Source organism: Trachinotus anak, unplaced genomic scaffold (assembly GCF_046630095.1).
Source record: "Trachinotus anak isolate AG129_WGS33_773 ecotype Australia unplaced genomic scaffold, CSIRO_AGI_Tana_v1 ptg000010l, whole genome shotgun sequence".
NCBI classification, from domain to species: domain Eukaryota; kingdom Metazoa; phylum Chordata; class Actinopteri; order Carangiformes; family Carangidae; genus Trachinotus; species Trachinotus anak.
Genome location: NW_027273861.1, coordinates 12,721,752 through 12,950,103, shown reverse-complemented (window position 1 = coordinate 12,950,103; position 228,352 = coordinate 12,721,752). Strand labels below are relative to the sequence as shown.

General features: G+C 40.3%; 21 protein-coding genes and 2 long non-coding RNA genes across 40 annotated transcripts; 11 read left to right on the top strand and 12 right to left on the bottom strand.

The window, feature by feature from the left end:
• Positions 1-1,620: 1,620 nt before the first annotated feature.
• lpxn (leupaxin) lies at positions 1,621-7,877 on the bottom strand. The gene is made up of 9 exons (XM_071487680.1): positions 7,736-7,877; positions 6,662-6,747; positions 6,361-6,428; positions 5,725-5,827; positions 5,130-5,390; positions 4,735-4,908; positions 4,146-4,227; positions 3,884-4,032; positions 1,621-2,094 (listed from the first exon to the last, which is right to left on the bottom strand). Exons 1-9 carry the CDS (start codon positions 7,860-7,862, stop codon positions 1,828-1,830), a joined length of 1,317 nt encoding a protein of 438 aa, XP_071343781.1. The 5' UTR covers positions 7,863-7,877; the 3' UTR covers positions 1,621-1,827.
• A 1,636-nt stretch (positions 7,878-9,513) lies between these two features.
• Positions 9,514-15,969, top strand: scyl3 (SCY1-like, kinase-like 3). The gene is made up of 14 exons (XM_071487679.1): positions 9,514-9,814; positions 9,940-10,124; positions 10,537-10,722; positions 10,861-10,974; positions 11,115-11,171; positions 11,254-11,356; positions 11,674-11,785; positions 11,869-11,946; positions 12,258-12,397; positions 12,523-12,713; positions 13,133-13,304; positions 13,626-13,799; positions 13,894-14,699; positions 15,338-15,969. The coding sequence occupies exons 2-14, from the start codon at positions 9,960-9,962 to the stop codon at positions 15,398-15,400; spliced, it is 2,361 nt and encodes a 786-aa protein (XP_071343780.1). The 5' UTR covers positions 9,514-9,814; positions 9,940-9,959; the 3' UTR covers positions 15,401-15,969.
• A 229-nt stretch (positions 15,970-16,198) lies between these two features.
• Positions 16,199-30,207, bottom strand: firrm (fignl1 interacting regulator of recombination and mitosis). Of its 5 annotated transcripts, none has more exons than XM_071487674.1 (25): positions 30,034-30,207; positions 29,694-29,834; positions 29,217-29,256; positions 29,032-29,120; positions 28,553-28,657; positions 28,250-28,390; positions 27,555-27,717; positions 27,323-27,407; positions 27,057-27,195; positions 26,518-26,607; positions 26,309-26,373; positions 26,056-26,204; positions 25,027-25,156; positions 24,445-24,631; positions 23,500-23,582; positions 23,141-23,192; positions 22,457-22,546; positions 20,053-20,238; positions 18,317-18,436; positions 18,134-18,229; positions 17,935-18,048; positions 17,432-17,536; positions 17,265-17,345; positions 17,038-17,184; positions 16,199-16,586 (listed from the first exon to the last, which is right to left on the bottom strand). In XM_071487674.1, the coding sequence occupies exons 2-25, from the start codon at positions 29,787-29,789 to the stop codon at positions 16,380-16,382; spliced, it is 2,760 nt and encodes a 919-aa protein (XP_071343775.1). In that variant the 5' UTR covers positions 29,790-29,834; positions 30,034-30,207; the 3' UTR covers positions 16,199-16,379. The 5 variants fall into 5 exon arrangements, with proteins under 5 accessions (XP_071343775.1, XP_071343778.1, XP_071343776.1 ...); XM_071487677.1 differs by having other exon boundaries at positions 24,574-24,631; positions 30,034-30,175; XM_071487675.1 differs by having other exon boundaries at positions 29,217-29,263; positions 29,716-29,834; positions 30,034-30,175.
• Positions 30,208-33,563: 3,356 nt separating this feature from the next.
• LOC139627044 (14 kDa phosphohistidine phosphatase) lies at positions 33,564-34,660 on the bottom strand. The gene is made up of 3 exons (XM_071487673.1): positions 34,432-34,660; positions 33,939-34,063; positions 33,564-33,850 (listed from the first exon to the last, which is right to left on the bottom strand). Exons 1-3 carry the CDS (start codon positions 34,643-34,645, stop codon positions 33,758-33,760), a joined length of 432 nt encoding a protein of 143 aa, XP_071343774.1. The 5' UTR covers positions 34,646-34,660; the 3' UTR covers positions 33,564-33,757.
• A 2,187-nt stretch (positions 34,661-36,847) lies between these two features.
• LOC139627043 (E-selectin-like) lies at positions 36,848-40,779 on the top strand. Its single transcript, XM_071487672.1, has 12 exons — positions 36,848-36,932; positions 37,051-37,129; positions 37,257-37,661; positions 37,818-37,922; positions 38,008-38,199; positions 38,332-38,523; positions 38,675-38,860; positions 38,989-39,174; positions 39,296-39,502; positions 39,661-39,840; positions 39,951-40,080; positions 40,181-40,779. Exons 1-12 carry the CDS (start codon positions 36,930-36,932, stop codon positions 40,239-40,241), a joined length of 1,926 nt encoding a protein of 641 aa, XP_071343773.1. The 5' UTR covers positions 36,848-36,929; the 3' UTR covers positions 40,242-40,779.
• A 921-nt stretch (positions 40,780-41,700) lies between these two features.
• LOC139627041 (L-selectin-like) lies at positions 41,701-44,372 on the top strand. Its single transcript, XM_071487670.1, has 8 exons — positions 41,701-41,782; positions 41,862-41,920; positions 42,044-42,439; positions 42,516-42,620; positions 43,251-43,430; positions 43,648-43,737; positions 43,837-43,858; positions 43,988-44,372. Exons 2-8 carry the CDS (start codon positions 41,869-41,871, stop codon positions 44,031-44,033), a joined length of 891 nt encoding a protein of 296 aa, XP_071343771.1. The 5' UTR covers positions 41,701-41,782; positions 41,862-41,868; the 3' UTR covers positions 44,034-44,372.
• Positions 44,373-44,502: 130 nt separating this feature from the next.
• On the top strand, positions 44,503-49,753 carry selp (selectin P). Of its 2 annotated transcripts, XM_071487665.1 has the most exons (16): positions 44,503-44,588; positions 44,702-44,765; positions 44,849-45,235; positions 45,321-45,428; positions 45,519-45,704; positions 45,794-45,985; positions 46,485-46,670; positions 46,805-46,990; positions 47,161-47,346; positions 47,444-47,629; positions 47,758-47,943; positions 48,111-48,296; positions 48,698-48,886; positions 48,984-49,172; positions 49,416-49,544; positions 49,642-49,753. In XM_071487665.1, the coding sequence occupies exons 1-16, from the start codon at positions 44,586-44,588 to the stop codon at positions 49,704-49,706; spliced, it is 2,628 nt and encodes an 875-aa protein (XP_071343766.1). In that variant the 5' UTR covers positions 44,503-44,585; the 3' UTR covers positions 49,707-49,753. The 2 variants fall into 2 exon arrangements, with proteins under 2 accessions (XP_071343766.1, XP_071343767.1); XM_071487666.1 differs by lacking the exon at positions 48,111-48,296.
• Positions 49,754-51,742: 1,989 nt separating this feature from the next.
• lmx1a (LIM homeobox transcription factor 1, alpha) lies at positions 51,743-62,742 on the bottom strand. Its single transcript, XM_071487669.1, has 8 exons — positions 62,434-62,742; positions 61,691-61,871; positions 56,156-56,376; positions 55,237-55,415; positions 54,520-54,597; positions 54,058-54,142; positions 53,484-53,666; positions 51,743-52,400 (listed from the first exon to the last, which is right to left on the bottom strand). Exons 2-8 carry the CDS (start codon positions 61,867-61,869, stop codon positions 52,258-52,260), a joined length of 1,068 nt encoding a protein of 355 aa, XP_071343770.1. The 5' UTR covers positions 61,870-61,871; positions 62,434-62,742; the 3' UTR covers positions 51,743-52,257.
• A 577-nt stretch (positions 62,743-63,319) lies between these two features.
• LOC139627042 (uncharacterized) lies at positions 63,320-67,979 on the top strand. The gene is made up of 2 exons (XR_011692487.1): positions 63,320-65,230; positions 66,202-67,979. It is a non-coding gene; the product is annotated as an uncharacterized lncRNA (long non-coding RNA).
• On the bottom strand, positions 67,839-90,722 carry rxrgb (retinoid X receptor, gamma b). 2 transcript variants are annotated; one of them, XM_071487667.1, is made up of 10 exons: positions 90,491-90,722; positions 75,820-76,055; positions 72,082-72,226; positions 71,563-71,742; positions 71,278-71,438; positions 70,375-70,504; positions 69,751-69,883; positions 69,182-69,273; positions 68,792-68,897; positions 67,839-68,370 (listed from the first exon to the last, which is right to left on the bottom strand). In XM_071487667.1, the coding sequence occupies exons 1-10, from the start codon at positions 90,705-90,707 to the stop codon at positions 68,223-68,225; spliced, it is 1,548 nt and encodes a 515-aa protein (XP_071343768.1). In that variant the 5' UTR covers positions 90,708-90,722; the 3' UTR covers positions 67,839-68,222. The 2 variants fall into 2 exon arrangements, with proteins under 2 accessions (XP_071343768.1, XP_071343769.1); XM_071487668.1 differs by lacking the exon at positions 90,491-90,722 and adding an exon at positions 84,443-84,841.
• Positions 90,723-97,445: 6,723 nt separating this feature from the next.
• Positions 97,446-128,790, top strand: atf6 (activating transcription factor 6). Its single transcript, XM_071487656.1, has 16 exons — positions 97,446-97,687; positions 99,251-99,327; positions 100,458-100,536; positions 101,024-101,121; positions 101,843-101,966; positions 102,296-102,499; positions 104,241-104,410; positions 110,757-110,942; positions 111,148-111,239; positions 112,777-112,926; positions 114,650-114,745; positions 114,872-114,974; positions 115,830-115,894; positions 116,849-116,960; positions 120,906-120,990; positions 127,139-128,790. Exons 1-16 carry the CDS (start codon positions 97,588-97,590, stop codon positions 127,333-127,335), a joined length of 1,938 nt encoding a protein of 645 aa, XP_071343757.1. The 5' UTR covers positions 97,446-97,587; the 3' UTR covers positions 127,336-128,790.
• Positions 128,791-128,958: 168 nt separating this feature from the next.
• On the bottom strand, positions 128,959-137,358 carry olfml2ba (olfactomedin-like 2Ba). Of its 2 annotated transcripts, none has more exons than XM_071487654.1 (8): positions 136,772-137,358; positions 136,373-136,636; positions 136,068-136,175; positions 134,727-134,888; positions 133,279-133,507; positions 131,806-132,864; positions 130,726-130,902; positions 128,959-130,632 (listed from the first exon to the last, which is right to left on the bottom strand). In XM_071487654.1, the coding sequence occupies exons 1-8, from the start codon at positions 136,937-136,939 to the stop codon at positions 130,016-130,018; spliced, it is 2,784 nt and encodes a 927-aa protein (XP_071343755.1). In that variant the 5' UTR covers positions 136,940-137,358; the 3' UTR covers positions 128,959-130,015. The 2 variants fall into 2 exon arrangements, with proteins under 2 accessions (XP_071343755.1, XP_071343756.1); XM_071487655.1 differs by having other exon boundaries at positions 136,373-136,565; positions 136,772-136,936.
• A 139-nt stretch (positions 137,359-137,497) lies between these two features.
• LOC139627035 (torsin-1A-interacting protein 2-like) lies at positions 137,498-144,155 on the bottom strand. Of its 4 annotated transcripts, none has more exons than XM_071487659.1 (9): positions 144,135-144,155; positions 143,205-143,300; positions 142,814-142,873; positions 142,513-142,674; positions 141,732-141,896; positions 140,969-141,136; positions 140,199-140,366; positions 139,008-139,193; positions 137,498-138,805 (listed from the first exon to the last, which is right to left on the bottom strand). In XM_071487659.1, the coding sequence occupies exons 2-9, from the start codon at positions 143,248-143,250 to the stop codon at positions 138,036-138,038; spliced, it is 1,725 nt and encodes a 574-aa protein (XP_071343760.1). In that variant the 5' UTR covers positions 143,251-143,300; positions 144,135-144,155; the 3' UTR covers positions 137,498-138,035. The 4 variants fall into 4 exon arrangements, with proteins under 4 accessions (XP_071343760.1, XP_071343761.1, XP_071343758.1 ...); XM_071487660.1 differs by lacking the exon at positions 144,135-144,155 and adding an exon at positions 143,859-143,997 and having other exon boundaries at positions 139,008-139,190; XM_071487657.1 differs by lacking the exon at positions 144,135-144,155 and adding an exon at positions 143,859-143,996.
• On the top strand, positions 143,881-149,752 carry LOC139627036 (torsin-1A-interacting protein 2-like). Of its 3 annotated transcripts, none has more exons than XM_071487662.1 (8): positions 143,881-144,169; positions 146,287-146,415; positions 146,534-146,710; positions 146,989-147,102; positions 147,194-147,331; positions 147,449-147,571; positions 147,666-147,722; positions 147,817-149,752. In XM_071487662.1, exons 1-8 carry the CDS (start codon positions 143,962-143,964, stop codon positions 148,590-148,592), a joined length of 1,722 nt encoding a protein of 573 aa, XP_071343763.1. In that variant the 5' UTR covers positions 143,881-143,961; the 3' UTR covers positions 148,593-149,752. The 3 variants fall into 3 exon arrangements, with proteins under 3 accessions (XP_071343763.1, XP_071343764.1, XP_071343765.1); XM_071487663.1 differs by lacking the exon at positions 143,881-144,169 and adding an exon at positions 144,248-144,792; XM_071487664.1 differs by lacking the exon at positions 143,881-144,169 and adding an exon at positions 145,648-146,113.
• Positions 149,753-150,896: 1,144 nt separating this feature from the next.
• LOC139627032 (uncharacterized) lies at positions 150,897-156,875 on the bottom strand. The gene is made up of 13 exons (XM_071487653.1): positions 156,746-156,875; positions 155,895-156,090; positions 155,591-155,739; positions 155,316-155,407; positions 154,579-155,170; positions 154,429-154,479; positions 154,238-154,288; positions 153,707-153,790; positions 153,507-153,598; positions 153,349-153,407; positions 152,468-152,611; positions 152,316-152,359; positions 150,897-152,202 (listed from the first exon to the last, which is right to left on the bottom strand). Exons 2-13 carry the CDS (start codon positions 156,088-156,090, stop codon positions 152,086-152,088), a joined length of 1,671 nt encoding a protein of 556 aa, XP_071343754.1. The 5' UTR covers positions 156,746-156,875; the 3' UTR covers positions 150,897-152,085.
• A 4,869-nt stretch (positions 156,876-161,744) lies between these two features.
• On the bottom strand, positions 161,745-163,510 carry xcr1a.1 (chemokine (C motif) receptor 1a, duplicate 1). The gene is made up of 2 exons (XM_071486689.1): positions 163,465-163,510; positions 161,745-163,274 (listed from the first exon to the last, which is right to left on the bottom strand). Exon 2 carries the CDS (start codon positions 163,255-163,257, stop codon positions 162,256-162,258), a length of 1,002 nt encoding a protein of 333 aa, XP_071342790.1. The 5' UTR covers positions 163,258-163,274; positions 163,465-163,510; the 3' UTR covers positions 161,745-162,255.
• Positions 163,511-164,481: 971 nt separating this feature from the next.
• Positions 164,482-181,102, top strand: fyco1a (FYVE and coiled-coil domain autophagy adaptor 1a). 2 transcript variants are annotated; one of them, XM_071487651.1, is made up of 18 exons: positions 164,482-164,610; positions 166,068-166,182; positions 166,804-166,910; positions 167,186-167,311; positions 167,967-168,073; positions 168,565-168,708; positions 168,917-169,010; positions 169,118-171,622; positions 171,912-172,004; positions 172,809-172,927; positions 173,024-173,191; positions 174,739-174,891; positions 175,074-175,303; positions 176,019-176,172; positions 177,728-177,820; positions 177,923-178,133; positions 178,862-178,971; positions 179,223-181,102. In XM_071487651.1, exons 2-18 carry the CDS (start codon positions 166,122-166,124, stop codon positions 179,296-179,298), a joined length of 4,551 nt encoding a protein of 1,516 aa, XP_071343752.1. In that variant the 5' UTR covers positions 164,482-164,610; positions 166,068-166,121; the 3' UTR covers positions 179,299-181,102. The 2 variants fall into 2 exon arrangements, with proteins under 2 accessions (XP_071343752.1, XP_071343753.1); XM_071487652.1 differs by having other exon boundaries at positions 164,549-164,610; positions 166,071-166,182.
• A 1,399-nt stretch (positions 181,103-182,501) lies between these two features.
• ghrhrl (growth hormone releasing hormone receptor, like) lies at positions 182,502-201,138 on the top strand. Its single transcript, XM_071487648.1, has 13 exons — positions 182,502-182,668; positions 190,469-190,574; positions 191,039-191,146; positions 191,625-191,716; positions 192,510-192,613; positions 193,564-193,696; positions 193,873-194,026; positions 195,458-195,518; positions 195,862-195,931; positions 196,272-196,363; positions 197,229-197,358; positions 198,599-198,640; positions 199,174-201,138. The coding sequence occupies exons 1-13, from the start codon at positions 182,615-182,617 to the stop codon at positions 199,273-199,275; spliced, it is 1,248 nt and encodes a 415-aa protein (XP_071343749.1). The 5' UTR covers positions 182,502-182,614; the 3' UTR covers positions 199,276-201,138.
• Positions 191,001-195,844, bottom strand: LOC139627030 (uncharacterized). Its single transcript, XR_011692486.1, has 3 exons — positions 195,737-195,844; positions 191,620-191,688; positions 191,001-191,129 (listed from the first exon to the last, which is right to left on the bottom strand). It is a non-coding gene; the product is annotated as an uncharacterized lncRNA (long non-coding RNA).
• Positions 201,139-202,269: 1,131 nt separating the features above from the next.
• LOC139627022 (latent-transforming growth factor beta-binding protein 4) lies at positions 202,270-213,146 on the top strand. 2 transcript variants are annotated; one of them, XM_071487634.1, is made up of 22 exons: positions 202,270-202,419; positions 202,910-203,047; positions 203,180-203,240; positions 203,328-203,501; positions 203,971-204,096; positions 204,256-204,396; positions 204,783-204,908; positions 205,769-205,891; positions 206,120-206,242; positions 206,427-206,549; positions 207,103-207,225; positions 207,519-207,641; positions 208,043-208,168; positions 208,726-208,854; positions 208,978-209,070; positions 209,572-209,667; positions 210,148-210,243; positions 210,492-210,587; positions 211,294-211,395; positions 211,549-211,654; positions 212,183-212,299; positions 212,631-213,146. In XM_071487634.1, the coding sequence occupies exons 1-22, from the start codon at positions 202,399-202,401 to the stop codon at positions 212,707-212,709; spliced, it is 2,442 nt and encodes an 813-aa protein (XP_071343735.1). In that variant the 5' UTR covers positions 202,270-202,398; the 3' UTR covers positions 212,710-213,146. The 2 variants fall into 2 exon arrangements, with proteins under 2 accessions (XP_071343735.1, XP_071343734.1); XM_071487633.1 differs by having other exon boundaries at positions 203,325-203,501.
• Positions 212,869-218,981, bottom strand: LOC139627024 (cytochrome P450 2J4-like). Of its 2 annotated transcripts, none has more exons than XM_071487641.1 (9): positions 218,511-218,981; positions 217,068-217,230; positions 216,641-216,790; positions 216,360-216,520; positions 216,060-216,236; positions 215,544-215,691; positions 215,253-215,440; positions 215,024-215,165; positions 212,869-214,238 (listed from the first exon to the last, which is right to left on the bottom strand). In XM_071487641.1, exons 1-9 carry the CDS (start codon positions 218,718-218,720, stop codon positions 214,057-214,059), a joined length of 1,521 nt encoding a protein of 506 aa, XP_071343742.1. In that variant the 5' UTR covers positions 218,721-218,981; the 3' UTR covers positions 212,869-214,056. The 2 variants fall into 2 exon arrangements, with proteins under 2 accessions (XP_071343742.1, XP_071343743.1); XM_071487642.1 differs by having other exon boundaries at positions 213,952-214,238; positions 215,544-215,682; positions 218,511-218,833.
• A 1,128-nt stretch (positions 218,982-220,109) lies between these two features.
• LOC139627025 (cytochrome P450 2J6-like) lies at positions 220,110-224,048 on the bottom strand. Of its 2 annotated transcripts, XM_071487643.1 has the most exons (9): positions 223,675-224,048; positions 223,397-223,559; positions 223,078-223,227; positions 222,838-222,998; positions 222,375-222,551; positions 221,815-221,956; positions 221,309-221,496; positions 221,082-221,223; positions 220,110-220,585 (listed from the first exon to the last, which is right to left on the bottom strand). In XM_071487643.1, the coding sequence occupies exons 1-9, from the start codon at positions 223,876-223,878 to the stop codon at positions 220,410-220,412; spliced, it is 1,503 nt and encodes a 500-aa protein (XP_071343744.1). In that variant the 5' UTR covers positions 223,879-224,048; the 3' UTR covers positions 220,110-220,409. The 2 variants fall into 2 exon arrangements, with proteins under 2 accessions (XP_071343744.1, XP_071343745.1); XM_071487644.1 differs by lacking the exon at positions 221,082-221,223 and having other exon boundaries at positions 220,355-220,585.
• On the top strand, positions 223,579-227,494 carry uqcrh (ubiquinol-cytochrome c reductase hinge protein). 2 transcript variants are annotated; one of them, XM_071487647.1, is made up of 4 exons: positions 223,579-223,620; positions 225,683-225,715; positions 226,385-226,546; positions 227,247-227,494. In XM_071487647.1, the coding sequence occupies exons 1-4, from the start codon at positions 223,591-223,593 to the stop codon at positions 227,277-227,279; spliced, it is 258 nt and encodes an 85-aa protein (XP_071343748.1). In that variant the 5' UTR covers positions 223,579-223,590; the 3' UTR covers positions 227,280-227,494. The 2 variants fall into 2 exon arrangements, with proteins under 2 accessions (XP_071343748.1, XP_071343747.1); XM_071487646.1 differs by lacking the exon at positions 223,579-223,620 and adding an exon at positions 225,194-225,347.
• Positions 227,495-228,352: the final 858 nt, after the last annotated feature.

The following is a 228,352-nucleotide window of genomic DNA, read 5'->3' as shown; positions in this document are numbered from 1 at the left end:
GTAAAAATACTGACATTTCCTCTTATGGCACTGAACTGAGCTGTGCTACAAAGTATCTCACCCTGACATATCATCCATACTATTAGTTATCAACTGGGAGTGAACAAAATAATGTCAGGCAAAAACAAAACCTGCCCAGACATGTAAGGTATATCACCAAAAATCATTTTTCTCTGAAGCATTAGAGCACTTTGTGGTTGCTTCATCCCTCAACAGTCAAAGCAAGCTGCTGAAGAGATGCCGTGATGTGAAGCGACTCTCCACCTCTGAAACCACCTTTGTTCACCTCACCACCTCCATTAATCTTCCACAGGCTGCTATAAAGGAGCCTGTGTGGAGAATCCAGAGGTTGTCTAGATCCAGTGCATGCAAGGGCCAAATGGTCAGTGAGAGTAAGAGGAGACTCAGGTTGGCACAACGATGCCATGCCAGTCCAGCTCCATGCCAATATAAGCTATCAGGCCACATAGACAAGCCCCTTGACAAACTGCTCCCTACTGCCAAAGTATCTCCACTCAGCCAAGTCTTACAGCAAACTGAGGATAGCTTAATGGAAACCACAGATTAAACCTGCACCTCTGTGTTTTTCTTTCTCCGTTTATAAATTTTATGTGATCATGATGTATGAAATCCCATAAAATTTAGACCAAGTGTCAGCAACACACCATTTAGACCCTTCCAAAGTTCACATATGTAAAACGTTTCTTCAGTGTTTTTATCATGGGAAATAGGTATTTTCCTTGTGTTTTACAACCATGCTATTAATTATGTTACAATGGTAGCATTTTCCCTTGATATTTTTACATATCTATTAGTAAATTACATCATACTCCTTATTACACGCTTTTAATCACGTAATTCATCACATTAGGATCCAGTGGGGAACCATCAAGGCCTTCTAGGCCTTCAGAGGAGGCCAAACATATCAGCATTTTAAATACTACACATAATCTCCTTCATTTAATAATTATTCTCTTCTAATTTTAATTTTAGCCCTGTCTTCTATCAAGTTTGCTTCAGAAATGTAAGGGTTACCTTGAAAATAGAGTTCACACAGGACAGAAGGCTTGAAGCCCCCATAGTTACATGTTTTTTATGAGAATTAAGCAATCACCTATTGATTAATAGGACCAAAAATCACTTCCGAAGGCTGAAGGCCAGAGCTATCTCCTGGGGTTTATCTTTTCCTGTCCAGGTTTAAGCTATCAGGTCAGTGACTTCAGTCCGTCAGTCAGACGGCAGTCACAGTACAGATTCCAAAGTGACAGGACAGTCTGTAATAGACTTCACAATAATGGCCGGAAGTGATTTTGCAGAACATTATGATGTCACATTGAAGTTCATTTTTGGATATAAAAGGTCATCACTTGATGAAGTAAAGTAACCTATGAGACATTTATGCTAAATTGTGTCATAATTCACAAATTAATTTGTGAATTATGTCCAAATTTGTGTTTTGTTAGGTCACAGTCCTTTGACCTTTGATGTTTAAACACCAAATTCTAATCAGTTCATCTTTGAGTCCAAGTGAATGTTTGTGTCAAACCTGAAGAAATTCCCTTCACCAATATAAGGATCCAAAATCACTTAAAATGTCATGTATCACAGTCCACCATGAGGTACTGGAAAGGTGAGAGGTTTATTGATCATCTGTACCAGTGCAAATACGGTCTTGTCATGTAATGTCTGTAATGTTAAGAGTACAAAAGTTGACTAATTTGAAATAGTCATTCATACTATGAGGAAATTATAAGCTCGACAGTGGCAGTGATGCAGTATTAGATTCGCTTTTCCATTGCATTATTTGTATGTTATGTGCTGCATGTCTCACACAAAGAGTTTATTGAAGCAAGTTGAGCAGTACGGCTTCCCTTTCTGCTCCATGAAGATGCCTTGGCTGAGCTGCCGCAGACAGAAGGCACACACAAAGTGCTCGGGGTGAAACTTGCGATTGAGAGCAGAGATGCAGCGGCCCGTGATGGGCTCACCACAGCCGCCGCACAGAGTGCCCTGCCTGGAGTGGAAGTGCAGCGAGCAGAGTGGTCGACCGTCCAATTCCATGAAACAACCGTCAATGAAGGGTTGCAGACAGTCCTGGATATCAAGAGTGATGTGGGAAAAGTTGGAAGACAGGAGGGACGATAAAAAGAGGCAGAAAAAAAGTTGAGAGATTGTTAACAGAGCAGGAAGGAAAATAGTGCAAGATTTGTATAAGAATGTTTGCTTTTAAAAGACCACACCTCTGATTTTTCATGATGCACACTATATAATATTACTGTAGATTATTTTTTGAAGCATACCATGGCTTTAATACTGTATGAAAGTTAAAGTTTTTGGAGCAAAGTGCAAGTTTTTAGTGAACAAACTTTACAGGGAATGTATTTATATCCCTGTGGTGTGCTTTGCAAAATGGTCCCAGCTGTAATGTAAAGTATAGCTACCTAATCTAATGACAGTGCCGCAAAATTACTGACATGGACTTTTACGATGTGACTAAAAGAAAGTTATAAGAGAATTAAAACTTTGTTTCTGTTAACAGTCCTTTAATAACTGCTGGAATATCAACAAAATGAGTCTGCACAGCAGTGAAGCTGCATGTGATTACAGAGATTTCTCCTGGCAGACATTTTGACTTGTCATGGCAGCAAAATCACAGGTGTAACTCTTAACATTAGTGATGGCTCTGTTCCATTCATATGAGCCAGTAAGCCACGACAGTGAGCCAGCATGCACAACACCACAGACTTGGAACACCTGAATGGAATAATCCATTAATTACATCAGTGTGTTCAACAAATCAAAATGTCGCCCGTGAGAATTAAGGGCCTGTTCTGTTCAGTGTTGATGACAACTGTTTCTTAAAACTTAATGGAGCTAAAACTGTGACAAACCATGAGAAAGCACAGTGGTTTACAGTCAAAAGTTTCTCTAATAATAATCATCTGATGTTAGATGGGAATACCATTGCACTCTGTAAAACTCTGCTTCCAGAGGAACCTCAGCTCATTTGGGGTTTGCAGGAAGCTAATGACTCTCTTCTGAACCATAAGTGTGGTTTAGAAGCATAATCACATTGAAACATTTCATGGTATGGGAATCTCTCGACTGTTGACAAGACAAGGCTGCGGCACAGCTCAGTGAGAGTGACCAGAAAGTCCTAAATTTCATGAACTGCCTCATTTATTGTAAGCAGGAGGTTGATTAAAAAGGCTCTGCCACTGTGGAGTGTCCACTTCATCCTCTTTGTGGAGAGTTTCGACCTCCTGTCCTCTGGAGATAGATTTAGCCTAATGAGGACCAGGTAAAACTGTGACCTTGCTGATAATGACTGCTCCACATAAAACAATGTTTAGGTTCTGTGCTAATTGTGAGGCATATAAATGCAGTAATGACTGGGTTGGATGTATTGCATATTTTATGTGATGCTGTTAATTGTAAGGTGAGGGGTAGTTATAAAGAACAGCGTATTTTACGTATTCCATGTTCAGATCTATGTGCACTGTATTTCTGCAAGAATAACTTTTTAGGCACTATAACGTCGAAGTTGCTATCTAATGTCAGAGCATCTCTGCTGAGAGCATCTGATGTTTAGTAATTGCATGAGTTACACAGAAGTAGTGCTGCACACTGAAACATTTTTGACCAGATGCTGCATACAGAAGTGGGTTTGAAGAGAATGTAAAAGATACCCACACTGAGGAATATGGTTTCCTTGATTTATTTGCATCATTTCAACCACATCGTATTCATCAGGCATACGGTTTTCATCAGCCTTGTGGTCAAAGTGTTGCAAATAAAGCAAATGTGTGGGTATCTTTCTCATTTATTCTCAGGCTTGTGTGTGAGCCAGAACAGTGTGTGTGGTCTGAGGTAAGAGGCTCACTGCGCAGACGAAGCACTCTTGATGCCAGGTGCCATTGGCTGCAGTCAGGTAGTTCTCCCTCACTGACTCCCCACAGCCTGAGCACTTTGGAGCAAAGAGGTGGTAGAAGTCCTTGCAACAGTATGGCTTCCCTTCCTTCTCTAGGAATCCTGGGACAAGCATAAGATTTGTAGGAGACATTGCAAGGGATTGTTAAGTTATTTGCAAATTCAGATGAAGTTGCGGTTTCCAGTGAAGAGAAATTAATGTACAAGCCTGTCACCTTCTGCTCCAAACAGGCCTCCACAGTGTGTACAGAAGAAGTGCTCAGGGTGCCAGGTCTGGTCCAGGGCTGTCAGAATGTTCTGGTAAACCAGCCAGATATAGAAATATTACATCATGTTTTTACTTCCTTTGAGGATTAGTAAGGTTTTTCTCATCTCACATCTTCAGTTGTCCAATCATAGGAGAAACTGTATTAGTTTCTGATTAATGACTTGGTCTGCAGCATAATGTAACCTCAGTCTGCAGAACCCCAGTATGGTAATGTGCTTTGCTTATTAAGATGACAGGTGGGATACGTCTAGAAAAATTAACTACATACTACTGTATGTCATCATCCAATCTTCAAAGGATTATTGTGTAAATTAATGGATGTAATATATGACAGAACAAATGAGTGTATTTAACTAGTGAGGCATTTAGGGATAGGAGTTCTGAACAGATATTTTGTGTTGCCAAATATTCACCAGTGCAACTAACATTTTCACAATCAAACATTTTACTTCTCATGGAGATGATTTTATCTTAGTTTTTATCTTAGTTCTGTCTATAAACCTGATATGATTGCAAATGAATGGACCCTTTCCTACCTGCAAAATGGGCCCCTTGCAATAAGCACAACGAGGAGAAAAGAGATGATGGTAGTCTTTGTCACAGTAGGGTCGTCCCTCCCTCTCAAAGAAGCCTGTGGAGCCCAGCTCAGTCTTACAAACCACACACACAAAGTGCTCAGGGTGCCACACTTCACCCAGCGCTGTGATCATCTGGAGAACAGAAAAGACAAATATAAGTAACTGAGAAGTTTCTATGTTTCACTTTGTTTAAATTGCCGTAATTTGTCACAAAAATGCTAATGCTGTGTGTGTGTGTGATTGTGTTTGTGTTTGTGTTTGTGTGTGTGTGTGTGTGTGTGTGTGTGTCTGTCTGTCTGTGTGTATAAAACATTCTAAAATGCTTGCCCATTTGTTTATATGACTTACTGTACCTTTCCCACAATGCATTTGTTGCAGGAAGCACAGTGGCCCTTGGCCGTGGTGCGTACGCCAATCTTCTCCAAGTCAGAGCTCAGTCCTCCTAGCAGGTCATCTATAGAATCTTTTTTCTTGCTCGTGCTCGAGGCCTTCACATCTGAACCTGTTGTGCTGCTGCTGCTGCTCTCCTTGTTGTTCTGTTGTCCACCTTCTGTTTTCTTTTTCACAGACTGCTTTTGTGTAAGTGGCGGTGGGGTTGTTGAAGACGCTGGATCCTAAACGATGACACAAATAAACACGAACATCTATCGTTTTTAGCTGGTAAATTTGTGTTTTCAGGGTCAGTGCTCAACAATGCTCCATTACTGAAATTCTATTGCATGAGACTGTGTAATGTTGAGATTAGTGCAATACTGCCCTCTGCTGTTCAACCTGGTTCATCTCGCTCATGTCTGAAATATCTCTCAACTGTACATCAACTGTTCGCCACCATTTTCAGCAGACGTGCAAACATGCAGAAATTACGTGAGAATATTGATCCTCATTGAGAAAAGAAAAAGAAAAAGTTTCAATCATTTTGGCACATTCACTTGTATTCAATGTACCGACCCCTTCTCCTTCTCCCAGACCCATAAGATCTTGCAAGATGGATTCCAGCTCCTTAGTGGGTGAGTCAGGGTCCAAGGAAGCTGCCACAGGAGCCGGCAGATCACTAAAACCCAGAGAGAGGCAGATTAGATATTACAGCATAATATCTCAAATTATAAAATCAATCTCTAGTCACACTAACTATCCCATGATTACTGTATTATTCATAATAAGGGTACATATGTGATATTATGTAGTGCCCAATTGAAGTGTGTCTCTGAGTATAATCCAGGGTCCTTGATGATGTTCTAACATTGTGTAATGTGGTGCTATAATTTTAAGAAACCCTTGAAGTTGTACTAATAATACAAATCTACAGAGGCCAGACAGAACTTGGCAAGCAGTAAGACATCAACCTTTTCAACTATTTTTAAATCTGCTCTTACATGAGACCTGTCAAATATTCTAGTAAAAATAGTCCTGGTATTAAAGTTAAGTTCAAAGTAGACAGTAAGTCAGTAAAATCTTTGTGTATATCAAGACGATTTAGATGTGAAAAAACAACCGCAAAATACTGTGCAAAATAATTTCAGGTATTTTTTTCTGTTTCCTCTACACTGATTACTCAATGATACTGTGAATCAGGGTGTGTTCCACCTGTAGACATTTGAGCAGGCTGAGCTGTTTTCTTTCTTGATAAGTCCAGCATAGCTTGCACCTGGTACCTGCAGACATAAAATCAAAATGTACTGGAGTTTCGGTGATTGAAGGTGCTAAGATTACAAATTCATTTCATCATCTGATTGGCAAAAAAATTGTTTCTGTTAAGTTCCAAAATGCAGGTGTTAACTTCTCATCTGGTTGGCTGAGATTAAATTTCAGTCTCAACTAGCACTGAAGTAGTTAATGGTCAGGAAAGTTAATGTGCTTTGTAAACTCTCTATGGTTTTGTCCTCACCTCTCCATCAGCTTTATCATTACTCCTGTTTTCATTGACGCTCTCTGAACCCGTTGGGTTCAGGGCAAGCTCTTCCAACAGCAAATCTGTGGCAGGATATAGGCCATAAATCTTCCAACCGCACATATGAACATAAATACTCATACAGGCATATACAGCACAGTATTCACACATTCACTATAACACATGTTTTCTCTGGGTGTTTACTGCTAAACCAGAGCATGTGTAGCACAGTGCAGAATGGAATATTTCCTGTGAACTGAGATAGTGCACCTTAATGTACAGACCAAGGTTTGAGGTTGCTTCATGCAAGTCGGCTTCCTCAGGAAGTAATGGTGTGAGATGTTGCAGAAGTGAAACTTGAAATGGTGTTGTAACACTCATGAATGTGAACACAGTCTTCTCCTCACAATGTTAACCCGCACATATAAGAAAATGGGAAGATATTTGTGCGAATAAAGTATTTTCTGGGGAAGCTGGGGGGGACCAACATAGTTGTTGAAAAGAAAAGGGAAAATTATTCAATTCCAGCACTATTGTCTTGCAAATCCGCTTAGGTTCCCAAGTCTTCACATTTTGGTCAACCTTGATTTTACAGAACAGTGAAATCAAAACAAATTGTTGTATTTCTTGCAGATACAAGTTATAAGTTTAGATGGCCAATCAAGTTCCATCTTTTATCTGATTTCATTTGTTTAAGCTTTATTTTGCCATGATAGTCTGTTGAGATCAGGACTCTTTTATGAGTCCTGAGTAAAATGTCAGTGTAGCTTATAAAGAAAAATATGTAACAAAACCAAAGAGATAATAAACGCAACAAGAAAGAGTAATTAATTACTTATTAAATTACCTACAACAATCTGCATCACCACGTACAGTAAATACTACTCTTAGAGTGCTTCGTAGAGTCACAGAACACATAAAGCACTGTGACATTTCACTTCTAGTTTCAGTGTCTGTTGAAAATTGCAGTGTGTTGCACTGGTGGAATAACAAGAATAATACTTTCTACCTACTGATCCGTTTGAATATGATGAACACTGAAAAACACAAACCGACAGAAAGTTGTCTTACCGAGCTCATCCATGCTGGTTCCTGCTCTTGACACAAAACCTGCTTGAGTGAGTGTGGGTTTTTTTGTGGGGTTTTTTTTTTTTGGTTTTTTGTTTTTTTGCAGCTGGTTAGTTACTAAGGTAATCATTTCTCATCTTGTCAAAACCGTCACTTCCTCTGACAAAGGTTAGTGTTGCTTTGTTACTGAATCAAAATATTTCCACATATTTAATATGAGCTGTTGCTGTTTCCTGGTGACGAGGAAACCAAAAACAAATTCTTAACATTGTTATCTAGACATCAACTGAGTTTGTGTTTTGTGCTCAGAAATAAAAAATTGTTGATTGTGTTTTTATGTTATACATATATATATATATATATATATATATATATGTGTGTGTGTGTGTGTGTGTGTGTGTGTGTGTGTGTGTGTATGTATGTATATATATATACACACACATATATACACATACACATATATATATAAATATATTCTTCATGGCATAGATTCAACAAGGTGCTGGTCCATATTGACATGATAGCATCACACAGTTACTGCAGATTTGACGGCTGTGCATCCATGAAGCGACTCTCCCGTTTCACCACATCCCAAAGGTATGTGTGTGTGTGTGTGTATAGTAATACACTCCTCACAGTACTGGAAACATTAGCTCCACATTTAAAATGCAATCAAGAAAATATTTAATATCTTTTTTATTATTTTTATTGAATAAAAGTAAAATATAGTAAAACAGGCAAAAAACAAAAACAAACAAAGAAATTAAACATTTCTGTGTCTCTTGATCACTGATTCACACACCATTTATAACAAAGATAATTATTATATAAGATCATTAATATAGCTTATATTAAAATCTTGTTACAGTTAACTTAATCAATATTATAGGCCTATACACAAACTAAAATATAAAATTAAAAGTAGAAATGCGCTGTAAATTTAACATTTCTATTCGACTTCAACCACCATGTGAGAGCGTTCATAGTATACCTGTTGGAGATATGTTCTACAGTATAATAAGAACACTTTAACACCATGTGCTATGAAAGGCAAGGCCATCTAGAAAAACAAATAAATGATACTAATGTAAATAGAATAGAATAAATTAGAATAAATTCCATAAGATAGACCACAGTGTTTATAGTATTTGTTTGATGAAGCCAGAAACAATCAGGACAATCCCTGATGATGTCCCATCCTGTCTATTCACTGAAGGGTGTCACTTTGAACTCATATTATTGACTTTCCAGAAAGCAATGTTGACAAACACTTGAATAAGATGCCCCCCCCATGGAGTGATCCAACCATGCCTTCACCTGTAATACTGAACTGGTGTTCACATAATGGAATAAATATAATTCCTTGCCACAGCATAATTAGAAGAAATGTCCTTTTGCTCAGCAGATGAAGTTCAGGGTTGCTCACCCCAGCACAGACACATGATGCACCGCATACTACTCATTTGCTAACAATCAGACAGTTTGTGTTTTCAGTCCAGTCACCATATGCCAGTCACCCCTGCGCTCTCACAGCCTACCTGCGTTGCCTCGAACCACTTTTAGTTGCAACCATTATCTTTTACAGCAGGGGTATTTGTGATTTTGTAAGAATTTCAAATGTGAAGTGAAGCCGGTTAATGTAGAAACTTATGTTTGAGGGATATGAAACTATTAAGTTATAACGGCTTTTTCCAAAAAAACCGTGAGCAAATCAGTCTCAGTGGCTCGTTTCTAACATTTCTGAGAGTAATACCGTCCCCTGCTCTGTGGTTTCCTCTATTACCGGAAAGGTCCGTGTTTACAGCGCAGCTCTTGCTCCACGTTAGCATCGTTGATTTGACGAGCAGGAATAAACGTGTGCTTTTATTATTAAGTAACATTTTGACTTTTTTTTTAAAAGAGAGGCCACTTGATCAAATTTGCGGCACACCGCGATTTGCATGACTGTTTGGAGGCGGATGGGCGACCGACAAGCATAGCTATGACCAGCTGGCTAACGTAGCGCCGAGGTTAGCCAGCTAGGCAACTAACCCCCAGCTGCAGCTAACTTGTCACACCGCGGTGGCACGTCCAGTCAAACAGGTATTCCCTGATAAAACCAGGGCCTATATATGCGTGTTTATCGACTGACAACCTCACACGGCAGCAGAGCACGGTTGGCTGTGTTTTATATCCCCCCCCCTGTCTCCCCTCAAATTGCGCTACAGGTTCAGGAACAAGCGCGGCCATGGGTGCGGAGAGCAGCGCGGTGCGGAGCTGCACCCTGGAGGAGCCTCTCCTCACCTTGCCCTCCGGACTCACCATGTACTCGGCAGTGCTCCAGGACGGAAAGCCCGCTTCTGTGTTTGTTCACAAGCGAGGCAATGAAGACAAAGTCAACAAAGCTGCCAAGGTAGTTTATGCTGAAGCCTCCTCGTGTTACCATATCGCAATGGCCAGAGCCAGCCAGTAGTAGTGGATTTGTCTTACACATACAGATGCCCAGTCCAGATGGACACCAAAATACCGATGCAGTAGTGAAGCAACATTTTCCAGAGAGGAGCATCTTAACATTACATTGCAAACAAAGAAGCTAAACTCCCTCATACAGGGAAAGTGCTCCACGTCTGCGTAGAAACTAAATCGCCAAATGATGTCTTTATGCTTTACACTAACAGCAGTCTGCATTTGATTCAAGGTGCTAATTAGTGGCTCTGGCACTAAAGCTGCATAATCACTTCCTACTCATGGATCCTCCACCTGCTGTCTTGATGTTCACCTTTATTTTTAAATAAGGAAGTAATAAATGCTTTCGTTTTCTGCAGCACCTTAAGACCTTGAGGCACCCTTGTCTGCTGCGCTTCCTGTCCTGCTCGGTGCAGGACGGCGGCATCCACCTAGTGACGGAGCGTGTGCAGCCCCTGGAGCTGCTGCTGGACAGCCTCTCCCCAGAGGAAATCTGCGCTGGGATCTATGACCTCCTGCAGGCACTTGTGTTTCTGCATGAGAGGGTGAGTCTCTGCAGGATTACCTTAACTGACACGATTAAGTAATGAGAGAAAGAACAACAAGTTATTGAAAGTGACTGCTGAGGTTTGATGTCATAAGCCGTTTGCTGTGGCTCCCAACCTGTCTTCCTCTTCCGTCAGGGCAAATCAAGCCACAACAATGTCTGCATTTCGTCTGTCTATGTCAGTGAAGACGGTCATTGGAAACTGGGAGGGATGGAGACTGTCTGCAAGTTCTCTGAAGCAACTCCAGAGGTAGGAGGAAGAATTAAAACAAAGCCTTTAAGTGTTTTTTGTTTCCTGAAAAAAAAAAAAATTACAGTAACTACAGTAGATCAGACTTTTGAGGATTCACTTAGCCATATATTCAGTTTTGGTTTTCTTGAACTCCTCAGTTTCTCACAAGCATTAAGAATGTGAGAGAGGCCAGCTGTGTTCCTCCAGAAGAGCAGGTAAGCAAATAAAAGGTCACAATGTAAAATTGGAATTAGTTCCCATTATGTTTTGATTACTCATGAAACATGTTTTTGATAGGTTGAGGGCTTTAAAATGCTTCCAGATAAACATGCTCACTCTCGGGACTGTTACTCTTTCGGAATGATGGTGGAGACACTTATCCCTCTCCTGAATGGCTATGGTGAGTAGACATGAACTTGTGACATCAAACCTTATCTTGTATCTTGTCAAATTTGACCACTTATATACACTGATAAGCAACAGCATTGAAACAGGGAACTTTAATGTTGTGGCTGTATTTTTTGACTTAGTCAAGCTATGAAGCCATGGAGAATAATTGAAAGTACAGAATAAGTTTTAAGTCATATTGCTGATGGTTCAGAATGAATTCTTTGACAACATGCCACAGGCATACACAGATCAGCCACAACATTAAAACCAGTTACTTGATTTTATGCTGACTCTTGTTCACTCCTCTCTTTCCTTCGTTGTTTACAGTATCGCAGGAGCTGTCTGACAGCCTGAAGAAGACTCTGCAGGCGGGCCTGCTGAACTCTGACCCCTTGTCCAGACCTCCACTGAGCTCCTTGCTGACTCATGACTTTTTCAGGTTTGTGTGATCATGTTTGCTGTTGTTGTCACCAGTACATACTGAAAATGATTTGTTTTCAAACAGTGTTTTTCAATTAATAGGAATGACTTCCTGGAAGTGATGAATTTTTTGAAAAGCCTGACGCTGAAGATGGAAGAGGAAAAGAATGAATTCTTTAAGTGAGAAACCATGTGCTTTTTGTGGTTTTCTTATTCAGTGTGCTCTTTTGTTGTTTGTGCATTGTGTTCATGAAAAACATAGTATCATGTGTCATATTGTTTACCAAGGTAGTCCACATTTTCAGAAATTTAGTTATATGTAAGTCTCTTAGAATTGGATTGTTTTTGTGCTGTTGTGTTACATTTTAGGTTGATGATAACTACGATTGGGCAGTTGAAATACATTTCCTCAAGTAAATAATGCATAATTTTAACTAGTCTTAATTTTGACAAGGATCCCTTAACATGCTGGTTGTGTTCTGTTTGTGTAGGTTTCTTTTAGACCGGGTCCAGAGTCTCCCTGAAGAGCTGATAGCTGCACGCCTTGTCCCCAAACTCCTCAACTCTCTCGTTTTTGCAGAACCCATGGCTGTCAAAAGCTTCCTGCCTCATCTTCTAAGGCCAAAGAAGGGTAAGATGGCATTTAATTGGACTCTTTCTCCTGCTGCTAGCTAATAGGAGAAAGAAGCATACAATGGCTATCAGTTATGTAAAACTGAAAGTGGATGTTGCTCTTTATTTCAATTGTGTCGACAGATTCCAGTGGTGGTGGTAGCAGTGAAGAATGCCTGCTGTCGGTGACCCTTTACCGCAAACATGTAATTCCTCAGCTTCTCAAGCTCTACAAGGTCAATGAGGAACATGTGCGGATTGTACTACTGGCTCACATCCACATCTACGCTGAGTTCTTCTCCCACGATGAGCTCAAACACCAGATCCTGCCTCAGGTGGAGTGTTGGCAAAGTAGTTAGTAGTAGTAGTAGAAGTAGCACAACAAATAAGTGTGATGTCAATGGTGAACACTTAGCTAACTTTAAAGGTATAGTTTGACAATTTTGGTAAGGATGCTAATTCACTTTTTTTCCTGAGAGCTGGGTGAGAGGATTGATACCACTCTCATGTCTGAACATTACTTAAAGAGCTAGAGCCTGGAGGAGACTAGATCACTTTAGCGTAAAGACTGAAAGTGGGGAGAAACAGGCAGCAGAGTTCACTCCGAAAATGTTGAGCTGTTGCTTCAATAAAAAAAAAAAAAGACTGTTGTATATTAATCTGGAAACTACATGTTAAAAAAAAGGGCTGGGCAGACATAAATGTCAGCATTCTCTTCTAGCTACATAATGTCTTTGTTTGTTCGTGGCTGCAGGTTTTGTTAGGAATGAGAGACACCAATGATTCTCTAGTTGCCATGACGCTGCAGAGTCTGGCGGTGTTGGTGCCCTTGCTGGGAGCTCAAGTGGTGGTTGGAGGAGAGAGAACCAAGGTCTTTAAACGCACCACACCCAACTTCACCAAGTCTACAGAGGTCACGCCTGAAAGTAAGCAACCTTGGCCTAATCATGACAATAACAATGAAAGATGATATATCAGTAACTCTTTAAATAGAAAATAACTGTTAATACATTATATCATGTATAATACAAACTTTACAGTTTCATAGAGACATGCTGCTTCAGAATTATACAGTACTACACCTTGCACTTATATGAAATGTGTACACTTTGCCAGTGCTCTTACACAAACTCTGCTACTGTTTTATGCTTTGATGTGTTTAAAAAAATTTAAAAAAAAAATAAATAAATAAAAATGCCAGTGAAGTGTGTTGTTGAAAAAGATCTGAATACTTTTTTTTTTTTTAGCTTCACCTGTCCATATAGTTGGAAGTTCCCACCCTCAGTTGGCCCAGCCTTCCAAAATCTTGAATTTATTCCCCAGACCGTCGGGCACTGAAGGTCTGGTCCTGGGTAATATGGATAATTTAACAAGGGAGACTCCAAAAACTCCTAAAAGTTACCCCCTTGCACCAAAATCAGGTGTGACACCACCCTTCTTACTACTTATTTTAATGTAACAGTTTGGCATTATTATGCCTGAAGCTCAGTTTGTCTTCTCTGTTGTGTGTTTCAGAGGTGAGTAGACAGATGTCGCTTCCTTTGAATGGTCTTCATCAGGACAGTGAAATGGAGCCACTATCATACAGCCCGGAGCAGCCAGACAGACTAGAAGGCCCAGTGGAAGACTGGCCTGACTGGAGCGACCCTGAAGAAAGCGAGAACAGAGATAGACAGTCAGTCCAGATCCACATTCAGGCTTCAAAGAGGGTAGATCCAGTCAGCAGCAGACGGCCACACTCACACCAGAACATGGAAGAGGAACCGTGGGACGACTTTGAGGACACTGAACCTACCTCAGATCTTTCCCCCACTGCTCCTTTACCAGACCCAGCTATACTCACACCACCCAGAGGGGGCACTGCTACTTCACTGGTAAAACATGCTCCTGAAGCACAGAGACTGGGATCCTCCAAACCCCTAAAACTGACCTCAACATTACGACAATCCACACAGAGCAAGATCACTTCCTCATGGGACAATGGCTGGGCTCAAGAGGAGAGGGACTCAGAGAAATCGCACAGTCCATTCAACCCCAAACCTGCAGTGCCACAAAAGAATGGTGGGATAGGAGGTTTAGGGGAGGAGTTCACCATTAAGGTGAAGAAAAAGGTAGAGCAAGACCCAGAGCTGGATTTGTTTGCTGACATGGTGCCGGACATCAAGCTGTCTTCTCCAGCTCTGCTGCCACTGGAAGAAAGCAGTGTGAGCAATGCTGGTCTGTCTGCAGTGTCCTCGGTAAACACTAAATCTCTGCAGGTTGACTCACCCATCGATACCATAACACTCACTACCAAGTTTGCAGCTGCCAACCTGACAGAGGTGAGTGTGTGTAACTTTTTCTTTGGGATTTTGAAGGGATCTGGTTTTGAAGGTGGAAGTTGGGCAAAATTAATGTGCCCAGATACTTTCAGCAGGCTTAAACAGCAGTATTTACACGCAACATAAGAAATACTAGAAAAAGACGTTCCAAAGCTTTTTTTCGCTGTGATCTCTAAATACAAAGCAATGTTTGCTTGCAACCGCTCATGTTTGTAAGTTGTGAGAATCTCAATCAAATTGCATTTTTTTTCTCCTGTTGCATTCTAATATTCAAGACTCAAGAACAAATACAGGATTGTAATTTGTATAGTAAAATTCTACTTTCATCCTATTCCCTACCCCAGTAATCATCTTGCAACTACTTGTGGGAAAGCACTGCAGTAAATTGATATTCCCTTGTTTGTTTAGTCAGGATGAACACCCCTTTGTCTGAATGTACAACGGTTTAGAATAAAATGACAGCAGTGCTTCCTGCTGGAATCAGTTAAAATTTTAATGCAAGAGCCAAGAACCTGTTTGTAATGAGATTAAATGTTTCTGTCCTGTAAATGATTGAATAGGCATCAAAGAGTGTTTCTCTCCTTTGACAAACTTACCTCTGATCGTTCTTGGTTTACTTTTCTTCCTGTTTCTCTCAGATGGAAACAGATGGCTGGGGAGATGGAGATGACCTAAACTGGGAGGACGAGAATGCCTGGTGATAACTGATCTGTCTGGTTCATCTGAAGCAAGACTTTGAAAAATTACTGGAAAACTCTTCCACCTCTAAAAGCGCCAAGTCAGTCAACTGGTTGTTGCTCCAGTTCTTATTTAGCAACATGAGGCAGTAAGAATAATAAAGGCAGGGATTGGCTAAGACATTTTAGATCCTATTGTCTTGGTTCCTGGACATTTATTATCAGTATGTTCACTAAGATCATGTTCTTTTGAACTGGAAGGATTGACTGCTTATCAGACAGTGGCAGACTTGGACAAATGGAGTCACTCTCAATTGTTTGCCAACTGATTTAAGTCACCTCAGAATGAATGAGGATCTTAATCAGAGGTGAAGGTCATCCTGTTTTCATCTGCTTTTTGTTTAGTTTTTTTATGTGCCAACTTCACTACTGGCATTAAGATTAAGAAACACTTTTTGGTAAATTACAACTTGTCAAAAATGTGTCATGTTTGATTTACAGAAGGCTTGCACTTTGAATGAATGTGGACTAGGAATTACTTAATTTATTAGTAGATTTTAGGTTGCTGGTGAAATAAAGATTTTACTGTATCAGTTATGGCCCTGTTCTGTTTGAGGAGACATTTCATAGCCATAAAGCGAATGCAGTTGTTCAGGGCTACTGACGTTACATACTTGGACTTTCACAAAACAGAAAAGCCTGACTTAGTATGGTTGGTAAATACAGACATTTCTTAGCCAAATTATGCTGTAACACCCACCCACCCCCTCCCAGGCAGTGAAGACAGTAAAACTTGCCTCCAATTAAAACTAAACCAATGCATTGTATTCCAATAAGTTTAATAAACAGTTAAATAAATCAAGAGTGACAGTTTTAAAAAAGTAAAAGAGGAGCTATTTGCAGTAGCAGTAATGGGTGTTACAGACTTCCACAATTTCAGAGTGATTGAAGTTTTTTGATACAGAAAGTAAATAATCAGGGCCAGGAAAACAAACTGGAGATGCTAGATTGTGTGTCTGGCTGTACAGATGTTGGTTATGAGGGTCTGAAGCTCCTGCAGTCTGGATTCCAGCCACTGTGGTGGTGTCTTCATGTTAGCTTCTCCCTCAGCGAGAGCCTGAAGGGCTTTTAAAGCACTCTCAGCTGTCTGGATGTAGCGGCTGTACTCCTCCTCTGCACTGGTCTCCTGCCGAGCTCTCTTTGGACATGGCTGAGAGGGAGGAAAAATTACAGGGAAAAATTAATCTTTTTGTGAATTAAATCACACATGATTTTTATTTTACATCAGACAGGGCAGACAAATTATACAGTACTTTTACCGAGTAGTTTGTTAAATATTTTATAATATTATTCCAATACTTTATAGTACTAATGATACTGCTCAGTAAACCTTTTACTGAGGCTACTAAAATATTTTACATTAGGACTTCAAACACAGACATATTAGAATATTACATCTGGGAAATATAAACCTCCAGAAGCAGCTGCCAACCAAGAGTTAGTGCATATTTTAACCTCTCTAGTGCCCATAATTTGATCATGCTCATACTGGACAGTTGCCACTCAGTGACTTAGACGGTTCACATGTGTACCAAGGCGGTGCATGAGCATGCATATTCAGAAAGCCTGTGAATAAATTTTAATTTAATGATGCCACTTACCTCTGGATCTGCAACTGCTTCAGCCACCTGTTTGTTACAAACATTTTCCTTGTTGTTTTCCAGCTTCTCATTGTGTTGCTCAATCTCTGGTGTCTCCATCTTGAGCCTCTGTAGCCGTGACTCCACATCTTCCTTTGCATTTACAGTCTACAACAAAAGAGTCTATTTCAAATGTATCTGTTTTATCTTAGGTAGATGTTTATCATAATTATACTAGCATCCCTTACCTTGCTAAGATAATTCACCACCTTGGTCTTGGTTTCTTCTACACACAAACTCTGGGAAATGACTTCCTCATGGTTTGTAACCTTGAATGCCAGTAGGACAAATTTATGGAGGACAAATTTACAACAGTATACAGCATTGCATCTGAAACAGTAGAGGTAGTAGCTACCTCTGCAAAATGAGAGAAGGCTTCCAGGGCGTGCTGATGTAGCAGCCAGGATCTGTCAGCTAGCAGGACTCCAAACAGGTGGCTCAGCCTTGGCAGAATTTGACTCTGTAGGACCAAAGAAGTTTGTAGGTATGAGAAACTATGAGAATATATTTGGATTGTAGTGAGCAAATACAGAATTCAAATCTGTTATGTATAGTTTCAACTATTACAGACTTTTTTCATGTAATAAGATTGTTCATTTAGTCCGGGAACTGAAAAATAATGACAAATGCACATCACAAGATGCAAGAACCCAAAGTAATATTTGAAGCTGCATACAAAAATGTTTATTCCATGAGATAACATACAACCAGTGACATTTAAATTAAGCTTGATACTCTTTACAGATAAATAACGGTGGTAAGAGAGACTTCTAATGACAACAGCAGTAGAATGGTTTTCCTGGAAAAACTCTTAGTAAGGTGTAAAAATCCTCATCTGCAATACTGTGGTTTCAGTACCTGGTTGTCAGGAGGGACAAAGATCTTCCCCAGGGAGGCCAGGAACTGCAGAGCAGCCAGCAGCAGCTGATCTGCACATTTCTGAGATACCACTGCATCCACACACAACAGAGCCTGACACACACACATACATCAGTCAACACAAGTATTCCGCATTCTTCATTTTTATAATGTGAACAGTGAAAACTCAACAGCATACCTGTAAAATGACTTGAGTTTCCATGTTTTTTACTAATATGGCTGATAGGGTCAGGAGCAGCTGCAGAGTACACTGGAGCACAGGGTGGGTCTGTATCTGGAGTGTGACAGGTTACAGCAATAACAACTGTGCATTTACATACATCCGTCTGTGTGTGTGTGTGTGTGAGTCCTTGAGGCTCACCTGATCTGAACTCATGCGTAACCAGAGCTGTGTGACTATCCTTGTTGCAGTCAACACACACTGTTCCTCAGGAGATGACTGCCCTTGAACCACCACTAGGAGGGATAGGAGCACCACATTCTGGAGACAGAAGGGACTTTGTAAAAACAAGACCACATCAAACCCTAGTATTTGACTGGACCACTTATGGTCAAATCCTGAGTTTGTGACATTGTCTGACAAACTCACCAACCACATAAATTAAAGACTGTGCTGTGATTTCAGCTAGGCTTATATACAGTTATCACTCAGTGAGAAAGTTAGATGAGACTTCCTTTTTTTTTTTAGGTTATCTTTTCATGCTTTTTCCTTTTTTACAGTCAGAATGAGAGAGATGAGAAAACTGAGGAGAGAGAGGATGACAGATTTTATGGTCTAAACCAGTGGTTACCAACCTTTTTCTTAAGGGACCCATATTTTTTACCATTGTAAACTTTGGTGACAACCGCCGCCCTTTGGGCTTACCCACTGTCTCAGGATGTTTAGTTGTCTGGTGTCGCTTCAGCTTGCAGAGCTTCAAACTTTCATTTGCCAGTTTCTCACGGCAAACTACACATTCACCTCTAATCTTATCCATTGCTTCTATGAAACCAAACTCAATATAACTTTCTTGGTAGCCCCTCTTTTTCTTTTTGACATTTTCCGCAGTCTCCTCTACCTGACGCTTCGCCATTTCTCCCTTAGCTCCGTTTATGTTGCTAGGCAACGGCTGCAGCATGAGAGGCGTTCACATCACACATGCTCTGTTCCTCGTGATATATATAACTTATTTGTTTATCTATTTAAATACACGAATAAATGTTTAATGTGGCCCTTGAATTTAGTTGATTTTGTCACATATATGAATTAAATGCTTACTCATTTATTTAACATTTTAATTACATAAAAATTATTAAACCCCTTAAAATCAAGAGGGCTTCGCAACCCCCCCCTGGATCTTTGGGGCCCCCCAGGTTGGGAACCGCTGGTCTAAACCAATTGCACTTTCTGTACAAAACTACAGCTTCTTCATTTAAATATCATATTGTACCTATTTTTATATCTTCATGTTCAATTGTCAATTTCTACTTATGCTTCTGGACTTGCAGTATTTGATTTATCTTCTTTTTTTATTTTTCTATTTACAGTACCATGTTATTGTTATACACCAAAACACCAAGACAAATTCCTCATATGTGAACTTGATTCTGATCTCTAAACACTGTATTAGTGACAAATCATAAAAGGCAAGCAGAAATGCATACTGTGCTAAAAAAAAAAAAACAAAACAAAACAAAAAAAACTATAAACTGATGACTCTATGCAATAAGTTTGTTTATGCACAACCTTCTGGGGAAAAAAAATCGTCTCACTTGCAAAACTATTTGAGGTGGATTTGGCTCTCAAAGAGATGCCAGACAAACAAAGGAGAAAGGTCACTAATAACAATCTTATCTGTTCTCAAACATGGGAACAAGGTTATTGTTCTCTTGACGCTTGTTGTGGTCATTTGTCATCTATCCATTTTTACTTAAGTCCACAAGGTCGGACACTGTCCTGCAGCATTGCCCTTGATGTTTGTAGTGCCTCTTTCTCTCCATGTATTCAATATCATAGTCACTACATTTCCCTTGTTACATTCACAGGTATAATGGAGGATGAACGCATGTTAACGCCATTTAGTAAATATCTCAAAATTTTATATTAGAGGTCCTCACCACTTTGTCCACTTGTCCCAGTTTGTACCCTCCATTCTGCCAGTCTGTCAGAGCTTTCTGAGTAATGGCAATGATGTCCGTTTCTACGCGCTGACGGGCATCCTGAGAAAGAGCTCTGAGGAGGACATGACGCCAGACGGGTAGGTTTTCCACATCAGAGGGTGGAAAATGCATCACCAGCTCCATCTGTAAAAAATAAACACTTCAGAAAAAATATAAATCTATCAAGTCTATGATCTTCTACAGTTCAGTGTTAGTGTTGTTTTAGGGATTCAAGCAGCAAGCAGTTCCGTTTATTGTTATTCTCACTGATCTTAATTTGTGAGGGAGATTGTAATACGTCAATCTGTTAAGATTTTGTATTCATGAGTAATACCGTAGTTGAAAACTATTGTGGATCCCAGGAGGAGGCTGTGTGCTGTGTGAGGGACAAAATAAAGACATTTTGTTGCTTCTAACTTTCTGTCTGAGAAGGTTCTGATCATTTTACAATATAGCTGAAATCACAGCCCATTCTTTGCCTTTAACTTATGTGTATGGGGATTTTGTCAGTGGTTATAAAATCAAAAAGAATTTCAGCAGCGCAAAGTAGCAGCTGCAAAATGGCTTAGAAGTTAACATGCAGTCATAATGAGCTGCGTTTCAGTCACTATTTCAAACTTGTTATGTTGTCTCACAACAGAGACAGAGAAAGATGTTACCGCGTATGTGAGCACAGAGAGTAGGAGAGAAGCAAATAGATAAAGGGTTGAAACTGGATGACACTAGGGAGAATGCAAATAGGACACAATGATGTCAGTTATTTACAATGGTTCCACAACAGTTTTCAACTACATCTTCAATTTCACACAGTGGTCATACTCAATCCAGCCATATACTAGGTTTTGACCTAGTCTTGTTCATAAACAAATTATTAGGAAAGGTTCAAGTTTAGTTCAGTGACTGACAGTAACATTTTCTAACATTTCTCAAAATATTGCTATGACAACTTATGTTAATGTGGCTGACAGCAGCCAATCAAAATAAAACTGTGTGTAATTCCTACTGCGAACATCTAATCAACATTAAAATTGGTACATAGGTTTATGATGTCATGAAGGATTGCACAAAACCTTGGAGGAACAGTTGCAAGGTGGCGCTACAACATAGACATTTACGTTTTAACCTGTATCTCAGAAATTTGTTTAAACTGAGAAATTAGCTACTTTCATGAAAAGAAAAATCATCACTTCCATCTACTATCATCAATGTCACTACCACATATCATCATAAATATAGTACGAGCAACACTACAAAATTTCAGGAACATTGTTTTAAGGCTTATGGCTTAATATCACTATGTTTACATTGCTCAGAGCAATGAGTGGGTGAATTTGGTAGGTCAGATCAAAGATGCTCTGTGGAGATTTGGCACCGGTTTTAGCACCGCTTCCATGTGGCCCCAGTTAAAATTCCCTTATAGACTCGACCTTCTGAACAAGTTGTTTGCTCTTCATGCATACATGCCACCATTACCAACTTAACCAGTAACTCAGTATTAAGTTCAAACCCTGCATCTGTCTTCCTTCACCTGGTAGTTTTCTGGGGACTGACAAATTAAAAGAGTAAACCTGAGTAAATGAGCAGAAACACTAACAAACGTAGCTGATTCTATGCACGGCATGAGGGGCTACTGAATGGTTTGATCAGTATAAAAATAAAGAGAATCGTATTCTGACCTTTGCAGTCACCACATTTCAACCCAACTACCCCTAACCCTAAACCAAAGCATTAGATGGTGCTCTTCACCATCATCATCAAAACATCAAATGACAGAATATCCTTTGAAAAATTGTTTGTCACTCCAATAAAAGTTCCTGAAGTTGTTTGAGTGGCCCAGCAACTTAGTATGTTAATTGATGTTGATTCGTGTCACCTATGTGTATGTGAAGAAAATGTGAAAAATCCACTATATGCATATAAAATATACTGTCCTGTTTTTTTTAATTTTTGTGATATATTTTTAGTGTGACATAATACAAATGTGAGGCCCAGTGCTGCTAAATCTTTACAGACATAAAAAGGGAATGCAAGCTTTCAAATCAATTTCAATTTAGAAACTGCACTTCATACTGTTGTTTTCAGGAATCAATTATGAGTCGCACTATATGTGATAAAGGGAAGCCAACTTAACACAGAATGATATTCCAGTAGTTGTTGGATATACAATTACAATTAAGACAAAGCTCACAAAATATTCATTGTTTAAGTCACTCTTCTAATGTTTTCTCCATCTTTCCTCTTATTTGGCCTTTCTGGGATCATAAATCTTTACTGACCCATCAAACGTGATGTCAGTTCACACTCTATAGTAATTCATGAGTTCATTAAAAAAAAAAAAAATTCAGTTCCCAGGGTTTCTAACCTGGTGGTTTGGTGTCATAAGGAAAACCATGCGTTTGAGCAGCAGGCCCATGTGGAATGACTGGTAACACTCAGTGTTGCACATCTTCACCTAAAGGAGAAGAGGGAGAAACAGAAAGGTGGTAAGGGACAGTGTGAGTGTCAGTGTGAAGGCTCAGGAGGAGTAAGATCACCAGGACATCAGGGCAGAACAAAGGTGAAGAACTGAAGCAGAGGGACGTGTATGGAAATCAGTGGGATCCAGGCTAATCTGATGATGTTATGAGAAAACAGGATATGAGAAGGTGTCAGTCCCCAAGGTCCAACAACACCAATTGTCACCTCTGTTGGGGTGCCACAAAAATCAGTGAGGACCCCATACTAATCCATAACCCTACAGAGAGAGATTACGGGAGTTTAGAGTTACTTTAGAAAGTGCTCAGGAAGAGGTCATAGACATGGAAAAACATCCATGACCTTGTGGTATCTACCCAAGATGGTGGAAGCCAAGTTTTAAGACATTTGGTTGTTATCCTGCAACCTATTGTATGTCTGCACAATAAAACAGGTGTACAATATGAAGTTTTACTGAGCATCTTGGAAATAGGTTAAGTACCATTTGTTGTCTCTTTCAAGTTTAAAATAAAATGAGACCACAAAATACATTCTCTCCACTGCATTGTATATTGTCTTTGTGTCTACCCACCAGTTGAGCAATGAGGAGGACATGATGTAGACAAAGTTCTGCTGTCCCATACCTGTAAACAAAAAAGACAAAATCAGCGTTGGATTCAATATAGTACAGAAAAAAATGTGTAAAAACACTTACAACCATACTTTGGTGAAAGGGTATTTGTAGTCTAAAGGGGTCTGAAATGTAGGCCCTGTGATAACACACAGAGTGCCCAAAAGCATGCACTGATCACAATACAGCTGGAGAGTTTACACTTTCATTTTAAGACCAAATTAAATGAATTAGCCAAAAAACACTGACCCCTCAGACAATTAAAGGAAATCCAGTTAGACTTATTGAGTAGTGAATACTCCATTAATCTTTCATCTCACCGAGCTGTAAAGCACCACACATCTGTTGCCAGTAAAGCTGTCTGTGTGTCGGCCTGCAGCACAGCATCAACCAAACAACGCTCCTGAAAAAGGGAGATTATGGAGAGGGGAAGTCAGAGCAACAAGAGGAGGGATAAACAGAGGAAAATACAGTAGCCAGAGAAAACAAATCCTTTAAACAAGAAATTTAACAGACACAAAGAAAACGAAAGTGAAAAAATAACTTGTGTTGAATAGTGTGAAATCCTGCACCAAAACACTGCACTACACAAAATCTAGTATATAGTTGGACCACGTCGTATTTGCAGTCTACGTTTGCTTTTCTCCTATTCTCTGTTCTGACATGTGCAGTATTTCAATACAGCCGAATTCCCAATAAAGCTGCTCTCATTTACGTGTTTTAGTGACTGAAACATGGCCTATTAAGACTACATGTTAAGCCCATGTCACTTCCAGCCATTTCCAAGCTGCTGCTCTGCACTGCTGAAATCCTGGTCTTATAACCATGACATAATTTGACAAAAATCACCAAATATTTTTTTAAGTCAGTCAGTGTCAACCCAATACATACTATACCTGACATCTGTGTGGCCAATAATATCTGCCAAAATAGCGGTCAGGTTTAAACACCTTCAACTTTTTAAGACACTGTCCTGACAAGTTTCACCGTGACTCTGCTGTGAAAAAGGAATCCCCCACTGTTCCAAAGTGCCGCAACCGCAAACCTGTTTGTACTCCTGATTATTTGAAAGACAGCTTGCCAATTAGATTCCTCTGGCTAATGACATTTTCGCAGTTTCTGTCAAAAACATGTGTGCCACTACTTGACAATAGCGGGGTTTTATCTATTACTATTATTACTACTTTTAAAGAAAGATGCAGAAAATTCTTATCTTCCAGAGGTTGGAAGATGTACTACTCTGTGGTTACGTGTGTAGACCTCACCAGCACAGGGAAGTACACTGGAGGAAGTGCAGCCACGCTGGCACAGAGTTGCACACACATGTGATGATGTAGAGTGACCTTGACCTGGGCCTGACCCTTCATCATCACTCCTGGCAAGAGCACTGGTACCTTGCGCTCGGTAAAGCAACGACGGAAACTAGTGAACAAGGCCTTGTAGAGAGGAAGCCTGAAGACAGAGGGGATGAAAAAGCTTTTAAATATTTCAGACATTAAGCCAGTGTAAAGAGAAAGTGGCTAAAGTTCAAGACTCAATGCTCCTGTGAACTTCAAATTAGAAGAGCAACTTATGATCTAAAAGGGCTCAATGTTAACTACAATTACACAGTCTTCTATGTGTCAGTTTGTATGAAGCTGATGTAATTACTGTAAAAATTACTTAAGTTATTAATATGATTGAATACTTAAACACTCTACTATAACTACAATAAATTATTAAATTATGTTGAAGCTGATTATGTTGAAGCTGATTTATTCTATATGATAGGGTTGAAGCACCTAATACTTAAAATGTTGCAGTTAATGACAGCAACTAAAAAATTTTTAAAACCTAACTTTTATTACCTGGGTGTCTCTTCCGAGAACTGGCTGCCAGTGTACCAAAGCTGCTGCACCTCCTCTGGTTGGGTGGCCAGCTGACACAGGACGTTCACCAGCAAAAGACACTGAGGAAGCTCATGTTCAGGACCTAACCCTGCAGACAAACAAGACAAGACTGTATGCTGCATATTTTGTTGCACAAGTGTCAGTCTGCAGCTAAAAACATGATGTCAACATTTACCCATAGATGCTACAATTTCCTATACATACAGTTTACAGAGATGTCAGTCTTCAGTGGATTAGAAGTTTTGGAAATAACAGATTGAAAAGTCAGCAAGCATGTCTCATATGAGATTCATATACATTATTAATGGTCTGATGTAATATACTTGACTAGTATCAGTGCTGAAGCTGATCTAATTCAATGGGATCAGGCTGGAAAAAGTGGGTTCAGCAAAATAAATGTTGATTTTTGAATATGTAGTGTGGTGAAATGAGGAAATGAAGTATACATTACACTGTTAACATTAAAAGTATTAACATGCAGACTATAATCACTCAGTTTTTAAGGCATATTTTGGATATGGTTTTATCAACTGATCTTAAAAACTACTAAGTGTGCCAAGAAGCCTTTTTTCATCTACTGTCATTGAGCAGATGTTACACAGTCACCCTAACAGCAGATAAATATAAAAAAAAATAATAAAACAAAAAAGTAGAAAATATTTAGCTAACATTGCCCTATTTGATTAGATTTCAATTTTGAAACTGACAATACTGTTCCAAACCCAGTTTGATTTACATCCACCATCACATGACCTCTATTCCTCTATGCTGCAATTACAATAAAAACCTATTTCTTGTTGTACAACACTGCCGAAATAGTGCACAACATTATATGTATTGTATGCTTCATAGTATCAACATGGGGAATGGAACTGGTTCACAGCTAATCACTGAGTTTATATCTCAAAAGGGAAACAGGAAAGCATCTATCAACCCAGCCACAGTGCCTCGGGAAAGGGGTAAGCAGAGGACAAGCTTCAAACTCACGCAGGTCCTGCTGGAGGACAATTTCAGCGAAGGGCCTTAAAGGCAACAGCTGGAGCAAGAGGGCATCCATGGGAACCAGAGCAGCTGCATTCAATTCCTCAGACAGAGCCATGGTCAGTGTTGGAGCACATAAGCTGGGAGGGAATTTACTGAAAGACAGGCACAGAGATTATGTTTCTGCACTGCTTGTCAACTCAAAGGAAAAATTGTGGTCTGAATCTGCTTCTTAAAACCACAGCCAAACCACACATACCTGATGATCTGAAGGTAGAGTTTGTGAAAGCAGCTACAATACTTAGTGAGAAAAAATTTGAATTCCTGTTGAAAGAGTAAAGAATTAGGGGGTGCAAGTTGCACTGCTTTGTATTCTGAAGTACTGATTAAATAGTCTTACAATTACAGAGATGGCAAAAAGTTTTTATGGAGACCAGAGGGCTGCAAGAAGATCCTAACTTGTAGTACCTTTATGTAATGAACCAGTGTGTTGGCAAAAAATCTGCACATCTTTGCAGTTTTCTGGAACAACTTGTATTCTGGGTTTTGTGTTGCCTCCTTTAAAAAAGACAGAAGAACATTGACACAAAATGTGACAAAGATCAAGTCTTTGACCTTACACCGATAAACACTAGTCACATTTGTTTCTAAGTACAAAGGGGCACAACACAGGAAACATGTATCATTCTATATATACACAGGATACAGTAAATGCTAATTGCGCAGAAATATCTCCCACTGTGGTGATTCTAGTTGCTAGCTTTTGTCAGTGAAGACAAAAATATATTGTACTGTACCTGGGTTTCCACATTTACATGTATTATATTGAGAAGTTCATACTCTTAAATCTCCAACATTAAAATTTTACAAATTTCAAAGAAAAGAAAACATAAGTAAACAATGCAGTAAATGCTCCTGCATATGTAAAAACCCATAAAAAGCTGCTACGAAAGCTACACATACTATGTGTTTTTATCTCATTTATTATCAAACCAGAGCTTTCCTACCTGTAAACCAGCATGTTTTATCTGTTCAGCCAGCTCCACACAGTTGTGGAAGGAGGCCAACAGGTTTTCACAAAGGCTGGTACTGATGTCACCATGATGTAGATGTTCTTCTACCAATGACTGGTACTTCAGACTCTGTCTGAACAGAAGAAATTAAGAAGAAGGAATAAATCATACTCTTAAAACAGAGTTATTCATCTAGTATGACAGATACTATGACATTATCAAAAAACATAGGTGTCAGCTTGAGTGTCTGCTCTACTGACTTGATGAGGAATTTCCATGTGTTTGCATGGAGTGCTATGTCCAGGTTGGAGATGATAGAGCAGATATCCAGCATGCTGTGAATCACTGAGGAAGATGAAAAATATGTTCAGTGAATTGAAGACTGCAATGAAGCTATGCCAGTACAATAGCAGAAAAGTTTAATAAAAAGAAGCTTGGCAGTGAAATACAGAGGGATTCATACGTTCATACTGTACATGTACACACACACACCTGTAACGATGTCAGAGACCTCCTCCTCTGAGGCACTGCTGTCAAGGGAGATCCTGTCCAACAGCTCCAATAGACCCTTCTGAAGGGAATATGCCTCCTTAAAGAGTCCCTGCAGCAGGTCAGCCACCAGGGACAGACGGCCACAGTAAACTACTTCACTCTCCTGTGGACAACATGTAGAGTCTGCTTATACTAATTTTCCTTTTTTTATAGGTTTTCACTAGATTTTTGAAAAGAACTTGAATTCTGAAAAGAAACAGATCAGTTTAAACTCCATTGTAACTGATGTTCCTTTGCATCCCTAAATGGTTGTGTGCAAAATGTGGAACTTGGACTTTGTAATGAATGTATTTCTATTATTTTATTTTATTATATATATATATATATATATATATATATATAATTAATTAACTGTGTGTAATTATTTGTTATTCTAACAAATTATGTAATTATTCATAAAATTGAAAACATTCATTTTACTTACCACATATCCTATGTGGATATTACTTACTAACTATATTACTTATATAGTTATCTTTAGAATTCATTCTGAGAAATAAACATTATACTCTTATTAATTGTAGTGATTAATATAAATACCAATATATCAAAATATTCAGCCATAATTATAGCAATTACTGCATGACATATTTAAAATACAGAAAAACATGCAATACAGTTTTGGGCAGACCAACCTTACAGTGCTGAAAGGTTTCCCTCAGGACTTTCAGGATACAAGTAGGTAATGAGCGGATAGCATCCATGTCAGGAGCTTCATTGAATGAGCCAACGCGACGCACACAAGTGGACAGTACATCAATTATCTGCATCATTGCCTGAAGCAGACCACAGGTTCTTATCAAAATATTGGTTAGGAGTGAAGTGGGAACAACCTTTTTTAGACAACATACTGTATGTCATACTAAGCTTAAACCTTTAAGGTACTAACTGTACCATTTTGAAACACAGTCTTAAATTGGCAATAAGAATAATAGTACCTGAAGAATGTTCCTTAGTAAGGCACGCAGTTCAGTGTTCTGACTAGAGAGCCCTCCAACTTGGTCTAAGATTTCTTTCATCATGCTCTCAAACAGTGTCACAGCCTGCAGATAATGGATATTGAGAAAAAGATCAATAAAAGTAACATAAATGAAGCAGTAATTCATAATAAAACTTTCATCAACAATCCTACAATCACAAGAAAAAGTAATGAATTAGTGAGTAATTTTGCAGAAAACCCAGAAAGTTGAAATGTCATCCCCTTCAGACAACAGAGCCAACTGGCTAAAATGTTATATTTGGTATTTAAATGAGTAAATATTACACTATTTAAGATCTTTAATGACCTTGAGTTTAGATAATAAAATTCAATTTTAAGACTCTTCACAGGACTGGCAGCCAGTCATTATTTAACAAGTGCTAGTGAAGGTATTCACATAATAGGTCTTAGCCAACAAGCAATCATCATGCCGTTTACCTTTGGTAAGATCTTGGAGAAGCACTCATCTTCCAGCTCTGACAAATCAATATGTGGAAGGAACATGTCTGTAATTATCTTCAGTACACCTGTAGGGATGTTTTTAAGATATTTCATATTTAATCACAAACATTACTCAAAGCACGAAATAAGGTGTTTGCAAATTGTCCAATGAAGAAACTTACGTATATGATCATCCCAGCTCTCAGATTTTTGCTGCAAAGAGTGCAAACTGTCAAGGAAAACCACATTACTGTAAATCCCTTTCATTTCAGGAGGGCAATAATAGAGAAAAAAATAATGACATATTAGCATGAGCAAAACACAAAGTTTTGCCCAGTTTCACCCAAAAAATATTCAGTGTTTACCAAACTTTACAATCTAGAGGGTTTGAGTATTTTGGTATTCAATATGATTACTAATAGTAGGCACACTACCACCCCTTCCCTCATTAAAAATACAATTCTATTGATAATGTGCATTTAAACTATTGACCTAATCCCAAAGATAATATTATTTTGTCAATCCTTTTCCAATCTTTTGCACTTTTCAAAACTTCACAAGAACGAGATATCACTGGACTCTCTCAACAGATACCATCTGTATGAAGCTATGAAGCATCAGACTGGAATGAGGACATTAAGTCAGGTTTGAGAGGATATCGTGAGTTTTGGCAGGACAGACTTCAGCTCCTGGCGACAGGTTTCCTGACTCCACTGCACCACCTCGTCCAGGAGAGAAGTGTTGGTCTGGGACATGATGACAGCAGTCGCCGGAGGATGTCAGGACAGTTGTCCAGACGACTGGAAATTTTGGAACAAAGTCACCGTGAGAGTTGATTGAAGTTTAATGCCATTGCTTCAGTAGCTGGTGTTACTGAAAAGTCGCTTTCTGATTAGACTAAAGAAAACCGAAACTGCTGTTAGGTTGTGCGTTTGCTACGTTATGATTTGCTAAAACATTGAACGCTAGCATGGTAGTTTGATTTGGATAGCTTCTTACCATAAATGCAAGACAGTGCCCTCTGTTCAAAAAGCAGACAAACGTTCCTACGAGTCAGTTTGTCTCAGCTTTATCATTATATTCTTGTTAACTAAACTTTCATATGAGTAAAACGTAGGAAAGATAGCAGATACAGCACCTAACTGTGAACAAACACACTGCGCGCCGTTGTTTGAGTCGGATGTGACGTTGTAACCAAATCGGCTCGTCAGCCCTCACTCTGATTGGTTGAAAGGTTCAACTCTAAAGCGTTCAACCAATAGAAGAACGGAGCGACTGCAAAGCGCTGACAATAACAACTGGCACCATGAAGCGACGGGGATCCAATGAAAGGAGTGAAATATATAGTTTCATAAATAGTTTCATTTGTATGAATCGAAGCCTCAAATTCCTACAAATACCACACATTTGTAAATAATGTAAATATATAGCCATGTATATTTTTCATTAAAGTGTGGAAAGAAGGAAATTTGTATTTACCCAGGTCCCATTTATTGAACTTTAAATACTGTTACTAATTAGGCGTAAATTTGATAACCCTCACAAAATGCATCCATCCCTGAGATATGATGATGAAAATACAATTAAATTACAGGTCAAAGTCAGAATATGGAATATTGGTGTCAGAACATTTTTACCCATACAGAATATATATATGATATATATATATATATCATATATATATATATATATATATATATATATATATATATATATATATATATATATATATATATATATATATATATATATATATATACTGTATATATACTGTATATATATATATATATACTGTATATATACTGTATATATAATTATATATTATATATATTATATATATTTTATTATTTATTAATGTAAATATCCCCCTTCTTCGTTGTAAATATTTTATTTTTATTATTATCTTTTTTTTTTTAAATTTTACTCCAATTTTACTCTAAGTTTATTCATGTTACTGTTTTGTGGAGCACAAATTCCTTTGTATGTGGAAACATACTTGGCAATAAAACTAATTCTGATTCTGATTCTGATTAAACCAGAATGATGCATTCATCAACAATGAGAAATCCTCTTAGATCTGATTTATTCTAACGTTAATCTCTATAATAAATATGAAGTGATTAGCCCTCACAAATGTGGATATTCTGGAAATCTTAAAGTTAAAACACCAAAAAGTAAAATGACTATGATGTTATCTTCATACCGCATTGTAGATCTACAGAATAACATGATGGAATATACAGTATCAGACCTATGTAATAATTATGAATATTCTTTGTATTTTTATCTTATTGTGGTCATCTAAAACAGATGGGTCTACAACTGAAAATATAAATGTCATACAATTAAAAAATATGTTTCAAGGGTTTGGTTGTGTTGCCTTCATCAGCAGTTTCCACCTGCTTAAAGTGAGCTTAACACATTATCTTTGTTTGAAGAAATTCCACACCATTGTGACCTGGTGACACACTGGTGTTGAAGTGATAAAATGAAACACATCATGGAGGAACATTGGAAATCACAATTTTCCTAATTTCATGGTTATTAGCCTTATGCAGTACACTATATTTTTTAGATGTTTTCAATCCACGTAATTTAAGCAAACCTACCAGGATCATGAAGGTACCTTATAGTAAATGACTGAAATGTGAAGGATTTTTTAGATTGTATTTAAATTAGTTAGGGGAAGGTCAATATTTGTTCTTTAGTAGTCTGGACTCCATTAAGTGGCTGTGTCTGTTAGCTATTGTTTTACTGATAAGATCTTGAGAAGTGAAGTAAAGCATCACGCTTCTGCACCCTTGTTTCCCAACAGCTTAAGGTGTTAGCTGCTGCCGCTGCAGGAAGTGGCTGACTTCTTGTTTAGGAAACAGGGCTCCACACTGATACTTATCTCTCTGCATATGCAGTATATTGCGATACAGCTTAGAGTGTTCTTTGATTTGGACATACGTAGACATTGGTTAAAGAAAAAAAAGCATAGAATGCAATAGTTTGGCTACTGCAAGTTGATAGAAAGCATGTTTTTAATATTTTTATTGTGCCCCAAATTTGATGAAAGAAAAATTCAGAAGTAATCAGAGTCTAAAGTTAATCTAATCTATCTCCTCAATAAATTTTAATTTTACATTACAAGTATACATAGGCCTATTAGTACTTCATAAGGAATACACAACATGTCATATAGATAGTACAATTTTGAACAAGTTAAAGAAAATGATATTTAGTCAGCTATAATCCATTGGACTGTAAAGTTTATGGAGAAAGTTTCATTATGAGACAGACTGATTAAGGGTTGGTCATGGACATGCCTGATGTTTCCTATGAAAAATGCTTCTCATTAAGCCTTTACTGTAAAATGAGTGAGTTTTACAAGAAGTGGGTTGAGTCTAATACAGTTTAACACTTCTCCCTCCCTCACTGACCTCCCTGTTTGCAGATAATGAAAAGGTTATCAGTTAACAGGAAACTGGGTCTAGAATTGGGATGGAAACTACAAGGAAGATGACTTTCATTTCTTTTTTTTCCTAAAGGTCACAGGATTGCTGCCAAATTGCAGTCAGCCACAGTGTCTATGTTAAGTCTGCTGCTGAGGTGAATGGAGTTCTCCACTGTGTGTTGACAGTAGCTAATTCTGTTCATGTAGTGTGCAGAGCTACGCGCCACTCTTCCTCTTAATGTTTTCTCTGCAACTGTTCAGGATGGTGAGTCAAAAGCTAAAAATGAAAGTAAGCGCAAGAATGTCCCCCACTATACAACAATACAATCTGTACCTTTAAAGACCTTGTCAGCCTCAGGTGGGAAAATCCAGAGGAAAAGGATTTAGACTTTTATGATATTGATACTGAGATTTCATGGGAATAATACCTTTGACTTACAGTACTGTGCATGAATTTTAGGCTCTGAGAATGCTTTCACAAATAATGTCATAGTTTTAATTATCAATTAACTTAATTCAAAGTACAGTAAACAGAAAAAAACTAAAATCAATTCAGTATTTTTTGTGACCACTCTTTGCCTTTAAAATATCAGGTCTCCTCGGTACACTTGAGCACAGTCTTTATAGGTACTTGGCAGGTAGGTTCTTCCAGCATCTTAGAGAACTTGCCATAGTTCCTGGCCTGGATTTAGGTTGTCTCAGTGTCTCCAGTCTCTTCATGTAATCCCAGACTGAATCCATTATAGAAGAAAGCAAAAGCAAAAGTTTTCATATTAACATGAACTCAGTTTTCACTCTTTTATTTGTTATCCTGGTCTTTGATTTTTAGATCCCATGGGAGAAAGTGGAAGCCGCTCTTATCAGCTTAAACAAGAACCAGCCCCCAGTGGTAACAGGATGTGTTTCTGACTCGCCATGTTCCTGTATGGACTTTACGCTTGGCTCATAGCTTCCAACCCTGATACAGTCCATTAATAAAAGTAAAAGCAAAATGACTCAGTCTGCTTTTAGAGGGGAAGGTGTTTGCGAAGCCATATCACATCCTTCACATTTTAGGAGTGTGAAAATGACAAACCCAGCATTCAGAAAGTACTTTGAGAGCTGAGTGTCAATATTTATTAGGAGTCAATATTTCTGATTTCAAAGAATCCAAAGCAAACAGTTCAATGCAGAATGGTGTATTTAAATTAAATGGTGGTTGCACAGATGGGTCAAAACATTTTTTTTTGGTTTGGGAACAAAGAAATAAAGGCGGACATTTGAAATGAGATACAGCTTTAACCTCTATTTTTTGTCATCAGACCAGGTGATTTCATAGTTGCTGTAGGCACTCTTCAACTTCTCTACAGACACAGAATGGTCTGCTTTGCCAAAGGCCTGAAAATAAGCCAGAAAGCAAGAATATAATCACATTACAACAATTACTTATTTGTCTTTTCATGCTTATCCAATTAAATTAACTTACAGTTGATTCTCCAAACACCCTTAGCTTTTTCTCTTGGCTCTTGTGCTCTATCTTCCCTCCTCCAAGGCATTTACACTCCATCCCCAAGGCCTCCATAGCTGGACTGACCTTTTCAAAAATGTGATCTGTAAATAATTCAAATCAAAATATAAAATCCGGTTTAATTGCAGTACAGCCTAGTATTAAGTTATATTCAATTAGCAAATTTAGAAAGTTACAAGTTCATCATCATTTTCATCATAAGTTCATCACTGCCTCCAGTTTTTGGCAATAAGCACATATATAGTATATTAAGCTTGGCAAGTACTGCATGTGCTTGGTCTGTGCAGTATTTATGCACACTGCACATGTTTGCAGGGTGCAACAAAAGAGCATTGCAATGGGTCAAATCAGCCCACGGTGCTGCAAAAACTGCGCTTCGGTTTGCACGGTGTCTGAGGCCGAGCTGACGCACTTGACGCTGCTCTGCAGCAAACTACAGTCACGAACTTACTGTGATACTCCGCACTTTTCGTGCCTCGGACTATGTCTTTATGCGCATCGCCATCTTTCACTTTCACTCTGACCAATATGTACTTAAACGTTCCCTCTGGATCAATCTCCACATCAGGGATTTTAGCTAGAGCGTCTGCCATCGCGACCGTGGCTGTAGTCAGCAGGCCGGAGACTCTCAGACTGTTCAGACGCCTCCCGACGACGGACAACATGGTGCCCCCCCCCCCCCGCACATCACTTCATACGGACCACACGTCTATTTCCGGTCTTAAAGCGACAGATCATTTGCAGCCCGTCGGCGACTTCGCACGCTTGCGCCCCCACATGTCAGCAAGACGCAACTGTTTGAATTTGTCCTCAAACCCCGAAGTCAACATGTGGCCAACTGTGGCTTGTATTTACCACCCCAGTTTGTATCAGAGAGAAGAGAACAGCAATGTTGGCAAGTCCTGTTTTTGACCTTTGAGACTTTTACTTTTATCTTTCTATTTGATTTGTTATGTCCTGTAGCCGGAGAAAGATCCTACACCGGTGCTCATCATCAAAGGTCACAGTTGAAGTTGGTAGGGATGTAGTTTTTGGTTCAAGAACACTTCAGAAGACAGCAGGATGGATGTTTTGCCATAGGTGCTTGAACCTCTGGTCGCTGGATGATCTCTTTAGCTAGTAGGCCTAATCCATCTCGCAGCCTTTCATTTGAAGCCAAAAAATCTTAAAAGTTCACGACACTGTCATGAACCTCTCCACTGGGAAGAGTTTCCTGCTTTATAGTGGCAAATAAGACAGTGAAGTGTTTTGGATAACTGTAGTTAGAAACTAATTGCAGCAAAAATGTATTAGCAGGTTTTACTATTCTATATACATATACAGTAGTATATGTAGTAAACAGTAGTAATGCCATAGTTCTGGTAATATTATCCACATAAACTAGTTCTGCAGAACTGCTAAGAACACAAACAGCATTTGTCTAGGATGTTTCTGTCATAGCTGGAACTGAGTTTCTCCCTTGAGTCTTGTTCTGTATGAGTTAATTATAGAGTTTATATTATTTTTCAGGGAAGGGGTGGGGGTTAAGAGGTGTCAGGCCACAGCAAAAGGAAGGATATGAACTATCTCTTAAAGGAATGCAGGCAACCAGCAGGCGCCTCTGCTCCTGCATTTCCTGTCCCTGGGCACTCATCAAGAATACCAGTAAAAATGTTTGTTAGCTGCCATCGCATTGTGTTTTTTACATCTGTCTTCTTTTGATGAGCACATCCCTTGACAGGACATGTCAATTCCTGTTAAAAGCATGTTCAAGTCTTTGCATTGTCTGTTGTCACACTGTGCAGCTTACTACTTTTAACATGTATCAAGCAGACTGAATGATTCTGACCGAATCTCATTAGTGCTGCTAAAAAAAAAACAATTTTGGTTTCTTTTTGTGAAAAAAAAAACAGGATGAAACTGTAAGAATAAATTTTTAATCATTCTTACACACACTGTGTTATCAGCTCGCATGATTGCATTTTCCTGCTTCATCACCTTTTACTTTTGTGGAAACGTATCAATTTCTTATGCTGGGCAGATAGTTTTTAGTATATAATCAGCACATTACCACATTGGACAAATATTTAGATGTTTTGCTTGAGTAAAAGTACTATTAAAACTAGAAATAAAAAGTAAAAGTACACTTTATATGTTTCACCGCGGGAGAGTGGGAAACGTCCTTTCGATTCCTTTGTATGTCTTAACATGTGAAGAAATTGACAATAAAGCTACTTTGACTTTGACTTTGACTTTGACTTTAAAAGTATTAGCAGCAAAATATACTGAGGTATCAAAAGCAAAAGTATCATTAGGGAGAATAACAATGTAAGCAGGTATAGTTGATTGAGCTAAAGTTACCTCTAATTTTAGTTTTGCTGAGTGGATTAATCTAAAATAATACATCATATTTTATATGTTCATCATATGTTTCATATGCATGAAAATCCATAAAAGTAACTAGCAACTGTAGCAGTCAAATAAATGTAATGTAATGTAATGAGTGTAAAAAGTAAAGAATGCAATTTCCTGTAAAATGTGATGGAGTACAAGTATAAAGTTGCATGAAATGGAAAAACTTGTGTAAAATACAACTTAAATTTTACTTGAATGCAGCACTCAAGTAAATACACTTACTTTCCATTAGTGGCAATAATGATGATAATAAAAAAGTCATATTATCAGGCAATGCCGCCTAAAACAAAGGATTTGGCTCATAGTAAAGGACATAAAAACAGAGAGGGAAAGTTTCCAAGCCCCCCCCCCCGGTGGGATGGAGTCGTAGTGGAACGGCTTTGGGAATTTCCATTGAAAAACCCTATTGTGATGTGCGCTTCCAGGAAACCATGCTGATGAAATGTATAAAAGCCGGCCCCTCAGCACCTCAAACTCAATCTCATCTCGTCCTCTGCTACACTGAGACTAAATAGATACTAAGACTTCTCTAGCTTATTACACATACCACTTAAAATGGTGAGTGTGGAGGTATCAATTTAAATGCTGTTGTCTTTCATGAAAATTGTTTCATTGTTTGCTTTTGATCCATGATGCCTCTATTTATCAATTTAAAATTTTTACTTAATCTTTACAGGACACCTGCTTTGGATTACTTCAGACTCGTGGACCTAAGATCTGGTCCTCGTGGATAAGCTTGACCCTTCTTTGCTCAAGTATGTAAATTTAATGCAAAAAAAGCCTTTGGTGTCCCAGTTTAAAGTTTTTCTTGTAAATATTTTTTTGAATATTCACCCTTATTAACCTACAATCTAATATATTTTTTTTGTCCTCTATCCTCAGTGCTGTGCATGTGGACTAGTGTAGAGTGCTGGTCTTACTACTACTCTAACACCACCATGACTTGGCGGAACGCTAGAAACTGGTGCAGGGAGCACTACACAGACATGGTGGCCATCCAAAATCAGGAGGAGATCAAGCATCTCAACAGCTGGCTGCCAAGGAAAAAGGGCTACTACTGGATTGGGATCCGCAAGATTGATAATATCTGGACCTGGGTTGGCACCAACAAGGCTCTGACAGCAGAAGCAACAAACTGGGCAGAGGGCGAACCAAACAATGGCAAGGGTGGACAGATCGTAGGGGAGAGTGAGGATTGTGTGGAGATGTACATTAAAAGGGAGGTGGAGACCGGCAGGTGGAATGACGAGAGGTGCAATAAGTTGAAGACGGCTCTGTGCTACACAGGTGAGCTAAATTTGGGATAAGGATACAACAGCTATTCATTTTAGCTGATTTAGTTTTGGTATTCTTGTTCAGTATTAGGGAATCTATAGATCAAACTGTGTAAATTATCTATTTATTCTTAAACATATATGAAAGTACTTCTTCTTCTTTCCCCAGCTGCCTGTAAGAATGACTCATGCCTCTATGGAGAATGTGTCGAAACCATCAACAGCCACATGTGTGCTTGTTCTGAAGGCTTTTATGGAGAGAGGTGTGAGCATGGTAAGAAATATAATGATGTTGTACTTGTTCACATTACTTTAAGTCAGGATTTGATATCTAATTCTCTTGTTTTCTTTGTTGACAGTTGTTAAGTGCGACCAAGAGGAGGTGACTGTTCCAGATAAAGGAAGTGTAGATTGCACTCATAAGTATGGAAATTTTTCCTACGACTCCTCATGCAAGTATTCCTGTGAGGAAGGATACGAGCTGAGTGCGCCAATGCCCCTGAGATGCACTGCTTCGAAAACATGGTCAGCGCAGCCTCCTTCATGTGAACGTGAGTTGGGATGTATGGCAAAGCTGTAGAAAAAAATAAAATAAAATATGACTTTGATTTCAAGTTAAGAATTTTATTTTCACAGTAATAGGACATGTTGTAATGTGCTTTTGATGGTCCTGTCATCCACAGTGGTTCAGTGTCCTGAGCTGTCTCCTCCAGCAAAAGGATCCATGAAGTGCTCTGATCCTCTGGGTCCCTTCAGCTACCAGTCCACCTGTGTATTTACCTGTGATGAGGGCTATGTACCAGCTGGTTCCCCGTCTAACGCTCTGCAGTGTGAAGCGTCAGGAAGTTGGAACACCTCAAAGCCTTCTTGTGTTGGTACGCCCACATATTTGATGTTTTTACCTTGCAGGATTTTATAGTCTCCATCATACTACAGCTGTTTTATATTTAAGTCTGTTATCAAAAAGCTATATGGCATTTTTAGAAGGCTACTGTTGACCTCTTCTGTTGCCCCTCTGTTTCGCAGCTGTCCAGTGCCCCGCTCTCGATGAGCTAGAGAATGGCTTTGTCAGCTGTGGAGATACAGATGTGAGGTTTATCTACGGAAACACCTGCAGCTTCAGCTGTGCCCCCGGCTACCACCTGGTGGGAGAGAGCAGCTTGACATGTACATCAGCAGCTGAGTGGAGCGACAGAATGCCACGCTGTGAAGGTGAGGGCGCACTGTAAATGTAATCCAACACCTAAATAAGAGCTTTCTTGTTCTGTGCCTTTGTGTCAAACACATTAAATGTAATTCGTTTTTTTTTTGTTTTTTTTTTACTTTTTTTTCTGTGTTAGCCATCACATGCCAGGAACCAGAGGGAGTCGCTCACCTGATCTCCAAGTGCAGCAAATCTTCTACTGAGCTGCGGGCAGGCTCCACCTGCAGCTTTAGCTGTGAAGCAGGCTTTGAACTGCAGGGAGTGCACACCATTCAGTGTTCTGAGGATGGACAGTGGATAAGAGCCATACCTACCTGCAAAGGTATGGAAGCATATGTTTGCATAAATCTGTATATACAACACTACTTACTCACAGCTTTTTCACAGCCTATTCGTGCTCTGATTTTGTGCCTCATGACATCTCTTCCATCTTTCTTTTCTAGCAATAGGATGTCCTGCTCCTAAAATTCCAACAAATGGCCAGATGAGCTGCAGCCCTTCTCTGTCCTCGCCTGTTTCTACCGAAACCCCCCATCCATTTGGTATGGTGTGCACTTTTACCTGTGATGAAGGCCATGAACTCGAAGGTGCACTCAGCACGGAGTGTGGACATCCAGGCCAGTGGACCGCCACACCACCAACCTGCACAGGTATAGATATATATCCATTTTATCTGCACTATTTGTACTGTACTACTTTATTTGCATGCTCAGATATTTTGAGGTAGTTGGTTAGTTTCACAAAATGAGATCTCCTTTCACAGTATGTGATAGTTAAGATCTAAATTCCTAACTCTCTTTTCCAACAGTTGTAAGTTGCCCGTTGCTCGAGGCTCCTGAAAATGGTCACATCAACTGCTCAGACAGTGAGCCAGTATACAACTGTCAGTGCTCCTTCACATGCAGTCAAGATTACTCTTTAGATGGGCATGAGTTGCTGACCTGTGCTCATCATGGCAACTGGACTGGAGAGAGACCCACCTGCCAAGGTAAAACAAAGAAAGGGAACAAATGTTACAAGAAATTTAAATACAATACAAGATTCAAATACGAGTTTGCATTTAAAAGGACAAATAATAAACATTTGATGTTCCCACAGCTTCCCCATCTCAGGTTACTACCATAGCCTCTGGTGTGGCCACAGGCGGCGCTCTGTTAACTGGTCTGTCTGTTGTTATGTGGATCCTGAGACGATTGAAGAACAAAGCAACCAAGTTTGAGCTGAACAGGTTAGATAAGCGTTCACCTTTCTCAAATCATACATTTCTCTGAAAGAAAATAGTTTGTTGGATTGTAGTGCTCATCCTCTTCTTTTGTCTTTTCTTACAGCAACTCTGACATAGAGGCTCCTCCACAGGTCTACAAAAACAGCACTGACAGCCTCATATAGAACAGTCATAATCTTCAAAAGCAATTAAGGACAACTATATATACTTAACATAACTGTATATGTGTCACCAGATATGGTAATGTGAACGATATGAATCATTTTTAAGAGTTGTTAAGAGGGAAACCCAGTATGACAGAGACGTTGATGATGAGAAGTAGTATTTTCTTTTGATTTTTGCATTTAATAGCTGTATCATGTTTTTGCTGAGTTTTTAAAAATTTCATTTATATGTTCTGTAAAGTTGTTCAAACATGTATTTCCTCCCCAGGGGAGTTTTAGATTGAACATATTGTTCAACAGTTTTATGAAAATGCTGGAAAGATGCATGGCTCTGTCCACGTTATTGTAACTGTTACATTACAACAACATTGTGGGTGGATTGCCATGTTATTGCAGAACTGTGAATAATTTCACTGCACTGATTTCTGTATTTATGGGCTATTTATTTAAGAGATGGTGGCATTTGAAATGTCCTGTGATATTTCTGTCTGTGTGAAGCACTGCTGACTTTTATTCTTAATAAAAATTTAAACTCAAATTCATTTGCTTTTGGTCATTTTTATGCATCTTCCAGTATGATGACCTATATTTAATGGCAGGACAGAGATATATATATAATGCTGTGTGACTACACTGGTGCACCAGTACAAAGGTTAAGCCATCAACTCCAGACACAACTATATTCCCACACTCAGCAGTGACATTTACCCTGACATTGCAGGACATCATGTGATTTTTCAGTGGTGCAGGAAGAACCTTTTCAAAATACAACACAGACTTCTTGTCTGTCCTTGTCACCCCATTACAGGGACAGGACGATGCATGCAAGGAAGGAAGGGGTAAAGGGCAATGTGTTTTACAGATCATCACCATTGTTTGGTTCAATGACTTTAGAGTGGTCTATGTCAGCAAATTACAGTGTCTCTCTGTAATTTGTTACTGTGAAAAACCTGGATTTACAACATGCCAGGATGAAGAGCAGAAGTGTCACTAAAAACCCATCAATATAGGATACTGAAAAACACTAATATGAACAAGTGAAAGTCTTCATTGCATGGTGCTATGTACGCCAGAGAGGATGACTTCAAAAAGCTAAATGTTCATAAAGGAACTGAACACCTAAAAATAGCAGCAAATATTATAGTTAGTTAGTGATAATTTTCTTTGGCTCCAACATCCATTGGTCACTGTGCTTTATTTAAATTTGGAATATTTTTTTTTAATTGTTTGTATTCACTTTCATGGATTTTTTTCATGCATGCCTGAAAAATCCGCCCCTGATCTCACCTTTACCAAAGGCAGGTCACATTTCCCAAAAATGTCTATTCAAGTATGATACGTGATTAAGACAATCATTCATCACAAGCATTCACTTTGTACAGTAAACATCCTGGTATTCTGTGATAATGTTGTATTGCATAGTCCAAGAGACATATAAAAGCCTGACACTGATCCCTGGTTGCACCACACTAACATTCACTTACTGTATCGTTTGGGTATAATTCATTTTTTGATATATTAGGCTTCAATACCAATTTTGGGTAAGTGAGTAATTTCTTGTTCAGTCTTGTTTCATGATGATATTCATTTATACTTTAATTTTTTGATTTTTCTTAACAGACATCTGATGATTGTTGGTCGCTCACTGGAAATGAAGTGGACACTAATCCTCCTCCTTGGTAAGTAGTATTATCTTTAAAAATTTGGAAAAATATAAAGTTGCAGCATTGACACAACACATGACATAACTGCATGAACTCTTTCACATCTGATGGTGAATTGTCATCCCATTATCCTTTTAGGTAGCTCCTTGGCTTTAACTGCTGTGGGCTGGACATATCATTACTCAAATAAAACTGTAAACTGGACCGAGGCTCGACAGCATTGCAAGACTAATTATACAGACATGGTGGTCATCCAATCCCAGGAAGAGAATAACTATCTGGTCTCCCTGCTGCCAGATAGAGATTCAAGTCCATATTATTGGATTGGAATCACCAAATCCCACATGAATGAAACTTGGACCTGGATAGGAAATAACAGCACGTGGATTGGCAATGAATCCTGGGCAGAAAACGAGCCAAACAACAACCACAGCACAGAGTTTTGTGTGGAAATCTATGTCAACAAAGGAAAAAACCGAGGGAAGTGGAATGATGAGAAATGTTCACGTCCAAAATCACCAGTTTGTTATAAAAGTATGTATAGCTATTTTATAAGTTGTTACAATTTCACAAATGATAAAGGTTTTAGTATTGCATTTTTTCTTGGCAGCCCAGTGTAATGCAACATCATGTGGCAGAGGAACATGCCAGGAGACCATAGAAAACATTACCTGCAAATGTGAACCTGGCTTTAAGGGAGACAGGTGCCAAACAGGTGAGGAGAGAGCTCTTTGAAAACAAGTCACAAATTATTATTACAGTATTACAGAATTATCATTATTGAAGTAGGTGATCTCAAAATAATCAACAACATTACCAAACAGGAGTTTGGTAATGTTGTTGATTATTTTTGTGAACATAAGGCACCAGTTCAACCTTATAGAGAACGCCAGTCTGAGGTGCTCTTGCTCCCTTAGAAGATTAAAATTTTTCTAAAAAAAATTATGCCTTATGTTGAGGCAAAGGCTCGACAAATAGCCAGTTTGTACTATATTTATATCTCTCCTTCTACAGAATATACTCTGTCTAGATCTGTCACGATTTGCCTCTCCCCTTGTGCCTACATTTGGGTCTTCCTGCCAGCTTTATAAGTTCACTGACTAATACTCTTCTTCAGAACATTATGTTTTCTTTTGATTGAGTTTTAAGATGGTCATCATGACAAACTGCATCTGTTTCCTTTGTATCCTGAGGCCGGGCTCAGGATCATGTTCAAAATACAATTCAAAATACTTACATCAGCTTGTATGTGGTTTAAAAAATGTGTTATTTTTACAATGGAAAGCTATCGTAAGACATTATATAAGTGGACCCCTGATAAACTTTACCCTATTTGTGCCCACAGCTGTGGAATGCCCCCATCTGCCTCAGCCTGATAACGGAGACTTTAGCTGCTTTGGAGGAAACCAGACATTTAATTCAACCTGTCAACTGAAATGCCACCAAGGCTTCCTGGTGATAGGTTCATCAGCTATTACCTGTGGGGCCACTGGGGTGTGGAATGGCCCAAGACCTATTTGTACAAGTAATTATTTGAAGTTACATAAAGGTTTATAAAATATCTTTATTTAAGAATATATAAACTAAAACCAAGGCAGATAGACATAGCACTGGCTTTGCTGCTTCATTATGGAATCGTTATTACAATGGGCAACAGCATCAGTAGTAGTGGTAGTGGTGGCAGTAACTCGTTTTCACACTGTAAAGTATTGTATGAATCAGTGACTGTTTTATTTTCTCAGGCTATAAACAGGCTCTGTTGGCTGTGGCTGGGTGTGGAGCCTTGTCAGCTTTCTGCTGCATCTGTTTTTGTTGGATGAAACACAAAAAAAGTCAGTGTTTCTCAATTACACTTCATAGTAACAAAAGATACAATGCAATCCTATTGCAACACCCCAAAACTTATCTGTTTGTCCGTTCATTTCTCACAGGAAAGAAACTTACCCAAGTAAGGTCAGTGTTGAAACTGGGTGCTTGTCCAAGGCAGCTCCACCCATCTGTGCACCATATGTGATCTTCAACATTTAAAAAATTGATTTACAAAATGTGGAGAATAAGTGTCAATCCGCTTGTCCTTCATAGGGTGCCTGAAGAGGCGACAGGTCCATCCAGTGAGGTGCAAGGATGAAGGACAACTGGAACCTCATTTATGTCTTATTAGAATGGATCTATAAAGACCCAAATGCAGTTACTCATACTAATTATAGTACACTGTTAATAAATAAACCTACAGCCATTGTCTGCACAGGCTATATGCCAAGATACGTCAGTTAAGCGTTTTTTCTAATATACTATATGTTAAAGCTGGATAATTTGGATATACTGCATTTATAGTGTATGTGTGTGTATGTGATGGTTTATTATCAAGTCATGCGTATGTAAGCTCAAAACATGCATTCAGTACCACAAGAGCTGCATTTCTGTGGCAAAAGATAAATTTAATGCAATAAAACACATTGTATAAGTATTAGTGAGTGTGTGCGTTCATGCGTGTGTGTGTGTGTGTGTGTGTATCTGTTGGTAGTGTGGTGTCCTTCCTGAAAGGAAGTCATGGTAAGTCCTATTTCAAAATTACTCATTGGTTCACTCCCTGAAAGACAATAAATACCATGTTTGCCACTGATCATCAGCAAAGTGAAGTCAAAGCATCAACAAGAGTGAGGGACTGAAGACGGATCAAATGGTAAGACATGAACGCTCACTGCAAGTGTTGTGCATTCATACATGTGTGAATAAATGCTGTAAATTCACACTCTCATGCAATTATATATTTTTATGTTTTTATTTTTATTTCAGATGTCTCCAGAATCAAGTCTGCATCACATAATACTGATAGCTGCACTGATTGTATTTACCCAAGGTAGGTCTGCACAATCCTACAAGCAGAAAACTCTTTGTTTCACCAGTTCGCTTTTGTCTCATCATCCATATACCTAATCTTAGACCTGAGCTGCAGAGGAGGAGTGCAGGCATGGACCTACAGCTACAGCATCATTCCAAACCGGAGGTGGCTTGAGGCCCGCCAGTGGTGCCAGCAGCACTTCAAAGGCATGGTGGTTGTCCAGAACCAGGAGGAGACTGACTTCATCAACAACCTGTTGCCATTTAACGCAAGATATTACTGGATAGGCATTCACAAAGTAGCTGGAGCGTGGACCTGGGAAGGAACCAATAAGATTGTGCCAGAGGATGTTCAGAACTGGGCACCAGAGGAGCCAGATGACATAGCGGGTCAGGACTGTGTGGAGATCTACATTAAGAGGGAGAAAGACACAGCCAAGTGGAACAATGAGAAATGCCGTAGTAAGAAGGGAACTGTCTGCTACGCTGGTAAACTCTTAATTCGTTTTGGACACATTTACTGACTCCTGTCGACTTATTATAGAATGTAAGATCTCTGTCTCTTTGCATGTAGCCTCGTGTAGACAGGATTCCTGCAGTGACCATGCAGACTGTGTGGAGACCGTAGGGAACTATACCTGCCAGTGTCATCCTGGTTTCCTTGGTCCACGCTGTGAGGAGGGTGAGCAAACAGTGTCATCATATTGAAACCAGCAATTATCTCTTTCTGTGATGAGTAAAAAAAAAATTGGTTTTGTTTTTTTCTCTTCAGCAATCGCATGCAAACCCCTGCCAGAACCAGAACAAGGTTCTCACTTCTGTTTCCATCCCTATGGGTCTGATCGTTTCAACTCTTCCTGCCGTTTTCACTGCGACCTTGGCTTTCGTTTGCAAGGCTCGCCCCAACTGTTGTGCCAAACAAGTGGACTTTGGAACCACCCGGTTCCTCTGTGTCAAGGTAAAGCCCCTGCACAACCACAATAGGAAAATAATTGTTATTTCAGGTGTCAAAGTTACAAGGAAAACAATTTTTACTGCCTATTGTAGTTGAACAGTGTCCAGCTCTGAACCCCACCGACATCAGTGGAGGTAGTATGAACTGCAGCCACCCCATCGCACCTTACAGCTACAACTCCACCTGTGAAGTCAGGTGTGATGAAGGCTATGAGCTCCGTGGAGGGAGCCAGATGCGTTGTGACCACACTGGGCAGTGGACTGCCAGTGTCCCAGCATGTGCAGGTAAAGTGATTGTCTTTACCTTCAAATAGTAAGATAAGATCAAATAACCCAATAAGAAATGTCATGATTTAATGTTCGTGACAGCTCTTTTCTGTGAAGCCCTATCTTTATTCATAAAACACTTTTTATGTAGCAGATTGACTTTGTAACAGGTCGACTGCCACCTTTTACTAATATTGAACTGGCCTCAATGTGTAGCCACATCCTGTCCAGACAGTACAGCAGATCAGAGGCAGGTCACACCTGTCACCACTTTCCTTCGCACTCATTTATGTCTGCGTTGGGCAAACAATATTGTGATTTAATGTGAGTCGGTAGTTGCTGTTTTCTCTGACTATAAATTATGTCAGCATGATTATTCATACCACCGCCTCATGCTCATGCTATGTATACAAAAGCAGTCACAATGTGCAGTGGTTCAAACTGATATATTTCAGAGGGATTGTTGACTTGCATTGAGTGTGATTGTGTAATATCTCTATCCCACCGTATCCCACAGTAAAAAAGTGCTCCCCCATTTTCTTTCCTGTCACGGGCAACATGACATGTGTGGACACTCTGGAGCCTTTCTCCTTTGGCTCACGGTGTAACTTCACCTGCCAGGAAGGCTACTACCTGACTGGAGACAGCGCACTCACCTGTCTGGCTTCAGGACAATGGAGCAAACCTACACCTACATGCGCAGGTGGGTCACAGAATCCATGCATGAGTTTTAGGGTCACAGAGTTTTCATTAGTTATCTGAAAGCGACACAAGCCTCCAGAAAATGAACAAAATTATCCAGTGCTCTGTAGAGTAATAGAGTTTCTTCTTCTCCAGTGGTACAGTGCAACAGTCTAGAGGCTCCACCCCATGCCTCTGTGCAATGCCAAGACCCTTTAGGAGTGTACAGCTATGGCTCAATATGCTCCGTGCAATGTGAAGAGGGATTTGATCTGATTGGCGCAAACATAACAAAATGTTCTTCATCGGGCGACTGGAGTCACACACTTCCTGTCTGCCAGGGTATGACTACAGATGACTAAGTGATGAAGTATAAATAAGGATGAAGTATAATCAGAATAAATACCACACAATCTGTTCCTATTGCTCACCTTTATGCCAACAATCAGTTTAGGTTTTTTTTAATAATAATAATTTCTTATTAAACCTGCTCTCCCTATTTTGCCTCCCAGCTAAAAAATGTCCCACTCTGAACCCTACTACCCATGGTTCTTTATCCTGCTCTGACCCTCATGGAGAGTTCAGCTTTGGTTCTCGCTGCACATCAGCCTGTGAGGAGGGTTTTCTCCTGAATGGGACGGCTGACACAGAGTGCACCTCTCAGGGCACATGGAGCATAGACATTCCACGTTGCTCAGGTAAAAAAAACAAAACATAAATCCCTGTTTTATTATTTGCTGATTAGAAAGCTAATGATCTAGATGGTATGTCCTTTTCTGCCTGTTTCACCCCCAGCTAAGAGATGCCCCATTCTGAACTCTCCCCCTCACGGCTCCTTTTTCTGCTCTGATCCACATGGAGAGTTCAGTTTTGGTTCTCGCTGCACATCAACCTGCGAGGACGGTTTTCTCCTAAATGGGACAGCTAACACAGATTGCACCTCTGTGGGCAAGTGGAGCAGAGACATCCCACGTTGCCTGGGTAATAAATGGAAGTGGTCTATATCATAATCAAGTGAATGTAACCAACATACTGTACTCATAGTTTAGATGACATTCTAGTAGCATTTTACAACATATTTTGTTGCTCTCTCCCTCTGTCTGTTCCAGCTAAGAGATGTCCCTCTTTGAACTCTCCCCCTCATGGTTCTTTATCCTGCTCTGATCCTCATGGAGAGTTCAGTTTTGGTTCTCACTGCACGTCAGCCTGTGAGGAGGGTTTTCTCCTGAATGGGACGGCTGATACAGAGTGCACCTCTAAGGGCATGTGGAGCACAAAGACCCCACGTTGCCTGGGTAAAAAAAAAAAAACAAAATAAAACATAAATCCCTGTATTATTATTTTCTGACTAGAAATCAGTATAAGAGCTCTTAATTTCATGGCTTAGCTTTTGCATTCCAGTACCACTTTGCTTCATAAACCCTTAAAATATCTTGTTGCTCTCTCCCTCTGTCTGTTCCAGCTAAGAGATGTCCCTCTTTGAACTCTCCCCCTCATGGTTCTTTATCCTGTTCTGATCCTCATGGAGAGTTCAGTTTTGGGTCTCTTTGCACGTCAACCTGTGAGGAGGGTTTTGTCCTGAATGGGATGGCTGACACTCAGTGCACCTCTCAGGGCACATGGAGCACAAAGGCCCCACGTTGCTTGGGTAAAAAAAAACAAAATAAAACATAAATCCCTGTATTATTATTTGCAGACTAGAAATCAATATAAGAGCTCTTAATTTCATGGCTTAGCTTTTGCATTCCAGTACCACTTTGCTTCATGAAGCCCTAAAATATCTTGCTCCCTCCCTCTGTCTCTTCCAGCCCATGCCCCCCTGCTGGGCATACTTACTATTATACGCTTTTGTTTTAGAATGTGGGTTCATATATGCATTTATCAATGTATTTACTTGTATCATAAGCTGAAAAGCCATGTCATTAACCTCCCATATGTGGAATCAGTGTTTGGGTCTAGGATATACCATTTTTCCACTTTGTTTCAGACAATGAGGTTTGTTTGTTCTGAGACTGGCAGTCATAGTTTTATGTTCAATGTTACCTGCAGCACGTCCATGCCCCCTACTGGCCAAAGCTCCACAACACGGGAGGATGAACTGTAGCCATCCACACTCCCCTTTCAGCTACAACTCCCGCTGTGACTTTGAATGTAATGAGGGTTTCTTGCTGAAGGGAACACCAACTATGACATGCAACAACTCAGGCCACTGGAGTCAGGATCTACCCACTTGCCAGCGTGAGTGCACAGCGTTATCTGAACTGTACTAGTTTCATGTTGCTGTTCTGGTGTTCAAATTACAAATTGTTCTAATTACAATTTCTGTCCTCTCCAGCGGTGCAGTGTGAGGCCATCCAAGCCTTGGCTTTACCCCTGTCTATGAACTGCTCCCACCCTCTGGGGAATTTCAGCTTTGGCTCCCAGTGTCTTTTTACCTGTACAGGTGGATTCTCCCTGAATGGCACTGAGGCACTGCTTTGCTCCTCTGCTGGGTTCTGGAGTGACCGTCTGCCTATCTGTACAGGTGATCCTTTGTTCATTTTTACAGGAAGACAGGAGCGTATGACCAGCCTTTGCTATTAGAGAATGGTGGTGGTTATTTATTAATTGAAGCATTGATAAAGATCATAAACACACACACACACACACACACACACACACACACACACACACACACATCATAAAATAATGACAAAAAATATGCAGTGAGAACAAGACAAAAGAGTTAAGGACTCGTATTCATAGGAATCTTTGTGTGTTCCTGTAGAGGTTACGCCAGTGGGGAATGCCAAACTGATTAACAGTGAAGTTGGGCCAGTCGCTGTCTTCCTGCCACTTGTCCTGATAATAGGGGCTGGTTTAGCTGTGTGGATTTTGACACGATATAGGAAAAGAGGTGAGAGCTACTGTAATGGTGCTGTACAGCTTCACACACATACAGCATGTTGTGACGCACAGATTGTTTTTCTCATCTTATTCTCTGATCTTTGCAGGAAATGCACTCATTCATGATGCACCATCATGGGAAGAGAGAGAGAATCCAGCATTTGAGTTTTGATTTTTTTTTTTTTTTTTTTTTGCTCCTTTTTTTAGACTTTTGATTTTTGCAGCAAATAATTTCTAATACATGTCAACTTACTGCTTGCTGTTATTATTATAGGATGCTTGGTGGTTTTTGTTTGATACCACCAAAAGACTGCAGTTAACTGTGCTTTTAATTTCCAGATACGCTTCAAATTCAGATAACCAAGCAATTGTCATATATTTTGTAGGAAAAGCTTCACCCAGTTTTATCCCTGATAGATGTACAGTGCAGTTTGTGTGCAGTTTTTGCTTTGTTTCCTCTTTGTATATCTCTTAAACTGTCTTGTTACTTAAATTGTGCAATACATTATAACCACCCTTGAAATGTGGCTTTTATTTATTTATTTTTTAGCTGACTCACCCACTAGTGCATATTAAGCATTTGATCACTGTTGGCATACTTTCTGCAATGTGTGATGTGGTACAGTGCCCTCCCCAGCAGCCCTGGTAACCCACATTTGACCTCCTCCATAGGATCCAATACTGTGGGGTCAGTGGGGGAGGTGGCACAGAATCTCTGAGGTTGCCAAACTGCCACAAAGTGTCAATTTAGCACATTTAATGGCCAGAAAGCTCCTGTCACTAAGTGGTGCGGAGGTGATCTATTATCAGTCTCAGCTCAATGTGTCACACCGGGAACTGATCCAACATTGAGGGGCAACTTAACTACCACCACAGTAACTACAGAATATTAAACTATCTTGAGCTGGGACTCACATGATATTATATATATTAGGGATGATGCACATTTTGTCAAATAATTGTCTAATTTAAGTATGAAATTTACGCAATGGCTGTGTTTATTGGACCGAATATCCCTGTGTGCCTGTGCCAATAGTGCAGCAGAAACATGCCCAACACTTAAAATATGTGCAGCAAATGGCCAATGGAGTATCTTTAGCAAAGCGTGTGCATCTGTCTTGGCGCTGCAACAGCATGAAGCCAATTATAGCGGTTAAAAGACAGAGGGTTTGTGGCCTATGGCTGGCATGAGGGGTGCAATAAATAACTGAACTGTTGACAGGAAACTGTTTGGCTACCGTCAGAATAATAATGAGGTTATTGCTACCCGCTGCGACCGTATGATCACGTTTTGATTATTTTTCTCATCCCACCCACTGCTGTTGGCAGCCATATATATGTGCCAACTGTGCACAGACTCGTGCACAAGAAGGGAGAAGGCCCTGCAGGTGACCACGTTGGCTTCCTTCCCTGATATTTAAGTCTGGCTTTTCTCCCTTCATCTGCCTCTGAAGATACAAGGAAATGCATTATGATACTCCGGTCCCTTCAACAAAGAGTGTTGTTCCTCCTAACACATGAGCATGCACACATGCACATGCCAGCGGACACTTAGAGCAGATACAGACACAGATACAAAGACAGACTCAAAGAAACACACACAGTATACTCTGCTCTGGTTGGCAGTAGCATACCACGGTGACAGACAGTTAGATTGTTCCTGACCATTGACTTGCGCTCTCTGCTCTGCAAGGTCTGATTTCATAGTGGGATATATGAGATGGGTCCAGGAGAGGGTTCATGGCTGGGGCAAGGAGGCACTCCATACAGTGGGGCTTCATATCTCTGTGTCACCCTGGGCATTCTCCCTTGACACAGCTTTCAGCCCCTCCGTTGTCTGGAACCCCCTCCCTGGGTTTTCTCAACCTCTCTTTCCCCAGGATTGGTGCATTCCAGCTGGGCACAGTGCCTGGGTGGTCCCCCCCACCCTTCCCCTTCCAGTCCGCTTTGACTGGAGGAAGGAAAAGGCAGAAAAATGCAGCAAGGGCCTTTGACCGTGAGGAGCACAATGTGAGCGTTGATGATGGCGGCGTGGATGTGATGCTTACCTGCCACTGACCCATACTGCTGTCATAGCCCAGCGTTTTACAATCTGATGATCCATCCAACGGCCAGGGGAAGATGCCTCGCTGACCTGTCACCTAGATTGGACTGATAAGCACTGAGGATGGACTGACCCAGGTCTAACCCCCAGCATGAATGCCCCATCTTCATACTAACAGATCTGTCTGTGCTTTATACTTACTGTGCCACACACTTCACTCTGAACGTTAACTGTATTGTAACGTTATTTATTGATCATTGTTGATTCCTTCAAGATGAACAGCATACACACATTGTGAGAATAAATACAAATACACACCCAAATGGCTATTTACATTAGTATATGCAATTATAATCTCATAACCTAACATTCAAACATAGTGAGAGAGGTCCGACAGTGTCATGCATACACAGGAGACTTTAAAGAGCCTGTGTTGTACAGTGGGATTGCAAAGCATGAGAGGCAGTAGTGTAATTATGTTTACATGCAGGTGCACATGATATATCCACCCTCTAATAGCCTGATAACCACTGATTTAGAGTATATTGCATGGTGTCACAGTGTACCCACATCCTTCCTCAGCTACCTTGTGCATTGCCCAAAGAGATAAATGATGAGACCAGAGAGTGATGCAGGGTGAGGGAGACGGACCATTCCTGACTGAGTCCAATTGTCACTCTCAGGAGGTGAAGTAAGAGTCCTGCATGGAGTAGAGGCGGTCAATAGGAGTAAGCAGAGAGGAGTCACCCAGGGAGAGGCAGTCGCTGTCAGCCACATGACAAAGAGGGTCTCTGTCCATGTCACCATACAGGCCCTTAAAGCCTAAAACAAAGAGACAACATCATTGCTTAATCAATAACTTGTGTATATTCCAATCATTGATTAATTTTCTGATCTGAAGAGAGTTTGAAAAAATAACCCTGGTGATGATGGTTTGGGCTTGAAACTTAAAAATTTTAATATGAGATGTTGGAAGCAGCAGGTGGAGGGTGCGGACTGTAATCAAAGCATGAATGCATTGTGGGATTTGTAGGATACAGTGTTTTTGGAGCTTGACTCATCCATAGGACTAAAAGCCTCTGCTTCACCAGTTCTGTTTTTAATCCATCTCTTTTGAGTCTTTAGAGTTTACTGGTGTACCGGTGTAGGTAAAAAAATAATTTGGAGAAGTTGTTAAGAACTTTTAAATTAGTTTGCACTGTACATGGCATGATTAAGACACCAGGGACAACTAACAATTTAATAAAATCCAATAAAGAGCTGAAATAGTACTATCTTTGTAAAGTTTATATAAAGTTAATACAGAGGTTTTGATTTGCATCAGTTTTGTGGTTTTGGTGTTTTATGTTATATTTCAGATGTGATTTTGTACATTCCCAGTGTACAATTCAAAATTTCCTGATACATTTATGAAAACTGAGATATTTGCCATTGCACAAATTTAAAGTTATAAAAAAGTACTTTTTAGGAATGTTTGCTGACCTCAATTTGAGGAATATTTGCTATAACTTAAATACATTTGTAAAAGTCATATAAACATGTGCCCTAAAAATAATAATGATAATAATGATTTACATTTTACATTTAAACATTTAAGTTGGCTTGAAACGGAAATATGAGTCATTCTGCAGCATCAGGACAAAGAGCAGCACCACAGGAAACATGCTGAGTGGGATCCAAATATTACTATTAGCATTAAACTAGTACTATTAAAAGAAAGACACTATTGTGCATTTTAAAATAAATATCTCATAACTTTAGATTTCATACTGACAAAAAATAATGCTATAAAATTAGGTCTTTTTTCATGATTTCTCTCTTATCTCATTAGTCGCTGAGGCTTAGAGCAATACTGTGAACATGTAACTCTCTATCGTGCTATGACAGCGCTGCTGAGGTCTTTACCATAGGGGTGCATGTGATCCCCTGGCATCTGAGGTGGGGTCAGACCCTGTCTGAAGGGGTCCATGTCATAGTCCTGCTGCTCCAGTGTGGTGAGCCCCATCTGCTGCTGCTGCTGCTGCTGAATGTGGGAATAAGAGGACCCCAGGCGCTCCATCTCAGAGGTCAAACCACCACGGGAGGGCGCTGTGGGACACAGGAGTTCACTGTTGTCTGTTTATGACTTTCGGTGAGCTTTTGCCTCGTTATTTAGCCTCTTTAGAGCTCTATTGATGTACTTTTACTTTCAAAACGCACGTCTGCCAGAAACCTTCACGCTCATACATCAGAATCTGCTGCCTTTCTAATATTGATTTTGTTACATTTATCTGTTACTTGAAAGACCTCCTCGCTCTTTTCAAAATAATGTTTAACATTATAAAATGAACTTTTATTGCATATGTAGGATTTCTTTTCCCAATTACTGAAAAGGAAGTGGTACATCTCGTGTAACTTTTTCTTAGCATACACTGAAAATATCATGAATAATTTGTGGATATTGAAACAGTTGTTAAAAGATTTTTCAGCAGTATAATACCTGTATGATGTGATGGGTGGTCACGGTGTTCCTGAGTCTGCTGCTGCTCCTGCTGCTGCTGCTGCCTCCTGGCCAGTTTCTTCATCTAAAAACGTGCATCACCACACATTACAGCTAACTGTGCACACAGGTCTATTGTAAAATTCCCTCTCACTCTACAGCCCCTCTGCCACCCAGGCATACGAGTATGTTCACACAATTGCAAAGTATTAACAGAGCAGTAAAGGACATCTTTCAGTGGAGGAGGGAAACCACACATGAGCCCACTTTGTGAGGAAATATGGGGTTTAATCTACAGTGATCTCACAGTGAGATGTCATCAGTTTCCTGTATGAAGAGATAACCAGGCTGATTTCCACTCTGGCATACAAATACAGTGCAGAAAGAGTCCTTTTATTAGCAGCGCATATGACTGTGTGTGTGTGTGTGTGTGTGTGTGTGTGTGTGTGTACTTTGTATTACTTTGGCTCTTTGGTTCTGGAACCAGACCTGCACAACCCGGACACTCAGGCCAGTCTCTGCTGCCAAGGTCTCCCTTACCTTGGATTAAGATTCAGGGGGAAGGAGAAAGAAAGAAAGGGAGGATAAAAAAAAAATAGGAAAATATAAAGAGAGAGGAGGTCAGTTGAAGGTTGAAAACATCAGTATCACCTCACTAGTCCACCTCAAACAAGGAGGGAGGGATAAAACATTTTGAAATGTATTGTTTGAGAAATTAAGACTTTCCTAATATCTCTACTTATTGATTTTCTAAAGTCAAGTCTGCTTTGTGAGGAATTCAGTGACATAGTCATGGCTGTAGCATATTTACCCACACAATATGTCCAATAGCAGTACAGTAAATAAATAAAATGTTGTCACGCTTCATGGCTAACTTCTATATTTTTGCACTGAGGAGTTCTTTCATTTCAGTTCTTTCAGAAAAGCTGAAACACAATATAATGTTTTTCTGTTCACATTCTGATGTAGATGGATATCTACTGCTGTGGTTGCAGTACAATTTGAAGACTTAAGCATTTAAAAAGATAAATCTAGTATTATTTAGTATATATATTTAGTATAGTATTTAGTATAGATTTTTAAAAAAGGACACATCCTGGAAGTCTCCACACTATTTCAGGCGAATTTCCCCTTTGTATCCTCCAGACATTGTGGGCAGACACAGAATAAACACTTTACCTTTCGGCAAGGCTTGGATGAGACCTCAAAAGAGGCTTTAAAAGTCCGTCTTTGTTGAGTGGTCAAAATAGTGCGAGGTCTTTTAGGACGTTTGCTTTCCAGGTCTTCTGATCTAATTCGTCTGCTGGTAACTCTCCCAGATTCCTCCTCCTCCTCTTCTTCTTCATCATCACTTTTACCTAGTGGATAGACGTGATTGAAAAGATGTTCAAGTCACTCACATAAAAAAATTACTATTACTGAGAAAGATTCAGATTAGCACATTATTTCCATTTAGTTATTCTGCCTTTTCTTTAAGTTTAATCACTTCCCCATCATTTGTCTGACCTCTGCCTTAGTTTGTGGTTTCCTACATTTCCCACAACACCTTTCAATAACCTAGAATGTTAGAATGTCCCTTAACAACTTGCATTCATGAGTAGAAGGAAAAACCCATAATATTAGTTACACTCATAAATATTAAAGGCAAGGGAGTTCTATCTCTTCATATTATCTTTCTAATGTCTAAGTTACAGGAGCAACCCACTAAATATCATAGATTCAAACTTTGACCCTGTTTGGATCAATGTAGCACAGATTCAATACTGGGTGCATTTTTTTTTTAATATTCCTGTTTTTACCCAAGTTAAAATATGATTACTCTGACCCAGTGTACTAAATACTACAAGCTCAAGTTTTACCTTTAAACTGTCAATTTTCTGTTTTATTTGTACAAAACAAATGGTGTTCTCCACTGCCACACCATAGTTTAGTTTTTATTATATAACCCAACAGTAATGTAAAAAATAATACAAAGTTGTTTTTTTCGGTGGTTTTATACCCAGTATTGCACTGGCACTGAGTCTGTTTTGACGCACTGTTTTGTACACAAGTACACACACACACACACACACATACTGTACAAACACAAAGCCTGTACCTGTGTCAGAGGAGGTTGGGCTGGCCAGACACTGGTGGTAGTCCTCTCTGGCACACAGTAACTGTCCCTCCCTGAGGACGCAGCGGTCTCCAGTCTGCAGGCGGCAGGAACAAACGCTGCAGGTGAAGCAGCGCAGGTGGAACACAGCGGCCCCAGCGCGCATCACCAGCTCTGCAGGAGAGACTGTCTCCGCACATCCCCCACAACGCACTGCAAACAGACTGGAGAGATGGAGGAGAGGGTGAGGGTGTAACAATTGGAGGAAATGGAGAATCTTTGAGAGCTCAGTAAATAACAGAGCGACGCTTTTGTTTCGCTGAGTAGAGCTGGAGCAAAGCTGAGACACTTCACACCTCAGTAAGTCAAACATGCTTGGTTGACTTGGGGAATGTTGCTGAGTCGAGCTGTCACTCAAAACAACTGCCAGCCTGACTTCTCCCCTCTCCCCCTCCTCCTCCTGCCCTGGCCACTCAGACACGTACCCTTAGCATGGCGGGTGTGCATCTTAGCGCCTGGCAACCAGGACTGGTGGGCTTAGCCTCAGAGACTGTTGCCGTGGCTCCGGCTGCCATGTCCGAGGCTGTGCTCCTGGGGAGGCGGGAGAAAAGCTCTCGGCAGGCCATGGCTCCAGGCAGAGGGGGGGAATCAGATCTCCCGGTGGGAGAGGCTGAGCCGCCGGTCCCAGGAATTATCTGCGGAATTATCCCTAAGTCTGCTTAACCAGAGCGGGACAAAGACAGAGCCGGCCCCCAAGCAGCAGGACCATTGTCCGCTGGCTGGCACCGCGGCATTTTGGGTCTGTCACGCAGGATGATGCGTCATCATTCTGGAGCTGGCGTTTGTCTCCAGGCCTGACTGGGTCACCAGACCAGTCAGCACAGAGGCATGAGAAACTGACAGCTTTTTTTTCCATGTTTTTGTTTTCACTTAAAAATACTGAATACAAGCCTTCGTATATCACTGATTCAACTTTTTTTCTTGCAACTGTGTATTGGAATTAGTAATTGGTATTATACTGATGTGAAGTTTTCACATAATTTTCAGTGAAAAGTTGCTGTGTCGGTGGTACAAAATGACAAACTACAAAAGTGAGCATAAATATTAGCAACAAAAAACATAATTTAATGTTAACTTTCATGTAAAACAAATATTGCATTGGACTGTCTTTTGAACGTATCTAAAACAGAAATTTAGCAAGAATACAAAGACTCAGACTAAACATAAAGCAAACACTCAGGTTGAGACATCCCTGTCAACAGCGCCGGAGCTACAACATCCTAAAGCCAAACATTGCTGGGACCTCTTACTGTTGCTGTGGGGTCGCTAGGGAAACGGTAAAGCCCATTCCCAGAAGCTCAGGAGGGTCAGTCCGGCTGCTTGACCCATCCGAGCTGTCTGCCCCACGGCCTCAATGGTATGCACTTTAATATGGCCAACATACCGTCTGTGGTATGTGGATTCCTGTGGCAACAGAAGATGCAACTAAATATTTTCAAAGGAAGCGTGGCAGAGTAAACACTTGTGATGTTTTTGGGTTTCTCTGATACAGCAAAGTACTTCATATAATGTCTCGATGTGATGCTAATGCTGGATGTCAGTGAAGAAGAAGCTACGGGCATTAATGTTGTGAGATCATTAGTGTTTCGAGAATCGCTTTTCCATTACACGCCTTGTCCAGTTTGCCTTATTATCCCCACTACTCTTAAGCCTTGTTAATGCAAAGGTAAGAGTACCTCCAATACTTATGGAGCAGCACAAGGTGTTTAATATTTCAGAGTTTCCGCTGACATGACTGGCCCAGAGGCCCTGCCAGGAGAGCGGGAACACTCAGTCACGCTGGATTTAGACACAATTAGTGACAAGATCATTCCAGAAAAATAAGTCAGCAAAATCCTGTGCCCCTCCACAATGACACAGTCCGGGTAAGTCACTCTCAAGGTAGATGCAATGTATAATAAGATGAGTGTTTAGCAGAAACACACACACACACACACACACACATATACACACACACACACACACACACACACACACACACACATTTACCCAAAGAGCTCCTCTCTCATTGTTCCTGTCTTGACTTCAGTGCTGACCTTTGGCAGTCAGGGAAACAGACTGCTGGTCTGCTGGACAAGCAGAGAGACAGATCCTGTTTCTGGATCAGGTTAACCTGGATCCTTTGCTCAACACACACCAACAGAAGCTGTGTATCAGATACAGATCTGCGGGTCAAGTGCACCGCTGATCTGACGACCAAACTGCTGTCCAGTGCACCTGTCCACTGAACCATTCAGCCAATCTAAATCTAGTGACAATCTAGCCAACCTAAACATCACATTGTCAGACAGGAATTTGCATACTGCTTCATTAAATTACAGTACTGTCTCATTTACAGTATGTATTATGTGTCCTGTGGGCTGCTACAGGTCAGGCTCACAAACTATATAAAATATATGCAAAATAAAATCATGAAAAAAAAATGCCAGAATTTAATTACATTAATAAAGTATTCACCAGATGTAAATGTCATTCTTTTAAATTTGGAATCATAAAAGAAATATTGAAAGACAAATATATTAATTTACTGAGAATGGCCAATAGAAAATAGATTCATCCAACCATTTAAAGAGATCAACTCATCATTAATGAGTCACTAAATTTAGAAAAGCTCCCATGGTTATCCCAATCCGATGAATATTATCACTGATGTTGATGAGATTATTATTATTATTATTATTATTGTTATTGTTGTTGCTGTTGTTATTATTATGTGATTTAATGAGAGTCTGTAGATGTCAGTAAAGAAAATCATGAAGTAAAAAACACTTCCGCCAAGGACATCATGATGTGGTCAAGAAAATTATGGCCACTAAATCACATTTTCCTTGTAACTTATAACTTATAAATTAAATTATTAACTATATAAAGTTATACCGGTTCAGTAATTTACATATATGTATTCAAACTACTGTTACACATCCTAAAAAACATCCTAAATACCCGTCTCACACTTTTGCTTTATAATTGATGGTGTTGATCTTGTTCATTTTATGTTTTTAATTCAAATCTGAATTTTCTTGAATACTGATTGATTTGGTTTCAGTTTGTTTCCCTCCTGCCATGTCCTTATCTTCTTTGTTTTATATGAACCCTCTGCATGACCTAGTAGAAATGTACACATTAATCATGATATATAATGAATATAATAATTCAACATTCTGGTACTAGTTATAACCTCTTGGACTCAGCAAGCACTGATACATTTTGAGTAAAAGAAATGGTGGAATTATCGTCTTTAGCTTCCAGGAAGAGGCCAAACCTGGTGGTCTGTCAGGGCCTCACTGACCACATGAGCACAGGGACAAACAAGGCAAAATTCAGACAGAAGATACAGCGTGGTGTAAAGAGACAAATGTTGTCACAGTGTGGAATAATCATCACTTTCGGGATGAGCACTTTTAATAAGGTGAGAAAAAAAACCCTCATAGTGGACAGAAGTGGAGTTCATGTGTTGTAGGGTGCCATAACCCCAGACAGGGAGGATAGGGGGTGGGGGCTGGGGGGGTGATGGAGACGTGAGACCTCAGAGGCGGAGCTTTGGCACAAGGCCTCCTGCTAATTGGTCAGGTCAGATATCTCACGGTCGGTTGGGCGTCATCCCATTGCTCAACACAGGGGCTGCTGTGAGCAGAGCTTTCCAGATGCCACGGCGCATAACGCCAGGGCTCATGGAGCGCACTGTCCCCCAAAATAAGTTCACACTATCCTCACCCTCTCTCTTCTAGGGATGCACCAGACCTTCTGACATATGGCTCTACTCTCCTAATTACCTCTCAGTCCTGCTTTTCTCTCTGTGCTTTGGCCAAGTCCTATTATCTGATCATGCTATAAGCACCTTGAATTATGTGGTCCTCTGAAAATCCTCTATGATTTCCATGAATCATCAAGATGCCAATTAGAATGTTTATATAAGGGCTTAGTTATCATTAAAAACTGACATTTTTTAACTGTTGTGCTGACAAATACTGTATTTGCAAAGGCACGTGGGCCTCCAACACCACTGCAGTGTAATTTTAATTGGCCCGGAACATGATGGTGGAGGCACATTTTGGACCAGTAAGTGTACTGTAACATGTCTTGTTTCCCTGCCGGCTTGGCTGAAACACCATCACTAAATTGTTCAGAAATAATGTGAGCTGCTGCCTTTTGGGTTGTACAGTTTTTGTCTTGGCTCTTGTTTAGGTGAGAGCATGTTTTGGAAGAAGAATGAGGGGATGAGGTGATGGGCACATATAAGGGAGTCAGGCAATGGGTGATGCTGGGAGTTTTGGGGGGGGGGGACTACCTCTTCGATGAGACCATATGTTGTCCCCAGCTTGCAGTTGCCACGCCAGTGAGTCTCGAAATTTTAACACATTTTGACAATGTGTCAGTTGAGCTCTACCCCTGATTGTGTGCTGTATGTGTGTGTGGTGTTTGTGTGTGTGAAGGTGTGACCATGTTGTGTGTGTCTGTGTGTGTGTGTGTGTGTGTGTATGTGTGTGTGTGCATGCGTGTGTATGATTGTACAGTATGCAATAGTGTTCTCATATTCCAGCTCCCTTGCCACCCCTTCCTCCTACAGTCACCTTGTTCTTAGCACACTGTGCCAACTTCCCTGGAAGTCAGCTTACACCAAATACACACACATACACAGCTACACAAACATACATAAGGTATGTAACACAATCATTTTTGCCATGAACTATAAAATCTGACCATATGTACTGTATGCAACACTATGAAGGAATATGTATATATATATATATATATATATATATATATATATATATATATATATATATATATATAGCTACATTTAAGGTATTATCAAGAGAAAACACTCAACTCTCTCTCTCTCTCTCTCTCTCTCTCTCTCTCTCTCTCTCACTCTGTCTCAAACACACACACACACACACACATTCTTAGTCAAGGTCAGATGTGGACAAGGGTTCTGTTGTGAAAACTGCCTTAATATCACAGGATAATTTTTGGACAGGAGGCCAAAAAATAGAATGAAAATGAATAATATAAAACAAAACAAAACAAACAGCCTAAAGTACATTAAAGTACATAAAAGTACATTACAAGTGTCAGTAGATATTTTTTTCTATAACATGGGCCATACAACATTATAGGAAAAACATCTAATGGCACCAAGTCCCAGCCATAGCCTATATTTGCAACACATGAGCCGAAGCTTGACACAGGACTAGAAATCGATTTAATTCTACTGTAAAAACAATTGCATAAAAAAAATGGGATGCAGTTAAAATGTAATATATATATATATATATATATATATATATATATATATATGTGTGTGTGTGTGTGTGTGTGTGTGTGTGTGTGTGTCTGTGTGTATAAACCTGGAAAATGACATGACGGCTTGGTACCAGTGTTGAAAAGTAATATACATGTGTTTTTTTTTATGATTTCAGCTGTCACATCAAAGGAAACCAAACAATAACACAGAGGTTGGAGGTGAGCACTCACTCAGCATAGTCCCGCTTGCAGTAAAGTTTGCGGTCCCGCAGAAAGCAGGAGTTCTTGAGCGCGTCCCCGCACGCCGCACACCGCACACACTGCTCATGCCAGAGGCCGTCAGTGACTCTGAGCAGGAATCTGTCTGTGATCAGCCGGTGGCATCCGGCGCACACTGCCCTCTGATCCATATCTGCAGTGATGGGAAAATCCTCTCATTACAACACTTTTCCAATCAGCAGGACGCGGATGAAATACAGTCCTGGCTAATTCGGGCTGTGGCAAACTGAAGAGTGGGCAAAGTTTAATGAAGGATAATCAAAACGCGACCTTGGCTTTAAAAAGCGGCTAAATTGTCCACTTTTGAATAAAAAGTGAATGTTCCGTGTTGAAACGACAATTATTTTAATTGTTCCGGACCGTTATTTAAACTGACCAAAGACCAAGTTCATTTGATGACCATGTGTATTAGATAATGCGAAAAATAAAATGAAATTAAAAATTTAAGTAATTTTTATAAGTAATAGCCTAAGTAATTTTCTAAATAAAAGTCTTACAAATTAAAGCTGATTAATATCATTATGTCATCAAGTTGTATCCTTCTATACCCATCATGCAGTAGTAGTAGTAATCTAAAGAGACATAGTGATTTTGACCAAAGTTAACTGAAGCAAATATATATATATGTGTGTGTGTGTGTGTGTGCGTGTGTGTGTGTAGAAAATTAAATAAAAAGTTTAAAAAAAAACTCCTACCGGTAAAATGCTGAGAGTTTCCTGACGATCGCAAAGTGTTTCAGGTTGTAACTCCCAGCTCCTCTCAGAGCATCTCCGGCGCTCAAAGTCCTGCTGCAACTTGCTGCTCCGAGACTCAGACAGAAGCGCATCAAAGTTTCTCTTCCGAGCTTCAGACGATCTCGCCGAGTCCAGAGTTATTGACTATTTAGGCTATCTATCAATTATCCTATTAGGAGTGAACGGGAAGGACACAGAGAGAGAGAGAGAGAGAGAGAAAGAGAGAGAGAGAGAGAGACTTCCTCCATGTGCAGGTGCATGTTATCTCTCTCTCCTCCTCCTCCCTCTGGCACTCTCTCTCTCTCTCTCTCTCTCTCTCGCTGTCTGTCTCTGTCTCTTTCTCACTCTCTCTCCTCCCCATGCTGAAAGCCAAAGTTACCATACGCGCACATGAAAGGATTTTTTTTCTGTCCATTAGAAAACAATTATAGTGTTCAGGAAGCGATGAGCGGGTTAAGAGGTCATGCTGTAGCGACCCTGTGCAGTTGGAGTTCTCAATAGCGCCGTCAGACTTAAAGTCTCATGTCCTGTTGCCCACCATCAGGATGGCTGGTGGCTGGTGAAGCAGGGCGAGGGCTGGCCCGCTGTGCACTCCTTGAAGTTTGGTTTTATAAACAATCTGGTTGTTAGTAGGCTGCAGATGAGCTCTGTTTTAGCTTGAAGAAACCAGTTCAAGAAGTTAACTCTTGGACCTCTCAACAATACAAGTAAAGCATCAAAATTCTTCCCTCTCCTCGCCAAGAGCTGTCTCCACGGTGAAGAGTGAAAGCAACCCCATTTTGCTTCATTTCTATCATTATTTTTTTTTCTACTAAAGTTAGCATGTTAACCAACTAGTTAAAGCCAATTTCTTTACAGCCCATCCAGGCTGCCCTAAAGAAGTAGCACTGCTCAGAGAGCGAATTAACCTCTTGTCTCATATACATTAATGGCTTAAGCCCTTAAGAGTAAATTTACACCTGTTAATGCTAACGTTGTTAACGTAACGCTATGTATCATAGATGCATTATTTAAAAAAAAGTTGGCAATGTTCCTAAATATATTTGACATTCCTGCTGTTATGAAGTTACTGTATTGTGGTTAAATAGGAGGTGCATGGTGTATTTTTTAGGCCAACCCGGATGCGGGCATATTAGCATTTCCCCGGTTCCCTCAACAAAAAGCCAATGGGATTTTTACAGGGGCTTTTGGATTATTGCAGAAAATAAGCTCTATGACAAACAAAGATTTATGACACTTACACATTTTGCTCAGTAATGAAATTTTCACAAATGAACACCACTTTTATGATTCTTGAAGCCTAAATACAATTACCAGAAGTAAAAAAGCTAATGTTAGGCTATAAACAAACTGCACCACCGTCACATGACTTCATCACCGCTAAACTTACAACTTGTAGTTTGATTTAGGATTGCTTTTCTGTTTGGCTGAAGCCTGTCCTCTTACCAAGTTAGTAATAGTTTGCAAAAGTGCGCGTGTAAACACAATGAGGCTGTAAAGGCGGGCTGGGGCGCAGATCGGTTTTAGTGTTCGGTGTGATGACGTTTTATGTCCCCGACAATCTCTGTAGTTTCATTTAGCCACTTGTTAGCAACCACCCTTTTTTAAGAAGCATAAATGTTTCAAGAAATCACAACTGGGGTATTTACTGACATATTTTATATCGCAGAATAACACGTGAAAATGTCTTCAGTTTGTGTTAACCATAGACCTTATTTTAGCCACTTAACCAAAAACCCATTGAAATAAACCCATAGGCTTCAGGATGAGGGAACCAGAAGTGCTAAAATGCTTACTGGGTTTTAGGATTGTCACGGTTGTCGTGTATATGAACTGTTATTTAATAAATAATTTAAATTATTTCCCCACATTAGTCAGTAATGCTGTGATGTTTTGGGCAACAAAGCCAGCTCAACTGAAGATGAATCTCTGCTTCTGATAATCAATATGCAAAGCTCTCACCTAAGGTAATTAGGATAAGGGCTATAGACAACAAAACAACAAGCGCTGTTTAAGTTTAGCAAGCTGATGAATTAATACTAATTAAAGCTGAGCAAAGTGCTAACTGGCTGTAAGCTGAACAACTGAAGAGAGTCGGGCCGGAGCTCTCATTAGCAAAGTACCATGGCTGCTACAGTGGGTTCAGTGGCTCCTTTTGATAGCAAGTCATAGCTATATAGCAAGATAGATAGCAAGGATACTGTGAAATTCTGCACCATTTTTTGTAGCGAGCGGTATTCACAGTGAAGAAAAGAAAAAAGCTGTGCTGCTAAGTGGGAGCCCAGACCTATTCCGTTATGAGGAACCTGCTGAGCCCAGACAAACCAGGGAACCATACATAAAATGATCTGGTGAGGCTGTTGACGAATCATTTTCACCTAAACCGAGTGAAATAATACAGGGATGGGTATTTAATACAAGAAACAGGAAACCTGAAGAAAGTAGGGATGAGCTGAGATAGCTGGCAAAGAAATTTAACTTCAGTGATTCTTTGACAGTAATGCTGAGAGACCATTTGGTTTGTGGTATGAATGATGACGGAGGCTGCTGTCAGAGGACAGATTGAAAAAGCACTCAAGTTTGTAAGGCCATGATATGTGTCTTAATTCTGGGGCCACGTCCTTCGAAGTGCGGCTGATAAATGCCTCAAATGTTTCCTAGGCAACAAAGGATCCAACGGGTGGATACTTCACGGCTCCAATGTAGTCCAAGATTCATTGCATGCCAGTGATGAATCACTTTTCAAGAAGAAAATAAGGTAAGGTGGTGCAATTCAAACAGCAGCTGAGGATAAATCGGAAATTCTCTGTGGACCAGACCATTTCATTAGGTTCAGCATTCACGGTTTATGTGGTCTTTGGAGCCAGGCTTCATTGACAACTTCCTATGATAGATGTGGCTCATGAATTGGGACACAGCAATGGAGGAGGCAAATGGACATTGTGTACTTGCATGACAGAAAGAACAGGCTAAGCGATTAGGTCTGTGAACAAGGTGAGTAACAACTGTGCCAAACCTCAGCTGGCCCCAAAAGAGATGCTACAGATTTTCAGGGATGACCACTTGGCTAAAGACTCCAGATTTGCCAACGTGGAGGGCCACAACTGTGTTAGAGTGGCATGCATAAGGGCATGCATAATAAAAATGGAACACAAAGGGTTGTCAAAGGGACAAGTCTAGCGGGACAAGGCTGGATTAAAGCTCTCCAGTTAAACTGGCAACCTGTGCATAGGATAGATGAGAGAAGATCCTCTACAGGAAGTGCCTCTGAGACATGAAACAGTGTTTAAGGGTGAGCTAGAGATGTTGAAAGGCCTCACAGCAAAAATACATGTAGCTTGTGATGCCACATGATGAGCAGAACAGCATCCCAAAAATGCTGTTAATCTTACTCAAATTGGTTAATTCAGTTAATAGTTTCCCCAGTGTTTGCATTCATCAGCTGTCCTCTTAAAAAATATTACCGTCATTTTGGCACATTTTGGTTTCAGTAAAGATGACCCTGCACAAAAGAAGTCAAATGCAAACACTGCAACATAAATGTTCAACGACTAAACGTAACACCACCAATTTGTTAAATTTACGTAAAACACAATCACATTGCCAAATATTAAGAGTGCACAGCTCAATAAAAGAGAGAGCCCAATAAGCGCCAAACTAATAGTTTATTAATTGCAGTCCATGCAAAAGTTCGAAATAATCATGTTACTGATATGAAGTCTTTTTCAGCGTGCTACGGAGGGTGTACAGCAGGGAATCAAAAATGTTGCAGTGTACCTTGACGACATCATCCTGACTGGAAAGGAGGACAAATATCACCTCCAGACACTGGATAAAGTCAAAACCTCCACTGGTGACCGGCATAGGACAGGGCACAGGACAGGACATAGGACATGACTACTGCACCAGCAGATGCCTGTTATGAAAAGGAGCAATACACCTGGTGGTTTGCCAATTAAAAGAGTTGGTCTGATCTCAAAGAAATAGGAGACCGTGAAAGAAACCGTGAAAAGAACTGAAAGCAGTTTCACATTCAAAGTCAGTGTTTTGCAGACGCTGTTGATGGACACAGGACATCAGGGAAGGGTTGGGAGTTTAGACTACTAATCTAACCGACTAACTGTTAATTTATAAACCAGACGTTCAAGAGGTTTTTACCAGAAGACGAATTATCCGCAGAGGTGCTCTCCCCTCCTTTACAAACGGACCCGTGGATTAAAATCGGTAGAAACAGAGAATAAAGCTTTGTTACTTTAAAAATATGTGATTCACCAGTGCTGTACAGCGGTCACAGGACATCAGGGAAGAGTTCGGAGCTAATACTGAAAATCTAACTGCTAATTTATGAACCAGACGTTCTGTTTTTTGGGGGTTTTTTTACCAGCAAATTATCTGCAGAGTGGTCCTTCCTCTAGTCCATATTGGATCAGGGGATTAAAACCGGTAGAAACACCGAATCAAACTGTGCCACTGTAAAAATCTATGATTCTCCACGCTGATCAGCAGACACGTCGTCTTGGAATGGCTGGAAACTGAGACTCCTTACCTTTGTTTCTTTTATAATTTATGAACCAGACCTTCAGGAGGTTTTTCCAGGCACACCATATTTAACTTTAAGGGATGGACAATGTTATGAAGTGACTGTTGGGATCAATAAGGGCCACCAGTGCTATTAGCAGGATTAGGTAGAGTCCTCTATAGTATGTATATAATATAGTGAGAAGAAGTTTTGCCCCATGTTGGTCAATATATGACTACCTCTGATAATGCATAATAATAATTTCATATAATTCATAATTCTTTCACACATGCACTGCATTTTGATGCTTTATTAGCCAGCACTGATACTATTACAGCTGTGGGAAGTGAATATTAGCCAATATATTGGCCCAGCTGATTCATCAATCAGGCTCCAATTATTACTTTTGTGTGTGTGTGTGTGTGTGTGTGTGTGTGTGTGTGTTTGTGTGTGATTACACGATTACAACTTAAAAGGGCATTTGAGGGTTAAGGTTTGGTTTTAGGGTTATGGTTAGACACTTATTTGAGATGGTTAAGGACAGGGTAAGTGGCCATAGAATGCATTCTATCAGTGTCCTCACAGTGAACAATAGACAAGAGAGGGGGAGAGCAAGAGAGAGAGAGAAAAAGTGTGTGTGTGTGTTGTGTGTGTGTGTGTGTGTGTGTGTGGGTCTTGTCATGTTTGCACTCCTTGGGTGCCATCTGGTTGCTAGAGCATGGAACTACCAGAAAGACATAGGAATAGTCTTATCTAATCTATGGGGAATTTTGGGGCCTCAAAATGGCAATAACCTGGATAACAATATATTATATAATATGTAAAAATACGACAATACAAACACACATTTTAGATAAATTTTTAAATAACTTTATTCTGTAAGAATTCTCAAATGTGTTTTAAGAAATGCAGGGATGATTTCTGTTTGTATTCCTTTTTGAATAAAATATTATTCCTTTTCAAATTGCAATGGTTTTCTTTCAAAATGGACACCTGAAATTATCTATTTACAAAATAAATCTGTTAACAGTTGCATTAGAATTCATTATGACAGTGTACTCAGTCCTCTGTTGCACAACCTCAAAATACTTTTTTAAAATTTTAATTACAATGTTTTCCTTGGTACAAAATATGCTGTTTTACAATTTAAATCAAGTCTTTTTTTTTAATTCCATCTTCATATCGCTGACAATGTGGGAGTATATACAGGGGGAAGGAGAGGGGACTAGTGTCATGTGATCTGATGCGGAGCCTCCAGCATCTCCATCAGGAAGGTGTCGATAGGTGTGTCTCCAATCAGCTTGAAGAAGAACAGATGCTCCAGGCACTTGAGGCCAATGGAGCGCAGGGCTGGCAGGCGGAGCAGCAGTTTGGCAAACCTGGGAAAGAGGAAAGTAGTGGCAAATATTGAGGCTTCATCTTTGTCAAACATTATTGCAAGTTCATTTTTAAAGCTAATTTAAAAATTTGTTCAAAAATACTGGCATCATTATGCTTATTGTCAAAACCTAACCTTCATCTTAAGTTAGTTGGCAGTGTGGGCATTTATTTCCCACCACCTGATGTTCTTAGTAAAATCAAAATAATCAACTGAAACCATCACCACCACCATATAAGGGAGAATACCACCAACGTGCATTCTTTCAAATCTAATGTAGTAGTCAAGTCAAAGTGTTTTAGTTATGGAGGAGCTGTGCAGTAATGTAATCTACAATCGTCACTGCTCTGTACAATCCAAAACAGCAATTAAAACAATGGTGTTCAATATTGATTGATCCTGTAATGTAATGCATTTCCTACCTGCCAGGCTGGTCTGGGTATTTCTGTTTTGTATATGACTCCAATGAAGCGTAGACTTTTTCCCTCAACCCCTCAACTTCAGGTGGGTTTGAAAGACCTTTTGCGTCTGAAACAAACACAAATTAATAGTCACACACAACCATTTAGTAATCCCTTCTACATAAGATCGGCCTGTATTTCAACCTATTTGAAGCCAAAATAGAAATTAAAGCCATGGTGTCACAAGGCTACTTTGTATTTTCTGAATAAAAATACATGGGTGCACAGTGAAGTCATATTACGATGCCCCACATTGACCAATACATAAAATTCATCTGTGAATCATTACATTGTGAATAACTGCTTTCTGTGTTATTGCTTTCTGTAAATGTGACATGTGGCCAAACTGACCTGGATTGAACAGGACGATGGCTCGCAGGCAGCCAAGCTCTGTCTTATCCATCTGCATATCTTTCATTTTAGATACCAGTTCTGTCAGGACTCTGCAGGAGATAAAGAGAAGAACAAAAGAGAGTCACAACATGGACTATGAATAAGTTAATCTAAATATATACATTTATATATTCTTCATCGCTTAGTAAACATTTTGCATTTCTCCAGGAGTAAACATTCTGCTTCATTTAAGTGACACTGCAAAACTATGTGAATGAAGGTAACAGCAGCTTCAAGCACTGGCAGGATGTTTCCTACCTGAGACTACAAAGTGACTAAAAAATATCTGGAGTGGTTTGATAGAGCTGTTGGCAAAAGCCGTTGAGTCAACATTTACTCCTTGGACTCTTGTGGAAGTGCATTTCAGCTGCACTTCCACCTTCTAAATAATAGGGATCTGCACTATCAGTAACACAGGACATCTTAGATATTTAATGTAATAAACCCTGTTGTCACTCCGACCAACAGATAAAACACTATAACGGCTGGTGTTAAGCTTTGTAGATGTTGCCTTGTGGGTTACCTACCTATCAAAGATGGAGCCCACTCCAGCACTGTGGGCGCTGCTTCTGTGGACGTGGAGGCCAGTTGCCAACAAGATGCCATCTTTTACTGTGACTGAGCGATGCGAGAATGAAGCGATAAGCAGCTCATTCCAGCCTAGATACAAAAAGAAAACAACTGTAATCTTTCAGTCTATCCCTACCGCACAGTCTCTAATTAAGTCAATAAAGTAAATGATTTGTGACATAATTTCTGAAGATTTCTGGCCTTCCTGCGTTTTTCCTTAAACTAAAATAATTCTTATTGGGTATACTGCGAGATGTCTTGACTTCCTCGTTCAGGCCTGTGTGTGAGATCTTTCACCAGTAGAGGTCAGCCCTGGCACAGCTGCAAACCGCACTGCTGGGACTTGGCAAATAGTCCAGTTATATTTGGTTTCACTGCTCCATTAAACTAGATGGCAAAAATGTGCTCAGCAATGTGGAAGACTTAAATAGACTGAATAGAGTCTGCCCAGAGACGAATAAATACTGGTTTGTAGAAAGGCTTGTTTACAATTAGGAGAGATAACTCTGTGTATCTTTGCATGCACTTTTAAGTATGTCCACGCATGCTTGCTAAATGCATGGGTTTGGATGTGCACCTACCTGCCCGTAGTAAGATGACCTGATCATCGAGCGGGAGTTCAGAGAAGTGCGGGATCCTTTTGGCCCACTCCACCAAGGTGAAGAGCTGCTTGTCTGCTGCTTGGCAGATATTGGTAACAGGGTCGTTCGTCTGAAGAGGGACAAGGGGGTAAAAATGTCAAAACAATGCAGTCAATAACTGTGCTGGTGAGCTCCTTCTAAATTTATTTAACAGCGGTTAGAGCAGGTGCAGCTGCAACTATTTTTGGGTGCTTTGTAAACCGACAAATTCCCCTCAAGGCTTGTGAAAGTTTTAGAAGATAGTCTCCGAATTGATCGCAGAGTTGAGTTACCACTGACACAGTGTCACCTCACAAAGTTTAACATTAAGAGATTCTGGTGGTAGGATTTACTGCAAGGCTGCATGGGATTGTACACGTCAGTATCTACTTCACTGTTAATTTACTTCTCAGAATAAATGTGTCTGATCTCGAAAGGGTTTATATGATCTTACGAGGCTGTTACTAAATGATAAACAACAAAAACAAACTGCAGCTGTCAGCAGCACTGACAATAGCTTGTTTGTAAAATGGAGTTGCAGTAGAGCCTGGATTCAGTCCCATAAACTGCTCAGCTTGTATTATTCATCTTAGATTTGCTTGAGTGGTGGATCTGCTGTATCAGTGTTTGGAGATTCTTTCCCGAATTAATTTTCACTTGGACCGATCACATTCCATCACACTAGCTTCAGGATAGGAAATAACTACTTTGCTTTGCTTGGGTTCAAATGTTTTTTGACCACCACAGATCAAGACAAATATCATCCAGTGGTATCTGTCAGGTAAAACCTCAGCCACATGGTAAAAACAGTGATTAAGAGCTTATGGGTTTGGCCGAATCCAGCTCAGTATCTGTGATTCTTACCGAGTTTCCAGGGCTGCCGTCACTGTACGTCTCTGTTTTGGGCTCCACTGCCAGCTCAGCATCTAGGATCTTGTCCACAGGCATGTCCTCGTTGAAACTGCTGGTAGATTCCACCTCATTCTCCCCCCGTTCCTTCCCACGCTGCCTCTCTTCCTGCACCGCTGTGCAAACGCACACAAACACATTTTTGTGGATGCACCAACATACATGTCCACGGTTATGTATGGTATACTAAAGAAGATGCTCAAACCTATCCCTTATCATCTCACACATGCTGACACGCACCTTCTCTCTTCATGCCCATGGCCAGGCACTTCTGGTAGCGACAGTACTGGCAGCGGTTTCGCTGGCGCTTGTCAATCAGGCACTCCTTGTTGTCTCGGCATGTGTATGTGAGATCTTTACGGACAGTCCTTTTAAAGAAGCCTTTGCATCCCTCACAGCTGTACACACCATAGTGCTTTCCTGCGGACACAAAACCCACAACGTCACTCCTGCTTTGAGCCAGCAATACACCTGCCGGTACTTAAGTAGTCTGGACGGTAAACCTCATTCTGTGGAATCAGGACTGGAAGCATGTTGCCATTTACTACACAATGAAAACACCATTTGTAAATACTGTAACAACAGTAAAATAAAGATCTAAGCAACAGGAAAATAGACTGATAAACCTGACAAAATGCCTGACACATCATCTTGAAACCAATCTGATGTCGTCGTCTTTCCACCACTATTCTGGGAGGCAATGTTTGTGGGCAATGGGAAAGTAAATTTCTTTCCTTCATCCTCACCCTGTAGCATTACCTGAGGAGCGGTCCCCACAAATGGCGCAGATGTGCTTTGACATTCCCCCAGGGCTCGTACACTGGTAGTTGATGTTTCCTAGGTTCTGAAGGCCTGGTGGAGGCTTGATGTCCTCCGAGCTGCTGACACTGTTCATAGAGTTCATCTGAGGATGACAGGAAGACAGAAGAGAGAACAGAGACAAAGAATTGAAGTTTAGGTGGCCAGAACTGGGAAAAAAAACAGAGCAGAGGAGGAAGCAAAGGGGAAATAAGAGTTAAAAGTGTTAGGCAGTCTCATGACACTCTCTCTCTTCCTCTATTTTCTCAGTTTGTTTTCCGCTCACCCATATTATTACTTTCTCCCCACCCACACGCTTTATTGTGAAAGTGTCTCAGGGTGTGATCACATGCTCAGACATTGGGAGGAGCTAAGCCTTCTGTCAGAGGCTTGTCTTACAGGTTTTTTTTTTTTATTTGTTGACAGGGAGAGGCATAGGAGTCACGTGTGCAGAAAGTGCAGTTCCCAGACACAAACAGCAGAGGGGGCTCCTGTGTAGGGTCTTCAAATTTCTGGGGATGAAGGTAATTTTAAGTGTTAAGTGTTAAGATGTTGACGCTTCTTAATTCTGTACAATTTGTTTTATCGGGCTAAATTTTCATTTGGACGAATTGAAAAAGCGTCCCACGTGGTTTTTTTACAAAAATTCACACCTTACTTGGTGACACTGAGGACTCTTACCACAGCATGAGGTCTGGCATTACCTCAAAGATTCCCAAGAGAGAACAAAGTGTGAACAACCAACTGAAGTTAAAATAAGTGAGGCTCTCAGTGTCCGCCACTCAGTAGAGGTAATTAAATCTCTTAAATGAGGGGCAAACCGTGTTCAAAGCCAGGCAAAAAGTCCAGCTTCCTTCGACTTTTACATACGATATCTCTCTCTCTTTCTCTTATCGTCTCCATGCCCTTTGACCCTCTCATGCTGACGAGAGCCAGGTAGGATGCATGCATGTGCTGCTCATTTATGTTTGTTTTGTTGTTTATGTGCAAACATCTGCAATCCAACTGGAAACAACAAGGTTGACCTACATATGCCCCCCTGTCCCATATTTTTGATGCAGTATGACATATAGGAGAGCCTCCTCACAGTCACCTCAGGCTCTTCCTATCATTTATTTACAAAATGCGCTTTCATCTGAATAACCTCTAATGGCAAAGAGGACTCTACGGCTGCGGCTTTACAGCAGAGGAAACTGTACAAGAGATCTTTTTTCTGTCCTTCAGTTTTCCCAGAGCACACTACTTCTCTACACCGTCACCACCCTCTTTGACTGTAGCTGCCCCAAAGGCACACAGACACACTTAAATGAGCATTCAGCCCCCTGCGTATTCACTCATCGGTGAGTCAGTGGTGTATAGCTATTCCTCTTCGGTGCACTCTTCAGTGCAGTTTTCACAAATAATTAATTTTACACATGTATGATTTGAAAAAAGAAGCCTTGCAGTGCATTCGAACAGTTGTTCAGACACACATGCCGTTTCAGACAGACAACATATTGGTGCAAAAAAGGGCTACGAGCACTGTATATGGATTATTGATGCATTATAAATTCTTTATACAACACATGGTATGAAGAACATACTGCATCATACATGTAAGGTTTACTTGGGCCTTTAATGGGCCAGATATGCTTATCCACATTTCGGTAAAAATCTTGAATATTTTAAATTAACTTGTAAAAATCTAAGAAAAACAGATTTTTGCACATTGATTGTTTTAAAGGCACAATCAGTGATACAAATTCAAATAGAGATTAAACAATTAGTCAGTTAATCAATAAGTTGACCAATAGATAATTAATCTGCAACTTTTCTAAAAATAGATTAATGGTGCTGGTTTTATTAGTCTTCCGTGAGTTTAACTAAATACCTTTGGGTTTTAGACTGCTGGTCAGAAAAACAGTTAGGATATGTCAGTTTAGACTTTGGGAGATTGTGGTGTTTTTTTGGTTGTTTTTTTTGGCGGTGGGGGGGGGGGTTCACACACCAAATGATCAATTAATTGAGGAAACAATTGACTGATTAATCAATAATGAAAATGACCCTAAGTTGCAGCCATAAATTCTGAGAAAACAGCCCCCCCCCCCCATGTAAATCTCAAAGCGAAGGATTGGAAGCCTCTCTCAAATTGACTGATAGGTATTTTAAAACATAATTTAATGGTATAAAATCACTGAATATTGAATCTGAGTTAATGTTTTCTGTTGCAACTAAATGAAGCACTGACATAGTCACATTATCAGTAGAAAAATACTAAATTATTTATTATTCACTGGAAGTGAAACTCTTTATCTATATAGTCTATATATAAAGAATATAAAAAACTATATGTAATTATAGCTGTAATTTATATGATCAGAAAATTCTGATTAAGACTTCAAATGGGTTGATAAGAACAAGATCATAGTAGAAAACATGAATATAGATGTGAAAGCATAATATAAAATTAGCTTGTGTTCATTCCTGTCAACCCAGAACTGCTCTTGAACTCCGGTTCACCCATGAAAACAGTATGAGATGTTACATGACACAATGACCTGATGGTGGCTTCTTCACTGGCTGTTGGCGAGTGGTGAAAAGATGGTTACACCACAAAATCATATTAACCCTGACTGTCCCTAAAGGCACAGATCCATACTATGATTGAAGCCACGTATATTATTGTCTGCTGCGCCCTGCAGCACTGGCCTCGATCCAGCCTCTGAAGCACAATATGTGTGTGTGTGTGTGTGTGTGTGTGTGTGTGTGTGTGTTTGTTTCTGTATGTATGGCTGATTATCAAAGCACTGAGCCTTGTGGGGTTTGTAGTTCATTCAATGGACCACTTAAAGAACATACCATTATTAGCGCTCCGTCTCTCTTGCAGTCAATTACGCCAAAGAGTTAAAAGAGCAGTCTTGTAGGTGTTGCTGTTTATTCTTTGTGCAATCTGAAAAGATGCAACCTCACACAGGAGGGAGCTGTGATCTGGTATATCTGGTAAAGATTCTGGTATAATAATCAAAATGGAACTATAAAACGCAAGTGAGACAAGTTAAAAAAATATATAGGAAAATGTCAGGAAATTAGAAGAAAATCAGGAAAAATGGAGGCTGCTCTGTTTCTCTGTCTTTTCTCTTTCTTCCAGTAATCCATTAAAGGGGTAATAGTTGGACTGCCTCTTAAGTCCCCTCGCATGACAGCAGCAACACAGAACTCAGTGATGACCTTTCTGGGGCGAGACGTTTAAAGGTCAGTGGAAGGGTAGGGGAGAAGGCAAAAGCCAAGGTATGCCAAACACATTGGATATGGCTAACCTTCAACCTCCTGACTGCCGTCGGGGATTCCAAGAAGGAAAGGCACATGATCAACCAAAGAAAATAACAGTTTTACACAGATGAACCTTGCCAAAAAACAGTTATTTCAAAGAATATAAACCTCTGCTGATGAGAGTGCAGTGATAAATAGAAGGCCTTGTCTGTTTTTAAACAGAGTCAAGTAAACCAAGGGTAAACCAAGAGGATGACATACAATATTACATCTGAATGCAGTAAAATAAATAAATTGATCATAAATCTTCTTAATTTTAAGCAGAATGGTTATATTTGCATTAAGGGGAAAAACGTTTTAATTTATGCCTCTCTGAAAAAGAAGCTTTTTAAGACAGTGTCCATTGCTGCTGTATACGACTACCATCAAAACAACCACGCATTGTCTCACCTGTGGACTGCTGAGAGGTCCAAAGTTCATGTTGGGCGTAGATGGCAGCGATACAGAGGGTGAGCCCAGTGATGGTGTAATGACGGGGTAGGGTGAGGCCAGGCCGTTCATCGGCGAGCCCAAGGTGGACATGGGGGATGGAAGGGGCCTGGAGGTGCTGATGACTGACGGGTGGCCCACCATGCCTCCCATGGGAGGCGGGTGGGTGTGGGCTGTGCTCATTGGCCCTGTGCAATCTTGAGGAGAAGGAGAGGTGTGTTAGAGAACAAAGCTAAAGGGTGTGCAGTGGTGCAATCAAAGGCAATCCAATACAACAATTATTATGTACAAGTTTTGTTGACGCTGTGTCAGAGACGTAACTTACACAGCATTCATTTGGAGTCACAATTAAGGCAATCTGATAGTCCTCTATTAACTGGCCCTTTAGCTGCTAAATGCTCCCCTACATTCTCCAGCTTGTCACTAACTTTGGCTGCCTGATGTTTGATGCTGAGCAGGTAGCCTCTAGTGGGTTTTTAGAGCTTTTTTGGTAAAAACAGCTGCCTGCTGTGGGTGCAAACAACACTGATGAGAGTATTGGGAGTGAACCAGAACATTCAAGCTGCATGCCGTAAAACCAAAACAATGAATTAAAAGACACAAAAACTCCCTGTAGAGCTCTTAGGGAAACTGCAGAGTTGGGCGATAATTCTCAGTTGGTTTGTTACTACAAGCAACACCTTTCACATAATGCAAAGTCATTTGATCCATTGCGAATATAAAAATACTGACTATAGTAGCTTTAAGATCCCACAAGTAAACACACCACAAAATCACCCTTTGCATTGAGTGGAGCAAAATTCATCTCAGTTATTAGCCTACAAACGTAAAACATAGTGTATGTGGGAAAATGACAGTATAGTAGATAAACACAATTGCATGTGAATGGCCATATGAAAGGATCAAAAGCTTGAGAATATATTGTTGACCGACAGACCAATATGCCTTTATGCAGTCAGTGTTGTGTAAATATGGCTACACCGAGTGAAGTCCGCCGGATTTTGGTCACAGGGTGCTGACTTTGCTTTGCATCGACTGATGTAAACTGACAGGCTGGCATTTACATAGATGACCTACTTAGAGAAGCTGTCAGTCAGCTGGGTAACAGGGTGTGGTGTGTGCCAACCGACATACACATGCAGTATGTACATGCATGGACCAGCATGTGCTGTACACATAATTAATAAATACCTACATACACACGATTTATACATACTGGTTGTCACAGCTTGTTCTGGTGCAGACAGATGCAACAAACAGTACCCCTTTGGGCTAATAACTGGGGTTTTTTTTCCAAGGAAAATGTCACTGATAAAGAGTGACATACCACCATACGCACATGAATGTTTGGATTAGTCTGATTGGCCAGAAAATTCAGAAGCTTCTTGTGTGGCAGTGCACCATCCCCCATCCACCTTTACACACACATACACAGTGTGATGCTGGGCCCAATGCCACTGTTCTTAGTTAAATGTCACATTCCTGTGTTTGTGTGTGTGTGTGTCTTTAAAGGTGGGCACAGGCATGGTACCCTGACACACAGTGAACAGCAACTTTGTTTTGGTTTGTGAAAACATGCATATAAAGGTTTTTCTTTCTTCTTGTCATATCTCAAAACACAACGGAGTGCCAGTAATCACTGTGTTCATGGGACTGATGGCCTTTTTGTGTTGCAGCCCAGCCAACAGGCTACATCCCAAGAGTCACAACTCATCTTGATTAACTTTAGTTTCATTTTCACATTTCCAAAGATGATTTCTGCAAGACAGTTCAATTGGAAAGTAGAAAAGAGTCACTGTGGCCACTCGCAGCCAAATAATACGTTACACTGCAGTGTTACTTCCCTATTTCTGCTGCAGAGTCTAAAAGTGAAAGCTAAATTCTGTACCTTAGGACCTTCAAAGAGCTGCAATATTTAGTCAATTAATCAAGTAGTCATCAATAAGTAGTCATCAGTCGTCATGCCTTTTTTTTGTAATTGTCGTTATTCACTTTTTTAACTGTTACTGAATAAGGATTACACAGTTAAACACACAAAACACTACATTTTCTCATTTCATCCAAGGGAAATGCTAAATGCTGACACTGTGTGAAAAATTTCACTTAATAAAATTCAACACACAACATTCACACATACAAATTCTACTAGCTGTCAGCTCCGCTGAACACAAAGATGTGCTTCTTTTTTTGCCTACTTTTGCCTGTGTTCACAATTTTGGGGCTGTTTCTTCCTGTCAAGTTTGCTGAAGTTCACAGGCTTTTTGAAAGTTGAACACAGCTACTTGCTAAATACTTTGCAATGCTTTTGAAATATTGCTCGGATACTTAACCTCTGGCAGTGATTAAGTGCACACTAGTTTCTTCTCCACTGGATACAAGGAACATAAACCCTAGTTAAAAGAAATGGAAACTCTGAGTAATGAAAGACAGTTGCTTTCAGATGTCAAGGATTTGGGAAATAGAGAGGAATGTCACATTGTCTGCCTGGATAGCACTTTTTGCATGAAGACACACTCTAAAACACACAGCTGGCCATTCAGTCCCTCTCTGTATGCCAAGGAACAGATGTTGTGCAACTTCCTGTTTAGCAGTGAGACTATAGCCTCCACCCCCTTTCTAACTCGCCCACTTTCTCCAGCCCTCCATGAGTGATCCCTGGCAGGCAAATATGTATTGGGGCCTTCCTCTCTCTCCCTCCCACAGCGCTGACTGGATACAACAGAAATACTGCCGTACAGTTTACAAGCAGTCAACTCTTTATACTGTATGCTGTGGACTGTAATGCAATGGAGCAAACAACCTAGATTTAAATTCTACAGTGGCGGGCGTATATTCCCAAACTTTTTGAAGTGTATTTTCATCTAATCAACAAGCTTACGTAATGAATGAGCACAGGATGAGTACAGCATGTACTGTCTCAGTTTGTGCACTGAGCCCTCTCTTTATGTGCATGGCAAATTCCCTTCGTAGCTCATAAAGTTCTATTCTATTCTAGAAGTGCTGAGTAGGAGATATAGTAACAGGGCTGTCGTCACTCCAACCAACATGTTCCCACAGACCTCCAGATCAACATGTATCCAGATGTATAAGATGCCAAGATAAAGGGTGTTATATGAACCTGCCAAACAATTGCTTGTGGTGGACACACAGCAACTTAAAGGCAATTTTTACATCACATTTTGGACATCAAACAAACCTCCAGTATGGGTCATTTAAAACCTCACACTCAAAACACTGCCTAATATGCTTAAAATCAGAACTCAACAATATATATGTTTATTATGTACAGTACTGTAATAATGTATAATGCGCAGTAATGCACACACATCAAAAATGTCAAGGTACTAGGTATTTAGCGATGCTCAGAGGGCCAGATCCTGGCCAGCTGTTCCCCAAACTGTATCTATTTAATGCTGTTAGTAACACTGATTGATCGTATAGTGGTTGTTAAGAAATTCTTGAACTAACTTTCTGTTTTCAGGTTTTCATATGTGTGACTACTTGTTGCTGCTTATTTTACTGTAAAGTGTGTGTGTGTATGTGTGTGCGTGCGTGAATGTTTGCGTGCATGTGTGTGCGCGTGTGTGCGTGTGTGGAAGGAGGCCAAAACGTTCAGCGGAGGAAGCATAAATCGGCCCAGAGCGGCTCAAAGGGACCTATCCTCGAATGACCCGACTCAACCGGCTGTTCCATCTCCATTCTATGTAAATCACCTCCATACAAAGAAGCTTCTGGAATGTGCATCCCTATCACACGTTACACGGCTGAGAGAGGCACATCACTGGAAGGTTGCTGTTAGGCAGGCTAAAAAAACATTCATCATAAGAAACTGCGCTGAATTCACACAGATTTAGCTCCAGTGCTTCCTGTCAGTCTCTGTTTGAGAGCATCTGTTTGAGAGCAAACAAACAGACAGAGCAGCGAAGGGCACCTTTGACCGTTGGCGTCGCAAATCAAAGGTCGCCTGTTGCCAAACTCCTGAACCAAGTTTAAAAGAGTTCCTATCTGCAGCAGCGAACAGTTACACTGATCATTCCCAGAAATCACTGCACCAAGGGAACGTAAAAAACCTTCAAAATGACCCAGCATTGACAAACTTAATGCCATTATGACGGCAGATCATGAAGGCTGAATCTGAATTAGATCTTGTATTGTGTACATGATAACCTGCCATTTCAATAACAATAAATGTGACAATTGCTATTAAAAAAAAACACAAACATTAACATAAATGATATTTTCTTACTTGGACAGAAAGGTAGTTCAAGCCATACTCTAACCTAGTGTTGACTGACAAAAATGTAGATGATTGAAAACTGCAGACTATTCACTACAGCTTCTCATATGAAGGGATAAAAATCTTTGGGTTGTGGACTATTGGTTAGACAAAACAAACAACTTGAAGGTTTTTACTTCCTGGCATTTTATAGAATAAACATTCAGTCAGATTAATCAATAATTTAAATATGGCCCTCCTATAAAAAAAAAAAAATGCAGCATATATAACTCTTCATATACACTGTTAATATTTTTTCACAAATAGCATTTCATATACTGACTAATATGTTTTATACCACAGTGTAAACAAGTAATCAGAAACAGAGCTTTAGTGTAAACTAATTCAGATTCCCTGCTTGCAGAGACCGAAGGCCACATCATCATCGTCATCAACCAGCTACTGTAGCCTTTAGATGATTATTTATTTGTAGGCCAACCACCTTGTGGCAGAGAACAGCCAACACCACAAATATAGCCAAAGATGTATCACACTGATCTGACGATCAACAGGTTTAAAGAAACATCACAGACCAGAAACCCTCTAAATCCCTCACTGTTAATTACTGGGTAGTGGCTGGATGGAGCACTCCACTGTGTGGTAATTCAATAAGAGCATGGCCCACTAACTAATAATATCTCCTGTCCGAAGAGCAGACCAGTGGTGGGTGTGTATGGTGGAGGAGGGGAGTGGGAAGTGAGGGATAAGTGACTGCTGGGGTGGGAGCAACAGATCCACTCCTGAACAACAACGCAAGCCTCACTGTCTACAAGATTAGCCACCACGAGGACGGATCATCAGCGTGTGCAGCGATCTGTTTAATTTCCTTAAAGCCTTTTTTTTTTTTTTTTTTTTGTATGTGTCTGCATGTGTCTGCATATGTACAGCGCGGCTACATGCTCGTATTTGTGGCCGACAGCGCTGTGACCAAATGACAGAGAGCAGAACGCATCCTAAAGTAATCAGACGGACAGCCTGCGGAGCTCATTAGATACAGTGCACATGTAATTAAGAAATCTCTTCACTGCCAATCCGGCTCACTAGCACTGGCCATGAACCCGGACCCACACACACACACGCCCCACGTGCGCATGTCGTCTTTCACATTAAAAGAGAAAAAGCACACAAATTTTCCATGCACACTAGCACAAAACCGCCACCCTTTAAACATTCATTTCATCGCTAAATGAGGTTGATGTCTGATCAATTGTGTCAGTAAATCCTCTTATCCCTGGGTAAGTATCTGCAGCTCAGCAGGCCAGCTGTCAAGAAGGTGGGAGGCCGAGAAGGAGGAGGAGGGGACGGAGCCAGATTGGAAGGAAGGGAGCAATGGATGGATAGACGGATGGATGGGAGGATGGATGGGGGAGGGCACCGTGGCGCTGGCAGGATGCCTCGCCAACGCTCACATGATCCCACCACCACATACGCCTAATCTCTCCGCCTGGCCGAGAACATTAGATCATCAGTTGAGAAAAGCCCGTTTTTTTTTTTTTTTGCACAGCTGTGATTTAGATAGAAATAGTAAATGGTGAGAGAAAATGAAGATATTCTGTTACTGTTACATGAACAACAAACTATCCTTAGCTGCTTCAGGGACACCTGTTCCATTTACTGGCTGCTTTGTTGGAAATAAAAAACTAAAATAAATGTGGCAAGCCCAAAATATCAGTGCTACAGGAATAGCACGTCTGTATCATTCATCTCCTGTTCAAAACTTGAGGAAATAGAAAAATGTTTCTCCCATTTAGCCATACGGCTGTGACAACACAAGCACTTCAGCTAGTGAAGTTCTCTGACCCTAAATTCTGCCCGGCAGTGAACTCTTTAGTGAACTCACATGCACTATCCCTCAAAAAAAAAGAAAAACTTACCCTGCTTCCTTTTTATCTATCCCCCCTTCTGTGCAGTTTAGCTGTAGCATAGCTTTAAACAAACAACAGAAATTGTCAGTCAAGCACCAACAGAACAAACTGTATTTGCTGCGCCTGCCAGTGTAATACTTTTTGCATAGAGGCAGAAGATCGATGAGGAGGCCAGGGCTGAGACAGGGACAAGATAAAGATTGTTTTGCAAGTGATGAAAACAAAATGTTTGGAGCTTAAACAAGAAGAGCTAACACAAGTCTGCTTGCACAGACAGAACAGGCTGAGCAAGCAGTTGTGGAAAACAAATATACAAGTGGACTGAAAGGTCCAATGCAAATCGAAGCATCCACCCATGTGGTTCTGTCTTGATGAGGTAACTCAAATTAGTTCCTGGAAGTAGTCTCTCACTGTTACAAAGGGCTATGGAGAGATGCGTATGTGCTGTCAACACACACAGACACCCACACACACACACACACACACACACACATAATACACACTAAATTGCACATCTCATACTGTGACCTAGTGAGTGTGACCAGGGCGACCTGACCTTTGGACCTGTGACCAGATCCTAGAAAGACAGCCAGACTACATGACCAGCTTGGGAGCGACAGTTAACTTGAGTTTAGACTTGGGATAATGTGGCGTCTGAAGGAAAGAAATCTGAGAAAATTGTTCAACAAAGACGAAGATAGAAAGATAGAAGAAGGCAGAGATGAGGAGGACTAAGAGACAATGACCGAGGTAGTTATGGGAATAATGGTCTGCAGCCACACTAGCAGCAATGTGAGGCTCAAGGGAACATGAACATCTGTACCAAACTTCATTGCAATCCATCCGTCTTAAAAGTTGTGGTGATTTCGCATGTTTTAACCTTTTTAACTTCAAACTGTATATAGGCCTACTGAATTTCATGCTATTGCTTATCACCATCTTCCAAAGCATGTTATTGTTTTTGACAGATTTCCAGATGTGAAAATCAAAGAGTCACGATTTCCTTGAATCAGACATAAAATGGCATTATTTGCTTGTTGCTTGATTTCCCGTTTACTTTCTGTTAAAAAATAGCTCATCTGCAAAGCAGATTTTTACCTCACACTGGTCTGAAATACTGATCTGAAACTGTTGGCTGTCATAGAAATGTATGGTCTGCTTTGAGAATAGGCAGATTAAAGGTAAATTGTGTCCAATGGTGAATGGTATATGCATACAGCGCTTCTACCATACACACACACACACACACATGAATGAAACAGCCATCAAAAGCAATTTGGGGTTCAGTATCTTGCCCATGGACACTCCGACACGTGTACTGGGAGAGCCAGGATCAAACCACCATCCTTCTGAATAGTGGACGACCCGCTCGACCTCCTGAGTCACAGCGATTTGTATTTATTGGCTGAATGACCATATTCATGGTTTTCACTGAGGAGGAACTACAGTTGTAAGCAGGTGTGTCACATGTTTCTCTCAAGGACACAAGAGAAAAGACTCAGTGCTTTACCACCCACACATTACCCATACACACACACACACACTCAGTGAAGGCAGTTAATACGCCTAGGTCAACTACATCAACACCTCCCACACCTCTTCTAACACAGGAAGGAGGAAAAGAAAAATAACTCATCAGAGCGAGCGTTGATGGAAGGATGCAGGGTGACAGACAGCAGACGCAAACACGGAGAGAAAGCAGAATGCAGAGGGCTAACAGGAAGGGACAAGTGTTGAGGGATAAACAGCTAGTGAAGGACGAGGCAATGAGAGCTAGAGGCGTCCTTTTAAGTTGAATGGCATCCCCGCTGACCACATCTGAAACCTCAACTGAGTCACAAGCTCTCGATTGTAACCTGCAACAGCGAGGCCTTGTATCTGACACAACTGATTAAAAAAATCCAGTGATTTTAAAGACAGCACCTGAGGTACTATAGGACAATAAACTCGCGCAATCTGGGCTGACATATAGAATCCCTAGCAAAAATACAGTCCTCCAACCACTAGAAGACATTTATCACAATACAGATCAAACTGTATATTATTCATAAATGCAATTACGTTCCACAGATTAATTTCCCCTGCTAGTTGCATGTTTCCCCCACTGAGAAATAAAATAACTTGGTCAAAGAGTACACAGGGATTATAGGCATTACTGTAATGCATCTGTGCAGGGTTAGTTTTTAGTGCTCAAGCTTCACTCATGTAGAAAATCACAGAGCAACAGTGGTGCAGACAGGTAACATCTTCCACCAATAACAATCCCTGGACTGATTCTGATCAGTGCATTTCCAACACCAGACGCACAGACAAACACACACACACACACACACACACACACACACACACACACACACACACACACACACACACACACAGACAGAGAGAGAGAGAGACACACACACACATACACACACACACAGACAGGAACAAATCTACTCACAGTGACCATAACCTATCTCTCTCGCCGGGCTTCCTCCAGTTACAGGTGATGCCACCGGGTGCCACATGTCTTCAGGTGCTAGTGTGGCACTGGCAGAATGCCAGTCACTTAGGACCAGGACTCAGACGCGAGTGTTGGCTTGGTGACAAGCTAAAAAATGATCCGTATACTCCGGGAACGGAAGGGTCGCCGTAGAGAAGGGTGGCACGGGGGGGGGGCATGAGTGAAGAGCAAAAGAGGCGGAGTCCACCCGCGCCGGTTATAGGATTACCCAGATTATCCTTCCCGAGAGATCAATCCCACAGGAACTGTTTGCTGCCTGACTGCCGCACAAATCAGCTCTTCTACCACCCACTCATCTCATGTCTGTCTCTCTCTCTCTGACTGTTGGTAAAATTATCTGTGCAGGGACACCTGTTGTAGCGGCAGAACAGGGTGACTGGCACGGGGGGGGGAGTCACACTTAAGAGTACAGTACAACCAGAAGTTTCCAATTACGCCCCCTTAAAAGGGATCGAGACTGGAGAGCATGGGAAGACAGTGTGACACTGATGTTGCTTTTGTCTACAGAGGTTTGTAATGTGTCAGTGACATTTCTTCAATTTGTTCCTTTTTTTTCTGAATATTATTCACAGATATGGCCAGAGGCTAAAGAATTCTCTCTTCTATCTCCCTCAAAACCTCAGTAATTCGGCCTCATGCCAAGAAATAGCAGTGCCAGCATGCATCCTTAATTGTACTGTTCTGGCATGTGGAGTTGCCTGTGTCCACATTGTTAGTATGTTTGTGTGTTTAACAAGTGTTATAGCATTCCAGGAAGCCTGGAATTGTCTTTTTCAATGCTCTAGGATGGTAAAGCAAACACACCGCAAAGTGAACATCCAGATGCAAACACTGGCCAAAAATATACCTTAAAGGCAACGAGGAACAATACGTGACAAACCCTCGGGGAATCCAAATAAACTGCAAAATGCATGCAGGGATAGATTTAGTCTTTAATCTGATCCTGCAGCTATCAGGACATGCTTTCAAAAATGGTAGTAAAATGGCTTTAATGAATGAAACAGCACTTAAATCAGCCTGCAAGCAGTAGGAGTTAAGTTTGTTCAACAATAACTCAAGCAGCACGCATTCTTGGCCACGGAAGTATGTCATATCATTATCACCAGAAAATAGCCCCAGCCAATAAACTTGACATTGGCACTGATTTAAGTCTGCAGCTGCTCCTTTTCATTTATCCTGCCATCCTATCACCGTGCCTTGTTTCAAACATTTGCATGGAGAGATAGCACTGAAAACTTGGAAAACCTTCCACACCATATGTGTGCATTTATTTTACTTACAAGACCTAACAGAGTTTGCTTGTGCAGTGCACCTGCATGTGGCTGGATTGAATGTCTATACAGTGCTTGAAGGATAGCCACTAGTAACCAGATCCCCTCAGTGACAGTAACCTGGCAAGAGACTCTAACTTGGTCGGACACAAGAAGAGGAGACGACAGCCAAGGAAAAGAGACACTTGCCTCTCTTTCAGACTTAACAAATCCCACAGGGAGAAGCTAAAATAATACAGTCCTTCTTAAATGCATGCTGTTATAATAGTGAGTCGTGGCCCACATAACAACTGTCAAATTAACCCTGAGAGCCATAATTAGCATTCATAGATGTATCATGGACTGGGAAAACGTGGGGGGAGGATAATGGGTAACCTTAAATTTAGGGTACACTCTGAAATGTTTAATCTGACATTTGAAAAATCACATTGCCATTTTGTCATGAGTGTATACCTGCCTGTCCAAATTGTACATCTTTGAAAAAAAAAATGTTTTTTTCCAAACAGCAATGTGAACACGAGTCGTCTTGGTATGAGACAGGACTAGCAGACTAAAATGGCACTCCGAGAACTCAAAATAGCTTAGTGAGGTTTATAGCATGTTCTTTATATCTCTCAGCGGAGAGGTTTAATGAGATCTTATGTTCTTAGCAGTTACCTGTTGCTGCCATTTGTGCTCCTGTGGGGCACAGAGTGCCTGGTCAGTCAAATCAACTTCAGTTGAGCCATATATTTCCTCTCTTCAATCCCAGTCCTATTAATGGTAATAATGAGCTCGGTGGCGCTTAAACTTTCTAATCATATACTGAGTCTGGGGAGTAGGGCTACAATAAATGACTGTTTTCCTTGTTGAATTTTAAGAAGAAGCAACCAATGGTTTAGTCTATAAAATGTCAGAAAATAGTGAAAACCCCCATCACAGGTTAGTTTCAGCACTATCCGGGTATATCAAAGGACACTGCACTGTGGTGGAAAGTAACTAAATGGATACTGTACGTTTTACTACGTTTATTTCGACCAACTATAACATCAAAGTACTGCTTTCATGTTAATGCAGCAATAATAATGATCCTATAATATGACATCAAAAGGAGCCAGTCTATACAATTACTACTTTTATTTTTGATGCTACTATTTTTAGTTTTTGTTTACTTTTTGAATGGAGGACTTTTCCTCGTAATGGAGTATTTCTCTATCTCAAACTTACCCATAGACTATAATTACATTTTCAATGAGCAACCAATCGTGTTCCCCATCAAAGATTTGTAGCAGTGATGACTGGGAATAATTTTGGTTCTGCAGACACATCAGCACCATGTGCGTGCAGGTACAAATTGTAGCATTTACGGAATTTGCACTCAGATACGCTGTAGGCAGGATATGGAAATGTATTCAGCATTTGACGTAAAACATAGCACATCTTTAGCTACGTCTTACATATGCTGACTTAATTGCAAGCAAACAATGAACAGATCAGATGATTAAAATCAGAGGGATGTGTAATACACAAGTATATGCTCAGTGCATGGAAACTGAGGGTCAGTGTGCATCCATGTGTGATGGGTATGTTGTTATTGCATAATTAGCAAAGAAATAGCTTACTACATCTCATAAGCAAACACGGCTGCAGCCCGTAGGCCTTTCAAGGTTCTCTGCATGATTAAACCTGGAATTAAATCAAGGCTTTGACCTTCTTCACTAATGACTAATTAATGGCAATTAGCCCAGAGAATGGCCTCCTTACGCCCTTTCTTTTCCCTTCATCCTGTTCTCACAATTAGCACCCACTCACACACACTAAAGACAAGCAGAGTCTTTTACACTGCCACACACACTCGATCAAAACTGCCCAGGAATAAGCCCATGGTGCGCATTGTGTGCTAATGAATGTGACGACATTGAAGCTTTGCAGGTCTCAAGCTATAGATTCCTTGAGCAAATACCTGCAGCTTGCCCCACCCTCTCCACCTGTGTGGTTCATTTCACTCTGAAAGAGTGGGTGGGCAATGCTCAGTGCAGGGATCAGCTCTTAGAGAGCAGGTTTTAATGCTGCTGGGACTCCACAGTCAAATTGTAACACCCACATTCTTGAAATCACATGATATCAGGGTCACATTTTGCTGCACAATAAGCTATGCATATAGGAAGTTCTGCATGTTTGCGGGCATGGAAATTCAGGCACGTGATTGGGTGTGTGTGTGCCTGTGTGTGTGTGTGGGTGTGCGTGTGTGCTGGGAGGTGAATCATTGACCTCTGGCAAGTGATGAGAGTTCACATCAACTAGGGTGACCTCTTTCTCCACCTCCCCACCCCCCTCTACCCTACACTTCCCCTTTTATTTAGCTCCCTTCACTCTCCCATCCCGTTCTTCTTTCCGCCACAACTTCCCTGATCGGCGAGCTAAATTAAGTTCTCACTGTCAAAAGTTGGGAGCACAGTAGGTGCTCGTCAGCTTGTCTAGAATCACTTCCACTGACGGAAAAATAAAAAACGCTGAGAGAGAGAAAAAATGCTGACTCTACTTAATGCCGGGGGCAGGCCTGCATCAAACCTGCTGAAACACAACATGTCTGGGAAAAGCTGAATGGATCTCGAAACAATCCGCACATAATCATCGGACTGTTTTTTGACTTCACACTGCATCGCCTTCAATTCACACTCTCGATAGATTTCAAAGGGTGATCATCTCCCATTTGAGAATTGAGTACTGTTTACGGCCCTATTTTCATATCTGTTTGGGTGTGCGGTTTGTTTATGCTAAAATACATCATAAATCATAGTTGTGAGCCAACACTCAGTCAAAAAAGTCAAAAGACTTGGAATGATCCTTCAGTGGTTGTGGCTTTCACTCAGAAACTGTCTTTACTAACAACTTTTTTTTTTTTTTAATGTAATTGCACTGAATATTAATCGTCCTCATCTAGGGTTCAACTGATACTGGTTAACAGCTACCACTCTTAGATGTCATGTGTTCATTGTTCATATTTTCTACACTGTTGACTTAATACTAAAAAATTACAAATATTCAATGCTTAACCCAGGCTGTTATCCACTGTGGGTCAGCATTACTATAGGACCATAATGGGACAAAAAAAACTCCCCACTGAAACCAAGACTGACATTCTTTAAAAAGAGCGGTGTTTAAATGGTAGACTGGAACTTTAAATGACAAATGCGTCAATCACAACCAAAGTTAATAATTTTGGGTTGAAGTCAAATGGGCCAAAAAAATCAAATTTTATGATTTTAAAGCAGTTTTTATGGATCCACAGCCACAGAGAAAAACCATGGGATTATTAGCAGGGGAGAACATGACTGACCAATATCTGATACTTAATAAAAGATCTATAGCAGACAACCATATCTACATAAAACCACAGCGGTGTCCTAATCTGCATAAATCTTGGGATGCCTCTACTGCCTGATCAAAGTGAAGTCTTTAAAGACAGACAACAAAGACTGTGTAGCCCGGGTGGGGGGGGGGTGGGGGGGTGGCTGCTCTGCTACTTCTGTACACTTTGGGCTTCCCTCTACATGCTCTCCCATCCAGATGTCTCGTTCATTCCCCTGGGAGCCACATTCATTATGGAAACAATTTTCAGCCCCTCCAAATGGTGCCGAGATATCTGTGATAACATAAAGAAGCTGTGCGATTTTGTCTTCAAAGACTGATTTTATTTGTTTCCTTGTAATGACACACTATTATCTTCCATTTCCCTCACACAAAAGACAAAGGTTTGGAGGCACATGCCATATTTCTGCTGCAATGGTTTGACAGTGAGTGTATCATTCAGGGAGAAAAAAAACATCACATGATAAATGATGCATGTAGCCTAGTGTGTAACTGAGTGAAGGTTAAAAAGCCCCAGACTCTCTCTCTCTCAACATAGAGGTCTAATCTACAAAGGTCTGGCAGACAAAAACACAGACTTAACACTTATTTGGCAAACTATAAGTAGGCTATGTACAGTATAGTACAGTATGTGCTCCACATGTTGCAAACTCCACAGTGGAAACAGAGCCAGTCCCATTTCCTTGTCTCCGTGGATTTTAGGTTGTCACAAAAAAAAAAACCCTGATAATAGAAAAAGGCCATCAGCTGGGTCAAGGGCAAAGTCACCGAGTGAGACCAGAGTTCAGTTTTACGGAGCAAAATCACATCTTGCTGTCATTCAGCTGAATATAGCCTCAGCGCTGACCAGGGCGCGTCTTACACTAGGCTGCACTCCTGTTTACCACAAAGTAGAAGTTTGTTTATCAGTAGAAATCCGCCATTCCTCAAGGCTGTTACGTGCATCTCTCTCTAGATCTGACGACCATCCCAGACCAATAAATTGTGTTTCTGTCCCAAACAGTTTAGCAAGAGACGCGCGACAAGCGCCATAAATTACATAAGCGCAATTAAAGTGCCAACCTCTGACCTTGCCTGACCGGCGCAACCGCGATCACCTGACTTTTGCAGTGGTCGCAGCTTTCGGTTCAGTTGGCACACTTGCGAAACGATGATTAACAAAGCAGAGCAGCATAACAACCGGATCCATAGACAAGAATCGGTCGTTAAAGTCCGCGAACGCTTTCGCGCACGGCTGGCAGGCTGGAGAGAAGACGCCATGAAACAAATGCACCCCCCCTCTAAGTCAAAACAAAACGCAGCAGCTTCGTGTGGAGCACCACAGTCCGTCTGGGACCTACATAGATCGTTGATGCGTACTTACTGAGGTGTAAATATGGATCATTACTGTCCATAATGTGCGAGTTGTTGCGTCGATTTCCTACAGTCGGTGCCGCTCCACATCCCAGCGCATTCCTCTCCCAGCGCGACTGAACTCTGCAAGGCGGCTCTACGCGGGGGCCCAGCGAGGGAGGGGGGGCGGCAAAACAGGGCTTCTCCCAATGACAACAGTGGTCGATATCAGGATCCAACACGATCATGACGAAACGTTTCTCCTCTCAGTGACACCGTGTTGCAATATTTTCCACAGTAAAATGTTACTTTAATGACAGAAAGAAAAACTATTTTTTTTAATACGGTCTGCCTTTTACTCCTAATCGTTTTTTTTTTTCCCACAAAATCTCCCTCAATACTAATAATAACCGCAGCCAGTGAGTCTAATAATGTTGACAATATAGTGATGTCAGGAAATAATGATAGCACAATGCTACCAATTCAGATAAGACTGAATATCATAATGGCAAAATATTATTATGTCGAGGAGTCTACACACCTTTGAGGCTTGTGCATATCATACACTGATCATGATGACCCACTTTTGGTTGCAGTGTACTATATAATATTTACATTCATTGTAAATGTCTTGCTGTTTAATTAGCAAATGCAATTCAGGTCCCAGATTGCCCGTGTCAATCTGTATTTGCAATTTTAATTAAATATCTAATTGGGTATCGCTTAAAGCATATTAATCTATAATTGCATGTTTGTCAAATTTCAAATGCAAAACACTGTTTTTAATCTCCCGCGGTCTTCTTTCTGTGGGTATCTCTCCAGTGTTTACCTCTTGCTATCCTGTGAGTCCCGGTCTGGGTACCCCCCGGAGTCCCCCCACACCCCTGCGGGGTCATGCAGGGGTGAAGCTTGCGGTACCTCAGAAGGTTATTCAGGAGTCAAGCCGCACTGTGGCATTCAGAGGCTTGAACTGCGGAGCGGGCAGACGCTCCGTCAACGCCGGCCCGCTGACCACTCAGCGAGCCTCTGGGCGGCCCCGCTAATGGGACAAGCACCCCCGGGCTCCACCGTACTTGTAACAGCGACCCATAAAAGAGCACAGGAGGATGCTAACCAAGATGAATGGCATTTTTTTCTCAGCTCATTCTACACTAATCAGAGCTTTTCATTTGTTATGGCCTTACGCCAGCCCCTCCACCGCAGCCTCCATTAGGGCCAGATAACGTATAAATTCATTAAAGTCAAAGAGGGACATTAAAATGGTCATTTGTCAGATCTCTCTTTGTGTGTCCCTAATGGTGGCACATGGTTCGAGGCATTGAGATGATTTCGGTGGGGCTTTTTTCTCCCCAGAGCATTAGGGGAGGAACGTGGGAACTGGGAAAGACCCGTGTGTTTTTTCTGTTTTTATTAATGGGAGCTATTTAAATTTTCTAAATTCAGCTTTTAGCAATTTGTTGGTTTGTTTTTTGAAATAGAGGAATGGCATCACAGATCTTATTGCCTAAAACTACCATGTTATTTTGTGCTTATTTTAATTCTTTCAAATTATGTTTTTTTTTTCAATAGGCTAGTTCATTTCCTTTGACTAATTATAGAAAATGCTTTATTTTGGTGGCTCTCCAATCCATCCATCAACTTCAGATTCCTACCCCCACAACCCACCCCACCCTCCAACATATACATACAAACTCAGTCAATGAAGCAACCCTTTGCACTAATCCCTTTATATTCACAGCACTATCCCCACCAAACAATGTCCTAAAGCCTAATCCCAAACCAAGCTCAATAAACCTGGGCCCCCTGCTAGCAAGTCACAGTGCAGCTAATAGACCCACACAAACCTGAGCAACAAACCGTCTGTTTTAAGTCACCTTGAAACACCATTTCAAATGCATGGCATATGAAGAGCGCTAACATTAGCCTAATGCATGGATTGAAATACACAGGCATTCAAACACGCACAACAAATCTGTTCTTTTTCACTCTCTCTCTCTCTCTTTTTGGCCTCCTTCCTCGATTTCTCTCCTTCCTTCTCTGTGTCCGTCCCTCTCTGGCTTCGGGATGGAGGTTCTGGCTGCGTCGTCATGGGAGATGGCTCTCTCCATCTGCCTCTGCTGTCATTAACCCATCTCCATCAGGCTTTATCGGGGGACCCCCGCCTCCCCTCCACCCTCCTGGACCCTCTTCACTATTCTGACAACCCCTGCCCCCTGCTCTATACATAAGCCTGAGATGATAAGTGTTCTCCCTCTTTGTGTCAGCCAGGATAAGACAATACCACACAGCACTACAGAACATCATCCATCTCATAGGTCATCAATCTGGGACACAAAAGATGAAATGTAGCTCGAACTCTCTTTTGCAAAAGGGGGTTTCTCTTTGCTTAGAAGCTCGTCCTCCACCTCTGTTGCTCCTTTTCACTGCTGGGTTAGTGGTTTACCAACAAATTCTTCTCTCTTGTATGGCCACATGAGAATTTAAGTGCTTAATGCATGTCCAGCTATTTTAAGTATTTCTTAATGACACCAATACATAATTGCAGTTACACAGAAATAAGACAAATCCAAACATTATTTCATCTTCTTCAGGGAGAAATGAACTGAAATATGTTTTAGACATGGAAAGCCTGATTGAAAACAGGCTGAGGATCCATCAAAGTTTCTTAAATTGACATACTAACAGACCTCTGCCAAATTTACATCAATTTATTTGGTGGTAAATACTAATTAAAAGCCCTGTGTCACATAAATAACATCAACTATGTTTTGCTTCTCCTCCTCTCTGCCTAATTGGGTTCACATTGTCTCATCACCAGCGTGGGGCTTTTTGTCTTTGGTCATTGTCTGTGACAGCATTGTCTCAGTTTGGGTTCCTCATTTTATTTATGTATATTCTTTTAACACATTCATAACAAGATAACCCACTGAGATTAACATTTTCTTTCCAAAAAGGCCAAGAATCAAAATTATACACGCACACACACACACACACACACACACACACACACACACACACACACACACAGTGATGGTGATTACAAATATGCATGACAGTTTTATCACAGTTTGTGTCATGATGCAATTGTTACTCACTTGTACTGTTTTTTAATGTAATATTAAAGTTATTGGAGGCAGCTGCTGCTGTGTATCCTGCAAGCCAGTTCCAAACTTAAACTTTTCGTTTTCGCAGTAGCCATGCAGTCATTAACTGTTGGACTGAAGGAGCAGGATTTGTGAGCAAAAGCAGATTTGTATGTACTGTAATTGGATTCTAGTGGATGATGGTGTGCTGTTTTATTTCCTTTGTTGACTCTAAAGTTTTATAATCTTTAGCCGTCATGACTACAGATAACAACAGGCAGAAAGCCTATAGCCACCCCTGTGTTAAATGCTTAAATTAGGTTCAAATTGGATGAGCTTGGGTTGCTCTCGGGGATCTGAGGGCTAATCAACTAACAAATATCTCATGAGTACACAAAGTTTGGCAATATATTGAAATTACATGATAAGAAACCTGGGATTTTGTATTATAACACTGTAACATTGTTTAAATGAAATCTGTTAAATGGTTGTTTGGATATATTTGATTGCTTTATTCTGACTAAAATAAATACTGGACACCTCTGATTGTCATCATTTACACATTATATCAAATTGTGTTTTTGTCAATATCATGAGTATGTCAAGTCTGCTACATTATCCAAGGATTTATATTTCAGGGCAAGACGCTCACAAATAGCACGGTTGGTTTTCTCAGTTGATGAAAAAATTATAACCTAAATGTTCTGATGTTTTGGAAAAAAAAGCTTTAATAAACAATTAAAATTGACGTCATGCTTCAGACAAAAGAGGGGAGACTAATGCAGCAGCTACAACAGCAACAGAAATGTGACGAAAGCCCCTAATCCATTTCACGCAAATGTTCGGTTAAAGCGTCCTGCCACATATCACGTTAACCTGTTAATCTGCTGTCTGTGTCTAGGTCTGAGGGGCTTTACACACAATCAATATGATGAGCCCCGAAGACAGCGTCCATGCCATTACCACACCACTCCAATCAGACATGCTTGCATTATCATTACCACTAGGGCACATGATGTAAGGCAGACACGTGGCTCATATTTTTCAGACCTGTGGAGAGTGTTTGACTCTTTCACTTTGAGGTAACCTCAGACTCCAACAAGGTGCACAGGGACACAGTGGCAGGAATAAAGAGAATATAAACAATATACTGCACTTACCAGTCATTTATGAAATAAGATTCCTTACATTAGTTGACTAGGTTTTATGATACAGGTGAACTAGAGACTTCTGGCAGATGGTTGACCTCTGTTAATCTTTGCCTTGCTGTAATAAGTTAAAACAGACTGGGGGCTTGTTGTTTCAGAACAGAGTTAAACCAATCCAGCAGGGAATCAACCGGACCACCTCAGGTTAATCTCACTACGACCTGAAATGTCCATGAAGGATTAGGCCCAGTGTACACCTGCTACTGATTTTTAGCACACAATGTCTCCGCTTACTACTGTGACTGTGCTATTACAACATCACAAGCAGAGTATAAGAATGAACTGTGTAAGACCAGGCTTATTTTGTTACATTTCTATCTGATGAGGGCCTGCTTACAGATTCACTGGATAAGAAGCTGCTTTTTGGAATATCTACAACATGTCGACACAGCGTTTGTCTAGATGTGTCATGCATATATCATTGCTGTGTTTTTGTTGTGTACATTGCAAGAGCTCTATGTGAGACCACCGGTGACAGCAGTTCAAAAACGTTTTGTTCTATGAGCACAGACGCACACAGAACTAGACTAAATTGTAGGTGCACTGACATTTGCATGTTCTGATTCAAGTGATTCATGTACTGATTCAGTCGATCAAGATTGGGTCAACAAACATCAGAAATCTGACTTTTTAAGTTTTCTGCAACATGACAAAACAGACATCCTTGGTATAAGTTGTTTTGATGAGCGTTACATACAGGTGTTTAAATTTAAAGTCACACTTCAGCAATATAGTATTACCTTTCAATAAAGCCATAAAACTTGTGAGAGACAGATTAAAAATAAATAATAAGGTCAAAATTTATGCAGCAAAGGCTGAAATATTCTGGCTATTAGAGCCCCAAACCATAGATCCTACACCTCCCATAATGCATAACATATTTCATTCGATTTCTGCGGCATGATGAACACTGTGCTTATTAGATTTATCTCAACTCTGCTTTTTTTTTAGAGTTGAGAGAGCATATCCAGACCCACAAAGGACATTATACCACAGTTCTTACATTCCTTTCATACATTTTTTACTAAAAAAATAATTAAGATTTCTTAGTTACTTAAAATGTTTGCTGTCGTGCTTATCCCCCTCCTTTTCTAAAGCTTTATATTAGTGCTACACAAGTAATGTTTATCTACTTATTTACTCATAGACCTCATAGCACAGCCTCCACCCTCTAACCGGCTCCGTATAGGCTTAAATGGGTTCAAAGCCAGATGCTTACCCTCCTTAGCATGACACTAAAGTACAATTCACACCAGAAGTGACACATCAGTGGCACATATGGAAACGTCCATCCGTCCAGTCCCCACCAACTCCAACCACTGCTACAGCTGTCGCCTTCCACATAACCAACTGTTCTTACACCACTTCACCACACCAGCAGAAAGCCACACTCTCTTCATTTGCCTGACTAATATGACAAAACACCAAGACAATCAGTCTATTTGATGGTAAATATAGTTTTAAGAGGACTATATTAAATTGATGTAGAAGTTTATTTATTTGTTTTCCAACAAAACATTTTATGCCCATAGTAAAATTAACTCATCAAACTTCGTTGTATGTTTGGATTTGAACAGTAGGAAGACATCCACCAGCCAAGCCTATGGACAGAACATCTCTTGGCGAAGGGACTTGACTTTTTGAAAGCAGTCAGTTTTGGTGCCATTTGAACAGACTATCAGACGACCTGACACCCCTTCACAGATGATTTAACATCATTTCAAACCATTATTTATGTGACTCTGTCAGCTCTCACATGACTGCCATGAGGTCTTAATGGCTCGTGTGACATTATGGTGTGACTGACCAAAGAGGTTTGAATGCCTGGGGCTCCCAAACAGCCAGTAGAACTGGCAAAGCCCCTTGGGTGTGTGTTGACAATATTCTTTTTGGATCAAAGTGAGGAATATATGCACAGCTTCAGTGGTCACATGAATTTGAAAATGCACTGAAGTACACAAAAGACTAAATGGTGAATGCTTTGATTGTGAGTGTGTTAATTAATTGTGAATGACTGAGTCAGTGTTTGTAATTATTTATTCTGTAACATCTGCACATATTTGCACTCTGCTACCTCCTGTATGGCCACAATTACCATATTGGCAAAACCATTCCAACTTGCTAGTTTGACTTTGAATTATTTTGTTGTCTCTCAGTGATACTCTTATATGGCAACACTGTCCCTAATTCATTCTTATGTATGTGTGTGTGTGTGGGATTTATATCCCACTGGGGACTCTAAACCTGAATACACACCAACCCATGGGGACTCACCATCATTGTGGGGACCAAAACTGTGGTCTCCACATGTCAAGACCGCTTTTTGGGGGTTAAAACTTGGATTTAAGGATCAGTGTGTGTGTGTGTGTGTATGTGTGTGTGAGCCTGAGCCTTTCACTAGACATTACCAGAACTGTTCTTTATGAAGATGAGTTAAAATCATAGTGAACTAATTATAATTTAAACTTTATACCATCATGGTTTTATTGACACACTTCTTCTCCGCTCTGACATGAACTCAGTGCTATTGCAAAGAGAGGTCAACTCTGTGGAGCACACACTCGCCATGTTGCAGACTCCGCAGTACTATCCCGCCGCCTTGTGGTCTGGTTGGGCAGCGCCAACTACGCAGTATTTCCTGTGAGGCCTTCTGTTTTCGCTTTTCCACCCATTCGTCCCTCGGTGGCACCCGTAGATTTACGGTAAAGTCAGACGTGTATCTTCGCGTCAAACGGAAACTGTCCTACCCAAACAGCTGCAGCATGACCAGTCCCGAGAGCCGTCGCTTGGTCGAAACTTGTCACATCGGGATTATTTACTGATGAATTCAAACGAGGATGTCATCCGCCTTAACGTTAGACCTCGAAAATCGTCAACAACCTCCAGCGATGGACAGTGAGGCCGGCATCATCTCCATCGACCAGGGAGGAGAGTGGGGTGAGCGTCGGCTAACTACACTTTCTAGAAAGATACACACAGAGAGGCTCAGTAGAGAAGGCTGTTGCTAGCTACCGGTATAACTAATAAATGTGTATTAACATACACATTGTGACCAAGTGGCGGCTTCTACAACACCTGCACATAAGTCTGAGGTTGATGTAGTGAGTGTGTTTCCGTCATAAACTTCAGGCCAGTTAGTACTAGCTAGCTGCTGGTGATGATGATGTAACCTGCTGAGCCTGGATGTAACATGTAAATAACAATGAATGGTCCCGCTGTTTACTGTAGGTTATTAAATATGGATTTTATTACTGCATGTCAACAATGACAACAACCACAACTTGGTTGGTGTTGTTATCTTGTGTCGTGCTTCAGTGTTTTGTTTTCTTTTCATGCTGTTTAATTTTTTTTTTGTGTGCTTTCGTTTTTGCCTTTGCTTGGCCATGTCCGATGCTGAATTAAATCTGCGTTTGCTGTTGTGCTGCTATTTTTGTATAGTATTGGCTTTGTTTTGACAATATACATTGTTTATGTGTATGTATTGGTCCATGACAGAAATGTAACTATTGGTAAAATGAAACGTCTCTTAGAGTAAACATTTCATATGACAAGTAGTGGAAAGTGAGTACATGTCCTCAAGTACTGTACACAAGCACAATTTCCATTTTCTGCTGCTTTATATTTCTACTCCACTGCTTTTATGTAACAGCTTTAGTTACTACTTACTTTTACACAATGGCTACAATAGCAAGGTTTTAAATTACAACACATTGTTAAAGATTAAACCAGTGGTTTCCAGCCTTCTGTCATATTAACATAAAGCAGTGAGTAGTTGGGGCTACATTCAGATGTCTATAAATTGTTAACAGCTCTACCACACAGCGCTTCTTTCCTTTACACCTCTCACATGATGTAATTTTAGTAGACGTCCAAATGATCCAATATCCCACCAAAAATAAAGATTAGAGGAAATCGTTCAAAAACTGAAGACAGGTTTATGTATCAGAACTTTGCTTTTGTTTCTATTCTCTCCCATTAATCATCTCACCACCTCTCAGATTTATCTGCTGTCCCAGTACATAAAACTGTATATACAGAAGCTCAAACTAGCTCCACCCCCAACAGCTACAACTGTAACATGCTACTTACACACCGATGCTTAAGTATTAATCATAATGTCATATATAATAATATATCATCCAGAGAGAGCAAGCCAGTACTTTTACTTTAATACCTTGACTACATTTTGCCGCTAATACTTGTATAGTTGGATTTTTTTCATGTAGGAATTATTTTCATTATTGATTAATCTGTTGGGTTTTTTTTTAATCAGTTGATTGGTCCATAAAATGTTAAAATGTGAAATCTTTCAGTAAACATTGCTTGAAAGCCACATGACTACTTACACTTGCTGCTAGGTTATATACTGAACTATTTATTTCATTACTTTCATTTCATTTTCCTCTTAGTATCTAGAGTCATTATTTGTATTTTGAATAAACTTTACACCGAACTGAAAGCAGTATGACTCATTTTGTCTGGATGCCTATCACCACACAGACATAAGCCTGTTCGATGAGCTGGAAAGCCTGGGAGATGCAGATGAGCTGCTTGAGGCCCTGGGGAATGCTTGCTATGTGAGTAACTCATCCCATGAGTATGCAAATTGCTGTCTCAAACGTAACATGAAAGAGCACCAACAGGAAATGTGAAAAGCAAGCTAGTTAACAATGGTGCAGAGTTTCTGATGCAGGTGCAACATGGTAGCAGAACATGTTATGAAAAGACAGGGGATACAGTGTGCAGATGTCAGGCAATGACAAGAGTTTTATTGACTGCTTCTTCTTTAACACTTGTTCCACCTAAACTACATATGACATAACGACTGTTTTCTCCACACATAGCAGAAATGCCTCATAAAGTAAGGCTGCAGGCAAAAAGTCAAAATATTCTCCTTTCAACAAACAGGGTTGAAACGTTGAAATATATCTAATTTCAACGTTTCAATCCTGTTTGTTCTCATTTAGGAGTATTTGAAAGGAACATGAAAGGAATACACAATCAGAGAAAGCTGAGTCACTAAAATGATTAAATAATTATAATAATGAAATAAAGATAAGGAACAGAATCAATTATACTCAGACATAAGTATATAGAATTTCTTGGCAGGATGCTTTTTAGCTTTTTATACATTTGTTAAGTAGAGAAAATTAATTTTTAGTGCAGTCCACAATTGGATCGTTTATGTGTATTAATTTTGTTATGATAATATTGTTAACTAGAAATTTGGAGTGATTTGAAAGAGAAGAAATCTATATTTATGGATTTGGAGCTCAGCCAATAATACAAGGATTTCTATAAGTTTTTGATCATGTCACAAACATAAAACAATCGCTCTACATTTATATGGGTCTGCCATGGTGAAACTACAATGGTGCATCGCTTTAAATGTTGCTGCAGCTAGGAATTGTGGGACGGCATTTTCTCCTTTCCTTTCATAAAGGAAGATCCAGGGTTTCCTATGCTAAAGGAGGTCATATAAGAAGCACTGACGCTCCTTTGCTTATAATTTAGAAAATTCAAACCAAATATATCATGGCTGCTGCTAAGATACTTAAGGTCACTTCACTCACTTACACTCACCTTCCTAAGCAAAAAAGACTTTTTGACCCCAGCCTAAAAGTAATTATAGCCTATTGCTCACACTATTGATCAGACACTTGCTTTTGTTTCCACTGGTTAAAAAAATGTGTGTTTGGTTTCTCAGGCCAGTGGGGGTCCAGATCTGGACTTTGATATTGACATACCTCCATGGAATGAAGTGGACACAAGCAGCACCGGCACAGGTACAACAACACATGTTAATATCTATGGTAAACATGGTTATCACATTTCATCATTAAATAACAGAAATCTGAGCAGAACTAAAACAGAGTCTGACGTCCATCTGTTTAATATTTATCTAATCTAAATAGTGAGATTTTGCACAGTGATATGATTGCGCCAAGTTGATTACCATGATTTTCTGAAGTCACCCATCTGTTATAATGTTTGCTCCTGTAGCAGTACTATGTTTCTTTAGAAATATGGTACAATGTGACAAAACTTGACCTCAATGATTTGCATGTGCTTGCATGGCTACTTTCTGATTTATGTAAATAGGACAGGTGTAGTTTATTCAGTAGATATGCAGTTCCAGGACACAGTGACTTATGCTGAGTTAGAAAAGGGTATATAAGGCTGTTTGTCTTGAATTAATGTGTGATAGTAAATTACACCATCCCATGCTGATAAGCCACACATTTGTCTGCGTCTTTGTCCTTGTGTATCCAGATGGTGAGGTGAGCGTGGACTCTCTGTCACCTGCCCACACTCTGAGCTCTGTCCCCTCTCCTGCCTCTGTGGAAGCTCTGTCCCCCTACTCCTTACAAGTAAGTCACTGTCTTCAACTCTTTGTCCTTGTGAGATTTTTGGCATTTGACTTGCATTTCCAATGCAAATTCTACCTTTGTTACTGGTGGTGAGTATTTACATATGTGCCCATCTCGGCGCATGGTTGGAACAAATAAAATCTTCATCCAGATGGTGTCCAAACATTGACAGCTGCTCTTTGCTGTGGATAGACACACACACATACACTTGAGACACTTATTAACAAAAGCCTTAAACACCTTGTCAAACTAATAATTTGCTGTCCATTTGAGCTGTGCCCCGCCCCCTCGTTAGATAAAAGGTGCTGACAACTTCAGCCACATTAGCATAATTTAGCAGGCAGATGTTTTCACAGCATGTCAAAACAAGGACAAGGGTTACATTTTTGTCTCACCCCAACACAGTCTGCACACGTTCGTCTGCTCTCTGAATCACCCTGTCTGAATCCAAGGACACATTTGTCTACTGGACTCTTTGAATATTAACAAGGACACTTGATCCATTTTGATCTGATGCGTCTCAAGTACGTGTCTTATAGAGAGTATGAATGACTTAATAAAAAAAAGTCAGTGTGCTCAGCAGCAGGAGTAAAGAATATTAAAATCTTTTGTAAGGATTATTGGTATCTATAGAAGCATTTTCTGCTGTCACTGTGTGATGACCAGCACCAAAGGTGTGCACTAGATACAAGACCTAAGTCTTCTCTGCCTTTCTTCCCAGGATGAGGCCCTGTCACCACAGTCGCAGCCCTCTCCCATTTCAGTCTGCTCAGACTCCAGTGGCTTTTATGAAATCTCGCCCCCAGCTAAGACAGCTCCAAAGAGGACCAGCCAGACCACACGAGGTGAGGCAGCATCCGCCACACATCTGCTCTTTCATCCATCATCTATATTTGTACTCTTTGTCCAAAGACCAGGGGGAATTCTGCACCACAATCTGGGTTTGCAGAATTCTGGGATTAAGAAAACAAACAGAGATAAAAGTAGCCTCTAATCTGAAAAAAAGTGGGAGTATTTGTCAAAAAAATCATGGCTCCTTAAAAATACCCTGTAACTATAAGAAGATTGAAGATTTCCTCCCCTGGGCTCAGATTTGTCATTTCCTTGTGTTTGCATTAATTCTGTTCTCTTATCTCACTCCATCCATCCTTGTCCCACGACTCACACACACCAGCCAAACCAGCTCAGCCGATCAAAAGACCAATTCCGATCGGCCCGAAAGTTTCCATCCAGCCCAAACCGCTGATTACAGCTGTGCCGTTGGCTCCTGCAGCAGCTGCCCTCCAGGCAAAGACAATCATCATCCAGCCCCTGCAGACCACTGTGCTGCCTGTGGTCAAACCATCTCCGGTCAACATTCAACCAGCGCCCCCTCCAGGTCAGAGTTCACACTGCAACACATTGAACCACATTGAGATGCATTGCTTCACATTACAAAAGATTGCATCAGACCTGTTCACCGGACAGTGTGACGGTCTGTACTTAAAGCATTTTTGAATTTGTATGATACAATATCAGGAATGTTTGTTGTTTGTGATGAATTTGGTTGAAACTCTAACAATCGGTTATTTAGTTATTTTCTTGTCCAGCAGAGGGCACTTTAACCTAAGTTTTTGCTCATTGGTCAGCTACATACCATATTATTCTACTTAATGGTTAAATAATAATAAATAAATCAGACATCAAGATGCTGCGTGTTTACTTTTTGTAACCAAAATGTGTCAAAATTTGAGCTCGATTTGGGGAAAGTCCAACTTTGGGAATCAGCCATTATAAATATACAATCAAGAAAGTCTGTTTTACAACCCACATGTAAACCGAAGAGTATTTATGAGCTGCTGTGTGTTTCGTGCATTAAAGTCATTACTGCTCTTGTTTTGCGGTCCAGCCTGCCTGGTTTACCAATCTCGTCGTGTGTGTGTGTCTGTGTGTCTGTGTGTCTGTGTGTGTCTGTGTGTGTTACATCAACAGCACCTAGGCCAATGTAAATACTTATGTCATTGCCTGGGACCCAAGTGGGTGGAGTATCTGACCTCTCTCGACTTGAATTTGAACTTGGCTCCTCTGTCTGCCTGGTAATGGCCAAGATGGCAGATGGCTAAGGCCGAGACATCCAAGTTTAGGACCCCAGATGGAAGCCAAGTAAAGCCTGCTCAGTGTTAAGAGTCTCTTTGGTTTAAGATGCTCTTCTCAATATTCACAGCTGATGAGTGAGAACAATGCATCACAGAGATGGAAGGAAGATATTAGAGAGATTTACTGATGAGTTCACATTTTACGGAGTATGATCTGGGCCATCATTTATGTCCAAAGAACAAACAGACTGACAGGTGCTCCCAAGGCTTTTGATTTTGTTTGTCTCTTGAATTGTTTTTACAGATTTTGAGCTTGGGCACAAGACAGAGCACTGGCACCACACACATTCATTAGCAGAGCTGGCTAACACCTCTGCACTATTAGCACTGACAGGTTGTTTAGTGTTGGAAATGAAGGTTGCTGGGCCAGTTTTGAGGAATGGTTACTGGCACAGCCTTACTGGGAGGGGTGGGCTAAATTGTGGGAGACTCCCACATTAACAGAGCATTTATAAACATGGACAACATTGTGTTTTGTTGAAGTTTTTGCTAGTTTCTTTCTTTCAGGCCTTAGTGCATTTTAAATGCGAGCACACATACATGTGTAAGTGTGTTCATGCACATAAAATTCACACAGCTCTCAGTTAGGAATGTGGAAGTTAAAGACCACAGGTCAAGATAGTAAACATCCTGTCCACCTGTACTTTAAAAACATGGAGTCCCATTAAAGATGAGGGGTTAATGTAGGTCACAAGAAGTAAGGGGGCTTCAAGGAACTGGACTGTACCATCTGTAGCAGGAGGCTCCTGAAACAGCCAACTGATATGACTTAAAGCTTGTATGAAACATTGGCATGAAAGTTTATGTTATAGAGAAGAAAAATGTGGGATAAGAACAAGCACACAAACAACAGAACAAACTGACCAACACGTAACCACAGTCAATGTTCATCAATGCTGATCATACGGTAAAAGTATGATTCGCGTATAGCTAACCCTTGTAATATGTAACCCTGAGTGTCTATGTGTTGGATCTCTCTCACAGGTCGTCCTATAGTGCTGTCTCAGACAAGCCAGGTGCTACAGATCCAGACACCACAGACCATCACCAGCAATGTGGTTGCCATGCCAACACTCAGCCAGGACAGGCCTATCCCTGTCGCTGCTCCACCAGTGGTCTCCGTCGCACTTCGAACCCCTTCCTCAGATGATGATGTGAGTTACTTATGTTTTCCTGAGATGAATGTCAATATGCTCGTAAAGTTGCACTACATATAGACGAAAACCTGGCAAAGAGTCAGCGGCAAATGTCCACCCCTGTATTTATAAGCAGTTATTCAAAAAGTGTAAATATAATTTAAAAAAACTTAAAGACAAAAATAAAATAGAAAGCTAATTTTGTTACATTCTCATAGTCTACTTTGTCTTGATTGGTTGATGTTGGGTGCTAATTACCCAGCACACTTGATATTTTATAAATTTAAAAATGTGATTTGATCTTACAATGTTTTCAGTCCACTTACTTTTTCTTTATCTGCTTTTCTATGGTTACAAAATGCTGTGAAATCAAGACAGTAGGATTAAATACAGGCACATACCTGATGAGTAGTGGCATCATGGACACCTGATTGCCCAAATAAACTGTCGACCACTGTGTTTGAGTAGGATGTCAAACTTTTTAGAAGCACATGTGACTCTAATTAAGCCACAGCGATAGGTCTGCTCTCGGAGTCTCTCTCTCTCTCTCTCTCTCTCTCTCCTTCTATTTGTGTCTCTAACCTGTAGGATTTTTGGCTCATAAGATCCTCTTAAATTCCCACCCTTTAATTTGCCACCTAACTTAAAATGTGCCAAAGCAATTTATTAGACAGAGCGTCCTCATTGGAATAAATAGCATCTTCAACATTTGTGTTTGTATGTGTGGGTGGACATGTGAGGACTTGCCTGTGTGCACTTGCATGCAGCTGCATGCTTATAAGAGGCCACATGGGCGTGCATACACTTACCCACCATGTAACTATGATGTTGTGGTTGCCATGTTCACACTTGGGCTGGATCTTGTCCAACGTAAATGCTCTCATATTACCCTCTTTTTTTAGTATTTATTTTTATTTCACAAGCCATTGACTTTGACTTCTAGGCATAATATGAAAATAAAATGTTGAAGGAAAAAGTTTATATCTTTTTTTTATGTTGGTGAATGTATTTTTCCACACTGAGGGAAAAGTCATTACACTGTATGGACCATGTCAGTCTGTAAAGACCCAAATGACACTTCTCTAAAGTGAATAAATAGCAGGAATTTTATATATACATTCATTATATATGATTCACTCAGTAATTGAAAGATAGTTCCTTAGTAAGAAAAACAGCAGCATGTTCAGATGATGTCATTCCGACTTTTCGACATGCAAACTGATGTTTTGTGATTGAAGTTTGCTTGTATTTGTTCTGACTCTTAGAGGGGAGGCATCTGTTTGTCGGTTCCTTTTTAAAAAATTTAATTGCATCTTTCATTTTAAATGATTGTGATTTTTATCACAGTGAATCTTGAACCTTCACAATACAGTCGTGGAGCCACAAACAACCAACGGATAATCATTATCGGCCTCTGCATTGTTTGTACCTGTGGGGGTTATTGGAAAGATAGACGTGTTATATAATTTCAGTTCAGACAGTGTGAACAGTGTCACAGAAGGACACTGCTCTCTGTGTGGATGACAGAGATCCCTGTGTGTGTTGCATTCAGAGGTGATGTCAGGACAGCTGCAGCGGACAGAATACTCCCCCACAACAACACGCAGAGGGAACACACACAGTCTCCTGACCTTCAGTCGATCTCCTCACACACTCATTTCTCGTAGGTCTGTGTCATGACAGCACAGGATGGCACAGAGCTTATAAGGTGCTATTAACTGCAGCAGGGACTGCCCCAGAGATTTAAAAGTTAAAAAAGAAAACTCAATTATAGTTTGTTTAGCTTATTGTACAAACTTGTGGTCTTTCAGTAAAAGCTGCCCATCTTTTGTGTGTGCTGGCCTTATTTTGGGTGGGAGAGTCTGTTATATTCTTTTAAAGGCTTGAGGCTTGTTTGTTGTTCTGATGTCTTTCTCTTTGTTGCTTGAATCCTCATCTAGTTTGAACTGTCAGCCTCCGTTACGCAGGCAGGGAGATGCTGTGACTTTCAGCAACTTCAGTGTTGTTTCAGGCTTCGATCTCGAACACAACAGTTCCTGATGGCTTGCTCTTGTCTGACCTTTTAGTTAGTTGAGAAACACGGTCTCCCTTCCTCTTCTGTCTTGTTGTTTTTTGTGAGCAGGACTTCCACATTCACAGTGTTTCACTTTCAGAAAATGTTTCATTTGGATTTTTTAATTATGGAGAACCAGATGTGTCACTTTGGTGTCACCTAAATCGTCTGTAGCAATTTCTGTGGTGACACTGGAGCAACCACAGAAAATGGATCCAACTCCCAGCTATTATCATCTTGTGTGACCCTGATGCATTACTCATGAACACCAAAGAACATTAGTCATAAACGAATGTCAGAACTCTCCATTTTACCAGCCTGCTTAATTTATCTTGACATTAACAATGTTTTCCATCAGGCTTTTTTTAAATGATGAACCTCAAATGAAATTTCACAAGTGGTTGTTGTTTTGTGAACGGTAATGGTTGACCTCTGGCTGTAAAAATAGTCGGCCCCTCACAAGGGCCACGAGGAACTCGTCCAATTATCATGGGCATAATTGAGTCTGGAGAAGCACTTTCTGTGCCAGACCTTGAGAGAAATGTCAAGGAATTCCAACCCCCAGAGGCCAAAACAAATATGTAAAGCTAACCAAGTCAATAAATTTTACAATAGGTGATTAAGGGGGAGGGACTGTTCACATTAATTGCGAGGGGGGGAAATAAAACTGGGTTTTTGGAGCTTATACCTCAAGTTATTTCTCACTAAAGAGCAGTGAACGTTAAGAAAGGACACTGTAGTCATAGTACAGCATTTTAGCATCCTAAAGGGCAAATATAGCTTTTTTTCTTCCTTTTTGTATTGTAAAGGCAGAAAAACTACAATTAAAATTTCAAAAATATCAGCTATGCAATGATTCAAATGGACCTTAGAGGTGTTTCCGCGGCCCACCGACAAACTCTTGAGCCGTGTCATGCTGTGTATGAGTGCTGCAGCTGTGTTCACTTTATAACCTCACTGTGGTTCAGCCGCAGCGCAGTGGTGGACTTGATGGGCTGGGGGATGTGTAAAATGCCTGTTATAGATGGCATGCCTGTGCCAGGTGTTGCTGTATGTTATATGTACAGTATGTCTCTTTGTGTGTGTGTGTGTGTGTGTCACTGTACATGTTGTTTATGGTACTGTATTTTGGCCTATAGTTAGCTTGTATAAGCCTGGGTGTTAAACGGCTGCTAACGATTACATGCTTCAGACAGGTGTTGTGCAGGATGAAGCTTTTTGCGACAGCTGTAAACAGCCATCAGGGATTGGGTCACTGTAGTGTAATGGGCTCCTACACAGCCAGAGATTTACCTCTGTGTGTGTGTGTGTGTGTGTGTGTGTGTGTGTGTGTGTGTGTGTGTGTGTGTTAGACTGAAAAACAGTCAAGCCTTGAATTGCAGGCCTCAGCAAATCGTCCCATTAGTTGGATGGGAGGATTTAAAGGAGGGGACCCCAGGAAAAGCTTGCTGTGATTCTGGATAGAACGGGTCGCCTTCATCTAGGCTTGAAGTTGATTCTTTTATGCTTTTAGTTAGCAGTTGAGTCAGAGGGGGAAAAAAAAAGTCACCTCGAGATATTTCCTGGATAGCTACAAGCGAGGTTGATTAAAAACATTACAGCTATCTAAAAGGTTACATCAGACTGCTCTGGATTCTTCACAGAATTTTCACTTTTTTGTCTCATTATTCAAGAATAACATAGCTGTTAGGGGTGTAACAGCATTACATCTTATTGTTTTTCATCCAGTATTTGATTCCGTGACCATACAACAGTTTGAAAATATGTTGAATGTTTCAGCTTAATGGGTTTTGAGCTCATGGTTTTTTTTTTTTTTCAACACATGTGCTTGCTCTTTTGTGCTTTTGTGTAATATGATGCAACAGGAAAACTACTGTAAATGCATCAGGAAAAAATCCATGGTTTGAATGCAGTGTCAGATACTAAGCTTTTACTAAGTTTAATGCTTATTGGCAATGCAAGGCAGGAAGGCAGTCCTATTTTCTGTATCGAATGGGGATTTTTATTGATTAATTTCTCAACAAAACAACAGTTAAGTAAAAAAATAATCAGGCTCTGCACCTTCATGTATAACCCACAGCAACTGTAGTAATTTCACTTATGTTCTCTGTGGATTTTAAAATGCAGACATGATTAAATGGAGTGGCTGAGTGAATTGGAACACAGAACAACTCTTAGTAAGAATCAAATATCACAGGTTTACACTTGCTTCACCTATGGAGCACAGACCACAGTTATAGGTGATTTATGACCTACAGTAAAATCGGGTGACTTTTTCACCCTGACTTGTTAAATGTAACCCCCCCTCCATTTGGATGGGCTTTGGATGTTGAATGGAAAAGATGGAAAGAGTAGACCCTCAGCAGACCTTGATGCTTTCGCCGTGGAGAAGTAGTTGAGCAGGAATTCTTCCCTTCACTAACACCCTGTAGCATAATCATAAAATAACACATATTCACACCCAGGACTGCTCAGTACACCAACAGCTGTCTGCAGCTGGCCACTGTGCAGCTCTGTATGAGCAGCTGGGGGCATGTGCCAAGCTTATGGTCACCTTAGCAGTTTTTTTTTTTTCTTTTTTTTTTTTTTTTTTTCTCATTGACTTTTCCCACCGACACTTAAATAGTTTGACTTATAAACAATGTTAGTGTTAGCCTCCCACCCATTCATGTGGCTTTTATTGAGAAATGCCACTCTGCCATTTTTTGCCCCCTACCCCATGTTTCCCTCCTCGGCCTCATTGTGGTGCCGATGTGACGTCCCCCTGCTCTCCACTCCCTGGTAACTGCTTACTTGCAGCGTTCCCAGGCTCAGTCTAGTGGCACAGCTCCCAGATCTGGGCTGGGAGACAGAGGGGTTTCTCAGGAGACAGAACACAAATACAGGGATCCAAATAACTTAATCACCAGCGGGGCTATTAGGCCCAGGATCCTAGAGTGTTACCCCAGGGAGGGTGTTTGTGTTTGGAGAGGGCAGCAGAGGGGTAGCAGGGGACTTCATGAACAATGAAGGTGTCCAGGTAATCACAGCCATCGGTTGTGTTAATTTGCTTTTGGTCATGTCAAGATATGTGCTGTTTGCGTTAGCGCGCAGCACTGTGATTTCGGTTCTCACCTCACTGACCTCTGGTGGAAATAAATCCCACTGCTCATGCTTACTGGAAACAAGCTTTGAACTGCTCTTATTTATTTATTTAGTCGCTCATTTATTTATTTTCACTTACATTATTTTTATATTTTTTGAAATATATGAGAGATATGAAAGAAAGCCTTGCACAGACATATCTAGGGAATCTAAACAGAAAAATGCAGAATACCATCTGTTTATTTGCAGATGAACTTGAGCATGATAGACTCTAATTACAGCGATTAAGACCGACTATGGCTGGACTTGTTTTTTTTCCATCCAGACCTATAGCATACATAGTGCACCAGTGTTTATGTATCTCCAATGTGAACCCATTTCTCAAGGAGTGACACACTCCATAAACACATCCCTCTTCACGTATAGAACAGAGGCATTGCATGAGACCCACTGACCTCTCAGAGTATGTCGGTGTAAATATTTTTAAGCAGAAGCTTGATCGCGTGCACTTAAAGGCTCTTTAGAGCGATGTTAAAGGCATGATTTGTTGCAGAGGTGTCATTAACCTCGCGACACATCTTGAACATGTCTATTTATTATTCTGTCACCGTAGTAAACTAGAGCATCAGCAGCCAGGGAGTTCTCCTGGTGAGAATAACAAAGTGGCCCCTGGCTTTTATGTCAGACTTCCCTTCCTTTCTTCCATTTACTTTCTCACTATGCCATCTGTCTTTTTACAGGATGTTTTTCTGTCATGCAAGCGTCTCCTTCTCAGACATCTTGTCATCTTTCACTTCTTGTTTTAAGGAGTTTGTTCAGGGTGCAACATCCTGAGTCTGAATGACTGGGTGATGTTAAAGCTCTAGTATGGAAGCAGCAGTATATATAAATATACTACTATACTACATAATACTTATCTGTACTATGTTGTTTCACATAAATATGTGTGTGTCAGTTTTTCCTACTTTGGCTCATGTGAATGAAAAGCCAAGTGAACCAAATTCCCTTGAGTGCATGGATAAACATGATGTCACACTAGTGAGAGAAACCTATAATCTACAGCCCAACAGGTGGCTCAGTCATTTCACAGCGTTCTCACAATAACCACCCCCTTTCCTGTTTGGATAGGTGTCGAGTGGGTGAAGGATGAAATAGATGTCTTGACATTAGTAATAACCTTTGCCAAATGTTATTCTTGTGTCTTTGTTTGTGTCTCCCTCACTTCAGTCGAAGTTCTCCCAGAGGCAGCAGCGCATGATAAAGAACCGCGAGTCAGCATCCCTGTCTCGGAAAAAGAAGAAAGAGTATCTGCTCTCGCTGGAGGCTCGCCTGAAAGTGGCGTTGTCTGAGAACGAGGTGCTCAAGTGTGAGAATGGCAACCTCAAGAGACAGCTGGAGGGCCTGCTGAGTCAGGTGAGAAACTAGAAGCTACGGAGTAGCCTACACTTCTGCACGGATAAGGGTGGCTGTGCACAGTCGAAATGCTTCAAGACTGAAAAGTAACACAGCGAAACTTGTGAGGAAGTTAAGAAAGAAAGCCAATCTATGCATTCATATATGATTTCTACCTGTGATTTGTAGTTTGTGATATAATGTGGTTCCTTCCTTTTCCCTGCAGAACACAGTACTAAAGTCAACAGCACCCAAGAGGAGAGCTGTGTGTCTCATGGTGGTTTTGGTGTTCCTCGCTCTCAATGTTGGACCAATGAGGTGAGCGTGTGACAGTGGATGTCTGTGTGCATTTGAGTAACGTGATTTAAGCTTAACGGCTTAAATTCAGTTCAAACCATAAGATTGAAGCAAATCCTGAGGCTGTACTTGTGGATGTACAAGTATTTGATTACTGGAGGAAAACAAATGGGAAGCCCCATGACTCATTGCGGGAAATACGCCTGTAATGTAAGACATTGTGCAAAAAAAGTTTATTGAAAACAGTGCAGAACATTTCCCATTGAAGCAGTATGTTCTTTTTATTATCAGAACCTACTGTATGTATATCACAGTTGCCAAAGTTATTAACACATTGGCCTAAAAATAAAAGTTGACAAATAACTCTCTGACTATCTTTTCCCCACTAACTGGCTTGTAAATATTATTATTATTAAAGAATAAGAGTTAATGCAGACTTTGTTTCCTTGTGGTACAATCCAGAATAATGTAGTCCGGTAAAACAGGCGACAATTAATAGTTCATCCACGCTGTATTGCTCTTGTGTGTATACTCCAGTCCTCTGATGTTGCTGCCAGAGTTTATAGGACCTGGTGACTAATAGGTGAATAAGCCTTGAAACAACCTTCTAAGCTGGGGGGGGGATAAACATTCACCACTTACAAATCTAGAAAACAATAATTTATGGCTACAAAAGAAATATAAAACATTTGTATGTGGCAGTTTTTCTTACCTCTCCTTGTAAAATTAACAATTGTGACTAAATAAAGACAAGTTATATAAAACTACACTGGGGGAAAAAGAGCTCGATTCCACCCAGCTAGCAGATGGGGGGATTGTGTAACACCTCAAACTCAAGCTGGCAGTCCACCTCCAACTGTAACGACTGAATCTGTGTTCTCATGTTGTAAAAATGTTTGTTTTCTCATGGGAATAACTTTCTCCACAAGGATGCAAGCATCTACTTGTTGAACTTGTTGGCTTTGATAATAAGCGTGTGCTCTGTGCTGGGAATGTGTTCTGTCAGTGCTTCTCTAGAGCTTAAACATGAAAAAGGTTCTTGGGACCCATGAATGAGTTTGCTTTTGCGACTTGAGCGTATTCACAGTAGCTAAACTCTGTGTGTGTGTGTGTGTGTGTGTGTGTGTGTGTGTGTGTGTGTGTGTGTGTGTGTGTGTGTGTGTGTGTGTGTGTCTCTCTCTACCTGTGATCACATCTTTGTGTTTTGTGTTCAGGCTCTCCTTTGGAATGTAAAATATGCCCGCTTTTGAGTTCAGATCCTTTGAAATGAAAATGCCACTCAGTGCAGTAATACTGTTGAAAGAGACTGTGTGTATTATTGCTTGTGTGTGTGCCCCGGCGTGCTTTGGGTTATGCAGTCTAGATCAGAGTTCAGATTCTGCTGCTTGGCTAAAAACGAAAAACCCTCCTGTGCACAGGATGTGGGCCACATGGAATTCGGTGGTCATTTCAGTCCAGTACCAAGTTCTTCTCTTTAGTTTGTTTCCTCCATCCCAAGTGTCCTGATTTTACCTCACCTGTCTCCTTTCCTCCCCTCACCTGCCTTGTGTTTCATCAGTTTATTTCAGGGTGGCCCAGGCTCCAAGCTGGAAGTTGTTTCCATGCCGCACAGCAGCAGACACCTGCTGGGTTTCTCCCAAGAGGCAGAAACTCAGATAGTGATGGGCCCCGAGCCCCTCGGCAGCGGCCCCTCTGACGTGGCCGACAGGTAATGAGCTCAACCCCCACGACACCTTTCACAACGCTGCATTTAACCACCACGTAAGCGGACCAGGATGCACCTGTGCCTGGGCTCAGTCTGAACTGGTACAGCTCATTACAGCACGTGTAAACACATGCGCCAGCAGATTACCAACTCTGTCCAAACGAATGCCTTTCAGATTGCCTCCAGGCCTCTGGCTAGTTGGCCAGCAGTTGTGCTTTGAGTAACAAGGTGGGAAATTGGGGTCAGGCCTTGTTTGACATGCAGCCTTATAATGCTAGTAACAGTTTATTTTTATAAAGGGTTATATGTTTTTTTTTCTTTTTTTAAACTCACTAGAGGCCCAGCAGTCTCATTTGTAAATTGCATAAATAACATTCTCGTTGGCTACGTTACCTGCACCCCCATGTCCTGAAAATGATGTTGTGCATGGTGGTCAGAGTGTCTGATGTCTGCGTGGCATTGCTAGCCTGTGTTGTGTCAGATCTCTGCGTAGGGTATGTCACGTTAGTGCAGACCATTCATCTGCAGTATCAGGTTTCCAGGCAGCGCACGCAGGAAGGAACACATTAGCTTTTACAAAAGGGGTGACAGCACCAAACACAGCAGAGCAGGGGGAGGATGGGGGAGATATGCAACCTAATCTTGGGGTTCCACTGAACAGGAAGGTGTGTGCATGGGGAGGTTAATATGAGCCCCTCAGTTAGTTATGATCAGGCCTCTGTGCACTGACATGTTGCCTCGCGGAACCATTTCCAGGACACTTAGAGACGAGAACACGAGGCATAGTAGACATTTTGGCTCAGATCAGGGAGGCCCAGGGGAGGGATTACATCGGTGGCAGACGTTTTTCTTAACAAGCCCCCTGCAGGTGGGCGCTGACTGTGGACAGTCTACATCAGCACCTCAAGCAACATAATCATTCACTCGCAGAGAGATATAACAAGCTCTGCCACCTCTGCACATGTCAAGTAAAAATAAAACTCATTAGTAACCAGAGAAATTCAACGGAAAGATAATTGCCCCCACACTGAGGCTATGCTAGTTTCTTTATGGTGCCCTTTTGCTGTCCAAATTCACTCGTGACTGTTTCATGTCTGTCTGAGGGCAAACAGCCATGTTGGCGCTCAGTTTGCATTTAAAGCATATTCTCAACATGTGAGAAATATTTTTACCAGATTGTTATTTGAAATTGTTACACTAACTTCAGAGCATCTGGACTGCCTTGTAAAGTTATCACTGTGGACTCTGTGTTAACGGTCTCTGTCTGCCTCCGTGCCACTTATGATTTCACGTTGCCGGTCCTTACATACTTACACATTCTCGTGAGCACGATATCTTAGTAACGCCCTGAGGGAATTTCTTCAAATTTGGTACAAACATTCATTTGGACTCAAGGATGAACTGATTAGATTTTGGTGGTCAAAGGTCAAAGTCGCCATGACCTCACAAAACACGTTGTTGGCCATAACTCACAAATTCATACACTTAATTATGACACAATTTAATGCAAATGATAAAATGATGAAGTGATGACATTTTATATCCAAATGGTCAAAAAGTCAACTTCACTATGATGTCATAATGTTCTGTGAAAACACTTCTGGCCATTATTGAACACTGTAACTCAGGAACAGAAGCGGACTTGGTGACCATATTTCCTGCAACTTGGCTGGGTGGTGGAGGGATACAATTGCAAGGTGGTAATTCTAGTTGTGCCATGTTTTAGTTCTGAGGATAAGGCCCTGATGGTGGTGAAGGATCCCATCTTCCTCAGACCTCCTCCCCCCTGCCGGCCTTCTGTTAACAGGACCAAGTGCATTGAGTAAGCTATAAACTCTTTTATGTATTTCGTAGATGTTTTTCTTTCCTCTTTTCACATAAAACCACAAGATCAACTAAGTCCTGCCTAAAAGCTAAAAAAATACACTGTGTTAACTGTGAATGACAGGTTGGCCCATGAGTTGAGGGGCTGGGTCCACCGTCATGAAGTGCAGCAGACCAAATCCAGGCGCGTGACTAACAGTAATCACAAGCCCACCAGGACCATTCTGGTAAGTCACAGCAGCACAAATTGTAGAACAGGATAAGATACCTAATAGTCCATGCAAAAATTTACACTATGTTCAGTGTTGGCATTAAAACAAATCAAACTTCTCTTATATTTTTGGCCTTTACTTTCAGTGTAAATTGGGTTTTTTGGCAAACAAAAACCTCTCTTTCACCACTGATTTACCTCTCCTCACACCTTCCCTTTTTCTGCCTCTCATTTCTCTTTATTGGGCTGAGTTTAATCCGGCAGCCCTGAGAAAGTAAACACAACACTTAGAGGGGAGCTGTAGGATTAGTGCCCCCTGCTCATTTTTTCCCTCATTTTTTTTCAAATTCTGTCACAGTAGGTCCAATCTACCGAGAGCTGCCCGGTTAGTATACAGCCATTCTTCTTATTACTATAAACAGAAAGGTTTATAAATGTGTTTATATATATGTTGTGCTTATAAACATAACTACATCTATAAACCTAATAATATTTTGATATATGAAACTCTGGAGTAAGAGTCATTTTTAATAATTAATTATATTTCTGCTCATTTGAATGATTCTACATGCCGTTGTTTATAAGGCACTGTTTCACAAATAACTGTTCCTATCTGGTGTGAACAGGAAAAGCTTCATCCTAATGATTTCTGAACTCCATGTGATTTATTAGGAGAGGACCTTGGGACTGGAATGTGTGTGCTGATGTCTAGTTGTTTTGATATGATGGTCACTTGCAATGTTTTGAGTTGAGCCTGTGTTTATGTTTTATCCAGCGTTGCCAACATTTTATCCTGCTCTCTCTCTAATGGTTACTTTATGTGATTATAAAGCAATTATAGTTCATTCTCTGTCCGTTTTTTTCCTCACAGAAAACAGAGAATAAGGAGGCTGCCCAGATTTTAACTGTCCAATACACCGAAACTACTGAGGAAAAGTGAGTGAAGGCCTGCCGCAGTGCATTTATGTCAGATTCAAACACTAAATATTTTTTCAGGTTTCAATTTTTTTTTTTTCTTACAAACAATTCTCTTCTGCTTTTAAAGCTGCATCGAGCAGTGTCTGGCAACTAGAGGGCAGATGATACTGTAGATTTTAGAACAAATTCACAGCAGCTACTACTTGTGTGGTAAGCCACCGCTGTGTGGTAAACTAAAACATTGAGTGGAAACCTGAGTTGCAGACTGGAGTGTTTATTGTCAGCGGGATCCACAGGAGTAGATGACTGTAGTCCATTATGTCCATTATGTAAAGCAACTGCAGACATAACAAACTGGTATATGTTTAATTGTTTTAGAGTCAAATTTGATTACAGTTGATCCTCTATTTCTACATTTTTGGAGTTTGTCCATTTTTTGGTTTCTACAGTGTGACTGATTTATGACTGATTTTTTTTTTTTTTTTTCTTCAAGGATGACCCTTATACATTGCTTTAGAGGTTTGGCAGCCAGTAAGAACCCTGTCCGTGTGGTTTAGCTGAGACAGATGGAGTCAGTAGTTTTTATTGCCACCTACAGTTTTTTTTTTTTCTAGTTGTAAGTTTAGCTATGAAACGAATCTACGAGACAATACAAGAAAAATCCCTTTCAACACTTTGCCAGAACGAAAATAAAAAAACACACAGAAACATCCAATTTCAAGCATGATGCAATTTTGGTCTTTCATCCTCATATCTGTGACCTCCTCACTGCATCCATCATGTTTAGAACCATCCATGCAGACCTGATCACAGCAGTAGAGTCTGTGTCTAGTCTGTAGAAAGTGTCTGGATTTGGGTTAAACAGACAGATTTATCAAATAATACTCTAACCCTTTCCTTTTCTATCTCCCCATTTCTGAACATTTCTCTTCATACTTATCCACAATTACGTAATTCTTGATCTCCCCACAGGAGTCCCGGCAGTGAGCTGCAGGTGTACTACGCACCTCATCACACCTACAGTGACTTCTTTGATGAGATCAACCGTCGTGGGGACACTTTCTACGTGGTGTCTTTCCGCAGGGTAAGTTTAAACTTGCCTGGGGCATGACGCTGATTTGAGAGGAGAAACAGCTGCTGGTCTCCACACAAAATCTGACACAGTGGTTGATTAGACTAAGACTAATCAAATTTCATTCCATTTTTGTCTGTCCTGAGATTTCCTTTTCCCAAACTGACACTAAAAAGTGACTGATTAATTGTAGTTTGAGTCACCTATGAATCATATATTATATACAATAGGTCTTTTCCTCATCAGGGTGGGTTGATTTGAGAGGAAAGTGCAGGGTGGGGGAAGGGATGAAATGCACATGCCCAAGGGTGTAACGACTCCTTTTCCAGTCCAATTTGTAATCATCGTGACCATGTTTTAGATTTCTAGGCATGACCATTTGTCATTGTTAATCTGTTTGGTCTTTATTCATTTGACCATTTTTCCACATTTGAAACGCCAAAGCTGTTTTTAATTTTCTGTCTTGATATAATTGATTCACAGACTGATCATCTTCAGAAAGAGTTCTTTGATCAGTTTGGTTTTGTTTCATTTGAATCCCTTCATTTCTTCAAAAAAATATATATTTCTAGAGCTGTCAGCCTTAAATCCTTTTGTTCTCAAGTGCTAACCAAATAAAAAAAGAAAACAACATTGCTGGGGGAAACTTTTCCCTTAGAGTTTTATCCATTATTCAATATGTTTTTCATTATTAAAAGAACTTGCAACTTCATCTATTGTCACTAAAATGTGCCAAAAAACACACATTCTTCCAAAGTTGTCCAAAATATATTAGCTAACAAACAACCTTGTAAACCTTAATCACCTATTGCTGATAACACATAAGATATGTTTCTTACCAAAAATACATTTAGTCCCTGTTTAAAAGAGCTGGATTGTATTTCATATCACATTCACAATCTCAAGACACTCAGGGCGATGTTAAGCTTTTAAATCCTCAGGATTACGCAGTGGGTGGGAGTTTTGAAGCATGTGGTCAAAGATCAAGACCCCTTGTCACCAAGCAAGTGACAAAGGTCTGTCTCTGAGTTGGCATGGTGACAGCAGGGACAATGGTAGCAATGTTGTACCCGATCTGCGGGCCTCTGCAGGTCAAGTAGCCGTCCTTCAGTTTCTAGCAGCTTTGTGTTGTGGTGGAGGAGTGAGGTGTTATTGTTTACCCAAAATAAAAGTAGTATCAAACTTTGTATCTTGAAATGAAAAATTCACATTACAGGGAAAAAACATTTCATCTGATGATCTTAACGGTCAAACAAAAAGTGTAATTCTTACTGACCTGTTGACAAAAAGTAAGGACAATAAGCTTTATAATTATTTTCAAGTCTTGATTATCTTAATATGAAGATGTAGAGCTGTAGTTGATAATATTTTCATTATTGCTTAATCTGCTGATTATTTTCTCATTTAACTGAAGCCATTCAGTCTGTAAATGTCAGAAAATAGAGGGAAATTCCAAAGCCAGAGATAATGTCTTCAATTTGCGTATTTTCTCTGGGTAACTGGGTAGATATTCTGTTTACAATCACTTAAGGAAACGATCAAAATCTTCACAACTGAGAAACTGGAACCACAGAATGATAGGCATTTTTGCTTGAAAGAAACAGCATAAAATTGGTATCAAAATAGTTTCTAATTAATTTTCTTTGGTTGATGAATCGATAAATTGTCTCAGCTCTCTTTTCCTCTCCTCCTCTCTCCTCCTGCATCCATTACTACACGCCTGCTCTTTTTGGATGTTATTTTTACGGTCATTAAGTGCTGAAGTGAATTTATCCTGGCTTTAGTAAGCTGGAAAGAGTTTGAGTAATCAAAGATGCATTGGATGTGACAAAAACATGGTAAAAGACACAGTCCATGTAAAGAACATAAATTATAGACCTGTTATTTAGTCATTCTTACAGACTTTTATTAACTTTTCTCATTCACTTTATTTGCTTGTATTTTGTTTCCTGGGTTTCAGGGTGTGTGTGTCTGCAAAAGTGAGTGTGCTTTTGGTTTTTTTTTTTTTGGTTTTTTTTTTTTCTTTTTGTTCCCATCAGTGTGTTATTACAAGACTGTCGAAGCTCTGGATTAAATTTGGAATTTGTTTAGATTTTAAAGCCAATCACTACCAATTTTGACTTTTATCCCTCCAGGCAAAAATTTTTCATAAAGTTCATCATGGCCTGTTCTTGCCTTGGCCAGTAGCTGAGGTCACTCTCTGTAGTATGTTGCAAAGTCAGACATGGTCACACTTAGGTCAAGGTTACTTTAAGCCCACAACAGATACATTACCACCTGTGGCTTTGTTTAAGTGTGAAATGAGGTGAGGTGATGGAAATCGTAACTCAACAAGACCAAACTGTGAAACCGCTCTTACTCTACCGTCATTTTGCGGTCTTGCCTCACTTCTTGCGCTATGTTAGCACCTGTGGCTTTATGTAAGTGTGGGTTGGGGTGTGGTGGTGGAAATACTGGTTGCTTTCACTGTGGACCGTGTCCAAGAAGGATTAAGGAAAATTCACCTGCTGTCATGGCAGCTTACAGCTGTTGTGTTAGCTTGACAAGCTCGTCTGTCTCCTCATGATTAGCAATAATGTGGTCGGTGTTTTCCTACCTCCCACCACTCTCCAGGCACTGTCAAGACACCCTCTCATTCATTTTTAGCATTATAATACTCCCTTTGGTGACGTATAGCTTATCCCTAATGCTGTGTGTCACATGAAACCACAAGATGACAAGACGCAGTTCTCATTTGCACAAGACTTTGAGAGATTGATAACCCTGTATAATGAGTCATTGCTCCATCCTATCTTCTCACTGTAATCCCTTTCTGAACCTCAGACCACACTCCCACCCGTCATCACCTTAGCACCCCTCATTTTTCATTTTACCCAGACCGAGTTTTGCCGGCCAAGAGTGATAGAGTTTTCAGTTGGTCTCTTGGGAATTGGAAAGCCACAAAAAGCTCCATTCGTGCTAATGATGGAGACCAAACCATGGGTGTTACCTGTCATAATTTACATTTCTCAAAGGTGCTTTTTGTCCAAAATTTCAGTAACTAATTTGTCACTTCATAGTAAAGTTCTTAAGTAATACTGATCGTTTTAATGTTGCAGACAGACTTTGCCTTCACACTGAGAGAAAAGTATCTTCTGATGTCCCATCTCATTTTTAAATTCCACTAAGTCCTCGTCTGGATTAATTCAGTTAATTCTTAATTTCTCCAGTGATTTGTAGCAGAAATTCCCTCATGCTGAGTTCATTCACTTGTTGCGGTAGAGTCTAAGAGGCTTTTAAGATACTTTGTTTTGTTTGCCTGTTGTGTTGCCTTGAAACATTCAATAGATTCATTCTTTAATTTTCAGATACTGCAGGATTTCATTCACCAATCTTATTACTTTAGTTAAATGATTTAGGTCATACTTTTTGAATCTGTTATTCAAGCTGCCGCTCAATGCCACCCTCACTGTGTGTGTATGCACGTGTGTTTGCACATTAGCATTCCTCTCCACCGCACCTCCTTCCAAGAGGAAGAGTAAAACTTTTCCTCCCATTGTCTAATGAGTTGGACAAAAGCTATTTTTAATAGCTCCAGTAACTGAAGTACTTTTCTGGTAAATGCCATTTTGATCTCAGACTTCTAGTGGATTAACAAGTACAATAAGTGCTTCAAAATGGCCCAAGGTGATGGCATTGGAACTAGAGTGGTTTTAGTTGTTTAGGTGATGTGGTGAGGCATGGTAAAAGTGTTTTGTGATGAGACAGGGCTTGGACCTTTTAATCTTCCCAGTTGACTGTTGCATCACTGATAAACTGTAGTTGTTAGCGTAACCTCCTCAGTAGGCCTGCTGGAAAGAGTTATGGCTTCAGTGCCAAATCTTGATGAACACCTGGCAAACGCATGCACCCGACCACTTAATTTGCTTCCAGCTAGCTGTATTTTCCTCTTGATGACTTTCTTCTCTTTGCTCCTAGGATCATCTTCTACTTCCTGCCACCAACCACAATAAAGGAAGTCGACCCAAGATGTCTGTGGTGTTGCCAGCCATGAACATAAATGGTAAGTGCTGCAGCACAGACACAACAGTTGGGGAGTTTGGTCACTCAACATAATGTAACAGATGCAGGGCAAGCTGGGAGCAGATTCAGAAACACGTCTCCCCACAAGAATGCATTTCTTGTGCCTAAGACACTTGTAAGGAAAAAACCTCTAGGACCAAAATAGAGCACTTTTGCCGTTTAAGCCTATTAAGGTGATACTGATCCTTTTTCTTCTGTAATGGTATCTAGTTTTTTAGAGATTATGTTTCCCCTTTAACTTAAATGAAATGTTCTTTGTAGCTTTTCTGGCATCTTGTTAGTAGATGATGTTTGCTGCTTCACTCCCTCTGAGCCTTTTGTGCTGTCTGTTATGTCCTTCTTCCTTTTACTACATCTTTATTTAGCAATGCTGTAAAGTGTTTGTACAGCCACTGACTGAACCACATACAGACACAGACACAAACATAAAAATGTGGTTATTTCCTGTTTTCCTTGATTTTTGGGCTGAAAACAATGAAACTGGGGACTGGACAGAGACTTGCATTTTGTTAGATTAATTACTAGGAAATGTATAAAGATATATTTATTATTATTTTGAAGATGGAATATTGTTCAGAAAAACATTTATAGAATGCCCCTCGTGCCTGAAATCCACTATTTATACACCAGTTTTTATTAACAAGGACAAAAAAATGGTACTAGTACAAACCATCAAAGAAAAAAAAAACACATCCGGACTTTTGGTTCAGTCCAAACTGTGCCACCTACAGGCAAGAGAAATAATAGCTTGTGCAGCTTTGACACACCTGCTACCTGCAAGCAAGACTGAAAATATAAGCACTCCGGTTTGAGCACACCAGACAAACCATTCACTGTCACTGTTGCACAAAGTAGCTGCCTGGCAGTGGTTAAAAAGTCAGATTACCTTCAGTCAATTACAGGACCCCCCTCAGAGTGGTGAGCAGGGACATTGCTCATCGAGGTTGTTTCATTTTCTCTTAAAGAATACAAGTGCTGTCCACAGCTTGTCAGTGTGGGTGGCAGTGAGAGTGTACTTTGGGAGGTGGTTTAGACCAGCCCATTTGAGAAGCAATCACCCGTTTATTTGACCTCCTGCCCTCAAAAACAAACCCAAGCATTTTAACACCAGTATACATGAAGAATGCCTCAGTATCTGAACACTTGATCAGCAAAAACCTTGGACTACCATTGGCGCCTTTGCTGCCAAACTGTTATCTATGAATCATTTAACTGTACACATGTTCTTGATTTGAATGAGCTCAGCATAACTTTTCTCCATGGCCCTCAGATCTGCTGGATTATCAATGCAGCATTTCAGAGTCAGGTCATCAGAGGTTTCAGTGGAAAGAAGTCTTATATGTCCAAACACTGCTGTTAATTATCAGGTGGCTTGATTTTCATATTGCCTGCAGGACAGTGAACTGAAAGGAAACCTACCCAAGAGGAACCGTTTATGTAGGGTGTGAGCAATTAGGAAGACAGCCTGTTGTTGTTATTGGCTGTTTAACTGGCATGTTTTTTATCAGAAATCCTCTTGTTCTTCCGATATCTTCCCGTCTGTCTGGCAAAGCACCAGCAACAAATTTGATTAGTTTTTCAACCAACTCTGAGAGGAGTGAGTCAGTGGAATATGAGCCTCTTACTCAGCATGGAAGACATGGCTATTGGGTAATAAAACTTTTTTTTTTCAGGGGGTGGTGGTGGGGTGGTGTTAGAGATGAAGATTGATGAAGGTAAACATTGTTCTTGGTTGGTCTTGTCAGGGAGGAATGTTAAGGTCTGTGCCGGTCAGATGGCCCATTGAAATAGCAGCAAATAGTGAAATCCAAGACCTGCATTCAGCTAATTGTTGAAATGGCCAAACAAAGGTGGCATTCAGGGGGCGATATCAGGTCTGGAAAGAATCTCAAGGAAGAGGTCTTCGATTTGCACGATCTGTCATTGATGCTCGCCATCGGCCACAATTCAACTCGAAACATTTTGTTCTATTGTGCTTGTACTGTTTCCTGCTCGTTTCAGGCATTAGTGTGTTTGCATCAAATATGTTGGCTGGATCATGTGGTGTCTTTTAGAGAGAGGGCTAACACCAGTTTTATATTAGCACAGATTCGTGTTCAGTAGCTTTTCAGATGCCACATCTGCTCCTCCGGGTAGATCCTCATTGACCTGAGAGAGAGGACTGGAGTTAAAAACGGCTGACAAAGGATGGTGGTGATTGCCTTGTAGCACAAACCTGCATGGTCCTCCCCCCTGTTGCATATTTAACCCCATATGTCACACAGATGACAGCCTTCAAGTAGCATTTTAGATGTATGTTGTCTTTGTTTGAAATTGTGAAGTGATTAAATGCAAATGTGCATATTTAGATGGGTGAGACCCATAGAAAAGCAGAAACACTGTCCTCTTTCTGGAGCATGAACGCTCGGCAGCGGAGGATAATTCTTTCCAGCTTCCTTCTTGTTGCACTCCTTTAGGAATGCCTTCCTTCTCCAGTCACTAAATGGTTTTCATCTGGAGGAGGTGAATAGACTCTGCTAATCTGAAGTGATCACTTGGTCTGTCTTGGTCAATAACCAAACGTCGAAGATAGAGACTTTGATGTAAGCCGTCGTCTGTTTCTCTATTGCTACGTGTCCATGGTTCAGGGGTTCTGTTAAAGTTACTTGACCTTGACCTCCTTGATTCTCTCTGAAAACAAATCTGGCTGAGCAGTGGCTCCTTATAAGGACCGAAGGGTGTGTTTATTTAATGATCCGCTGAGTTTGAAAGTAGCTCAATCAAGTGGAAGCGACATGTTTGGAGGAGAGGAATGTTTTGCAGATGACATCATTTACAGGTGGATCAGCCGTGGGTCTGCAGTCTATTTGTACTGCTCTGAAATTGTACATGTAGAGGCAGCTTTCACTGGGGGTTCAAGGTAGAGCTCCACACCACTGAAGCAGTTGGGGATCAGATTTTCCAACTCTTCTAATCTAAACAGAACATCCCCACCAGTCCTCTGAAATAGAGTGCACTCTTACCAATGCACATGTTTAACCCTTGCCATCCTTAAATACCCTAAATAAAATTCCAACCTGTGCAAGTGCATTGCCTCAGCCAGTCAATGCTTTATATTTAAAGCTTGTTATTGTCCATGCTAGTTGCATGGTGATCTTCTTCCTTTAGTGTCTCATTTTTCCTGTTTTTCACTTAGTGACTAGATACCATTGTAGAATGTCCCACTCATTCATGTAAAAAAAACATTGGTGGAATTTTCTGAATGAAAAATTTGGCTGGAGTAGATGGTTATGTGAATGTTGAAATTGCCCAATTGACTTCCTATTAGACGAATGTATTTTTATTGACCCAAATCATGTCTTATAATTCTGTGATGAATTGCTTCCTGTCTCATAAAAAAAAAACAACTAATAAATAAAAAAAGCTTTCCTCATGAGTGTGTCCTCAGTGTCTGTGCCAGTCTGGCAGCCACCATCCTCCCTAGATGCACTCTCAGATTTCCTTAGATGCATCTTTGCTAGACATCGGGCCTTTATCAGCACACACCAGCTCACTGTGTCGCTGCAACTTTCTGGAACATCTCCAGATGGCACCAGTCAAAGGGGGAAGGAGACCATGCAGAGCAGGACGGTAGATTTGGCAGCCTCTTCAAAGAGCTGCTGTTTGAAGTTGGGCCTCGTGGCTGTGTGTTTGTGTGCTTCCTCTTCCACTGTTCAGACCTCTCAAGCAGTTGGCTGAATAGAAGTTAGACAGTTTCGTAATTTGGTGAAAGATGGATGTAAACAGTGCAGGGAATTAAATTTGAGTCTTGGATAATGGGTAGATTATGCCCCACAATTTACAATGTGCCTATTTTGTTGTGCTTACTTGTGCACTTACAAAATAATTATGGAGTACAGCAGTCTCATTAAGGGGTAACAGAACATGAAGTCTCAGAATATAGAGTTAACATATTCATCCTGCATTAATTGATGAGGTCCAATATTCACTTTCCCTTTATCTGTTTGTCCATCGTGTTCCACTACGTTCACCAGCTACTCTCTAACTTTGTCTGGGAGTAATAAGATGACCACTTATCAATTAACAATAACTTTAGTATGTGGAGCTAAATAATTATTAGATGGTAAAAACTGTGAAAGCATCCCACTGAAATGGCTGATTTGCAGATTTGGCAGGTCACCGTCAAATCCATGTGGCTCGGTCAAGTATAGTTATGGGTACTTGACTCTCTTGGTTATAGTAATTATGAGCTAAGTGCAAGATATGTGGGTTGTAATATGACGCACTGTCTGTTCACTGTTTACTTCTTTGTACTTGCAGAGTAAAGTCAAGGTATACCGACTGCGAAATCGCACAAAAAAATATGCAAAACAGAATCAAGCTAACTTTGCAGGCACTGGCCATCTCCAGTGACTACACACCCACATGGTGCTATGACAAGCCAACACTGCTGCATCTCTGCACTTCTTGTTAGGTTGTTTTTTATTTAATTATTTTGTACCTCCATTTTATTTCCGTTGCATTCATTTGCATGTGACACTTGTGCACCATGTGTTGGACTTATATTCATTATTTAATTGAAATGAGCTAACTGGTGGTAATGTCAGAGCAGCTTTTTTGTGTGTGCAGTGAATAGAATCAGCTCAGGAGTGACTTTGCAGTAATAACAGGACCTTGAACTGAGGGAGAACTAAATCAGTTATGATCTCATCAAGCTATATAGAGATACACGGGGAATAACTTTTCCAGCTCGACTAAGCCTAATTTGACATAGACGTGGCGTGACAAAGAGTTAAAATCCGAACCCAGAGGAAGATTTCCAGAGATGTCTGTTGAAACACTGAAGCCATCTGCAAAGTTCCAGTTTCTCTGCAGATGCAAAAGAGGAAGCTGAGCAGTAGATGAAGTCATACACAGCTTTAAGTCTACTAACCATCTAATGATATGAACATCCGTGGAATCTTCCTGGCTGTGGAAGGAGCCATTGTATAGTCTCTGTACAATCTGATAAACTCACTCTGCCTCCGAAGTATACTTCCATGGAAGTACTGCAGAGGGGCAGACGAAGCTGATGTCTTGCACAGGTGTCTGTGGAAAAAGACTGCAGCTTTAAACAACTTGCAGTGCTCTCAGGCATTTTAAAGACGCCTACAGCTCTATATCTGGGTCATATAATGGTGCACTAAAACAGGCTTAGGTGTGTTTGGCTTGTGTGCTCCACATGAGGAATGTTGCTATCTCTGGCGTACAAAAGAAACCACAAGTTTTTAAGTTGACTTGATGTAAATACAGGAGGGATCCATCAGCGTGTTGTTAATAGCTTTTTCTAGCAAAGAACTTTACAAGAGTGTCCACTTTAAAGGATCTTCTTCCCCCAGGCTGAGTAAAGTTAGGCTGTGGGAGACCACAAATGACGGAGCCTGTCTCAAGGCTAGCATCTTTTTCCAAACTTGAATTTCCCAAGATATAGCCTTAGTACAGTAATTGCTTGTTTGTAGGTCAAACCTCCAGATGACCTTGAAAATGAAAACGTATTTAATCTTTGATAACAAGCTTTGTGTTGATCACCATCATACTGTATACCATCTCCAGTCTCTGGGGTTTCTTCAAACACAATAGTCGGACTCACCAACATCGATCACTTACGGTTTCCTCTTTTCTTCTCTGAATGCAACAAGACGCCTGAAGGATCCTGACTCATCATCAGAGATCCCGCTGTCTCTCTCTCCCACACTTTTGCCAGGCTTTCTTTTCTCTAATGTGCATATCCTGCTCTTGTTTAGAGCTGTTTTGTTTATCTCTATGTAGGAGAACTCCAGCGTGTGACTCACCTCTGGACTCCATCTGTAACCAAGTCTCTGCCTTGCTACAGTTCTCAGCCCCCCCCCCCCCCCCCCCCCCCTCCAAACTGCCTTAAACAATACTCCTTTTATATTACTAAAATACTCTCTTATCACATCTCTCTACAGCAAACGCGGCCAAAAAACTTGCCAGTATTAATAATGATGTGGAGTCATATTTGCCAAGCCCTGTTTGTCTTGTGTTGAAGCTTTTACCATGATACAAATTCATATACACAAATTAAACTGGTATAACCTTATTTATACACTGATTGCTGCAACTCTTCTGTTCTTTTCCTGCCATTACAGACAGCGTCATCAGGGACAAAGAGTTCGAGGTGATGATGCAGATCGACTGTGAAGTAACAGACACCAGGATCCTCCACATCAGGTCTTCCACCATCCCACCTTTGCTCCGGGTCAACCACACGGACACATTTTATCAGCACTCCCCAACCGACAGCCAGGCCGTGCCTCCTGTCGGTGTGCTAATGGGGTCTGCCTAAGATCACCATCAGAACCAGCGTTATTTATAACTCCTCAACAAAACACATAAAGGCAAATGCAGGATAATATCTCTGCTCACTCTTTTTGTGTTAATGAATCATATTTTAAAGCTGGTGTGCTGCCACTGATTTTATGTTTGCGATTTAGATGTGAATGAATGTGCTCTCTAGAAATCCTTAGTCGTTAGTATGCAAAGGTAGCTTGAAGGTTGTCGGCACCAGTCAGCCACATTCTTTATTAGGACTGATGTTCGGAGGTTGTCTGTGATAGGGTCCTAGCAGACACTTGCTCCTTGTGTGGCAAAACTGACTTCTCTCTGTGACCCCAGATGCCCCACGTAAGGGTAATTGCTTAGCAGCACGGGGGAGAGCATTGAACCCTGAGTCACCTCGTCATAACACAAATACTTTTACCCCATAGCAGCTCTCTTCAAGTCTGCAGACAGAGCTTAGAAAACACATTGATATAAACCTAAGAATTACCTACTTCAAACCTCATATAAAGACAGAAATATACATTTGTGATATCTGTGTTTAGAAGCACAACAAATTCTGTCTGTATTTTAGCTAGAAAGTGGAGTGCTCTAATTGTCTTTCTTACTCAGTTTTAGTCTTTTGTAACTCTCTAAATAAAGCAAATTTTATTAGTAGACATGCCAGGTTAATTACAGGAGGCATTCAGTAAACTCAGGAAGTCAGGTGATCTGTGAAAGCTGACAGGCTACCCTCTAAGTTTTTGGTTGGTTTCCATTAGGTGGTCTGTTTTTAGCGTTGTATCGATGAAGAATTTCAGTTTTGGGTCTTTGCACTGTGCTTCACTTATATTAATGAACAGATTCAAATACTGTGCATATTTATTTCTTTTACAGTAATGGAAACTTCTGTGGTGTGTTGCAATTTGCTCATTTCTACTGTGAGAAACTGTCAGGATTTATTGATTTTTATTTTCTTCTGATTAAAATTGTTGGGAACTTTTTATTCTAATTGACCACAGAAAACTAAAAGACATGTTGTATGTAAAATATTACATGGTAGAAAGAAAACATACAGTAAATGTAGATACTGGAAGAGTTCTTTTGCGTCAGTTAAAAAAAAGCAGAAATTTTATTCTGAAAAAAATTATCGTCCACAAATTTGAAATCGCCAGTAGCAAAAAAAATGTTTGTATTTTAGAACCACTAGTCAAAAACATAGTTTGCATCCTGGCTTCTCCGTCCGCGGGTTAAATGGCACTTTTGTTTGGTGCACTTAAACCTTTACTGAAATTACAATCCATTGGAAATGTTTCCTTTAAAATGTAGATAGATTTTAGTGAACATTTGCACTATAAATGCAGAAACTGGGAAGTTCAGTTCTGGCTTTAAATGCCTTATTTTGGTGTGTCTTTAACCTTGTTTTGACTACCTGTAATTTGGGGTAAAATGTATATAAATTAAAAATAATAATAATCTATCATATAAAATAATCTATCAATAAAAATAATCATCATAATAATTTGTAAGTTTTTTCGTATTACTGGCCAGCTTCTGTATTTGTGGATAAAACTACATACTAAAAGTGCTTTCTTTTGTTGATTGTACAGATGGTTATGTTTTCACTTAACAGATGCCCATGACACATTCAGAAAAAAAACCCTTTATTGTTTTAACCCAGGCCTTCTGTGTGTGTAAATTTTCCCCTTGGTTTCAGAAATATATTTGATTCACCACATTGTTTTCACTGCACCCCAGTGTATTTGGGGACAAGACAAACTTTTTTTTGTGAGGGGTTTTTTTTTTATGTATTCTATTATTTGCATAAACCAAAATAAACACTGGATTTTCTCTAACTATACCTGTGTGTGCATCTTTTAGGCTGTTGGGGGAAATCCTATAACTCCGTTATTTTATTTTTTGTTCAACAAGTACAATAGATTGACTGTCCCTGTGTATTTTCTTACACTGTAACTCAACTGTAACAGTAAATTACAGGCTTGAATGCTCCCTCTGTCTTTTCCTGCCTGATTGTCTTGAGTCTTTCCTCAGTTTTCCAGTTGGACTGACACTCACAAGCTATAATCAAAGCCACTTTAGCATCAACAATGGTTAGCCAAACAAAGAAGACATTTTCCATTAGTATTTCCAAACTTTATTGCAGTCTCCTCAAAGCAGTCTGATATGAAGGGAGAAAGTGCTTTCACAAGACAAATGACCTGTGGTATATGATGCAAAGAAAATTTAAAATAATATAAAAATGAAAAAAATATAAAATAAAGCGTATAGAACAGAGAAATTGAATTTGTCCACAAATTGTAGGGATTTGTTCAAAAAGAAAGAAAGCGTTTGATTTTTTTTTTTTTTTTTTTTTTTGGTGAATTGCTTTGACCAAAACCATTGACTCCTTCTGACACCTTTCTACATTCATTTATCTCATAGGCCTTTTTTTTTTTGTTTGTTTTTTACAGCATTACAATATATACAGTACAACTTGATGTGTTGACTGAGGAATCAGGCTCAATTTTTCACTTATTTCAGGTAAAACTTAAAACATTCTTCATGAGAACAAAGTAATTTAATCACAATATACTTAAGTATATATGTACATTTGGCCCCCATTTGTCTCCATACTGAAGGCCATGTGGACTGATCTACAATCCATTCAAACCATAGAATTAGCTCTTAAAATAACTACCGTCAGACCCTTACTTAGGGTCTACATAAGCAAAGTTAATGTTGTATGTGACTTGGTGTCCATTGTCCCACGCATATAACACTCCCTCTTTGGGATTGTAGTCAATCTGCGTAGTGTAGGTGTAGTTGTTGGTGAAGGGCATTCTGGGAATCATCTGAGTGTTTGTGTGCGTGTCAAAGGCATATTCCAGGTTGGCATCCCTTTGGTTGTTGCTGTCAACAGCGTAAAGGACACCGCACACAATGAAGCAGTTCCCAAAGCGGTTCCTTCTGAGCCCAGTTCTCCAGGTGGTCTCCCTCTGCATGCTGAGGTCTGAGGGGTTCAGTCGACTCAGAACGATCACTTCCTGTAGGAAGCCTTCTTCATCCAGTGCCGGATAGATGATCCAAAGGCCGCTCTCATCCACGGCAAAGTCGATGTCTGAGTGACTGTGCCACTCCCACGGTGATGACGACTCTTCGAACAGGGCATCATGCAACATTGTCCAAGAGGCCACGTAACGCTGACGCAGGTCAAACTTGATGATGTCTCTGGAGAAGGCACGGTTGTAGTAGAAGGCCCCATCGTAGACCACATGGCCTGTACCAATCCAGTTGTAAGGCAGCTTGTAGGAGTTGGTAAAACGGCCTAGAAAGGATAAGGAAGAACGGGGAAGCATGAGATTTATCAAAACCAAAAGGAAAACAGAAAATAATTGAGTGAAAGCTTACTTGTTCTTACCTTGTTTGAAAACCTCCAGGTTGCGAAACTCCAGAAGGTTGTTTCCATAATAAAAGTTTGTGACGTAAATTTTGCCATTATCAGACTTAGGATCCTTCATCCATGCTCCTTCATTCCTGCCATAGGTGTTGTGAGTTACTGGCTCTGAGATTGTTGCCAAAGTGTCCTTACACTCCCCTGTAAAAAAAAACCCAGAGAGCTCTGAGTGAGGATTTAGAAGCAGTTAAACATCATCCAGACCTACGTGTAAGAGTCTGAAAATAATTAAAGGCTTTTGTTTTAACCAGCTTGAATCACGGAAAGGAGGTTGCCACATACAATAGAGCAACGAATTTCAAAGTTTGGAGATTCACAAAACAATTTCTCGAATATTCTTTTAATGACACTTTGAAAATGGTGACGGTATGATGTCAGTGAATTTAATTTGGTATTTCAAACTACAGTACAGCAAATCACAGGTTCTGCTTTGGCAATATCTTTGGGCTAAGCTCTTGAAAGTACTTGATAAGGTTTTTTTTTATTCATGCTAGTGATGTGGTTAGTGATGTGAATGTCAGTCTGTCAGCTATTTGGTCAGTGGGTCCACTACAGTCATTGACCCACCTCTTTGGTCCATCTATTGGATAGATAGATGGTGAACAGCTGTACTTGAGTGATAAGTAAATGTTACAATGTTACCACACACTAAACTAGGGTCTTAAATATAATAAACATTATACCTTCTTTTCATCAATACGTTAGCATTGTCACTGTGAGCATGTGAGCATGCTAACAGTAGCATTTAGCTCAAAGCACCATTGCACCTGGTAAGCACAGCCTCACAGAACTGCTAGCATGACAGTCGACACTTAAGTCTACTTTCAATGCACTTTGAACTTGCGAGTCAATGTTTTGCTCTGTGTTAAAGTTTTTCCTTGGAGTTTTTGCAGGTGGTGCTGTTTGAGGGTTTGCAAACTACAGTGAATTAAGTGCCAACACATTTAGCAAAACAGACATTTTAATATCTAACTATTTAAATTGAAAAACTTGATGTGATGGTGTAATCTTCCCCTCATTTGACAAAAAACACAACATATTTACCAGGTTTTGGTGAAGTAGATTCCTCCTGTCTCTGCATTGGTTCATCTAATTCCAAGTGTCCTTCCTCCCCCTCTTCCTCTTCCCAGCTGATTTTGTACTTCCGTTTAACTGGAGCAGCCCGCCTGGTAGTGGTGGTGGCGGTGGTGGTGGTAGTGGTAGTGGTGGTGGTAGTGGCTGTGGAAGAGGTAGTCACAGGTGTAGTAAAAGGTACAGAAGTGTGTGAAGGCAAAGTGGTCAGTCTCTGTGTGGTAGGAGGCAAAGTTGAAGCTGAAAGGACGGTGGATTCAGTTTCTTCCTCTGGAGTTGTGGTAGTAGCTTGCGCGGAGGTAGCTCTTGTGGAAGTTGTTGTAGGTTGTAACGGTGCTGAGGTCAGCGCAGCATGGGTTGTGATGGTCAAAGTGGAAGGTAGGTTGGTAGTTGAAGCCTCTGTTGTTGGATATGGTGCCAGCGTGCTTGGATTGGCTGCAGTGCTGCCAGGTATGGTTTGCATTTGCTCTTGCAGCTCCAGGGTTGAAGTTTCCATCATGCTGGTTGGTGTATTTCTTACGGTGGATGCTGGTAGGATTGTCTCTCTGGCTGTAATTTCAGAGGGATGGGTTGTGTTCATTGTAGTTTTGGTTGCCTCCTTGGTAGTGACGCTTGGGGAGGTGCCGGCTGGTTCATCAATTAAGGGGATTGGTAACTTAGTGATTCCATCAGTGACTCTATGACTAGTCTGAGATGCAGTGTCTGTGGTCCTGTTTTTTTGTGTGGTAGTGGTTGGTTGAAAAGTGACACTTTTCCTTGTGTATGTGTCACTCTGTGCAGCTGTAGACACGTCTATGGATGTGGTTTCAATAGCACTCATGGACTCATCATAAGTTTCTGAGGTGGACTCAGTTTCTTTTGGTTTTGTTGATTGGCTGGTCTTCTTGGAACCGTATAGGGGAGCTGTTGTCTTTGGTCGAAATGATCTCGGTCCTGCCCTTGTCCTAGGGCGAGGGACTCTGTGTTGAAGAAGATTCTCCTCAATGAAGAGGTTGATTGGGCCATCACCACTGAATCCATGATACTCAAAAACTGAAGAGAGAAAGGAAAATGTTTCATCATGTAATCGGAATTCTTTTTTTTTTAAATGCACTAACATAACATTTGTAGAGTAAGTCATCTCTGACCATGCAAATTACAGGGCAAGAAGTGCAGTTACAAATGGATTTATAACTACAACAGCTCACAGATGCTCCTGACAGGCAGTTGAGGTAAGCATTAAGCTTTTGTAGCTACCTTTCAATAACCTGACATACCACACCCATTAAACCAGTTTCCCCAGTTAACAGTTATAGTGTGGCCGAGCCATAAAAAAGATTGAGGCTATGATTTTTAACCATAGCCATGAATCACTTAATATTTAATTACTACATTTAAAGCTACCTGAGCAGTCTGAATGGTTTGTAAAGTATTGTTGAGCCTTCTTGAGACAGTGCTAGTACTTACAGTTTTCTCCAGGCTCCCCATCATCAGCCACCATCGGATCTGGCTCAGATTTATAAAAAGTCATTCCTCTGATGATCATGCCGTTGGGGCCAGTCTTTGACACCTGAGAAGCCTCCTTGTTAGCCACATTTTTGGGAGGCACCTGAGGTTTAACCTCAGTGAGCTGAGCAGAACCATCTGTCTGCAGGAAGGATGACTTTTCCCCAACAAACCTCTCCTCATACTTTCCCTGTTAGTGGACAGACAAACCATGCATTAGGATGACATTAACACCAGGAAATTATGCAACCACTTCACTGATGGACATCAAACTTTAACGCTGGAATGCTAGGAGACTTTACTGGTACACTGTGACAAATTACAAGAAACAAGCAGCCAGACAACAAGATGGACTGTAAACAAACCAACTCACTATCACTTTATTTGAAAGTAAATCCAAAGGTTGGTACACCTAAAATGAAGATAAATCTTCACTACACAAGAAACTGTGTCTACAACAAGAGCAGTAGGTCAAAGCTGAACCAGGAAGTCAGTTTGCAAACTGTGATTAAAGTTTAAATTTGACATTTTGGGTATTACATTTACATTGTTTTTGCATCTCTTCAAATAAGTTTGGTTAGCCTGGGGTTTAAAACAAGTAAGCTCATATGACTGTTTCTTGTATTGTCTGACTTCTTTTTTACCGTGTAGCCATATTCACAGAAACTATTAAGTTGGAACAGACTTGAATTATCCTTTAACAAAAAGTGGACTTTTATGCAAAACATAACCTAGTGAATCACTTGCATGCGAACCACAGGTCCACCCAACGCTGTTGGACATGCTCTCCATTTCATACTTAAGTTGTCATGGATCAGGGCCGAGTGGTCATGTTACTGGTCTGAGATCTGCTATTGTCCAGTGGTACTGCCAAACCATACAATTACCTCAGCAACTTTCACACGTTGTTGGTCCTTAATCATGGAGACGATGACTTTTATGAAGGAGTTTGTGGAAAGAACACATAATTGTTCCTTTTGTTTTGAAAAAACAGAAAACTAAATAATGTTTTACCGGCCTGAGCAGCAACATGTGAATCCAATCATTTCTTTTATACTTGTTCCTTTGCTAAATTCAGTTTATTCAGTCACAGCCTTCACAACTGCTTTTAATATAGAAGATATCAGGATTTGCCTCACAGTCTGACATAACAGTAACATAATGGTGTGATTTATTGTGTATAAAGCTTTGAAACTGAAATAAAGTGGTAGCACTTTGGTTTATAGCTCATTATTTAAAAAGGACTCACGAGATAATATGAGTAATTATTGGTTTACACAAGTAATAACCTCACGAGTTTTTACAGGTTACTGTAACGTTACAGGTACAGTAAATACCTACTATTTATTAGTATGTTACTCACCCCATCTGTTAACCCTGTGATATCAGTGTTAAGATATCACTCTTACCTCTGGGTTCTGATATACTGCTGCCCCGCTGACCTCACTGAGTCTCCTTGTGTCCTGTTGCCGGTGGGGACGAGGGGTGGGTGGGCTTTCAGTCACATCTGCCTGAATAGGAGGGCTCTCCTGGGGCCTCACCTCATTAGTGGTGCTGTTCAGAGACACCACCTTCACACAGCCATGGATGAATCAAGACATTGTGTATGTGTTTAATGGTACATATGCTGCATTCGTCTGCAGTCATGATTACAATCAGAAGAGAGAACAGTCAAGTGGAGCCGCCACTATCTTGAGTCACTAATAGGTCTTTTTCACTTCAGACCTTTTAACTTGTCATTAACATTAACAATCACTCTGTTCTAGTCAAGTGTCCTCATATGTCTCCTTCATTACAACTGACTTTTTCACGTGTCATGCCAGTACAGACACAGCTGAAACTAACAACATTAATAATGGATACACTTCATTTACCCATGACTGTTATTAACTGTAGCTGTGATTTCCATGTGAAGACAACTCTACGAGAAGGGTCGTTTCAGAAGCAAATGCTCCGCCATGACAGTTTGTACACCATAGCTGTCTTTGCTGAAAACAGAGACTAAAATCCAATTCAAAACCAAACATACATTTGGATTTTTTGAGCCATTTATTTATAGGATTTGGACATCACAACTGACTGGACTACTGATTGGTATGATGGAGCCAGTTGCTGTTAATGATCAGGAGATAATGATCAGGAGATATGTAAGTATTGTAATTTTTAGTCTTCGAATCAAGTTGTCACCAGTTGTTCCAGTCGGGATGATTTAGAATATTCTTTTGATTTAATGACTAACAACAAACCCATGTCACATTCACACAGGTGTTCTCAGTTATTATAGATAATTACATGCTTCTCTGTGTGGGTATCCAACCCTTCGGTTACTTTTGTTGCACCTGTGTGGGCGGTACAACTTTAGGATTTATGACATGTATGATTCAATTAGGTATATGGAGTTTGGTGACTTCAGCAAACTTTCAGCACAACTCCACCTGAGGAGAGGTCTGATCAGTCAACATCACTGAAAAGTCATTTGCTAATGTAGCAATGGGAGAAAAATAGAGAAGGTATTTAGTTGGTCCATTACAACAGGCCAGGCAGCTCATTTTTTAAGGAGGAGTCAGTACTCTGGCAGATCAACTTCTACATATGATGGAAAGCCTGGGCACTCCTTCCAGGTCCTGCCTCTAACAAATCTGAAAACTGATTGTTGTCAAGATTGTTTTATATAAATAAACACAGCCATTACCAGCAGTTTGTGCATGTTATACCAACATATTGACACTGATCTTTCACTGGTGCTGTACCTTTTCAATGTGCTCCACACGATCCAGGAGCTTACTGGTGATGGAGTGCAGCTTCAGTAGATCCATGCCATAGAAGGAGCCCTCCAGCAGCTCAAGGATGGTGGACAGCTAAAATGATCAAGTGGATTCCATCAAAAGGGGTTTACCAAGACAGACCATGAGTAAAATAGACCCATCCAAACTCTTGAGTCTGTGGTTATGAATAAATTGAGGGGCTATCCTTCACTGAATGTAATAAAACGTGATATCCATGCCTCCAGTGATTGTATGCATTGGAGGCCCTGTTATGGAAAATGATATTTCACCTTGACATTCTCCTTTCCAGCTTCCCTAAGTTTTTTCAGCCTGAACTCTCCCTCGCATGGGTTGACCGCTGACGGAGGAGCGATGCAGGCGCACTTGCACTCTGGTCCAGATGTGATAGTCTCCACAGTGTAGAAGTCCTGCGCAGTGGCGCTCCCTTCTTCTATCCGCCGACAGGCGCTCCTGCTCAGGGGTCTGACAACACATTTACACCGACAGTCAGAGCCTTCCGAGAGGGCTTTCACTTTGTCATAATCACCCAGCAGCTACAAAGAGAAGAGGACGGATGTATTTTCCACCACGATCAACCAGAAACGTTTGAATTTGAACGCACAAAATGATGAAATGTCCATAAAAGAAATGATGTGAAGAAGTAAAGGAAAATGGACATTTCCTCCTACCTTAGAGAGGATGCTCTCTTGGCCATCTATCTCCTCTTGCAGCGTGTCATTTTGCTCTGCATTACTCTCAAGTTGTGACCTGGGATCTGCACCCAGGGTCTTTGGCGCGGCTAAGGCCCGCGAATAAAACGCACAGCACATCACGATAACGATGCATATCTTATGCATGTTGTGAAGCTCAGAGCACCGAAAAGAGAACTAACGTATGCCCAGCAGGCAAAGCCTGTCACCTATTAATTTAGCTCCCAAGAAAATTTCATAGCCCAAGTTTGGCTCCAGAATCAGAGACGTGTATCCAAAATGTCATCAGATGGAGAGATTACGCTCTGTAGTGCTCTGCATCGTTTTCATAGTCGCAGTGAATGTAGGCTGATGAGTCCAGAGAAGCCGTGCACACTGAGAGAGAGCAGCCGGCATCTGCTGCTGGAGCTGCGCTGACAGGAGGCGGACCTGCTCAAACTGGCGAGGAGGAGCTGAGCTGCCCTGAAAGACTTTTCACACGATGAGCAGCTAAGTAGTAGTTATAAGTAAGAAATGCACTGAAAACGTAGGCCTTGAAATGTGTTTTAGGTTTCACTTACAGTTTGTGGCACCAAAGAATACGTCGAGGTCTAATACAAAGCTGCAGGCTGTTGCGCTTTGACTTGATGCTGCCGCCTGTGCAGCCCAGTTTCAGCTGAGCTTTTGCTGCCCTCTATCTGCAACAGTGTACAACAAAATCTGAAAAACATTTGATCTTATATGTTTATTTGTAGTGTAAGGCACATTTCATTGTTACTTATTTCCCTACATCAAAGTTCTTCCAATAGTTTGACATGTGTATATGTAGATAGAAAATGGAACATGAGAAGTACAGTTAAGGCACATGGTGCCGTGCAGGTTTGAGAATCACAAAAAAAAAATGTCATACAAAAGAATAAACCCTGTGTTGTGATACCAAAATAACAGATCTGCCATATAACATCTTTTTGATCATTACCCATAGAGGAACAATAAACTTACATTAAATTAAAAGTGTCTTTTTATCAATCTTTTCATAACAAATGTCCACAGTAATTAAAAAAAATATCCTACAGCATAATCATTTAAGGTTTTTATTTCTACTTGATGCCTTCATTTGCAGTGAGCTTCAATATATTAAGAAAACATCGTCTTTAAAATCACTCTACTAGCCCAAGAATGACAGGAGTCACCCAGTGAGAGATCTGATTAAAAGGGGGTAGTTTAGTAATTACACTAAGTAAGTTCAAGCAAGTGTGATTATTTATGTGCCCTGGCACCCTTCATGTTCTATTCTTTTCTCTGCTGCTACAGGAAGGATGAGGTGAGAAATACGACTCCACAGTCCACCATATTTGTCAAGGTCCATCTTGTCAAAAGATACAGGGCGGCCATAAGAGAGGAACTTCTTCCGAAGGTGGTCGTCCACCATCTCCTCCACGACATTCAAACGAATCTTGTCGGGAATCTCCTCTTCTTCCCCTAGCAGCACTGTGAAAATCAGAAAAGTGTTCTTGTAGGCAGCGTTCTCGTGGTCGCAGTAGCGATAGAAAATGAGCGTGGAGCCTGGAGGCAGCTCCTCGAGGCGATGAATCACAGCCACAGGTTTGTTTCCCTCAAAAGCTCCTTTCAACTTGTTATCAATGTCCAGTTTGACCTGGTCACTGTCCTGGCTGGCTTTGCTGGCTCCATCGATGTGGAGGACAGAGACGTTGAGGGCAGAGGAGAAGGCGGAGGCCAGGCCCCGAGCCAGGCAGTGCAGTGTCTTCTCAGCTCTGAGGCCGGCAGCCAGGATAAGACTCACTGGCTCTGTGGGCTGGGCCGTCTGGAGGTGCCTCCGCAGGTGGATCCTGCTCCTTTTCCAGAGCTCAGGCCTCTGGTTAGGGAACTGAGTCTCCACTTTGTCCATTTGACGGAGGAATCTGACACCTACATCGTCTTTCTGAGGTGGAAGCTCAGACTGGGAGAGATACTGACCAAGGGAGGCAACAACTGCCACAAATATAGCCCCTGCTATCAGGTATGATACTGTTCCTATGGAAAAAGGGCACATGTTTTATCTTAACCAGTATTTTATAGAGTAATTATTCACTTATTAAAGACTATGATTGTTGTGTATCAAGAAATACATAACACACAATGTAACAGAACAAGTTGCTCTTGATAACAATCACTGAAATAGGCTTGTAATCATCATTACACTAAAAACAACATAAGGACAAAGTTTAAAGATTACCTGTCCAAATACTCTTTTTCATCTCTATTGCTGGGGCTTCAGTAGTCTCCTGCATAGTAGGGCCAATGTCTTCAATATTCTTTTTCTGTTCCTCTATCTTTCCTCCATGTTGCAGTGCTCTCTGTTGGCGGGTTATATCCTTCTGTTTATTAATGTTTTGAGGAGGTGAAGTGCCTCTTCCATCTTCTGTTCAATGGGGGAAAAATAGATTAACATATACTTAAAAACCAAAGCAAATCAATAAACAGAAACCCCAGCTACTTGTGTATGATCCCCACTGGCTTTACCACAGTGATTAAGCCCAAATGAAGGCCGTGTTTTGGTTACAAAGCTGTAATTTTGCTTCCAATTTTACTAGTAAAGGACAGAGTCTGATTTTTTAAGTTTTTTGAGTAACAATAATCACATGACCACAGGTACATTTAAACGCCTCTGAGTCACTGTAATTGTTCCTCCTGAAAAACATCCTATCAGTCTAGGAAATGGGAGAAAAACATACTGTTCTTGTTCTGTCAAAAATAATTTCTAGAGTCCAGCTAAAGCTAAAATAAAGCCTCAGCAGTCTGAGTTAGCAAAATAAAGTTCCAGTCTTTTTAATATGAAAATCCTTCTTTAAGATTGCACAGACTGTGTTTCCATGCTGAACTGCAGTGGAGGTATGATAACACAAAGAGGAAATTTCACACTAAAAAGAACACATCAGTATTAATTTAAGACAGACTTGAAAAAAAAATGTAAACATCCCCTTTAAGGCTGGAAATAAACTCTGAATAAAAGTGATTATAACATGGGCATAAACACTGTTAAACAGCTGCTGAATACAGCATTCCAGGCAAATGCTAAGATTCTGTGACTGAAGAGCCATTTTTTAATGACAGCAGCAGTGCGATGCTCAGCTTGCTGCTGTGGACACTGCAGTGATTGAGGCCAAGTGAGGCCTACATATTGGTTACAAAGCTGTAATTTTGCCTCGGCTAACACCCGCACAATGCTTACAACTCTGCGCACCAATTTCCAAAGGGAAACCTTGAATTTAAAACACGAGCATTGAAGTTACAAAACTTTACGTTACTTACAAACGAGACAAATGACACTAGTTAGAGCCTGTAGCGAGCTTCTCCAAAGTGAGTTAGTAAAGCTGACCTGACTCTTTAAAAATAACATCAGAATCACTTGGGTAGGAAAACTCACTGGAAGGTTTAGCTTTCACGTTCGCCTCCTCTTTTTTTAGAGTCTCTCCAAGGTTACCACCATGACTTCTGCCATCGACCTTTCCATCATTTTCCAAAGTCCTGTTATCATGGGAAGATGAAGATACTTCTGTGGGAGTCGTCACATCATCTCCAGCTGAACCACTGTCTGTAATAAAAACAGATGATCACGTGTCATCTAAGTTATAGTCTGACTAAACTCATTTAATTTCAAAGAAAACTATTTTCATTTTTGTTTCAGCTTTGGTATATGGTTGCAAAACAACTTAAACAGCAACAACAACAACTACAAGAAGTTGTAAAAAATTACAATCGTAATGACGCGGGACACATTGCAAGATGGTTCATAGACTAACAAATTAGTGTGGGAGAACAACAAAATATAAAAAAAACTTAAGGTTAAGTGCAGAGACAAGACTTCCTACGCACATTTACCCATACATGAAGACCTTGTTGTGTGGGAGCAAAGGGGGCATCTAGACAACCATTGAATCACTGAAGAAATTCACTTTGAATTTGTTCAATTTATTCACTATTAAAGAACAGAGTCTATTTTTTAAGGCTGTCTAAAAACAACAATCACATGACCACAGGTACAAAATTTTATATTACTTATAACCAAGACAAATGACACTGGTGAGAGCCTGTAGCGAGCTTCTCCAAAGTGAGTTAATAAAGCTGACCTGGCTCTTTAAAAACTGTTGATACAATGAAAAATAACATTAGAATCACTTGGGTAGGAAAACTCACTGGAAGGTTTAGCTTTCATGTTCGCCTCCTCTTTTTTTGGAGTCTCTCCAAGGTTACCACCATGACTTCTGCCATCAACCTGTCCATCATTTTCCAAAGTCCTGTTATCGTGGGAAGATGAAGATACTTCTGTGGGAGTCGTCACATCATCTCCAGCTGAACCACTGTCTGTAATAAAAACAGATGATCACGTGTCATCTAAGTTATTGTCTGACTAAACTCATTTAATTTCAAAGACAACTATTTTCATTTTTGTTTCAGATTTGGTATATGGTTGCAAATCAACTTAAACAACAGCAACTACAAGTTATAAAAAATTACAAGGGTAATGACACAGGACACATTGCAAGATGGTTCATAGACTAACAAATTAGTGTGGGAGAACAACAAAATATAAAAAAAACTTTAGGTTAAGTGCAGAGACAAGACTTCCTACGCACATTTACCCATACATGAAGACCTTGTTGTGTGGGAGCAAAGGGGGCATCTAGACAACCATTGAATCACTGAAGAAATTCACTTTGAATTTGTTCAATTTATTCACTATTAAAGAACAGAGTCTATTTTTTTTAAGGCTGTCTAAAAGCAACAATCACATGACCACAGGTACAAAATTTTATATTACTTATAACCAAGACAAATGACACTGGTGAGAGCCTGTAGCGAGCTTCTCCAAAGTGAGTTAATAAAGCTGACCTGGCTCTTTAGAAACTGTTGATATAACAAAAAATAACATTGGAATCACTTTGATAGGAAAACTCACTGGAAGGTTTAGCTTTCATGTTCGCCTCCTCATTTTTTGGGGTCTCTTCGAGGTTACCACCATGACTTCTGCCATCGACCTTTCCATCATTTTCCAAAGTCCTGTTATCATGGGAAGATGAAGATCCTTCTGCAGGAGTCACATTATCTCCAGCTGAACCACTGTCTGTAATAAAAACAGATGATCACGTGTCATCTAAGTTATAGTCTGACTAAACTCATTTAATTTCAAAGACCACTATTTTCATTTTTGTTTCAGGTTTGGTATATGGTTGCAAAACAACTTAAACAGCAACAACAACTACAAGAAGTTGTAAAAGAAATTCAAGGGTAATTACACGGGATACACTGCAAGATGGTTCATAGACTAACAAATTAGTGTGGGAGAACAACAAAATATAAAAAAACTTTGAGACGAGCCTTCCTATGTCACATTTACTTGTACATGAAGACCTTGTTGTGTGGGAACAAAGGGGACATCTAGACAACCACTGAATCACTGAAGAAATTCACTTTGAGTTTTGTTCAATTTTTTTTTTTTTAGAAAAGGACAGAGGCCATTTTTTTAAGTCTGTCTAAAAACAACAATCACATGACCACATGTACATTAAAACACTTGTCTTAATGTACAAAACTTAAGATTATTTACAACTCAGACAAATGACACTGGTTAGTGCCTGTAGCGAGCTTCTCCAAAGTGAGTTAATAAAGCTGACTGGCTCTTTAAAAACTGTTACTATAACGAAAAATAACATCGGAATCACTTAGATAGGAAAACTCACTGGAAGGCTTAGCTTTCATGTTCGCCTCCTCATTTTTTGGAGTCTCTCCGAGGTTATCACCATGATTTCTGCCATCAACCTTTCCATCATTACCCAAAGTCCTGTTATCATGGGAGGAAGGTTCTGTAGGAGCTGTCACGTTATCACCAGCTGAACCACCGTCTGTAATAAAAACAGATGATCACGTGTCATCGAAGTTAAAGCATAGTTAATGTTATTTCTATATAGTTATAGAAAAAATGTATACATTTAAACAACTGTTGTAAATGTTTTAAGTATACAAGTCCAATGTAAGTGATACCTGTTTTAGTAACTGTATCATCATGGGAAAATGAAGATACTTTTACAGGAGACAAACTGTCTGTAATAAAAAGAGATGATCATAAAACAACTTCAGGTTAAGTCCAGAGACAATTCTTCCTGTGTGACATTTACCTATATGTGACACATTATTATGTGGAAGCAAAGGAAACATCCACGCAAACATCAACTCACTGAAATTCACTTGGGATTTCTCTCTTTCTGTTTATTTACTTTTAACATCAGTCAGCTCTGTAATTTTACTATTGTTGTCTTTAGCCTCTCTTTTTGTGGATACAGATGAAGAAGCTAAATATTGTTAGGTGAGAAAAAAAATGTAATAAATCTAAACAACTGTTGTAAGAAGTAAACCAGTCCCATGCAAGTCATACCTGTTTCAGTGGCTGTGGGATTCGAACATGTGTCTTGTGCTGCCATTTTTGCATAGGGCGGAACTTCACTCAAGAAGAATTACTGATGGTTCAAAGCTGCATGAAACAAATGTGACATGTGATGAATCAGCCCCGAGTACATTCATTAGTTTTGCATTGTCACATGTTCAGAGTCCAAGTTGATGTTGTAAAACTGATTGGGTACCTGTCCCAGTACTCTTAAACACAGTCTAAACTCCTCAAGTTTTCAACCAACACTGATTTCAGATGGATAAACATTAGAGACTACAAACATTTAAAAAAAAAAAAAAATCATGCTCAAGCTCAAAATTGAAATAACTTTATTTTCTGTTTTGGTGTTTCGAGGGCGTTGCTAAAGCATAGTTAATACTAATTTAAACTTAATTTGCGATGCGAGCAGACAGTAAATAAACCTAAAAAGAAAGTAGCTAGCAATAGTTTGTGGTGAAACCCGCTCAACGGAAAACAAATTAATAACATGCGCAATATGTGAACTGTCGGTTAGCTACCTAGCTAGCAGGTTAACTGACAACCAATTTAGCGAAGCAATACGTGGCTTTAATCTGTAAGAATAGCCTCGTTTAACTACATTTATTCACTTTTAAGTAGGTACTAATAATTAGTCAGTCTTACCAGACGTGCCTTTGATCACATCGCCTTGGAAAATGACCCATGTAATATTTCCTTATCTTTCCAGCACCAACTACAGGCGGAACCTTCAGTCTTACCCTTGTTTATGTGGAAATCATTTCCGGACCTCGGCGGCGTACGGTCACAAAATGTCCCCCTTATCGATAACAGGAAATACTGTTTGTCGACGTATTATTTAATTGATGTTTTTGGTTTCTCTCGGTCGAGTTGTACTCATAAAATGGATTCCAAAATTTCTGAAAATAAGGTATCTCGCACCTTGAGACGATCGACGAGGCATTCATCTTTTAAAGGTGAGGAAATGGACCATGATGACAGTTAACTTAGCCTTAGCTCTCGGAGCTAGGTGACTTTACCTCACACAAAGTTTAATTACAAAATTCCTCGAATCCCTGCTTTGACTAACGTCACCTGACTTTATTGGTGTAAAGCTGGAGTTCTTTGGCGTTTTATTTAGCTTGCAGTGGTTGAGGACACTTTTTTTCATTTCGTCGTGTTCCTTCTTCACTACTGAGTATTGAGCCTAAGTAAAAGCATGCATGACATGTAAGCCGTTAGTTAGCTAATTAACTATTGGGTTAATAGACAGTTTAGCAACGCTAACTGCCAGTTAGCGGCGCCATACAGGACACAAGTTTGTGCAAAGTTAACCTGTAACATCGACAGAGCACCAACACTGGGGCGGAACCTTCAATCGTTTCCTTGTTTCTATGGAGATTATTTCCGGACATCGGCGGCGTACGGTCATAAAATGTCCCCCTTATCAATAACAGGAAATATTGTTTGTCGACGTATTATTTAATTGATGTTTTTGGTTTCGCTCGGTCGAGTTGTACTCATAAAATGGATTCCAAAATTTCTGAAAATAAGGTATCTCGCACCTTGAGACGATCGACGAGGCATTCAGCCTTTAAAGGTGAGGAAATGGACCATGATGACAGTTAACTTAGCCTTAGCTCTCGGAGCTAGGTGACTTTACCTCACACAAAGTTTAATTACAAAATTCCTCGAATCCCTGCTTTGACTAACGTCACCTGACTTTATTGGTGTAAAGCTGGAGTTCTTTGGCGTTTTATTTAGCTTGCAGTGGTTGAGGACACTTTTTTTTCATTTCGTCGTGTTCCTTCTTCACTACTGAGTATTGAGCATGCATGACATGTGAGCCGTTAGTTAGCTAATTAACTAATGGGTTCATTGACAGTATAATAGACAGTTTAGCAAAGCTAACTGCCAGTTAGCGGCGCCATACAGGACACAAGTTTGTGCAAAGTTAACCTGTAACATCGACAGAGCACCAACACTGGGGCGAAACGTTCAATCGTTTCCTTGTTTCTATGGAGATTAGATTTTATTTTATGGTGGCGGCGCACGGTCATAAAATGCCCCCTCAACAATCGTAGCAAATGCCTGTGAAATCATTTAACTCGTGTTTTTGGTATTGCTAATTAGTGTTGGTCAAATAAAGGCTTCCAGCTCACTGGGTCGCCAGAAGGTTTAATTATTCGAAGCTTCATTCAACAGTATTCACCAGAGACATCCACTGCTGGAGTTAATGTTTAGCAGACAAATAATTCATGAGCTTTTTAGTATAAAGAACAACATGCTTTCATGTCATTGTCTCTTTACTCATTAAACATATCTGTTAAGGGTTGTTAATACAGATGAATGACAGGATGGCATTTGATTTGTTTTTAAATTTAAAAGCAAAACTTTTTTCGCGGTGCCTGGCTGAGTCCAGCGCTGACGCAGTGCTGTAGAGATGGGTCTGGCTATGCTTGAGGCAGTTCCCCTTCATATAAATGGCCTCCCCACCGTCTCACATGGACCCAGTAGTATGACTGGGGATGCTTGTGATCATGAGAACTTATGCACCATGTAGGGCAGGTGAGGATACACACGTTTTTGTGTATGCCACTGGAGTGGATCCCATAATGATGATGATATTATTAATAATAATGATAATAAATAAACACTGCGCTATCATTTACAAGGTCCCATGAAGTGTCGGATGTTTACGATGCTTACATCCGCAAACCGGCACTCAAGACGAACCGGTGACGTGTAGGTCACATGGCAAAGATAGTCAGCATGGATTCATCTGGCACGCCTCTCCATACTCGGTGCACGCCTCGGTTTCAAATGTCGCTTGGTCGAGCTGTACTCATAAATGGATTGTAAGGTTTCTGAAAATAATGTTTCTGGCCCCTTTAGACGGTCAGCGCGGCAGTCGGTTAAAGGTGAGCAAATGGACCGTGATGATAGTTGGTTAATTTAGCCGATGTAGCCGCCGCGGCAACACCGATGGTTGACTTTATCGGTGTAGACATGGAGATCATTGACGTAATATATTGCCTACAGTGTTTGAGTACACTCACTAATTATAACATTTTTTTCCCTGTTCCTCCTTTAGCACTGAGTTTTGAGCCGACCCCAAGGGGTCCTCTGAAGAGGACCAAAAAGCACTTAGAAAACCAAGCTCCTGTTCCTGTTCCAGCTGTAAATGGTTCCAATGATAAGGAGCATGGCTCGGATGATGAAGGTGCGATGCTCCATTTAACAGTATTTGCTCTAATTATGACAGCAGTTCACTCACGGTATCAGTCTGCTATGTTCAGAGCAATGTGAACGTCTGTGACTTTATATTTCTTACTTCACAGAGTCACCTATCAAGAAGAGTCGGCTGGAGACAGGAGAAGCAGCGGGCGGCAGTGGTGATGAGAATGACATGGATGTCCAGGAGTCAGTTAAAGATGAGGAGGACGATCAAGACCAGGAAATGGATGTTGAGAGGCAAGATTCCTCTCCTGGCAGTCATCCACCCAAAATACGCCAAGGTTACTGCTATTCAATACTGATAAAATCATAGATAATGTTTTGAGTAATTGCTTAATCAAATGTCAGAAATAATCGGACATTAACATAGTATATAAAATTCTCATATTTGAGAAGCTGGAATCGTCCAATATTAGGCTTACTTGTTTGATAAATGACTAATAACAAGGTAGTTTGACACTGTTTACCTTTAGTTTTGTAGGGCTTGCCAGCATCAGATCTAATGACGGGCAGTTTAGCGGTTTTATTTAAATCAAGGTTTTCCCTCTATTTAAAACAGGAGCCAGAGATGGACATGGAGATGTGAATTTAGTCCCTCGTGTAGTGCTCCACGAGCTCCACCGATCTGGGCAGGCTGTAAATGAAGATGCAGGCTTGATGAAAACCAAGACAGGTAGGAGAATGCTGTTGATGGATTCTGCATGGGAATTATGACATTAAGAGGGGATAATACGGTTGTCCTAATCTGGTTTCTTTGTTTTCAGTAAAACCATCAACCAAAAAACCTGCAGCCCCCACCAAGTCTGTCATGCAAGACAGATCACTGGCAAATAGACATTATGTACCGATCACCAGCATGGCTGAGTACAAGAGGACGATGGAGAGCAAAGCCAATAGCGCCGGTATTATAGACATTTTTGTTCGGACAGATCTTAGTAATAAAAATTGCATCAAGCACCCGTTAACACCTCTAAAAGTCATTTCAACATGAATAAATTCTCCCTCTTCCTCATCTTTAGCTCTACCCAGAGTTAAATATGTTACCCGAAGCCTGTATCCAGCCTCAGAGAAAGCAAGCCCAAAGCAACAACACTTGAATAACATTCAATTTCCAAAAGAAACTGTTCAGCCCAAAGAGCCAGGTATAACACCTTCAGCAGAATTTTACGGTCTTGAGCAATCATTAATACAGCTGTGGCATTTTTGACATTGAGTTAATGAGATTTTCTCTTGTAGGTAAAGGAATAAAGAAAACTGCTAACATCAAGACAAGCTCTGGGTATTATTGTAGAGGTAAGTTACAGTCTTTTTAATTACGTTATCTATACACCCAGAGATACTTGTTCTACATTATTTGCTATATCACATTTGAATTGTGTCCTTTCAGGATTCATATGGCACTTATGGTGTTTGGTGCTGCTCATTTCTGCTGCCTTGCTGGTATACAAGAAAATCCCTGTGCTCCAAAAGATCACAGGTCATGAGGGGCATGTATCCAGGGATGTGAAGCCAGAAACGTTTGCAGGTCAGTTGGCTCTTCTTGAAGCTCAGTTCCCCAGTCAGCGGCCTGAGTTGTGGAAGAGGAGTAAGATACACCTGGAGAGGCACCTCAGAACAGCCCAGCCCACGGAGCCAGTGAGTCTGATTTTCACTGCTGGCAGTAAGGCTAACAAGACGCTGCACTGCCTGGCCCGGGGCCTGGCCTCCTCCTTCTCAGCTGCCCTTAATGCCTCTGTCCTGCACATCGACGGAGCCAGCAAAGCCAGCCAGGACAGTGATGAAGTGAAGCTGGACATTGACAGCCAGCTGAAGGCAGCCTTTGAAGGTGATAAACCTGTGGCAGTCATTCATCACCTCGAAGAGCTGCCTCCAGGCTCTACCCTCATTTTTTATCGCTACTGTGACCATGAGAGTGCGGCATACAAGCAGGTGTTCTTGTTGTTTACTGTGCTACTGCCTCAAGATGAGATCAGCAGTGATAAGCATCTGAAGGATGTGGAGGAGATGGTGCAAGACTATGTTAAGGAGAGACTGGTGAGCTCCAGCAGCCAAACTTCCTTCAATGAAATGGACACTGACAAGTACGGTGGACTGTGGAGCCGCATCTCCCACCTCATCTTGCCTGTGGTGTCTGAGAAGGAAGTAGAGCAGAAAGGATGCTGATGAACCAAGCTAAAATCTCAGAAGTAGTCAGGACACAACTTAGGACCAGCCTGATCCGTCTTGAAAACGTGCAGGAGCTATGAAACAGTGAAGTAATATGAAAATAACGTGTGTGCTGTGATATTTCACATATAGACTTGATTTCAAATGTTTGAAAGTTTAATTAATCTCTCTGTCAGAGAGGAGATTGTTCTCAAGCTTCAGTCCGATGTCAGATTCAGTTTAACTACTCAAGCTGTCCAACACAGTTTTTAAATGTGTGTACGTGTACAGGCTTTGCATAAGGATATTACAACGGTATTGCATCATCATTCCACTGAAGAAGGGCATTCAAAGCATATTCTCGTGCGGATTTCACATGCAACATATACAAGATGGAGAGCACTGTGTTCAGCCGTTTTTAATGGACATTTTCCAATCTCCAAAAAAACAGTTTCTGCTGAATGATGAGCATGGACGACACTGGGCCCTTCTTTGGAACTAAAATAAAAAAAATGTTTAATTTTCTGTGGAAATTCACATTTCTTGTTTTGTACCAAATCTCAGAGATGGCTTGCTTTATATTTCTTTTTAATGTCCCCATGTGTCACCTCGTTTAATTATTTCGTACACACAATTGAATTGGTTTGCACTTAAATGTTTGATTTTTCGTTAATCAGCCAGATTTTGAAGAGTGCTGGCTTTTATTAAGATAAATATTTTATATTCTTTGTTTATGTCAGTGTGTATATTTGTGATATGTTGTCTTTTTCTAGACTGGAGTATATTTTGATATCTCTCTGTGTGTGTGTGTATATATATATATATATTGGATATGAAGAGGTTTTGTTCTTCTCACCACTGCAATGTACTTAAAATGCTGTCAACTAAAAACACAAGTTATTTTTCAGTGATTTGAAATTGTACAAATATTTTAACTAAATATTATCACAAAATGTGCCTTTAAACAATCATATGGAGAAGATGAAAAGTACTAAAAACCCGCTTCATTCGATACTGTATTTTGACAACAATGTCAGGACTCAAACAAGCTTTTTTGCTGATAGATTATAAGTGTTCTTTTGTGATATCACTCGTTCCTCTGATGTTATGAATTTGTGTTGCTCATATGAAGACCTGAATATTTTCAATAAAGACTATTTTGATACCTAGAAGAGTTACTTGTATAACCCATAGCTGTTTTTCTACATATGTGTTTAGTTTCTGGAACAGAGGTAGAGCAAAAACAGGAAGCCCTCCACTTGTGACAAAGGACTTTATGACACACAATAGAAGAGCACCTGGACTTAACTTGGGGTAATATAGCCAACTGTGCCTCTGTTGATCAGTAATGTTAGAGTGATAGAGAAGGCGAAGCTGCTATCTCTTTACAGTATCTTGTGTACACTATCTAGCTTAGAAACAAGGAAGGCACAAAGTTCCACGTATGAGCTATGACTCAGAACTAAAGAGCTTTGACTGTTAAAAATGATTGATGGACTGATTACAAATACAAAGCAAGAGAGTTCAAAATATTATTTCATGAGGTATTTTACTATATATCTTATCCATATTAACCTTAAAAATCAGTTTGAAACTCTGGCTAAAAGAACTACAACGTTTCCTGTGCTGTTCTTGACAAGCAGCCTTAAAGTAAAAATTAATGTTAAAATGCTTCATCATTGTTTAGTATTTTGCAGAGAAACATAGAAGTTACACCGAGTTCAATCGATTCCTCAACCGTTAACAGGTTGACCTCATTTTGGCAGAGGTCTTGTGGTGGGGTGAGTCATCAGTCTGAGGGTTAGCCATTTGAAAAGAGTCATAAAAATGGAGAATGATTAACAAGTCATATGACGATAATAATATAACTGTGTATAGACTTAGACTTAGGGCCAAATTACTTTTAAAGTAACAGTGTAAAAATACTTGTTTACGTATAAAACGGGTTTGACTTGTATATGGAAATGTGTCTTGTTGAACCTGTAGCACAAAAAACATTGGTTTTACCGTGTAGATCTGCAAATATTGCAAATGTTATTAAAATCTTTCTGGCCTGTATTCCAAAACTTTAATGTTTAGAGATCATATATGGTCAGTGCTTGTTTTAAAACCTTGGAAGTTAAATTTCAGCGACTTGAGTGCAACACTTGTTCACACAGTTTTCATATTGCAGTGAGTCCACAACAAAAAGCAATGAAATGGGATGAAGCTGTAGTAAGGATAAAGTATATAATTCAGGGCTTCATCGTGGAGAATTTAAAAAATAAAGGCGAGAAATGATGCAGATTTGTGGTTCACACAAGAGTGGTGGTCCATGCAAGCTGTAACAATATGGAGGCCAAATAATACCTTATCAGAACACATTTTATTTTAATGATAATGATCGCACATTCAGGGGAAGCAGGAGAAGTTATTATTCTTTTTTCCTTGGTGACGATTCACCACTTGACTCTTTCCTTTTAATTCTTCCTTTTTGCTGACCAGCCATCCATTTTGATACTCCAGTTTCTGTCATGGATACAATCTTTCAGACTGAGATAACAACCAAGTATACAGCGTGGCCTGGCAGTGACAACATAAAAGTTCTTATCAATGGGTTTTTACAGTGATAGGCCTTGTTATGAGGGAAAAAAAAAAATTAAATGGAGTTTTCAACTTTTTTATTGTTTTTAAAGACTGTTTTGTTCTGAAACATTTAAAACATTTAAATGTACTCCTATTTACATATATACAAATGACATTTTTTCACCAAAATTGTACTATTTTGCAAATGATTTGTCAGGCCACTTGCAATACCCTCACAGCCCACCAGTGGGCCCCAGCGCACAGGTTGGGAGCCACTGGTATAATTCTTCCACAAACAGATAAGTGTAAGAATGAACTGTAATTTTTTGCCCTTAAACACAAAGAGAAATTTATGTCATGAGTGAGGGCTCCACATTTTATATAATTTTGCTAAATCTATGTTTATGAGTACAGTACTTCAGCTTGATGAAAGGCTTGTTTTTCAAAGGAGAAGTATGTTTCACTCACTTACTCACAAAGAACAGGGCCGCAGCGCTGAAAAACAATCCCCTAAGCAATGACTGGATGTGTTTGGGACAAGGAAATACATAACTTCTGTGGAAGCAAGAGTATCCTACTGCAAATACTGTAATTTCACTCTGGTAAGAAGTGATATGATCTAATTTAATAAACTTCCTTGGAAAATGAAAAGCAAACAATGCCATTCTGTTTAGTCTGACTAATATGTTGATGATGATGATTTGATCACTTTATTGTTGTGCAGTATTTACAGCTCATGAGGCACCGAATCCAGTTTCACATTATAAATTCACATTTTTATAACCATCACAAAAGCTACAAATTGTAATCACGTTGAATTTATACTTATGAACAACTTGACAACCGTGTCACAACGTAGAAATAAAAAATATAAAACACAAAAACAACTGCGAATCACATGCAAACAAAGTACAAAGCACATATGCATGAATCTGGGTGTACAAGCCTACTTTTCCTGACACCCAAATATCCCAACAATGATAGCCAAACTGAAAGATATGGATCCAGCGATGATGATGACTGAAACAGCAATGACAGTCACCTCCGCTGCACGGAGCGTCTTCTGAAATTCAGAGATGCAGTGGTGACAAACATAGACTCACACTGTGATGCTGGATTTCTTATGGTGCAGGCAGCAGCAGATGTTACATTGCCATGATGTGAACAGACTCTCACCTTTTGTCTTTGTTGCCTCTTTTTCACATTCCTTTTTGAACTCCCTGGAACAGAAAATAGTGAACAATATTATTTTGTTCTTTATAAGAATCCATACTGTATTTCATACACAACATTATATTCAAACAGTGCTGTATCACTAAGTCAGTCACCCAGTATTGTTCTTCCGTGAGTATTGACTACAAAAAACCAGACTGCAAACAGGAAAATCCACACGGCGTAAGTGACCATCACTTTCACAAGCCAAGACTCTCTTCTGACATCTAGCTTCAAAACACCAACAAAGATGATGGCAGCTGTGTGCAAAACAGATTTGGAAAAATAGTCAGAGTATATCGTAGCAACTATCTGAAGAGATGGTGTGAGCTGTGACATTTGCTAGCCTGTCTCTGTTGTTTTAAAGCAATAACACCTACAATATGTTGCAGTCATACCAAGAGGTAGATGAGAAGATGTTTACCACTCTCATATCTGTCTGGTAAATATAAGGTCACAGACAGCAGCTGGTTAGCTTAGCATTAACATAAAGATGGGGGGAAATGAGGAATCAACCTACATGGCTCTGTTTAAAGGTCTGCCTATTGTGAAATCTCTAATGATCACTAATTAACAACTTCTTTCTCATTTGTTTAATCAATACAAAACTCAAAGTGTAAAAATGTGAAGTTGCAGTTTTACAGGAGGATATGTACTGGAATATTTCTTGGAACAGTAACGAATAAGATGTGGAGTGTTATTTAATGAGTTTTATAGGTGTTTGTAGGCAGCTTTTGACACTCTCGCACAGTCAGGCTAGTTGTTTCCTTGTTTCCAGTCTTTGCGCTAAGCTAAGCTAATTGGCTACTGGCTGTAGAAATGTATTTACCTGATACACATGAGTGTGGTATCAATCCTCTCGTCTAACCCCCAGCAAGAACACAAATAAGTACATTTCCCAAAATGTCACACTACGGCTTAAAATACATTAAACGACAAATCTTCTCACAGAGCAAAATGCGTGCACTGAAGTTTTAAATTAGATGAATTTCCTTACTGGCAAAAATCTGTCGAATGAGAGCACACACTTTGATGGCAAGGTCACAGATGTCCTTTCTTGAATAGAACAAAAGAGACACAAAAACAGCGGCGCACAATGTGTTGAGGTTAGGGTCAAGTCAAATATTCAGGCAGAAGAAGAGGCGTTGAACTTACAGTTCATGACTGGGTCCCAATGGCAGAGAAACGATTACCAGCTCTATAAAATCAAACACTATCTCCACAAACACGAGAGCTACAAGAGTGGCCTAAACATACACACACAGACATATACACACACATTAGAAATGACCTTAGAACAATTTATAAATATGGATGTAGATATCAAGTGTGGTACGCCATTAAATATTACTCACTTCGAAGGAATGCCCTATGTATAACAGGATCACAGCCAATATGTCAAGTGCTGCACAAAGCACGATGCATGATATCTTTAACCCCTATGACAGAAAAAAAAACATACACTTTCAATTATCTCAATAAACCTGAATAATTAGTGTGCATTTACGGATTGTTTCTAAAGATACAGATACTGTACATAAACAGAGGCTACTGACTGAGCCTGAGTATTGTATTTATAGACCATACTGGTTTGCAATGCTTGTCTTTATTGTTTTTATGTAAAAAATAAAAAAAATAAGGTTACACTGTCAAAAAGACAAAAGGAAATCAGAAAAAAATGTATACAAAATGCAAAACAGAAAATGAACAAAAAATCTAAATGAGTACCACTAACTAGCAACTACCAATAAATATATTCAAATCAAACCATGCAGTGTATTTCAATTTTATATAGTAGTTTTTATTGTTAATGGTTGGGTCCATCATTTCATTGTCTCTGCATTTCAATGCAAGGATGCAAGAATAGGAGACAACTCGGGCCTTACCTCATTCAGAGAAAGGCTGCTGCTGAGGATGGTGACTATGTTTAACAGCTCCTTAAGAGAGACAGAGTGAGAGAGAAATTCACCTTCTTGTAAATAGATGTCTCTGACACCAGTGTCTTACCAGGCTACAATCTGGTAGGACTATTGTGTAATGGTATTTAGTGGGTGACGTGAGTTTAAAAATGCAATACCATTTCCACTAGCTTAATAGAACTGCACACACTTGTCAGAATAGTAACGGCCTAAAGATAAAACAAAGAGAAATGATTATTTTTTTTAGGTCAGAAGTTTTTCTTTCACACTGGATGTAATACTTGTAATAGGAGAAAAACTGGTCATACTTGCATCCTCCGTGTAGAACTTGGCTTTGTAGTACTTGCTGTAGTACTTGGCTGTGTAGTACTTGTTGTAGTACTTGGCTGTGTATTACTTGTAGCACTCGGCTTTGTAGTACTTGTTGTAGTACTTGGCTGTGTATTACTTGTTGTAGTACTCGGCTGTGTAGTACTTGTACTCAGCTGTGTAGTAGTTGCTGTAGCACTTGGCTTTGTAGTACTTGTTGTAGTACTTGGCTGTGTATTACTTGTTGTAGTACTCGGCTTTGTAGTACTTGCTGTAGTACTTGGTTCAGCAGTACTTGTTGTAGTACTCGGCTGTGTATTACTTGTAGCACTCGGCTTTGTAGTACTTGTTGTAGTACTTGGCTGTGTATTACTTGTTGTAGTACTCGGCTGTGTATTACTTGTAGCGCTCGGCTTTGTAGTACTTGTTGTAGTACTTGGCTCAGCAGTACTTGTTGTAGTACTCGGCTCTGTAGTACTTGTTGTAGTACTCGGCTGTGTAGTACTTGTTGTAGTACTTGGCTGAGTAGGTAAAATGACATCCACATCGAATGGTTCCCAGAATTTCCAGTAATCTTTAACAAATGTGGCTCTGAAACGTGTCAACCAGAAACAGATGTTAACGCAAATCCTTTTGCTCTTCATTGTGAATGAATTTAATAAAGTAAAACTGGAGCATCTCAGTTTGGCCCTTGAGTTTCAGAGGTAAGTGAAAGTGTATAATACTTAAAAGTAACCTGAAAGTGATGTCTAGCTCTGCTCCCTCCGCTGTCCAGTTAACTTGTACCAACGACTTTCTTATATTGTCTTTTTGACCAACAGCCGAGTCCTGAGGAGAGTCACAAAAGTAACATGTCACATCCATAAGAAAGCGTAATACAGCTTTGACTATGAATTCACATTCTAAGGTCATTTAAATTTGTTAATTGATATGGACATTGAAAGAATGAATATTTACTTTGTTCAATTCTTATACTACCTCTAATAACGGTGGAATAGGATGGTTACTTACTTGTAATCCATTGCATGTCTGGAGTTTAGTCATTGAAGGGTCAAGCAGAATAAATTTACCAACAGGACGCCCTTCGTTGACCATGCCTCTCTCTCGAGCCTGCAACATAAATCCCCGGAATCTAGTGTTGTGCTTGTCTCTAAGAAAAACTGAAAAATGGTTTGAAGATTCATTTGGGTAAGGGTGGAGGAACAGAAAATGAAGACAGAGAAAGTAATAACTTTGTTAAAAATAAGTAAATGACCACTGTAGCAAATATTTATAGTTAAAACAAGCATGGAAAAGAGGAGCACAGTCTCTGTACCTGTAATAGGCTCTCCCTTGTTGCCATGTTTGTAATCGACCTCAAAGGGTGGTTCAGAGGTCTGAGGACGAACAAGTTGCCCTCTTCTGTCCGTATGCTGAGTTAACATCGATTCACACGACTCTGGGAAGGGAGCACTTGGATACCCATGCACCTTTGAGATGAAGTTAAGGCAAATCAAAATCCACATCCACATCTGCAAAACAAGGGAGCAGTGCCATCAGTAAATGCAATAAACCAAATGTGAACATTCACCCTCTTCATCAACATATAGTCACTGAAGATGAGTAAACTTAGCCTGAAAGGGCGTCACAGTGATAATCAGCTGAGGAATTGCTACCTAATATATCTTTTTAGTTTCTTACTATAAGTATTCAAGTGCATTTTTTATTTGTTATTTGTCCCTCAACTCTAGCACATTGGCTTTAAATGACAGAGTGATTAAGTTGAGAATGTTACAACTTTAAGGCCATTTGAAAGTGTTGTTATCATAATATACAGTGTAGTAGGGCAAAAACGAAGCTGCATTTCCCATATTTTTTACCCAATACAGATGTAAACACTCTTGGATTAAGGTCAGCTCCTTGCAGCCATTGTTTCATCACAAAGAAGTACAGAGTCACAAAATAGACGTACTCTTGGAATCAATCAAAATATGAAATGTGTGTATGATTATAATTTTTTTTGTAAAATAGAAATAATTTAAACCAAATTAGGCATAAAAGTAAATAGCAAGATTTTTTTTTTAGATATTTTTTCCATTCAAATTCAAACTTGGAATTATATCTTTTTAAATCTTAAGTGGCAAATTATTAAATATACAATAATCATAACAACAATTCTTCTCTTACCTTGAAATTAAGTATTTTTTTATGTCCACTACCACGAAACCACAAGTTAAGATGTCAAACTACAACCTTGGACTCTCAGTGAAAACAAGGGAGAAGTTGATTTATAGTCTTTCTAAGGAAAACCAAATAAATTTTATGAACCTTTCTTCAGAATGGACCCCTCCTACATACCTGACTGTTTTGGAAAGGAGGAGTCTTTTCTGCAGGGAACAACTCAGTGGACTGAATGAGGAAGTCAGAAAGGTTGAACACAAGTGAAATCATTAACAAAATACTGTTTCCCTTTATCTCTGATCAGTAATCTCAGATTAGTCTCATGGTTTGTTTGTCTACCAATAGAATAGAGTTTATTTATTTGCTCCAGTCTTTTCAAGAGAAATTTCACGAGTGTTCTCAAGGGAAATGTTGTTATTGATCGTTGTTTGTGTGTGTGTGCGTGTGTGTGTGTATAACTCATGGAAATCATCATTAGTCTTTATTTTGCACTAAAACACGAGTATAAGGCCATGTGTATAAAGCCATATCATAATGTAATTCCAATTTATATTGCTGACAGTATTATGAATGTTTTAAATAATAATAGTGTTAATCATTAATCAGCAAAGCCACATGTAAACATAATAATGAGTACTCTGATCATCAGGGGGAGTGCAACGTCTTTGTTTGGCAAAGGCTGGGTGTCTGAGTGCAAACTGTCCTCATGAACTGGAAATCAAGAATAACAATATACAGAAAAATAGTATCTGCCTCAATTAAAAAATAAACCCCTGATTTTGACAGAGCCTGGAATCCATCATCCATTGCCTAAATAAATACATATACATGAAGTATTGATAATCATAATAATTGGCTAACTACTATACTATTTAGCTGGGATTGCTGCAAACGTAGTCTCACTATATGTTCTCCTCAGGTTCCAAAATTCTTTTTCAGCCTATTCCACCATTTTTAGATTCATATCTCCTAGACACTTCAACATAGAAACTCCATTCAAACTTTAATTTACTCAATTAGAGCATTATGTGATGTATTCAATGTTTTGATACATTTCATATTTTCAAAAATATTCAATGCTTTTCTGACATTTTTCCTATGAAGTTGAATGGATGGAATGTTCAAAATCTTTTCAAGCCCTTCTACTCATTCATACTTTCAGCTAGAAACTCCATTCAAAAGTCAAAATGTTCAGAAACTTTCCTTAATTTTCGGTTGCATTCAGCTTTGAAAACCCATTCAAAGTTTTTACACAGTGACAGTTCAAGTTTCATGAATGAACCTTTCCAGATTTTCACAATAGTGTGTATGTGGCAGAGCGTTCACAGCTAGAGTGAGTGATCACAGTGTGGGGACAAACTGTTCAACTGGTCTGAAACATTTATGTTTAACTCGTCCTCATGGCCACAAATTTCACTCTTTACACATAATCTTTTGTCAGGACGTAGGCATATTTGTCTTCTTTCACACAATGTGACTACCAAAGCACAGTGACTTACAAAATTTGTACGATGAGCGTCTGAGCGGCAGAAGTACCATTCAATTCCCCCATTGGCTCCAATGTCTGAGACCACAGAATACGGAGAAAAAAACTGAGAGAGCATTTTCCAAATCAGTGCACCTCCCACATTTTTGACACCAAATTTTATATCATTGCATTCATTTCAGAGTCTCCTCTGTCAGAAAATATAAAGGTTTAGGTGATAGGAGTTAATGTTCTTTGACTGACAAGTTTAGAGGTGTATCTCACCATAATCACCCTTTTAACCAAGTGTAACTAAGCAGTTACCATCACTACAGTAACCATTAACTGCAGCTGGCACACAAAACCGATTCAGATCAGCCGATTACACTTTCACACACACAAAAGACACACACGGATACACAGAGATTCACAAAAGCACACACTCACACAAAGGTACAAGCTACCTGGTACCAGCATATCAACGGCCCAGAGCACCAGTCATCCATTAATCATTGTAGTTTAGCTCCAGCTCTTCTTGAAACAATTCAGTTTAGCTGCCATGGAAGTGTTTGCACTCTGGTATAGGCAGTTTGTGTTCAGCCATGCAGCCATTGTTTACACCAGTGATCCAGACAAACTGGCATATCTAATCCAACATTACAGGAATTAGCAGGAGTGTAGCAAAAACATGGCTATCCAGGCTGACACCGGACTTCACTGGATGGTTTCCTGATCATGGAGGCAGACAAGACAAAGGAGAGTGGCAAGAGGAAAGGAAGGGGTTTAGCTGTGTTTGTTTATGGTAGATGGTGCAACCAGGACACAATTAAAGCAAGTAATGTAATGTAAAGGGGGTATACAACTCATCATCCCTTAACAACAGCAGACATTTTTAAAAACAGACTCTGTTGTTAGCTGTAACTACTTTTAAATGTCACCTTTGCTGGTTGTGCTTGAACTAGTCAATTTTCATGCTTTTGTACTTGCATTGTATTCTTACTTAGGTTTAAATGGATGATAGAAAAATCTTTTATGTTCTGAAGTCCTTCCATGCTTCAAACTCATTTTGTAGTCAAAGGAAGAGCTGTTTAAAATGTCTATGCCCTGCAATGGAAGGTCATTCATTTAATACAATTTACATTATTTGTTTTCATAGGGATGCCAGAATGCAACTCCAAGTGATGTTTGCAGATAATTCCAGTGTTTGTAGTTATCAATCAACCTCTGTAAACCTGTAAAATAAATCTGCATGAGAAAATAAGTTAAGTGAGCAAATTGGCATTAAGAATGTAGGTTATGCACGAGGCAATGCAGTTCAGTTTCTCTCTGTGTACTTCAACTCACTTCCACAATATGACCCACATCTACTGTCCAGTTCAGTTCTTCATTCCTTTCCCCCCTTTTTTTAGATAAGATAAGATAGCCTTTATTAGTCCCACAGTGTGGAAATTCACAGTGTTACAGCAGCAAAGTGGCAGTGCAGAGAAAAGAAAGCTGCAAAGAAACTGCAAATATTAATAATGAGAATATAATTATATACAAATGATATATAGTGTACAAAAATGACACATTTACAAGAATATACAACAGTAGCAGCGTAACAACAATAGCAGTATATGTAGATATTGCACAGATTGGTGTATGAAAGACTGGTGCATGAGAGATTGGTGTGTGATTGGTGCGATGAGTCGTGAGTGGTCAGTTTCTGGTGTGTGTGCGGTTACTCAGTGCAGTGTTTGTTGTAAAGTCTGACAGCACCTGGAAGGAAAGACCTGCGGTATCTCTCCTTCACACACTGTGGGTGCAGCAGCCTGTCACTGAAGGAGCTGCTCAGTGCTGTGCGTCCTGCATTGGGTGTGAGGTATCCTCCAACAGGGATGATAGCTTCGCCACCATTCTCCTGTCGCCCACTACCTCCACTGGGTCCAGAGGGCATCCCAGAACAGAGCTGGCCTTCCTGATCAGTCTGTTCAGTCTCCTCCTGTCAGCAGCGGTGATGCTGCTGCCCCAGCAGACCACACCGTAGAAGATGGCTGATGCCACCACAGAGTCGTAAAAGGTCTTCAGGAGTGCCCGCTGCACTCCAAAAGACCTGAGTCTCCGTAGCAGGTACAGCCTGCTCTGTCCTTTTTTGTAGAGAGCCTGTGTGTTGTCAGTCCAGTCCAGTTTGTTGTTCAGGTGAACACCCAGGTGCTAAGAGTCCACAATCTCAATGTCCATTCCCTGGATGTTCACTCGTGTGGTTTGAGGGTGTTTGTGCTTGCGGAAATCCGCCACCAGTTCCTTGGTTTTCCCTGCGTTGATCTGGAGGTGGTTCTGCTGGCACCAGTCCACAAAGTCTTGGGTCAGTTCTAGGTACTCCCTCGTCCCCATCAGCAATGAGGCCGACAATTACAGAGTCATCAGAGAACTTTTTCAGGTGGCAGTTGGTGAAGTTGTAGGTGTAGAGGGTGAAGAGGAACGGAGCCAGAACCATTGCCTGCGGGGCTCCCATACTGCAGACGACCCTGTCAGACACACAATCCTGGATCCTCACATACTGCGGCCAGTTGATGAGGTAGTCAAGGATCCATGTGGTGAGGTGGTGGTCCACTCCCGTGGACTCCAGCTTGTCCCTCAGGTTCGTGGGTTGGATGGTGTTGAAAGCACTGAAGAAATCAAAGAACATGATTCTCACAGTGCTCCCAGCCTTTTCCAGGTGAGAGAGGGATCGTTGTAGGAGGAAGATGACAGCATTGTCTACACCAATGCCAGGCTGGTAGGCGAACTGAAGCAGGTCCAGCGATGGGCTCACCAGGTGCCGAAGATGAACAAGGACCAGTCGCTCCAGGGTCTTCATCAGGTGGGATGTCAGTGCCACCGGCCAGTAGCTGTTGAGGCCCTTGGGGTGGGGTGTCTTTGGCACCAGTACCACACGGGATGTCTTGCACAGCTGTGGCACTCTCCCCAGCTTCAGGCTCAGGTTGAAGATGTGCTCAAGTATCCTGCACAGATGGTCTGGCAGGACTTGAGGAGCCTTGAGCTGATGCCATCAGTACCTGCTGCTTTTCTTGCCTTGATCTTCCTGGGTTCCTGCCTCACCTGGTTTTTCCATCTCTTCATACTATTTCAACTGCTTTGTCATTCAGATTCGAGGCAGCAAGAGAGTTTAGCCACAGCTTGCGCTGAAGCCAGCAATCACATCACAAATTCCTCAGAAATTGCAGTTTCTGGTTTATTATATTGTGATGTATATATTCATTATTATAGTAATATTATATGATTATCATATTATTTTATTGTCATATTACTGTATTGATACTGTTGTTCCACCATATAGTCATTCTCATAACATTATCATTTGTCGTTTGCTCCCCCACCCCACCCCTCCACACATTAACACAGAAAGATGTCATATATAAAAATGTCTTATATTTCTCTTTAACAGATACTAATTCATATAGATTGTTGTAAATGCACATTTGTTATTAATGGACATCCAGTTTGGTATTATCACAACCATTTGGTAGAGGCTAATAATGAAAAAGAAAAACTGTGTGGTCAGTTTAAAAAAAGTCATTGTTAGTTGATTTTATTGCGCAAAGAAATTAAGACATCCAAGTTTTTCCACTGGGACAATTCAGTTTGACTTGATTGTCCATCAAGTTCTGTTCTACATGAATCTACATAAGAACCACCTGAAATTTGAGAATTGAACATATCAGAATTTGGCTAGACCATTAACGTACAACATACATATTTGCAAGCATTTAACAAAGCCCTTGCGATTAATTACAATATATGGAAAACAATGTTTAGCTCTTCTATGTAATGAAACATTCTACAAAATTTACGGTTAAAGAATCATAAGAAGTGATAAATGAAAACTCATTTATAATTTTAATTCAACATCATTGGCACTGTGAGGATAAAAGTCACATTTGAATTTTGAGTGCAGCTTGCTACAAACTAACATATGAACAAAGTGGATCTTACCAATTGCTCACTGAATGCATTTTTAAAATCGATGATGCACAAGCAAATGCAAAAGAATGATATCACTTAATAACAACTAGTACATTGTTCCATGTGAGATGAGGTTCTGCATTCTCACCTGTTGTTCCCCGACTGGATTTTGCCGCCTGAAAATTCGATGCAGCATTGACTTCAAATGACTCCTAAACTTCACACCGACAAACGCATAAAACACAGGGTTCAGGCAGCAGTGGGAGAAAGCAATGAGCCGGCACACATAGAACGCATAATCAAGCTGGATGCTCAACTCACAGTCAGCAAATGGTCCCACCAAATTGTCAGCCAAAGTCTTCAGAAAGATGACCACATTGTATGGCACCCAGCCGGTGAAGAACACAGCCACAATACAAAAGACTAACTTAACCGCTCTGTTCTTTGTGTGGGATCTTGTTCTTGTGATCTTTTCCAGTATTTGGATGTAGCAGAAACCCATCACCACAAAAGCACCCATGAAGAAAATATTCTGTTGGAAGATAGCAATGCTTTTCCATGAGATGACGTTGTATTCACAACCAAGGGAGTGTGTATCCTTGTGGGGGATTGAGATGAGAGAGCTGTAGAGCAGGGTGGGCATGGCTGCTCCAATGCTGATTATCCACATTAGGAGAGACAGAAAAACACCAGTGCTGAATTTTGGTGTGCTCAGGTCAGAGAGAGGGTGGACCACAGCCAGATACCTGTAGATGGTCATGATGGTCAGGAAGAGGATACTGCTGTAAAACCCAGTGAAGAAGACAAAAGTCACAATTTTGCAGAGAATTTCTGAAAACAACCATCCCCAGATGTGATAAATGGCCCAGAAAGGGAGACCAGTGGTGAAGATGAGGTCAGAGATGGCCAGGTTGAGGATAAAAATGTTGGTGAGAGACTTCAGGTTTTCGTACAGAGCCAGTATTACAAGGACGAGGATGTTCCCTGTGAGGCTCAGTGCGATCACAACAGAGAAGAAAACAGGAATGACGATGGATCCAAATTTGACCACATCACTTTTTTCACAGACTTCACCTTCATGGCTGCTGACATTAGAACTGTTATTCATTGCCGTTAAACAGGGACCTGGAAAATAAACATAGGATTAGTATGTGCATTACTGTAGGTTACTTTGGCCTTACATATGATTCATTTCAGTTTTGCAGTGGCTGAATGTAGAGATCATAGATTGTATATCAAGTACACATATGGAGGATGCACCTAAAAACATGCACAAAATAGTCTTGTAAAGCAAAAAAAAAAAAAAAAAACCTACCTCCCGTTTAATGGGACTGATATGTTGTTGGATGTGATGCTTTCTCTCTACTCAAAAAAGAACTCAAAAAGGGACGGCTTAAATTATCTCAGGTTGCATTTTCTGTTCCTGGTTCTGGTTTTGTGGGATTCTGTCCTCAGCTCTCAGACCTGTTCCCCACACCTATCCTAAAAATACATTTACTAACTTTCTAATCATAAAAGCAAGCTCTTACAGGCATACAGGCTATATAGACTATATAGGCTACTGTATAGATTATTTTTCAATAGAAATCCCAGGATAAGATGTCTCAAAATATGGGCAAGTTCATCCAAAATCATATGCATGACGAGATATCACTAGAGGTAAGGGAAAGAATATGTGTCTTTGTAGCTTAAAAGAATCAACATTTTAACATATGAGACTTTAGAAATGAGACATGAGCTACCATAGAAGCTTAGCTTTATACTTTCACAAGATTCAGGCACTCCTGAGAAACACATACAAAAAAAAACAAACAAAAACAAAACAAAGACATAAAAGAAATAAAATAAAAACGGATTGATTGAATGAATTAATGCACCGGAGACAGAAATACTCTGACTTATTATGGGTCAGGCTTCAGTAGCTCTGGATCCCACATGTCCAACAACAGAATCAATAACATGGATTTCAGGTGTTTTCTCAGACTTGATAAAGCTCTGCCAGACCCACAGAAAATACCATACAACTGTTTTCAGAGGCTGAGTACCACTTTACATACTAAACTGATACTCTATAAGCAACACACAGGCTTTACAAATCATAAAAGCCAGTGTAAACATATTGTATGCTGCACAGGGATCAAGTTATAACACACTGAATATGTTGATTTGTATCAAAATCTCAACATGGTCACGCATGCCGTTTCCTGCAGTTAAATCTGACACATCGCAGCAAAGTGGGACACGCAATTTCATATGTAATTGATCACATGACACCTCTGTTTACTCTGCTACGGCAACCAAACTACCCAGTGACCGGAGCCCGCCTACCTACCTCGTAGCCATTGGTCGGGGGGTTACATGTCGCTTTGTGATTGGATGGGACAGTGTCAATCGCGACAGTTACAACAAGTTTGTTTGCAAACGTCCTGGGTTGTTATGGGCTTGAATCATACCTCTAAAAGTATGTCAAAGTTATTATTCTTTTCTTCTTTTTCTACCACCAACTACCTAGAAACATATAACGTTGTCTAAACTATCGTGTCCCGTTGATGTCATGGTTGTTTTCAAAATGTCCGTCAAGTGATCAGTGTCAAGCTAAATATTGCTGAGACAACTTAAAAAAAGATACAGCTGTCGTCTGTAAAAGCTTAAGCTGACAGATTCGTCACTTTATTTGTCTTTTGTACATTTAAGAAAAGCAGTGTTATCGCTGTAAGGGCTGATAGTCAGTGTTTTAGAGCCGTTATTGATGGTTTCATAACTCACTCAAGTAGTTAGCTAGCTGTTAGCTTAACAAATCCAACAAATGATAAAACGAAGTTTAACTTTAACCACAGTGTGAATGCCTGCCTGTTGAGTGTAGATTGATGGTCTTACATTGCCACAGTAAAACCACATTGGTAACGTTATATTTAGATGTCATACAGGCCTATTTATGAAATGCCTTGTTTACTTTCTCATAAACAAGAGATTGCTGGAGGTGACATTAACACCTACATAACTTCCTGTGATATCTGCCATTAACTTTGTCTCTGTGAATGTTATAATTTTATTTTAGTTGTCAGTGTGCCAGAGAGGTGGTGACTCAACTCCATGGAAATATTTGGAGCAATAATTTAATATATTATAATATATTTTATAAATGTGGTTGATGCAGCACAGTCTTAAAAATACTAGACACTATATAATTATATCAAAGCGTGAGAACTGTGATCCATGTATGCCCCTTTCTTATGGGTAATGAAAGTAGATTTTAGTGAAGACTAACTCTTAATCTGTCCTGCTAGCTTTCCACAGTGCATTAGGTCCTTTTCCAGCACATCATGCCTGTGTTCAGTTAATATGGGAGGTTGACTTACATGTATCTGTGACCAACCCACAGCCTTTATGGACCAACCAGAAGCAGCATCCTGACTCAAAATTCAAGAGGCAGGATGTTCTGACTCTTTTTGCTCCTAAAGTGGTCAAATTCTTAGGCAAGAAAACTGTTACTCTTCAGTTAATTATAAAGTCTGACATTTTCATCTGTCGCTGTTTTGTTAGGATGTAATTCAATTTTTAGCTGTTAAAGAGTGTGTCGTTGAATGTTACAGACACAAAGATGAATCGTTTGACAGATAAGAATAAAGGATTACAGTTGAGTAGTAGTTTGTAGTCAGAAGATCAGAATGTGTAGAGTGACATTATTACATATACAGGATATAAAGGTCAAACTGCATTTTTCACAGACCATTATATCTGTGGCCTAAGAGATGCACATTCTGCACAGAATTGGTCAATGTGCCCATCATGTGGGCTGTCAAAAAACTCTCAATGTTTAGCAGAATTGTGTGTATAAGTTTACCCATGCATGAGAGAGTATGTTGGACTATTCATGTCAGTCTTTTGTTTCTGACTGATTCTGATTCTCTGATTCAGCAGACTGTATGTGACCCTGTGACCCCTGGTTGCCAGGGAGAGAGCAGTGGGGCCATGGCTACTGGGGCTACCGTTGGGGAGAGCCAACTCCAGAGGATTATCCGAGATCTGCATGGTACGCCAGCTTTATGTGTGTGTGTGTGGCGTGTGTGTGTGTGTGTGAATGTGTGAGAGTGAGTGAGTGTGAGTGAATAGACTGGCAGCAGGCAGTCGTTGGCTGACATGGTGTGACTGAGGAGAAGAAGAAGAGGAGTCAGAGAGGTTTGCCGTGATGTCATGACCTCGGCCTCTTTGTTGAGTCTGAGGGTACAATCTTTAAGCCTGGAACTATCTGACCTCTGCTGGTCATCAAATCGTTTGGGACAAACTTACATCTGACCTCATGTTTGTTTAGTAAGGGTGTGGTGGAAGCCTCTGCCAGCATGCAGCGAGACAGAGAGTGCGTGTTAAGGGTGCATCCCTCACGGGTGTCCTTCCAGTTTTTACGATGGATACGAGGCAAGTTTTAGGCACCAGTGAGGAGGTCTGGGTGCATTGGAAATTTTTCCTGTTTGCTTTCCTGCTTCCTCTAACCCTGATAACAGCACTAGTGTATTGTCTAGCTGTTAAATAAATGTTTTATATACTTTTCTATAAAACATGTACCTTTTAAATGTGTTTTTCCAGGTTAATGTTGGTGTAACTCTTTATTTAAGAAAGACTTATTCATTCTTGAGCTCATACCTGTGAATTTCAGATGCTGTGGCAGAGCTGGCGAAGGAGTACAGGGAAAGTGGGGAGCCAATCACAGATGACAGTACTAACCTGCACAAATTCTCCTACAAACTGGAGTACCTGCTACAGGTATGAATCGCTGTTATTCACTGAGGATGTGATAATAAAACATGGAACCTTGCATCGTCAGTTGGATTACTTCACTTTTTTTGACAGATTGTGAATTCATGACACTGCATTAAATGAAGAATTCACATTATTAGCTCCAAAGTGGATAGCTGTTTGGAGAGGAACTCTTAAAAATGCTTCTTTTTCTTTCTTTCTTTTTCTCACATTTTACAGCCAAAAAATGGTACATGCCTCAAAAAATAATTCACATTTAACAACATGCATCTTTCTTTCAGTTTGACCAGAAGGAGAAGACAACGTTTCTTGGTACAAAGAAGGATTACTGGGATTACTTCACTGACTGTCTGGCTAAAATCAAAGGGGCCAATGATGGGATCCGCTTTGTCAAATCCATCACTGAAGTATGAGGATTTTTTGTTGTTTACAGTAATGTAGCAATGATTGCATATTGGTCATTAACAATATCAGATTACCCCTCAAATCATTAGAGAGTAGTTTTATTAATTTTGCCCTCCTTCAAAATAAGTCAAAAGACTTTTTTCATCTCTTTCTTTCTCATCTCTTATTGTACAGACACAACAGAACATAGACAAATCATATGTCATATTTTTTTCTTGCAGTTTAAAGTTCAGTGCATCCCTTGTAAGAGAACCAAAACACATCCAAGAAATCAATTTAAATCCTGGCCCTGATGTGTTGCATCAATATACTTGTGATATGAAAGCAGCATACTGTGTGATAATTTTATCATATTGTGTGGTAATTGTAAGACGTTAGGATTCATTTTTTGTCATCTTTCATCTTTTCAATTGTACATATTTGTCAGGAAATAGTGATGACAAAATAGTGGGTGTTGCATTAGAACAGGCTTTAATTGGATATGTTAAGCATTCCTTTATGAACACTTATGTTGTAGTTGAGATCAAATATATCTTGTAAATAATGAAATAACTAGTTATTTGGTTTACTTTGTATTTTTTTGATATGTGGAGTATTGCTGCAGTGTGAGTATGATGTAAACACTGTGCAAATCAATGCCTTCTTCTGCTTTGATAGCTGAAGACATCTCTGGGGAAGGGACGAGCATTTATTCGCTACTCCCTCGTACATCAGCGACTGGCTGACACGCTGCAGCAGTGCCTGATGAACCAGAGAGTCACCAGGTAAAACTGTCAGACACTAATGAAATTAAATGAAATGTATTTTTTTATTTAGATATGAAGAATGTTATTGATATTTGTTTTTGGATCCCAAGGTCTGTGAAACTTGGACAGAGACTATGAAACTACGAAACACCTAATTTCCCCTTTCTGTGAAATAGGCCTGCTGCTTCAGTAGAAATGGTGGTCAATAGTAGAATATAAAGAGCAGTTAAATTATGAAGAAGTATGAAGTGAGTGCTTTCAATGATTTACCAGAAATCAAAAAGAGATGTGTGTAGTGCTCCAGATAGGCCTGGAGACAACACAAAGAAGAATCTTAAAGAGGTTTATCACTGTTATTTGGTGCTAAAGACCATTTACATGTTTTTGAGGAATTAATTAATTTCCTGGTTGAGTGAATTTGGTGTGAATTTCCTCCTATGAGTTTTAAGGGTCAACATATGTTCTGCTAATGTTTTAATTTGACCTTTTACTCTTTTCCTTTCCCGCAGTGACTGGTACTATGCAAGAAGCCCTTTCCTGAAGCCCCACCTTAGTGTTGACATCATCAATCACCTGTATGAACTCAATGAAGTCCAGTTTGATGTGGCTTCTAGAGGATATGATCTTGATGCGTCCTGGCCCACTTTTGCAAGGTAACAAACACAAGAAATCTTGAAAACAACATGTAGAGCAAATAAAAACCATGAAAATGATCTGTCAGATATCTAAATGAGCATTACGAAATGGTTACAGAAACAAATATTTCGTAAATACAGCATTTCCTTTGAATCAACTTTGGGGTTTAGTCTGGATGTGTATTTACCAGTGTTTATAGTATTACATTTCTTTTCTAATCAACAGGAGAACACTGGGAAGTGCAAACTCACCTGGCCACATGTGGAAACCACCCAGTCGCAGTTCCAGCATTAACAGTCTGGCCAGTACCTACTCCCAGGTGACTGACCTGTGTCTTTAATAACATCCTGTCATTTCACCATAATTTGAAAAATGATTTTCACAATGTCCCTCCCTTCACCTCTGCTTCCTCTTACAACCATCTAGCAAGCACCTGAGTTCCCATCTAGCCCTGACTACGGTCAGGGTCTGCTGAACGACCTGAATGAGTCCCTGCCTGCCTGCACCGAAGATGTCAGCACAGTTGACGACCTCCGCCTAGAGCTTGACCAGTCAGAACTGAAGCAGCGGGAACTTCTCAATAAGGTGCAGCAAATGGGTGAGGAGGCTGCTGAGCTCAGAGGCGTAGTGGTGGAGCTCCAGAGGCAGCTGGATGTGTCGCTTGCTGCCCAAGAGCAGCAGCAGGGCTTGCAAGGAGAACTCAAGGCTCTGCAGGGGAGAGAGGAGGCCATGTCCAGAGAGGTGGAAACACTCAGGACCAGGGAGAAAGCCATGGAAGCTGAACACTGCCTGCTTCAGGAAAAGCTGGTAACTGCTGAGGGGAAGAACATAGAGCTCATGGCCAAGTTGGACGGGGTTCTGAATGAGAAGGGCCAGCAGGCAGCCAGCTACTTTGATTCTGCACAAAAGATACACGAGTTGCTGGACAGATTGAAAGAGGCGGAGAAAGGGAAGATGGAAGCTGTTGCAGAGGTAGAGGAAAAGAAGCGGCAGACAGAAAGGCTAGAGGAAGAGCTGAGAGTCAAAGAGGCAGCTGCAAAGGATGGGGAAACAAAACTCGGAGCATTAGTTGCATCTGTGTCTGAGGAGAAAGCCAAGTTGGAGGTGAAAGTGGAAGAACAGTGTAGTGCCCTTGACAAGCTGCAAGGGGCCTTGACCTTGAGAGAGAAGGAGGCAAACAACCTACAAAGGCAGCTGCAGGCCCTTCAAAGATGTCTAGAAGAAAAAGAGAAAGAGGTGCAGGTGGTGAATAAGATGGCACAAGAAGATAAAGATGAAATGCAGAAGAATGTTAGTGGCTTAAAAGAGGCTTTAGAAGCTGAAGTCGCTGCTCTTAAAGAGCGGGTGGAAAAGAAAGAAGCAGAGCTAACCTCCACCTGCGAGACACTACAACAGCTAGAAGCCAAGAACCAAAGCCTGAGCGCAGAAAGGGAGAAACTGACGACTAGGCTTGCTGAGCTGGAGGGTAACGTCAAAGACCACTCTACAAAGATAGAAGACTACAAGACACAGTGTGCCAATTTAATGGAACTGAATGAGAAGCTGCTGATGAGAGTGAAGAAAAATGAGGAGTTGAAGAAGGAGATGGCAGACAACAGAGCAGTGCTTGAAGCTGAATTAGCAACTCTAAGGGCCTCTGAGAAACAGCTTCGAGGCCAGCTGGACGATACCAAGATGACAGTGGATGAAAAAGAGAAGCGGTTGCGTGAGGAGAACCGCAAGTTGGATGAGAGCCTGCAACGAGCCACCATGGCCGCAAAGCTCTCTGAGACCACGTCAAAGCGGCTCGAGCAGGAGAACCAGAGTCTGAGAGAGGAGCAGGACACGGTGAAAGCAGCACTTAGCCGCATGCAAGCAGACCTGAAGAGTGTTCACGGGCAGATCGGAGAGTTGGAGAAGAATTTAGGAGCTTCACGTAAGAATGAAGCCAGTCTTCAAGAACAGCTCCAAAGCAAAGAGGCCCAGCTAGAGAGTAAAGAGAAGAACCTTGTTGAGCTCCAGTCCAGGTTAAAAGCTCTGGAGGCAAGGGTGAAGGAGCTTGAGACCGCCAAAGCTGATGCAGAAGCAACCTGCGCAAGACAGACAGAAGTGATTGAAAGGGTGACCTCTGAGAAGCAGATGATGGAGAAATCTCAGCTGGAGAGGAGCGCTGTGCAAGCAAAGGAGAACCAAGAAGTGACAGGCAAACTGACTGTGGTTGAGGGCCAGTTGGAGGTGAGCATGAAAGAAGTGTCCAGGCTCCAGGCGGAGATCCTGGACCTTAGGGTGCAGGTGCAGAGGTCTGGGGAGGAAAAGCTTAAATCCCAAGCACAGCTGGAGGTGACGCAGGCCCAAAGAGATGAGCTCAGAACTCTGACTGAGCAGCTTAAAGCTCAGACAGAGGCACTGAATCAGAGGCATGTAACAGAGCTTATGGAGTGCAAAAAGAAAGAAGAAGCACTGATTGAACAGCGTGACAGTGAAGTAGCTGCCCATGCCGAGCTGGCTATCTCTGCAGCTGCTATCAGAGAAGAGCTGTCCACACTCAAGGCAGAAAATGACAGGCTGGTCCAAGAGAACGGCGAGACACGTGACAGTCTGCACAGGGCCAACACAGAGATGGCAGAGCTGGGGATGACCATCTGTAAGCTAAGTGCAGAAAAAGAAGAGGCCAGAGAGCACTGGGCAGGCGACGCTGCCAGGATTGAAGAGCTGGAGAAACAGGTGGAGCAACTAGAAGAGTGCATGACAGAGCTACGACTGGAGAATAACAGACTAAGAGAGGAGCTAACACAGAAGGAGACACTTCCAGGGACTGTCACGGAGCTCCAGGAGCAGCTGGAACAGGCCAAGAACCAAGTGCAGAGCGTCAAGGACTCCAGCCGAGAGGAGATGGAGGCCGTCAAGTTCCAGATGAGCTCAGAGAGCATGAATCATCAGACCCAGATGAAGGTTAGTCTGTCAGAACCTGTTAAGTATGCCTTGTGTTACACTCACCTTTGCTTGTTGTGACTTTAGCAATGTAGTTTCTAGTTTATTGAGTCCAAATATTCAAGTTAGTTACCTTTTTACCAATGCTAGCAGCATGGCCCCCAGGAACAGAAATTTCAGTCTTTTTGTTGGTCCACCACTTCTATCCAAACTGAAATATCTCAATAACTACTGGATGGATTGTCATGAAATATGATGCAGACATTTATGGTTCTTCTTTCCATTCTCTTATGTTACTGTCACATTTCAGAGTGTGAATGAACAACTGGAGAAGGTGAAAGCCCAGCTGCAGGAAGAGCTGAAGAATGTATCCAGCTTGCAGGCCAAAGTGTCTGAACTAGAGGTGTGTGTCTTTCCAGTATCAAATAAATCATGGTTACATAATAAGGAGATAGATGGTGGTGGCAGAATGGGTTCTGTAATCTCTGGAGAGTGCCTGCCTTTGCAGAGAAATATTCGTATATAAAAATACATTGCCATCAGAAGAAAAAATCTTTCATTCAACTTTTCAAGTCTAAAGAAAACTATTTGATTAAAAAGAGACTGTAGATAGATAGCTGTCTGTAGTGCAAGATTGTAAACATAACCTGGAACAGACACTAACACCTTTATCAACAGAGGATCCGCAGAGGGGATGGAAAACAGGAAACTACTCCCCACATGGGAAATAATAACCTGCTGATAACTTGTTTAAAAACCCATTAACAATAGATGATTATGTGAGAATCCTTATTGCTTGAACAGTTGTCTTTCACAGAATAGATTAGATGCAAAATACAGATATAGATCCAATCCAATTAATAGTTCCATGAAATTGCCTTGAGATCATAATTTTTCTTCTATGGTTTGATAACTTTATGGATCAACATAAAAGGATTTGATTTTTAGGGATGTTTTTTTTTTTTTCGATTAAATTAAGGAGATTGACTGGCTCTTTCTAAAAGCTATTATTGGATATTACTGAATGACCAGTTTCTGATTGCTGTCTAGTGCAAGATACTGTTATACTAATAGTCAGGACCAGTGAATTATTTTTCCAGCAGTTTTTAACAGAAATTTAAGAACAGAAACATGTGAAAATCAAGCATCAAAGGTGTTTGTACTGATGGATATTTTTATGTGTTTGTCCTGAAAATCTTTAATGAAGGCTCTGAATGAGCAGTACTTGCAGCTGACTGGTGAGAAAGATGCTTACATCACAAAGACAGAGGCAACCATTCGTGAGAGTGAGAGTGAGATTCAGCAACTGAGAGATGCAGTAAGCAGGTTCGTTCATGACCTCTGATACCTGTCGATTTTATCTTATGATTTAAAAAAAAAAAGAAGAAAAAAAAAGAGATACTCATGTTCTACTCTCTTTAGTGCTGAAGAAGCGCACTTGGCTGAGCAAAAGGCGTACGAGGAATTGAAGCAGAAACTCAACACAATAGATGCTGACAAGCAAAGCCAGTGCCTAACGTTGACTGCAGAGATCGATGACCTCAACAGAACCAAGACCAACCTTGAGGAGCGACTCATTGAGCTCATCCGGTATGGGCTGTCTCTATTTAATCTGTCAGGCATGTCGAGGCTGTCAGTGCAACAGGTGGAGAGATTCTTAATGAAGAAGAAAAGTTCATTTTCTCTTTATATGTCTATGTTTGGTTGCTGCCTGCTCTTTTGGATTGGTTTTTCTCAGTAAGAGCAGTTCTCTGATGTTGTTATACTCAACAGTGATGTTGGAAAATTAGGTGTAAGGAGCAGGATGGATGAATGCTGAGTATTATACTCAGAACAGGTCTGAAAGAAAGAGAAGAGAGCAGGAAAAGTAATGCTGAGAGTCCAACATGTGTGCTACAGAGACAGTACCAAAGAGAACAACAGCATTTTACGCAACATTCTTCACTGAATTCAGCAAGCACTGTTTCCTGGCTGGTGCACAAAGCTTTCATACTCTGTAAGGCATGGAATACAAATACAATGATTTAGTCAACTCCCCTGGGAGGTGCCCACATCATTTCAGTCTTTTATACTCTTGTATTATGTGTGCTTTCATTGTTTTTCTCAGTTGCTATTTGGGGAAATGAGTCTACTTTCAAACAACAGGGTGTAGAGTATGTACAATATCTGGGTATAAAATCACAAGTACATGACATGCTAAATTTGTTCAGTCTTGAAAGATCCTGAAGGTGGATACATAAAAATCACAGAGAACATCATGAGATTGGTGCAGTTTATTTATAGCAGTGGTTGGCAACTGGTGGCCCACAGGCCAAAACTAGTTTATTTTGATAATCTGATTTTTTTTTTAAATCTTACAGTATCAAACTGACAGTCTCAAATCAAGCTGTAGCTAATGTTGAAATAGAGAATCTCCTCCCACCTGAAGATGCTTATTATAGTTTTATCCACAATTAGAGTGAATGACTGACACAGCCATGTCACATCAGGGGCAGCGCACAGCGCCTGGTTCTACAATAGATCTGCATCTAAGCAGTAACAGTTACCCACAGAATCACTTACTCTTAAGCAATTTTGTCTAGAAAATAAATGGGTAAGAACGTTTGTTTTTTTTCTGCAATTCTATAGTTGAAAACAAGCTTTTAGCTTTTATCATGAAAAGTTCTGAAAGGAAGTCCCAAATGTTCTGCCACTTGCTTGATAGACCTCTGAAATTGCGGACATATGATGTGATATGAAAAAATAACACCTGTTCAATTAATCAGTCAACCCTATATATGTGACTGTGGCCACACAATAAAATAAATTTAAGTTGCATTTTTATCAATCAGTTTCTTAAAATTAGCCTTTGATTATGTTCTTGCCCGCCATGTAATGGGTTAGGAAAATATTGGCCTGAGGCCAAACTTACTTGCCGACCCCTTATTTATAGTATAGCCAGTTTCCATCTGCCTCCAGAGCAGCTGTGAAATACTGAGCATTAAATGTGCAAACATCCAACAGAACACAATTATTAACAGCAATTAAGTTGAATTCATTCAAGTGAAAAAAAATTCAAAACTCAGGTCAGCAATTGTGAAGATGGCACCAAATGACACTAAACTTCCATGTATGTCTTTCTTTCTGCTTTACATTAGGGACAAAGATGCTCTGTGGCAGAAGTCAGATGCTCTGGAGTTCGAGCAGAAACTGCGAGCAGAGGAGCGCTGGTGGTTGGTGGATAAAGAGGCCACTCACTGCCTCGGCTGCCAGGGCCAGTTCACCTGGTGGCTGCGCAGACATCACTGCAGGTGGGTTTTCACTTGGCATTGAAACCTAACTGCACTCACTGTCTTCTCGAGTCTGTAACCACCCCATTTTGATTTTCAGACTACATACAGCATCACTTTTGCAGTTTCTCAACATGCAAGACACCGGGAATATGTTTTTTGTAACAAAATTACATGTCTAATGTGGACATTTTTTTCCCTAGGCTTTGTGGTCGCATCTTCTGTTACTACTGCAGCAACAACTTTGTGATGACCAAGTATAGTGGGAAGAAGGAGCGCTGCTGCAGGGACTGTTACACCCAAAGCAGTGCGGTGGTGGAGAGGTTCACAGAGGCAGAGCTGAGTCCTTCAGATATCCTGCCACCTCCTCCTGGAGCAGGACCTCAACCACCTCCTGCACCACCCCCGTACAAACCCACCCCCAGGGTAACAGGTGAGAGGAGCAGTGGGAAGACACTACACTTGGCTCAAAAGTTTATCACTGTAGTTTGCTGGGCTTCTGTCTTTTTTGATTGTATGTCAACTGGGAAGCAGAAGTGAAAAGACTGAGTTTGTCATATTGAGGAACAGGGACAGGAACTTAGACCCAAGAATTTTTATTCATTGGCAAAAAAGGAAGAGGCTGACATTTAAACTCAGAGAAGAAACTGTTGTGCATTTATCGTAAAGAGAGGAAAGCTGCATATTACCTCCCACAACAGTGTGGCTGCTATTGTTTACACTCTGTGAGTCTGTTTTCGTGTATGTTTGTGTGTGTGTGTGTGTGTGTGTGTGGGTGTGTCATCTTGGCAGAAAGCGGTACTGTTGACAACTACCGCATAGGTGGTTTTGAGTACTTTGGCAGGTGACTATATGTCTGTCTCTGGACAGATCTGGACAGAATCTGTCACCGCAATAGTGTCATGACCGTGAAAGATACAGCCATGAAACTTTACACTGTGTTAGTACTGAGTACTCATGTAATAATATTGTAAAAACTACTGAGTTCCCATGGATCAGAACATCAAGATGTTGACGTGTATTAAGTGCATTAAGTGCATTAAGTTTTATATACTGTGTAATACCCACAATGTAACGTGAGAAAATAATTTCATGCTTGTTTTCTGTACTGTATTTTATGTAACCTGTAAACCCATCAATCCTTCCAGTTTCTGACCCCAGCAACCGATCTGACGATGGAGCTTTCGACATCATCACAGAAGAGGAAGTGAATGGTGTCTACGACAGTGACGCCACCTCCCAGACAACAGGAGGCTCTCTGGAGGGAGAACAAGAACGACGCCCTCCAGGAGCACTGGACATGTGAGTGTAGCATGTATCTGGGAACCGAGCAGAGGGATGAGTCAGTATTTTCTGAGTCAGTATGTGACAAGGCTGTCACTTTTTAGAAAGTCAGTTCAAATCAAGCTTGAATGAAGTTGGAATGATAAGGAATTTGTTCAGACGAGTTCCAATGTGCCCTATTGTGTGACTGTTCAGACTAGTAACAACACAACATACCACAGCAGCTTAATGTTGAGCTACTGAAGTTGCAGAGCTTTTTAGACACACTTACTTAGGATTACACTCTCACATTGACATCAGGCCTTTGTGGTCCAGTGTTTGCTCTAAGAAAAGTGACAACTACATAGAGCACTGTCATCGACTGTACTGGTGTAATGTTGTGCTGGATGATTGATTATTAATATTAATAATTAATACAAAAATGCAATGGTTTTATGAACTGTGTATGCATGTATTAAATCTTGTGCTGTTCTTAAAGCAGCCAAACATTAAGGTTTTTGTCTGTGTTGCCATGTTGTTGTCACCTCAGTTGCAATTCAATCAGTTAATCAATCAATCACATGTTATCTGTGTAGCACTTTTCATACAATGTAACACAAAGTGCTTTACGGAAAAAAAAATACCCCACCTCCAGCCCAGTCCATACACAGAGCAATAAATAAAAATAAAACAATAATAACAGGAAGTGAGGAAACGCTATCGTAAATCTCATAAATTTGCAATTATGAACACAGTGCCTTCAGAGTGACTTCTGGGTCTGGACCCATCTACTTTAACTCAACCATACAGCCTTATGCTCCTTCTCAACCAGTGCGTTCCTCCAGGGGATGTCGTCTGGCATTGCCCTCTCTGCACACACGGCAATCTTAGTCCAGACTGTTCTTAACTGTGGTTCCCCGAGGGTGGAGCGAGCTACCAAGTTCTATCCAAGCAGGGGCGTCCCTCTCTATTTGCAAGAATCTCTTGAAAACTCATCTCTTCTAAGAGCACCTACGCACTTTTGGTGCACTTCCTTGTACAGTCTCCTTAATAAATAGAATAAATAGACCAAGGTTTCCTACTACACTGAGGCTTTACTGCTGTCCTTCACTTCTAAGTCACTTTGGATAAAAGCATCTTCCAAATGAGTAAATGTAAATGTAAAAAAGCAGGTTTCCTAATCTGTGACTGTCATCCTTGCATTTGTGCAGCAAAAATGTAGAAGGTATGATGTAACTCAGTGATAATAGTGAAGAAGAAGAGGTAACACTAAATGATATTTTGCTAAGAATCAAGTTAATTGTCAGTATGTAAGTGTAATATTTGTGAAATTAAGTGAATGGGGTAAAACTTAAAATGCATGGGCCGTAATCTATGGCTCATTTTAAATACATAGTCATGACTCTCATTTCTAATGATCTCACCAGAGCAATGACTCCGGATATGTTTGTTGAGCAGATGACTGTGTGGATTCAGCAGCTCACCACAACATTTTGAAACATGTACATGTTGGCTACACCAGAATACTCTGCTTTTGTGTGCTGCACTGATCTCTGATGGTGAAGAGAGTCATTTTTGTTCGGTGTAATTACAGAGGCACAGGAGATGTGACCCCTGACGACCCCGAAGAGCACGTCCCCACTGTTCAGGATTCAGAGATCAACCTTCTCAAATCAGGAGAAGTCACGTGAGTCTCTACTTTACTTCTTACATGTATTAACTCATCTTGGTATGGGTTGAATTAATGCCACTTTAAATGCAGCTTAAAATCCATGTGTTTCCATTACAGGATGGATGTTCCTCTCAGCATCGATGATATTTCTCAGTTTGGTGACGGTTCCAGGGAACTCTTCATCAAGTCCAGCTGTTATAGTGTGCTAACTGTTGTTGTGGGTGACTGTGGGCCAACCATCAGCTGGATGTTTTCTTCCGAGCCAAAAAGCATCTCCTTTAGCGTGGTTTACCGGGAATCTGTTGACACTCAGGTGGAACAGTCAAAGGTAGATGCTCTTTGTGTGTATTCTTATATTTATGCCCTAAGAACCACTGGCAACCTTTTTTAACTCAGAGTATATAGTATGGAGGCATGTGAAGATACCTTGACCTCATTAGCTCCATGTACATCTGCCACAGGAGACCAGGCAGGAAAATGCCAAAGGTAATGTTACATCATTTCAAATTAGTACATCATATGGCTGAAGGAAAGGCTTTTCACTGGTTGGAAACTGCAGCCACTTCTAAACTCATAGAGGATGACTTGAAATAAGACTAATAATAGTAATACACAATGGTGTATGGTAATAACATACACCATTGTGTATGGTCTGAACCTGTGCATGCTTTCATGAGTGCCCCCTAAAGAGGACTGTGAAAAAAAACCAAAAAAAAACGCTATAGGCAGTGTTGCTCAGCGGGTCGAGGTGCACATCCTGTACTTAAGATGTCAGGGGTTTGAAATGTGTTATAATTTCCATCCCCTTCCTCTTTTCCTAATATTTCCTTTGTGTTTTATTTTCCTTTAATTCAAAGTGTGTTGGAATTTACATAACACTTATGATGTTGATGGTTATACTTGCTGTCCAACATAAGGTCACATACATTTCATAAAAATAAGACTTAAGTATTATGTATAGCGTTTTAGTCTGACTGACAAGGTTGTCTGACAACCTCCAGCAGAATCTTTCTGGCTGAGTTTCACGTCAGACCAATGTCCCTGTGCTGCTCTTAGGTCCTGATTCCTCTGACTCGCTGCAATTCCCATAAAGAGACGATTCAGGGGCAGCTCAAAGTCCGTCATCCCGGCCTCTACACACTCATCTTTGACAACTCATTTTCACGGTATGGAACCTCTGACACCATATGGTGTCTCTCTCCTGATTTATCCCTCTGAGTGGGAAAAGTTTGTGAATGACTGAAATGTTTAAACTCTTTTTTGTCTTAGTCACCAATGCCCCTATTGGGTGTGTGTGTGTGTGTGTTTGTATGTGTGTGCATGCATTAGTCCTTTAAACCAGCTTTCTGTTGTGCCTCAGCTTTCCGTTTTAGTTAATCAGATTGCTCTCGTTTGATCAGAAACCCTCTTCCCACAGGTTTATCTCTAAGAAAGTCTTCTACCATCTGACCATGGAGAAACCCATCATATACGATGGAAGTGACTTTCCCTGAGGCTGGATAGCACACACTCTCACAGAGTCATCATCATGATGTCACTCTGGCCTCTCTTCAAGGAGACTGAAGATGAAGGCAATTAATAGACTGTTTTTACCCCAAACCTGTTTTTACCCAAGTATTTTATGCTTTCAAAAATGTTTCTGTATTATTTAAAGCTGTGGTGTTTATGTTTTGAGGTGTGCTCATGTTTTGACTGTGGCTTAAGTGAAGTGTGGTCAACAAAATGAAAGAGGTTTTAGACAGAGAAATGGAAATGTTTATGCAGTTTTATCATATATATTTTTTAAATATAAACCAAGTAATATACCTACCTTTAGTGAAGCTAGGTTTAAATTAGTAAGTTGTTCATTTAGAGAACTTGTGTCATTTTGGTATTTTTTTCTGTAATTTTTGTTTGGCATCTCTTTTCCCAAATATGCTGTTAGTTTAGGGAAAGCAGATCACTGCAAGTAACACTAGCAAGATGAAACCTGATATAAGACTTATGTCAGACATCAAATGTTTATCTGCAAAAGTTGACTAAAAAGACCCAGAAAGATTGTCATATTTTTCAAACACTTGGCCAGTGTAAAATGTTTCAAGTATTGTGCAATCTTTTAAATCAAATGGACAAAGGAAGAAGTAGAAGCAGTGCAGAAAAGTGGTTTGCTCATGGGTTGTTTATTAATTGAATCGTCTGAACATATTTGCGCTGTGCCAGCACAGGAAGGAAACAAAGCGGTAACTAATAACTGGCCTGGAAAAATACAGTTTCAGCTTAAAAATCAAAGCATATGCACTTTGTGCAAATCTCAGGATGGGACATAAAATTGTCCTTCAGTGGTAGCATGTCCTAATTTTATGTTTTTGGAAAACAAAACAAACAAAAAAAAGATGAAAAACTGCCATCTTACTTTCTGTGTAAGGAGGCCTGCACACCAGCTTTCTCCATCCACTTTATAGGCTCCAGTGAAGCAGAGTGCCTGTACTTACTGTACACAGGTTGAGTTTGTGTCATTACAAGGACATTCACTTAAAATATATTACTCACTGTCAGCTAACGAGCTACTGTACCCTCAAAGTGCCTATCAACTCTAATTGTCAGGAATTAGTTTCCTTTTGTAGCTGTTTATTTTACTCTTTGTTATCCAGAACATGACACTTGGTATGAATTGGCACTATTCTGTAACAGTTTAATTTCACTACAATATAAAATGCATAATATTATTTCAGTTGTATCAGTTGAAATGATTTTTCTGTTTAGTTTTCATTTTAAAGCTCTAATCTTTTTGTTATGTTTATGATTCTCTTGCTTCTCTTACTCTCAGCGATGAAATGGGTTGGAATATTGTGTGCTCTTTATTGTTTTTTTTTTTGTTTGTTTTTTTTTTTAAATCACAAAGCAATAAGAAAAAAACGAGCTTAATCACTTTTGGACACAACCTTGTTAATGAAGCAAGGGCTTATTTCTATGCTGCTTAGTGTGGAGATCTGTTTGTTTTGCAGTCAGATCTCTTATATTTGTGAAGGGTGTAAATTGGTGCAATTTGTATGCAAAGCCTCATATTTTCTCTACATTGCTGCACTTTGATAATTGTTTTATACATTGTTGCAAACAACATGAAATCTGTTAAGTTTACACGATCTTTGTCAAAGAATTCACACAGGGACAGATTTTTGTACTTGCTCTTTTTGAACAATAATTTTTAGGGGAATATGATGTGTGTGAATAATCGGTATAAGCACTCAGTGTAACTAGTAATAGACAAGTCAAACACCCAGTAAACATGAATAAAATGTGAGAGTGATGCCTCTGACATCCACTTGCCTGATTGTGTCAGATTTAGTGTTCGACAACTTTGAACGTCAGAACAAGATCAGCACATTATGAATGCCGCCTCACTCATTCTGAAATCTGACACTAACAAAGATGTTTCCTTTCTCACAAAACCTTCCTAAATTTACATCTGCAGGGATGTAGAGGAGTTTTTAAATCATTTTTAATTTCATTTATTTTAGTTGAATTGAGATGTTTAAAACACATTTTTATTGTGATGTGACAAAATAATAAGTTACCAAGACTTCACACAGCCCCACAGCCATAGCTGGAGAAACAGAGGTCATGTCCTCTGTAATGTTTAATAGTTCATGATACATAACGTTATTGGACATCAGGTGTGGACATAGCCTCCCAGTATAATAGTTAGCACACTTATTGATTTTGTTTTTTATTGTGCTTATATCAGGTTCTGCTGTGTTAATGATCTTCTCAGAGCTCAAACAGATAACTGGTTACTGGTTCTTCAGTCAACAGCAAATTGATCTGGAACCATTTTGAAAATCAAATAAAATGTCTGGCAAAAATGCCAAAGATTTGATGGTTCCAGCTTCTCAGACATTGCTGTTTATTGAATATCTTTGAGTTTTGGACTCTTGTTTGGATATTTTGAGGAAGTCATGGGAATTATTATGGTTTCATTACTGATTTTTTGATAGAGAAAATAATTTGTTTGATATAAACAATCGAAATAATAACAACAGTTGTTACTAGAACCTGTGTGTAAGTGAAAAAAACTGCCTCGTCTGTTTTTATATATATATATAAAAAAAATCCATAATAACGGTTTTTGCAGAAAATTGACAGAATGAAAGATGAAAAGACTGAAAACAGACTATAATCTTTGTTTGAAAATACATATTATGTCTGAGAGAAAAATGTCTTGGAATGATCTGCGTATTGAAAGATAAAGCAAACAGACCAAAACTTTCTCCCTGTTTCCAAAGCCACTTATTCCTACCCCTTTGTGTGTGTGTGTGTGTGTGTGTGTAAGATGCTGTTTCCACAACATGTCACACAAGACAAAGTTCTGTGTGTGTGTTTGGCGACACAGTCCGGCTCAGGGAGGCAGAAGGATTCATTCTGAATTTAAAACCACCGGTGTAAAGCTGTACAGCTGTAAAGCGTGCAGACTAAACTAGGAGCTGACTTTTACCTTCAAAATAAAAGAGAAGCATGTCTAATTACAACTGTACATCATTGAGTTAATTAGACTTTAAACTCCCCATCGTAGTGTTGGCGGGACGTCTTTGCGTGTCTATGGATATATGTGAAAAATCATTTATCCACAACTATTTCTTACTGACAGTTCAGGAGCGAGGCTTTTATTATGAAAATAAACAGGAACACCTACGCTGTAGCAGATGTACTTGATAAGCAGTTTTATTCACACCTGGGGGAGAGAGGGGCTCAGCATCCCGTCCTGCTGGAGTGCTGCAGTCTGATTGACGGAGACGCCACGTTGGACTGAGCGGAGGATACTGGACCGTCAACATGTCCTGGCTCCACATCAGAGGGATTTTTCTCACTCTGTGTTTGGCTCCAACCGTGAGTAATTTACTTTTTCCTAATGCGTGTGGATTAAAAAAAAAAAAAAAAAAAGATCATTTCCACATTTAAAACTTGCAGCTTTTTTTAATTTTTTTATTTTTTGTCATTTATTTATTTATTTATCTATTTATTCATTTTTTTTTTTTTTTTTACAAGAAATCGTTAGGTAGTGCAGTTTTTCGTTAATTGAAGAACTGCACTACCTTTTGTACGAATTTCATAGTACAAAAATAGACTCCACACATTATCTTTCTTTTGCCCATTATATTCATCAGTGTGAGCGCCCTGCGCCTGCTGTGCGCACCTGTTCCTGCAGTACTGTGGCTCTTCACGGTGATCCAAAGTATTCATGTAAGCAATGAATGAATGTGAGTACGTGTGTAAACTGAGTGTGTATTTTCAGCGGCCCAATTTATATTAACTGAGTGATTTTGAGACAAACACCACAGTGTTCTCTGTGTGTGGCCATGAATGATCATGACCTTTATATGTGTAAAGGTTTAGCATCTGTCACATTAAATCAAAATCAGTGTGGAGCAGATTTATATTGGATAAAGGGACAAGGTGTGTATGTTTGTGTATGGATGCAAAATGACATGAAGATGTGCCTGTGTGTACTGCATATATAGTCTGTGCATTTGGGTTGTGCGTATATGTAAATATATGCACTGGTTCACTCACTGGTTCCAGTTTACATTGTGGTTCCAAATGTGAATATTTGCTGGTTTCTTTATGTTCTCTATGGTAGTAAAATGAAACTGGGATTTAGACAGATGGTCTGACACAACAACATTTGAATTGCTCACCTTGGGTTCTGGGAAACTGTGATGGACATGCTACTCAATTTTCTCTCATTTTATAGACCAAATGACCTGCAGATTCATCTGTAATAAACTACAATTACCTCCTCGCAATTTAGTGCTTCTGCCAATTGGGCAAATTGCAGGATATATGGTCACAATCTCCCATCTGTTCCTGAGTTACAGCATTTTTGCAGAACACTGTGAAGTTAACCTTTGACCTTTTGGATATAAAATGTCATCACTTAATAATTTTATCCTATTAGACATTTGTGTTAAATTGTGTCATAGTTCGTGTATGAATTATTGATTTAAGGCCAAAAAAGTGTTTTGTGAGGTCACAGTGACCTTGACCTTTGACCTACCAAATTCTAAGTTCATCCTAGAGTCCAAGTGAACGTTTGTGATAATGAAATTCCTTTCAGGCATTCCTGATATGTTGTGTTCACAAGAATGGGATGTATGTTCACAAGAATGTGAGGTCATCTTGACCTTGACCTTTGACCACCACAATCTAATCAGTTCATCTTTGAGTCCAAGTGAACATTGTGCAAAATTTGAAGAAATTCCGTCAAGGCGGTCTTGAGATATTCTGTTCATGAGAATCGGATGGTTGTATGTACGCAAGGACAACCTGAAAACATCCAGCTGTAGCTGTCGTGGAGGCATAAAATCACTAGTTTAGCCCTGATGCTAACGAACGCTGTTATTATCTGTGATTTACTATTGTTTTATTACTTTCTTGTACTCATTTATTTACATTTTGGAGACTGATGTGCCTGTGTGTGCGTGTGGATCGTGAGGTTTTGCTGTAGGTAAAGTGTCTATGCATTCATGTCTAAAACATTTATGCAAAAAGTATGAAATTTTTGTTTTTCATCTGTTGAATGCCATACACACACACACACACACAGCACACACACACATTGTGGAGTAAGTTTAATTCACTATTGAAATCAAGACAGTGAAAAACCATTTAGATGACACAGAATGAGTTTTGTATGCTGATATTACTCCTCTATTTATCATTTGGGCCAATCAACTGTGAGGATGCAAGACAAGGCAACAAACCGTACCCATGTATTCACATTCACACGCTGACTCTCACAACAGCTTTTCTCTTAATCGACATCTTCATAGGAGTATTATTACATGGCCACCTCGCTAATTTCCATAACAGGATGGAAATATGAGAAGCAGGCAAACGGGTGGTATGATGATCAGCGAGGCAGAGAGAGAATAGGAGCAGGGCAGACACTCATCACCACGTCCCACTTCATTCTATTCTCTTTCACTGCTCAGGACTGCAGAGAATGATAATGAACTACAGGGATCCGTAGAACACACACACACACACACATTTAAAAGTACTTTATGGCAGGTCTCTAGTCTTCTGAATGTCAATATAACCCGAACCACACAGAAAAAACAACAAACAAAAAAGAAAGAAAGGAAGACAAAGAGAAAAATCATAATTCTTTTTGGCTTTGTAATGTCCAAACTAAATTCACTCCACAAGCAGGCAGCAGCTGGACTGCTTAATTGGAATTCTGTGCAGCTGATTAGCTTAGCCTAGCACTGACTGGAAATGGGAAAACAGCAAGCTAAATGACAAGTTATAAATGCAGAACCATGAGGTAGTGTGTCACTTCACCCCACCATAAAACCTAGATTTAATCTTTTTACACAATTAAAAAAAAAAAAAAAAACAACACAGATTGAACAAACAAGATATAACATGGCTATGTTCGAAAGTCTGCCTGCTAGCATCTCTAATTCTCATAAATTAACACAGTATGTCCAGTGACTAAATATAAAGATGGAGCATGTGTCTCCACTTCCTCCCACTATACAAAAACAAAGCCAAAATACAGAGCGTTGCCACCTTGCACTGGCGTCGTCATTCGGAGCCAGTGTCTGTTCAGTAGCGATCAGGGAGTGCAGCCTCAGTATTGAGGTCCCGCTTTACCCAATCGAGTCACTCACAGATCAGTCAGTCATGACGTTACACTTCCACTGTATAGCATCAAATAAGTGAACACCTGAACGTACATCGGCGTCATAAGAACTACCTAAAAAGGCAGAAATCCATCTTTGGAAAAGATGTGACAGGGACTTTGATTTTTAACGGTTTGCTGGATTATGTCACACACAAGATACGACAGGTTCTATTTAATTAGTGAGCATAGAGGAAGAAAAAGAGGGAGGCAGATTTTGTTAGCTTTGGACGGAGCTAGGCTTCTTGTTTGCCCTTTTTTTTCTGTCTCTGTGCTAAGGTTAGCTAACATCCCCTGGCTCCCGCTTCACGTGTAGCATTCAGTTATGACACTTCTACTAAACTTCTCGTGTGTCTCTCGGCTACAGAGCGAGTCAGTGTACCTCCCAGAATGTCAAACAATTTCTTCACTATCTAAACTTGGGAGACTAACTGTGTTTGTGCTCTCTTTGTGATTGACTGAACATGTTTTATCTTTTTATACTGTTCCAGAGTACCATGGCTGCTGTGTGATAGTACACCTTGTTCACTGTTTAAAATAGAAAGCAACATCTGCAAAGTGAGCCCAATCCGATGGCCCCTTTCTGGGTAGTTAGTGGATAATGGGCTTCACCTCTCAGAGAACATTTTTACAGCAGACTGCACACTACCCTGGCAGTGTGAAGGGGACTTTGGCTTTGCATTTAGTTTCATGGCTCATATTACCCAGACTTACCTTATGAACCCCCCCCCCCATCTCTCTATCTCCCTATCTCTATCTCTGTTTCTGTCTCTTAAATGCAGCGCAGTGTCTCACTTTATCCCATCGTGCAGCTGAAATGCACGTCATGCGTCCTCAGGGCTTGTAACCACCAAGTCTTGACTCTCTCTTTATCCCTCACCCCCTGCCACTCAAAGCTTTGCCCGCTTCCTCCCAACTGGATGCCATTCTTACGTAGAATAAAATGTCTTCGCCGCATCTCCTTTGCATATAAACAGGGAAGCCGTGTGCGGTACATGACCCCCATTGGACATACGGTGTGCGATTTAGCTGATGCTTTTTGTCTAGTGCTTAATGGTGAAATGAGCGCATACATCTTTCTGCTTTGAATATAAGTGCCACATCCCCTGGTGATTCAATGTTCAACCGGTGAATTATAACAACACAATCACAGTTTAGCAGAAGATAATATACCGCTGTATCTGCATACATGTGAAAGACCTTGAATCACGCACTGCAAACTCTCATTGTTCTCAATTCACTTTCCCTGCAGGAGCCAAAGTAGACCATTTTTTTCATGCGTCCCCCGCCTGCCTTTGAACAGGAAGAGGAGTAATTGCTGCGTAAATTGCACAATAACACCTCTCATTAGAGTATTAGCATTGCATTAGGAACAAAGAGGACTGGTAGCGAATTTGCTCGGGTTGCTTCCAACGCGTCCATTCATTGATGGTGATAAGAGCTTGCATATTTTCGCAACTTACTTAAAGAACATGGGGGAAAACATTGTTCAGTCCAACAACTGTCAGGAGAATTTTGTTCACTTCCAACTAGTTTTCTGTATTATGTTTATGCTGTAGATGTTTTTGCCATAGCTAAAGCGGCGGCAGTCACTACAGTGGCTCGTTATTCAGCACAAACACAAGCTTTGGCAGACTATCATTATTTGTGCGTGTGTATGTGTGTGGATAGGAGAAAAAGGGCTGAGATAAATGATTGCATTGCAGAAACAGAAATAAAAATATTTGGTATATTTCAAACCAGTTTCACTACTATACCTATTCTCAGAGGAATTTAAAGCTACATTATTCCTGATGTAACTCAGTGTGTTATCTCAAAGGTCTTTTTTATCTACATGCATGACTGATATTGGAAACATTTCTCAACATGTTCCTTCAAAGAAATTCATTTGTTTAAATCTAAATGTGTATCCCTGTTTTTATAACAAGGAAATCCCTTTAAATCCCCTCCATCATTTTATTTCACTGTTCTTTTACGATTAGAAGCTGCCTGTTTGTGCACTGCTAATTTACTAACCATTTGGCATTTTACCTCTGCTTCCAAAGCAATTTAGAATTGTTCCTCAGGATTGGTACAACAACCCTGAAAGCCAAATCCTTTTTTTTTTACCAATAACATAATACCCTCACTCAGTTCCAATCAAAGCACTGCTTTGATCGTAAAAAGCTGTCTTTGCAATGCAAAGCTCAGTTATGTAATTTCTTGAAATGGCTCCTGGTGGGTTTGTATGGGAGCAGATGTTGCTGTTTCCCCCTCAGAGAAACTCATAGATCTTTTTAATGGATATGTTGATACCTCAGACTGAGTTTGTCCTATTGGATGACACTCAGAAAGCTGGCGAGAGGGGGAAATCAGCATTCTCCAGAGGCAGCGTTTGTGGTCCCAGAGGAATTTAGCTTCAGAAGCTTCTTTCATTAAGAGTTTACTTGCATCATGTCACAAAGAGACTAATTTTCCCTTTGGTCTTTCCAAATGAGATGGAACTGAGCTGAGACAGGGACAAAAGTCTGTGCAATATGCCTATCAGTAACACAAATGGCTTTATTATTAGCTGCAACAAAGTGTCTAGCATTGCCTTCACTTTGTGAGTCTGTTTGTGTGTCATCATGGCAAAATGTGGTCCTGGAGACACCTACTGTAGCGGAAACTACCACTGAGGTACTTTGGCAGGTGCTTATATGTCTGTCTGTGGACAGATTTGTATCACTGTGATAGTGTCACAACCTCTAAGATACAGTGATGAAACTTTACAGGTGTGTATTTGAGATCAAAATGAAGGCCGAGTTTAAAAAATGTGTATTGTCCAACCCATGAGTACTCTGTACTGAGTACTAAGTGCTCATGTAATAATGTAGAAATGACTAGGCATCGTGGCTGGTGTGACCGCCATCGCACAATGGTCTCTATGAAGGCTGTTCCTGCGAACTGTTGTGTGGTCCTGGTGTGTTTTATTAAATGTGCATCTTCTGAAATGAAAGGCACAACACACACAAGAGCCTTAAAGTAACTCAGCCTGGGGTGAAACAAGATGCTACATATTCTCAAAATTTTGGAGATGGAGGGGCGCCATGATTACATGCATGCCTATAAGTACCTCCTTTTCTTCTTTTTTCTTCTTTGGTCTTGTTTTTTGTCCATGTGCTCCCCTCTGATTCTTTTTAACACACACACACACACACACACACACACACACACACACACACACACACACTGCTCTCATTCGTTCTGACATTACAATGTGCCTCACACTTGCCTGGACAAAGATGTCTTCAACGCCCATGCAGAGAAAAAGCCTTTGCTTAAACCAGGAAAAAAAATTAAAGATGTTTTCCTTATTTAAAGCAAATTCTGCACCAGAATAAAATTGTTACAGTTCTTTTCAAGTCAATAACAGTATCATTAAAGTCATTAAACAGAGGGCTGCAGTGATGAGCATGAATGAATCATTTCCAAAATGCCAGCACTTGCCTAACAGCCTTTATGCCCAAGAAAATAGAATTCAAAGTACCATATGAACGCAGATATTATATGACGTCAAAATCTAGGTAAATTGAAAGGAGAAGATAGATATTTCAATTGCAAAACCATGACCATGCAAGTTATGTCATCAGGAAACACACTGTTACAGTATGTTGTCAAGCCTAACAAAACAAGACTCAGCCTGCTGCTGCTCTGACCTTTAAATTCAGACCACTTAAGTTCACTGGACGCATGAAATAAAAAATAAATGCCACTTGAATTTCACCCATGGTGGTTTAGCCCATCCAAACAAGATAATCCACTCATCACCAGCCGTTTCAGTAGGTACAGAGATATAACGACTTTAATAGAATGTTTATTTCATAAAATTGGGAGCTTCATATTTTTATTGTGATATTAGTAAAAAATATGATAAGAATGAAATACATTTTTACCCTCAGTTGGTTTTTGTTATAGTTGAGAACTTTTCCACTTGGTACCTGAAGGCACTATAATGTTGATTTGATACCTGAGCTCATTTGTGCTGTGAAATGTAGGAGTAGTGAGGAGTAGCAATGGACTGTATGAAGCTGACCTTAGAGTCTAATACCAGGCCACAAAGCCGCAGTGTATACTCTGAACTCGGCGCTGGCCTGCCCTGCCACTTCTACCCTTTACTTCAGCATTCTTGTCATCTGGAAACCCCTCACTGACCATGGATATTATTCATTCTGCTTCCCCATATTTATTACCCATGCTTAACACAGAGCACAAATGTTTACACGTTTTCACAAAAGTTGCATGGCCATATAAACTTTTATATACTTTTTGTAAATATACTATAAATAACAAGCATTCACTGGCTCAGACTGAGTTCAATATCAGCGCGCTCTGAGCTACACATTCACTCACAGTTTTCAGGTACAGCTAAAAGGATAATTACAACAGAGTCATGACACTCTGGTCCTCTTTGCTGTGTTTCCTCCATCCACCCTCTCTCAGTGTTAACCCTCCTACATCTACCCTACATCAACCCTTTTGTTTCTCGGAAACAAGATGTTCTTATTTGTTTTAGTCCAAGATAAATGTCAGGTCCAAGTCCAATTCAAATGCACTTACTCTATTTTTATTTGACATTGGGAAACAGAGTGATGAACAAGGGCAGACAAACACAAGAATCTCTGAGTGGCATTACATGGATAGAGTGCAGAGTTGAGACAATCATCTATCTCTTTGGAGACACATTCATTGAATTAATTTTCTGAGCTTCCGCTCTCTGTGCACTGTAGTGAGACACTTTTTTGGTTAGTGCCACTAACGGAAATTGTGCATTTTGCCAAAAGGTTAGATGGAGAGCACTTCCCGAAAAAGACACATTGTCCTATTGAACTGCAATTCTTTTTTTATTTCTTCAGATGAAATGCCGTTTCATGTAATTACAGACTGAGCGGCCACCAAATCCTTTGCCTAAATGCCTGTATATATCTAACAGAGCATCCTTTCCTTCTATTCTTCCTTCCCTCCGTCTTTCCTACCTCTAGGCTTTATCGACCCTGCATCCTGAATGTGAGTACATATTTCAGCTGGAGAAAGAGGAGCGTCACTGCCTTCAGTACATTTCAGCGCAGGCCAACAGAAGCCACGAAGGTGTCTTTTCCATTTTAAAATCACTCTGTACCAGTAGCAAATGTTCACATTACGTGTAAGAGTCTAGGCTGGAATCAAGTATCATCAGTTGTCAGGACAGATTTTTGATGGCATCTCAACTGCAGAATGAAAACCCACTTGGTGATCTATCACTGTGATGCATCTCTAGAGGAGGCCATTAAGGATAGTTATATAAGGATTTATGTATGTAATCTATCTAAGATAAAGGTCTTGCTTGGAGATCTAGCGTACTCCCTCATTCTTGTCTTAACAGTGTACACAGAGGCGGATGTTATGGCTTTGAAAAATGTTGGGAATATTGTGCATGATACACCCCATTTACCTCTGCTGTATCTCCATGAGTATATATTTAAACTGCACGCACTTCTGGTGGCAGTGCATGACAGCATGTATAAATTGGTGTTTATGAAATTTCTTTCTCCTCCGAAACCTCCTCTGAAAAGGTTGTCGGCCATTCTGGGATGGAGTTGTCTGCTGGCCTCATGCCGTCATTGGAGAAACGGTCGTCCGAGGTTGTCCTGCAGTCTTCTCCCTCTTCAAAAACAACACAGGTGAATAAAGGATCACATAGTGAAAGCGGAAGGTGACAGGCGCAGGGTTTCAGGCTGAGATAATGATGATAGCAGTGTGTCTACTAGTGAGGTGAAATTAGGCTAAATTGACATTCAAATGAAAGCAAATGGTGTGTTTTTGTTTATTGATTTATTTATTCATTTGATCATTTATTTACTCATTTGTTTTGACATTAGGCATCCATGTGTACTTGGGTTTCAGGTTTTCACCATATTATTAAGCTCCATGTCGAATATATCAGAGCTTTCAGAAAAGTCTTTTATCCTAATTTAGCATGTTAGCAGGCTTACCTATTTCTATTAGCATTAAACACAAAGTACACCTGACAATGTCATTAGTTTTGCAGGTATTTGGTTGTATATTACTATAATATTTTTCTCTCTATAATGATTCTAATGTGATGTTAATCTCTTCATGGCTGAGTTGAATTCTTGATCTCTTTGCCTTTCACCTCAGGTTCAGTGAGCCGTAACTGCACCAGTGGAGGCTGGTCCAGGCCCTTCCCACCGTACCACATTGCCTGCAGTGTGGAAGATGACATTCCTGAGGTGAGATTTACTGGGGCAAGGCAGACACAGAGGTCAGAGAGGGGAACGAGTGACTGTAGAATGAGAGTGCAGAGGTCAGGGTGAGAATTAGAGGGAGGGGGAGATGCAGCAGGGAAAACACCCTGTTTCACCTTCAGAAACACAACACAACAAATAAGCTCAATTTAAAAAGAAAAATGTACCGTGTTTCAAGAGGTCCTTCTTTAAAACTTTTAGTGTAGTCAGTCAGACTGTAATGAAGTGACAATGCTGCTCATACACCTGCTTCTCTCTGAGTAGTTGAGATCCAGATATATAGGCTTACTGGTTCACTGCCTCTCAAGAGTAGAAAAGACAGTATATTCAAACATATGTACATCATGTGAAAATACTTCTGCAACTCAGTAAGTGAATCGAATGTCAACCATCAGGGTGATGGCTGAAATTATTAGAATGGTGCTTAAGAGAAAACTATACAGAGGATCTTTTGTCCGGAGTTGAAGTCTTCCACAAGCAAGGGAGGACAGTAATATGTTAAAAGTTTTAATGTTATTGTAATTAAATAGCTTTTTCATGTGCTTTTGAATTGATGCAGTCGTCCAGTCTTACTGCCATTAGACTAGAATAGAAAAAAGCTTTCTTGCAGTTATTCTGCAGGCATGTCTTCAGTACAGCTGAGTCTCAAGCTAGTCTGCAATTTTGTCTTATTTTGAGACATTACATTCATTTTGAAGCCTGACAGCATTTTGAAAAGCTTTGATATTTGAGTATAACACCCTTTTACACAAAATGTTCTTTCTCATCTTGCTTTCAGAGAGAAGAGTCCTACTTTGCCACTGTGAAGCTGATATATACCATCGGCTACAGCGTATCTCTAGTGGTGCTGGTTGTTGCTGTGTTGATCCTGTTGCTTTTCAGGTGGGAACAGAGAGATGAAATACGTTCAGACAGAATTTGAAGTGTGACCAGTGCATGGTAAATTTAACGTATGTTCATTTACCACAGAGAGCCAAACAATAGCAACCACATCAACATTGCTGACATTGCTATCCCTGCGCTTAAAAGGTGATAGCACTGACACCCTACACCTCATTCAGGTGTAGTAGGCTATTTATTAAAAAATATGTCACAAAATATCACTTTCTTGTTGAGAGTTAGACTAGTTTGATACCACTCTCTTGTCCGTACGTCAGCTTGAGCAGAAACAGCTGACCTGGCTTTGGTCTGTCTAAAGTCTCGTAAAATCGAACTAATTATGGGGTTAGAATATAATATAACATACATATACAGACAAATATAAAAACAATAAGTTTTGGTTTTATCTGGACTTGTTAAGTTCTTAGCTACTTGCTAGCAGGCTAATTGCCGAAGCCAGCTAATCCTGCTGGCTCTCGCCTCATATTTAGCACACAGACATGAGCGTGTCTTCTCGTCTTCTCATCTTACTCTCCTCAAGAAAGCTGATAATCTACATTTCCCAAAATGTCAAACTAACCTTTTAAGGAAGAAGTCTGATATTTCATTTAACTTCATTATTTCATTTTAGAGCATTAACTCTGAATAGCCCAAATAAAACTAAAACTAAATTGCCATGCAAAAAAAAAAAAAAAGATCATAATTTTCCCCTCCTCCGAAAATGTCTTGCTTGCTGCTTCTTTCTCGTATCCTTCACCTCTCAGCTCCGTTATTGTCCATCTTGGAGTTTGACACAGTGTCAAGGGTCTCATCACACTCACACACCCAGCCCTCAGGGTCATTGGGTTAATAGAACTGAGAACGTGTAGAAACACAAAACCTCTTTATTAAAGTTTTCTTTTTCTCCTGCCCTGACTAACCAAAACTAACATGTTTGCCTATTTTTTCAACAGGAAGCTACGTTGTGCCAGGAACTTCATTCACATCCAGCTGTTCATTACGTTTATCTTAAAAGCTGTGGCGGTGTTCATAAAGGACGCTACTCTGTTCTCAAGTGACGACATCAACCACTGTACCCTCTCCACAGTAAGATAAGGATATTGAGGACAAGAGGTTCTTAGCTGTATTAAGAAAATCCCCTGGGCAGATCTCATATTTATGCATCGCACTCATCACATGTTGTTTGCATTTCTCCTTTCTCATACTAATTCCTCCTCACAATTAGTTCTCTGTCCTTTCCCTTCCTGTTTTTTTCTGTCCAGTTTGCCTGTAAGAGCTCCGTGGTCTTCTGTCACTACTGTGTAATGGCAAATTTTTTCTGGCTCCTGGTGGAGGCGCTCTACCTAAATTCCCTGCTGCTATCCTCCTTCTATCACAGCCGTCGATGCCTGTGGGGCTTCAGCCTGCTGGGTTGGGGTGAGAAACTTTGACATGCAGTTTCCCCGACATTTGCTATGCTGAGCTGCAGACTACATTTGAAGAGTTTGGGTTTGGTTCCAGTGTGAAAGATCCGATATGATACTTCATCCCACAAAAAAGAAAAATATGTGTAACAGAGTTCATTGCAAGATGCCTGAAATGTTTTTGGAGTGCAGAGACTGTTCTTCTTCGAGTGCACAAATGCATGTGCTGTGTCATTTGTAGTCTCAAGTCTATCACAGTCGCATATGGTGTGGAACACAACTCATTATTTTGCAAACTAGCCATACTTGCTATACCAAGTGTCATGACCTCAATCGTGAAACAAGTACACCGAATTAAATGAGGATTTTTGTGAATATGTAATACAAGGTGCCCTCTGGTAATGCTGCTATATCTTGGGTAAATTAAAAATCAGACTGTCAGCTTTGCAGTTTCAATGTTATGACATTTACTTTATGTCTCCACAGGGTCACTAACTGAAGAGTTTAATTGAATCTTTGACCTTTATTACTGCCAACTAGCATTAAATTCCAAACATATTGCCAAGATTCGGTATATAATACCTACCACTCTCATTAGGTCGTGCCAAGGGGCCCACAATCACAAATTAAGAGCCACACACACACACACACACACACACATAGAAACACACTGGAATATGCATTGTCCTCGATAATCAGTTGACTGATTTAAGATGTGTTCTGTTCAAATCCTGGTGCTGCCACACCAGATCCCGATGAAGGCTTGAATAATAAAACTCATCCATTCCAGTCCAGTCACCCTCATCCTGCCTAATCAGGCAATAATAATGTAAACAGAACATGTCAAGTGTAGAGTATATAGTGGTTTCACAGAAATATTGAGATGAACAATTGAAATAGTTGCCTTCCATTTGAGGCTCATTATGGTTCTGTATTTTAAAGGGCTTTAGGGACAAGAAGAAGCAGATAGACTGCCATCAGCTAACATCTGCAGCTTATTATTTGAATACAGCCAGAAACTCTCCCGGCTCAGTGGCATCAATTGTAATTACCAAAGTGAATTAAAGTTTACAACCCTGTGGTAGTCACCACCATTTTATTTGATCATGTTTGTGGGTTGAATGTTTATTCGAAAATGTTGTTGCTGATTTCTTAAAAACCTGAATTAAATGAAAAAGGTCAGTGCAATACAATCACAGGCACTCACTGCAACTTTACTTGCCAAGTACAATGAACGAAGAGATATTTGTTTTAGTGGAAGAAACTGATGCGATCGTCCACATATTGTACATGTATACTGCTATAGCCTCTTAATTAATGCGTTTGAGTTCTTGCTGCCAGGATCAGTGCATGTATTAGAAGTTGATATTCAGCCAGCAGGTTCACACACTGGTAACTGTCTAATTATGATTTATTATAATTATTGTTTTCTGCCATTCCACAGGTGTACCTGTGGTCTTCATCATCCTGTGGATCGGATCCAGGGTTTATTTTGAGGACACAGAGTTTGTATAAACATCTACTATCATTTCCATTTCCACAAGCTCATTTATTTCTCGTATAGATTTCCAGCAATCCGAAGTAAGGAGTGCAACAGCTAAAACCACAATGAAGCACTATAGCATGTTACTAAAATTATTTCATCACATTTGACACGGAAATAAACTTACTTTATGTACTTAACTTTAAAATACATTTATAATTGCAATCATTGTGTACTCACCCTATTTGTTGCTTGTTAGGAGATTATTTGTATTCTACAGTCAGATGAAGTCATTATCCATCACCCTGGAAGAGAACTTGCACAGATTGATTAAAGTGCACCTTTCAAAACGTCTGTCCACACAGATGCTGGGACATCAATGAGGACTCGCCCTACTGGTGGATCATCAAGGGGCCAATTGTTGTGTCTATAGCGGTAAATACCCCCATTGTGCTGAAAAGAACTAATTGATGGACCCTTTATTATGCACCTAGCAGATTACAAATTGTTATGCAGATGGTTTGTTTACTTTCCTTTTCAAGGTGGTTTCTGAGAAAGGATTTGAAAAAACTTCTTTTGTGTACATTAGAACAACAAGCCAAAAAATGTCTTCACAGCAGTCAGGGCCAATTACACACTCGGCTGCCCATGTTGTCGCCATGACTTTGAATAATTGAGATGTAAACAACATTTGATGTAAAACCTGTCAACACTCTAGCCCATTAAAGCTGGAGATTATTTTTTAATTTTACATTCTTGTTTTTTATATCAACAGGTCAATTTTATGCTCTTCATGAACATCATCAGAATCCTCATTCAGAAGCTCAATCCTCGCCTGATTCAGTTCAATAACTCCTCTCAGTACAGGTAATCCTTTAGCTGCAGACACAGTTGTAGGCACAACATGAGTGACTGAACTCTGCAGTGATACTGTATCTTCAGCTTTAGTCGGTACTGCATTTTGAATACTGAAGAAGAAGGAGGCGTTCATTTTATCCAGAATTTACCACTCTTTAAGGTTTGAGATTGGCTTTTATCAAATGCAGCTTTCATCTTTTCCTGATACAGTCTTGCATTTTCAAAGTTTCGTCTGTTTATCTTAAACTGTCAAACTTTTTTAGCCTAATAGGCAGATTTGGAAATACTTTCTTATTCTCTCTGATACCTCTCCACTCTGATATGTAGACACTTTACTGTTGGGAAAGATGTGAGTTGTGCGAAAACTGCTGATACACCACAGTGGGAACACTGTGTGTATAATTCATTCAGTCACCAGTGAACCACAAACTACTCAGTCTGGCCACGTCTACCTTTCCACTTCCCAAGTGGCTTATCAGAATTTCTAATTGAAATAGGCTCACTAATTGACTGAAAGTGTTCAGCTGCATCATGCATATCTAGATCTTATAATAGACATACCAAAGGGAAGTTAAGTGATGCTTGCACCAGCTAGATTAACATGTTCCCCTACCCATACAAAATAATAGTACCTCCGTACTCACATATTAATATCCCCACTATGAATCATGCACCTGCCAATACCTTTCCACTCACAAACAAAGCTGATGTTAAAACTGACGCACACACAAGTATCCTCTTGACTGACATCTGATAATTCGCTTGACTGTATGAATGAGGCTGTCCAGAGCAGCAGACAGATAAGATATGCAAAAAATGGCACCTTCAAGTAGCTTCACCTCCTGCATCTTGTTTCTTTGCTTGTGTGCAACAGACGCCTGACTAAGTCCACCCTCCTCCTCATCCCTTTGTTTGGTACTCACTACATGTTCTTCAATTTTCTGCCCGACTACTTCAGTGTTAACCTGCGCCTCTGTATCGAGCTCTGCATGGGATCTTTCCAGGTACACACACGGACTGCATAGTATAAGCACTCAGTATTCTGACAGCAATATTTTTTTATGCTCAAATACCCTGAAAACTAACACACTCACAATGTAATCAGATCAGTGACCATGGGAGTAAATCCAATCTATCAAATTAAGTTCATCTAATTTAGACAATATCCTTAATAAATTAATTCTTCGCATTACATGATATTTGTAATTCAATTAGGTTTGGATTTGCTTTGCTTTCTGCACTTTTATACAAATTTCGTGCATTAATGAATGTTGCATTTACGTGTTACAGATTACAGATGTGTAAACAAGATGTTCAGAGGAAAGGTTTTGACATTTCAACTTGTTTGCACTCCAGACATCTAATGTAAAAAGGCTTTACTTAGGCACAGCTGTGCACTGATCCAAATGCTAACGTCAGCATGCTAACATACTCACAGTGCTAAGGTGCTGATGTTTACCAGGTGTGATACTTTCCATGTTCATCATCTTAATTTAGTCTGGTAACAGTTGCTGATTACCATAAAATGCAATGTACAGCTGAAGCTAACAGAAATATCATTAGCTTAGGAGGTAGAGCTTGGCTAAAAAGAGTATCAGATTTATTATTCATTTCTTATTCAATAACATTATTGAAGCTAAACACTAGTTATATTCTTGAAATACCTTTATAAAGACTTATTAATAAGTTCATTAGTGATAAAGGGCTTAGCCATAATGGAATGTGAAGGAATCTTGGGACATGGTTTTTGGATCTGCCAGACACATGGGGAAGACAAATGGCTTCCTCCACTTTATGTCACATCTGGCACAAGCTGGTGTGCCAGCCAGCTCCCCAAATTGGATTTTGTTCTTGTATGCTGTCCTGTTGAGAATTCAGGGCACAGAGGTGTGAAATAAATCTGAAATCTACAAGTCACAACAGTGTCCATTTAGCTGTAACACAGGCAATGTTTTCAAAAATAGGGATGAAACAGCTAAGACCAATTTTACGGTGTTCTGCATGTTTTAGCGTAAAGTTAAAGGGAATGGCAGCAGAGTTTACAGTTCACAGAGATAATGCATGGTTTAATTTGAGGCCTGTGTGAGCAAAACATAATAGATTGTCCTAACCTTGTTTTAATTCTCATTCTTCAGCCTATCAGTTCTCATTTCTGCCTGACATTTACCTGTCTCCACACAAACAACCTTTTAATAATGTGGACTATTCCTGACTGTTAATGATTAAAACCATCTCTCTTAACAGGGGCTCCTTGTAGCAATTCTCTATTGCTTTCTCAATCAAGAGGTCAGTACACGGCACACACATTGAACAAATCACACAGATAATTTACAGCTCTCTGCTGCACAATAAACCTGTGCACCCAGATCAGATGTCAGCAAGGGGGAAGGGCTTAGAGTCCTCAGGGTTTAAACACAAAACAATCTGCCACTTCTCTCCTCATGGCGTAAATGAAGGACCCTGAGCCCATATTATGTAACCACCAAGATTAATGTGAGGCCAACCCCAGTCAGTCTGAGGGCAACACCAGTCTGTGTTTTACATTCACCACAAAATAACTCAGAGCCCATGTTCATCTGTTTGGTACTTTAGGACCCCTCAGGTAATACTTGGAAGTCATTAAATTATCAAAATAATGGATTCATTCATTTGATCTAAATCTAAATTCTCTTGTAGATAAAAAAGAAAAAGGAATTCATAGTTGTGGTTTATCAGTTATTATTTTTCTGATCCCACTTGAAATGTATGATCTCTAATCCTTCCAAGGTTTCATTGAAACCCCAGTAATACACTGAACGATACCTTACTGTGTTTGACAGGTCCAGAAAGAGGTCCACATGCAGTGGCTGAGGTGGCGGGAGAGGAGCTACGGGGTTGTGCCGCCTGCTGCAAAGGGCAGCCAGATGGACACGCCCTTCTAGAGTGTCCTGATATACTGTACTCTCACAGAGGATTGCTTCTGTGGGCGTCATCATCTCTAATGGGCTGTACAGTACACACAGTACCAGCGGTTTTCATCCATGTACCATCAAGTCTTGAGAATCTGTAAGTTTTCATTCCAAACTCTATGGCGTAGTGTTTCAGTGGCTGCACTCCTTCAGCCAGAACCAGAAAATTGAGGTGAACTTTCCAGTGGAGAATGATTGCGAAATCCCATGACATACACACAATATTTCAAGCCAGCTCCTGCCAATTTCATATGCATTTAGCCAAAGGGCATGGTGGCAACAAATTTGGAAAAGCAGCTTTTAGATTTGCTTGGAGGCCTCACTGGTCAAACTAAAGAGTGATCATTTTGCTGAGCCTAAGAATGATCAGTTAGTAATTAAACGGACTCATTGGATATTGGTTTTAACCAACACAACTACTCATTATCTTGTCCCATGTACATATCAATGCACACCATGTAGATGCTAGAATAAGATACAGCACAGTGTGTTTGATTCCATTTATCATAGATGCTTTACATGCGATATTTCAGATGGATTTGATCTTACGAGGCTGTAGCCTGCTGCTAAGTGACGCACAAATGATTCATCCCTCAGCTGACTCACAAGACAATTAAAATTGGCTATTATGAATGATTTTCACATTATTCATTATAACATTATGTTACATAATTCATATTATATTATTCCTATTATCTCAAGCCTGTGAGAAGCACTGATTGATAGGTATGACTTGTTCAGCCCAGGCATAGATGTGCTTTAAGTTTCATTAAACTTTCTTGTGATCTTTGTACTTTGATTTTTTATTTTTTTTTGGATAAAAAAAGGGATCAAGGTAAAAATTGAATACTTCTATTGATAGTGTTGTTGTGTAGTGCAGTTAAATCCGTTTGTGTACCTGTGTGCTTTTTGGTTTTTGGTTGGAATGAAAAGCTGTACTGTGTTGAGCTTTGATGGCACATTGTTGAAAGCCACTCCACTGTATATTTTAAAGGTTAAAGCTAATGCAATGTGTTCTGTCATTTCATGTGGTCCACTCCGTTTATATAAAACAAATCTCTGCATTACTTACTGCCATCTCAGATAAAGCACAGGACTGAAAAACATGATCAAAAGCCAGATTACCGTAATCATTTTACATGATTTAATACCAGTATACAAATGTATACTAATAATGTAAAATAATAATGTAATATAAAACTGGAAACACAATTGCCAGATTTTTTTCTTCGATCTCTTTATGTGGGATAAGCAGATCAGCTTTTGTATTTCGCTTTTGTAATATTTATGTGTTATAACTTTAACATTTCATCAAGATTAAAGGTTAAACAAAATACTGAATTACTACCCAGTTCTGTACCATCCACAGTCATCTCGTAACAGCGATGTTTAAATGAATACGTCTGCCTTAAACTGAATGGATAAACTTGTCGATGTCACATTTCCCTCCTGTAGCATTAGCGTGTTGCTGCTTTTCCTGTGCCTCTTTCTGTGAAGTTTTATGCCTTGTAAAATAACAGGTTTCACTCATCCTCATTATGGCTCTCTGTAACTGCCTTTACCAGGGAGGACAACACCAGCTGGCAGCTTCAACATGTTGAATCAGCGATAAAAGCTAAAGTCATTAAAGTCATTGTGGCTACATGTGATGCAGATGCAGTCTTGATACAATACATGCTGATACTGGAATTGTGTTTCTTTATAAAATACTTAAGGGAAAAGCAATGTTCATCACTTGAATCTTAAAGAAGCTCTGTATTTAATAAAAACAGTATGAAGGGTTTTTTTTTTCTTTCTTGCTTCATATGGAAAGTCTTAATAAATCTTACTCTTTAAGGGACATTTGTGAAATTTGTCTTTTTTTATTAACAGTAGCCAATTCATTTAAGTGCACATTTTGGACAAATGAAGTTATTTCAAGGCATGTGCCTATTTTCAGTTTTATTGTTAAGCTAGATGTTAAATTGAAATTTTAAGAAAGAAAAAAGAAGCCACAACCACAGCTATGACCTTTCTAAGGTTTGGTTTGCTGTAACTTGTGACATGTAATGAAGCTTCCACAGCTGTTTAGTGAATGTCTCTCTGGATAGCATCCTGTAAATGCCAAAAATGTAATCCCTGGTTGACACGTTTTTGGCAAACATTTATACATAAAAACTTACATTTGGCTAGATGGCTCCAGTGTTTGGTTTTACAACATCTGGACAGAAACGTGCACTGATATGACGCAAGTTTGGCTTCGTAGATGAAAACTTACCAATGAGTCAGTCAAGGTGTGGTCAAAGATGGCAAGCCATATAAAGAGCTATGATGCCTGAATGGTTTTATTTTTTCAAAGAGGTGTGAAATAGGCTATTAAATCAAGACGACCAAGATTGTGTCATTTGGTCCACCCACTCTGACAATGATGTGTACTCAAAGGTTTTTCCCATCAGGCAGGATGTAATGGGCATGTTTTTCTCGGCTGTCTGCAACAGAAATGGAATGGCCCTGAAGGTATTCATCAGAGTTCACTAAAGTGCCAAAAATGACAATTAAATTAGCCCCTTGGTTCATACAGTTTGATTGCTCCAAAGTCAAATGACTGGGCTCCGGGTCCAAAATTTACTTTATACATCTCCCACTTTTTCTGCAATCACAAAGTGGTAGCAATGCTCACTTAGTTAGAAATAACAACAAGCTGTTTGACAACTGAAGACTTGTGCTGTAAATTGTACGACTATTTTGGAACTAAGTGAACTTTTGCACCATTTTTGTGATCAGTCCTTACGCGAACTCCGTGGTAAAACTTTTTCACCGACATGTCAGGGTTCAAAGCAGGGTCATCTTGCAGCAGCCTGCAGGCCTGTCTGCTGCAGCTCCTCTGCGGTGGTCTGGGATTTGTGGAATGGGAAGTTCGGTTGTTCCTGAACAGGATGTGGAGTCGCTGCTGCAGCGCACAGCCCCCCCCCCCCCCCCCACCCCCACCACCACCACAACTGCAGAGCGGACTTGCGGCTGGATGAATCCGCATCTGGAGGAGACAGGACGCGCTTTACTCCTGCGACATCTGGAAATCTGTTTGTCTCTGTCTGTCTCCTGCTCAGCCGTTTCTTAATGCGAGTGTACCTAACCCGGGTAAGTCGGCTAAAACCACTGTGTTAGTTTTACTCAGTTTGTGTGCCGCATCATTACTCTGCAAGTTAGTCCCACAGCAGTCTCCGCGCTTTTTGAGAGTTTCTTGTCGCAAACGTTTTCCATAAACATCGTCTCTGACTCTTAACTTTTCATGACTTTTCATTACAATAACTTGACATCAGAAAAAACTTAATCTGAAACATGTTTACAGCTGCTCCAGTCTCTTTTGTTCTATGCACACAGCCCAGGGGTTGATGTTAACTTAATAACAGGGTGCTCTTACCCCTCTGTTGTTTTCCTGCCTGGACATGCACTGTGTGGCTTGTGTTACTGCTGCACACAGCTCATGAGTATAATGCCACCATAAACCGGTACTTGTCAAATACTTGTCATTTCTCTCTCAATTTAAGCTTATTGAACCATTGAGTAGTTTTTCCTTGCCTTGATGATAGTTCAGTAAACTCACCTCCTCCTCTTCCTGTCCCCACAGATTCAGGTGATGACTCAACTCTGGACTCTGCTGTCGGCCCTGCTGCTGGTTTTTTCAGTGGCCGAACCTCTGAGCAGCCCTGATGACAATGAAAATGAAGTCCTGAAACACGCAGAGGCTGAGTTAACCGAGAGTCAGGTCAGCGACCAAGGAGAGCCCCTGTGCTACTGTAGAGATTCTGGTGTTCAGCTTAAAACATTACCAGTGCCCTTACTGGGTGTGATTGTATGAAATAAACTAAATGTGTTGCTTTCTCCGGTTCACAATCAGGTGATTGAGAATGCAATCAGAAATCTCAGTGAACCTACACCAAGCCGCACACCCACCACATGTGAGTTTTTTTGGCTTTTGGTGCAATTTCCTTTGACCTGCCTTTTGGTTTCTCCTAAAATTGCTATTTTCTTCTCTACATTAGCAGCTCCCTTGACTACCACAGTTTCTCCGAGCTCCAGTCTTGCTCCTCAGTGTCCAGGAAACCAGGTGATGCGGGAGAGCAGCACCGGCTGTGGCTGTCCATCTGGCATGGTGAAGGTTGGTGACAACTGTACCTGCCCTGCAGGCTTCACTCTGGAGGGGGCCACAGAGTGTAAAGGTGAGAAGGGACAGAAGCTGCAGCAGAAACCAGTGTTTAAAGGTGCTGTGTGTATCATCGCCAATAACAATAAAAATCATTACTGCACTCAATTTAAAAAATTAGTGTAATTACATCATACATACAGTCTGCATATCAAGCTTTTCACAACCATTTTTACAGGAATCCAGCAACGAAAGATGGAGCAATTAGTGAAAGGGAAAATGAGAAATAATTTCCAACATGTTTATCATCTAGAAGAAATATTTACTTAATCTCAGGGTGTTGTGGGAAATGCGGTTTTCATTTGGCACCAGCCATGAAAAAAAGACTACCACTACTTTCTTTACAACAAATATGCATTTAATATTATAATACTATAATACATTTTATCCATCAGTATACCACATGTAGCAACACGATTTATATACTTATGTGCATACAGTGATCTAACTTTGAAGCAATATGTTATTTCGGTTCTGTTCGACAGATGTTGATGAGTGCAAAGAAGAGGGGCCAGGACCATGTGGTCTCCATGCCAGCTGCACTAATACCCCCGGCTCTTACTCATGTAGCTGTCTCCGTGGTTACCTGATGGGTGCTAGAGGGTGCCAGGGTTCGTCAGCATCTGTGTGTGTGTGTGTGTTTGTGAGGCAGAGAGGATGTACTGTATGTGTGTGAGAGCATGTTGAAAGAAGATTTTCAGAAATGATTATCTGTACCTTTCAGCCTATGTAGTATGGTAGTAATTCACGGTGCCTTATGGATTTTACAGATATAGACGAGTGCACTCTGGCTGCAGTGACGGGCCTGCAGGCCTGTCAGGGTGATGCTGAATGCAAGAACACCCCTGGTTCCTTCACATGCTCGTGCCCTGCAGGATATGTAATGGCCCTAAATGGACAAAGCTGTGTAGGTGAGGTTGATGTTGACATCTGTTGTGTATGACTATGGCATGTGGATGTACAATGCACAGTATATTCAGAGCACCTACACTGAGGTGGCAGTGAGGTGTGTATGGGGGTTGCTGGAGAATGCATTTAAAGAATAGCAGCCAGACTTGAATCAGAACACACACAAAAACTCTTCCCTTCCTCAGCCTGCATGCAACCCAAATAATTAAACTAACACAATGTAAAAAAAAAAAAACAACATATTTAACACAGGTTGATACACAAAATCACCTTGAATTACTTGGAGAGGGCTAAAGGGTGATCACGACATGTGTACCTTGCCATACTGAGGAATCCGTACAAGGCTGTCAAATGAAAGCTTCTTTTTATTGGTTTCTCTCCACTGCAGATGTGGATGAATGCAGCTTTGAGGAGCAGTGTCGCCGTGAGCTGGGAAACGTGTGTGTGAACACTCCTGGCAGCTTTATATGCCAGTGCCAGCCGGGCTTCAGAGCAGAGGCCCCCGCCTGTGTTGGTGAGTCTGTCGTTGAGCCTGATCACAGCAGGATAAGACTGATGTCCGGATTTGATATGGTGTTGTTATTTCTTTATATTTCACTTAAGATCCTCAGAGTTAATAACTTGACAGTCTGACAGGAAGGAAGACTTAGAATAGAATAGTGAGCTTTAATTTGCTGCTTTGCTGCTTGCCTGCTTTGTTCCTCTTTGTTTTTGTTTCCCAACCCCTCTTTCACCTTTCCTTTAATGACTAATTTCCTCTCTTATCCTCTGAAATCTTTTCTTTTTTTTACACATCCCTTCTGTTTTCTCTGTGACTCCTCTGCGCCCCTGGTCTCTGGTCCTCTATAGGTCCTGTGTGTCCAGATTACACCGTGTGTCAAGGTATGATCTGCTTTGCATGCTTAACTTGTGCCACTTGCCTAATCATAAGCTTTGGAGAAGTTCATCTTCTTAGGAGTTTCATTATATATTGTTATTTTGATAACAATACTACCATTTTTACTGCTATTTCCAAAATGACCATTTCATCAAAAGTTGCTTTTGGAAAGCAATTGAGGTGTCAAGTTGGGCAAAGGGGAATAAAAGGAATGGGAAAAGAAAATATTGTCTTATAAATAATTCAGCATCTTCTCATAGTGTTGTAGGGACACAATTTTAAACCACTTATGCCTAATAAGGACTTGATTGAGGTTTGGTGATATGAGAATTCGTTGGTAACTCTATTGCTTGCAGTCACAGTAGGGGGGTGCATTACACAGTCAGTCATGTCAGTTTTAAACAACAACAAAATGTTTTATTGCAATGATCACAGAGCAATAGATAAATGAAAAAGTCCTTATACTGTATGTACCTCTCTCTCTGTCTCTGTCCCAGATGTGGATGAATGTAGGGAGAGTCCTGCGGTGTGTGATGGTCAGGGTGTGTGTGAGAACACACTTGGGAGCTATAAGTGTGCCTGTCGACCAGGTTACCGGGGAAACGGCACACACTGCGAAGGTAACCAATTAGTGGTGACGTCGCTCCATGGGAAAACTCTGTTTCCTGTAGACGGGGTCAGCTTCCGTGTGTGCGTGTGTTTTAATGCTTGCTGTTATGCCTTCCATTAAAATTATCCCGAGTGGCAAAACAGTGTTTATTGAATAGAAATGAGCTAAGTTTTGGGTCTGATTCAAAAAAGAAAAGAACAAAAAAAGGAAAATATATTATGTGCTGTCTCTTTTCCAGATGAGAATGAGTGTGCGTCGGGTGGTCACGGTTGTGATACCAACGCTCGGTGTGGCAACATTATTGGCTCATATTTCTGCCAGTGCTACCAGGGCTTCAATGGAGACGGACACTCTTGTTTTGGTGGGCAAACAGTCTGTGTGTGTCTTAGTGCATGCTTGTGTGTGTAGCACGATTAGTGCTTGGTGGCATTAAGTGTCCACCAGTGACACTTGTGTCATACAAACAATATTCAACGTGTGCCAGCAGCACTTGGGCACACAGCACTCACCAGACACCAGTCCTTCAGGATTGTCCTTGTTTACAGACATTGATGAGTGTGCTGTGAACAACGGCCACTGTGAACACAACTGCACCAATGAGCCAGGAGGGTACAGCTGCCAGTGTGCCTCTGGATACCAGCTGAACCAGGGTGGACACAACTGCACAGGTAAGACACGGGTCCAGAGCAGGATGTTGTTCCATTCATATCAAGTGGTGGCAGCTGAAACAAGTGAACACGATACTGGCAACATCATCACCTTTTAAGTTGATTGAACGACTTATTTGCACAACTAGCAGATTTAGAGCAACAATCTCATGCACTTGGAGTTGACTTTCTGGCTACCTGGTGAACGTAAATCCAGTATTTTCTCTCTTTTAGTTCTGTTTTTGGTCTCTACCAACTCCTGAAGGAATACCTGGCTCCTTAGTTGCTAAATGCCTTAAGCTGTTCAGTGCTAGGCAGGTAGTGTACAGCAGCTTTTTCTCTGAAAGTGCATCATCCTCAAGGCCTGCACCACTTTTGGCCCTTTGATCTGAACAAGCCACCTTTTACGAACTTGTTCTCTATTGCAAACCCCACTCACCTGGTCCTCCAGGCTTGTTGAAACAAGCGCTGCAATGAATCGCAGATGGTGTTTGGCTAAAGTCTGAATGAGCCCTTACATGGGGCCGTGTTTGGTCATGACAAAGTAGTTAAATAAATGTCTCTGATCCCCCAGATGTGGACGAGTGCTTAACATTGAATGGGACCTGTGAGCATGATTGCATCAACACTCTCGGATCTTTCCAGTGCTCCTGCAGGCCCGGCTACCAGCTGCACATCGATGGTCGGACCTGTGTGGGTCAGTCACTCACCTGCACTCAGTCACTTCCCACTGATGTTTACCCACCTGTTTTCAGTCATTTAGAAAGGATGAACATCAGCGATTTGCCAGCATGCAGAAGAGGCAAAGGCTGCCATGAATACACTATCTCACTGTCTCATTTTGTGTGTGTCGGTTGGTGTGTGTGTGTGCATCTTTTCTAAGGGCACATTTTGGAGGATTAGTGAGATGACCAAAAAAAAAAATTACCTTTTGTGTGTGTGTGTGTGTGTGTGTGTGTGTGTGTGTGTGTGTGTGTGTGTGTTCATCAGACATTGATGAATGTAAGCTCCAGAACGGCGGCTGCTCCCACACCTGCACCAACTCTCCAGGAGGACACACTTGCCACTGTCCTCCTCCTCTGCTGTTGGACACGGACAACCTCACCTGTAGCAGTAGGTTCCTCATTACATGACATTACATTATTTTACCTTTCAATACATATATTTGTCCAATTTTTACAGATAATGATATAAGGGTTGCACCTTTTTTAAAATTTTAAAGCTCCACATATAAACAAACCATTTTTCAAAACCATTTTATCCAAATGTTACATCTCACTGTAGCCCAGATAAAGATGTAGCACAGTTAATTTGACAGTTAGAAATGCTCCACATACACAGAATAGACCTTCTAATAATATTTTTGCTTTTGGACTATAAAAGTCTGGGCATGCCCTCTTATACCGTACATTTTGTCAGATTATTAAATAACATAAACTGGACTTCTGGGAATCTTGTTGTTGTTATAATCTTTAAATATTCAATGTTAAAATAATTTCTTTTCACCTGGAAAGATGTTACATCTTGTAAGCTGAGAAATGGCGGCTGTGACCATGTATGCACTGTAAGGGCTGAGGGCCACGTCCAGTGCAGCTGCCGAAGAGGCTGGCAGCTGGGCGAGGACCTGAGGAGCTGCGAGGGTGAGACTTCATTTTCAATCCTCATCACCTTTGTTGATTTGTTGCTCTGTTCTGATGACACTGACGCTGTGGGCTCTGATTGTGTATATTTAGACTTGCAAAGGCTTGTCCCAGAAATTAAGTGGTTTATTTATGCATTTCAGTACACCTTTTAAGGGATTTTGGGAGCAGCTTTTTATTTATGAATGTATTTATTTTTCATTAAGTACATAAATTGCTTCAGACTTCACCATCTGTTGAAACGACCATACAAAGCCTTTCCATCTAATCTATTTCTCCTCCATTCTGCACTCGCCAGGCTGAAGGTGTTCATAAATAGAAATCACATCAGTTGGATAAAAAGGAAGTGCGGAAATTTGATTTGCTTCTAACGACTGATGACTCTAAACAGTTCAGCTGTGGCCAAGTTTTCTCAGATGATAACCCAGTTGTCTGAGCAAACAGCCATGTTTCCCTGTTCACTCAGCCCAGAAAGGAAATGAACAGACTGTCTCATAGATTGTTTTGCTGTGTTGAAATGTTCGCCTGTTTAACTGTCTCGCTGTCTTTTTCATGAGATGTGAATGAGTGCGGCGACTTCACAAACGGAGGCTGTGAGCAGCTCTGTGTGAACCATCCTGGTGGGTTTAACTGCACCTGCAGGGAAGGGTATAAAGTTCGAACTGATGACCTCACCAAGTGCCAGCGTGAGTCAAACAACATACGTCTCGTGCAGTGATCATGGTGGATTAGGAAATTATCATTAGGAAAAGGGACTTCTTTCAAAAAAGTAAAAAATATGAAATTGAATAAGTTCTCTGCTATTCCAGCTGTGTGTGACCCTCCCTGTCAGAACTATGGAGTGTGTGTGGCCCCAAACAGCTGTGACTGTCCTCCAGGCTACCCTGGTGTGGGCTGCTCAGGTACGAACCTGCACTGTTGTACATGGATAGCATTTCCATTCTGGTAGGATTAGTGGTCTGCAGCACAGTAACGGTTGACTGGTTTGTTTTCAAAAGTCTGTACACAGTTAGTGAGTGAATCTGCTGCTTTAAGTGTTATCATTATTATTATTATTAGTATCAGAACCATCATTATGATGATGTACCATCATCAAAGGATGGGTAGAGAGAAATATAACCCTTGTCCACAGATAGAGAGACGAAACCTGCTATTAGTAACAGTTTTGAGACGATGAGCAGGGAGATGTTAGGGGGACATCATGTTTCAGAGGTTTCAGTTTTGGTCAATTACTGCATTGTTCTACATAGTATTAGTGTCCCGCTGACAGAATATTTGAAGCTTATTGGACTTTTGCCACCTCATTTTACAACGTAGTCAGTATGTTGTGAATGCAAAACCTTACATTGTGAGAAATGGATGAATGAAACTGAATGAAATCCATGTTGGTTTGTGTGTCTCAGCTATGTGCTCCCCACCCTGTGCCCATGGAGGTACATGCATGCGCTGGAACATGTGTCTGTGTCATCCTGGCTGGACCGGAGAAGGCTGCCACACAGGTAAATCACCTCTGACGTGAAGGTTCATGAAGACTGCCCAACTTCTGTATAAGAAAGCACTGCAGAGACCGTGTCTGCAAACAGAGGGGGATAGGCAAAGCAAACTGTACTAAAAGAAAAACACAAAACAGTTTAAGATAGAGGATAATGATTTTGGGATAATGCTCAGACTTTAGGACAAAGAATGAAAATCAAATTTTCTTCACTCTACACAGTCTTACACAGTTTTATTTTGTGGCCACTAATTCAAACCTGTGTATGACTGAGGTACTATCAGCTTAACACATTGCTGTTATGCTTTTCATTTTTCAACTTTAGTTTGACTTTTTTTTTTTTAACAATCTGTCCTTCTTGTTTTCATTGCAAACCTTATTTATAACACCAAGTACCTCTACATGGTAATGACTGAATTTAGCTAACTTACATTTTATTTTTTACCCTTCATTTATCCTGCTTTGGCTTTCTTCATGTCTCTGTCAGCGGTGTGTGAGTTGCCCTGTGCTAATGGTGGTCGCTGTGTGGGGCCTGATTCCTGCCAGTGTCCCTCTGACTACACCGGCCCCCAGTGCCTTTTGCGTGAGTAGCAAAACTACCAGACCACTACCAGGCAAGCAAGTACTCCTTCGGGGAAGCCTGATGTCTGGCATGTCTACCTCCTGTAGCACTGCCTGGTAAAATATAGGTCAAACCATGATAAAAAAACAAAAACACAACCAGGAAATCTAAAACTGGTCAATCAATGGACTGGACAAGTACAGTATGTTACCTCCAAGTGTAATTTTCCTACACAGACCTTCCTCTATGTGTATGTGTGTGTTTTGTAGCCCTGTGCACTCCTGCTTGTCAAAACGGGGGAAGATGTGTGGATGTCAACAAATGCACATGTGTTGGTGGATGGCAAGGAGCTCGTTGCCAGATAGGTGAGATTCTACACACTCATTGTCAACTGTCCATTGTTGTTTTACTGAAACATTTCAGTTATGCAAGTATTTTATACATATCATCGATTTAAACCCATGTTTCGATATAATAAAACCCATAAAGAAACATGAAACATAATTATCAATAACAAACTGTCGTCAAAATAAAAGTCAAGAGAATTGAATATTTGCAGGTTCCAGCCTCTCAAATGTAAAGACTTCTTGTTTGTCTTTGTCTTGTATGATAGTTAACTGAATATCCCTCAGTTTGCAAATGATATTTTTAACAATTTAACAATTTTCAGTAAATTGATGAAGTACAGCCCAAGCCACAAGTAGACATAGCTTTATTTTAACACGTATATGCCTTATGATATGCAGTTCAACAGGCAGCCAGTCAGTGGTGCTGTGTACAGCTGCTGGTGCAGACACTGGTTACAAGTTCAGGAGTGTAAGAAAAAAAAAAGTAGAGCTTCATCATCAATGTCATGTTACCTACAAAACACAGTCCAGAGTGCTAAACAACGCACCGTGTCACTGTAACTTTGAAGTTGAATGTTCCCTACTGAAATACCAGCTGTGAATTTCAACCATAAACGTTACTGTATATTTGCCTCCAGAGTTGAGGGAGAAGACTTTGCTGAGGAGAGGAGCTGTGTTGAGCTGGATTGCTGTTGACTACATCCCTGTTCCCTGTCTCCCTCAGAGCCTGTTCAGTGTCAGAAACCTTGTAAGAATGGTGGAGCGTGTGTCGGCCTCAACAGGTGCCGCTGTGCCAAAGGATTTACAGGAAGCCTCTGTGAAACAGGTTAGTCTGTGTCTGTATGTTTATGTGTGTGTGTGTGTGTTGTGTGTGTGTTTATGTGTGTGTGTGTGTGTGTGTGTGTGTGTGTGTTTGTGTGTGCCAGAGACCTTTGCCTTCACTTTGCATTAAGACTCCCACTGTGTGCTGTGTCTGTAGCGGTGACCACCCCCTGTGTGCCGCCATGCCAACACGGCGCCACCTGCAGTCCTCACAACACCTGCACCTGTCCAGAGGGCACTGCAGGCCTGCGCTGTGAGAGACTGTAAGTACGAGTAACAACAACAGTAAAAACAGAGCCACAAATAGCACCCGTGTGAACTTCAGTTAGTATGAACTATTCACCACACTCTCGTCTGAGAACACATGAATACATTGGAACACATCCATTGTTTCCCTTGAGACCCATAGTTACAGTTAATAGCAGCATACAATTTTGATGTTTTTTCACTGTGCTGTTTCAAATGGCAAAGCCAAGTTTTCACAGTAGTGATAAATAACTTGCTAAATAGACCAAACACTAAACATAAAGTGTCAAGATAATTATCATGTGAAACATCAGAGATTCTGCTTTGTCATTTCTGTTTTTGTCTGGAGAGTGAAACGTCTTTCAAAACATCACTGCTGAACACTGCTGAAGGTCTAAAACAGCAGTGTGGCACAAAAGTGACTCATGTAAGACGCAATCATTGCAATGCTTTAATAGCATTCCCAACCTGCAGATACAGACCTGTCATGTAATTACAGTACTACTCTTTACTCTCATGGATGTGTGTTTGTGTTTGTGTCCTAGGACGTGCCCTGTGGTCACCACGGTGGTCAGTATGGCTCGAGCAGTGAGAAAGGCATTTAAGGAGAGTTACGTTGACCGATGTGGACCCCTGGGAGTTCAGCTTTGCACTAAATACAGGTTAACTGTTTTCCTACTGCATCTTCAAGCACTAAGTAGTTCATGAAGCAGTTGTCATCTGGAGTATTCTCACAAAAAAAGTTCAGTGACTTTCGTAGAAGAAAGTACTGATTTCCAACAACTTTCCTGATCTTCTCTCCTATATGCACTGCTTACTTAAACAGATGAAACATGTCTTGAGTATTCATAAAGAGCTTTTCACGGTCTTGAAAAACTATGGCATAAGCAAGTAAGAGTGAGATGTGTGTCACAGTAGCCTTTGTGGACCATAACTTAAACATGTGTAAAACCGTGTGATCAAGCTGTGTCTGCTGGGTGGTTGTGTTTCCAGGATAAACCAGGCACGTGTGTACCTGCAGGCCTACAGGGTGGGCTACAAAATCCAGTGTCCAGAGAGAAAGGGCAGATGAATGCCTTGTCGTGAGGAACTAACAGCCACCAGACAAGATTTGGGGCAACAGACAAGAAGTGAAACGAGACAGCCAAAAAACTGTAAAATGGAATAAAACTGAATCAGTGCGAGGGCGATGTGGCCTCTCACCTTCAAACCTCTATGCTGACATGAAAAGTGGACTAAGGGATTTTTATTTGGTTTGTGATGAATGTCAAAAATGATCTCTGTACACAATCATGCTGTTTACATTTCATGAGAAATATTCCTTAGTATATAAAATGTACAATGGATTCAGTATTTGTAATATTTGTATATGGAGGCTGAAAGTTGTTAGATTTTACCTTTATTGTCTTTTCACAATATTGTCGTCAATATTGTAATTGTATAAAGATTTTTACAGTCTGTGAACTCTTCTCAATGATTGTCAAATAAAAATGACTCAGTGAAAGGTTACACTGTGAGGGTTCATGAACTGTCACACAAACACGCTTACACAATTGTTGAAGTTAATATCTTAGACTTAAAGTTAGAATTGCTGTGTGAATGATGGCACAGGACCATCTTTGACAGAGTTTATGTAAACATTGCAGTAGATAACTCAAAATAGCTGTACTTTGTCCACTTTTGTTCATGAGTTTAAGTATTAACTGATGTAAAAGAACTGCAGAATTACAGCAATGTCATATTCTTATCACTTTGTGCTACTGGTATCAGCTCTCTTATCCTGTACAGAGGCTCATGACCTTGATAGTGCAATTCTGTGAAACTTTAATGTAGGTTAAAAGTGTGGTGTAACTTACTTTGATCAATTGTCTGTAGATGTTGGCAAACATGTCCTCACACAGGATTACAAACATGAACATGTTTTTATTCACTACACCTAAATGACCTTATCTACATCCAGACTTACCTCCCAGTGTCGATGTGCTATTACAGTAAGATTACACTTCCTTTCTTCCTTCCTTTTTTATGTTGTTACTTTAAACCAATTACAACAATTAATCAAAATGACAGCATAATTTGAAAAAGCTGCTCACAGTGACAGAAACCCCTCAATGAATTATCACCCAACTGCATTTCTATGCAGAGGTTTAGCCTCTGTACATTGGACTTACACTTGTCAGCCTGCAGAAACACAGTATCTCAAGTTGTGTGCCTGTCAGCTTCTTGTGGACTTCTACTGCCCCCAAGTGACCAAAATATTTATTGCTGCGGCTTTAGGATGTGCACTAAGCCATAATTAAAACCATGCAATCAATCAATCATCAATCAATTTAATCTATCTGAAGGGTTTTATATTTATATATCATAATCAATATTCTGAAATACATCTAAAAAATGACTGAAAGCTCGAAGGGGAGTGTCACACTTCGCGTAGTGTGGCACAGATTTCATACTCATTGGGTGAAAGAGTGACGCTAACACGGGGCTTTAGCACAGGTTCCACCCCAGGAGGCATGGAGAAGGAGAAGCGCTGCATGAAGGACGTGTAGAAGAGGAACAGCTCCATCCTGGCCAAGTTCTCCCCGAGACACACCCGCTTGCCTGCAGCAAAAATACACCACAACAATTTAACAGACAAAGTATAAAATAATTGAGTTTTACAATACAATTTATCCTCTGAACATGAATGAAACATCTCTGTGTCACCTACACAAAAAAAAATTCCTCTTGTGGCGACAGGTTTTTGTGCTTCAAACTCCACCAATTTTCACTAAGTGACTCTGACACGTCTCCTCACATCACCTGAGTGAACATCATTTTGTGTTGACAACTAAAAGTTTGAAACTGAGACCGATTTGGTGGTTTTCAGTTAGAAAGAAGTGTTGTTAATGTTCATTTCTGCTTGAGACTAATGGTTCAAGGCTAATTAGCCTATACCAGCATTTCACAACCAAATCTTTAGCCAAACTGATGGTGGCAAGTTGCATTGTGGGTAATGCAGGTGTCCAGTTTTGACAGGGAAGAGTGTGTGGAATAAAAATGACAGTATCTAATTGATACTGTGTTTTGGTCATACTTTGGACATACTTTTATTTGGACAATCAGTGATACAAGTGTTAATTCAAGAGGAGACGCTACCACAGGGCTAAATGAGGACTTGTGAAACCAGTTCTGCTTAATATTCATCAGGTCATATTTGTAGAAGCTCCATAATAATGTTCTCAATATTTATTTTAACAATACTTTTCTTTGAGGGATGCCTGTGTAAAGTCAATCAGATGATCAAACAAACTTGGGGTGAAAATCCAGAGGGAATCAAAATGATATTTCCTGTAATTAGTACAATCTCATCCATGACTTTAAAAATATTGTGACAGGATACTTGCCTGCAGAGAAAGGCATGAAAGCAGCTCGCTTCACAAACTTGCCCTCCTCATTCAAAAAGTGTCCAGGGTTAAAGGTGTAGGGCGTCTCCCACTCGTCCTTGTCGAACAGCACCGAGGTCAAATTGGGAATGATTGTGACACCCTGAAAATGGGATTGTAATGCCTGTGTTTATTGAGGAGCAAGTGTATGTATGTGATGGAACAAGACAAAAACAATATGAGAAATGACCTTTGGGATTGTGTAGCCTCCCAGTTGGACCCCTCTGCTGGTGATATGAGGCAGGCTGAGAGGAACTATGTTGCCCATCCTCTGGACCTCGTGGATGACAGCGTCAGTGTAGGGCAGGTTAACGCGGTCCTCCATGGATGGCTGTCGAGACTGTCCAATCACTCTGTCTATCTCAGCCTGGACTTTTTCTATGCATCATAACAGCAAACAAGGGAGCAATAAATTCATCACTTGCAGAAACAATGAGACTTAGTGAGCAAAATTCAAAACTCAAACGACTTCTTGTCCTACCCTGAATCTCAGGGTACTTTGTCATGTAGAGCAAAGCCCAGCGCAGGGTGGTGGATGTGGTCTCAGTACCAGCCCCAAACAGATCAAACGAACACATCACCAAGTTATCCTCATGAAAAGAAACATCCACTTCATCATCCTTCTTTGTCTACTGGGAAAGATTTCCAAAATAGATATTGGTACATTGCTAATGTGAAGTTTACATTTAAATGTAAAACATACGCGTAAAATATGGCTGGGCAGGGATGGAAATCGATTATTAAACATGTATTACATTGCAGGAAGTGAGCTTCTTTTTCATTTTCCACTTGTTTATTATTGTTCTAAAATATATAGTTCCACTTTCACTTAAATGGATTTTAAAGTATTATACTCAACTGATTTTAGAATGGATAAGTTACAATAATGTGATTTAATGTGATGAAATTTTAAACCGAGAAGCTGGGATTAAGAGAGTGTAACATATTGCGTGAAAAACCATTTGCCAATTTATTTGCTTGTAGTTTGTCCACCCACCCTCTGAATCTCACTGAGGTAACAGTCGATGAAGTCTCTGGGCTGAGAGGGGTCCCAGTCTTTCTTGTGCTGATCGACTTCTATTTTCATCATTTCTATTAATTCACAATAAGTTTTTCGAAGAGTGTGGTGTGGGCCCGGCAAACGCTTCATCAGCATGGGAAATGCGTTGTACAGCTGTCAATATCAAAGAGAAGACTGAAAATAAGGCTAGTACCAAGCACAGCTATTTCTAGAAGGAACATGGTACATCACAAAATCAACCAAAAGTTAAAAAAAAAAATCTTTCATATGCATTACCTGTGCCCAAATGGAGCCCTCAATTTGGGTCCCTTTGTCAATCAAATTCACCATTCTCAGAAACTTCGGATCAGTGTACTCAAAGCGATGACCAAAAATCAGGGAGCAGATGATGTTGGAGACAGCTTTGTTGATGATGAAGTGTGGATTGAAGGGTTTGCCTGCATAGGTGATCATGTGTCAAACATATCAGACTGAAAATTGCACTTAACATATTTGATGTCAGTTTACTGCATCTCAGCATTTCACATCGTAGGGATTTTGCGCATTAGATTCTCTACCTTTATGATTCGCAATTTCTTTGGACATGAAAATGAATTCATCTTGTATGGAAGATTCCAGAGATTTCTTGCCAACTCCAAAGTATTTGAGAGTGAAGAGGGCAAACCGCCTTTGCTGTTTCCACAGATGTCCATTGGTAAAAATAATACCTGAGGAGAAAAATGGAATTTAGACTCAGTTTGTGACATAAATTAGTTAACAGAGTTCAAAACTCTGGGTCATTAGCAATACTATAACATCAGCTTTTTAAAATCATTGCCACTTTCTGATTTTACATACCAATTAAAAACTATGAATTCACTTTTTCAGCATTTACACTTTAATAAAATATTGTTAGTAGAAATTGTCTATGTACTGCTGCAGCTCTGGTGATGGAAACAGTTTATCTTTAATCTACATGATTAGAAACAAGAAACAAGTCTATACCCAGTTCAGGGAGCACATCAGTATGGATTGGAAGTATTGGGCGGTCAACCAGGATGTCTCCTTTGGTGACTAGACCTTCTTGCAGGGCGTTGAGGCCATTTAACACCACTGCCCACGAGTTGCCCATTTTAAGGCTGTACACATTCCCATACGTCTCCGCTAACTGTCACAAGAACAACATAAGTAAGATAAAAAGCATAAATGCAACTTTCACCTTGATTAGTGAGAAAATAGTCCAAGCAAAGCTGTAAGATTTAAATGACTTACATTTCTTCAATTATTTGTTTTTCAGTGACTAAAATGCTATTTGGATTTAACAAGACTGATCTGATCAGCTGGGGATTCTTTACAAAACTAGTTGAACTCTGATGATATGTTGATTGCTTTTCTCTTATTACCACTCACAATTTTAGTATTTAATATGCATTAAATTGTATCTGAGTAAATTCATTTGAAAAGTGTCTGTGTCCTGGTTTCATTCCCACAATCCTCTGTCCTAAAATGAAGCACAACAGATGTAAGAACAGTATAAAAATACTGTACTACATGTAATAGTCCTGCATTGAAAATGACACTTAAATATGTGAGTATTATCAGTCAAGAAATACCTCCCTGTGAGTATTTTTATAATATAGGATAATTATCACCAGTGCGTTAACCTGTAAATCGAGTTTTACTACTGTAGAGGCTCATGGGGGAGCTATTATTAACAATTTTATATACTGTTGGGTAGTTTTAACTATAACATTGAATTATATAAGTCATACATTATGTTTTCCTACAAACTCTTAATTTATCCAAGCATAGGTTTACTGGTGGTACTGGAAAAAATTGCATGGAGTAATTACATGCACTTGTACAAAGGAGAGTAGGTGGGGTATCAACGGGAGCCCAAGAGTTAATTTTTGTAATGGTGCCCCATGGTGGAAAGTAACAAGAATATTTACAATAGTACAATCTTTAGGTATTTTATGCTACTTTACTCCTCTTCTCCACTACATTTTAAAGGCAAATATTGTACTTTTTACTCCACTGTAGCTTATACATTGATGGCTATAAATAGGTTACAAGTTACTTTACAAACTAAGATACAAGATCCGAGGCGTTGTTAAAGATAAACCAGCTCACATAGCAACACAGTTTTTTATCGCACTAACATTATCTTCTCATGCTGCAAATTTTATGTGCACAGTTCTTTATATGCACTATTAATGTAATTCTCTCAGGATACTCTCATCATCATATTACATTGTTTTTGCACTGATATTGTTTTGCGCTGACGTTTTTGCCAAAATGAAAACCAAGACGTTCTGCAGGTGCCACATGCAAGCCATGCAGCCAGTATATTCCTGGCCTAAAAGATCTGGCAGTTTAATCACTATTAATAACTATTAATATATTCATCTCATCTGAAGACAATTGCATGCATTATCTGAATCCTACCTTAGTCATTCCTCTGAAGGCATTATTGAAATCCAGGGAGAAAATGTTCCCCACTAGAGGAAAAGCCGTGGGTCCTGGAGGAAAGTTGCTGGGCCGACGGTTCCTTAAATACTCTGCCATCACCAAGAAGACCAGAGTGAAGATGAGCAGACTGCAGCTGTCCAGCCACAGCCACACAGAGGAAACAGACACACCAGAGAGTCGATCCATCCTCACGACCTGTCTCTGGAGCCACTCCGAAATCTGTGCTGATTTATATTCACCTTAGAGTGCTCTCTGTGATCTAGACTAGGGTTTAATGTCTGAGCTGTGACCGGCTGGTCCCTGGCTGTTCAAACAAGTCCTTTTAAGTAAGCCAAATTTCGGTAAACATGGGTGGAGGCTCACTCACATCTCCTAAATGATACCTTCTTGGGAACGTTTCAGAAACAAGCTTGCTTATAGACTGTCTCCAACTATATTAGAGTTCACCTGGAAGGTTTTTTTCTTTTTTTTTATAAGTTTTAAAAGTTTATCCAGATGACCTTTTTAGGTAGGCTAGTTGATGTGTTATGTAACAGTAATGTAATAATTTACAGCCTATATGAGCTACTTAACAACATGTAGTACAGTATTTTCATACTGTTCTTACATCTGTTGTGCTAGTAGTAGTGGCACAGTACCAGTAGTCAGCAATAAATGAATAATGTTGAGCAGGTCCAAAACTGGCCAGAGGTCTTTGGAAAGTTTAGCTGGTGGAAGGTCAAAGAGGCAGGTAGTGGGTTTGGAAGCAAACATCATTTTAGACAATGATTCAAGGGATATAATCTCAACATTTGTTAAAGAAGCTAAGAGATGGCTGCTTTTGTAAGTTTGGCCATAGTGTCAAAAAAAAATCTAAGATTGTCTTGACTGTTACTAAAAGGAGATGTATTTTATTGTAGGGGTTAAATTGCGCAACAATGCCAATATAAATGTAAAATGTGTAATTCACTTTTGGTTTTAAAAAAAATATATATGTAAAGCAATTTTTGAAGGATACAATACCTAATACATAAACTGTTGACTTTGTTTTTTGTTTTTTGCTCTCTGTATTGTTTGTATTATGTGTAATGACTGAATAAAATCTACTACTACTAAAAACTACTACTACTAACCTGGAGAAATAAGCTGCTCTAGCAGTCAAAAGAGCATACTTGTATTTCAGTACACACTGGTGTATGAAGTATTATTAAATATCTTGTTCTTAATGATTGCCAGCATTAACGCAAGATTAGTTAATTAGTTGATTACACATAAAAAGGAGTTGTTTCAACTGTTTTCTTCTTGGATGTTTACAATTAAATGAAGTATGTATTTATTGTCATTGTGAATCATTTAAAACGGGTTCAACTAAAAAACATAAGCCTTAAAAATGTGAGGCAGCTTGGGTTGCATCATTTTACGTTTTCTCAATCTAACATGAAGAACTGAATCTGAAGCTGTTACTTCAGACCTTTGGACCAGGCTTAGTACAAAGACAACATGCCTGGCTGCATCCAGTGACTGTTAAATTTGTTATAGAGTACAGGGGTAAGGACAATCATGACTTATTTTTATGAAAGACACAGAGCACAACAGTTTTGATCAGGAATATTTTATTCAAACAACAAAACAGAATGGTCTCTGGAGAGTTTTCACTCTGAAATATATACTGACGGTGCTTCTTATAGACTTAGAGATATTAAGCGATCAAACAACGCATTAGAATTATGTTTGCGATTCAAAAAGTTGAACAAAATCATTAAATCACTATCCCACAACAATGCATTTAGTGAATGGTAAAAGGTGCCCTGAATGACTTTTTAGAGTGCAGTTTTGAACCCTGGGGCAGTAATTAAATCAGAAGTGGTGATGACGTATTTTTTTTATGTCAGAGTGTTAGCGTGATGTTACACAGATTTCATATTGTTGTGGTGCCAGGGTGATGCCAAGACGGTAGTCCAACACAGGCTTCACCCCAGCAGGCATGGAGAAGGTAAAGTGCTGCATGAAGGAGGTGAAAAAGAGGAAAAGCTCCATCCTGGCCAGGTTCTCCCCGAGACACACCCGTTTACCTGAGACGCAACAACAAGCAGTGTCAAACTGCACGTTTCTGTCCTCTGATAATTGACAACAGTGGTAGTATTCTTATGAGGCCTTTATAGTAAACAGGCATGCTAGAGGAAAGGTCAGAGGGTCACCAAAGTCATTAGTCAAACATCACCATTGTTAAGCCCTGCTGGTGCCCAGTTCTGGGGCAGAAATAATGATCAGTACTTCCTTCTCATCCTTTTTTAAATCATCTCTCCTGGTGTGCCATGGAAATACTTTATGAGGAAAACAGATTGTTGTCACTACACAAAACTAAAACAAAATTCACCGGTCAGTAAATTTCTGAGATGGGTGATCAGTGACACTGATCACAGAAAGGATCTAGTTCCTTAATCCCTCGCCTCTGTCTTGTCTGTGCTCTCTACACCCTAGGGTCCCAGGGTATGCTTGGACAGGCCTATGATTCCTGAAAAACCAAGTATGGGCAGTAATAAAACAACCTATAAAGTTGCTCCTCACCTGCAGAGAAGGGAATGAAAGCAGTTCGCTTCACAAATTTGCCCTCTTTGCTTAAGAAGTGTCCTGGATTAAAGGTGTTGGGCGTCTCCCACTCGTTCTTGTCGAACAGCACCGAGGTCAAATTGGGAATGATCGTAACACCCTGGTGACAGTTCATGAATACACAACATGAAATATGACATAAAAATGTTTTTTTTTTTCTTTTACTGCACTGGTAGAGAAATTACCTTTGGGATTGTGTAGCCTCCCAGCTGGATGCTTCTGTTGGTGGCATGAGGCAGGCTGAGAGGAACTATGTTGCCCATCCTCTGGACCTCGTGGACGACAGCGTCAGTGTAGGGCAGGTTAACACGGTCGTCCATGGATGGTTGTCGGGACTGTCCAATCACTCTGTCTATCTCAGCCTGGACTTTTTCTGTGCAACAGAAGTCAAAATGACATTAGAAGCAGTAATAAACAAATGAAAAGTTTTTATTTTAACATGTAGATGTTTGTTCCACAGATGTTTGCTGTTGAGTTATTCATTACAGGATTTGTGAAGGACAAATGCTGCACAACTTGCACAACACAGCATGTGCTAGCTTGGAATAAAGGTAGTAATATGATGTATTTAGGTCAGTGGGATGTGAACTGGGTGCACTGGTATGATTTTCTACACCTACAAAACCACCAATGAAGTGTCACCTATATGCAGACAAGAACAAATCACCATTGGCTTGGTCGGTGCTCCTACCTTGGATCTCAGGGTACTTTGCCATGTAGAGGAATGCCCAGCGCAGGGTGGTGGATGTGGTCTCTGAGCCAGCCACAAACAGATCGAGGGCACTCATAACTAGGCTTTCCTCATCAAAACTACTGTCAGCTTGCCCTTTATTCTGAGAATACATTCAAATACATGTGTTAAAGCATGCAGCAATATACTTCAGATCGACTACATATAAGCGCTATTGCAGACACTCAAAATCTGTTATGATGGCAGCTGTGAATTTTACATTTATTGGAACTTAAAAACTTTTTAAAATCTGGACTGGACATCTGTTGAAACATTGAAAATGTTTATAAGGCTTTGCTTTATTAGATTAAAAAAGGAGTGTACTCTGTTGGAGATAAGAGCTTAAAAGATATTGCTATATAAGGCAGAGGCCAAGCATAAGTGCACTTTTCACCACATGTGAGCTGGGAGTGGTGCCACAATGAAACGTCATGTCAGTAGGTGTATAGTTGTGATGTATGTGTCAGAAAAACAAATATCCAAAAGCTTCACAAGCAACACAATATAAGGGTGCCAGTCACCATCTGAATCTCATTAAGGAAGCAGTCGATGTAGTCTCTTTGGTCGGAGGGATCCCAGTTCCGTTTGTGCTCTTTAAGCTCAGCTGTTATGAAGTCCTTTACATCCTTCCAGATGTGCTGGTATCTTTGATGTGGCCCCGGCAAACGTCTCATCAGCCGTGGGAATGAGTTGTAGAGCTGCAGAGTGGAGCCAGTTGGAATAACAATTTACTGATAAGGCATTTGATTGAAACTGTTTCTATATGTGGCAGTCTACTGAAATACTGAATATTGCATATCCATTTATAAATCAGCTCTTATGCATCTTACACATTTCCCATCTTGATGTTCTTCTGTACTAAACATTACATACCTGTACCCAGTCAGAGCAACTGTCATGAATGATAAACTGTTTTACAATGAGGAATGCATTGCGCAACAATGGTACACAGTGGTTTTGAGCAGTACATTTAAAAAGCAGTACCTCTGCCCAGATGGTGCCTTCAATATAAATGCCTTCATCAAACCACTTCATCAGTTTCACAAACTTCTCATTATTGTACTCGAAGCGATGACCAAAGACCAGGGAGCAGATGATGTTGGAAACAGCATTGTTCATGGTGATGTGTGGATTGAATGGCTTGCCTTCAACAATGAACAGAACATTTTATGTAAACTGTCCATTTGTTTATTACAAACCTGCCACTGTGTGTGAACCATTCACCTTTATGGTCTCTGAAGGCTTTTGCACAGTGTGTGAATTCATCCAGAATGACAGGTTCAAGTGACCTCTTGCCAAGTCCAAAATATCTGAGGGTTGAAAGTGCAAATCGCCTCTGCTGCTTCCAGATGTTCCCACGACTGAAAACTACACCTGATGGAAAATACACAATGTGGAACAAACAAAATTTATATACTGATTGGAAAAAAAGCAAAAGGTATTGTGCAATATATTCATTCAACTTTGTTGTGTTCACTTGAGTCACAACAGTGAGTTTAAAACTGTGGATACACAAGCTTTGCGTCCATGTGCATCCTCTCACCTAGTCCATGGGATACATCCTCCTGCAGAGGGAGTTCTGGGCGGTCGGTCAAGCTGTCTCCTTGTGTTACTAGAGCTTCTTTCAGAATCTCAAACCTGTTTAACACCACCATCCACTTCTGGCCCATTCTCAGGCTGTACACATCACCATATTTACCTGATAACTGTGAGGAGGTTTGAGAGACAAGGCAGAGCATGATGCTTGACATAGCAGATAACAGAAAGGTGAGTCCTATCAAATGCATTTTTGAGGTACAGTTTTGACACTGGTTGATCTACCTCTGTCAGAATCTCGTGGGTCTTGCTGTGGTCCACAGTGAATACATTGCCCACAAGAGGAAATGCCCAGGGTCCTGGAGGGAAGTTTCCCGGCCGACGGTTCTTAATATAATCTGCAGTGAGGATGAAAACTGCCAGGAAGAGCAGCAGACTTTTGACATCCCAGTTAACATAGGTTGCAATTACAGAAAATACTGAATCCATTCTGCAAACAAGGACTCAAAACTGTCTAACTGTACTTTCCTTGACTTCCCCTCCTCTGAGACAAAAGGCTGATGTTGTGTTGCCAGTGCTGAGTAATATCACCTGTTTCTCTCCTGTGAGCTTGCTCTTATCTGCACTTGGCAACAGATCCACTAGTTGCACTGGACTCTGACCTCTCTATACAAGGGAGACTGATATCACACACTATTAATCAGTTACCTTAAAATAATTAAGGTAGTAATGTAATGTTGCATGGTGCAAGTAAAGGAAAGTGTGATCTTATCGGGTATATGACAAATATAGACAGCTAAATAAAAATGACATGTTTAATGTTTGTGTATTATTTTCCCTACATTTGAAAGAAATAACAAGGTGTACCAACACCCGATGCCAGAAAACGTTGTTCCTTTCGTAAGAATGACTTGGCGATTTCTGCCTTGTGAAAGAGTGGAATCATATTTTGGCCGATATCTTCTTCAATCATGGAAATTGCATGTTAAATATTTTAACTGTTCTTTATTGCAATTCATTCTGTTTTATTAGATCATATAAATACATGTTTTTAGCAGTAACCAGTGTGTCCTCAGTTATATCTGTTTCTTTTTTAATTTAACCTAAAGTCATCATGACCTGCATTTGTGTAGAACTTTTATTCAAAGCGCTTTACAATTTACAATTCAGTCTCTCTCTCTCACACACACACACACACACACACACACACACACACACACTCACACACACACACACACACACACACATACTCTCTGATGGCAGCAAGTTTTGGGAGCAATTTGGGCTCAGAGTCTTGTCCAGGGACATTTTGACATGTAAACCACCAACCCTGTGGCTAGTGGATGAACTGGTTGCTGAAAGGACACAAAAGTAGACCTACATGTCGTGTAGTGCTACTTTTCAACACATGATGGCAGTATACAACATTTGGGCCGAGGGGAAGTAGACGATTCTGACTTTAAAATAAAATACATTTGTCACTTGATAATAAAAAAAAGGAAAGTAACAACTTTGAAAACGGTGACTGAGTCAGTTGGAGGGTAAATATAAAGAAAACTTTGTCGGTGTCTGCACCAACTATTCTAAGGCCTTTTGTGTCTCTGGACAGCTTTAAATGTAGCATGAAGTGGTTATATCTCAAATTTTATCCTCAGTAATTGAGCCGTATGGGTGGCCTCAGGTTTGCATAAGAAATAAGTGACGAGTGTCAGTGTATTTTCACTGAAGTTTTAAATGATTATGTGCTCAATGAATATGACGGAAACCGAGTTGGTTTTATTGTGAAAGGGTTGCTGTGATGACCGGATACGGTGTAGCTCGTTCTCGCTGACTTGTTAGCTCCTGTGACCTGCGGTGTCCTCCAACAGTCGTGATCTGACAGCTGGTCATCTAAGGACAAGAGCACGAAAGTCATGGTTTTCGAGGAGAAGATGATCATGAACGGAGAGCCCGAGGATGTCAGTAGCTTTTACAGATTTAAGTCAACTCTGCAATGCCATTAACTTTCGGTTATTTCAGCTAGCAAGCTAACACAACACGGCTAACTGAGCTACATCATTACCTAGCATATGTTAGCATTAGCCAACGTTAACGTTCCCGTCGTCATTCAGAAATATGTTGAAGCTAATACATTCAGATGGGTTAAAACTGCACACTAATTCATCGTCTGTAATATTAGTTTGCCAGCTGATGAATGTGCATTTTTGTTTTTTTACGATAACGTTAGCTAACAGCCTGTCTACTGGCTGTGAGTGAATTATGTAATTGAATGGGTCGTGTCTGTCTGTTCCAGGAGGAGGAAGAAGAGGAGGAGGAAGACATGGTGGTATGATCATCAAATATTGTCAACTGGCCCTCTCTTTCGTACTTCCTATTGAACATATCAAACTGTCAGTTGAGGAAACGGGTATTTAATTTGATGAAGCTAGACTAAAAACACAGGAGAGTGTTAAGGCCAAGCGTTGCAAGCACTGGACAACACGTGAAGCTGCTGTTTGTACTCCTCTACATGGTCGGTCAACTAGAGATGGGGTCATTTCAGGCTTTCTCCACTGCCAGCCCTTCCTCTTGGGGTTATATAAATAGATAATATTAATAGTAATCTTAATTTAAATTAAATCTCCACACCCCAAGCCATTGTAACCCAGTTTTTCATTGCTTGCTTCAAAACACTACACAGTTAGAAAACATTACAATTTGATGGGACATAATGTTGGAGGTGGATGTGTTTGTGTGTCTTTGTGGATAAAGGGAGTTAACCCCTCAGAATCCCACTACACACTCAGACTCTCAGTTGTCAGTTTATCTTATACAACTTTTATGGTCACCTTGGTTGATGTGCTGAGACTTTTTTCAGTATTATAAAAAAAGTATTACTGTTGTAGTTTGTCCTGGTTGATACCCATGGGGCAAATGAGTGTAGTTCTGATCATCTGCTGAATATGTGTCTCCTATAGAATGATGGATATTCTGTATCCTGTGTGTTCTGTTCCAGGATCCTCTTGAAACGGTGCGTCAGAAGTGTATAGAGACAGAGCACTGCATCCACACTCAGGAGCGTCTGGAGCAGTGCGAGACCAGAGTTGGGTCTCGGTCTTCGACGGAGGAGGATTGCACTGAGGAGCTCTTCGACTTCCTGCATGCTCGGGACCACTGTGTAAGTGTGATATCCACCATTTGGTCCAAGAAATAAGTTAGTTAATAGACCCCTAAGCAGCCAAGATTCACGAGTACTTATTTTGGTTGTCATGTAACATCCTGGCTAGAACTAGTTTTGCCAATGGACAACAAAGTTATTACATTTGTGTGTTATTTTCAAATAATATATGATTCATGTTCTTTTTGGCAGGATGAAATTAACTGGTAGATATGGCTGGTGAATTATAAACAGCTGACTCATAATACAAAGTTGAATTCATACATGTAAAATCACCTTTACAACAGGTGTGGTTATGTCATTGTCATTACAGAATTGTCCACAGCTCTCCTTTATACTTACATGCAATACTCACAACAATGCTGCTCAAGGTTGATAGTGCTTTTAATACTTTATCCATTTCCACTGTCCTTTTATATTTGACAGTATATCATAACAATACAATAAGGTCTATATTGTACTGTAAGACTACCAAAATAGTTCATTAAAATAACATTGCTTTTGCATGCCCTTCACATATAAACAGTCCAGTATTTTGCTTACTTACTTCATATATTAGTGACCTACATGTTACAAGTAGTAACTTAAGTAACATTAAATGTTTCTTTTGTTTTCAAAACTATTGAAGGCTCCTCAGGTTACCTTGCACTGTGTGTAGTGTATTTTCATAAATGATTAACCTGTTGTGTCCTCTTTCTAGGTGGCGCACAAACTTTTCCATTCTGTGAAATAAAATCCATCCTGAGTGTTGCACCGCTGGCTGATGACATTCTTCAAATATTGTATTAAAAGGAGAACATGGTTTTAAATGCATCCATTTGTGGATCTGCTGTATGTTGTAACTTTAAATGTATACTATAATGTATCTGCTCATGTGAAGAAACTTGAAGTATTTAACAAGGTACTCTGAGTCAACATTTCATTAAAGTGGCTGGCTTGAAAACCTTACACTGTGTCACAGGTTTATTGTATGACTATATAGACAGGTGAGTTAATTAAAAGAAAAGGGGGGAAACTAAAGGAAGAGCCTGAATGAATAAGTGGAGAAACATTTGAGAGGTTCGTGGTGCAAACACCATTGAACACGGATCTACAGAGATGTGGAAAAAAGCGATATGGTCAGTCATCCATCATCCCACTCTGAACAAGTAGGCAAGTGCATGTGTGGTGAATACCAAGAGAACAGTCCAGGCCTGAATGAGTGGTTTCATTAGCTTTGTTATGGCATGGGGGTTGTTGGGGAAATTCTCTATCTCCTGAAAAGACAGAATAACTGTGGCAAAACATGCACAGACACGGACAGAGAGACACAGAGACAGACACAGTTACACAACACTCTGCAGATGTGACATCCTACTCACAGAAATCTCCCTTATATATTGTTCGAACACCACTTTTTGGCAGAGATATAGGAATAAAACACCATCCAATATTGGCCTAGTAGGCCTTATTTCCAGAAAACTCATTGTTTCAGTTGATCATGCCATATTAATTTCCCTATATTTTATCTGTCTAGGTCAACCTAACCCAGCCAGACAAACTTCCTTGCCAAACTTTGGCAAGGAAGAGCCAACAAACTGTTGGCTCTTACATATCAGTAGACATGTCCTACCAAATATTTTTTTTATTATCAAAGTATGTTAACAGTCTTGATTCTAAAATCAGTACATGATGAAAAAAATACCACTATCATAATTTTCCTCACCGGGTCATTTTGCTGGCATGCTTTGGGTCCACTTGTCCCCTTAAAGAGAAGCGTCACTGCAAATCAATACAAAGTTTTGAATACAAGCCTTTATTTTATGA

Coding starts and splice junctions, on each gene's coding strand:
- fyco1a (XM_071487651.1), top strand. CDS start 166,122: ATGGCTACTGGGGCTACCGTTGGGGAGAGCCAACTCCAGAGGATTATC. Junction 173,192..174,738: donor CGACTCATTGAGCTCATCCG/GTATGGGCTGTC, acceptor GCTTTACATTAG/GGACAAAGATGCTCTGTGGC. Junction 175,304..176,018: donor ACCCACCCCCAGGGTAACAG/GTGAGAGGAGCA, acceptor CAATCCTTCCAG/TTTCTGACCCCAGCAACCGA.
- LOC139627043 (XM_071487672.1), top strand. Junction 37,662..37,817: donor GACGGCTCTGTGCTACACAG/GTGAGCTAAATT, acceptor TTCTTTCCCCAG/CTGCCTGTAAGAATGACTCA. Junction 38,200..38,331: donor GCAGCCTCCTTCATGTGAAC/GTGAGTTGGGAT, acceptor TGTCATCCACAG/TGGTTCAGTGTCCTGAGCTG.
- LOC139627025 (XM_071487643.1), bottom strand. CDS start 223,878: ATGGATTCAGTATTTTCTGTAATTGCAACCTATGTTAACTGGGATGTC. Junction 222,552..222,837: donor AAGGCACCATCTGGGCAGAG/GTACTGCTTTTT, acceptor TCCACTCTGCAG/CTCTACAACTCATTCCCACG. Junction 220,586..221,081: donor TTTCATTCCCTTCTCTGCAG/GTGAGGAGCAAC, acceptor GTTGCGTCTCAG/GTAAACGGGTGTGTCTCGGG.
- olfml2ba (XM_071487654.1), bottom strand. CDS start 136,939: ATGCATAAGATATGCATCGTTATCGTGATGTGCTGTGCGTTTTATTCG. Junction 133,508..134,726: donor CAGTATATCAGAACCCAGAG/GTAAGAGTGATA, acceptor GTCCACTAACAG/GGAAAGTATGAGGAGAGGTT. Junction 132,865..133,278: donor TGGGGAGCCTGGAGAAAACT/GTAAGTACTAGC, acceptor TTCTCTCTTCAG/TTTTTGAGTATCATGGATTC.
- LOC139627041 (XM_071487670.1), top strand. CDS start 41,869: ATGATTGTTGGTCGCTCACTGGAAATGAAGTGGACACTAATCCTCCTC. Junction 42,440..42,515: donor ATCACCAGTTTGTTATAAAA/GTATGTATAGCT, acceptor TTTTCTTGGCAG/CCCAGTGTAATGCAACATCA. Junction 43,859..43,987: donor AAGAAACTTACCCAAGTAAG/GTCAGTGTTGAA, acceptor TGTCCTTCATAG/GGTGCCTGAAGAGGCGACAG.
- ghrhrl (XM_071487648.1), top strand. CDS start 182,615: ATGTCCTGGCTCCACATCAGAGGGATTTTTCTCACTCTGTGTTTGGCT. Junction 190,575..191,038: donor GGCCAACAGAAGCCACGAAG/GTGTCTTTTCCA, acceptor TCCTCTGAAAAG/GTTGTCGGCCATTCTGGGAT. Junction 193,697..193,872: donor ACCACTGTACCCTCTCCACA/GTAAGATAAGGA, acceptor TTTTCTGTCCAG/TTTGCCTGTAAGAGCTCCGT.
- lpxn (XM_071487680.1), bottom strand. CDS start 7,862: ATGATTACCTTAGTAACTAACCAGCTGCAAAAAAACAAAAAACCAAAA. Junction 5,828..6,360: donor GCCTGCTCAAATGTCTACAG/GTGGAACACACC, acceptor TCTGGGTTTTAG/TGATCTGCCGGCTCCTGTGG. Junction 4,033..4,145: donor AGGCCTGTTTGGAGCAGAAG/GTGACAGGCTTG, acceptor TGCTTGTCCCAG/GATTCCTAGAGAAGGAAGGG.
- LOC139627036 (XM_071487662.1), top strand. CDS start 143,962: ATGTGGAAATCATTTCCGGACCTCGGCGGCGTACGGTCACAAAATGTC. Junction 147,572..147,665: donor TGTTCAGCCCAAAGAGCCAG/GTATAACACCTT, acceptor TTTCTCTTGTAG/GTAAAGGAATAAAGAAAACT. Junction 147,723..147,816: donor CTCTGGGTATTATTGTAGAG/GTAAGTTACAGT, acceptor GTGTCCTTTCAG/GATTCATATGGCACTTATGG.
- lmx1a (XM_071487669.1), bottom strand. CDS start 61,869: ATGGATCAGAGGGCAGTGTGCGCCGGATGCCACCGGCTGATCACAGAC. Junction 54,598..55,236: donor CATCCAAGCCTTGCCGAAAG/GTAAAGTGTTTA, acceptor TCTTAATCCAAG/GTAAGGGAGACCTTGGCAGC. Junction 54,143..54,519: donor TCCAGAACCAAAGAGCCAAA/GTAATACAAAGT, acceptor GCACGTTTTTAG/ATGAAGAAACTGGCCAGGAG.
- rxrgb (XM_071487667.1), bottom strand. CDS start 90,707: ATGATCGTGTTGGATCCTGATATCGACCACTGTTGTCATTGGGAGAAG. Junction 76,056..90,490: donor TGATCCATATTTACACCTCA/GTAAGTACGCAT, acceptor CTTCTCCTCAAG/ATTGCACAGGGCCAATGAGC. Junction 71,743..72,081: donor TTGTGGGGACCGCTCCTCAG/GTAATGCTACAG, acceptor TTGTGTCCGCAG/GAAAGCACTATGGTGTGTAC.
- selp (XM_071487665.1), top strand. Junction 47,944..48,110: donor AAAGACCCCACGTTGCCTGG/GTAAAAAAAAAA, acceptor TGTCTGTTCCAG/CTAAGAGATGTCCCTCTTTG. Junction 48,297..48,697: donor AAAGGCCCCACGTTGCTTGG/GTAAAAAAAAAC, acceptor TGTTACCTGCAG/CACGTCCATGCCCCCTACTG.
- xcr1a.1 (XM_071486689.1), bottom strand. CDS start 163,257: ATGAATAACAGTTCTAATGTCAGCAGCCATGAAGGTGAAGTCTGTGAA.
- LOC139627024 (XM_071487641.1), bottom strand. CDS start 218,720: ATGGATCGACTCTCTGGTGTGTCTGTTTCCTCTGTGTGGCTGTGGCTG. Junction 216,791..217,067: donor TGATGTGCTCCCTGAACTGG/GTATAGACTTGT, acceptor TTTTCTCCTCAG/GTATTATTTTTACCAATGGA. Junction 216,521..216,640: donor AGAAATTGCGAATCATAAAG/GTAGAGAATCTA, acceptor TCACCTATGCAG/GCAAACCCTTCAATCCACAC.
- atf6 (XM_071487656.1), top strand. CDS start 97,588: ATGTCATCCGCCTTAACGTTAGACCTCGAAAATCGTCAACAACCTCCA. Junction 102,500..104,240: donor TCAACCAGCGCCCCCTCCAG/GTCAGAGTTCAC, acceptor TCTCTCTCACAG/GTCGTCCTATAGTGCTGTCT. Junction 116,961..120,905: donor ACGTGGTGTCTTTCCGCAGG/GTAAGTTTAAAC, acceptor CTTTGCTCCTAG/GATCATCTTCTACTTCCTGC.
- LOC139627032 (XM_071487653.1), bottom strand. CDS start 156,090: ATGTGGATGTGGATTTTGATTTGCCTTAACTTCATCTCAAAGGTGCAT. Junction 154,480..154,578: donor GTTCTACACGGAGGATGCAA/GTATGACCAGTT, acceptor TTTTATCTTTAG/GCCGTTACTATTCTGACAAG. Junction 152,612..153,348: donor CATTCGACAGATTTTTGCCA/GTAAGGAAATTC, acceptor TTTTGCACACAG/CTGCCATCATCTTTGTTGGT.
- uqcrh (XM_071487646.1), top strand. CDS start 225,303: ATGGTTTTCGAGGAGAAGATGATCATGAACGGAGAGCCCGAGGAT. Junction 225,348..225,682: donor TGAACGGAGAGCCCGAGGAT/GTCAGTAGCTTT, acceptor TGTCTGTTCCAG/GAGGAGGAAGAAGAGGAGGA. Junction 225,716..226,384: donor AGGAGGAGGAAGACATGGTG/GTATGATCATCA, acceptor GTTCTGTTCCAG/GATCCTCTTGAAACGGTGCG.
- LOC139627022 (XM_071487633.1), top strand. CDS start 202,399: ATGCGAGTGTACCTAACCCGG. Junction 210,244..210,491: donor CGGCCCCCAGTGCCTTTTGC/GTGAGTAGCAAA, acceptor TGTGTTTTGTAG/CCCTGTGCACTCCTGCTTGT. Junction 211,396..211,548: donor AGGAAGCCTCTGTGAAACAG/GTTAGTCTGTGT, acceptor CTGTGTCTGTAG/CGGTGACCACCCCCTGTGTG.
- firrm (XM_071487674.1), bottom strand. CDS start 29,789: ATGTCCCAGACCAACACTTCTCTCCTGGACGAGGTGGTGCAGTGGAGT. Junction 29,121..29,216: donor GAGCTGGGATGATCATATAC/GTAAGTTTCTTC, acceptor ACATCCCTACAG/GTGTACTGAAGATAATTACA. Junction 25,157..26,055: donor TGTCCTCCAGCAGGACCTGC/GTGAGTTTGAAG, acceptor GTTTGTCTGCAG/GGTTAGGTCCTGAACATGAG.
- scyl3 (XM_071487679.1), top strand. CDS start 9,960: ATGGGTGCGGAGAGCAGCGCGGTGCGGAGCTGCACCCTGGAGGAGCCT. Junction 10,125..10,536: donor AAGTCAACAAAGCTGCCAAG/GTAGTTTATGCT, acceptor CGTTTTCTGCAG/CACCTTAAGACCTTGAGGCA. Junction 11,786..11,868: donor CTGACTCATGACTTTTTCAG/GTTTGTGTGATC, acceptor TTCAATTAATAG/GAATGACTTCCTGGAAGTGA.
- LOC139627035 (XM_071487659.1), bottom strand. CDS start 143,250: ATGGCAGCACAAGACACATGTTCGAATCCCACAGCCACTGAAACAG. Junction 140,367..140,968: donor CATGAAAGCTAAACCTTCCA/GTGAGTTTTCCT, acceptor TTTTTATTACAG/ACAGTGGTTCAGCTGGAGAT. Junction 138,806..139,007: donor GAAAAAGAGTATTTGGACAG/GTAATCTTTAAA, acceptor CTTTTTCCATAG/GAACAGTATCATACCTGATA.
- LOC139627044 (XM_071487673.1), bottom strand. CDS start 34,645: ATGTTGTCCGTCGTCGGGAGGCGTCTGAACAGTCTGAGAGTCTCCGGC. Junction 34,064..34,431: donor GAAAAGTGCGGAGTATCACA/GTAAGTTCGTGA, acceptor AATTATTTACAG/ATCACATTTTTGAAAAGGTC. Junction 33,851..33,938: donor GGGTGTTTGGAGAATCAACT/GTAAGTTAATTT, acceptor GCTTATTTTCAG/GCCTTTGGCAAAGCAGACCA.